General features: G+C 35.8%; 1 protein-coding gene across 1 annotated transcript; it reads left to right on the forward strand.

The window, feature by feature from the left end:
• Positions 1–822: 822 nt before the first annotated feature.
• Positions 823–208,668, forward strand: CBLB (Cbl proto-oncogene B). The gene is made up of 19 exons (XM_054577335.1): positions 823–928; positions 2,258–2,439; positions 15,911–16,161; positions 92,677–92,823; positions 114,431–114,587; positions 119,727–119,848; positions 122,618–122,755; positions 125,834–125,921; positions 128,480–128,611; positions 140,530–140,733; positions 159,393–159,578; positions 161,092–161,457; positions 168,490–168,584; positions 180,433–180,579; positions 183,594–183,691; positions 183,803–183,934; positions 186,977–187,117; positions 195,996–196,115; positions 208,011–208,668. Exons 2-19 carry the CDS (start codon positions 2,272–2,274, stop codon positions 208,268–208,270), a joined length of 2,952 nt encoding a protein of 983 aa, XP_054433310.1. The 5' UTR covers positions 823–928; positions 2,258–2,271; the 3' UTR covers positions 208,271–208,668.
• Positions 208,669–287,214: the final 78,546 nt, after the last annotated feature.

A 287,214-nucleotide genomic window follows, 5' to 3' on the forward strand; every position in this document is an offset into this window, starting at 1 on the left:
TCATTTATGTAGAAATTTCTACTTAAGAAGAGGAGCAATGCATGTATTAGCGATTTCCATCATCTGTTTCTGCCCTGGCATGACTTACAATTTCCATAATTTGGCCATTGTAGTCAACTATTTGCTTTCTCATTAGCCTGGTATTTAATCTGTAATCCCTCTAGAACTAACTCTAAGAGGAAAACCCTCAGAAATTTAGGAAGTTTTGTTTGCCAATCAGGTGGGTTACTGTTGCTCTTTTCTGACAGCCAACAAGAAGCAATGCCTTAGACCTGCTTGGCTGCTGTCCTGGGTGGAATAGTTTGGCAGCCCTAGGGAGATGAAATTCTTCAGCCTGGGACACGCCCAGAGTAGAGAAGCAACACCCTCTCAGCCACTACTCTGTTGCTATGAAACAAAAGACTAGGAAGGTGAGCAAAGCAGGAAGTCCCGCCTTTTAGTCCCGGTTGGCTTGGGCTCCCGCTCCAACACTCACGCCCACCCGTCCAGTCCTTATTGGTCAGCTCCCTAGGGCGCTTGAATATTTTCTTCCATTTTTTTTCCTTTTTCACTTTCGTTCTCTGGTGAGTCCCGTACCCCCATTTCCCTCGGAGTCCCTTTTCACTTGGACCGTGCGGCCAGCGGGCCTTCCTTTGGGGCCATTGTGTACTGTGGAAGACGTGGACCGGGTGGTACTGCGAGTAGGACGAGCACCTCCCGCCCATTGGCGCCGCCCTCTGTCTGGCAGTGCAAGAGTTTAGGGGATTGGTCCATTCCGGCGAGACCCCGCCTCTGGCCCCGCCCCGCGCCTGGGTATCTGTGTGTGTAGCCTACGGGGGTGGAGTGTCCAGCGAGTGGTCTCCTCCTCCAGCTAAGTGCTGCTGCGGCGTCCCGCGGCCTCTCCGAGAGTCGGGCGGGAGGGGAGAGCGGGTGTCGATTGGTCTTAACGGTAATTGTTGCGTCTCCCCGTATCGGTGGTGCGTTGCTCCTTCCTCGGGAGCGTGCTTCTACGGCGATTGCTCCCTGCCCGGGCTACCCACGTACCGAGGGTTCGTGCGTGTAGAGTCGCACTCGTGCACACGCGTGCCTCTGGAAAGACACGGTGCCGAGAGGCCAGGAGGGAAGGGGGCACCGGGGAGGCTCGACGTTCCTTTCCGGCCAGGGGGCCCAGTGGCAGCCAAGCGCGGGCCACTGAGGAAGAGGGGACAGCCCCGGCTTCCAGCTGTCGTCGCCGCCGCAGTCACAATTTGAAGAGGGGTATTTAAAGACCGGAACCGGGCCGGGCCCTGGGAGGAGGAAGAGGGAGTAAAGCAAGACGGGCGGCTGGAGTCGCAGACGACCCCGGGAGGTGCGTCCACTCGGGAGCCGATCCCGGAGCGCCCTAGACGGATGGGGCTGGCGGGTGCCGGAGGCACGAGGGATAATTTGTCTTTTCTCCGTTCACCTTCCTCCTCAGCTAAGGTCCGAAAGTGGCAGGGGAGGGGCCTGAACAGGGAAGGGGGCACAGGCGTCCCGAAACAAAGCTTTGGACCGACCCCCCCACCCCACCCCCTTGGGTGAAATGAGAGGCTAGGAGCGAAAGAAGTGAACTCTTCTTTCTGTGCCCTCTATTGTCAATTTCTCACCCTCTTGTTTAAAATGAATTTTTGTTTGTTTGTTTGTTTCTTGGTTCTTTTGGCTCTTAACTTCAGGATAACCCCTCACCTCGTTGGTTTAAAGAATTGTATGTTCATATGTTTGTACTTAGTGGTTTTAGCGGGGAATATCCAAGTCCTAAGTCTTTGTTGACAACAGACGTGCCCTTATGCTTCTGTAGAAAAATCTTTACGTTTATGTAACTTGGTGAAATCCAGCAGAGGGAAAGGGCGGTTTTCAAGTGAGTCTCCCAAAAATGTTTCCAGGGGCTTCAGCTCTAGTATTTTGAAGCGGAATTTGAAGAGGGCAGGGAGGAGGAGAACATAATGTTCTTACCTAGTTGGAGGAAACCTATGTCAAGTTTTTTGTTGTTGTTTTGACTTGGGTGTTAATCAAGCCTTCGCTGCGTCTTTAACTCTTAGTGTTCCAAAAGCAAATCTAAGTTCATTGCTCCTAAACTTGAGTGTAGAGATTGAAAGTGCAAATTCATACTCTATGTAAAAGTTGAGTCTGGGACCCTGGATTTTGTTCTCACTGATGAAGGAGGATGTAGTATGTGCAAGTTAACCATATCAGTTTTCTGTTGGCTGAGTATTTTCATAACCAACTAACTTTTCTTTCTTTTAAATTTTCCTCTCAAAAGAACTAAGATTCCAGATGGCAAATTCTATGAATGGCAGAAACCCTGGTGGCCGAGGAGGACCACCCCGAAAAGGACGAATTTTGGGAATTATTGATGCTATTCAAGATGCAGTTGGACCCCCTAAGCAAGCAGCAGCAGATCGGAAAACTGTGGAGAAAACTTGGAAACTCATGGACAAAGTGGTAAGATTTGTCTGTGCCTGTAGTTGGCCCTATTCACCCTGAATATGGTTTCTCCAGTTTTATTTGTACTGCTAATTAATAATTATTGTTATGGCAACAATCTTTTGTATTAGATTGACCATTTTTCTTACATCCACTGTGTATTTTAAAATTTTGGATTCAGAACAAAGAGCTTTTTTCCCCTTTTGTCTTACTCTTCAAGGTTCCAAGTTTCTCTATATGACTCAGATATGCGAAGTTTTTAGTGTTGGCTGCTCTTTGTTGGTGCATGGCCATATAATACTATGGAAGTGTATGCTCTATCTGACGTGAAGTTGTGTTGCTATTAGATAACAAAAGAGTGCAAACAAGTAATTTAAAAAGTCTTTTATGGACCGCTTATGTATGGACAACCACAATGTATGATGCTGAGGATATTTGCAGGGGAAAAAGCAGATCAGTCCTTACATGAGGAAGCAGTATTTGAGAGAGTTTCCATTTTCGTCTTTGAGAATTCACCCTCATTAAGAAACTTTTTTGTTGTTAATGGGAGAGTTATAGTTTCTTTCATCTCTTCCATTTTGAAACAGGAAACCTTTTTGATTGCACATTGTTTATCATGAAAGGAAAATTTATGATGGAGGTGTGGGGCTGAGAGTATCAGAAACCTCTGTGGTTTCTGCATGTTGCTTTGAGATGAACTACAATTTCACAAGAAGAAATTAGGCCAGATGTCAAAACCAGAATTAATAGTTCTTTCTTTTGAAGCAGTAGTACTGTCCCCTAACATGTTGGTAGATGTTTTAGCATCTTATGGCTTTATTTGATAGATATGTGGGGCTTATCATAAATTTACTTGAGTCAGAGTTCTTGATATCTTTATAATTGCGGAAGTGGAGGTTTAAAAAAAGTATTCCTTTGTAGGGATATACTGAAACCTCCATAAAATCATGGTATCAGTTGCCTTTATTTTGGTTTGTAACTGTGTGCAAATATTTGCCACAAAAAGCCACTGCCAGTTGTATTAGCAAATATAAAAGGATGATAAGATTTACTTCATTTTCATTTATCCTTATGGAAAGTACAGATGGACAGATGAATGATAGGCTTGTCATTCTGTGACTGATGGTGCTAAATGCAGAGCCACAATATTTTTTGCCAGATAAGTATCCTTAGTTTGGGTTTAATTATGACCTATTTAAGCTTCTGCCAATTTATTCAAATTGTGATATTAAAGTGCTCCAGACAGAATGAAGTCATAGTGTCAGAACTACAACTTGCTGCTTGAGGTCAGATTTTGATTTTAGCATTGGGTACTTAAGAATGAGGAGTATGCAGTTGAAAAAATTGCATTTATTTGGCAGGCACAATACTAGCTGTCTTTGCTTTTCTAAAGAGGATGCAATTGAAGTCACTCTCATTGCCTAAATCATTATTTGGGCGTAAGAGAAGCAATGCAAGGTTTTTCTCTAACTTACCTGTTATTTGAGTGGGCAAAAAATGGGTCGGGTTCTCTCAAGGAGTGCTCCTCCCACTCTACCTGCTTCTTTGAATGGTCAGAATTTGTACAGAACATCAAATGAAAAAGATTTATGTACGAAGTGGTGAGCTATAGTTAATATAAAATTATTTTTGCAACATTAAAAATGTGTGCATAGTTGTGGTCTGTAATGGATTATTAACATAAGTTTTATCCACTTTTATTTATTTCATCATGGGTGATGGTAAGATAGATGGGTATTTGATAGTGAAGCTTCTGCCATTGTTTATTTTATTAACCCTTTTGTGGATTTGGGTGTAACCTCTCCATTTGAGAAACTTGAGTTGCAAGGAAGTCTATCTCAAGTCTCTACTTCGTGGAATGTGGGTGCGGGTATTGGAAAAGGTGCATTATATAGTTTTACCCCATTTGTCTTCATTATTTGTCAATGATGAAGTTGTTGTGTTTACTTATGAATGTGTTTGTGGGCTTTGTGGGGGGAAATGACATAAATCATTATAAAAGAGCTCAGTATGTTTGTTACTTTTCTATCACATAGTAATAAAAGGCATTGATAATTACTAATTGAAAATATATTGTATTTAATTGTATAATGTAGAAGCATTCCCCAATGTATTTATCTTTTTGTCCTTCTTTGTCAGTGGTGAAGGAAGTGGTTCATAATCTCAACATTGTCCTAGTGATCATATCAGGAACTTTATTATTAATCCAAAAGTTGAACCCTTGACACATTACCTGTTTTGTTAAACAACTGCTATAGTATGGTTTAACTATTATAATGAAGTTATAAAGTTATTCAATAGCATGAATAACAGAAAATCCTAATTTCAGGTCTAACTGTTAGTTATGTAAAAGGCAGGGTTAAGTGTTTAGTTAGCATTTTTTTCTTTATAAAGCCTCTTCAAGGGCACATCTTAGAAGTGTAAATAACAAAATATGCTTTAAGTTCAGTCTGTGTCACCTACATACACAGTAAGATAACTTATTTACAGGAGATATGAAGCAGTCCAGTAACTGTGTAGTTTTACCATACCTTGGCCTATAGAATTTAAAATGGTCAACTGAAATTCCAGTTCCAACTAATTGTTATATTTTCAGAAGGAAGGCTTTCTATACAAGGTCACTGAGAGTTGGAGGAGTTAATTGCTCAATGTGTTCCTTACAACATGTAAAATGTTTTGTAACAAAACTTCAGTTGTATCGAATTAGCATAGTAAATTTACTGAGAAAAAGAATAATAGCATATCCCAAAGCATCTGGTACTTTCTGGCCTTAGCTCTGTCAGTGTGAGTCACTAGCTGACCCCAAACTCTTTCAAGTGAGTTCATGTCTCTTTGATACAGTGATAGAACTATTATCTGGGTTCAGATATACTGAAATGTTCAGTCTGTTCCAAAGCTGTTGCAGAGATGAGGTTTCTTAAACACTTACTAAACATTTACTGAGGGCCTGCTATGTTCCTACTAAGTACTGAGGATGTAGAGGTAGGTGAGATATAATAACTCTGCCCTTGACCTGTCAAGGAATTCAGAGGCCAGCATCAGAGCCAGGCATAAAAATGGGTAATTGCCATGTAGTACGGGAAGGCTGTAATGCAGATTTAGGCAGAGTACAGTGGGAGCTACGCAGAAAACAACCACCTTGTTTTCTGGCCACTGTTCAGACAGTTGTCTGTCTGGATTCTGCTGGACCCTGCCTTTAGGGACAGCATTATTGTACTCTTGTTGGATACGCGTATGCTGAAGTGAGGGTAAGGAAATGATTGCTAATCAGTATGGTAGGAATGATAATTTATTAATGTGAGGTTCCTGAGCATGATTTTCACAAGCGTGATAGAAAATGGAGGAAACAATTTTCTATCTAATAGATACTAAATGTACTGAGCATATGTGGCCATTCAGGAAATTAAAAAATAATTAATTGAAGCCTAAGAGCAAAGCACATTGAGTACCTGCCTGCATTTTTGTCTTGCTGTCCTTGTCATTTATTTGAAATTACATTACTGAGTTTTAAAAGCCTTTAAAAAGTTATGCTAAACAGCCGTTTGTGCTTTTTACCCTCAGTACATTTTAGTGTATTAGTCAAGTTTGGAATAAAATTCATTCTTTATCTTTATAACTTCATCGTGACCATAATATATTTGAAAGTTTGTCAATCAAAGAAGCTTGGATTATATATAACTATTTGTTGGGTTTAAGACTATCATCTTCCTTGGGCCCTTGGGACAGGGAATACCATTCATTTAAATAATTCTTCGCATACTTTCTTTTCCTTAGTGAAGCTGTTCTGTTAGCAGAATCATGGGGCCTGGTAGGTTTAGATAGATGATAACATGAAATGTCTGGGCAATTTTGTTTAGTACAGGGTTGGGTTTTGAATTTGTGCTTAAATAAATGAATTGATTCCACAGTTTGCTACTGTCACTTTTATTTTTTTTATTTAGTTTTATTTTTTTAAAAAAATTATTGAATTTATTGGGGCGACAGTAGTTAATAAAATTTAGGTTTCAGGTGTACAATTTATACTACATCACCTGTATATTGTATTATGCATTCACCACCCAAAGTCAAATGTTTCATCACCATTTATCCCTCTTTACCATCTTCCATGTCCCCTGACCCCTTCCCCTCTGGTAATCACCATATTGTTGTGTGTGACTATGAGTGTTTTTTTCCCTTAATCCCATCACCTTTTTTACCCAGCCCCCAAAGCCCCCTTCCCTCTGACAGCTGTCAGTCTGTTCTCAGTATCCATGAGTCTAATTCTATTTTGTTTGCTTATTTTGTTCATTAGATTTCACATATAAGTGAAATCATATGATACTTGTCTTTTTCTGACTGGCTTATTTGACTTAGCATAATGCCCTCCAGGTACATCCATGCTGTGTTACCTATCATTTTTAGGAAAAGCTTTTGATAAAATAAAAATAAAAAATTTAAAGCAAGCCTCCCAAGAGTTACTTTGGCTTATCCTTGTCAGACAGGGCATACGTGTAGCAAACGCCTTAAGTAGTTAGTACTATTTTAACTGGTATAAAATTGTAGTCATCCAGATTTTGAATCAACTAACTTTATTTCAGAGTTGCTTTATATACTGCTTATTGATTTTTTCTTTCATTTACTACATCTGAACTGTAGAGAGAGATTCATAATTAATCATATTATCCTGTAAAATGTAGTAAGTGCTGTAATATGTGAGGTAGCGTGCAGTGGAGGCCAAAAGTTGATACAGAATGCAGCATGGTGGAGGTGCAGTCCAACTATTAATTTGTATGTTTTGGGTTCCAGTGAGGTAGAGGGTATATTAGGTTGAAGGAATAATAGATAAAGGGAGATTGTGGAGGGAGAGAAGGTATGTTAGCCGAAAAAGAAGGGGCTTTACCACTCTATCAAGGAATTTGAACTTTATTATGCAGACAGAGAACCACTGAAGTCTTTGAGCAGAGAAAAAGTCAAGGCCATGGTGTGACAGATTACTCTCTTGAATCTACAGAGGAGGATTAGAAGAAAAGGAACTTAAATGTAGGAATAATAACCAAGAGAAATTAAAACAGACTGTACAAGAAATACTGAAGGGCTAAGCTAGAGAATTGACATTACGTTTGGCAAGTATTGGTTCAAATGTGGGAGGCATTTTGGAGGTAAACTTCACAGGTCCTGCTGACCCTTTAGATATAGAGAATGAGAAAGAAGGTGAAGTGAAAGTGACTTTTGAGGTTTTCAGCCTAGTTGACTCTGAAGGCAGTGATGCCCTTAATGATATAAGGAACATAGGAAGGAAAAGAGGAAGCGTGGGAGTTGGTGCATGATAAGTTTGTTTTTGACCATGTTGAGTTTGACATGCCAGAGTGAAATACATTTTTTTCTTTATTTTTTTTGTTTACACTATTACAGATGTCCCCAAGCAACCCCCCCGCCCCCCACCACCTTCTCCAAGTCCCTGGCCCCCCTTACCTCTGGCCATTAGAGTAAAATATGTTTTGAAGTCTGTATTGTACTGAAGAAAATTGAGTGTGCAGTTCAAGAAAAGTTGAAACTAGAGAGATGTTTGGTAGATATGCGAATAGAGGTAGCATTTCAAGTTATAGAACTGCAAGAGGTTTGCAAGGCAAAGTAGAAGATGAGAGTCAGAGAGAAAGTCAGGGATCGGAATTTTTGGCTGTATGTCATTTTGTACCTGTATTTAGATAGCAATGAGGGAATACGAATCTCTTAAAGAACAGTGAGGAGAGAGGTAGGAAAAGAATTAGAGCATTTGATTTCTTGGGTAGAGACAACTTCAATAAGGAGATAGTTTCAAATTTTGAGAAAATCAAATTCAAGTGGAGAAAACTAGATAGGATGCAAATTTAAGAGGTCATTGAATTTCACGAGTAGAGGCCACTGGCGATCTTTCAGAGTAGTTTCACTTAGGTGATGGGGGCTTGATTAAAAAGAATGTGTGGATTCTTTTAAAATTTTGACAACTAGTGAAGGAAGGAAGTTACAATAGCTTAAAGGTTTGAACAGAGCATAACTGTTTGTGTGTAGGTGCTATCAGAGACTTAGCTGATTGTGGGGAAGGGATGTAGGTAAGGGCCCATTTCAGATGTAAATGAAATAGAAACAATTGATAAATTGGCAGTGTTGATGACCAGGGTGGAAGGGAAAGGCTAACAACAAGTAAAAGACTGAACTCTTGGTAGATCACTAACTTCCAGTTAGACAGAAGGAAAATAAGGAAATAAACAGAGATGTTTTGAAGGAATTTATAAATTTTATGTTGGGTTTGCAGGAAATGATTTAAGGTATAACATTTGTAATGTTAAGCCATGTTTTAAAATTGTATGTTATAGAGTAAACTATATATATTTTAACCAGTCTTCTAGCAGTTAAGTGGGTCAATAAGTAAAACATTGACATGGAAATCATTTCTTACCTTGTACATTAAGATCATCTTAGAAGCAAGCTGTGACTTACATGATGCCAGGATGCTATCTTTATCTTTGCTGCTTGGGCATATATTTAAGAATTTTAAATATTTTTTCAATATTTGTAAGTTGCTGATTTTTTCCCTAGTAATGATAAAAACATTTTGAAAATATCTGATTAAACTTTTAGCTCTCTAACATGTTAATACTAAAATAATGGCTAAGCTCACTCATATTATCTTCCAATAGCAATAACAAAAATAATTATTAAATTAAATATATTGCCTGTTAAAAATTTTATGTCAGCATCGTTGGGGAAAAGCCCCAGCTGTCTAAATTGAAGATCAGTTCTGAAGAACTGACAGGTAGCCTTATTCAAATTCATATGAGCTTTAATAGGAGAAACTTACATACCCTGGGGCAGAGCAGCTGCTCTCAGTGGTGGCCTATGGGAAGAATCCACACCCCTCCCAGGACAGGATCCCTTTTTAAAGGGGTTTAATCGTGAAGCCATATGGTGGGCTCTCACTTAGACCACCAGAAAAAACAATGTATACCTCAGCTAACAGATGACATCAGACAGTTATCCTGCTCTGTACATTCATTAGCTTCCTTCCTGGGACGTTTGTCTTTGGGCAGCATTCCGATTTTCTGAGTAGTCAGCCAAGTCTGAGGCTATAGAGAGTTAAGAGTCCATCATTTCCCAGATGCCTTTGCTGCTGGAGCCATATTATATCTAATGTTAGTTCCCCTACAAGGACATACTCTGGAGGACTGCACTGGGCTTATTAGCCTTATTTGTAGCTTTCCTGCACAAGCATTCCATACCTTTAAAGAGTTTCAACGTAGTATGAAGAACTTCAGGAAGTAAAAGAACTCTTAATGATCAACAAAATGGTCAATGCCTTTGGTCTAATTCTTGCACCTTTGTAAAACATGAAGGGATTTTGCTGTGTTGTAGTATAATATAAACTAGGTAAGGGGAAGAAATAATAAAAAGTAGCGAGTGTCAACCATGTGCAAGGTTTTGTGCAGAGCAGTACACATTTCCTCTTCTAAGAATTAGAACATCCTAAGAGGTTTCTAGAAGAAGAAACTGACCCAAGGTTGTAAAGCTACTAAACGGCAGGGCCACATCCTAGTTTTGATTGATTCTAATGCCTGTGTTCATAGTATGCACATTCAAGCACACTGCTCTATGGAGTAATGTGACTCTGTCTCTTTCCATGAGAAGTAAATCAAACGTATCTTTGTCCCTTAGTTTTGATATGATAAAATTCTTCTCCAAACTTTGTACTCAATTTTAGACAGGTTTATTCAATCTATTGTAGACTTCTATTTCTACTATTAGCTTACTTCTGAGAGGTTCTTCCTTCGTTCCTTTCCTTTTACTCCTCCTTCCCTTCATCAACTATTTATTGCACATTTATACACAAGATTGTACATTAGGTGATATAGATAGACCAGTGAGATATACGTATATACTCCATCCTTAAGTAAATTCCATTCTTATTTGGAAGAAAGATTGTGAGCAAATGAGTACACAACTGGCTTTTTAATTACAACTAGTCAGTTATTCAGTGGAGCTTCCTATATCTGTCTTCTAAAGACACTTTCCTTGAAAACCACAAAGGAATTAGTAGTTTCCTTCAAATCCTACTATAATCAATAAACTGGACTCATAACTGGTTTTATATGCTACCTGTGTTGTTTACCCAACTGATATTCTGTGTAGGAAGTTTTTATTATTTTTATACTTTTTACATTTTTATATTTTACATAGTTTTGCACTTTTGTGTAGTGATGACTTGCCAATTTCAAATGGAAAGAACCCAAACTACTCATAGATGCTTTTTAAAAATCATGATGATGTATTTTTATGTAACTGCAGTAAAGAACCTCTTACAACATTTACTTAAGAAGCAGAGATAAGGCATTCTTTCAGGCTTTCTGTATTGTCTTTAAAAATGGGGTATTTTGCTTCATGGGTACATTACTTGCTTTAATATAACTAAGTGCTCCATGAAGTGAGATGTGTTTCATAATGAAATTCTGCTATAGTATAGATGCAGTTCCTTCTTGATGATGAAGTTTCCATTTGCTTCAGTAGACTTTCTTTCATATGTTTTAGGGGCTGGCTTGAACCTTGTTTGCAGGAACTGTTAGGTGGTCTAATACCTCTTTGGTATGTTTTGGCTGGAAATTTTAATTAAGGCACAATCAGGAAGTTCTTTAAATGCAAGAGTGTTCCAAGAATAATTAAGAAGTTCTTTAAATGCAAGAGTGTTCCAAGAATAATTAATGGTTTTGAAAATTCTAGTATATTCGTTAATATTTGTGCTTTTGCTTTGGTATAGCTGAATATACACACACACACACACAACTATACACACACATAATGTATGTACTTATAAATTCATGTGTTTACTGACATATATAGTATTATAGATAAGACATATTTTTATATACGTTAAACAGTGCATATATATACAGAGAGGTCTGCTTAAATGTCTTTAAATACATTTAAATAAATACACCAGGCAATTATATAATGTAATGGAGAGAGTGCCTGGCTCTTAAGTCTAGGCATCAGAGTTCTGAGCGGTAAATTCAACTAGGTTCCATTTCTGTGTTTTAGTATTGTCATGTCAAAAAGAGGGAGTGGGTCTTGGTGGTCTCCAAGGTTGTCTTTAGAGAGCTCTAAAACCTTTTGAGTCAATGACTATAATAGAATTTTTAGCCCAATTCCAATATTCTTTTGCCTTTTAGTTCAAAAGCAAAGAGGAACATTGCTAATGAACCAATCCTTTTATGTAGCAGTCAGTGCCCTAAAAATTTTATTATGTATTATGTGACTGAAGATTGGTTCTTTGTATAAGCTCTTCTGGGTTGGGACCAACTTTCATTCTAGGGAGTAACTTACGTATTTCTAGAAGAGGTCTACGGTGCTTGAATCTGAACTTGAACCTTGTGGTGAGCTTGATTTTTCTCCTTAATACACCAGTTTTTGAAAAGCAATTTTTCTTTCCCTGGCTTTCACAGTTTCTTGCACATTGCAGGCACTCAATAAATATTTATTGAATTGAATTGAATTTGACCTGCTTTGGAGGCATAGTCCTGGTGTAGGGTTATTCATTTTCAGCAGGAGCTGTCATAAATCACAGAGTTTAGTACTAATGCACCTGATGAACTGCATGCAGCGGCATGTGGTAGTCTGGCATTGTATGTAAATTTGCACCTTCCCAAGTGCAAATTCAGAAAACTGTGACCTAAGGGGCCTTGGTGAACTGAGTCTAGCCTATTTTAAATATATTTGTACCACTCACCCATTGGTTTCCTGTGTCCCCACCTTTTTGAATGAATGCTCTGATTCTGCTCTTCACACACCCTACACTCTGGTGTAGGCCTTTCAAGCCTTTGCACATACCCCTTTTCCTGGAATATTCCTTTTACAAATTCAGGTATGCCTTTCCTAACACTCCCGTGTATATACAAGTGAGCTGCCTCATTTCTCCTCTAGCACTTTGTCCATTCCTTTTTTGCCGTACCCAAATTCTCCTGTAATTCTTTTTTAAGCCACTAGTCTTTTTCACTAGAAAATTGGAGAACAGGTCTGTGATTTATTTCTTTCTGTATTCCCTAGGGCCTGAAACAATGCCTGACACAAACATTTGTAGAATTAAAAAGTCAGTCCTGAAGTTCATGTAAATTTGCAAATGGAATAAAATAAAAATGTAAATGAGTTTTACTAGAAATCATCAATTACATGCCTGATACTAATTAAATTGTGATATAGTTAGAAAGAAGATCAGCCTGAGATTCAGATGATGCAGGCTCTTGTGTTGGATTAATGACTTTTTAATAGTCCCTTAATCTTTGTAGTTCTTAGTTTCTTTATCTGAAAATGAATGGATTGGACAGGATCTTTACTAAGATCCCTTCGAGCAAGAATTACATTGCTCCTAAGTTAATTATAGAGAACTAGGTCTCTTCTGCCAGACTCCTTGAGGCAGGAAGTATGTTCTAATCATCTTTAATTTCCTGGCACAAAGCTTAGTACCTGGTATATAGTATTTATTCAAACAATGTTAATAAAGCGATAAATTCCCAGGAGTATTATGATTTAAATAAAGTGAGAAAAAGGTCAGGTAGATAATAGTAAATTAACAATGTGTAACATTTAAAAGAGTCTTTATAGTTATTTGGAATGTCTGGAAAAAGTACCTGAGAGAATTTTTTTTTTGAATTGTGGTTTTCTTGGCCCTGGGAGAAGTTTTTTATTTATCAGTTAAAATATTCAACAGTAGAGGAAATGGATTTGAAACTGCCTAGTCCCCCAACTACAGGTTAATAATTTATCAATCTGTGACATGTACCAAGTTTTATGTTGCTGAAATTAAACTGCTCCTGCTATAGGATGTTGGTAGTAATATATTTGAAAATTGTGCATACTTGTTATACTATCTTTCAGTTTTAAGAATTGAAAAACTACATCCTGTTCCAACCAGGATTTGTTAAATCATTGACATATTTGTGACAACATTAGTCTTTAGTGGAGAATGAATGTCCCTGATTATATCAAAATATCACAAAAATGAAGTGTAAAAAAAGTTTCATTGGCCCTTTTAAGTGTCCTTTTGTGAAAATTTGGCATCTTTTGAGAAATTATTTGCTGTCTCAACCTTTCTATTTCTTTATAAGATCAAAATATTGTTTTTACATTTAAATTATGCCTATACCTTTGGGTTATAGATTTGAATAACAGTATAATTTAATCATGAAAATAAGGAAGTAATATAATCATACTATTTATGTATAATTTATATATATTTTATATATATAATTCCAGAATCAACCAACCAAGCCATCCATATTTCTATTTTACTTCTGTGCGCGCGCTCTCTCTCTCTCTCTCTCTATACTATATACTATATATATATATACACACACTATATATATATATATACTATATATATATATATATATACTATACATATATATACACTAGACAATTCTGTTTCAGGCACTGTATACAAAAAAGAAGAAGAAAATGAAAGTGCCTTCAGTGAATGTGAGAAATTATTGTCTTAAATTAGGGGCGGATGCTTGATAGTTTGAACAAGATTTTTCTTCACACACACAAAAAATTGTATGGTTACTTATTAAAGAATGCAAGTGACACAATTTTTTTCTTTTGTTGTTTCCTCAGTTTTTTATTTGTGATTCTTGAAAGTGTTATTGTTCAACTGCTTTCTATTTGGCCCAGGCACTTTTATGAATACCCAGCAGTGGTTCCATGTTTTGGAGAACCTGAATTTTGGAAAGATCTTTTTAATAAAAAAGAATACAAATACTAAAGTATAAATACAAAATTGGGTATGAGAGTAACTTTTCTTAAAACAGTAAAGTTACAACAAGTTATACTTTAAAAATATGATAAATCCATGAACATCAGGGAATCTCAACTCTGTGCATTTTATATTTTGATTCTCTTCTGTTGTCCACATATACTTCCAGTTCTGGGTACCACTGGAAGTATATGTGGACATTCAAATTACCAGATTTGATCCGGACCTCCCTCCTCCCCTGCTGGGCTAGTCAGCACTGTGGCCACTTGAAGTATTAAGCCATTCTTGCATCACAACTGCTGACAATAATTTAACTAGTTCCAGAAACGAGTGTGTACTTCACATATACCTTTCACTAAAACTAAACTAAATGTATCTCCAGCTCAAATTCTAGTTAGCCAGATTCTGAAAATGCCTGTGACTACTCCAGCAGCACCCAATAGAAAGAAAAGGAAATGTGATGGAAGTAAAGCCGCATGAGAAAAAGACAGCATGTTAACCAATTGCATTTAAGTTATCTTGCTCTTGAAAATTTTATATTAAACAAAATATTAAGGCCTTTAAGAGTTAAGTGTCCGAGGGACCCTGAAGTTTACACTTTGCTAGTTTCTCAGTAAATCTGCCTGTATTTGTGTGTATTGTGCATTTTGTAAGAGTGTGCACCTTCACGCTATGTATGGTCTTATGCCATTCCCAGTGATTTCATTAAATAATTAATTGGATGGTTTATTATGCCCTATTTCAAGGGGTAAGAATGAGATATGTTAATTTTGATCAAATCACATGAACATGTGGAAGTGAATATAGTAGTTGAATCACTATCTTTTCTTGCTAGCAGAAGGTATTTTCAGTTCTGCAGGCAGCCCTGAACACCCCAGTGGCTGTGTGGCACCTGAATGACTGAACCGTTATGCTGTAACACAGGCTTGTAGGCATGGGACATGCTCTGGGGAGGTAGGAAAGACTCGTTCTAACCTGACACTTATTTATTACTTAATAACTCAGTCATTAAAATTGTGCCTCTTTGTTTTATTCTCTTCAGGGTGAGAAACAATATACCAAAACATTAATTAAAATCAATGACAGCATTTTAGCTGGAAGTTCAATGTAGTAAAATAATGCAAAAATATGAGACTGGTTACCAGTAGAAGAGGCTCATTTCCTCATTTTTATTTAAAATGGTGACTTAGTGGTATACAATAACTAGCATCCTGAAATTCTTTTAAGCCATGAACAATAAAATGTTGTAGAAGAGAGAATGAAATCTTAGGGGTTGAAAGTAAAGATATGACATAAAAAAATCAAGCAAAAAACAAACTCATGGAAACAGATAACAGTATGGCGATCCCCAGAAGGAAAGGAGGGTGGCGGGAGGTAGAAGAGAGCAAAGGGGCAATGAAGGGTGATGGAAAGAGACGGCCTGCAGTGGTGAACACACGGTACTATGTAGATGATATATTACAGAGTTGTAGGCCGGAAACATATATAATTTTATTAACCAGTGTCACCCCAATAGGTTCAATTAAAAAAACCGAACAGGAGGAGAAGAAATAGGATTTAATTGTATTAAGATAGATGCAGATATTTGTCAGCTCTTTGTAGGCTGGTGTTAATAATTTTAAGATCAAAATTTATATTATGGAAAGTGAAGAAATAGTACATAGTTTACTAAGTTTCTCTGAAAGAATGTATTGTAGTTCATATGAAATGTTTTATTTTTGTTTTTGTTTTTAGGTCAGACTGTGCCAAAATCCCAAACTTCAGTTGAAAAATAGCCCACCATATATACTTGATATTTTACCTGACACATACCAGCATTTGCGACTTATATTGAGTAAATATGATGACAACCAGAAACTTGCCCAGCTCAGTGAGAATGAGTATTTTAAAATCTACATTGATAGTCTAATGAAAAAGTCAAAACGGGCCATAAGACTCTTTAAAGAAGGCAAGGAGAGGATGTATGAAGAGCAGTCGCAAGACAGGTAAGAATATTTCAGATTTCATTTCTTGGTGTTAAGGTCATTTATGTTGCCTTTTGTTTCATAGGTAGCATAAATATCACCATGTGTTTGTTTATGGGGAAATGTCATTTCACTTGTGTGTGCACTTTATTTACATTATTTAAATCTTGTAGTTTTACATAAATTTATGATAGTAGCTAGTTTGTGAGACAGTGTTTTTATATTTTTAATTTTGTTTTTTATAGCATTTTTAGATTTTCAGAAAAATATATGGAAAGTACAAAGTTCCCATATACTCTTCCCCCTCCTCATGCAGTTATTCCTATTGTTACTATCTCGTGTTGTGTGCTACCAGTATTGATACAGAATTATTAACTAAAATTCATAATTTATATTAGGGTTCATTGCTCTAAAAATGCCCTGTGCTCCTCCTCTCTATGTTTTAGCCTTATTGGAATATCATATAGTTTAAACCATGTAATGTAATACTTTCAGACTGGCTTCATTCACTTAACAATAGCTTGATAGCTCTTTTACTTTTATCCCTGAAAAATACTAATTACAAGGGCATACTACAGTTTGTTTATTCATTTACCTGTTGATGGACATCTTGGTTCCAAGTTTTGACAGTTATTGATAAAACTCCTATACATATTCATATGCAGGTTTTAGTGTAGACATAAGATTTTAGCTCATTTGAGTACATACCTAGGAGCATGATTGCTTGATCTTACGGTAATCCTATGTTTAGCTTTGTAAGAAACTCCCACACCTTCTTCCAAAGTGACTGTAACATTTCGCATTCCCACAGGCAATGAATGAGGGTTCCTATTGCTCCATATCCACCAGTATTTATATTGCAGACAGTGTCTTTAAGACAGAGTCTCGATTGAATGCATGGGTGTCATAGATGTGGATGGGAGTTGTACAAAAGCTTCAGCTCTCTTATACTTGTCTGTATAGTGAGAAACTGGACTGATGTGGCAGAGGCTGACGTGACATCAACTGATTCCTTATTTTTGTAGCCATATTCTTGACTTAGAAACTCCTCATTAAAGCTTGTTGAGCTAATTCAATTTTAAATTTTATGGTCTGTCTTAAACCAAATAAAATAACAAAGTTTGTTTTTTTTTTTTTAGTTGTGCGGTATTTTAAATATATCTAAAATATACACTGATAGTGATAATTTACTTAGATTTCCAAACTGAAAAACAAATATGGTATTAATTTAAATATATAATATCTTAACATAGTTTAGTTGAACTTCAGTTTAAGATACTTAACCTCTCTGGATTTTAGTTTACTTTTATATATAGGAAAATCTATGAGAAACCTCTAATGTTTCAGCTTGGAAAAACTAACCTAATGAAACATAGGATTGTATAAGAGAAAATTCAGTTATCAAGGTATGCAGACTCTGAAGTTGTCTGTGAAACAAATAATGCTGAGTGAGTAAACCTATCCAATTCAAATGTAGAAAAACCCTCTGCCAAATGTAAAATTCCATAAAGGTTTACTTATTTAAAATTTGCTCTATAAATTAGTGATGAGCCCCAACATAATCATAGGAGTCTAACTAGCTATCTAACTGTGGGTTTATCACTTAATATTCTTGGACCACAATTTACACATCTTGAGGGTGGTGAATCTTCCAGTTGCCTTTTAGCTTCAAAGCAATAAGACTTTTTCCAGGACTACCCAGGGGCGTTTGGATTGCTACAAGGAGCTGGAAGAAAGGTAGAGACCTATCATAGCGATTGTTTCTTCTTAGAGACCTTCCAAGAATGGCCAAGATGATGCAAAGCCAGATGTTTGTTTAAAACTGTATTTTCACTTTGTAGTTCTTACATTGATCTAATAAAACTAAGTTGTTTTAGAAACATTTTTATAGTTCTTACTCAGATTTAGTAGCCCTGAAATTCTTTCTGGTCCAGTAAGGTAATCCATTACCTTTTACATTTTAGGCTATTAGGACAATGAGAAGGTTGTAACTCTAGGTCTAGGAATTTGATTGATACAATGTTTTAATTGGATGTAGTAATATATGATGTGGTATACTTGTATCCCACTTTTACATCTTCTATAGTAACAAGAAACATTTTATAACTCATTAGATGTCTTGTAACAACAATTTCATTTATAAATTTTGATATTTTTGGGTTTTTATGTGGGAGCATGTCATGGGGGATGTTAAAAATTTTGGTTGATTTTATGGAGATTTCTATAGATGATGATAGATTGCATAAAGCTGACTGATTATGTTGAGACTACTCTTTAAATTTTGTTTTAAGTACATTTTGTCACTCTCCTAAATTCAACCCTAAGACAAAGTTTATTAGTTTTTTTGCGGATATAGCATTCTTCATTGGATTTTACTGTTGTCCATGTCCCATATTCTGATAGTGCTCTGAGGCCAGCTGTATTTATGCAAAACTTGTATTTGGTAAATATATAGTCATAATTTATAATGTACCATTCTTGGTACACCATAACAAAGACATAGATTTTTGGTTTATCTTTTTTTTGGTAGTAGTGTGCTTTTACACATTCACTTCCAGGTTCCCCTAGGATTCCAAATGCAAACTGAGGCTAAAGTGTGCCATTGAATTTGGAGCTTCCGGGCATTTTGCCCTATAGACTACAAAAGAAACTTATTAAAATGTTATGGTTGACAGGCAACAGTATTATATTTAGTAGAGAGACTGTTATCTAACATGTATGACACTACATGTTAGTACTACATGTATTATTGAGAATATTATAAATTTTCTGAATAATCTTTTTAAAAAAATTCTGCAAATAATCACTGAGGATATTAGTATTATTGTTAAAAATGAAGGACAGTAATAGTACAAATAGTAACTTGGAGTTCATTGATTACACCAGTATTTTCTCTAGTGATTTGGTACTTTATTTAAGAAAATTGTGCTGGATGAGTACATGAATAAAAATGTTTATTTTAATGTCCCTTTGTATCAAAAATAAACTCTGGATTTGTTTTAAATGTAAGGGAGAAAAATTCAAGTATCAATTTTGAACTTGCTCTGTTTTAATTGTCAAAGTATGAGTAGCCTGAATTTTTAAAGCAATTTAACATACATGTGATAAATATAAGAACAAATAGAAAAATAAATATGGCAAATTGCACAAAATGTATATCCTGAATACAAGGCAGGAGGTAGAAGTTATAGTTAGAAAAAATTATTTACTACAAAACAGATATTCAGGGCACATACTGCAAGCCTTTTGCTTTGAGAATGGGTGGAATAATGACTTCTGGAAGAGGCAGGCCTTGCTTGATTTTTACAGTAAACCTCTTCCTTGTCTAGTTTCACTTTTTTCCATTGTTTGTTGTTGTTGTTGTTTTTGTTTTTCTACCAAAAATTGAACCTCACACTGAGTCGCTGTTTCTCCGGCTGAGTGTCTAAACCATTCTGAGCTGGTATGTCTGGGAAGAGTACAGTGATTTTTGGCATACAAAGTTTTTGAGTGTTATGTGTGGAGTGGGGTTGGAGAGCTTGTAGAGAAGGGAGATATACTTTTAAGTACAGGGAAGAGGTGAAACTTTATATCGTATTGCTCAAAGTTTTAGTGGCAAAAGCAAAATGGGTGTGAAGGCAGTTAGAGCTGACAAGTGTTCATACTGATGGAGAGGCCTTTCTTCAATGGCTTGACTTGCAGTTTGATCAGATGACCATTTTATTAGTAAAATTTACTCTCTTATATAAAAAGTTATGTATTAGTCACAGATTGTGCAAGGCTGGTGTTGGACATTGTTTTTAAGAACATCCAGAGGTGATAGCCTAATTTTATTCAGATTTTCCATGTTTTAGATCTGCTTCAGTGAACCATAGCGCTACAACCCATTTTTTCCTCCCCACACTCTGGTTTGCAACCACTAAAACAAAACCAAAAGTCGACTGAGGTGGAAAATAGCCCTGTGTTTGATAACCTATCTGTGAAGAAAATAAAGGCTTTTATAATATTTGTGCCATCTACATAATATATAGATGTTGTGTTATTATTAATGTTACTTCAAAGTCCTGAACCATTCTTATATACATGTTTTGTAGAAAACAAATCATAGTATGTATAGTTTGTATAATATTGATTCCAATTAAGATGTTTTTTAGAAGTGTTTTTACATCAAAAAATTAGTTCTAAAAGATGCTAGCCTTTATTTAAAGTCCTTCAGGAAAAAAAAATATTTTCTTCATTGAAGAAAGAAAAATGTATAACATATTACATTATTAAAATACCTTACCTCCTAAAGGACCACAGATCACTTGTGCTTGCTGTTTGCATCTGTGTTGTCATTTATGAGATAGTGTACCAAGAAGATTTTGGAAATGATAAAGATACATGATAAAGTTGAAAGTTGAAACAATACAACAATAACAACAATAAAAGCAACAACAAAACACAAAACTGCAAACAAACCTACTTTCATGCCTCGTATCCCTGTATGACAACACTGCTTTGGCCAAAGAATAATGTTGCATTAATCTAAATATTATATTTGTATAAATACAAAACATGTTGATTACATGTTTTGAAGTAATTCTGAAATTCCTCATGGATTTTCAGTTTAACCACATAAAGAGATTGACCTGTTTGCACAATGTGGGCTTTATGTAACAGTTTTAATTGTTACTAGACCTCACAGGGTATGGCCTTGTTTATAATGTCACTTAGTTCCACATTTTCTTATAGGCAGCTCTGTACATTATGAGAAGGAAATGAGGAAAGAGTGCTGTTGAACTGAATGCAGGAATCTCACGGTCTGATGCCTTTTCTGCTCCAAGTGGTCTTTGTAACCTTTCTTAGTTTCCTGACTCCAGCCTGTTTTCTCAGCCTTTAAATTATTTTCTGGATAGTCATACAGTTATTTGGCTCAGATATTTCAACATCATAAAAGGAAGGTGTAGTTTGTTTCAGACAAATGCTGCTCTTGCTACATTAGTTTATTAAATAGTTTTTCAAATTCAGTAGTCATTTATGGCAAAAATATTGTTTTTATTATCACAATAATCATTTGCAGGAGAATTCATCTTAGGGTTATGTCTTTTATAAATAACTTGTGCACTATCAAATGCATTCCATTTATTCTGTGAAATACCTATTTAATGATAATATGAGAGGGAATGGCTTGTACTCTTCTTAAAAATAATTTTATATTTTAAAAATTAACCTAGTGTATTTCTCTTTTTAAATTTATAAATGGTGAAAATTGTAGTTCTGTTGTATTCATGAGGACAAGAGATAAGTGCAAGTAGAAAAACATGATTTCTAAATAAATCAAAATAAGTTATCAATCTTTTTTGAACTCAAGTATTTGCAGTTTACCTTTTCTCTAGATATGTTTGCTTTCTAGGCATTTTTTTTTTCCATTTCAATGGAAGACTAGAGAAATTAAAAGGTTAATTTTTGGTGTTTTAAAATGATAATATATAACTTATATTCAGAGGACAAATAGTAGTTTGTCCTTTTAAGTAGAAGTGCGTGCCAGGTAGGACATGGGATTTTCTTTAGGAAACTTCCTGAGTTTAACTTACTATAAATGAATGAAAAGTTTACTGAGTTTTTATAAGATCCCTTTATTCATATTTCAAGCATCTGGGAGATATGAATATACTTTTCTAAAGTTTGGAAATGAAGGAGCGTATTTCTTTAATATACAATCAAGTAGAGGGCACAAGAAAGTTACTTAGACAAATGTTTTCAAGTTAACAAAGGGAGTCTGTTAGAGTGGGCAGGTGAGAACGTGCAGAATCTTTGACTGTTAAGGACCTGAGGACTAGCTTTATCCATGATTCTTTGCTAACCAGATACAAAGTAAATTTCTTGATGATTTTCATGTAGGTGGAAAGTGAAAGGTGTTTTCCCCAGCAATTTCTTTTCTGGGGTACAATTTCAAACTATGGAAGAATACATATTATTCAGATATAACTTTAAATCCACTGTTTTTTTAAATATAATGATTTTACATTTAATCTGTTTATTTGCTATTTATTTCATTTTTTCAGCCCTGTGTTAATACCATTCAGCTTCTAACTCTCAGTTAAAAATTTTATTGTAATTTATTTAACTTCCTTCCATGTCAAATTCTATATTATACACACATGATAATTAGATTTTTAAATTGGAGAATATTTTTCTTGCAGTATAGAGTTTATCAAATGTTTAAATTCCTAAGAGTGATAACTATTGTATTTTAAGACAGTAAGCCAACTCACAAGACTCAAGTGAACTTGGCTTTATGGTTGAATACCTTTTATGTTTTCAGTCTTAAGGGAGCTTATTAAAATTGATGTTTTCCTTTCAGTAACTATCTGGTGACATTCAAATTTGATAATTAAAATCCAGAAGCACTTAAGAAAGAATGCCTGTTTTTAGTTTCATAATAACAATACTCCCACAAAGAAGGTTGATGAATGATGTCTTTCAAGTGGCAGATTTGTTATTTAGTTAAAGAAAGCTCTTTTGGCAGTTTCTTGCAAAACTAAATTAAAGTCTGTTTATGAAACAGACAGGCTGCAGTGATAATCCTATAGCCTGAGGAATGCTTGGCAATCTAGAAATCTAGACCTAGAAGCATTCCCTACCCCCCTCCCCATTCCTTCACCTCCCTAGTGATTTAACAGAGACCTGGAGTTTGCAGCGATCCAGACAGATTAGCATCTAGCACTAATTGAGTAGGTCTTAATGTATTCCTGTCTGACAGTTTTGAAATACTACAGTGCTTCAGAAATACTCATTTTTCTAAATCCATTTTTCATATTAATCTTTGCTTTCTTTAAATTCATTGTTAAAGCATGAGTTTGTATTTGAGTTTGTATTTATACACATATAGTTTGCAGGATTCACATTTGAAGTCATAGAATTTAAAAATACAAAGACTGAGGTTGCCTCTCTTGTTTGGTTGAACCACTGAGGAGCAGAGTATACTGAAAAATGATTTAGATTTGTCATTGAAATGTGTCACTTTGAACATCTGATCATGTGATCACCCAATCACAGATGTGTGACTTCTTAGGTTTCTAGGGCTGCTGTAACAAAACGCCACAACTGAATAGCTTAAGTAGCTGTTTATTGTTGCTTAAGTTGATTCTCTCACAGTTTTGGAGTCAAAAGTCTGAAATCAAGACATCAGCTGGGCCATGCTCCCTCTACACGTCCTAGGACAGGATGTTTCCGTGACTTTTTCAGCTTCAGGTAGCCCCAGGGATCCCTTGGCTTGTGGCCCCATAACTTCAGTCTCTGTGATCACCTGACGTCCTCTACGTGTGTGTCCAAATTTCTCTCTTACAAGAATACTAGCCTACAAATGTAAAATAAAAAAAAAAAAAATGATAGATTTTTCATTTAAAAAAAAAAAAATACTAACCTTAACTGGATCAGGGCCTAGTCTAACGACCCTGTCTTTAATTTATTATTACGGCTACTAAGGTCTGATTTCCAAATAAGATCACATTTACAGCTGGGGTGAAGATTTGGATTTCAATATATCTTTTGCGGCGACAAAATTCAACCTGTAACAGTGACTGAACATGGCAGTGTAAAATTTATACTAAGGAGAGGAAGAAAATTGAAACTCAGCCTGTATATCGTGAACATGTTGGAACTTTGCTTGGCAGGAGATAATGACAAACAGAATTAATTAAAATGATTTTTTTGAATGGTCTGTAGCTTAAGTATTTTTGTAGGTTTCTTCAGGTTTATGATAAAAAGTATGGTGAATTACTTTATTGATTAATTTTTATGCATATATTGAGAAGCAGGGTGAGTTTAACTTTTATAAACAATAAAATTTGTATATTGATATAAGTGATTTTATAAGTACCTTGTTATAACAAACATTCTTTTTGATTTTATTGTGTAAAATGTCATTTCTTTAGAAATTATTAATGCTATAAATATATACATTTAATTAAAGTTATATTATTAATAGCTCTGATTATTCTTGATAGAGAATTACTGTGTAATTTTTTTATTTTATGATAAACTCTGAAGGATTAATTAAAATATTTACTTATAACTTACATCATCTCACCACTAAATCTCTTTACAAAGTTTTTGGTATCGCAAATAAAAAAAAAGAAAAAAGTGGTAGTTGTTTTCTGTTTTGGTGGCATAGAGAAGAATACATTCACCTTCACTCTGTGTCTCTAATATTAAGATACAAAGTATTTTAAGTATGATTTGAGATGAAGATTTTAGAGAATCAATTCAAGGCTTTTAGTTAAATAAGAGTAAATATTGCTTCTAAAAATGTCATGTTGATTGGCTTAAATCGAAGTTTGCCAAACTGTACAGGGCTAGGTACTAAATAATTTAAACTTCGCCAGATCATCTCTGACAGTCTCTTAATTTTGCAATTATAGTAGGAAAGCAGACACAGACAATATGTAAAGGAATCAGAATAGCTGTGTTTCAATAAAACTTTATTTACAAAAACATGAGGTAGACTAAATTAGGCCTGTGAGCCAACTATTGGCTTAAAGTGTTAATCTAAATTTTGGATGGTAAAATTTTGAAAGTTTTTTGTCAACATGGGCTAAGTAAGTGGCAGCACTTAGAAATGTGTTTGGCTGAAAGTAGCAATACATGGCCAACAGTTGTTTACATATATAGCAATAAAAGGGGTAGGCAAAAATAAGTTTACAGTTGCATTGTGACAGTCTTTTGAATTCATAAGTACTTGTAATAATCATAGTCTGAATGTCTTTTTCCATATGAACAATTGTAAACCTACTCTTGCCCACCCCGTATGTCTCTCAACAGTGCTGTCAGACACTCAAGCTCCTTCTGGCTTTGTAATCTCCTTGCTTAATATTTGGGTTTGTCCATATTCTAGGCACCTCATGGTGGACAGGGGACCTGGCCCTGTGGGTCTGCCTTGGTCCAAGCTTGTACGTGTGCGTTATGTGACTTCATGTAGGAAAAGGTTTCACAACACGGGTCCATGTGACTATGAGTGTACGTTTAGTAAAGCTGGGGACAGTGAAACAAGAAGGGTTTAGCACAGAAGAAGCAACAGGTGAGAGCATAGGCGAGGCTGCTTTGGCTCTCTAGAAATGTTATAGGAAAGAACTGAGACTAGGTGAGCCTGCTTTTAGCTCACTGGGAAGTCAGAGAAGAGGGGGCTTTGGAGACAGGTTTAGCAGGAAGCCCAGGATGAGCTGTCGCTGCCCATTGCTCCCCTGGTTGCAAGCCTGGTGGGGTCCCTTAGAGTTTAGGAGATGAGTGTGACTGCAGGGGAAGAAGAGCGGGTAGGAAAAGGTGCGGGTCTGCTCCCTGGAGGAAGAGTGAGCTATGCCCTTTGTTTGAGGGTATCAAGCTTTCTTGCTGGAGCGAATCTTAGAGGAGATCTCAGGTGAGGGTTTGAGCAGAATATTCGTCAGTTCTCCAGGTATGCTCTTGTAGTCTTTGCTGATTGGTTGGTCAGTGCCAGGACAGGGATTCATTGGTCATTGCAGCTAGTCCTGGCTTTGCCCCCCTGCTTTTACTGCTTTTCTGGGCCTGCAGCTGAAATGTAACTGAGGCCTAGATGTTGTCTCTAGGGAGATGATCTTTCCTCTCTGGCTGTAAATTGCTCAGCCAGTTTGTTCAGCTGTCTCAATTTCCCCATTTCATTTGTCAGGGGATTTTCCTAGGTTCTTACTATCCTGCCTCAGTGGATGTGGAATTCCTGCTACAGCTCCGTATTTTTTAAGGCTGTAAGACTGAGGAAGGAAGGGCAGCACCACATATGCCTGTCCTCTTTTTATCATTGATAAAAAGCTGCTCTGGAACCTTTCCACTGACTTGCTCCCTCCAGCCAGTTTCTCGTAGGTCTTCTTAGACCTGAAAAAATGTGACCTCCAGAACAATAGAGAAAACTATTTAATGTAATATATTTTTATTCTTCTTGGATTTCTAGGAAAAAATATTCAAAAATAAAAGACGGCATAAATATACTAAGACACTTTTATCCTTTAAAAGAGAAAACAGTTTTCTTTTTCCCTTAAGTATTACCTCATTCCCTTGTAAACTTTTACTACTGTAAACTTATGTTTAGACCCAAGTAATTGAAAACAAATTATTAGTATGTTAGGAAGACTCAAATTTTGTTTAATAAGAATTACATCATTATCTTTGTTATCAATGTCTGTAACTCAGAGATGAGTAGTAAATATCCCCATTCCATTTTCTATTTAGAGAAGTGGAATTGAGTGGAGGCTACATGACTTGTACATAATCATGTGTGATATATTTCTAAATGATATGTCATGACCAGCTGGCATGTGTGAGCCTGCAACTCATGGCATCTGAATTATTTGCATTGTAAACCCTTTCTAAGTTTGTTTCTGGAAGACTCATTTGAATAATGAGCACATTTTATACTTGTGAAAATGAAGTGTGTTTTTTCATCTTCATTAAACTAGTATTAATATTGTATGTCAAATGGTCAGTTGATACAACTTTGTTGTTTTAAATGAAACAGTTTATATTTATTAAATTCAGAACTATTTATTTAAAGCTTAATTTCCCAAGCATCCCTCTCTCTTTCTCTGTCTCTCTGTTGGTGTGTGAAATATTGCCTGTGATTTTTGAAGCTTTTGATTTCTTTAGAAAAGCAGGGGTTTGTTTTGTTGTTGTTGTTGTTGTTTTTCCTTTAAGGAAATAGGAAAGATTACTTATGTATTTTTTTCTGAAATATATTAATGAAAATAAAATGTTAGCTTATTTTGCAGAGGCTGCAAACACTTCAGTTTTTATTCTAAAGTTTTTTCAATGAGGCATATTCATTTTATGATTGTAAGAACATGTGGAGCTGTCAAATTTATTCTCTTCCAGAAATTTCAGAAAACTTTAATTTGACTAAAGCTCTTCATTCTAGTCATCCAGGTCTACCTTACCTTGTTAAAGTAGGTTTGTATGGATCCAAGGCCTAAGAAACAGCAAAATCTCCTTACCAAATTTTGTATTTTTTCTATAAAATTCTAACTAATTTGTTTTCCTCACAGTTGGATATGTAAAAATTATTTTTATAAAGCATCTGAAATCTTGAAGTTGCTGATGTATCATATACTCTTTTCTACTTTATCAATATTTGGTGAAATGCAGCCTGTGGGCTAGGTTCAGCCTGAACTTCTTTTTCGGTGGCACGTGTGCATACCCATTCTGACTCCAATGACAGAAGTGAATAGTTACCACAGAGTCTGTATGGTTCACAAAACTGAAAATACGTATCATCTAGGCATTTATTGAAAAAATGTACTGACCCCTGCACTATTGATATAATCTACAGCAGTCTTAGAAACTTGGCATTTATAAACTTAAACATTTTCTTTGTCTTGGTTTTCTTTTCTCCCCTCTTTCTGCCAGTGATACTTTATCAATTACTGACCATTGTGATCTTCTGAGGACAATAAAAATTTAATGAAAAATAGACAATGATTGAAAGCTAAAGCCCTCCAAGACCCCCTTTTCCTATCTTATGTCAGAATTCTGATTTATATTATAATTTTTAAAATGCAATAAATTTAAAATCTTTTGTAGGTTTTAATTAAAAAATATTTTTTAATCCTCACCTGAGGACATTTTTTTTTTATTGCTTTTTAGAGAGAGAGGAAGGGAGAGAGAGACATGTCAATGTGAGAGAGATGCATCGATTGGTTGCCTCTCATAGACTCCCTGACTGGGGATGGAACCTGCAACCTAGGCATGTGCACTGACTGGGAATCAAACCCGCACCTCTGTGGTCATGGGATGATGCCCAAACCAACTGAGCCACACTGGCCAGGGCTGTAGGTTTTTTTCTTTTCTTTTCCTCTCCTCTCCTCTCCCCTCCCCTCCCCTCCTTTCTCCTCTTTCACACAAGGTGTGTCACTAATGTTTCTGGCAGTCATCTAGTCCAGTGCTTCCCTACATAGTCTAAGGACCAGATGATGTACTCTAATCCTCTAGAATGAGTAAGTAAAGATCCCTGACTTCCTGCAGTGCCTCTGTCGATCAGTTGGGATCTGAGTAACCACTCTTTTTAAAAGTGCCTTAGCTATTTCTGATAACCTGCCTGCCCTTAAAATTGCCAAGTCAAATCATATTTTTTATATATAGTTATCAGTGACTGTTGAGATGGCACAGATGGGACTAGAATCCTGGATCTGTTCAGAACTCTTTTCACTTTACTGAGCATCCTTCATCATTGCTGTAGGGAACCACTCCCAATGGTAACTTATTTTAATGGATCTCCAAGAAAGATAAGTTTCTGTAATGTCTTTGAAGGAATGTTGCTGGACAAGAAGGATTGAAATTCTCTTAGGTCTTGTGCCACAAGAATTTTTAGAACTTCCAATACCTCTTTAGTGAGGGGCACTGACTGCTTTTCCCTTAGATTTTTCAAATAAAAAAATGGGACCATCTTTAAAAAAAATGATAAGAGCCAACACACAATAGCCATCGGTATGAATGAATCAAAATTATACCCGTTTTTGGGTCAGATTGGCAAAAATACATTTTTTTGGTGTGCTGCAGAATTTTAGTAATTAGTTCATGAGTGCCAGGAGATGAAATATGTTGAAAATCACTAACCTAATCACATCCTTAGAATTTATCTTTGAATGCCTGCCTTTTATCCTGCCATTTTCCATTCTTCTTCCTGTGTCTTCCATGTTTATGCAGATCCTTTTTCTGATTATAATGTAGCTAAACCTCTCATTCCGCCCTCATCCCCGTCTTGTTTAAGCATTTTTCTGATCACTCTAGCCAAATGTGTCTTTTTTCCTCTGACTATAGTATTTATTAAGGCCTTTTAATAAACATAGTGCCACAGGCACTAAACTGTATTTTCAGATATTTTTATCTTTTTAAAATGGTGATAAGAAGGGTCACTTTTTCTCCCATGTATCTCCCACAGTATCCAGAGCAGTATTCCACAGTTGGCAAACGCTCCTAAAAATATGTGATTATTTCTCTGTAATTGCTGCAAGGTCATTTGATAACCCATGGTTACGGTCTATTAGGGCCTGGCAACAGGAGCAAGTGGAAGTGTTACATGGGGAAGTTTCCTGTAAAGTGGCCAAACACTGCCTTTTATAATTTGTAGATAAGCTCGGAATATCACCTCCTTCAGATATGGCAATAAGTGCCATTGATTTTTAGAAGGGAAAAAATGTCCATAAACATACCAATACCATTACTTATCATAGAGTAATCATATTTTAAAACAATTCTTAATTCTGTGTGTATAGGAAATATCCTTAACGTAATTACATTTTGAGATAAAGCTGGTGAAGTTACTACAATTTGTAAGCACTTTTTTAAATGGAGTGTCCTTGTAGTTACCCTTACCACCTATAAAATAAATCCCTGAAAAATTCTCCATCCTGCCTGTTCCCACAAAACACACATGGTAATGAGCATATCTCAAGGCTCTCCTGCTGACTGATTAGTTCGTCTTCTGAGCTCTTACAGAGTGTTTTCACTTCCTCCCATTCTTATTTTAACATTTCTTCAAAGACTGTTTTGTTTCTGTGCTATGTTGTATTTATGGCTCTGAATACACAGGACTTTTCAGCAACTGGGGAATCCTCCAAAAAATGTATGCTTTTGACATGAATAGTCCAGTTTCGTTTGGCATATGTAATTGACAGAAGTGCTTCATCCTTTTTATAGCTTGCCTGTGCAGCAGATGGTCGTTATATCATTTACGACTCTGCAGGGAGTGCATAAATACATGTGCACAGATTTAAAAAATGGCTTCTTATGCTGATCCTCTTGTGTTCTTTTTGATGGGGTTCCCCAATACAGATAAGGATTTTCAAACTTGAAAATTAGTTTTCAGATGTTTAGCTAACATTTGTTTGTATTTGTGTATTTACGTAACTGCTGTCTCTTTTCCCTTTTCTTAAAAAGGCAAGGTTGGACAGTTGGAGCTGGGATTCTTGCTATATATGCTGTTTTTTTTCTTTCTTTTTTTGGCAGGAACATACCAGCTCTAAAAGACATCTGAGACATTTTGGATGTGTGGACAGGGCTTTCAAAGAAAGGAATTGCTGTTCTCTTTTATCAGCCATGCAAACTTAGAAACAGACTTTAAAGGAAAACAGAGGCATGTGTGTTCTCACTGTGTATTATTGTTGCGCCCCCTCACAGAGCTGTTAGGATTTGTCAGCAGTTTGTTTTGACTCACTATACCAAGGTGGGCGTGGTTTTTTGTGTTTTTGTAAGTTGACTAGTGTGGGATGTCAGTAACCTCAACTTTACCATTTTGATTGGCTTTGATCCATCCTTTTCCCAGGCCATATTTTAGTACTACAATTTTCCCTAAAATATTTACCAAATAGTTTTTTTCTTCCTATAACATTGGAAGTCAAAACCTATCCTTAAGATATACAGGGTGGAGCAAAAGTACAGGTTAGGTTTACAGTTATTCATACGGAAAATAATACAATAATTAATAAATAATAATACAAGAATAAACTGTGTTTTGTAGCCTCACAACTGTAAACCTACATTTGCCCAGCCTGTGTACTCTTTTTTGTTTCACATTGCCTCTGTGATATGTTCATAGTATTGCTCTAACCTAATTTGGGAACCTCCTTGAATTATTTTTTAATTTATCTTGATAATTCTTTACACATAATGAAATTTAATTTGTTATGGCAAAATCGGAGGCTCTCGTGAGTTCACATTTCATATCTTGAGAGTTGGTTTTAGATGCAGAGAATCATGATAGATTGTTTTGTTCAGGGATGAAGGAAGTCTTTGTAGCATCTGAAAGAAAGGATGGGGATCCTGGACTTGATTAAATGGGTCTTCTGACTTTAGAAACCATTAACAAAGTCAAGGTGGACTAGGCAGATCTGTCTTGACCTGTTCACTGTTTCCTAAGAGAAATGGCACTCCAAGGAGCTGTGCAACATAGTGGTCCTAGTACATCTTTGACATGATTTTAAGATTGGGAAGTAAACCTTTATATATGAGACAGAAAAGGCAAACAGAGTTTTTCTCTTGTCACCCAAGGCCACCATTACATTTAAAGATCAAGGGTGGCTGTCTTATGTTGCTGATAATTTTCCATTATGTAACAGTTCTTTATTTACTTTATTTACTTTTTTATGTAGGATTAAAATTATCTATTTATGTGGGATTAAAATTAAAACAGCTGTTTATATGAGATTAAAATAACTAGAATTCTTTTAGCATTTTTAGCACTTGACATTTAAGAGACAGATGGCAAGTAAACATGATGGGAGAAGGACTTTATTGGCTGTATTACAATCTTAAGATTACTGTAAAGAATTTTAATTAGATGCTATTTTAGGAAGTTTCCAATTCACCGCAGGTCAGCGAAGCTTGGACAGAGCAGAATGTACTCCAAGTATTTCAATATGTCAGAAATCTATTGCATGTGGTTGAAAGTTCATCTGGAACTAGAGGTTATATTTTTAAGAATGTGAAAATTTTTCTGGGTCCCAGTGTGCCTTAGGGTAAAACTATTTTTCTTCTTTAAATAATATTATTTTAAATTTCTAGTGGCAGTTCAGAATCGAGTTGGTTTAGCTTAAACACTCAAAATTTTCTTTTGTTATCTTGTCTCATTTTTAGTAAGCTCATGTTCCTTTTTCTTCATGGTGATTATATGATTCTTTTTAATTTCCCACAGCTCTACTGGAGATTTTCCTCACTGTGAAATAGTGGTTGTTACATAATTCAAAGTTGAGTTAATTCGGTTTTAAAAAAGCGTTTTTGTAAAGTATGACTTCAAAGTTTTATTTTTCAGATTAAAGGTAGTTTTTAGAACTATTCATGGTATGGGAAAATAAATGTATATGTAAAGCCATCTCAGGTTATTCTTTGTAGAATTAACATATTTATTTTATCTGTACAAATAATGTGAAGATATTAGAAAAACATTTGCTTCTCACCATTAAGGTAAAAATATAGAGCCTTGAAAACTTTGCTGATAGTTCAGGGAAGTTAACAAGTGATAATGCAAAAGGCAGAGAAGACCAGCCTTCAGTTGCAAAATGTTACATAGTTTGTATATATAACTCACCAGCTCAGGGGACAGCATGCACTTAGTTTATTCGGTGAATAAAAAAGATTCCCATGTAAGGTCCAATAGATGATTTTCCCCTCAACATTACATCATTGATGGAGAATATAGTCTCTTGTGATATGGTCATAGTAAAGTTAAAATTGCAATGTGACTTTCTTTAATTGGTATAGAGAAGATAATGTTAGAATTTTGAAGAAGACCTGCACACATTATGTGTATTGTTTTTAATACAAATGAGTTCTTTTTTTGTGTTTGTAATCAACTTACATAGTTAATTTCATGCTAAAATTTGTTTTAAATACAACATGGTATCAGTGTTAGGTAGCACAGCTCTCTTCCCCCATTTACCTATATTAATCTTCTGGTTTCTCTTTAATTGCTGGAAATATATTTGTGTTTCTTTCAGCTCTTTTGTTGGTGTAAATCACATTTAGCATTATTTTATTGGAAAAATCCCAACTACACAGTAGTTGAAACTTATGTAAGAAGCAGTTTCTTGGATTCTGAGTGAAAGCCCTAGAAAATTACCATCAGGAAGTCTGTTGTGTTAACCGTTTCTCCAAATGAAATCAATGAGGTAAAAAGTGCAGAATCCTGATATTCTTTTTTTTAATCTTATTTTTCAATTACAGTATATATTCAATATTATTTTGTGTTAGTTTCAGGTGTACAGCATAGTGGTTAGACAATCATATACTTTACAAAGTGATCCCTTCATTATTTCTAGTATCCACCTGGTACCATATATAGTTATTACAATATTTTAGACTATATTCCCTATGCTGTACTTTACATTTCTGTGACTAATTTGTACTTCTTAATCTCTTCACCTTTTTCACCCAGCCAACCAATCCCCTTCCTGTCTGAGAGGGGAGGAAGGAGGAGGATAACGGGAGAAGGAAGGGGCAGGGTCATCAAGAGACATGTATAAAGGATCCATGGACAGAGCCAAAGCGGGGAAGGATTGAGGGTGGGAGGTGGGGGTGGGTGGGGCAGGGGAAAGTGGTGGTGGGGAAATGGAGACAACTGTACCTGAACAACAATAAAATAATGCCAAAAAAAAAAAAAGAAAGAAAGAAATTTTACCATTTGCAACAAAACGGATGGACCTAGACGGTATTAGGCTACGTCAAATGAATCAAACAGAGAAAGACAAATACCATATGATTTCACTTGTATGTGGAACCTAAAGAACAAAATGAATGAACAAAGTAGAATCCTGATATTCTTATTCAGGCTAGACTTTCCCTATTTCCTTGTGTAACCTGTTCTTTTATTATCAGAGTTAACCCAGTCCTTAAATATTTAGTTTTCAAATTCTTGAGTTTATATACATGTACAGTGGGGACATTTTGATTGGTAAAGATTTTAAGGATGTAGAGATAAGGATTTATTTTGCAGTAAGAAAAAAGAAGCAGTAGCAAAACAGAAGGACTATTTAATGGATAATTTGAGAAGGTCATTTTGTTCTGGACCTGGTAATCTTTAAGGTCTAGAAAAATAGTACCTTTCAGTTGGTTTTTTTAATTAAAAGTTTTTACTTAATTATCAAGTTTTAAGTCCTTTGAGATAACTGGTCGTTAGTGACTGTGTAACTATTTCAGAGAAAACTGAATTTTCATTTTAAAATTTATGTTGCTTCAAAATTTTTTGAAAAGACTTTTTAAAAATTATTTATTAGTGATATTAGTAAATTTAAAAGAGAAGCATAATAGGTTTTTGAAATTTTCATTATTAATAAAATTACTTGAATTCTAAGGAAAATGCCTTGGAATATGAATTTTACTTCATTTCAAATAAGAATTAAACATTTATACTTACAATACCCCTGGATACTGAAAACAAAACTTAATAGCATTTTTTATCAGAAAAGGAAACTTATTTCAATCAGAAAGAAAATATCCTACTGAGTGTCTATAAGCCAAATGAATTGTAAAAAAACAAAAAAAAAAAAATCAGTGTTTTTTATCTTAAAGTTTTTTTTGTTTTTAGTGTTAACTGGTCATGGAAATTTAAAGTCTCTTTTTCCCAGAAAAAGGTATTTGGTCTGCTTTCACAGTTCTGCTTGAAGTAAGACCTCGGCATGCTCTCTAGAACCATCATGCAGAATGAGTTGTAGTTTTTATTTTCTGGCCTCAGAATCTATTCTCATTATGTAAGACCATATGGTTGAAATGAATGGAAACTGTGATGGCAATAACCTTGAGAAATAACATGACAAAAAGCACTGTTTGTTCATATGAATGGTTTATCACTTCCATTTTTCCATTATCTACTTTTCTAACCCCATCTCAAGACAGTTTCCCTCAGTTCTTTGTGCTCCAGCCACTTAACATTTTTTAGTTTTTCAGGCCTTCAGGACCTCCACATAGCTACAGCTTCATCTGCCTGAAAAGTTTTTCAGATCATAGCTTAAATGTCAGTTCCTGAGAGAGGCCTTCCTCGACAGATTGCTCTGTATTATTCTGCACATTTTTTCTCATGGTACTACATTCTCTTTCCAGAAACTGTCATAATTTCTGTAATTTTCTTTCTTTTCTTCCCTATTTTCTTCTAAGTGCCTCCTCTAGTTTCTACACATAGTACGTACTCAGAAACTTCGTATTAAAGGAACCAAGGGATGAACATAGTCTAATCTCAAGATACATGCTATTTAAGGAGCAACATAAAACTTGGCAGGCGTGATTAAACCTATTTGTGCACAGGAGCTGGTATTGGTTTGTTTTTGTTCTGTTCAGTTTTGTTTTCTTTCTGGGGATGGAGGAAGAATTTTAATAATTATTAACCCTAAGAAATTTAATTAAATTGGGCATGTTAATCTTGTATGATATTTTTTTTACCCAGTTGAGGATTATATTTTCATGTGACATTTTATAAAGGATGGAAAAGGCCCTGCAGCCTCATTCATCACTCTTTTGCCTGCTGATCCATAATTAGAACTGTCTAGAATGTTCTAGTGTAAAACTAAATAGCATAGAAACATCAGGATTACAAGTGAAACCACCTTCTTCATATTTAATTAGTTGCTGTACTTGGCTGCTTAAAGTGTAGCATATTTAAAAGTTTACTGAGACACATGAAATTGGAACCTGATGCATCTATGATACATCTCTTCTCAAAATCAGTTGAGCAGTTTCTTGGTGGTAACTCTTAAGTTCATGAACATAATAATATTATGAATATATTATATATGGAGGTCTTTGATACACATTTTTCTTCCTGAAACAGGTAAATAATATTGCCATTACTCTATACCTTCTTGAAAGAATTGTCATTCTTTATTTTTGTAACATTTTTAAATGGTTCCTTTTTTCCAGCTGTATCAACCTGAAATCGTCTTGAGTAGCTTTTCAGCTTCACCCTTCCTTTCTGAACCATATTCTCTACCTCTATCCATGACTCAATATCTCATACTACAGTATTCCCTCATTTGATTTTCATAATTTGAAATAATTTTTAAAATACCATGTTTCTCTCTTGCTTACTCTTGAAAAACATTTAAACTTTAGCCTCATTTGTCTAAATTCAATTCCTGGATTGAGCCAAGATCTTTTCCACTTCGTTGCCTCTTCAAAATGTATCCCCTTTCTGAAAAGCTCTTTCCCTTGACACTTCACATTTCACAGGCCAAGGACAAAGATTGAAGTGTACTTACCACCTTAAATGGGTCTTCTATAATTGCTAAAATAGCTTGTCACAATTAGTTATCAGAGTTTGCTGATGGCTTCTTCTTTTTCCTGTTTATGTTAACTGTCTTTCAAGATAGAGTTGAAGTTCTTACACTTGAAGCATTTTTTGAACAATTGAGGGTTGCACTTGAGCTTTTACTTTTTGTCAAAACACTCCAGTTGGTAGTAGAAACAGTTTTCTTCTTGGTTCTTCGATGTCCTATATCTGGTTGAGGGATATTCAAAGTCCCCAGGACTCACAGAAGGGGCACCTGAGCCCACTTGGCAGTCAGGGAAGACTTCCAATGGAAATTATATATGAGCTGACGCTTAAGGTTTGAGTAGCAGTTTCAGATATAGACAGGGCAAGTGTGTCATGGAAGGCATTTTAAAGGTATGGGACTTCCACTTAACTAGCTCAGGAGTATGTGAAAGTGTATTGTGTTGGGGTTCTGTGGTGTTGGGTATCCCAGCAGGGTGGGAATTTCAAGGTTTGTGTTCCCTTATTGCACTTTTCTTTTTCTCTTCTGCTCTCTGACTTTTCAGCAACAAGCATGGTTATGTTTCTGTTGGGGGGCATTAGGGAGTATATATCAAAAAAAATAAGCAAAAAAGGAGGCTACTGTGATAGAGTACCACGCCATTTCATATTTAAATGTCAAAGGTTTGCATTTTGGATATTTCATGTGTGTGCTGTTCATTTTGAAGTTTTGGTGCTACTCATTCGTATTTTCAGTGCTTCACTACTGTTAGCTTTGTACTGGATCATGTGCCCTGTGCAGAGTGGGCACTCAGTTAACACCTGAGAGAGTCCACCAGTTTTTGAGAACAGAGTTTGACTTTTAAGTTTGGTGTTTTTTCTCCATTGTGCCCTAATTGAAGTTGTAGTGCACAGTGTGTTTCACATTAGGCTCATGAGATAAGCATTTGATTTTACGAAGGTGTGCGTCTTACTTTGATACCCTAAAATGGTTTTATCTCTGAAAATATATGCTCAGATATTTTCCTGTGTTATACCTTCCACTTTAAAATTTAATCTTAGACTGCAGGGTGTTTGTTTGTTTAACAAACTTAGACACAGAGATGGTATTTTAAAAGAAAAATGTATGTAGTTCTCATTTGTCTTCTGTCTCTCACAACCAAATCTGATCGATCTTTCATGTTATTATATAATGTTTCATACGATTGATCCTGTATCAAGGTTGCCAACACTTCCCCTAACAGAAGAAAAACACTCAGATCTTTGTATTGCTGGCTCCGGGAAAAGTGTTACATACAGAGGAAAAGGCTGTGATAGGAAATGTTGCTTCCTCTAGGAAATGAAGTACAAGGATCTAAATGTCTGTCATATAAACAAGGGACAGCCTTATTAGGCAATTTTGGAACACTCATTCAGTGACTTTATTAGTGCACTTTTCCCATCGTGACTCTCTAGGATTTCTAAGGTGATTATGCTACAGGCTGTCTTACAAGTTGTTTTGATGTTGACAGCAGTGCACTGTAGAGGAGGAGTAGAAAGTACAGAGTATAACTCTATATTATTATTTAACATGTAAACAGTAGAATTTAATGTTCCATTGACAATGGAGTCAAGTCAGATATACCTGGTCATTGCGGTTCTTGGGATTCCAGGTGTGCCGAGTGACTGTATATAAAATAAGATATTTCTGTAAGTTAAAACAATATTTGAAGATAGCACTTTATATATTGTTATTCCTGTTGTATTACATTTTCAAGAATAATAAATGATTTGCATTTCTTGTAATGGCTTTCATAGCAGGAATTTCTCCTGTAGAGGAATAATCATTTAGAAATATGAACAAGTGCTTCCAAAATTATAATAATGTATCTTTAAATTTTTCTTTTTTGTGTGATATGCTATGTTAAGTGATAGGAAATTTTAAATTAAAGCAAATACTAATTAAGTTGAAAGGATTTTCTTTTTGGAGTTTTGGTTTGTCCTAAAGGTAATTGGGAGACTTGCGATATGACACAGGGCCAGGAGTTATTGATACAGGTCTTATTCTAATAGAAGTCAGAAAGAAAAAGGTAGAAAACTTTGATTTTAGAGGACTTCTCCTTCCATATTATAAAGATAGCTGCAGTTGTGTGTGTAGAAGTTGATTTTCTGCCTTCACTGTGAGAGAACAACTATATAGATAAACACTATTCATTACATTTATTTCACCTATGTGTTTGATAGTATAATGTTTCTTTTTCCATAAACTACAAAACCAGATTGGAAAAGTAACCTGTATTTCCTAAAGTAGCCATATTTCATAAATTTTATAAAAATGGTATTTTAAAATATTATCATGACATTAGAGGATATTATAGCATCTCTTTAGCTGTTATTACATAAGGGATAGATGACTAAAAATTGTTTTTTTATTTTCAGGAGAAATATGACTGAAAAAGAATTGCAGCAAGTTGTACACGTTAAATTTTCTGATGTAGAAATGTGGCATTTAAGTTCCCTAGAAGCTTCTGTTCCATTGTGGTTAAAATGTTTTCTCACCTTTTGAACTACCTCATTATTGCTGATGTAGGTGCTATCTTGAAATGTGCCTAGAGAAAACTGTAAAACTTCCTTTGTCCTTTTCCGGACCAAGGGCTAAGCCACCTTAAGCCTGCCGGTTATTTTTTAAAAAACCATAAAATAAAAAATCAATTAGGTTGTATTCAGATATGTAAGTTTATTAAATACTTCAGTTTAATTGTATAAATAATTATCTGTCTTTTGTAAATTTATCAAAGAAAGGTGTAATGTATTTTGCCCTAGGTCAAGAGTAATAGTATTTAAATTTATTGAAGCATATTTATTTACTTTTTATACTATGCTTATAAAAAGTTTGAGGGTGAAATGGGAAAAAATATTCATTTTGGTGTTAGTTTGTAAAAATGTTTGGTAGTTTATATTATCTTGCTCTTAATGTTTCTTGGTATCTGTCTTAATATTTTGTCCCTTAAAGAAAGATGGTCTAATTTAACTGGATTCACTCAGTGAAACTTCATTTAATATGTAATGAAAATAATTTTGTAGTTTCTATTGTCATTTGTATTAATGATTGCTAAATGTTCCCCAGAACTCATTTTGCTCCTTTCTAATCATGACACAGTCCCCAATTTTTACCCATATTAATGAGTACCTCTTGGGCTTGCAAGGAACTGATGTAGCCTTGTGAGTAAGTTCTGACTATTTGGGTGTGAGTAGAGATGACGTGTGCAGCTTCTAGATCATGCCCTTAAAGGGAGTCACATGCCTTTTCTTTTTCCCCTTTTTCCTGCTCCCTGTTGGCTAGAATGTAAGGATGCTTATGAGTCATCTTGGGCCACCAGGAGAAGAGTGATGGTAGAACTTCAAGGGAGAAGCAGCCTTGGTCATTGACCAGTTCATAGACGAGAGCTGCTACACTTTTAGGTGAGAGGGAAATAAACATCAGTGTGAAGCGCTATTATTCTGTGTCAGCCAAAACTGCAAGCTAAAATCCGCCACTGTGTTGAAGGTATTCACCATTTCTACTGTATTGTTTTGAGTTATAAGTTTGAAATTCGTATAAGTGAAGCTGTGGCCATATAAATAAAGCTTTATGAACTATGCCTTTTTTAGGTCAAATCAAGCACTGAATTGATGCTAGTGAGACCCTTTAATATTATAGTATTCTGATTTATATTACGTGGTTATTCTATATTAAAACATTATGTGACTGTCCCTAACTCTGTTGGATTATATGACCCATCGAGAGTTAAACAGGATATTACCTATTAATAATCCAGATATCCTTTGTTTGTAATGTTTGTGTCTGATTTCCTATACTTTCCTTAGTTTATCTTTGTCCGCCACATCTTTGTCTTCCCTTTTCCCATTTGGGCAGTGTCTGGGGAAGAAGCTCTGGCACAGCTCTGCTCTGCCAGCTCACCAGAGCCCAGGTGCCTGGCGTTATTCCTGAACACACACTGGTGAAATTCTGTTATTTGCTTGGAGAGTTTGTGAGCTTATATTATTTATAATGGATGGAAAAATGCCCTGTGCTTTCAACCTTTTTAGACTAAGCAATACCACTTACAAGAAATTGCAAATGTTATAGGAACCAAATTGTGTGTGGGAGATGAGTACTAGGAAAAAAAAAGTTTCATAATGATGAGTGACAAATTTTCAGAAAGCATTGTTTAGTTTGTCATTTTCAATCTAAAAGGCAACTTACATCATCACACAGGGGGTGGGATATAGTTTCACTGAATGACATGGTTTGCTCCCCAAGTCATTTAGGTATGTTTCATTATATTGAAATATCCTGCCCCTGCAGAATCTTTGAAAATTGTGTGATGCCCTAAGTGGGCGAGTTGAAAGAAGGGTAGTATTATATTGCAAGAACAGTGTGTGTTCCTCTCTTTGTGTCCTTTACAACCTCTGTATTTGTGACTGTGCCCAATTCCATCGGATTCTGTACGCTTAGATGTAAAACATGCAAATACCAGGCATCTCGCATTTTAGAGAAAACTAGGGAATGGCTACATGTAGTCTTCATTGCTTGTAATTCATTCACATTTTAAAATTTTAGTTTATATGTGAATGGAAAAAGTAGAGGGAACATTTCCTTTCATATTAATATAAAAAACCTTTTAGCACCATGTTCTGTAAATGTATCTTGATCCTTGGACCAGTACTGGAAATCTCTTGTACAGCTGGAGCCACTTGTACAGTGTTGCTCTCCTAATTACTTTAAAAAAATCTTCTTGTCAAGGCCTCCATGATCTTCTGAGTCTTGTAACAGGCACATCCTTGTATTGGGTTGACCAAGAAGTCTGTTACTTTTTTTTTCTGTAAAACAAAGGGCACATTTTTCATTTTTGCCAATAACTATATTGACTTGGATATTTTGAGTATGTCGGCTGTCTTCCACTATTGGCTTCTTATGGGTAGAGGCCAGGGGTGCTGCTAAACATCTTCCAGTGCATAAGACAGCCCCATAGCAAAGAATTATTTGGCCAAAATGTCAATAGTACCAAGAAACTTCGCAAACCACTTTTGACAGTTTCGATCAGTCACGGCACCTTCTCCATATATTGTACAAATTTTGTGTGTGTGTTTCAGTTGTGTTTTTACCTTTCTTGAAATAATAAAGCATGATATACTGAAAATGTTGCATATTTCCTTCCATCTTCAATATTAAAATGGCTGCACAAAAATACACAATTTTGATAATTTTTTAAAAATGCAGGCTGTCGCTTACAAAATTGTTTTGAATGAAGTTAAAGACAACTAAGCACTCCCAGAGGCCATTGTACGGAAAAAAATAAACAAACTTTTTGGCTATCCCAGTAGATGTTAATATTAATCTTTATAGCATACTCCAGCATTTGAAGGGAACTTCTTCTGCACAGTCTTTTTGTACTCCAGGTGTTACATTCATACTAGGCAACCCTCATTCTCACCTCATTGACTTGACTATCAGGGACTCTTACCATTACGCCACTCAGCCTTGTATATCCCTGGCCAAATCATGCTACCTTTTGGAATTCTTAATTCCAAAATCTCATTTTGCAAACAAATCCCCAGTCCATCTACCTCTCATTTCCTTGTACCCATGAAATCTGCTTTTAAACATCATTGGTATTTTCTGTTATTCATTCTTCAGGCTTCACCCACTTCCATACCCAATTTAGATCCCATTAATCATTAGCCAGACAGATATGAGTTCAAACTCTAGTTCCCCAAGTTAGTAACTGTGTAACTTAGATAATTTACTTCTGTATCTCAACATTTTTCCTTGTAAAGAGAGTATTGTAATAATATTCATCTAGTGGAGTGGTTGACTGTATATAGGAAAATATTAGTTAACTGCCTAATAGAGGTCAGTGCAATTAGTTAAAAATTAATGTGGACCTTTATATTTAATATTATTTGAGAGAATGATAAAAGATGATGGAAAGGCAGAAGTAGGGAGGGACAAAATAATTAAAGGTCAAGGAATATAGATTTGATCTTACAAAAGTTGTGGAGAACCTTTGTAGGTAAAGTGATACCACTTGCAAAATGCACGTGAAAGGTTACTCTGATACAGTTTATGTGATAGTGTTAAAGACTAGAGAATGGGGTAGGAACTTCATTGGGTTATATACTGAAACTGTGGTGTTGCCAGGTCTTGTTTAATATTTTATTGCTCTTTAATGTAGGTTATATTTTAACACTGTATTGTGAAATTTTGTATCACATGATTTTATTACTTTTTTAATGAATGACTTAATAGAGAACATTTTATGTATGTAGTAAATATGAGTTCATTTTTCTGATCAAAGAAATAAGAGATTTCTTTTGAAGTACCTACTGTTTTGTTGCCTTAGAGTTGTACAATGAACTCCATAAACAGCATTGAGGTTGTGTCATGCTGGAGTCATTTAGAAGCCCTGAGTGCCTGGTTTTAAATTTAAAAAGCATTTGGATTTGTTGTTTAGATGCTTAATTAAAGCAATCTTCTCAAGAATTTGAATCTCATTAAATTGATTTTATCTAATTTTCATGAATTTATGTTATCAAAATACTCTCAAAGATGCCATTCAGATTTGAAATGAAATATGAGTGGAAAGATTGCAGTTCACTTGATAATGTGGTGCATTGTTTATTATACTGGAAAGGGGATACTTAACATCAGATTAGGATGGGGACATAATGCCTTCATAAACTATTGGCTTCACGCCTTTTCATCAGGAATAGTCAGTCAAAAGGAGATAAAGATTTCAACTAATGGTAAAGCACTTTTTACCCTTAAAATAATTGAATGAGTTGTTTATAATCTGAAAGCTGAGGGAAGAGATACATGATAGTAAAATTTGTTATTGTTAATTTACCTTACTCTTAAATTTTTATTAATTAATTCACTTATTCATTGGTTCCTTCGCCATGATTTGTTGAATATGAAGTATGTCCTGGCCCTGTTTTAGTCATACAGGATAATTATGAATTACTGAGTCTGATTCTTCTATATGGATTGGAAAGTAAGCAGAAAATATCGGGAAAACAAAACAATAGCTACATTTTGTTTGGAATTTTTTTTTTCTTCTCTCCCTTTTGTACTCCTTTCCTTTCCCTTTCCTTCGTAGTTCTTCCTTTCTCACCCATCTCAGGGTTCAAGGAGATGAGATGGGACTTGAGAGTGGAAGACTGGTTTAAAGAAATTGTTTTCCCACCTAGGGTTTGAATCTTGGCTAGTCTGATAAGACATTCACTGCAAAACTGTGAAAGGGAGAGATAACAATGACTAGATCAAGTCCTTCATCCCACCGTTAACTGTTGAGAGCTCTCAGGGTGCCATCTGTATTCCAGGCACAACGATTTCAGTGGTGAACAACCCAGATGTGCCTCCAGCTCTCTTGGAGTGTTTAGTAAGTCTTACTTAATGTCATCAGTAGGTTCTCTACCTTGAAGTGAGACGGAGTAGAAGGAAACCAAGTTTACTGCAGGCTACTTGATGTAAATAAGAGTTAAGTTCCTACAGCATTTCATCAATGTTACAACAAAACAACATTGAACCTAAAGGACCTTATTCTAGGATCTGCTATATATATTCTAGTGGGAAAGGCAGACCATGAAATCAACATATACAAGATGCTCTTTCAAGTAGTGATATGTCCTGTGAAAAAGAGTAATCTAGGGTAAGAGAATGGAAAAAAGAGAAGATGCTTTATAGTAATGTTCTAGGTACTATTCTGGTTGCAGCCTGGTGTTACGTACATGGCTCTGTAATTTCCCTGCACATTTGCCAGGAGTGGAGATAGTTCTTCCTGTAAGTCTAAGTCTGAAAGGGAGAAGGAGGAAGACTGAAATTGCCCTTCCAGTGGTTGGCATGAGGTGGAAGGATGTAGGAGACTGCCTCCTTTTCTCAGCATTTGTGCTACCTCATCAGGTTACTCTATCAGCTGAGCCATCATTTCTTCTTCCATTTGTGCCGCAAGGGCTTTCACAGTTGGTATCCAGATCCTCTTTTAACTTGTTACTTCCTTATACCAGGTGTGAGAATGTGCTAGGAATGTGCTAGGTGATGGGCACTAGGGAAGGGTACAAAGAAAGAATAAAGGGGTCCAGAGAGGGGAGGGTGGAATTCACTAAAGACAGCCTTTGTCTACTTCACAGGTACCCTGAGCCAAGGCTATGTTGTAGTGTTAGTCCTTAATGTGACAGAAATATGTGACATTTGGTTTAGGTTCTATATACATGTTTTGTTAACTAGGGTAACCTTGCTTGGACAACAGACCAGTCAGTAGTCCTTTCTACGTGCGTAAGCAGGGTTGGTGGTTGACATTTGAATTCAAAGCTGTGGTAACAGTCACCACAGTAGTACCCTTTACAAGGCCCCTTTTGCGTAAACTTGCCCTTTAAAGAAAGAAGATTGCACTTTCTCCCATTTCTCTCTGACGAGTGAATAGGGCTGCAGAAGGAGTTCTTGGGAATTTGACAACCTGTAAATCTGGAGTTCTGAGGCTATAGGAAGATAATATGAGTAGGCTTAAGTTTAGGATTCTCAATTAATTTCCTGCCCCTCTGGAGAACTGATGATGAGGATAAGAGTTGTGAAAGAGGGAGAATTTTAGAGACCCTCTGAGGAATGGTGGCAGTGTGGGGGAGAAACGGGAAGAAAGAAAGAACCTTTTTGGATTTTAAAAAAGAGAAAGGATAGTGAGGAGGTTAAGAATCAGCTATTTAGAATTTGTAGTAAAGCCAAAATTGTTGGCGGTGGGGGTGGCATTGAGGAAGGGGGCTAATGGAGAAATGATAAGAATGGGAACTCAAGGGAGCCCTATCGGGTGCTTTTTACGCTGAGAGTGGAAGAATTTCTGGGTGCAGAGTTTAGGGGACCTTGGCAAGTTAGAGTTCAGCACAAGGGATTCATTGCAATTTGAAACAAAAAGATACTTGTGACTAAGAGAGAAGCGTCTTTTTCAAAGGTCAAGACTGCCGAGGTGCAGGGCTCAGTCCATGTTCCTCAGAAGGAAGAGTAACCTGGTAGGAAAGGCAATAGTAGTTTGTTTATCAAAGTGTACAGGTGAACTTGAAATCGATGCATTGATTTGGAAATAAGATACAAGCTAATTAAGTAACATGAAACTCCTATATGCCTTTTAAAATGATAACTTTGAACTCAGGATTTTCTTGTAATTTAAAAATAGTTTGTGGATCTGACAATGTCTATGTTGAACTGCTGTCGCCTGGAAGGGGGTCCAGTGTAGTTAGAGATATGCAAAATGTAGTGTTTCAGTCTGGAGTGGAGTGGTTGGTCCTTCTTGTCCTTCCCCCTTCCAGTGGTGTGGATGGGAGGTCTTCAAGAGAAGCGGAGGTGCAGTCAGGCCAGTGAGCCTTCTGTTGTTCTGTGTGGTTTTGTTTGTCAGTGACACTGATCGTAGCCAGAAGTAGCTGTTTCAGTGAAGTTCAGACTCGCCATCTATTTTCAGTAGAAGCAGGAAGAATGTCAGAGGTGGTGTTTGAATTTTAGGGCCTTTTATAAGGGCATGAGATAAAGCTATTTAGACCTTCTGTCCTCTGTCATTTCATTTATCAAACTCAAGCAACAGCTTTTTAATTTCAACACACTTTACTTCTGGGGATGAATAGGGCATTGAACGGGTTCTATAAACAAGTACATTTCTGAGCTATAAACAGGAACACAGGCAGCACAAAGATAGCATGTCAACAAGACAAGAGATGTGATGAGAGGGACAAGGCTGAGAGCTTTCTCTGCTCCATTCTGGGGAAGCAACGCTGTTATCTTTGATTTAAGGAGCAGTGAGGTTATAAATCAGAAAATGCTGATGTACCTAACCACCATTATTCAGTTCTCTAGACAGGTACTGAGTGATATGCGAATAATATTACATGTTGATGAAACACATGTTGCTTTTTATAGAAATCACAAGATGGGAAGGCAAAACAAATTGGATAGAATTGTGTGGGTCCTAAGAATGGCAGAGGAGACTTTGAAGAAAATTTTAAATCCTGTCACCCCATCCATGGAAGGTTTACTTCCCATCCATGTCTGAAAGGGTCCTACTGTTATCTCTTCACTCTATTTTAGATTTAGTTGGTTTCTTTACTTTGGCTCCGAGTGTGCCTGAAGAGATACTTAACCACTCCCCCGCGTCGCCCCCGCACACGGAACTGAGTGAGAACATTATTTTAGTTCACCCCAAAGGGAGGAGATCCCATTCACTGTACCCAAAATACGAAGTGCCCATTTGTTCCAGAGTTAACCAGCCATGGAAAAACTTAAAGTCCTTGCCTGTTAACATGCTCATCCTAAGAATAGGACCTGAACTAGTGGAATTGCTCAGGAATTAGCAGACCTGGGAACTGTTAAGGCATTTTATTTCTTTCACATTTGCCAGCTTTTTTGGAGCAACTTTCCTGTGGCTCTTGCATTTAGAGATACATAATATGTTATCTGTCCTGTTCAGAAGTGTAATTTGTTGTTAAATGGGTTAAACACTGTTATTTTGGGTGTGTGTATGCATGTGTATGCACCATATGTATTCATACTTAAACACATATGAAGAAAAATAATTGTAAGTAAAAATTGTAATTTATGGTAGCAAATGACAAATCAAAGAAATTATATATCTACACAATAGGACATTATTGTTTGTAAAAATAATGAGTTGTATCTATATGTGCTGATACGGAACAATTTTCAAGGTTTTGCACAAACAGGAAAAGACAACTAAATGCAAACAAGTGTGTTTAGTATGATAACATGATATGAACAGGGATATATACATACACACACATTCACATCTATGTTTGTGTATATTCAGACCATGAGAAGAGGTGAGAAAGATGGAGTCATGACTTTGGAAATGAGAAGCTCGGTTTCTTCCTGTGAGATAGGAGGAAAGAAGTTGGGCAAAGATAAAGAGAAGTATTGCAATGATGAAAAATTAGTTTAGGAAAAAAGAAAGGGCATTCAATGAGCACAAATCCTGTATATATTTTAAATTGTATACTTCAGTACCTGGGAATTTTGAGAAAGCAGGGTCATTGGTTGAGTGATTGCAGTACCTTCTCATATGCTTGGGGAGAAGAGTACAGACTCATAGTCAGCACTAGCATTCTTTAGTGCCCCTGACCTGTGTAATCATGTTCTTTTTTTACTTGCCATGCATATTTTCCTCTCTCCTTCCATTCTTTCCTCCCCTTCTCTCGTCTTTTCTCCCTCCCTCCCCTCTTTTTGTGTGCATTTCCCTAACTCCTCTGTTTCTTTCTTTCTGCAGTAACATTTATATAAATCTAATATATATTTTTAAATCTATACAATTTTTGTGAAATTTTAACATCCTGCCTATAGACTGGTTTTTGTGATAGTATACTACCTATTCGTAGAACTAGAAAGGACTTACTAGTAGTAGGATCATTTGCTTTGGCACTTTACTTTTAGGAAGGTGAGTATGTAAACCTTTGTTTGGAATTGAAATGTTGATGGATCTCTTAGGCAGATGTTTACTAGTTGAATAGGTTATGTGTCTCTGATCTTTAAGAGACTAGAATTGTTGAATAATGTTAGTCAGGCACCTAAATTATTTTGTTTGGATGTGAGGGACAGCGTGAATACCTAGATCAATGTTCTGAATCCTATAAAATTAGGAAAATAGAAACCATGGAATGTTCAGTTATTATTTGGCATTTGTATAAAAATTTAAATGTTGGAGATCATAGCATCTTATGGTACCTCACAGCCTTCACTTTATGTCCTCCTTTTAAGGATATAAGTAAATATTTTCTTTAAACCAGATCTGATGAACCTTCATTAAAATTGTTGAATTATTAGTTTTTTAAAAAAAGTAAAATTTCACTTTCTCTAGTGAAGAACAAGATGGAGTGGAGAGTAGCAAAGATGGAAAACAACCCTTTCTAGAACTTTTTAGCCAAATGAATGTTTTTTCCATGTTATCAGTTGATTTCTTTACAATGGAATAAAGTCTAGTTTATCTGTCTGTATTTTCTTGATTTTATGGTATAGAATTCTTAAAAATTACCCTAACAAGTTTTCTCTGGTAAACTCTTTGAGGTTCTACATTTTTAATTTTATGTGTGTGTGAACTTCATAAAACTTAATTATGGTAATGGGTTTAAGACAAATGAATTGATCTTTCTAAGGAGAAATGGGTTATTTTCTTTGGTTACTGTAAGAACCAAAAAAAAGGGGAGGATTTGGTGTGGGGAGAGAACTGCTGATTGATGAGCATGAGCTTTTGATATCTTAGCCATTTATTTATATATATAATTTTTTTCCCATAAAACCACATTAAATTAGAACCAAATTAAATGTACCCAATCTTATTTCTATTTTAAATTGTTAGCTGCTTCTTTCCAAACCCTATTATAGTTAGGATGAAAAGATTTCATATAGAAAGATAACACTTTTACTTTAGAATTTTTAATGTAATAATAGCAAATTAGTATATCAACAGAATTTTGAAATTGTTTAATATTCAGTATATAGAGTGAGTAAAACTGAAAGGAAATGTAGCACCCATTTAGAGAATTTTGCTGTGTAGCAGTTAGCACGAAGTTCTGATGTTATTGTATTTCTAGAAATGAGAGTTGAAACTTTTCAGGAGCAAGGAAATGAAGACACAAGAATCATGACCAAAAAAAAATAAAAAAGGAAAACCCAACAAGAAAACAAAATTACAACAACAACAAAAAAACTATACTGTTGATTATTTTGACCAGAAGTTAAGTTGTGGAACCAGTTTTAAATTTGAATATAGAAACTAAGTTGTATTACCTACTTTCACCTCATTTTATATTTTGATGAAATCTTTTAATTTGACTTTCTGAGAAACTTCATGCTCCAATTTAAATATTTATACATTTCAAGTGGTTTATATGGTAGTTGACTATATGTAGCTGATATATATGAGTCTAGACTTAGTCAAGCTGTATCTTAACATTTTGCTTAGTATGTTTGAAGCGTAATGGAGTTTTTGTCTTCATGTAAGTAGAATTTTTGTTTTGTAGATTGACAAGTGCAGTTGTGAAGTTAAGTCAGAGAGAATTGAGTTGAAATAGCTTTCTCTTCACTTTCCTTTCGCTCGCTGACATAACCAGTTTCTCTAATGATTTTTTTTTTCAAGTCAGCATGGAGGAAATCCTCACTTTACTTTTTCTATACTCTATATTTCATAAACTGCTAAAGGACTTGAAGTGATAGAGTAGCTTAAAATAGCTGTATACTCTATTGTTTGTAATTGTTTCAATGAAACTAATCTTCGCAGTTACCATTTTCTTAATTTCTATAGGCTTTCTGTATTGTTTGAAAAATTCTTTCAATTTCTGTTATGTTTAGAATTATTTGAGCAGTATTTGCATTAAATTTACTGGTAATGCACAGTTGCATTTATGGTGTATATCATAAAAAATAATCATAATCATAGTTTTTTTTTGCTTTTAACCTAATTCTGAAATTTAGTTTGTTGCCTTAAAAATGTCAGTGCCATTTTCCGCATTTTTATTGATGTGAAAAAAATGTGTAGTCATTGCGTTTTATTTTTTAAATTGCTCTCTTTTAGTAGGGAGTACTATTAACATGAACCCCACTTTATTACCTTTTTAATGTCTTTTCCAGTTTCTGTAATTGCCTTACTTATCAGTACAAGAATATTACCTCAGTACATGTTGATCGTTGCTGATGATGAACCATTAAAATTAATGACTTATTTACTAAATTGAATTATTATGGAATAAAGGATTTTGTGTTTGTGTAAAAGCTGATTTTACAAGATTATGTTTGTAAATACATTTAATTAGTACCAATTTATTAGTTTCCATTCTTTGGAATAATTATTGTCAGAAGTTTTTTCAGGACAAGTTTTCACTAATTCTGATGAAGTTTTTGGTAATTTTTTTTCTTAATGCCACTTAAATAGTACTGTGACACATTTAAATGTAAGCACATGGATTTCTGGAAACCAGAATATTTAAACAAGAGATATAATTAAACCTTTTGAAATAACAGCTGTTTATTTTCAAAAGTGTATTTTTATTCCTGGAAACAAACTTCAGTATAATGAATTAAAATGATAAATTGATAGACATAAGGCAATGCAAATTGGATTTTATTGGTTGTGATAATGTACCTTGTTTATGTATATCTGTGCAGTACCTTTGACACTTAAAGTGCTTACTAAATGGCAGCTTCTTTCTCACATCAACCTGAAAATTTGTATTAGTCACTTTTCTGCCTGCCTTTATTGCCAAACTAGTTGGTGTACACAGCTCTTTAATTTTTCCTAAACAATGCCTTTTGTTATTTCCTGTATTTAGGCTTCAGTATATTCCCGTTTTCATAACTTGCTCTAAGATTTCCTTTGACCTTATTATTTAACTCAGTGGCTTGTCTTCTGCTGTTCCTCTCACTAGTTTTTGAAATATTCACTTCTCTCGTTTTCAGTAACATTATCTGTCTCAGTTTGTTTCTTAATTCTAAACTGTTCCTTCTGCATTCCTCTTGTCAGATTCTCTTCCTCCTAAATACCAATATTCGTCACGGCTTAGTCTTTGACCCAAGTGTTACCTTTTCTTGGTGACTTCATTTAACTGCCAGTACCAATTTCACATTTATGCTTCTCTTGTTTCTCATTATTTCTGTTCAACTTAGCTCTAGTTCCACATTGTCTATGAACATGTATGCTGGGAATTTACAACATTGTTTCAGATTAATGAATCTGAACTCCTCCTCTTACTCCCAACATCCTTGCTTCTAATAGTGTCACCAAACTTCAAGTTCTGTGTGACTGCTCATTTTTTTCACCTATTTCCTCTCTTCATTTAGTCCTAAGTTCCGTTGAATCTCCTCTGCCTTAACAATCTTTGCTGCTGCTGCTTGTTCTCTGTTCTTGCAATTATGCTTTTCAGCCTTCCCTTACTCCTGGCTAGCTTACTGTTATCAACTGGCCTTCTAGTATGTTGTTCCTTTATTTTGCTAAAGCTAGGAAAGTCTTCTTTAATACTTTTATCCGTATTGTGGATATCTACCTCTGTCTCAGAAGATTAAAAGTCTTTGTAATCTGGTTTACTTTACATATCCTATCTCATTTGTCACTGCTCTAGACTTGTCTCCATTTTTTTTTAAGTTCCTCTTAATCCTAGACACTTATCACAGTAATTTTTGTCTCTATGCCTTTGGTTATTGTTTATCCTCCCACCTGTCTGAAATCTCTTCATCTTACCACCCAGATCCTGTCCTAGTTCTTCCGCGAGTCTTTTGCCCTTGCTGATCTCCTTTTCCTAACCTGTCTTAGCTCTTTTGAGCTGGATATCAATATATACTAAAGTATACTTTATTTTACATTTTAAAATTGTGGTGACTTGTCACTTCAATTGAAATTTAGATTCCTTTGGTAGAGGTCATTTACTATTTGCTATTCAGTTTGATAGTGCTGGACCCGTATTTAGATGCTCAGTGAATTTGACAGTTGAGGGGATAGATTAAGGAGATGATAATTCAACTTTTAAATACAGACTTTGTTTCTTAAAAGCACTTGGCTTGACATTAGGAGAACAGCACATGTATATAACACATAAGTAGAATCCACCATTTACTCCTGTAGTACTTCTAAAGGATACTTTCTGCTTCTCTTTTTTTTATAGACTACTTTCCGGAATGCTTTCATTTCTTAAAAAGGTGTTTTTAGCATACGGAATAATGAATAGTATTTGTAAGAGTTTCATTAATGTATTTGTAACCTTATGTATACCTGAGAGAATTAATATAACAAAATTAAGATTTTGAAGAAAAGAAGCTTAAGTGCTAAAAATGAAGATTGCACAAAACTGCTTAGTAGTTGTCTAAATGGTTTAAATGATATTAATTAACAGGTTTATTTCAAGTGGCTTTGGGGCAGTCAGTTTGCTCTTCTTAATTTTATAATTTAGCAAAGTGGAAAACAAGATTAAATCAGATGACACCATGCAATCTTTGTATGTTTCAATGGAAGTAGTAAAAGATGTTATGGATATTCTATTGTAATGTAAAGCTATTAACAGTCTTTTTTCACGTGGTTTTTGCTTATCATCTTTTGAATCTCTCCTTTTACTACTGCACTCCAAGAAAACAAAGAAATTTTTTTCACACATTCAAGAAACATACAGGTACCTCTAGATGTATAAGACACTCTCCCAAGATTTAAAGTTGTCTACCCTGAAGGAGTTCCCAGATTAGGCGAATAATGTAGGTATACAAAAGACATTAGCATTTTGCAGAGGAAGAGTGCTGTGAAATGCTTTGAAAGAAGTTTAAAACAGAACTTTGGAAGATGGATTTCTTATGTCAGGCTAGACTGTTTATGGAGAGTTTTGTGGACAGCATTTGATTCCATCTTCAGAAACAAGTGGGCTATCAGTGGGCAGAGGATGGGAGGGAGAGAGGCTCTACTGGGCAAGGTACAGGGCAGCGTATACAAGGTGTGTGGTGGGGGCATGGTGGAGAGTAGAAAATACAGATCTGGAGATGGGTGGCACCAGATCGTGAATCTTAGACTAAGGAATATGTCTCGTATTCTTTAGGATGTGAGGAATAATAGCAGAGCAGTGACATGACCAGTTGTGTGTTTCCGAAGATTTGATACCACTGGGCAGAAAAAATTGGAGTTTGATGAAATTAGTAATCAGGACACTTCTACACAGACTGTTGTGGTAGTATAAATAAGAAGTAGTTGAAGCATGAATTTAAGATAGTGGCAGTGAAAATGGGAAAGAATGAATGGATGCAAGAGTGATTTTGGATGAATCAGCAAAGCTTGGTGCTACATCGTTTTGTTTCCAGGAGTCTATTTAGTCATTTCTTAAGCACATACTATACATTTATACTATTCTCCTCAAATATGGTCAATGGTGGAAGTATTTAATTTATTCGAATATCTTAATTGTAGCATCAAAGTCTGTTTACTGTCACAGCAAATAACTTAGGTGAGATTTGTTACAGAATGTAAGTTAAATATACTGTTTTGCATAAAACAAAATGAAAGCAGCCGTTATTTAGCTTCAGCGATGCTTGTTGATTTAGATCTATTGACAAATCCTCATACCTGAGCTCCATTTTGTAAGTTTTATTTTTCATCAAATTATATTTTTCTTATTATTATTGATGACCATAGAAACTAAAGTATAAAATAGCTTTGATTGGGAGAATTTAATTCTGACCAAAGTTCTATTCAAATTTTGAGTCTTACTCCTTGAATTCTCAAATTCTGGAGCAGGAATATTTGGGCATAAGAACCAGATGATTTTTTTTTCCATTTTCATTTGAAAGAACTTCTTAAAAAATCAAAATTGCTTAATTGAATTATATTTTATCAATCAACTTTTCCTGCCCTAAAATTTTTCTTCATGGAAGAGTCTAATAGGTTTTGTAAGCAGCATATGGCAGAGTTTCTTCCATGAAATTCTGCCATTGATGAGGAGTAGAAAAGCAGATTTCCCATGAGGGAAGAAAAATAGCCAAAATTTTCTAAGAGGAATTAAGTGTGACACTCAGTTTAGAGTTCTAATTGTTTTGTTTTTTTTCTTGGTGTAGCCTACCAGTTACTTCCTAAGTTTGGTTCTATATGCAAAGCTGCTTACTTGTGCCTCAAATGTGAGTCTTTCTCCTCAAAATTATATATTTTCTAATATTTCTGTGATACATTATAAATACAGTATTGTTTTTGGCTCTTGGGGGTATAGCCTAATAGACCTTGAAAGAGAAATGTTTAACTGTAATTTGGACTCATATTTTCATAGTCAAAACATGCCAGTGTTTAGGAGGAGAAATGATGGCTTTTTATAACTTTGCTCAAAAAACCTCTGCATAAAAATAATGTAAATATAAAGTGATTAAGGAACATCCACTTTGCATTTAGTAACAACTTAGAATAATCAATAACTGTTGTCTGCAAAGCAGGTTTTCTTTTATTCTCATATCTATTATTACTAATTTCTAAAAAATATTTTCCTTCATGAAACAAGCTAACAGAGATAAGCCCTAAGATACCTATGTTGGAGAAATTGTTTGATCTACTTAATTTTACTTCTTCCTGTTTTGTTTGTAATTGTCACTTAGAAAGAATGTGCACTTACATAGTGAAATATTCTCTAGAGTTCTTTCTTAATCATTTTTCCGCTCTTCTTCCAGAGAAAATGACCTATCACTGCTTCCTTCTGTTTTTGCTGAGTTAGCTGAATTTTACCCATTTAAAAATGTTTTTTTTAGGTTAGTTTTAATAGTATTTGAAGTACCATTTTTGAATCCATATACTACTTTATTCTTTGCTTTATCTTTTAAAATGCATTTTGGCATTTAATTCTCTCAATAGACATACATGAGATCGATGATTTTATTTACATTGTATATTTGGGAAAATTGATAAACTGTCAGTTTTTCTTTTTTTCAAATGAAAAGAGTTTATTTAGGAAGTTACAGAGGCAGAGAGAGGCACATGCAACTTAGTAGAGAGAATGGAAAAGGTAATAAACATGCCTGAGGGTAAGAAGAAGGTGGAAGGCAAAGGCACTGATGTAGAGTGTGTGATGATAGACTGTAAGTTTCAGTAACCTGCCTAAGATGACTAAACTGAAATAGGAAATTAGGATTCTGAAATTAACATCGATTTTATTTAAAACACTAGTCAAGGAGAAGCTTAGCAGTTATCCTACATAAAATTTTTATAAAAATAGAAAGAACAGAGGATATGAATCTCAAATCTTTTTAAAAATTAACTCCTTTTTTAAATTTTTTATTTTTATTTTTAGATCATATTTATTCTATCACAGTTGTCTCAGTATTGCCCCCTTTGCGCTCCTCCACTCATCCCACCCTCACTCCCTCTCCCACAGTGAATTCCCACTCAGTTGTCCATGTCCATGGGTCATTCCTACATGTTCTTTGTTTAGTCTCTTCTCCTTCTTTGCACTGTTGTCCTGCTTCCCCATCCCCTGTGGTCATTTTCGGTTTCTTCCATATTTCCTTGCCTGTGGTTTACTTTGTTCATTAGTTTATTTTGTTGAATAGATTCCACTTAGAGGTGAGATCATATGGTGTTTGTCTTTCACCAACTGGCTGCTTTCACTTAGCATAATAGTCTCCTGTCCCATCCATGATGTCACAAAAGGTAGGAGTTCCTTTTTTCTTTCTTTATTTAAATGCAGATTGATTTTATTTTTTTTAAATGTCAAGATCCATTATAAAATATTAAAAAATTTAATTCCATTCTAAAGTCTCAGTAATTTAAACAACATGACACCAGCACAGAAATAATCAAGTAGATCAATGAAATAAAGTGAACATTCTAGAAACAAATGTATATATCTGTGTAACATGGTAATAATGTGATTAAATTGATATTTCAAATCAATTGGGATAATAAGGCTTATTCAACAAATAAGGTGCATGGATCACTATTACTTGAAATAAAATAAATATAGATCCCTGTTTCACACATTATATAAAACATATTCAGGTGAATTAAAAATTCAAAATCTAAAGAGTTTTTGGAGAAAGTTCAAAATAACATTTTTCTTATTCTGGAGTAAAATATTGAAACCCAGAAGCTATAAAGTAAAATATTGACAATATGACTATATTAAACATTTAAGACTATACAATAATATATATACACAATATATACAATAATATATATACAATATATGCAATAGTATATATATTTATATATATATAAAGTTAAGGACAAGTAATAGAATAGGAACATATTTGCAACACATCTAAAACAGGGTTAAATTTTTTTTTAACGGCAAAAATTCTACAAACATTGATCAAAAAATGGATAAAGAATACCAAAAGTAATTTAAAGCTTTTTAAAACTAATAGAAATAGGCAAGAAATATACAAAAACAGGTTTAGTTTCGACAAATAATAAAGTAACAAAATAACATCTTTGTCACAATCAGATTAGTAAGTATTAAAAATATTGTTAATATCAAGTATTGGTGACTGTGAAAGGAACTGGGTGTTGATAGACTCTTTTCCTTCATCTTCTTCAAGCAGTCCCTTTGGCATATCTTGCAATGTTGGTTTGGTGGAGGTGTATTCTTTTAGCCTTCTTTTGTCTGGAATACTCCTTATTTCGCCATCCATTTTAATGGAGAGCCTTGCTGGGTAGAGCAGTCTGGGTTGCAGGCCTTTGCTTTTCATGACTTGGAATAGTTCTTGCCGTTCCTTTCTGGCTTGTAGTGTTTCTGTTGAGAAGTCAGCTGCTAGCTGTACCGGGGCTTCCTTACATGTTACTACCTGTTTCTCACTTGCTGTCTTTAGGATTCTCTGTTTGTCTTTGATATTTGCCATTTTAATGATGATGTGTCTTGGAGTGGGCCTCATTGTGTTTCTCTTGAATGGGACCCTCTGTGCTTCCTGGACTTGTGTGACTTTTTCTTTCCTCCAATTAGGGAAGTTTTCCATCATTATTTTTTCAAACAGATTCTCCATCCCTTCCTCCTCCTCTTCTCCTTCTCGTATTCCTATTATATGGATATTATTACGTTTCAGGTTGTCCTGCTTTTCCCTAAGTGCCTATTCATTCTTTTCGAGTCTTTTCATTTTCTTGCTCTTTCTGGAAGCTTTCTTCTGCCTTGTCCTCCAGCTCGTTGATTCGATCCTCTGGTTCATCTAGCCTGTTTTTGATTCCTTCTCCTGTGTTCTTCAATTCAGAAATTGTATGCCTGATTTCCTCTTGTCTCTTATTGATAGTTTCTATGTCTTTTTTCATGCTGGTATAGTTTACAGTAAGTTCCTTGTAGTTTCCCTGTAGTTTTTGATAATTTTCTCTGAGCTCACGGAGCTCATTAAGCTTCCTTAGAACTGATGTTTTTCATTCAGTAGTTGATAGTTTACTTGCCTCTATTTCCTTTAGTTCTCTTTCTGGGGTTTCCTCCTTTCCCTTTACCTGGGGGGTGTTTCTTTGTCTTCCCATTATTTGTGAGGCTCTTCTCTTTTGCTTCTGCTTCTTAAATTGATCTGTCTTGATGTCCTGACTTTGTGGTGTGAATTTCTATGGTGAGAGACTGCTATTTTTTTCTTTCTGGATCTGTCTCTGATGATGTCAGATGTTGACCCTGTCTGATCTTAGGCAGTCTGTTCCAGACTTTCAGGAATCCACTGTTTGTGGCTGTCTCCTTCAGCTTAATCTAGTCCCTCTGCACTTAGCAGGCCAGCTTATACTCCACAGGGCAGCGCAGAGTCCCTCCCAGGGGCAGGCTTATGCATCCTCTGAGACTTCTGCCTGTCAGGGGAGTGGCCTGCCTGAGCCAGATGGCTGCTGTCATATAGGGGAGGGGTCAGAAAGAGTAGGATTCCACCACCTACTCTTTCTGTTCTCTCCCCAAAGCCTCCATCTCCAGTCTCTCCTCATGTGTTTCTAGACCAGTCTGTGCCCCCTTTAGCCAGGTATTTACTTTCTGCCAGCTTACAGACACCACAGGGCCGGGCCGATGCCCTCCTGGGGGCGGGGCTATTGGATCCTCTGACGCTGCTGCCGCTCAGGGGAGTGCCCTGTCTGAGCAAGATGGCTGCTGTCGTGTGGGGGATGAATCAGCACTGGGATCCAGCTGGCTACTCTCTCCATTCTCTCTCCAAAGCCTCCTTTCCCAGTCTCTCCTCTGGCGATTCCAGCCCACTCTGTCCCTGCCTTTGCCCGTGACCAAGGTAGGTGGCTGCAAATAAAATTTATGTGTTGGCCCTTTACACATCTCTTTGTGTCTCAAGCCTCCTGTCTCTGGCAGAGGGAAATCCTGCTGCTTTTCACAGTTGGCTGTTATCTGTGTACTTTTTGGTTCTTGTGCTGTAGGCTGGAGATCCCCACTTATGGTTTAGATCCTGCTTTTCTCAGGGTGGTCCAGGTGGCTGATTCAGTATCTGTCTTGTGCTGCCGCCCATGGGTGCTCCACTCGCCATCTTGAGTCTCTCCTGCACTCCTTACCAGTTAGGTTGTGCTAACGCTGATTCTTCTATCTGTCTGAGGTTATAAGGCTCCTCTCTCACTATTGTTCAGTTGATTCTTCCAGGTGATTTCTCCAAAATTTAGTTATAATTCCAGATTTGTCCTGGGAGGAGGTCAGTGTGACTTCCACTCACTCCTTCACCATCTTGATTCCCTTTAATCTCAAATCTTTGATAGGTCTCAAATCTTAGCCATAATCTACAATGTCCTCTTGAGTCTGTCCCTTGTTATCCTTCAAGACTCATCTCATATCCATTTTCTCACGTTTCTTTTCTGCATCCACCAACCCTTTCAGTTCCTGGGAATTGTTCTCCCCTTTTACCACAGAACGTTTTCCCAGGCTCATTTTTGCCTGTGGCTGCCCAGTCTTTTCAGTATCAGTAACTCCCAGTTAATCTCAGATCTCACCTTCCTTAGGAAAGATGTTCCAGACTTCACTAGGTGAAATTCCTTTGAGTAGCCCAAGAAACAATTACAGTGTTACTATTTTTTCATAGTAGGTTGATTCCTGCTGTTGTCACATAGACCTGTACATTCTGCGAGATGACTGTGATATGTTCGAGTCTGTTTATTCGCTGTGACATTGTGCAGTGACTAGCATAGACTTTGAGGCATACTAGGTGCTTAGTAAATATTTATTACATGAGTGGAGGGGCTTATGAAACTATCTTTGCTGAAATTTCCACCAGAGTCTTTTAACATGAAAAATCAGCCAGTCATCTTTGTCAGTTTCCGTGTTTACCTATTGTCTGCTTTTACTCTGTGTGCCACTTGCAGTAAAGTAATAATGTAGAAATTCCTGGTATGCTTAAGTCATTGGAGCTTAAGTAAAACAACAAACAAATATACGAATTTAAGAAAAGGAAGTGGAAGAAAGAGAGGGAAACCAAGTATGGAAAAAAGGAAGTAATTTTCAGAGGATTATAGAATTTCAGATCTGGATAGAATATTGGGGTTTATCTAGGCAAATCTTTTTTTCTTTTTAAGTTTTTAACCTTCACCCAGTCTCCCTCAGTGTTAGCATCTTGCATAACTGTAGCACTATATCAATAGCAGAAAATTGACATTGGCATCGTTCACAGAGTTCATTCAAGAATTCTCCAGTTTTGTGCATGCACTCTTTTGAGAGAGAGAGAAAGAGATTTTTAATGAAAAAATACAAGTTTATAGACTTGCTTCAGTGACTTGTTCAAGGTTACCCTCTAATCCACAAGACAAAATAATTGTTAAACTCAATGTTGCTGTCAGTCCATCGGCCATAAGTTATATCATTCTACCAGTATCAGGACTGTTCATTAGCATTAGTGCAAGCATTTGATTAATCTTCTTACATTGAGAGATTACCTATGCCTCTTAAGCAGCTATGATCATACAGTCCCAAAACATTTAGTTTTATCAACTTTGATCTGTGTCAAATATTGGAATTAAATCTCTGTTTTTGATTTTGCCCACCAGGAGCCATCTAATATTCAGAGAAGGCCTAATTAATGTTTCCTGAAACTATTCTTTAATCACTTGGATTAAAATAAAACAAAATAAATGTTTTTAATTGCATACATATTTGCTAATGCTTTTCTTCTGGTAACTAATTACTTCGATAATAAAATACAGAAATAAAAGTTGAGTCTTAATGGATTTTAAACATTTGGCTTCCCGAACTATATATGGTATAGAATACTATATATGGCATGTATACTTAATGCATTGAGCAGTATTTTAATCTTAAACCTATGACTTACTTTGAGGTTTAAAGTTGGTCATTGAGGAACCTTAATATTTCATGGAAGTAGCAGGCTTTTATTGCTAATAAGAAACATAAATAAATTAATATAAATGAATATTTAATTTAGTTTTGGAATCTGATAAAAAGTCTAATTTCTTCTTGTTTGAGAGCAATTCTGTTAAAAGCCTTTCTGCATTTTCTGATTGTAGAAAAAAAATGTTTTATAACTATGGATTACTTTCTTGAACTATGCAGTACCTTTGATTGGGGGTGTTTTGTAGCACTTGAGATGACCCACACAATTACGAGGCTTAGAAATAAAGCTTTATTAGGAATAATGGCTATTTCTCCCCTAAGTTCAAGTTATACATATAAAGTAGTTTCTAATTTTTCTTTTGTAATGTCATTACATTAGGATAAGCTATGGAATATAGTTGTCTTTTAAAATCTGTGATTCCTAGGGATTTAAAATAATATTATATCACTGTAAATAAAACTGATTCACAGAATAATTCTGGATATTTTAATTTTTTATAGGAAAAATTTTTTTTAAAGATTTTGGACCAAGAACTTTTTAGTATTGTAATAGAAAGTGGTGTAGTGGTATAGATTATAATTAGAATGTAAATTATATCTCTAATTTCATTGAATAAAAATGAAGGAAAAAAACATTTCCCAATAGAAAATGTTTTTGGATTGGCACTATTACCAGGCAGTCATCGATTTTGAACGGACAGAAATCCACAGCAAAACCAGTTGCACTTAATTTGTAGAGCTCCTAGACAGGCTTAAAGCATGTTTCTGGTTGTATGTTTTTTGTACTTGGTGAAGCATTAGCTTATATTTCTTTTCCTTGAACTCAGTGGATAATTTAAAAGTTTTGTTTTTTCTTCTAATGTCTACAAATGTGTTTATTTAGGAATATTAACCTTGTTATTTTTGTTATGCTAGTTTATACTTAGTTATTAGGCAGTTCTGGTTCACTGTTTCTAAATATCCCACCTTTATTTTTTACTGAATCTCTTCATTTCAGAAGCATGATAGTGGGGCATTAAAACCACATGTGTCATTTACCATTTATTGCTTTGTTGTTTTGCTACATACCATTAAACAGTGTATGTGACCTTTGCCCTATCTGAACACGAATCTGTTTGAGAAAGCAGTTAACCAACAAGGATTTGCAAAGGAAAACAGAAAGAACAGTGTTTGGCAGTTGCTGAATCTGCCTGGGATTTGTACACATTCCTATCTCCCAGTCATTGATTTTATGACTCAACCATAAAAAAGAATGAACATAAAGAAGACCTTTTATTAGATACATTTGCATTTTAAAAAAAAAGAACAACACAAGATGGTGGTGAGATTATTTTCTTGTTATTGCCTATACTTTTCTTTTAGAGACAGTTTAGTTTCACAGCAAAATTGAGGGAGAGGTACAGAGATTTCCTACATATACCCTGCCCTCACATATAGGTAACCAGCCCCATTATTAACATTTCCCATAAGAGTGGCACATTTGTTAAAACTGATGAACTGACATTGACACATCATAATAATCCAAAGTCCGTAGTTCACTCTGTGGTTCATTCTTGCTGTTGTAAACTCTTTGGACAAAGGTATGATATGTATGCATCATTGTGGTATCATACAGGGTATTGCATTGTTCTAAAAATCTATGCTTGGTCTGTTCATCCCCCACCCCTCAACCCCTAGCAACCACTGATCTTTTTATTGTCTCCATAGTTTTGCCTTAGATTATTTATTCTTTTGCTTGTTATTCTTGGCATATCATGGGCATGCTTCACAATAAGAAAAAGTCTAAAGTCACTGTTGGCAAGCTTGGGAGTGGCTTTGTGACAGAAGCATCGTTCTGAGCTGGTTGTCTGCTTTCCTGCTAACCTTCGTCATCAGCTTTTAGGCTTTCGTGTCGAAGTCAAATGATTACTGACACAAATTTCAAGTAATGATATTCCATTCATGTCATTCAATTAGAGTATATTAATAATAATCTCCTATGATTAAACTCAGATGTTGGGTATATTTGTTTCCTCAGATCTTCATGGATGGAATATGTGTTGCTAATATACTTAAAAAACAAAACAGAAAAACTACTTCTGGTCTTATTGTTACAAAATAGAGTATAATGAAATAAAAGTTATTTTAAAAAATTTTGTTTCTTCTGTGTATTTATTTTTATCTGACTGTTCATCCATTTGTTTAAGTATATTTCTGTACATTCAGTGCTGTATCACTATTGCCTATAAATGTGCAGGGCAGCTGCTGGACTCAGTAAATATTCCATGAATGAAGGAATGAATGCATCAATCTCCTTACATGGCGGGTTATTTTATGTTTTCATTTAAACAGCTGTCACCTGATCTTGTAAATTAAAAGCTACAATTAAGTTAGCTAATGCATTACTTAGTTTTAGGAATTTTTTATAATTTACTTGCCATGCTTCCAGTCTTTGGATATAATTTAGTCTTGGATTTGTCTTAAAATGATTATTTTAATTGTCACGTAAAAAGCATTTGAACCAGTAATTACTGGTTTCTATAAATGAAATAAAAGCAACCAAAGAAACATCAACAAAAACAAATAACTTTTGGAAATATTGTTAGTGAATAATATTTACTAATGTTATTTTCCTCTTTAAAGCACTTTAATCTGAACATATATTATTGTTGGTGGCTCAAAGAGTGAGAAATAAGTTACAGATTCTGTTATCTATGTTAACTAAGAACAGTTGTGATACATTTAATATGTAAAAAGCATGTAGGGGAGAATGAAAGAAATAGAAATTATGAGCCCTGCCTTGAAGAAATTTAAGAGTATAGTTGGATAAATATAATGATATGAGAAAGTCTGTGATATAGCATGAAGCTGATGTAAAGTTTATGTCATGAAAACACAGTGTGTCCCCAAATGGGATCTCTGCTGAACAACTAATTACTTAAACAGCTTACTACTAAAACAGATTCCAAACGGTGCACCTACAGATGCTTAGGGAAACAAATATTACCAAAGATTATGGTACAGGGATGGAGTGTGACATAAGGTTGAGAAAGGGAGAATATATACTCTTCTATAGTTTTAATATTAAGCTAAGGATGTTTAAAATTTATTTTTTATGGTTCCTAAGTTACTAACAAAAACACTATTTTAGATGAAAAATTGAGTAATATTTGTAGAATGATGGAAAATTAATTTTTTCTTATATTTATATGGAAAATTCTTTTCCTATTGATTTTAGAAGGCTCAGTAGAAGAAATATGTTAGCACCAAAGCCTACACAGAGCCAAGCCAGCCTAACAGACATGGATCAACACTATCTTTTGGGAAAAGTTCTGTAAACAAAGGTTCCTTCTTAGTGACTTGGTTTCTGATTTTATTACATAAAGCAGTGACATATTTATTCCATACACAGTGATAATATAATGAATGAGTACTGATTAAAGGATCTTGAGCTTCTAGACTTGGTTCTGTTTCCAACTAGTTATATGATGTCAGGCAAGTTTTCTGGATCTTCTTACATTCATGGAGTCATACTACATGATCTCTAAAGTCTTTTCAAGTTCTATATTGATATATTAGAATTGACTTCAAAAGCAGTAATTCTGAATAATCTTTGTGCATAATCTTAAGAAGGGTTGCAGTTGGTTTTTTTTAAAAAGCAAGTAAGACTTTTTGTTTTGGTTGTAAATTATGCTTTGTGAAAAATATATATAATGAAGCCATGTTTTCTCCTCATTGTATGTGTTTCTCTGAACATTGTGATGTTTTTTCACAAATAAAGCTATATATCAAACTATTAAAAATGCTAACAAGACACATACCAAATTCCTAGGGTTCTTTACAAAATAATGTGACTAGTTAATTCAGTAATTGAATTGCTGATAATGAAAACTAGAATCTCTAGGAAAATGATTAATCTTCTGCAAAATTTTATCTAGTAAAATTTATTTCAGTGCAGTTTAGATTTTTTGATAGAAATTTACTTAGAAAAGTTATGTCCCTTTATATAATGGTATTCTATTAGATATATATGTGATGAACTGTTCTAAGTACTAATTGACAAAAATATTTAGTTCAGTATTTTTGTTAATGAAAACCAAGTAATTGCCATAGTTAGTGAGTAAGCCTAAAAGACTCTTTATTTGTATCTTTGAACAGCTCAATAACAGTAGCTTACAAAATTATATGGGTCTATTTTTAGATTTGTAAATGGAAATGCATTTCTTAATTTTTTTAAATTTTTTTGTAAGCAACAGTGAATACTAGAATTGACTTTATTTGTTTCTTTAATTCTGGTAAGTTAAGATTTAATTATTAAATATTTCTATATTTTTCGATCTATAGTTTAACATTTTCAGATTAACAGTTTTCAGATTTTTTTTTTTGCTAAATCTTTGTTTTTTGCTGACTCTTTTTCAAAACTTTACCCATTAATTTTTAACTTAAAAATAAAAATAACCTGATGTAACCCATGCTATTTCCTGTGGCATATCTATTTTCTTTGAGTTGCTTTTTAGCTAGCTATTTGCAAAGCTTAGTGTGAGGGATTAATGCTCACCATATCTTGGTGACCTTTACAAAGAGTATCTGCTTGCTGATAACAGATAGGGATCTCGTACTTATACTCTCTCTGCCTTTTTTGAGAAGTTTTAATGAGTCAGTTTATTAGACCATGTAAATAAAATAACAAGTTCGACTCTTACAATTTTATTCATTCATTCATTCCTTCATTCATTTAGTGAATATTCCTAGCATCCTGTTCTTCCTTCCTAAAATGAATGCATTTGTACTCACAGAAGAGGTGCTTCACAGATTAATAATCTGGGCTTTTGAAACCGCTCCAGTACTTTAGGAAGTATTCTAAAATTTCAGTGTACTATTTTTGCCATAAAGAACCGTTGGAAATAAATTTTATTCTGAAAGATGTAAAATCAAGCTGTTGTGACCTTCTGGTGTGTATACAATGTGCCTTTTTTCTTCATCTTGCCCTGTTCACTTTTTCTTTTTAAATTTTTCATTGCATTTATTGGGGTGACATTGGTTAATAAAATTATATAGATTTCAGGTGTACAATTCTGTAATACATCATCTGTATATTGGATTGTATGTTCACCACCTCTAATCAAGTTTCCTTCCCTCACCATTTATCTCTCCTTTACCCTCTTAGACACCCCCCCGACCCCCAACCCGCTTTTTCCTCTGATAATCATCACACATGTTCTACTTTTGCTTTGGAGTGAAGTTTGGTGAATAGCTCGAAATACAGGCAACTTCCCCTGGAGGACTGTTTCATTGTCCTAAAATTTCCTTTGTGTGGTAAAGATTGGCTCTGTTTGTTGAGATCTTTACAGGCATAAGGTAACTAGCAGAGGATGTATAAAAGTTTATTTATTCACTCACTCAACACATGCTATATGTAATTGCCATATTAAAGTGAGAATTAAAAATCTCTTTGAATTTCTGAGTTTTTAAAACCAGAATGAATTTTGTTCACATTGTTCTTCATTTAGCAAACATCTATCCTATTCAGTCCCTGTTATTTGCAGATCATGGGAATGGGTACTGTGGCAACCTAGTGGATAACATGGCCCTATCCTTAATAATCTTTTTTTTTTTAATTTATTTTTTTCTTTTCTTTCCCTTTCTCTCCCCCTTCCTTTCATTCCTCTTTTTTGTTTGTTTGTTTGTTTGTTTGTTTGTTTTTGTTTTAAAGAATCACAGCAGAGGTGACAGATCAGTGAATACAATTCAAGGGAAGGGAAAAAAAAATGTAAATGCTACACTCTTGATACTGGCAAAATGGTATGGAGCTTCAGAGAGGAGAGGGATTAATTGCACCTTCTGGGACTGGAGGTGGCTTCACTAAGGGATAAACATGATTTGGATAAGCACCCATGCAAGGGAAGGGTCTTGCAATCTGAAGCAATAGCATGAGTAAAAATAGGAGATTCTGAAGGTATCTGACATTTCAGAGAATTCCATATAAAAAGTACAAGAAGTTGGGTCAGATGTTTTAAGGAGACATGTAATGAAAAATGTGGCGGGGAGGGATTATCAGTTCAGGCCAAAGAGAATGACTGCCATGTTCAGAAGTGTGGATTTTATAAGAATAAGGCTGCTATTGACATTTGTTTCAGGAGGTGAATGATCTGACCTGTGTTCTAGAAAGATAGTCATGGAAAAAGTATAGAAATGTATCACAGGGGATAGACTGGAGGCAGTAGATGCCTATGACTATCTTTTGGATGAGAGATGGTAAAGGTCTGATCTAAGCAACGGTTATTGTGGTGGATATGGAAGTTACTGTGTAGTCAGGAAGAGGAGCTGATAAATACGATGTTGAAACTATAATGTTGGTTATTTCCTTTTTACATTGGTAGTGAGTGGTATTAGAGATGGAATGCTGTCTCACTATGCAGTGAGGATAGAGGAAGAGCAGTTCTACCATTGAGAATGTCTACGTGGATTCAAGGATCGTTAAAGAGGAGACAACATGACAGAAAAATAGAAACAAAGCAATAGATATAACAGAAGGTGGGAGAGGATGAGCTTGAAGGATGCCCATTATAAATATAATGGAAGGCACATGCAATTTTAAGTTATCTAGTAGTTATATTAAAAAGTAAAAAGAAACAGATGAAATTAATTTTAATATGCTTTGTTTAAATGACTAAAGTATCATTTCAACATGTAATCAATATAACACATTTTTAATATTTTTATTTTTTTGATACTAAGTCTTGGAAATTCAGTGTGCATTTGCCCTTACAGCAGATTTACACTAACCATATTTGAAGTGCTAAAAAGCAGATCTGCCTAGTGACTGCCTGTAAAGGACAGTGCAGGTTTAGGAAGTCTTTTTTTTTTAATTGTCTAAAATTTATGCATATTAAAAATGTTGGAGTTAGGGAGTTTAAGTGTGCAATCAGAGTGCTATGTGAGAACTGGTAATTTTATGGAATAAAGTTGTATGTAGCTCAAGAGAAAAATGCACAGGCCTTCAGGTAAATAGAAGAAACTTCCTCTCAGCATTATCTTAAAGTGCACTCCTATAATGGAATATCTTAGTATATCTAATAACTGTTCCTAGTTTCAAATATTTTTAGGCCAGCAATACATTTTTGAGGGGAAAGTGTAACTTAAAAAAAGAAAAAGGTAAGGTGAGAAAATATGTAGTCATTCAAGGGGTATAACATAATGCATTTAAGTTTATTCCATTATCCTAAAGAATATATACTAAGCCTTGGCTGGTGTGGCTCAGTGGATTGAGCGCCAGCCTGTGAACCAAACGGTTGCTGGTTTGATTCCTAGTCAGGGCGCATGCCTGGGTTGTGGGGCCAGATCCATGGTCGGGGACATCAGAGAGGCAACCAATCAATGTAACTCTTGCACATTGATAGTTCCCTTTCTTTCTCCCTCCCTTCCCATCTTTAAAAGTAAATAAATAATATCTTGAAGAAAAAAAGACTATATACCCAGATTTATTAACTTCATCATTTCAATCAACTCTTAGATTATTTGAACTTGATTTTCTGCTAAGAATGCACTGCTTTCCCCTCCCTACTGCCCAGCCCATTGGAATAATAGAACAAATAATTAAAGCTAGCACATGAAAGAGTTTTGGGGGACAGCTGAAAAGGGCTCAGATTGAGCCACAGTTCCTCTGTGCCCTACCCCAGCTGGAGGAAGGTAGAAAGCATGAACGGAGTGCTTTGAGGTAGGCTCTTTTTTACTGAACTTCGAGAATGCTGAGGAGGTGGTTCACTTCATGAAAATAAACTGAATGTCTTTATGGTACCCTTGAAAGGAACTGGACTTAATAGCAAATAGCGGTTATAGTGGGGAACTGGAGATATACAAACTGCCATGCAAAGGCAATTCAGGAAGGAGCTTGAAAAAATAAATCTCAGGCCTCGTAAATTCAGTCTCTCCTCTCTAACACCGAGACGAAAGAAATAAATAGAGGTTCCATAATTCTACAAATTGTGTATTCCAAATCTCTTGAGTAATTATCACAACTAAAAATTACACATTACAGTAATCACAACTAACAAATTACCTGGAATTGCTTGCTCACTGAATATATTTCAGTAACCAAAATTTGGACATAAAGCGATTATGCATCAGAGCTATTTATAATGAAGTGCTTGTTAGCATCGGCTGGTGTGAAGACTTGCTGATTTCTCTAATTTAATTTTCGTCAACACTACAGGTTTAAATTGTTACTTGCCTCCCTGTCTAAGCCAAACAGTAGTCCTAGTCTTAAAATAAAGCAGGTAAACTGGTGAAATGGAATAATACATTAAAATATCAACATGTATTTATAAATTCCAAGAAAATATTAACCTCTTCATTCATGTTAACCCTCTTGCTAACTTCATTAAGTTTTTTTCCATCATTAAATGAAAATTTCATTGTCATCTAAGTACTTTAGGAAGCAGTTAATTTAATAGTAGAGTCCACTGATCCTATAAAATGCCTGAGCTGTTTCCTTGAGTATAGATTGAAGGCGTATCTAGACGGAACCAGCTAAACATCTTCCTCTTCCCTTCTTCTGACCTTGCTTACCAAAATGTAGGGACAAGTGGATGATTTTTATGGCCAGACTGTTAGGATTTGACCATTGATTTCATCTTTTGGTTCTGGCTGTGAGTCCCTTGAAAGCTGTTTGGGATCTGTGAGTGTCAGTGTTTGGGATTTTGAGTTATTTGGCACCAATACAGTGTAGAACTTTCACTTAAGTTTTTAGTTAGCAACTTTGGTGAGCACTAGTTTCTAACCTCTTTTGGCCTACAGACACCTTAAGAATTTGGTAGGGATCTATGGATTCTTTTTCCCAGAAAGATGCATGTAAGCACATAAACAATTTTGCATAAGGCCAGGGAGGACTTAGTGAGACAGAATCAACCTGGGCACTGTTCCAACTGGAGAGGACTGGGAGTGAGGAGGCACTGGCGCCTGAAGCGGCGCTGCCTGTTTGGGTAATGCAGATCCTGTGTGGAGGTCCCAGGAAGGAATGAGGCTGACGGCAGGGGCCAGATACTGAAAGGAGGGCAGGGATCAGACATCCAGTATGATGTGGGTGTGTTTCTCCATGAGGTCTTTTAGAATTAGGTCACATTAGTGCCTTGTTTACAGGATTACCCTGAAAATTATTGATATGATTCAGCTTATTAGTTCTGGTGAGTTGATACTCTTTATTATCTCTGATTCATATATGTACATTTGCCTTTATGTATTTGAAAAAAGTTGTTCCTTTTCCCTCTTACAACCCAGACACCTCCAAATATCCCTGGAGTCTTTCAGGAATCTGTCTTGGGTTGCAGTTCAAAGTGTCTTGCTGACAAGAGGTGGAGTCCTGAGCTTGTCATCATTTCTGAAGCATGTTTTTGAGGAAATCCTATTATTATTAATTCCTACACGCTGGAGTTTTAACAAACTTGTTTTCTATTAGCATTAGGTTAGGTTAGATTCTTACCTTGCCCCTGACAGCACAACAGTCACAACAACAACAACAAGTTGCAAAGGCGCCTTCGAGACGAGCAGCTGTCAAGGCCCAGCCTGTTTTGGGAAGTCCCCTGGCTGTTGGCTGCACCACAAGGAGTGAAGGAAGGAGACCATTGCATGTAAATGAATTCAGTGATGTGGTGAAGCACAACAGAGTTCTTTATAAAATGAAACTTTCATTTGTTCAGACCTGTGTTAATACTTAATGCTTACTTAGAGGCTTAATGAATAATTTGACCAGCAATTTGTTAGAGGATTACTCATTTTAGCCTTTGAATTCATCATCTTTTAAGTAGCTAAACATATTTTAAATAGCTGTAATAAATTAAAGTTATTAAACATAATATCCTTTCTCATTAAAAATGTTGTATTTTCCCACTTTTATAAGTATGGTATTGAGTAGAGTGATTATCATTTTAGTTTCCTATACCTGAATTTTGCAAGCTATTAAGTTATAGACTGTTTATGTATTAATAATGACTGCTGATGCTTTTTATGTTATTTTTCTGGATGCTTTAAATATTTTTATTAATAAGCTAATATTTTAATGACAGGGTAAATTCTCTCTAAAATTTGGCTTTCAGCCTGCTCAAGTCATGAGTATTAACTTTTTTTTAAGTGAAAACTTACTAGTCAAACATTCAAGTGTGTTAAAAAAAAAAATTCTGGGAAGGTAGCAAAATTACACCAAGGTAACATTTTCTTTTTCTCTCTCTACCTCTATCTCTTTCTTCAAATGGTTGAATAAACCAAATGGGTCAGCATTCTATTTTTAATAAAGTATGCATTAGACTGTCTTTCACATTTTGTTTATTTTTATGTTTGTTTACTAAATCTGATTTGTGCAGTAGCGTGTTAAAACCTAAATTATAAGTCTTTACATTTTTTTACCTCTGGTGATGTACTATAATTGTCACTTCCCAATAAATCAGATCATTCCAGAGATTTATTCCAGAATTATAAGTAAGTGACTTTGTAATATTACTTGGCTCACAGTTTTGGATTAGATTTTGTGGTTTTATATATATTTCATTTTCCTAGAAATTTTCATGTATTTCTAGGTTTTTGTTAACCTACTGTAACCAGATAAGAGCTTTCCACTTAAAGAATTCTAAAGTTAATTTTTCTGTGAATTAAATGTGAGTCTTTTTTTTTTAAAGATTTTATTTATTTATTTTTAGAGAAGGAAAGGGAGGGAGAAAAAGAGGGAAACATCAGTGTGAGAGAGAAACATCTATTGGTTGCCTCTTGCATGTCCCCAAGCGGGGGTGTGGCCTGAAACCCAGGCTTGTGGCCTGACTGGGGAATTGAACCTAGGACCTTCAGTTTGGGGAATGACTCCCAATCTACTGAACCACACCCATCAGGGCTAAGTGTGTGAGCCTTTAAAGTGATTTCCAATCATGGCCATCCACTAGAATTATCTGGAGAACTTTCAAAGCAACACCAGTGCTCTGATACCCTCTGAGGCTCTGATTGATTTGTGCCATTGTGGGTCCTGGCAGTAGGCTCCTGTAGTGGTTCTGATATGCGACCCACCTTGGGAACCACTGAATGTTAGAAGGCTCCTGGAGATCTTCTCACTCAGTGATTTTCAGTGTTGGGTGCACGTTGGAATCCCTCAGGGAGCTTAAGCAACTCTTGATATCTGGGTCCTACCCACAGAAATTTTGATTTAATTGTTCTGGGCTGTCGCCTGTGCAGGTGGACTTTATAAAACAGCCAGGTGAATGTATACAGTGACAAAGTTGAGAACCACTGGTCACCAGGTTCTATTTTTCAGTTGAGGAATCTGAGGTTCAAACCAAAGAGATTTAGTGACTTGTCCAAGGTCCACAAAACAGAACCAGAAATCTGATTTTAGGACTTGTAGTCAAATGTGTTTACAAGGGCATCAAGTATTTTTATGGACGTGTAGGTTTTGGCATGTCAGAAGTACCTACAAAATTATGTTCCTTGGCTCCCTAGTTCAGAAAATGACAGATATTTTCTCTGCCTTAATACTGGGCATGTGAAAATTAGCCAAGTTTTAATAATTTTCTCAGTTATGACATAGGAGGAATTAGGAGCTAGAATTAGATACATTTAGATATTCTAGAACTTACACACATTATCTGGAAGTAAATTTCTCAAAGAAAATAACCCAATTGAAATGTATTATGCCAAGTTAACCCCAGGCTGTTAATTCTATAGCAGGAATTATAAGTGTTTGTGTTTATAAATGGGTCATTCTCTAGGAGAAGGTTGCACAGATTTATATGGTTGAAGTTATAGCTACAATATATATTATAAAGTAACTTATCAATCATGTTAACAGCAAAGGTAGAAGTTAGAGAAGTGGTTTAGAAATAAAATTTTTAGAATATCAGAAAGGAAAGATATGAAAATATTATAGGCTAACTATATGTTCTTGTATAAATGGGGAACAAGTGTGTATTTGATACTCTTAGGGCAGAGGAAGGATGTTATCCTTTAGCCCACATCTAATTACTTCCCCAAACACACAAATAAGCCTTTCTTTAGGCACACCGCCAGCCCCTCCAGTCCCCGCAACACCTGTACCGTGCTTTACTTACTGCACTTGTCTTTCTGTAGCCCTTAGCTTAGCATCTTCATGACTAGAGTGTGTATTTAAGAAGTATTTGTTGAATAACTGAAGTTGACTGAAAACTCTTAAGGTGGTGTCCTGCAAAATATGACCAGCATACCAGCAGAATCGGCAGCAGGAACTCCTGGGAAACTTATGAAAAGGCAAATTCTCAGTCCCCATTTACTGAATCAGAATCTCTGGAGGTGGAGCTCAATCATTGTTGCTTTAAGGGCCTCCAGATTTTATGATGCTCACTGTCACAGGTGATGAATACCATACCTTTATTGTATTTTCCAGAGGACCTAGAAGAAAGAGTGAGATGGTAGCATTTATAAAGTGATCACAGATGCCAGGTACCATGCTCGGTACTTTACAGACTTTATCACAGTGTTTAGCTTTTGCTGCAGAGTGAACCAGTGACGTAAGAGAACAGTATTTGTTTCTCATCAGTTTTTGGGTTGGCTGAGTGGTTCCTGTGGTCTGGGCTGCTCGGCTGTAGCTCAGCAGTCTAGAATGGTCTCGCTTTGTACATCTGGGGCCTCGGCTGGATGACTGGAGTTCTTTCCATGTGTCTTTCAGCCCCAAGGAGGATAGTCTGGGCACGTTCATGGAATTGCATAATAGTTCCCAGGAGCAAGAGAAGGGACCCATCAATGCATTAGAGCTGGATAAGCCTCTGCTTCTGTTGCATTTACTAATGGTTCATTGGCCTAAGCAAGTCACATGACCAACTCTTGATGAAAGAGGTGGAGCCAGAGAGTCCACCTCTGGATTGAGGGAACAGTCACATTGCAAAGGTACATGCATACAGCGATGGAGGAATTTGTAGCTGCGTTGTAACTTATTTAGTAAATATTTGTTGAAGAATTAAAACTTGTTTATTCTTCACAGAATATTAATGGCCTAAAGGTATAAGATATCCTTCGAAAAGAAAAAGGACATTTAAAGAGGATTCCTTTTGTGATTATTTAACATCTTGCTCTTTTTATCATGGAGAACTGCTTTATTCCTATTTTCTGCAGGGACTTTTTTTAATTAGTGGATCTGTAACAAAAAATGGGTACAGTAAGTGACAGTTTCAGATTTTGAACTATTTCAATATAGCATTTTTTTCTCTTAATAAAATTATATAAATGTTTACTTTGGAGTCTTGGTTGGGGTCTTCCTTGGAATAGGTTTCTCAGTCGTAACATTAACTTTAAGACTGTACACACCTAATTCCAAGTTGGGTATGTGTATGTGTGTTGGGGGTGAGGGGGGTGTGATAAGGGTAGACAGCAATTCAAAGTATGTATGAAAATACTAGTTGCTAGGAGGACATTCTTTCATTGTATATCCACCTCAGACCTCAAACCTGAATCTTAAAAAATATATTTTTTTCTTGTTTGGATTATAAGGTGAATACATACTTATGATAGAAAATTTGGAAATACATGAGCATAAATAAAACAGTAAGATAAAAATCACATGTATATAACCTTACTACCCAGAGATAACATAGCACAAATGCTGTTTCTATATCAAATATTGCGATGACTCTTTTTCTTATTGCAGGTATTTTAATTGTGGATGGGAGTTATCTATAGATGAGCTAATAAAACTTGATGATGCAACTGTTGCCTCATCTATTTAACAAATGTTTACTAATTATGCCTCCTATATGTAGTTAATCAAGATGTAAAGACTGCTAAACGGTAGCTTTTCCATGGTTAAATGCTTTCTTTTATAATTTCTACATTAAACTCTTTGTGTTGTCCTACCTTTTATTTTGTTAATTTGTTTATCCTGTTAATTCCTTCTTGATGTTTTTTCTTTTCTCTCCATTTTCTCAGCTGAAGGAACTTTTTTCTTTCTTATTATTTATCATGTGTTCTTTTCTTTCACTGTTATCTTCTCTACATTTTTATCTTTATTATTCTGGTCATTTTTTATATTTTTCATTTTTTCATCTTGACACATTGTTTATTAAATCTTGAGAGATTAGCAACCAATTATCGCCCTGGAGATCTCTTTTTATCTTTCACCATTTCTTCTTTTGGGTAGTATTGATATTTTTTCAGAAAAGAACTGGGTCCTTCCTTTCTGCTGAGCCCTATACCACTACTTGGTGATCTTTTGAGGCATACAACTTAACTTTTAGCTTTATCTGTGATGCTCTACCAGCTCCAACGAACGAAAAAACATAAATGCCTGTCTAAATTCCTGACCTCCTCGTGCACACACATTCACCAACAGATTTTGAGATCTAAGCTGCAACTTCATTTGAAACCTTGTATGTTTGCATATAAACACATGACACTCAAAATAAGCAGTAAAGGGGGAAAAAGGGTAGTTCTTGGGTTTTAAAAGGGGAAGTTTCTTTCCCCACCCCAGTCTCAACCTCTGACAGCAGATGAAAGGGAAAAAAGACTGAAATCTCCTTTGAGTCTGCTCTTGCCCCCAAACATTTGATGTGTGATGACATTTTAATTTTTATTGTGGTCTGTAGGGTCAGATGTTTTTGGTTAATGACTTGGTTCCTAATGACATATTTTTCTGAGTAGTTATGTAACCAAACAGCAAATGGGGTCTTGCTCCCTGCCGCCCGCCTCGAGGCAAAATGATGGAGGCAAAGGTCTGGTGATAAAGGCAAGGAGCCTTTATTCAAAAGCTACACATTCTGGAAGAACAGCTTTCCACTGCAGTAGTCACTTAGGCCTATCAATTAAGGCTAAACTCTTTAACAGCTGAGTTCTATCATTCCCTCTGTTGGTTTTTAATTATCTTATTTCTGTAGGGTTAGTTTAGAAACTAAAACACAAGATACAAAAGGTACAGTTTTGGAGGAATGGCAGGCTTCGGCCTCATAGCCTGTCCCCTCTAGAACACGCAAAGAGGAATGACCCTGCCACCCTCTGCCAGGCCATCTGACCCTAGGCTCTGTCTGGAGTTCCTTCCCATCCAAAATACTGTCTGCCAGAAAGTGCATGCAGTGGCAGCACTATCACTGAAGTACCTTCAGTGAGAAGCCAGAGAGCCTGTCTCTGCTCTCCGTTTATTTTAAATCTTCTGGCCCATAATTCCCTGCACTCTGTTGGCATTCAGCTACTCAGCCAATCCCACCCTAGGCTGTTTACCATTGTCTCGGGCAACCTCCTCCTATGGCCCCTCTCTACTTCTCCCCAGTGATCTGATCAGTTTTAATGTAATATGCAAACATTTCAGATCTCTGGATAGGGTTAAATTTGATCATCTGTTAATGAAACTTTGAAGGAAAGAAATTACTATTGAATTCCATGTGCTTCTGTCTTGTTTTAGAGACAACAACAATAACAAACAGGAACATTTAATTCATCTACTGATAGAATTTTATCTTTGTATTTTAAGTTATTTTAACTTTTGAGTAGGAAATCAGCTCACATGACCAGAGTTCAAGTGGTGCTACGGAGTATCTGTGTTTTTAAAATTACACTTTTTAAAACATTTTAATTAGTGCTTTGCATCTGCTTTTGTTTAGTGTAACAAGTTTAATGTAGCATTTAAAGATATTTTAAATAATTTCTTGAGATTTTTCTGTACATTAGCTTGTCTCTTACAAAAAACCTAAATGTGTATCTGCATCTGGTGATAGGTGTCACCTTAAAATTTAGAATGACCAAAATGGGGCGGTCTGGATTGCTCTTCAGCTGGCACCTGAGCTGCAGTGCAGTCCTTAGCCCTCACCTTGTTTTTATCATCGTAACGCTTATGCTGTGGGAGGCCAGTTCTAGGTCTTTAAAGAATTACAGATCAGCAGGCCTATTAGTGTGTAAGCAAAGTGTATTTGTGATACGTTCTCCCAGAAGAGAACAGGCTGGGCCTAGCCCAGGTAGGTGAGAAAGGCACAGGCCCTAGTCTCTTTGTCCTCAAGACTTAAATAAACTTGTGGGGTGGAGTGAGGGAACTACAGACGGATTTGGTTGGAGAAGGTGGTGCATACCTCTCCAAGGGAGGGTGTGACCTCCTAAACACTAAGTATAGGTAGAGGTCTGTTAACTCAGATTTTTATCTTGCTCCAGGCCACCTCGTGTTAGTCTGTTAAAAACAGGTGGAGGCAGTTAATCAAACTTATTTATGAACCTTTTCTGCAAGTACTATGGACCCCGCTCCCACCCCTCCACCTTCTCCTGAACTTCTACCTAAGAATTATAGACAGTGAGAGCTTCAACTTTCCATTATTCTTCTTCCTGCTTCCATGTGTATAATTAGGGAATGCTTGAGGTAGAGGAATTCGTACCCAAGAAAATCAAGTTGTCCTGTTACCTGAATTTGTAAATTATAGACTTAAATTAGACCTAATTTTACCTACATTGATTTACATATTTATGTCAAAAATTTGAAAGTATTTTGTGGGAGAACTGAATTTTAATTGAAATCCTGAATTTATTATGAAAGGCTGGTAGTTAGTATTTTAATGGAAAAGAAATAAATTTTTTAAAAAAGAAAACACAGTATTATATTACATACACAATGGCAGGTTGAAAAAAATGATGAAACAACTTTCCAATATTCATGGACTTTGGCAGTTTCACAATCAGCTTTAGGGGTGTTAAAAGATAACCTTGAGGCATATTAACATTTTTAAAATTTTATTTGGGCAAAAATTAATTAGAATCTGGCAGCATTCAATCTAGTGGAAAGGAGCTCCAAGGAGTTGTACAAATGGAAAGACTTTTATAGACTGAAGGGTGCAGAAACAGGAGGTTATTCTAGGCAACTGCATGGGTCAGTTATTGCAAAGTTACTTCCATAAAAGAGGGTAGCAGGGGCCTATGAGGCAGATTAGCTAACTGGTGCTCATCAGATGATTTCTGATTCACTGGTTAAGGTATCATTTCTGGGGGAGCCAAAATGATAATGGAATTGAGTCTGTTTGATTATGTGAGGCTCCGTATGTGATTCCATTTTGAGGTTGAGGTCTTGTTTATAACAGCAGGTAAGCTTAGACTGAAAAGTAGCCAGTGGGGAAGTCAGTCTCTTGAGTTCCTAAGCTTGTAGTTCAGACGGTGAATGTAAAGAAAAGAGCAGCAGTCTTTCCCTCCTTCTTCACCCAGAAGAGGGGCTGGGGGGAGAACATACATATATATTTCACACATACACTGAACATGTATCTACCCACATGTTTATGTTTATCTGTATCCATTAGTAGGTCATAAATTCTTGTCTTAATCTCAATAAGTAAATATTACTTAAGAACTAAAATCATATGATACACACTTTTGAGTCTGGTTTATTTTGCTCAACATTGTGATTGTGAGTGTCATCCTGTTGCTGTGTCATGGGATATGCCTTGTACTTAGTAGGGTATATGTAGATATAGCTTAATATGTTTATATGTTATCTGTTATTTACTTTTTTAGTCATTTAAGCATGAGTTATGCCTGATTAATTGGCTAGTCCACAAGAAAGTATTGCCTATTTATATTGGGGACAAAATGTATGTGTGGTTTGAGTGGAAGTAGGAGTTTAAAGGCTCATTTCAGGCCCCTAATTGGCCTTTACATTAGGTTCATCGCAGCCTTTTTGAGTTTGGGATTCCACTTCTGTAAATTAGAAGATAGAAATAATTATGATTTCTGAGGTGCCTTCATCTCTTTACTTCTGTGATTATTTTGAAGTGTCCTAAAAGAATGTTACCTAAGTATGCTTTTGTGATATGTGTTAACGAAACTACCTAGTAAGGTTAATGTTTAATTATATTATTTTCGCACCAATTAAGTGGTATTGGGATATGTACAAGTCTATTTGGGATTTTTCGGTAATAGGCTAATTTACATAAGATTTATGTTAAAATAGTGATTTCTCTTCCTTTACATGATAGCAGTTGTCAGGAAGTTTAACAGAGAATATTTGAAATTAACTTACAGCGCTTAATTTTACCATCCAAATAATTTGATAACCTGGAATTTTATGTCCGAAGAAATCTTTGTATTTTCTGTTAAACTTTCAGTTGAATTAAATGGATTAAATGGGAACCATTGTCTTCCATGTCAATTTCAGTGTTGCCTGGCTATATTTTAAAAGTCATTCCTTTTCCTCATGGCTTTTTCCCATGTATAGTTTGTATTTGCAAGTCATTTTCAGAGGTGGGAGAAAATGAAGTCATATTTCATTGGTGAATAATAACTAATGATTAACTAAAGGCCCATTTGTGATTCATTTTTTTTTTTTTGTGACAAGTTTCTTCGACACTTTATTTCATTTTCTTTTCAAAGCCTGTATTGCGTTCCAAGCTCAGTTCTCCAGCTGTGATTTAGAAGTATATGAAGGTACTACAGTGTGAAACTTCTGCACCCCGCATGATTTTCCGCGCTGCTCCTGACAGGTGTTCCTCAGACCTATCTGTGGCCAGGAGCTGGAAGTGATAGCACACATTTTAGTGAGTCTTTATTGAAGTTAAACTTATTCAATATAAAGGAATACATTTTTGACCCGAAATTACGTCCCTCTTTTTCTTGTGGTGTGAAAATATTCTTTAATGATGGCTGGTTTTTTGGTAATGCCTTTTTGGTGAAATAAATAGGAATCGTCTGTTGGTTTCCCCAGTTTTTGTTGTTGTCAGGCGTTTCAAGGTCTTTTGAACAAAAGCAGAGGGAAACCAGTGGTTTATAGAACACCTTCGTCCATCAGTCCTCTAAGTATTGAAAAGGCTTGCTTCCCTACATCACCATTTTTCAGAGCCCTTTAGTTAATTTTACCCTTGATTTATTGCTCTAAGTCGCCTCTCAGGGTATTGAGCATGCTTACATGCTCTGCCAGGAGAGTCTCTTTCCGCCTTTCACTTTCCTCCTCTCAGTTGCCAGAGTGGAGCAGTGTTGCCAGAGTGGAGCAGGATCGCCCTCAGGATTCTGCAGCTGCTCCTTTCAAGCTTTGACACTCCCTGGCCTCGTGCCAGCCTGTGATGTTGCATTCATCATTCCACCACAGGCTGTGCCAAGATCTTTCTCTCTCTGATTAGAGGTTCTCATGATAAAATTAGTTAGCCGTGCTTGATTGACATTTTCCAAGGATAGTTATGCTGGTGGATAAGTGGGGAGGCCCTGATTGCTCTTTAATTACTAAGTTACAAGGAGATACATAGCAGTGAGAAAAATCAGTTTTAGGTGGGAAAAGCACCTTTGTGGCATTTAGAGAAGATACTCTTTTTATTTCTCAGCTGGCAGGTCTTACTCTCCCTTACCCAGTAAAGGATAGAAGCCTTTGTATGTTCTTAAGTATAGAATCAAACACAGTAGATGGATTGCATGCTTGCATTACAAATCTCAAGGATATGGTGATTGAGGGAGATTATTCAATGGAAAATTAATTTGCTCCTTTCTCAAATTAGGCATAGATGAGCTACACTTACAGTGAACTAGTGCTGTGTGCGGTGTCTTCTATTTCCCATAGAAGGAAGCAAGCTGTCTCTCTGACCTCTGGCAATGTGTTAATCAGAAGAAATGAATTTTTCCCCAGGACAGAGATGGGGAATGAACTGGGGTGTGGTGATGAGGTTATAACCAGTCTGATGTTAATGTTTACAAATGTGAAAAGTACCCAGGACTGGGCCATCAGGGACCAGGGTTGAGTCCTTAGGATTATTGAGCAAGAAGTTTGACAGTTGAAAGCCTCATCAGTAGCTGTCCCAGAGGTATGTCCTGAAAGAGAAGCTAAACACTTTAGTCTAAAACAGAGATGTTCCAGCTCTGTGGTGATGCTGATGTTAACTGACTACCAGCACATTGGGGAGGTCTGGGACAACAGAGTACAGTCTTTCACAAGCCTTTAAATAGGTCCTTAGATCTTGGGGCTGCTTTACATGCAGTTTTACCTAGAGGCAGAACAATGGAAAATAAAAAGATCTTTTGAAGTTCCTGCTAAACTCATGCTTTTCAGCAGTTAAACATACATATGAATTATCTAAATAAGAATCTGCATAAAAGCACAGAATATGATTGATTAGTTCTGGGGTAGGGCCTGAGATTTGCATTTTTAACAAGCTGTGATGTTTATGCTGCTGGTCCAAGGATAGAATTTTGAGTATAATTGTTAGACATTTATTTTTGTTCTTGCCTTAGAACTTGAATGCCAAATTGAAATCTAAGGCCCACAAAATAAATATTATTACTCATTCTTATTCATGTTTAGTCTTCTTTTCTTTATACTTGACTATAAAAATGCTATTTACAATGAAAAAGGTATAGTGTAGTATATATATACAGTACTATATATAATAACTGAATTATGTGAAGAACAATAATAATAGGTATTAATAGAATCCAAATTAAGTCCACCAACCAACATATTGGAAATTATTTCTGATCAGAAACCAAATGCTATGATACACATTGCTATTTGTAGACATCTCATTGCAGTACCATATTCACATGTGCATTACCAAACAGATGTCTGAGAAGCAGATTTTTGTGGCAGATTTTGATACAGGAAATATATGGGCTGCCATAAAACTTAATGGATAAATATATTTCTTAACTCCAGTCCATTTTTAAAGAACAGATTGCAGTGCATTCAGTGGAATCAAATGGGTCTTACTCTTGAGAGCTTCGGCAGAGCCTCCTATCTGTAGAATTATCTACAAGAAGGTCATCTCGTAGCATGGTGTCTGATTGGTTATTGATAATGTGGTGTTTGGTATTGGCATATTGAATATTCTATTTTAAATCATGGAAAAAAGGATACATTTCTTTATTACACTAAATATTTATCTGGTGAATCATTCCTGGAAGTGAGGGAATTACTTTGGTATTTTGAAATGGAAACACATCCTTTTAGATGTGTATCAGCAATGTGATCTCTGAGTCTGTTTCAAATGGTAATACATCAGGGGCTGAGACTCTGCCAAAGAAGAACATCTGCTTCTAAGACATAAGCTTGGGGTGCATTCTTCTCTGTGTGCTATTATTTTCTTCTGCTTGTTTTCTTAATTTGTGAAATTCAGATTGTATTCCATCAAGGACATAGGGAAGAAACCCTCAAAATTCAATTACTGTCTTACAACAGAGAAATCTTCAACCAAATCTTTTAAATTTGGATCAAGATTTAAGAATTCAAGATTATTAAATTATACCTTGTGAGACATTTTATTGAAAGTGGTTTTCTTTTTCAAACCCCTCCTAGATGCAGTCCTCCCTGGTGGAATTATGTTTAGATATGTAGACGTGTCTATCCTTCAGTACCCGGATCGATGGCGCGGGCCTGTGCTGGTAGCATGGGCAGGCCTGCTGCACAGGGAGCAAGGTTACAATCTGTAGTGTGGTCTTGCTACCCTGTCAGCCTCACCTCTGCATACAGATCACTCCTGACCCTGCAGTCTGTCATGTTGCCAAACTGATCTACACCCACATGGCTTTGTCTAAGAGCCTTACTGCTTTTGAGCTGGTGTGTTATGTCCTTTCACTGCCTCTCTGAACTCTTTTTAAGGAGCCCAGATTTGAGCACTTTCTCCCTGTAACCCATGTTCCTGAAGCATGTTGAATGTACATCAATTATACAGGGTGGGGCAAGAGTAGGTTTACAGCTGTAAGTATGAGAAACACAGAGTTTATTCTTGTATTTCCATACAAGTACCGATAAGCCTACTTTTGCTCCACCCTGTACAATGACACTGTTGTAATTATGTGTTTTTTATGCAATTACTCACTTAGATTATAAACTCTCAGAGGACAGGGACATAACTGGTTTGCATCTTATTAATCCCACTGCCTAGGATAGTGACAGATCAGAGCCTCAAAAAATATTTGTTGAGTGAACAGACTGTATTAAAGTCACTGGAATATCACATATGTAGATCACAATTTCTATGTATATAAATTCATTCTGAAAAACAGAGAACTGACATTTGTGCAAACAAGCTAGACTTTTAGAGAAGCAGTGAGCTGCATCATGGGGTAAGATACATCAGAGATGGAAATGATTAACTGGTGCTCCTTTTACAGCCTCATCTTTGTGGATTATTTGTAGCTTTTCAATCTCTCTCAATACTTAATTCCTTAAATACTTGACAAAACAGGAACTAGTTAAGCCAGAAATAAAATTTCTATAAGTTATTACGTGATGCTTCTTTCATTATTCTAATGTTTGAATGTCAAAAACAGCTTCTTTTTATGTATTTGGATTTTCTTCTTTTTATTAAGTTTTAAATGATAGGTATCTTTAGGAGAGGGATAATGATTGATTTCTGTGCTTAGTGTACAAATTAAATCCTACAAGTCTTGGGTATAACAATACATCTATTGAATCACGGTTTCACTTAAAAGTGTTTACATGGGTAGATAAGTGGTGCAGTGACCTCTTCAGCATTATTATAAAATGCTCCAGAGTATTATAATAATGGTTTAAGTACAGCTGGGAGCTAAAGGAATTAATGAAAAAAAATTCAGCATATATAGTTTAGTATTGATAAGTAAGGGATTATTAATAGTGTTTGACTTTTAAACAGAGACCCTAGTGGATAGTAGTGACAAGCCAACATTCAGGATGATTTCTTATCTAGACATATGTTAAATCTAGGTATGTTAAATAATCTTTAGAACACATGTAATTTAAATGGCAGCTCAATTAAAAACTTGCTTTAAAGTTTCTAAACATTCCAGGTTTTTGCTTACATTTTCCATACATATGATATTAAGGGGATCCTCTACCTTTGACTGAGCATTTAAGACTTGTGGAAATTAAGTCCGTTGTCAGTGTAAATCAGTGGATTAGTCTAATGGCATTTTCACAGTTCAGTTTGTTATTTGGCCATCTAAATAAGTATGTTTTGGGAAATCACTGTAGTAGTTGGCTGCTCTACAAATAGGATAGTTCAGCTTTCTTGTAAAAACCTCACTTGGTTGAGAGTAGCTTCTACTTCATGTGGTGTTGGCTTGGGGTTCAGGTTCAGCTGGAGGATCCAGTGGCCCCCCTCACATGCACTGCATTTGTTGTTGTCTTGCCCCTCCCTGGGGCCTTTCTTGCATGACTGTTTGGGTTTCCTCACTGCATGGTAGTTAAATTTCAAGGGTGTTTTTTGTGATGTGAAAAGGCAGAAACTGATGAGGCCTAGCCTCAGTGTTTACAGAGCATCAGTTCTACCACATTCTCTTGATCACAGCAAGGCACAGCCTAGCCCAGGTACAAGGGGAAAGGAAATGGACTCTACCACCAGAACAATGGCAAAGGTCTTTTACTGTCTATAATCCACCACAAACCTCCTGAGACAAGAACTGTTAAAATTCATACTTTCGAAAGGAGAGGGGGAAAGTGAGGCTTAGAGAGGTTAACTTAATACCCAAGATTATTCAGTTACTAAGTGGTTCATGCTCCAGTTTAGGTGGGGCTTTTAGCTCTCTGAATACACTGCCTCCAGGGTTTAGGCCAATAAGATACGCTGTCCTTCTACTTCAAAGCTAATATCGGAGTATGATTTAATAATGTGGGTGTTATTCCATTTGTAATAGCTAAGGGATTTGATTCCTGTTATTGATTAGCCATTATGTAGTAAACATAACAATCGCCCTAAATTTGGATATTTCTAAACTCTTGGTTGCAATGAAAATTAAAATTCTTATACCTGATATTATTCTATACCTACTATACATATTACCAATTTCCTTACCAAGAACAAATAAATAAAGCCAACTTTTTAAACTAGAAGTTTCTCAATGGAAATACTCTGTTCTGGTAGTCCACATTTTTCATATGGTTTCAATATTTCAGTGTTTACTGTTCATTAACATGAAACACAGCTTTTCAATTGCCTTTTCTCCCTCCCTCCCTCCCTCCCTCCTTCTTTCTTTCCTTCCTTCCTTCCTTTTTATTTCTGTTGCTTTGTTTTTCTGTTTTGAGAGCCAGTGTTACTCAAGGATTTTTCTTTGTTGAACAAAGAAAAGAAAGAAATGTCAGAAGTTTCTATTATGGTAAAGAACAAAATAAAAATCAAAGCTTTCAAATAATACTAATACGTTTTTATTGTGATGTATATTGAAGAATGTCTGTAAACTAGAAATATTATATAACATGTTGTACTTAAGTATTAGTTGCAGGATGGGAAATGGATTCACAGTTTTTACCTAAAGCATATGGACTTTTTAGTACCAGAGCTATCTGATCATTTTGTACTGGCCGGAATAAAAGTGATCATAGCACCACACAATGACATGGTACCTCAGAACTTAAGTACAAAATCACCTCACTTTGTAGAGGATAACTTTGGATAAGAGAAGCTTTCAGCTCATATTCACATTATGGAATAATGAGACAGGTAGACTTTGGTCTAGGACTCTATGCTGCAAGTGCCATGTTTTCTTTCACTCTATTACAGAATTTCCTTCCTGAGCCTTATTGTTGGAAATGTAGAAACTGGTTTTCCAGAAGGTCCTATAACACCACTAAGCTACAGAAATAAGTTATATCCAATTTAACTTTTGCCAGCTAAAGAAAATCTTAGACCTATTTTTTTAAAAATATATTTGTTGTTGCTATATTCAGAAAGTTTAATATTTTACAGTGGTCTAAGAAAATTTTATTGCTAAGAACTAGTAAATTATTATAGCCATGATTTTCTATGATCGCTTTACCTTTTTGTTTTCCATTTTGAAAGAAAAAAACCCAATATAGACTTACTGCTTAAAACAATAGCATTTCTCTGTGGGGCCATAGACATCTGAATTACTCCTTTCTCTTGAACTAATATTATACATGTATGTCATGTATCTGGTAAGCTGAAGAAGAACTGTGTGCGTAATTGAATCATCTGGCCATATGGGACTATAAATTTATTTTATGCTGTTGTACGATAAAGAATATATGTAATGTGCTAATTTATGTATGTAGCCATCAGAAGTTTTCTTACTTCTAACAATAATTTAACTTGAGGCACATTTTTTAGGAGACCATTATAGAAACAGGAGATAAAGTCTTTTAATTAGAGTTAGACCCCTCATTTTATTTGCGCAGTTCCTGGACTGTTTGACCTTTGTTATTCCCTGTTTTATATTTTAAAAATGTGAAGTTACAATTGAGTCCTTCTTTTAGGGAAGGATTTAGAAAAATACTGGTGCTCCATTTGTAAGTGTACTATGGGGGAAGGCCTAATACGTTTTAGAAAATTGGGATTAGTCATCAAGTAAATGGTTTGGGTGACTGCACCAGCGATGCCTTCTTGACTTGAGGGCCACAGCAGCCTGGTGTCAGTGGGGCCTGTCAGAGGACTGGGGTGGTGGTGCCTGGAATCTAGTCACTGTTTTACAGACACATTGTAGGTTTGGTGAGAAAATCAGTATGATGGCTTTTAATGACGTTTTTGTTTCTCATTGAAAATAGGAAAGTTTAAAGAAAAAAGAAAAATTGTAAACTAGTAATAGAGAGTACTACTATTTGTGTTTTTGTGAATAGCCTATATATTTTTCTAATTATCTATAATTTGATAATTGTTTTTTTTTTAATAGAACTAAGAGTATACTGGCATACTATTTATTATCCTCTTTTTCTCACTTCACACATTTACGGTTCCTTGTGTGCACATGCACACACACACAAAACATGATGATAGTATTCATATCAGATTATACCAGAAAAAATGAGAATTGCTTGGCACAGTTGTGCTTGCTTTTATTTTTATATATGCTCCAACCATGTAAATAAAGATAATTTTAACTTCAGGGGAATGGATGGAATAGATGGACTAGATCTCATGATTTTAGTTTTCTTCTGTTAGTAACATACAGCCTGAGCGCCAGAGAGGTGAGCCATCTCTTTCTCCGGCTCATTTGTTTTTTACTTCCTCTACTCCAAGAGAGCAGGGTGGAAGTAGGACAAAGGTGTCAATGAGGAAAATTTCCAAAGCCACAGGAGGAAGTAACTGTTAGGGAACAGATAGTGTGATGGAAAACTGTTAGGCTTCCTTGAGAAGTATGACAGATTTGTTCAATTTACTTGAATTTCTGGAAACTGCTCATGGGGACCATAGCATTAATTTCCTTTAGCTTGCTGGTACTATATTTTGCCATTCACAAAGAAAATATACGAAAAGATACGGAAAGAAAAGAAAAGGTTTCAGCACTCTTATGACAAACATTTTTTCTTTTTTTGTAATTTCGAGTCAAATCCTAGATTTTTATTCTCTGCTTACATGGCTTTTGTTAAAGGAAATCCTTTCTTATTTATAGTTCTTTAAATATTTTCATTGTTCTTGAAATTAACAATTGTTGCCTATTATGTGTGAGAAGCTGTTAGAGGTAAAAAAAGACATTTTTCTCTTCCAACAAAGACTTTTGCTTTGATAGAAGTTAAATGTGCTATGTTTATAAGATAACCATGATGCTCTTCAGAGAAACCGTTGTGCTGTGGCAGGTAATGTGAAGTGGCAGGAGTGATGTGGCATATAAGATGATAGGCGGCATCTCTGGGAGGGGAATAGAAGAGATAGCATGGGAGTATCACGATACAAACTGGGTGCAGATAAAAGTTAAACGGGCTTGAGGCATAGAACTGTGTATCAGAGAGGAGGCAGAGATGGGTTAACCTGCAGTGTGGATCAGGAAAAGCAAAACATTCATATAGCTTGACGGGAGCACAGAGAAAGTGGTATGAGAAGTAGTGGAAAGATAGCTTGGTCCCACGGAAGGTAGAAATCCTTGAAGAAAATATTTTAGGAGAATTTTTAACTATATTCCATTGAGTAACAACAAACAAACGAACAAAAGCCATCTTTGAAGTGTCAAATATGATAAAAAAATTAAATGGTGGCCTATTGGGAATTGCAAAGAGGAAAAGTGAACTTAGTTTTTAAAATAATTTTGTTGTTTCCAGGTCAAGTTTGTTTTGTTTGTTGGTGAGACATTTCTTTTCTCAAATTACCCAAAGTCAAAAGAGTATAGTTTGAACTTCTAATGTTTCAAAATAAAAAGAAAAAAAAGTTTTATATTGTGGTTGCTTCTATGTGAATTTCATAGCAATATTCACTTTCTACTTAGTTCACAGAACTGTTATTGTATTTATCTTAATATAAAGAAATGTAGAAGTGGATTTTTTCTTTCAAATAATAGACTAGTCTGCATTTTAAAAATTGATTTTACAAAGGGATACTTGTTACATTAGGTTTAATCAGAAGACCTCTAGTACTAAAGACAAAAAAGACTTTTTCTTGATTGAAGTATTGTTAAGCTTTTAAACCAGATGAAAGTATAAGGAATCATACCATAATACATTTTCCATATAAAACTATTTGTTGAAATCATCAAAGGGATGTTGTTAATCCTATTTTGGCATTGCCACAAAGTTAAACTAAATGGCATTTTAAAATTTATTTGGGAAGGTTTATTGAATACATTGAGATAAGAGTTACTGTATATAGTCCTTTTCTTCATGCAAACTACTGTCACAATCATAGATTGTAAAACTCACACGGCCCCAGTCAGCTATATCTAATTCCTAACCTAATGCACCTTCACTCTGCCTACCCAATGCAGGGACATGTTCTGGTCAAAACTAAATCACTCCAGAAGTTATATACTGCTCTTACAGATTACCACCTTTGTTCTGGTTCTCTCTCAGCTCTATTCTCACAATTTTCTATACCTTTGGAGATCTCTAAGCCCATTAAATTTATTGAGTAGGGTTGTGTCAATTTCATCATTGTATTATCAGTGCTTAGGTCAAGCCTTGTATATAATAGACAATCAAGATTTGCAGAATAAGTGGCTAACTGGGTGAATCAAATACTTGCCCATTATGGAATTATGAAAGGCCACTCTAGCAATTGGTAATCTTAAGAACATGAAGATGATGGTTTTGCCTTTATTAAGATGGCTTTCAGTTTAATGGACAATACTATTATAGGAGAAAAAGAAGAAAGTTTACTATGATAAATGTTTATACTTTTAAACAGAAGTGATAGGCAAAATTAATAATAATAGTAAGTCATTTGAGTATTTAAAAGTAGATGCGTTAGGCTTTACCTACATGTCTTCTCACAAAAATGCTGTGAGACAAGCATTTTTATTTAAAACTTTCAGAGAGGAGGAAACTGGTTCTAGGAGAGAGGTTAAGTAGCTTATTCAAGACTACCAACAGAGTAAGGATACGAACCAAATACCATCAGACTTCAGGGCCAACTCTTTAATATAGGATAGTTGATAAATTAAGCAGAATGTCTCTTAAATACCTCCTGAGAACTTGTCAGTGGATACTACAATTGAACATTATAGGTATGTTTCATGGTTGAGTTATGTTTAAGTAAGGCATTTGTAAATTGTTCACTTAAAATTATTTGTTGTAGAAAGAGACATCTTATTTTGAGGGATAGCCTCTTGCTCTTAATAGACTTTTGTGGACAGCATGTTCAGGAGTGTCCTGCCAGAGGCATCAGGGATCATCTTTCCTCTCCACAACTTCAGGGCTTTGCCTCCCTAGCCATGTCAGGGGTGCATTATGTTTTCTTTAACAGAGGAAAAAGACCTTCATTGGTTACCTATTTTAGTGAAGGTTTTTGACTGCAATGCTTAGCTAAATTCCTTTTTTAAGCAAGTGGGTTTTATTTCCATGAGGTAACATGGAGCAGCTTGAAAAACTGTTCGATTGCCTGCGTCTTAGGTTAGATCTTTTCTGCTCACATGCTTGACTTCTCTTATGACTTGGAGAAGACTTTGAGACTTTGTTGGTATTTGAACTTTTAAGATGTGCTTCATATTTCCCTTAGAGGTGTTGAAAACTTAAAAGCATCTGGGTAAGGAAATGGGTAAGATGCACCTTTATTTAAGACTTTCCAGATCCATCTTTATAATGGTCTATTCCCGAGAGAGGGAAATGAAAGACAAGGCGTACATCAGCCTAGTCTCCTCAAATTCTTAGGAATTATAAGGTTCCCAAAGTCAACAGCAGAGTCAAGTAACTGTTTACCAATTGTGGAGGCCACTACATCAGAAAGTCAGCAAATGGAAACTGCTCTTTAGCTGGATATGAGGATCATTTTGAGTGCTACTGTTGTTTTGACATACTCTTTATGTCTTGCCTTTCTTTATATGTTGAACTTGTTTCACCTTGTAAAGATTAAGAAGAACATGTTCTAGCTTTTAAATGTGAGAACTGAATTACAAATATTTCTTAATTAAAAAATGGTCTCTCCTTTTTTCTCCCCAAAGTAGCATTCTCACAGACTTTGATCTCACTGATGTAAAGTGTCATTTAAAGTTTTTCACTAATTCAGCATTTAAAGCTTTTTATTTTCCTTTGATTTGTGACACACAGCTGTTTTTTCTGGATAGAGAAAATGCAAACTCTACACTTAATTTAATTATATTACATTTTTGTCTGCCCTCCCACCCCTGTGTTTTAACGGGGGCTACTAATCGAATCTTGATTTATTTTTTATTTTTCAGACTTAATTTATTACATGGAAATGGCTATAGTTGTTGTATTGCCCCTGCTATATTGTATCATAATAATCTATTCATGCCTTTTTGTCCCACAGTATGTGATACATTTATTAAGGGTAGGATTGTGTCGTTCTACATCAAAGCTTGTGCACCTCTAGTCTCCTTGTGATGCTGGCTATAGCCACTTTAAGCTTCAAAGACTTATTTATGAACAGTGAAGCTCTATCATTTCAAAAGTCATGCTAATTCACTCTGGTTCAACCTTACATTCTGTGCAGTAATGTAACTTGATTTTTGTTAAAATTGATTCATACCATTTTAAAGAAATACAGTGTTAGGTGATTGAATCCAGAATAAAAGAGGTCCTTTGCTCTTGGGGTGATACTATTGACATTGCTTATACATTACTCATACACTTTTTTTTTAACGTAGTTAGCTTTTTTTTTCTTCTTCCTCCTATTTTTACTCCTTTTTTCTTCCTTTCCTCTTCTTCAAGGTTCCTCTAATATTAACACCTCTCCTGGTTTACCAAGCATTGAAATCTAGAAGCTATTCTTGATTACCTGGTATATCAAAACACTTTTATTTCATAATTATTTCTTATAAACAAAATCTCACAGAAAACATTTTATAAAAGGGCTTAGCTTGTAATGGTTAATGGGAAATATGAGTTAGTAATTAGCCAAAATAAAGTAGCTCTTATACTGTAAATTAAAGAGTATTGCAAAATTCCTTGTAAAATTAAATTTATAATTATAAAATTATTGAGTCTCTTCTTTGTAGACAAAATTTTATTCTTTTCATTGTTTTGGGGTAGGGTATTTTAGTGATGGAAACATTCTTAATTAGTAAGCCTCAGATCTTTATTAAGCAGTCATTATTATTGGTCTTATGATGAGAGGTAATCAAGGGAGAATTTGCCAAGTATGGAAAAGTTTTATAATAGGAAAAAACATTTCAGCTACAAAGAAGATGTATAGTTGTTGTGCTTATTTCCACTGGCTAGAGATGACTGTATTCTTGGAATTTGCTTTCAAAATGGGAAGTTTATTTTTTTTTTAATGGATATCTAAGGGTGCAAAGAAGGGCAGGGGATTAAAGAAAGCATATAATGTATAACATAATATAGTAAACAAACAAACAAAGAGAAACCCACACAATTATATAAAAAAGAAAACCTATTTTCTCTGATAATAAATTTAAATGACATCAGATAGTAGAATTTCTGTCTTTTTTTTTTTTTGTATCATGGTGTTGACTGTAAGCTCTATGAATCAGTCTTTTAAATAATGGATTTCCAAAATGATCATTTACATATGTATGGTACATATGTGTAATTAAAAATTAGATATAAAAGAAATATAAATACATAGTCTGTTACATGTGAAAAATAAGGTAACATGAAACTTTGCATTCACATACTGTATGTTTAATAACTTGAATTTGAGTTTTTTTAAAGACTAAAAGCAAAATTCACTTTCATTGCCTTCGTATTCTAAAAGTCAAATAAAAATGTGGTAACTCACTTGTAAGAACAAGAAAATTGAACTATCCACATATTTTATAATTAAATGGTGATTAGATAGATAGGTACTAGTGATTATTAGAGTTTCAGGATTGCATAAAGACACAATGTTAACTATATTTGTTTTAAAGTTTAGTGTCCACATACATTGCCAGTGGATCAAAAATCCAAAATGGATAATCATTGGCAGTGTGCCTCAGACTTTAGATCTTAACAAATAAAAGTGGAAAGCATTTGGATATGATTAAAGAACAAAGAAACAAGGGGACAGAAAGCAACCAATTCAGAAAATATGGAACAGTTGGTTCACCCTAATTATAGCCATCTTGATTTTTCTTTTTTCTTCTGTATGTATCAATTGGAAGTTCAGTAGAAAATTAACCCTTTGCCTAATTATAGAAATAAATTTGTTGCAGATTTTTTAAAGTGACTTTATTCTTTTCCTTAAACTCAAATTTCAAAAGTCAGTTGCAGTTTATTTTGGTCATAATTCTTTCCTTTGATACAGTTCAGCAGTTTACTTTTCATTTCCTAAGACCTGAATTTCTTACATCTACTATCATCTAAACGAGGATGTGTTGACATAAATGAGAAGATGAAAGATTCAACTAATTAAAGAAATCATACATTTGAGTAGTTTGAGTTGTATGGAAGTGTGGCTGAATCTCAGCAAATGAAGCAATATTATGCATAATGATAATGATTTTGCAGATTGTTTATTTTTGCCAGTCAAGCACAAAAATAAGGCATAAGTTCTGACCCTTCCTTTCCATAAATATTCTCATAGATAGGAAGGTTATGGAAATTGGGATGTATTTGGTTTTCTAACAGAGATGAATTTTTTGAGATGTAGTTTACTTTATACTTGATTGCTTGCGTTTCAGTCTTTTTCCACTTTGTTATAACTAGTATATTCATTTATTCTCTATTCATACTATATAAGAAGTTATATCGGGTTTTATGGTAAATGTTTTAGAAAGAATGAAACCCATAGATTTGATCAGTAGGTGTGTATTATATAATCTGTTTGGTACCTAACATGTTTTTTTTGCCTGTTATTTGAGAATCTTTAAACACAGGTACAAAAGTAAAAATGAGAAAAATAACCAAAACTTTCAATGTCAAAGTCATGATGAAACATTGTAAGGCTTTACATACATTTCAGATTTGTTGGCTTTATCTATTAATTTTCACTTTTCGTTAGTCCTAAAGAAATTATTGCAACCTCTCCCCTACCCTTCAGACACCTCAACCTGCATTTCCTTTAATTCCAAACCATTTTTTCATACTGTCATAACTTTTTATTTCTAAAACAGATTTGATCACGTCCTTAGTCTAATTCATTTTGGCTCCCTCTTCCTTATCGCAGGAGCTCTCAACATGGGGAGTACATTAGACTTGCTCAAGAAGCTTCTAAAATATGCACATATCTAGAACCCATCATCAGAAACTCTGATTTTTTCATAGGAGTGGGAAGTGTATTTGACAGACTTTTTTTCATTATTTCAGGTGCCCCCTTATGTCATATTCCAACCAAACTTTCTCATCCTGTCTCAGGCCATTTCTGAGATGACTCAGAAATTTCCTCCAGTCATCTTCTGTTCTTCTCTAGCCATGCTAAATGTATGTGTTTTATAAATAGTTTTATTCCATACCTCTATACTTTTGTACATGTTAGTCCCAACCTCCAAAGTATCTTCTCTTTCTGCCCTCCCCTTCTCTCTATTCTGAGTCTTAAATCAGTCAAACAACTACTTATCTTCCTAGGTTCTACACATCTTTCCTTACACGTTGAAATCGCCACTCTATATTTTGTGTTTAGCATTTATATTTGAATACTTTCTTTTGCTGTCTGTCTCTCCCATTAAATTCATGTAATTAATCTTATTCATGTTTATAGTAAATGACTATATGGATTAATAATAAGTGAAAGGCTTGCTAGGAATTTAAATATACAACTTTTTTGTGAACATTTTTAGGGTCGTAATTAGATGTTCGTGATCAACCACCAAGACCTAGGTTGATACTGTACATAATTTTATTTTTCATAAAATATACATTTAAAACATATTTATTTATTTTTCTTCTTTTTACCCCCTTGTGCCCACAGACGAAATCTCACAAAACTGTCCCTTATCTTCAGTCACATGCTGGCAGAAATCAAAGCAATCTTCCCCAACGGGCAATTTCAGGGAGATAACTTTCGTATTACGAAAGCAGACGCTGCTGAATTCTGGAGGAAGTTTTTTGGAGACAAGTAAGTAAAAAATCATTTTATTGTTTGGATCCATGTTTGCATAATGACCTAGTTCTACTTCCACTTTCAGGTGATATAGATTTTATTTAGTAGCTTGAGAGTGTACTTTAGTATTTTTGATAAGTGCTTTGATTGCTAATTTTTTCTGTTTAACCACCAAAAGTATACCTTAATAACTGAATAGTTTTATGTGATTATAGACTAAATATCAGTTATACAGCATTTATTTATTTAATGATCATTCACTGAGTTAGTTTGCTCTAAGAAGCAGGCATATGTAAGATAGAGTTTCTATTACATGAGATGCTTATAACTTTTTATAATACAGTAAACACAAGACAGGTACAAAATAAGAATCAAAAAGAGACAGATACTTTAAAGGTGGCATAAATAAACTGCTCAGAGAGGGACAGTTGCTTCATAATTTCAGGAATCCTGGACTGCCTTCTGAAGGAGGTGATGCATAAGCTTGGTTAAACTTCTGAAAGTAAAGTGGGAGGAGGCCTTAGAACCCTGATTCAGGCTTTGTTTGTGTCACTGCACAGCAAGTAGACATGTGTAAACAAGATACAGAAATGAGGAAAATATTAAGACAGAGTTGCATTATATCACAAAATAGCCGGATAAAGATTTTTTTTTTAGGTGCTCTCCACCTAGACTCAGGTGAGACTGGTAAATAATAGAAGGTGAATGTTTGAGGCCAGCATAACTTAAAACCTGAAAAGCTTTAAAAATTTTCTTGGGAATCCCTCAGTAAGATGATCAAGAACCGAGCATCAGGAGGCTTATGTTTTCTTCAGTAATGTTTTAAGTGTCCCTTTGATGAGAGTGCACATCAGAATGTCCTTAAATGGAGGCAGAACCCCAGCTGAGTATTAAGGAGGAAGAGATTACTTACACATGGATTATGATTTTCATCCTGTAGTTAGAGATATAAAACTGGTGAAATGAGATATATAAAATACTGATATATACTATTGGTGGTCTTACTCCTAAAGTGCTGGTGAATTGACTGTAACATTGTTTTTGTTGTTGTTGTTTTCTTTAGGAAGTTTATCTATAGTTACCACCATGATTAGAATATGCTTACATAAAGCATTGTGCATTTTATTACATACATAATGTTTTGGCTTTGAAAATGTTAAAAAGTCTTTTTCCTTCCTAAAGAAAATATTTTCTGCATTATATTTAGGTACTAAAGGAGGAAATGCCATTATTGCCATTAATAAGGACATTCTGTATTCCAAAAATCTAGCTATTCACAATAATGCTCCAGTATCCAATCACAAATGAGAAACTTAAAAAACAAAGTTTTATCCTCATCTGAATTAGAGTAACAGCTGAAAGTGTAAAAAATTTTGTGAAGGGTAGAAAGGAGAAAGTCATTGCTAACTTCTGGGGGAAAGAACTGAGGATTTCCTGAAGTTACAGTTCATGTTTAACACTGTGAACCTGATGCAAGCAATTGGTAACCTTCAAAATAAACTTTATCTTAAAATTTTAAGAAAATCTGTAGGACAAACTGTGGTGTTTCTTTCTGAAAACTGAAAGTTTTAGTGCATCATGAAATTGTTTGCTTTTCAAAAGGTCAATAAAAAATGGAGAGATTGCTCACTTTTTTCAAGAGAGGAGTTTGTTTTGCTGGCATCTCAAGCCACAGAGAATTATGCACTTGAGACATTTTTACTTCTCTTTATTTATAGCTGCAAACATCAAGGAGCTGAAATTTCTGTTCAACTGCTACATGAGTGAAATCACTACTAAATCAAACAGGATTCTTGAAATACCGATGAAATACTCTCTCTCCCTCCCAAATCCTTGTACTTATGTCTCCTGTCTTCACTTACTTAAAAAAGCTACTTAATTTTTCTTTAACATTTTTACTTTTGGGATGAAAGCCAAATTTAAAGCCCCTTCTGGAACTCAGACCTATTTCTGTAGTCATCAAAAGTAATGATTCTTTGAAGAGATCATTGGAGGAACCATCTTTATATTCTCTGGATTTTCAGCTTATCGTTCTGCAGTGTTTTATTGAATGAGTGAACAAATGAATGAATGATAGAGCCTTTCAAAAGGTTGAACTCTTTTATCTTCTTTATACTCTGATACTAGTTTGTATTTTCACATAACTTAGTTCTTATATGAAAGCATTCCTGTCATCTATCTAGCTACCCATTGAGGTCATGTGAGAGTGCTTTTATTTGACCTAACCAGTGGCTTTGAACTTAAAGCAGTATTTTTTGCTAAAAACATGACCATTGAGAGGTTAGTTCTAAAAACAGCCAAACAGATTATAACTTTTATACAGCGGTTTTTAGCTTAAGAAGTATTGTGTCTCCGTTCCCCCTGCAAAATAAAGGAATCCTCGGTAAAAACAAAGTCTTAAGATTGAATTAAAGTTGGAAAAAAACTATTTTTTGAAGGACATTGTAAAACTTCTGAAGGCCACTGAAGGATTCAGACCTTATAAACACAAGCAGAAGGCATGACATCTTTAGGTGTCACATGCCTAATGTGGAATTTCTCAGCTTCTCAGTCTCTTTGCAGTCATGGTGGGGCCCAGGGCTGTGCTCAGGGCCCAACTCAGCTGTGAAGACACTGCCTGCTTGGAGTCCCCAGGGAATCAGTAACACATCTGTGTCAGGCTAACTGGTTGGGAAGTTCTGTATTTGTTAGATTTTTATGCAAATTCACGGTTTGAATAGTTGAGCCCTGCTGTTGCTTTCTTAGTCTGTTGACTAGAAGATAGTAAAAATATGTAAGAAAAGAGAAGTGACATTATTGATTAATATGTCTAAGTAAACTCTGAAAATGAGGCCAATACCAAACTGAATATTGGTGGCATGGATTAGTACTTTGTAATCTAGAGAGTGTAGGCATGAGGTCCCCCAAACGTGTTACTTTCTGTTAAAGACACATTACTATATCAGACTGTGGTTGATAGTCATTTTCCTAAGCTGGTCAGTAGCAGTTACTGAGCTACTTGTACTTAAGTACTTCTTGACATTGAGGAGATCTAGATATACATTTCCAACCAAATTATAATTCAGCAAGAACCTTGGATTCTAACTCCTGAATCTTCTTTTAACTCTTTTTTAAAAAAAATTTTATTTTTAAATCATGTTTAATCTATTACAGTTGTCTCAATTTTTCCCCCTTTGCTTTCCTCCATACATTCCACCCCACCCTCCTCTCCCACTGGCAGTTCCCACTCTGTTGTCCATGTCCATGGGTCATTCATAGATGTTCTTTGCTTACTCCCTCCTCCTTTCCACCATTGTCCTGCTTCCCCATCCCCTCTGGTCTCTTTCAGTCTGCTCCATGTTTCCATGCCTGTGGTTCATTTTGTTTGTAACTTTATTTTGTTGAATAGATTCCACTTATAGGTGAGATCATATGGTATTTTTCTTACAACGACTGACTGCTTTCACTTAGCATAATATTTTCCCGTCCCATCCATATTGTTGCAAAAGGTAGGAGTTCCTTCTTTCTTTTTTTTAAATGCAGATTATTTATGTATATATGTATGTATGTATGTATGTATTTAAATGTCAAGATCCATGATAAAATATTTAAAAATTTAAATCCATTACAAAGTCTCAGCAATTAAAACAACATGACACCAGCACAGAAATAATCAGGTAGATCAATGAAATAAAATGAGCATTCTAGAAACAAATGTATATTTCTTGTCTAACACTGTGATATATGATTAAATTGATATTTCAGATCAATGGGGAAAATAAGGCTTATTCAATATATAAGGTGCATGGGTCATTATTACTTGAAATACAACAAATACAGAGCCCCGTTTCACACATTATACAAAACATATTCAGGTGACGTAAAAATCAGTATGTAAAATCTAAGGAGTTTTAGGAGAAATACAAAATAACATTTTTCTTACTCTGAAGTAAAATATTCAAACCCAGAAGCTATAAAGTAAAATATTGACAATATGACTATATTAAGCATTTAAGACTATATTGTCATATACATGTAAAAAAAGTTAAAGAACAAGTAATAGAGTAGGAAAGGACACATCTAAAAAGGGTTAATAGTTTTTGTTTTCTTTGGGGAAAAAAATTCTACAAAAAGTTAATCAAAAAAATGGATAAAGAATGGCAAAAAGACATTTAAAGCTTTTTTAAAAATAATGGAAATGGCAAGAAATATACAAAAACAGATTTAGCTTCAACAAATAATAAAATAACAGTTAAAATAATACATCATTGAGGAATCAAGCTGGCTGAGGAATGAGTGGAAGTCACACTGACCTCCTCCCAGGAATTACAACTCAATTGTGGAGAAATCACCTGGAATAAACAACTGAACAATAGTCAGAGGATCCTTGTAACTTCGGAGACAGAAGAATCAGCTTTAGGGCAATCAAGCTGGTAAGGAGTGCAGTAGAAACTCAAGAGGCGGGTGGTAACACCAGAAGGATATTGAAAGGGCCACTTGGATCCCCCTGAGAAGAGTGGGGTCTAAACCATAAGCGGGCATCTCCAACCTACAGCACCAGAGTCCAAAAAGTACCCAGAAAACATCCAGCTGCAAAAAGTGGCAGGGTTGCTCTCTGCCAGAGACAGGTGGCTGCAGATGCAAAGAACCGTTGAAAGGGCCAGTTTATAAATTTTTATTTGCAGCCACTTACCTAGTCTCCAGCAAAGGTGGGACAGAGTGGGCTAGAGACACCTGAGGGGAGAGCCTTTCTGGGTAGAGCAGTCTGGGTTGCAGGCCTTTGTTTTTCACCACTTGGAATATTTCTTGCCATTCCTGTCTGGCTTGTAGTGTTTCTGTTAAGAAGTCAGCTATCAGCTGTACCGGGGCTCCCTTTAATGTTACTATGTGTTTCTCCCTTGCTGCCTTTAGGATTCTCTGTTTGTCTTTGATATTTGCCACTTTAATGATGATGTGTCTTGGAGTGGGCCTCATTGGGTTCCTCTTGAATGGGACCTTCTGTGCCTCCTGGACTTGTGTGACTTTTTCTCTCCTCCAATTAGGGAAGTTTTCCATCATTACTTTTTCAAACAGGTTCTCTATCCCTTGCTCCTCTCCTTCTCCTTCTGGTATCCCAATTATACGGATACTATTATGTTTCAGTTTGTCCTGCTTTTCCCTAAATGCCTCTTCATTCTTTTTGAGTCTTTTTTCATTTTCTTGCTCTTTCTGAGTGCTTTTTTTTTTTTTTTTACCTTATCCTCCAGCTCACTTATTCTGTCCTCAGCTTCATCCTTCATCTGGCCTGCTTTTGATTCCTTTCTCCTGTGTTCTTCAATTCAGAAACTGTATTCTTCATTTCCTCTTGTCTCTCCTTGATAGCTTCTATGTCCTTTTTCATGGTGATATAGTTTGTGGTAAGTTCCTTGTAGTTTCCCTGTAGTTTTTGGTAATTCTCTTTGAGCTCATGGTGCTTATTGAGCTTCCTTAGAACCGTTGTTTGGAACTCAATATCTGATAGTTTACTTGCCTCTATTTCATTTAGTTCTCTTTCTGGGGATTCCTCCTTTCCCTTCAATTGGGGGGCATTTCTTTGTCTTGCCTTTATTTTGAGACTCTTCTGTTTTGCTTCTGCTTCTTAAGTTGATCTGTCTTAATTTCATGACTTTGTGATGTGAACTTCTATGGTAGGAGACCGCTCTTTTTACTTTCTGGATCTGCCTCTGATGATGTCAGATGTTGACCCTCTCTGACCCTAGGTAGTCTCTTTGAGACTTTCAGGAATCTACTCTCTGGCTGTCTCCTTTAGCTGTTAAGCTGGTCACTTTGCACTCAGCAGGTAGGCTTAGACACCAGAGGGCGGGGCAGAGTCCCTCCTGGTGGCAGGATTTTGGGTCCTCTCATATATTGCTGCACAGGGGAGTGATCTGCCTGAGCAAGATGGCTGCTGCCGAATGAGGGATGAGTCAGCACCCAGAACCTCATGGCTACTCTCTCAGTTCTCCCCTCAGAGTCCCCGTCCCCAGTCTCTCCCCATATCCCTCCAGCCCAGTCTGCCGCTGCTTTAGCTGGAGACCAGGGTAAGTAGCTACAAGTACAAATTTATGCGTTGGCTCTTTAAATGGCTCTTTGCATCTCCAGCCACCTGTCTCTGGCAAAGAGCAACCCTGCCACTTTTTCACAGCTGGTTGCTATATGTGCACTTTTTGGGCTCTGGTGCTGTAGGCTGGAGATCCCCGCTTATGATTTAGGCCCTGCTCATTTGAGGGGGATCCAATTGGCTATTCCAGTATCCTTCTGTGCTGCCATCTGTCGGTGCCCCGCACGCCATCTTGAGTTTCTACTGCACTCCTTATCAGTTAGATTGAGCTATAGCTGATTCTTTTGTCTTTCCAAGGTTGTAAGGCTCCTGTCTTGCTGTTTTTTAGATGTTTATTCCAGCTGATTTCTCCACAATTTAGTTGTAATTCCAGGTTGTTCCTGGGAGGATGTCAGTGTGACTTCCGCTCACTGCTTCGTCATCTTGATTCTCCCTGAATCTTCTTATATGTCCTCTTTTCCTCATTTTTGCCTCAAGTTCTGTTCTTTTCTTTCAAGTTAAAATTGTTTCTTGAGTTTCTGATCTCTTTACCTGTCTTCAGTAACAAAATACCCTGTTGTTTTTCTTAGTGAGACCAGTGACCTCTCTAAAAAGTGGAATTAAACTTTTTTTTTTTTTTTTTGCCATAGGTGTTTCTATGAATCCTTATTAATTCTGGGTTAAAGTCTAAAATCCTATCAACATGATCGGCTTTAGGATCTATTTTTTCCCCGCTTCATCTTTTTGTATTCAGCTTATCCTCAAAGAAAGAAACTACTCAGCACACTATACTTATTTCCTAATGTGCTTTCCCTCCCTCACCTGATTGTGTTTGTTTCTCTTTATTGCATCCACTGTGTGGGAAGCCTGTTTTCTATGCCCTGCCCAGTGTTACCCGTTTGGAAGCTTTCTTGACAACCTCAATCTAAGATGGACACCCCTGCCCTCTGCTTCCCAGACACCTGTGCTCCCATCTGGCATACTTGATTGCAGTGAACTGCTGACATACTCGCATTTCCCAATAGACTAGGAGAGTTCCTTGAAGGCAGGGACTGGGCCTTTTTTTCCTCAGAGCCTGGCACATTTCTTTGTATGTGTAAGGCACTAATAAATGTTAGCAGACTTTATGAACAACTGAATGGATGGGTGGGTGATGTCTATTTCTGCTCAAAATTTTCCATGAGTTTATCTACAAATTTAGTAATTTATTTTATTATCACTTCCTATAATTTTGTTCCTTGGAATGCCTCTTTCCCTCTTCTTTTTGTTTATTATCCCTGAATTTTGACACCGTTCTTCAAATCTAGTTCAGAAATCCCCTTTTCTTGATTCTTCTCAATAATATACGCCCTCTTACACATTCAACTTTATTTACTCCATGCTTTTTGTCCTTGTGTTTCAGATACATTTAATATTATTGAATGTATGTTTATTACATAGGTCTTTTCACTTGACTATGAAGCTTGTTCTTTTTTTTATCCAAAAATTAGTGAAGACATATATTTATTAGAGTTATATGTTAAACTCTGTGTTCATTGCTTTCATACAGGCTAACCCTATTTTCAGTATAGTGTTTAATCATTCTTTAAATGGTTATTAAATGAATCCTTTGGGTACTATATACACAGCAGTAATTGTTGGGTAAGTTCATGGCATATTTTCTATCATTAAAGTTCTCTCTTCCTTTATTTATTCCTGTTCTTCAGTGAAGTAGATTATTTGGCTCTTTCCTGATACATCAGCAGTTTCAGGTTTCTATGTCTTGGCTCATACTGCTCCTTTCACTTGAAGATTTCTATAGTTGCTGACATCAAAGTTAATACTAATCTTTAAAAAAATATTTTTATTTAAATCATTTTTTATTTTTAAACTACTATTACTAATCTCTCAGTGTTCATCTCGCTATAGATTCTCTCCCTGTTATCACTAGATCTCTTATTAAACTTCTCTAAGCTCTCGCTTATCCCCTGACATTATTTTCATTGTTTCATTAAGATTATTTGTCTATTAGTCTCATTTCCCATTAGACTTTAAGTTCCATGAAATCAGGCTTATTTATTCATCTTTGAATTTCATAAAGTAGCTCAACACAATGTCTCATATTTTGACTTTGAGGAACTGTTATTCATGTAATTCAAATGAGTGGAGGGGTAGAGGAATATGTGTGAGCATGTGCTCCTGTGAGTTAGAGACAGCGAAACAGAGCTTGTTTGCTTGATTGATTGGGAGGCAGCATGCCCAGAGGCCATCTGTGTTTAGGTTTTGATTGCAACATTTACTAGCTTTGTGACTTTGGGCAAGCCACTTGATTTCTCCATGCATCAGTTTCTTCATTTATAAAATGTGGATGGTAATAACAATAATACCTACTATCTAGGGATGCCATGAAGGTTAAAAGAGCAAAAGTCTATCTCCAATGCACATAGAACAGTGTCTGGCATAAGTAAGTACCTTATGTTGTGGAATAATGAACCAATTTAAATCTTTAACCTTGCTCCAAGTGAGTGTATTTAATAATATTAATTCTACAAATAATATAATTAATACTCAACTTTGTGTAATGGAGGTTCTATAGTCCCTAAAAGTCTAAAAGCAAAAGCTAAAATAAGTTTTCTAAAATTGTATGTAGTCCTATATAAAAGTAGGGTAGAACCTAAGAAACTGTCCTGCTTACCATGGAAAAAGTTCATCTGCTTAAAGCTCAGTTCGTTACCTCTACCTTTGATTTCCTGGGGAAGTTGTATGGCCCTCCTTTGGTTTCCTGTATTTTCCTTTCACTTTTAATGAGAGATAATAGTTACTTTACCTTTCCAGTGAGTGAGATACATGTTTTCTAGCATATTAACTAGATCAGTTTTCCCTCTGGTTAAAGAAGAGAAAACTTGGTCATATTTAATTAAAGGAAGGGTTACACAATAGAAATTAACAATTTTTACAAGGAAACTGTGCTTCAGGAGCTCTAGAGAGAAAGAAAAAAAACTAAAATAGAACTCAAGGAATGAATTTCAATATTCCTATTTAGTCAAGTATTATTGCCTATTTTTTTTAATCAAAGCATCTTTACATTAATAAGGAAAATAAAATTACAAGTCTATTTTAACAAGATCCTAGATACAAGAAGGAAATAAGATGCCAAATTATAATTTTCTGTCTTTTAAGCAGTGTATATGCCATTTGAGGGAGACAGTATATTAAAAAATGATAAATGCTTAAAATCAGCCTTGTCCCTGGAGAAAAGTGGCTAAAGAATGTCATTAATAGTAACTTACTAACTTACTTATTCACTAGAGTGGGTGGGAGGAGTGCTCAGGTTCCAAGGAGGAGCTGGTGTTGGGTGTGGGTTATACATGTGGTAATGCGACCTCTGGCAGTCTCTGCAGCGGTGGATGCTGTCAGTGGGACTGAATTGTTATGTGTCTGCTATAGAGAAAGGTACAAAGTACCTTTAAAGTTACAGAATTGCCATTCATTTGTTACCCCCTTTTTCCCTTCTCTCTTCTCTGAACCCCTCAATAAGTGACATTTACCTCAGTAATCACCATGACTTAGGTTCTGGTTCTCATTCCTAAAACCTGATTTTATTAGAACCAAGAGCATGTTTAGAGAATGGATACAATTTAGCTAAGATCTGTAACCAAAGTAATGGTTTTTAAAATTTACAGTGATTAATGCTACTCTCAGGCAGATGAAGGTACTTGTGTCACTGTAGATAAATTATATGTGGAGCCATATCATATCCAGAACATTCCTTGGTGAACATGGAATCCATTATAGGACTTCTCTGCCTTGAGGACTTCAATCCTTGAGGACTAAAAGAATTGAAATTGGTATTCTCTCTGGACTATGCTCTGAAAGATTTGTCCATTTCTGTCCCTTTGGACTTTCTTTATCCATATGCAAAGTTGCATTTTTGAAACTCTGTTTTTTGAAGGCTCACAAAAATGGGGATCCCATTGATGGATTTTTAAGTAGAAGGGTGGTCACACTTGCATTTCAAGTAGGTCACCCTTCCTGAAGTATGGATAATGAATTTCAGCAGTGGTTTCTAAACCCATGTGATTATATCCCTTATTTCTAAGTACTTTTTAAGCATATCATTATTTATCTAGATGTCTGTTTGTTATTAAATAATATAAAAGTTTCACAGCTGAAAGCTTTTTTAAAAAGGGTTTATTAATTAAAGCGACTAAAAAGGACCAGGTCTTGGGCATGCAGTCTAAACCACCAGCAGCATGAGTAGGAAGAAAGGACACACATGTCTGTTGTCCTGGAGTTGACGGGAACTATTACACATTATGTTTTGGGGAAGAAAGGTGTATGTTGTTTTGAAAGAATTTATATTGGTTACAGATAAGGGGAGTGGGAAAAGGTGAAGTGGGGGTAGTTTTTTGATAGGTGTACAATCTATAAGAAATCATTACTACTTTTGTTGGACTGTAGCCTATAGTCCTACAAGTTCATGAATATGCAGGGCGCTGTAGCATTTGGTGGTCATTGCAGAAGCTGGTTCAAAGTTCTAACATATATTCAGGAATGCAAGCAGTCTTTAGTGAGTTGGCCCACAGCTATTAACTGCTTAATTAATATTTTCTCTTTCTCTCACTCTCTTGCCTGATGTAAGTTAATGTAGGATATATTAAAATATTAATATTGTCACTATGTATCATCTGCATATATATAATACATACTACTAAATAGATAATATACAAGGTCTAGCACAAATAATGCCCCTTTTTTATTACAAAATCATAAGCATGTAATTCTGTAACATAACAGTATCACACTCAAGCACACCATATGATATTTTAGGTGAAATGTTCAAATAAAACTATATATTATTACACCCATATTATGACCCTACCAACCCCAGTCAAGCAGGGCTTACTTCTGCCAGACCCTGTATATTCGCATATATAAAACAAATAAAGGACACATTATAACAAATTTTTAAAGTTATATAAAAATCAAAGTAGACTTTCAGTATTCTCATCCTAAAAATGATCATCTTGTATACTTCTGGAATTTGTAACTATGACACCCCGTCCACACACACACTTTAGAAACTGATCGATTAGGAGAGAAATAGGAGAGAGAGAGGTGGCAAGCTGTTGTAGAAAACTAGGTGGAGATCATAATATACTTAAAATAATCAATACATAAAATAAAATTAATATACAAAATAATATCTCTATGAAAATAAAACACATACACAAAGTTAAGAATGATACAAATATGCAGTTAATCATACTTGATTTTTAGAACGTATGACGTTAAAGAAAGATGTCAAATATGCCTCAATTTCGATTTGAACAACTGGGTACCAGTCATTGAGACAAGAAAAATAGGAAGAAGAGATTTAGCAACCAAATAAATTTAGTTTGGCATATGTTTGATTTTGTGCACCCAGATAAATCCGTGTGGTGATATCTATTAGCAGGTTGGATATACAGCCTTTAGGCTGTGGAAAGAATATAGAATAGAGATAGAGATTTTAGGACTGACAGTACATTTATAAGAGTTTGCAGATTGGCTGTGGAATGTTTTCCTTGGCCTCATGCAATGTTTAAATTTTTTAAAAAAGCCATAGCTGATAACTTTTACAGGTTATTGATTTTACACAGAAATATTGTATTGAATTTAATTCAATTGGGAGTGCTGGAAATGCTACATCTGAATTCTGACAAGGCAGCAGTTGGCTAGAGCTAGGTGCCAGCTACCCAATTTAGATGTGCTGTCCTCTAATTTATTGCAGTCTTTACTTGGACATCTTGACTTACTTACATTCCTTCACTAGTCCCCAGATACTTGACTTTGGTGATCTCTGAAATCTATTGAAGTCAGTTGATGTAGACCATGGAGACTGTGCAGAGTGAATGAAGAGGACAGATCCCTAAAAAATTCCAGTGAATACACGGAGGAAATTTAAGGAAGTGGGGGAGTCACCATATAAGTAGTGAGAAAACCTGCAAAGTACAGTATTATAGATGCTAAAGGAAGATTGGATTTAAAGAAAGGAGATGAACCAGATGCTATTACTTAAAGATCAACTAGACAAAGACTTAAAAATTTTCATTATATATAGTAACAACAAGGCTTTTATAACCTATTTTCTTCAAGTTTCCTTGTAACCAAAGCTTTAAATAGGCTCCACACATTTCACTGAATAGATGTATTGGCTTTTTGGTGTGCACTCAGTTGGTGTTTTGGCTTTTTGGTGTGCACTGGATAAGTGCTTTGGACTTTGGATTGTATTGAATTGGTAGGTTAAGTGTCTTTGTCTTCCAACAAGACTCTTGGTGAATTATAGCCAGTCACCCTAGAAGGTGGAGTCTAAAAGTATCTTTTTAAAATTATTTTGAAGTTTCTGCACTCCTAAATAATAGGATAAAATTGTCACCTTGTCCTCCAAAGTCTAATCTGTTCTTATATCCAGACTTTGGTTACTTATTTTACTTCCTCATATTAGGAAGTAATTGGTTCACTTTTTTTTTTTATTAGTTTTCTCTGTCAAGTGAGGAAAATACATTTATTGCTTTTGCTGAGACCATTAATGTTTCCTTAATAATTCTGAATATTAAGTCAATCACTGAAACTTCGAGAAACTGTATTTCTAAAGCATTGTTTAAAATTGTCCTGTGCAGGCCCCTATTTTTTAAAAAAGCAAACTTCAAATTTCTCCACCTCTTTAGTTCTAGCCAGCTGATCAGTTGCATTTAATCCATTAAAACAAAAGTTGTAAGCCACTTATATGTATCTTCATTCTTAAAAGTTCTCATATTATATTCTGAGAAAGAATTATTTTCTTATTCAGTATTTAGTAATGTGCCCCTGGATTCAAAAAGGTCCTGGTTCTTTATCCCTCTTGAACATTTATTCCCTTCCCTGCTGGATGTCTCCACATTGGTAGGCACAGAAAGACAGTGTCTCTCCTCTAGGTCAAAAAACATCTTCACTTACATCCTTGGAAGAAAGAGGTAGTCATTCTCTGCAGATCAGATGACAGGCATATGTATTGACCATTATAAAATATTTGGGCTTTCTAAGCTTTAGGTTCCTTTCCAGTTACAAAACTCACTGTGTGTACAGATGTCACCTGGCTCTCAGGGAACACGTCCAAGAAAAATGCTGATATTCGGACCACGGCTTTTCCTGTGAGTAACAAAAGTCCACAAACCCTGTCTTTGCCAGCAGTCCTCAGTCCTGAAACTGTGATACGCTAACTTGTTAACTTGGAAATAGGGTTAGAATCTCAGACTCTGCAGTTCTTGAGGACCATGTTCTGTTGGTAGAGAAACTGTACTTAATAGCAAAGTAAATAAGCTTTTTAAAGTTAACATGTAGGGATTTAGTTTTCATTAATAGACTTTCTATTTTTCCTTATTCTGACAATAACTGTTTTCCCACTGTAGCTTTGATTTTGCTTTGTTATGCCGTGGTCATTAGTAGTTTCTTTCAATAGAAGGAATTTTAGGAGATCTACTAATGCACAATAGATGTATGCACGTTCTTCTGTGAAGGTTTTAGAAGTGTTATGGGAAGTCGTTTATTTCTTTTGCTGCAATTTAAGTTATGTACCTCGCAGACTTCGCCCATTAATTTTTACCTTTAATTGTCCTACATAGAGAGATTTATGAAGATTTTTAAATTATTATTGACATTTTTATTTTTTGGAAAACAAGCTGAGCTCTTAATGCTAAAGGGACGATCATTTCAAAGCCTTACTTAAGGCCTTCTATGGCAGGACTTGCTAATTTTAGAGTATATAGTTTCCTAATTTTGTTTAATCTGACTTCAGCAGATCAGAGGCACCTTGCTGTGATCCATAAGATATTGTATCTCATGTGTAGTGAGAACCTACCAAGTATCACAGAACTTTCATAGAAAATATACTGGAGAACAGTTGCATATTAGAAAGAAAAGGACAATATCCATTGCTTTAAGAACAGAATCCTTCTGTTGTTGTATGCTCATGGCTATTAAGGGAGAAAATTAAAAATGAAATTTTGACATGTTTTTATGGATTGTATTTGCAGTTTCTCTTCCCACCCCTTTCCACCAATAAATTTTATTTTTCAAACCTGGGAACGAAATGGAATTACATACAAAGTAATTTCATGGTTACAGTAAATTTACTAATTATTACATTCAAAAGTTGTGAGACTAGAAGTTAGTATCAAATCTATTGCATGAGGTTATTGAGAAAATTGGTAATGTTAAGCAATTTTCCTTGTTTTTGCAATCTTCTCAAAATGTTTGACTACAATATAGACAAAATGTTATAAAGTTTTTTACAAAGAAAAAAACCTATCACAAATACACAACATCTGTGTCTTTCTGTATGAGCCAGGCATTGTCACTTAAGCGAAAGAATAATTAGATCTAATTATGTATATCCATGGTGACCATGGTTATCATCCTATCCATGATGAGTTAGTTGTAAGGACTATCTGACCAGAGGGGTTTGATATCCTCTTTCTGTGGGTTACTGGAAAACAATTGTTTTTCTCATAGTGATGGAAGAACAAGAACAACAATAGCCTGTTAAAAATCTATTTTCATGCCCTTTAACAAATAGTCGTTACAAAAAAAGATTGGAGTTAAGGAAATACTAAATGTAAAATATCAGCAGACTTAGGAATCACCGAACTAATATTTTTGCTTCCACAACAAAAACAAAAACATCAAATATCTTATGAATGTTCTGTCTTCTTCCCAACAAAGCTAGCTTTGAATTTAAGGGTACTGACACTGAACTCTATCTTTATTGATCAAGGTTAATTTTCTGACAAAATTCAGATGATTGAAACTAGACATGGGTTAATAGAGAGAGAGCATGTTTTCATTTTCTTTAAAGTCATGATGACATTTTATGTCCCTGAGCTTGAATGGATTTTAGGCAGTTACCACCCCACCGCCACCATAGTAACAAAACCAACAACCAGCAATACATGTCGATTTCCTTACTTATATTATGGCAGGTACGTTGTCCTTTCCCTCTTTTTAATCTTAGATATTTTTAAGTTTAATAAACATACAGAAAAGCACACAAATCATAAATAGAGGCTGAGGAACTTTTCACAAAGTGAACACTAATATAAATGCCACCCATATAAAGTAATAATATGTCACCTGCAGTTCAGAATCCACCCTTTCCCAGACCTTCAGTTCTTCCCATGTAAGCACTGTCTGCCCATGGTCTCCTAACTTCTATCATCATGGAATCATGGAGTTAAAAATCATATAATTACACTCTTTCAAAAATACCTGGCTTCTTTCACTCTTAATTATATAAGTTTATGGAATTTACCTGTGTCCTTGCATGTAGCAGTGCTTTATTCATTCCCCTTGCTACATTGTATGGCTATTCCAGTTTACCTATTCATGGTGGACAGATCTTGGGTTCTTCCTCCATTAGGTTATTGTCAGTAGTGCTGCTATGTCTATTTTTTTGACATTAAAAAATATGTACCTGTTTCTGCTGGATGTATATCTAGGAGTGTAATTACTTTCTCCTAGTATATGCATAGTTTTTGCTTTTGTAGCTTTTTTAGTAGAGAATCAAAGTTTTCCAAAGTGGTTTACCAATCCAATCACCTGTGCCTAAAAATTTCTGCTGTTCCATATCTTCACCAACACTTTATGACATCATTCATCCTTTTCTCTCTCTTCATGGGTTTTTTTTTTTTTCCCCCAATAAGCCACCTGGTAGGATAGAGTGGAATCTTACTGTGTTTTTAATTTACATTTCCCTGATGACCAGTGAAGTTGAGCACACCTTTGTATGTTTATTGAACATTTTGATTTTATGTTTGTGTATGTGGAAATTATTTGTCCAATATTTGACTAATCATTATTAAGACACTTTTATATATTATAGATAGGAATCTTTTGTGAATCATATGTATGTAACTAGCATCTCTCTACATGGGACTTTTTCACTTTGTTCATGATGTTTTCATGAATACAGGATTTTAATTTGTCTTTTATTTTTTAAACATTTTGGGCCTTGTTTAAATTATTTTCCTGCTCCAAAGTAATGTAGATATTCTCCATGTTTGTTCTAAAAAAAACTTTGTTGTTTTATCTTTCATAGTTAGGTCCAAGGTTCATCTAAACTGATTTTTCTGTGGTATTATATAAGGGTCGAGATTCATTTTCTTTCACATGTGTATCAGTATGACCCGCAAACATTTATTGAAAACAGCATCCTTTACTCACTGCTGTTTATGTATAATTGATGTTATATATCTATTGTCCAGATATGTTTCCATTTGTTTCTAAAATTTCTGTTTTTGTTCCATCTATATTTCTGTCCTTGTGCCAATACCACACAGCCTGTCTTTCCCTCTCTCTTCCTTTCCCCTCCCCCTCCCTCCCTTCCTTCCTTCCTTCCTTCCTCTATTTTATTTAATGTATTGGGGTGACATTGGTTAATCATATTATAGGTTTCTGGCGTACAATTTTATAATACATCATTTGTATATTGTATTGTGTGTTCACCCGCCCCCCCCCCCCCCAGCCCCAAGTCAAGTCTTCTTCCATGACCATTTATTCCTACTTTACCCTTTTCTATCTCCCCCATCCCTCTTTCCCTCTGGAAATCACCATACTGTTGTCTGTGTCTGAGGTTTTTTTGTTTTGCTTTTTTGCTTAATCCCTTCACCTTTTTCACTGAGCCCAGCTTGTTCTCTATCCACACTGTCTTAATTAAATGAGTATAAGCTTGTCAGTGCTGTTTTTATTTATGATTGGCTTGATTATTCTGGGCTCTTGATATTTTCCTATAAAGTTTAAAATCAGCTTGTCAATTTCAAATAGAAAAATATCTTCTAGAAGTTGTTATTGGAATTATATTAAATATAGGAATCATTTTGGTGAGAATTTACATCTTACTGAATCTGCTAATGTGTTATATGAGTAAAAATAAAACCTGCAGCCTGTTTTGAATTTGTGGTTTCATGAAGGTGTTTTGCTTTTATTGGGGGATCAATCTTCTAACCATTTTTTCTTTCTTTTCTCATACTTTGTACTAAAACTGCAGAATTTGCCCTGGCTGGTGTGGCTCAAATGGGAGCATCATCCTGTATCCGAAAGGTTGCAGGTTTCATTCCCAACCAGGGCAACCTAAGTTGCTGGTTTGATTCCCAGTCCAGGCACATACAGGAGGCAACCAATTGATGTTTCCCTTTCACATTGATGTTTTTCTCTCTTTCCCTTCTTCTCTCTCTAAAAGCAATGAAAAAAATGTCCTTGGTGAGGACTGAAAAAAAAAACAACTTCAGAATCTTCAAATAAGTGTTAAATTATTTTGTGTGTTGTATCTCTGGTTTTGTATGTGCCTATGTTGATGTTGTGGTTTTCATTATCTTTTATTAGTTTTATTCCTATTTATTTGAAATTTTCAGATGGTGTTGTAAAAGCAAGTATTTTTAAGCCTTATTTTCTAATTATGTATTATTTATTTATAGAAATACAACTAATATTTATATATTGTTCTTGTATTCAGCAAGCATGTTGAAGTATCTTATTACTTCTTAAAGTTTATCTAAAAATTCCTTTGTATTTCCTACATAAAAACTATATCATAGGCAAATACTATTCTTTTGTTTTTAATCTATTCTGCCTATGGTTCCATAATATATTTTAAATTGGTTTCAGTATATCTTTTATTCCTATAAGCTATCAGAGCCTATTAGAAGTATAGAGAAAATAATCAATTATAATCCTACCATTGTCCAGTTAGATGATAACAGATAAATGCTAGTTTGTAGCATTGGATCATAAACAACATACAATTTTTAAAATGCTACTTCCACTTAATAATAAGCCATGGACATAATTTTCTTAGGTGAAATCCCTAGAAATAGGCTTTCTGGGTCACACTTGCTGCCTAATTGACGTCTGGAAATGCTGTGTAAATTCTCATTTATTCACACCAGAAGTATCCTCAAGTTACTGTTTCCAAACACCCTGGCCTGTGTTGAGATTCACACCTTAAGTATGTAATCTTTTTTAATGCAAGTTAAAAATAAAACCTGTAGGCTTTTTTGAACTTGTGGTTTCATGAAAATGCTTTGCCTTTTTTGGGGTATGAATCTTCTAAGTCTTCCATTCCTTATACTTTTGTCTTAAAACTGTAGGATCTTCAGATTAGAAGATATAATACTGCCCTTCACTTTTACAGAGGAGGAGACAAACCTAGAAGGCTGAGTGATTTGTCAGTTGGTGACCTCCTGACACCTTTGCAACTTTTTCTGTGTATTGGTTTGACCCTATTTTCTCTGAAATGGCACTTTGTTTTCCAGACTTTAAAACAATCATTTGTTTTTGTGATAGACCAGAACCCATTATCTAATAAGAGAATTATAATATAGCCTTATATTTATCGAGTTCATGTCCCTCCTGACATTCTCTGAACCTACTACCCTTTTTCTGATGTCATCAAAGATCGCTGTGCAGCAGGTGAATGGTAGCACACATTTCTAGGCCCTTTCTCTGTGAAACACTCTTGTGGCTTCCCTAGACACAGTTTAATTTGAAACACACAAATTTTATTTCCATGCCTCATTTGTCTTGGGCAAAGATGAATAAAATACAATTTCTGATCTCATGGATCTCCATCCCGTGGGGTAACCATGGCACATGGATCTTTTTCTGTGATAACTAGTTCATGGCACGCCATCATTTATTTAGAAGTCTTTCCACTTGTCAGTAGTAGAAAGACAGATTAAACTCTTTCTGGATTGGTGAGATCTTAAAGCTTAGATGGCCTTTTTATGTTCTCTATTCCTTTTCTTTCTCTTCCTCTTTCCTTTTTCCCAGGTCTCACCCAGCATACTGATGTTTCTGTGAATTTGTAGGACAGTTTGCCATCAATATTTTCTTTCACTGTCTTCATCTCTAGGGAGAGAGGTAGTAGAAACCAACACTCTGTCTTGTTGTTACAGTCTAATTTAAAAATGTGAAAGTCGCCCTCTTCCTTTCCCTTTCCCCCCATAACACACCTCAGGAATGAATATGGTAGCAACTTGAAATCCTCTTTGGTAAGTCTAGATTCTTAGTGTAACAGTTTTAAAACAATTTTTTTTAAACTGTCATTGCAGTCTCTTTCTGTTTTTCACTCATGAGCCCCCCCTCCCCACCATCCCTTTCACCTTTTCCCCATGGTGACGGTTAGTTCAACTAATCAAAGGAAGAGTATCTGTTGTACAAACTTTTATGTATAGTAAAGTAACCATATATTGCCCTTCTTAATTCCTTTTACTATTCTCAATTAAGTTTCCAGCAAATGCTTGTTTGAATGTTAGGTTTATCACAAGTGAACTATGAGAAAGTCTTACTTATGCAGGTACTATGGAAATAACAGCTTGCCCCTTTGTAAATTGTTTTTCCTTGGTGCTATGATAGACTGCCACTTTAGGAATTTGTACATTAAAAAGAATAATTTGCTCGGGGAAATTGTTGGATATTCAAAAGAATTAGCATCTGTATTACATTTTTAATATGGGGATGAGGATAGTTCTTTTTTATGGTAATAGATACTGAAGATGTCTATTTGATCAGTTTATATACTTTTTATACTTTATACACAAGGCAGAATCAGAATTTAAACAATTTTTAAAACATTTCCATACAAAAGGATAAAACATATACCATTCTTAAATCAGTAGTTCTTTAATTTTTTTTTTTTTACTTTGAATATCATGGTTCATATCCCTTTCGTGTGTTGAATATTTGGAACTTTAATTTGGAAAAGAAAAATGTGCTTCTTAATTGTCACTACTTCCACAGTAACTGTAATGAAGCAGGACAAAATGCATATTTACGCTTCACTATCAGTCAGTACCCTTCTAGTATTATCAAAAGTTCTCCTTGTTCTTTTAAAACAGCAACATTTTGGTTACCTTAATCAGAGCCTGATGTGTGTTTCTTCTAAATGGCGTCTGATGTGGTGTCTCTCTTCGGTTCTCTGTGGTTTCCTGTTTTTTTCATACATAGAGAAAAGCCTTTTGATGTATTCAGCCTCAAATTTTTTTCTTTTAATGGACTATTAGATCCATACTTTCTTGTAACTACAGTATAACATTGTAAATCTAGCTCACCATTCATTTATTCATCTTGCCACAGAGCACTCCTTGGGAATTCCTCCAGCCCTTCCTTAAATTTTCTGCCTCTATATTCCTTAGCATTACAGTCTTATTCATACCCTGAAAATGTGTGCTCTTCAAGGACAGAGATGGTATTTTGTGTTTCCATAGTTAGACTTCTCCATAGAAATATGCCTTACCTTAACAACTAATAGATGTAACGTATCAGTGACTCCTCAACCTGCTATCCCCAGACCAGGCACATCAGCATCCCTTGGAAACTTGACAGAACTTTACATTATCTCATCCTGAATCAGAATATCTTGAGTTGAAAATCAGCAATTTCTGCATTAACAATCCTTTCAATGATTCTGATGCATGCTCAAGTTTGACAACCACAGTAGTGGATACATTTACATAATGCTTCACGAGAGGGTTGGGATAAGATGCGACCAAGTTAGTCTGTTCTGCCTGAGTCTTTTTGCTATAGAGATACTGGTAAAGAAAAGGCCAAGATTTATATATATGCAATTGTATAAGAGGATATGTATAACTCTTCTACATGCCCTCTTATACACATAGCTGTCATATTGTGAAAACTGCAGCTGTAAAATGTTAAACATATGAATAGTTTCTTTCTTCCACCTATTCAGGAGTAGGCATTTAACATTGCAAAGGAGGAAAATTAACTAAGGAATGAATAATCAGTGTTACTTGTTTTCATGGTGAAGAGGAGCTGGGTGAATGTTGGAAGCTGGTCAGGTAGATAGGTTTGGAGCCTTTTCCCTGGATACCATTATATCCTATTATGAATTTTTGAACCATGTAAATGCATTACCCTGAGAAAAATTTTGATACATGGTATTTAATACAAATAAATTAGTTAATAAGTGTTTAAAAATACAATTCCATGTGATAGAATATTGTGTGGTTGGTTAAAAAATATTAAGATTTCCCTTTGCATTGTATAAAATGTTAGGTAACATGTGTTTCATCTCTGCAAAAAACATGGGGGTGGTGACTGAAATGTCTAAATGACTTTCCACTGATGTCAAGATGGTAGGTGAATGGTACAATAAGCAAAGGATTCTATTATATGAACCCATTGTCTTGTAACTATTTTAGGAAAATAAATAGAGGGGGAAAATTTACCTTGATTCTAAATTAAATAATCTTGTATACACAAAGAGGTCAGACGTATGGGACTTGGACCTAATACCTTCTTCTTTCACATGTATTTTTAGAAATATCTTGATAGTCAAGGGTTGTTTAAGAGAAAAATTGATTTAGATTTTTTGTCATATTCTTAGCAAATGGAAAATAATCCGGTTAGCAAAACCTATTACATGTGTTTTGAATTATGAACAATATTCTCAACTATTTGTCTTTTAGTACAAATGCAATTATATTAATGTTATGATTGAACCATGCTGTTTCAGTGGAAGGTATGTCTTAAATGACACTTGATCCAATTACTCATTTTTTTTTTCTTGTGCAGAACTATCGTGCCATGGAAAGTATTTAGACAGTGCCTTCATGAGGTCCATCAAATTAGCTCTGGCCTGGAAGCAATGGCTCTAAAATCAACGATTGATTTAACTTGTAATGATTATATTTCAGTTTTTGAATTTGATATTTTTACCAGGCTATTTCAGGTAAGTTTCCATTCATTTAATCCTCTTCTCTTGCATGTGTGTGTGGAGTGCGCACATGGATTTGTGTGTATGTCTGTCTTTCACACATATACACAGGCACAGATACACAAACATATTGGAAATAGTCTCATTTTTGGTATTGTATACTTTTAAAGCCAGTCATTGATAGGAGTTTTTGTCCAGAGCTATAAGTTTAGAGTTTGGACTATCAAGTGCTGTGAGCCTAATGGTTGCTTATTAGCATTGAAAAGATTCATGCAAAGGAGCTTTGTTTTAAATTCATTATTTAGTTTTTCATTTTACTTTCTTATTCTGTTTTTGGCTCAGTAACTGATATGATACAACTTTTACAGTTGGGCATTTGCTGCAGTTGTATCCCAACTTCTCTCCTTTGTCTCTACATTCATTGGGTGAGAAGATAATTAGTAAACTTGGAAGTAGGTAGTTAGAACATTTATCCTGTTCTGTATTGCAGATTATCCTGGGCTATACCGTTTTACCACTTGATATGCTCATTCAGTAGTATGTTATAAACATCTTTCCATGTCACAAATATGTTTCATCAATATAATTTTCAATTTTCAGTTGCTACATGATATTTAATCCATAGGTTATTTAACAAGTCTCTCTTTTGGAAAATTAAGGCTTTTTTTCTGTTTTCTCCCTAATGTATGTGATTTTGAGATTAACCTTCTTATATTGTTTATTGTTTATTTTGAAAACCAGTGCTTTATAATTGTCTTTACATAGCTATTCAGAGAAGTATATATCTTATGGTGAAAGCTGGATGCTATCATTTTATTCTTTTGTGTGCCTTAATGGACTTACCCTAAACATAAAGACTTGAAATTTCATTTAAGTAGTCCTATAATGAAAGCATCCCTCCTAAAAATCTTTATGATAAATTATATAGTAGTTGAGGAAAATTGATCAGAAACCAGGCTTGTTTATATTCTGATGTAGTTTTCTACTGTTTTAGTCTGTAGTAAGATTTACTCTGTTTGAAACATGCTTTCAACAAATGTTAAGAGTATATTACTGGTTTTCATGTTTGCCATGTATGAGTTTTTTGCTTCTGTGATTTGTGACTCTGCTTTCCACTGGTCTGCAAGGATTGGGTGACTGATTTATGTAAGAAAACAAGATTGCATGGGGTTAACTTTTAATTTATGAAAGAACCTGGTAACAGAAGGCAAATTAACTCTTGTCAACAGTACTTATAGAATACATTTTACTTTATTACAACTTTAAAGTCATAATTTTGCCTAGGCATATAGGATTAAGATATTAAATAAATGACTATAGAAAGCATCCTTTTGCTTATCTTCAATTCACAGCAGTTTCATGATTATTCCCTTGGTATATACAGGTTCTCAGCTTATATAATTTTAAAATAAACTTTAGTAAAAGATTATGTTAACTGATACTGCTCATTTTAAATTGGTACTTCTCCTTTCTTTAAAGGTTTTTGTTCATTTTTCCAAACCCCTTATTTAACATGGCACAAAGACATTCTAAACAATAGGGGCCTTGCTTCTTCCACTTGTGAAGGAAGAGAACAAAGGTTATTTTCATAAACCCAACTCCACATTCCAAAAGTACTGTGTTTTTTTTGTGGGAAGGGAAGCCTGAATGAATTTTTAGAGTGGATATTAAATGCTAGAATACCTCAGTTATAAAAAAGTTTGAGGGCAACTTCAAGGTTCAACACTTACCCCAACTGCTACTTAATATGTACACATATTTTCTTATAAGCTGTTTCACTTTAAAAGAGCCCAGGTTATCTTAATACACTATTATGTATATCTTATGTTCAGGGGGTTGGGAGAGGAAAACAATCTTAAGCAGAGCTACTGTAAAAAGTTTTAGATGACAAAACCAAACTCTTCCTTGTGGACCAAAGAAAGCCTAGTTTCTTTTAAAACACACAATTACAGAAGTAGCTAAAGAACTTTTATTAGTCCCTATATATTTCTGAGATTATTCACTTCTTTTGGTTTTATTATTCAAATGAGTAATCATACATGTACCTTAAAATAGATAAAATTGCTTCTATGAATGGAAAAGTGGATGTATTAACTTTTACTGATCTTTTTTACACAACTTTAAAAACTAAGTTTTAAGTCATAATGTGTTCTATATGAAAATGTAGGTCTGTGCATGCTGTAACTGCATGAACATACATCCTTCTGCAGCTGTGATATTGGTGGTTAATTGGTAGTGAATTCCTCCAGCTCTAAATTGTTAGACTTGGGATATTTAGCAGAGTGATCTGAGAGTGGGCAGGGATTGGGGTCTGACGTTGAGAACTAGCACAGGGGTTTGGAGGAGTCAACAGAGGCTAGGAGATAAAGTTAAGAATGCCTAGGAGACAAAAGAAGTAAAAAACTGGATACCCTTCCTTGTTTCCCTCTTCCTTCATTCTCTTACTCTGCTAAAACTTGAACAAATGCTGGGGAGTCACTGGAAAGAGCTTGCAATGGCTAACTTCTGTATGTATTTCTTCCTCTTAATTCTGCCTTTAATCTTCTCTCCAGGTAGTTCAGAGACTTGGGATTGGCAGGTACTGATGTCCTGGGATGTAAAAGCAGGGATTTTTCTCTCTTCCCTCTCCCTGGGGCTGCTGTTCCCCTTTGCCCTAAATTTTCCCCACAACCAGAGAAGACTGGGTTGTTGAGAAATGGGGCAATAAATTGGAGGGACGGTAGGATAAGGAATGAGTGATTTGGAAGATATAGCATCAATGGAATAGTGAGAAGCATAAGAGGAAGAAAGTCATTCACTGTAGCAAGTAATAAGAAAGTGTCTGGGCGGACCAGCTGAGGCCCCTCTTCCGGCATAAGCTGTAACTTAGTAGATGGTTATTTTTGAAAATAATAGAATTTGGGAGAATGGAGGGACTAATCTCCTTAATTCACGTCCTTAATTTGTTACTAGTCATTAAAAATTTCGAAATAATTTTGTTTTAATGTGTGTGAAAAGACTTCCTTTAATCTCTAAAAACAAATTGCAAAAATAATTTTTATTTTCTAAAGCACTTGTTTTGACTTCTTTAAACCATTAGTTGGCAAAATACTTTTAAAAAGCAATAAAACTACTACCGCATGTTTCTGACTGTGGCCTGTATTCACAAGAAAAACAGTACATAGACTCTATTACATAAATATTTTTGCAGTTAGAAGCTGGCCCTCTGGATTATGTACGAAGAATTGGTTGCTACATACTGCAGTAGTTGGCTCAAAACTAAAACTTCATTTTTTTCACTTGTATTTTGATCTGTGCATTGGCTATCCATAAAATTCAGTATTTTTAAAAAACAGCTCTTCCATTAATTTGTGTGGACTTACATGGAAGTGACCCAAATATTTTATATTCTTTCCATCCTTGTCATTTGTAGATAGGGAAGCAAAACAAAATAAAACAAAACACAACTCAGTGCTTATAATAGAAGGTTTTTTTTTCCTGTTTTTTTTTAAAAACATATGCTGCTATTTTTCCAAGTATTGTTTATGCAATTTTAGTCGTACCTTAAAAAAATTAAAAATATATTTTGTTCAAGTTCATAGACAAGGCTCTCATAATAATGTTCTGTAGAGCTCCATTTTGCCCAATTAGATATTTCAGCTTGATGGGGAAAAGCCTTAAAGATTTTATTTTTGCCAGAAAAGGTTAAAAAACTCTTCATTACTTAATCGTTCTTGCCCTTGTTATCCTCATCCCAAGGGATATAATATTTGACTAATTCTGCCTTGTGAATTTGAAACACTTAACAATAATGAGGAACAAGGGTCAAAACAAAAGCAAAAGCCCCCTACCAGTATCATTTCTATGATGACTATTTTTATAACTTTCACTAGGTAATATAGTTTACCTTTTCTTTTTTCTTTCATGTAGAATATTTGAGTTAATAATCTGGCACATCAAATACAGTATACTGCCAATTCCTTGGGAAAAAATTTTTGCTTCAGCCTTAAAAATATGGCAGAGATGATTCATTTACACCCTTAAGCAAAGTTGTCTGTTACCGATTGCCTTTTTTCACTTGCCATGGTAACTAACTGGAGGGACAACTAATCACATTAAAGAGAGAATGATGCAAACCTTGTGTGAGGGTTTATGTGTGTATTTCTGGGAAAGATTTTTACATAACTCACTAACCCATAGACCTTTTCTAATTTTATAATTGTGCAAGGATAAACCAAATGTCAGTACACGGATATGTTACCATAGGAGGAACACTGGACTAGGAGTCAATACCTTTTAGACAAGTCACTAAGTAGGGGTTGCTATTCAGCTAGAATCCCTGTATAATCAACTATGTTTCTGACATTGTACATCAGTGCTGGTGTCCCTTTGGTGAGTAAGACAGGCTTATTCCTTGCTCTTGTGTAACTTGTGGTTAATATGTAAAACCACTTACATTTTGTGATATGGTTTCTTGTTCTGTAAAATGAAATGCCCACAAATATAGTAGGGAACAAAACACACACATGGGGAGATAAGTAATGTTATGAGAGGTAATAATTTTAAATAAGGTGGTCTGGTAAGGCTTTATTGAGGAGGTGACATTTGTAGAGAGGAATCATGGATATCTAGAGAAAGAGAATTCAGGTAGAGGAATCATCAAATGTAAAGGCTCTGGGGTGAGAGAGTACAATTGTGTTCAAACCAACAGTGAAAAGGCCAGCGTGCCTGGAGTAGAAGCAAGAAGTGGGAGATACCGCAGCAGGTGGGGAAGAAAGGGAACTGGGATCAACCTTCTAAGATCCTTCTGGGCCATATAGGGACTTTTGCTTTTGCTCAAAGTTAGAGGGCTTCAAACGGAAGAGGAAGGTAGTTTGTTTTCAAAGAATCACAGGTGCTCTACTGGGAATATTTGTAAGTAAGAGATTATGCGATTTTTCTTTTTGTTCTCTGTTTTCTATTCCTAAGAAATTTTTTCTGCCTAATTATATTTTTCCAGAAAGAGAGTAAGCTTTTGTATGTTTACTATTAGATAATAAAAGGTGACTAAGCCACATAAGCTCTTACTCACTTTAAAAATATCTAGGACAATTTCAGTAAGTGTATCAAATGATGGATCAGTATGTAATTGATAGTTGATATTATCCAGACCATATGTTTTATTTATATTTTTAGCCTTGGAGCTCTATTTTGCGGAATTGGAACTTCTTAGCTGTAACACACCCAGGTTACATGGCATTTCTTACCTATGATGAAGTGAAAGCACGACTGCAGAAATACAGCACCAAACCGGGCAGGTAAGACTTCTTGACAGTCATGTTATGTGATGTAATGAAGACGAAAAGTCCTTTATGATTCCTTTCTAAGTAAGTCAGTAATACCCATGAGGTGGAGGGATGGCGGTGCTCATACACCAAAACAGTGCTTCTTGAGTGAACTCTTTAAAATGATACCTTGTGCTTGTTCTGAAACTTAGCGTTCATAACATGAAAGAAAATACTGTGTAAGTTGATGAACTTAGAGATTTATTAAGTCTCAAAGTTCCGATTTTCAAATTGGAGTAGAATATTAGTATATTGACTGTTTTCATGATTCTTGTGTTTGTGTATAAAATTGTATCTATCAACAATTGACTCCAAAAAACAAACTCAGCAAAGAAGAGGTACATACACAGAATCACGGACATGGAGAGCATTTTGATGGTTGCCAGATGGGAGGAGGGTATGGGGAAATGGCTAAAGAGGTAAGGTAAGAAGTACAGAAAGGTAGTTACAGAATAAGCGTGGGGATGTGAAGTACAGTATAGGGAATGGAGTGGCCAAAGAATATACATCTGACCCTGGGACATGAACAGTGATGTGGGGACTGCCTGAGGGAGTGGGGTACTGGGTGGAGGGAGAAAGCGGGGGAGTAAGAACAACTATAGTAGCACAATCAATGAAATATAATTTAAAAATTGTATGTGTATATTTGAATATTGGCTTAATGTTCATTTTTAAACTATTTTTCAAGACATTCAATTTGGCTCTATGATTAAACACATAAATACATATAAACATATATAAATACATAAACATATATAATCCAGTGTTATAATCCAAGCCAATTTTATGTCCATGAGAACTTTCATTATATTCCATGCCTCTTTACAGCTGCAGAATTTATTTTCCAGATGATAAACTGAGTGAGATTCACAGAGGTTTGTTCAGTTTCTTTTACTTTGCCCAAGAAATCACATCTTGTTAATGGCAACTCTGGGATCAGAAAATGTCTCATCCCTGCTTAATGCATTTTCCCCACATCTCGTCTGGAAATGCAGTAGGCACATACTAGCCATTGGTGCCGTGGCCAGGGAAGTGCTGGGTGTGGCAGTAATGGCAGTGGAAACCTGTCCTCACACTCTCTCATTTGAGTAAGGAGTCACCACTTCAGTGGCCATGAGTGTCCTGATTTTCACATAGGGGTCATTTCATTTTAGGAAGGAATTTGGTTGCTTTTTTAAAGTCTTTTTCTTCTAGTATGATTTTTATTTGATTCGTATTGCAAATGGTATTTGTCTTTTAGCAAAGTCTTTTCAAGTGCAAGCAGGTATTGTTGATTACTTTCTTTGCTATAATGAAAATTTCCCCCTTTTTATATTAATAATTTGTATGGCATATAAAACAGTTTCGCTCATGTTGAAGTCTTCTGTTAAGATTAAGAAGAATTGGTTTTCATCGTGACTATGAGAGTAGGTCAGATAATGTTGCATGTCGACAGTGGCTTAAATGAGTCATTCTCTTTCATCCAAGAGTTTCCCAAACCAGGATTTCCCATGACTTTTACTGTCTAGATTGGCATCAGAGTATCTTTTTGTTCCTGAAGTATCATTTGAAAGTGTGATGTGGTTGGAATCATGCAGTCTTACCAGTTTAACAGAGAAGTTACTTGGAAAATTAATCTTGTTCAATTCTTTAAATATAATAAGGAAACTGAGTCCCTTTTATGTTCTCTTGTTTAAAGATCTGCAGAAAGTTCGTAACAGTGGAAGCAAAAGCCAGGTCTCATCACTATTGGAATAGTTCTCTTAATAAAGAGATAGTCCCCTTTGGAAAGATGTCTCCCTTTTTTTCCCAACTTGCCCTGTAACAATTTATTCTACTAAGTTTCAGGTAGTTAAAGATGAAATGTTTAGTCTGTGGTAAATCATAATATTTAAAATATGATGGAGTATTGAAAACGTGATTAGGAAAACTCTCTTAATGACTAAGTCAAATAGTTTTGATAAATATTAGCTTTACAGAATATATCTGTTTAATCTTTTGTCTTGGAAAGTGTTCCAACCCTGGTTTCATGGTAAAGAAAATAGCTGGGCCTTTTCCAAGGACTTTTGGGTTCCTCAGATTGTACTTAATTTGGGATGCAACTGGCAGCCATCAGTCTATATGGACTTTTCTTTATCTGATAAAGGATGCCAATAAATGATAGGTTGATACTCTTTTTTTCAGGCTGTTTAGCAGAATGTTTTTAAACTTTTCTAAGAACTTCTTTCCAAAACTTCTGTAAGCAAAATGTGGTTCTTAGTATTCATAGGTCAGCTCTTTTCTAAACACTTGAAAAAGGATATTTTTAAACAATGATAGTTATTAACAACCAAAATACATAATTTTTAAATTATGAAGTATTGAATTCCACAATAGGAGCTGGCTCAATTTTTGTCTGATATGGACAAGTAAATTTTTTACTTATTTATTTTTACTTTCCAAAAATGATTTATGTCATAGCTTTTTCTTACCACCAGCACTTTTATACAGAGTATCCCCTACTGGTAATGGCAATAAATCGTTCGATAGTTTACAACTTAAATTATTTTCTGATATAACTGGAGATATTTGAGTGAAATGATCATTGCTTCTCTTACAGATCAGTAAATGTACTTCAACAGTGTTAAAATAATTTAGAAGAAAAATTCATATCAGGAATTCTAAGTGATTCTGTTTATTGTTTTGCTTAAAAAACTTAACAAATTGTATAGTACTTATATACATTTTGAATGTAATTCAACATATTTTTTCCATGTTTTACAGCTACATTTTCCGGTTAAGCTGCACAAGACTGGGACAGTGGGCCATTGGCTATGTGACGGGGGATGGCAATATCTTACAGACCATACCACATAACAAGCCCTTATTTCAAGCGCTGATTGATGGCAGCAGGGAAGGATTGTGAGTATGAGAAATGGATGTCAGGGCATAGTCACAGATGTGAAGAATACAGACTGCTCTGAGACGGAGAGAAGGGATAGTGAGGCTGTGGCATGGATGTTTTTTATTTCGAGAGTAGGAAATGGATGCTCCTTAGTTTTTATTGTTTCTCTCTTAAAATAGTCATTTTAAGGTAACCTAATTATTTGAATTTCGCTATATATTATAGCAAATAAATTCCAACCTGAAATGATAATGCATTTATATCTTTCATAAGAAAGGAAGTTGCAACTTAAAAGTTGTTTTAAAATAGATCTAAAACTGTACATACACACACACATACACACAGGGGTGGGCAAAAGTAGGTTTATAGTTGTGAGTATGCCACACAGTTTGTCCTTGTATTATTTATTAATTATGGTATTATTTTCCATATGGACAACTGTAAACCTTTTGCCCACCCACAAAGTCCCTTCATAGTAAACATAGCCATCATTCATTTAGCCCTATGCCCATTTTCTCCTTTTGTTGTATTTTTTGTGTCATTTCATCCCACTGACTTTATGGCCCTTTGCCTTCCTGAGTAACACAAAGACATATGTGATTCAGTCGCTGCAGCACGGATTGTGGTAGAAACCTATCAGGAGGTCCACCAAGCCAGCAAAGAGAAAATGATTTACGTTTTACCTTTCCAAAATTGCAAAAAAAAAAAAAAAAAGAAAAAGAAAAAGTGATGGGATTATGTGAAGAAAAAGAATGCATTTTTTTAAAGTTGTGAGCTTTCTAGAAATTGTCATACAAGAATTATATGACAAATTTTGGAACTAAGTGTGTTCTTCTCTCTTTTTCTCTTAAGTATTATAACTTTACTCTTAGTTATTTGTATTTTACCTCTAGTGCAGCAGAGATTCATATGTGTACCTTTCATTCACTATGATTGCAGGATTTTTGATTTTAAGAAAATGTGCCTTAAAGTTTTAACTTATAAGTAGAGGTTATGAGTGGACTAATCTATCATTTGATATAGCTTATTTATATTGTTATAATGCCTTCCATCTAGTATTTTTCAAAAGTCAATCAAAAATAACAAACTATAATTTGTAATCAGTAGTCTAGCCTCCAAACACCTATATAAATTAACTGTTAATATTTACACAAGCATACTTGCATACACAAACATTGTCATGGGAGTGGAATTTTCACTTTGGGGATAGATTACATTAAAAATAGATCAGATTGAAATTTTAATATGATTTTAAAATAGATCAGATTTTTAGATGAGATTAAAATTGACATTATATTAATTAGATCATATTTTGTTTTAAGATCAGTAAAAATATGGGAGGGATGTCATGTATCTAGTTCAGCTGTCATCAGGGTCAGCTGTTCTTCCATAGCTAATCCAGTATTGTGTGACATCGGTGATAAATTTATTTTGATAACCAGCCAGGATTTGTCCTTTCTTTACTGCCTTTACAAGGGGCTCATCAGTGGCACCCTGGTTTAATGAAGACAATAATCATTGAATTGCCCTTCATATGTTGAATAAAAAGAACCTTTTAACCTGTTCTCTAACAACCTTATTGTCATAATTGCAATCTTTCATTTCAGACTTTTTCCTAGAATTTCTACATGTTTTTGAAGTGTGGTGATCAAAATGTTATATAATAATTTTTAAAATTGGCCACTTTGGGGTATAAAATGAAAGTTACTTAACAACTTTTGCTTATCGCCCCACATTTAATGTTTGTGGAATTTTATCCCATCTCTATAATGACACTCTAAATTTGTATTGTAGTCAGATGTAGTCAACTCCTTTTCTTAAATCTTAAGAAATTTATCTCACTGATTTGTTCCTTACCACTTGAGAACTGTCTGTCCTTTTAAGTTCATTTTTCTTGGGTTTCCCTGGGTATATTATAACACTAACATATTTTAGACTCTTCATTTAAGGATAAATATTTTTTGCTACTTCACAGAGTAGTTTTAGTGGTTTGTCCTTTAAAATATTCACCATTGTAATGGTATATTCTCAATTTTTCATTTAAGCCATCTAGGACAGAAAGATACAGAACAAAATTAACCAATACTTAATAAATTGACAAAATCCAGCAGTAATACTGCCATTTAAAAAAATGTAAAATAGGTATTTACCAACACAATAAACTTTATTTTAGTGAGTTTCTTAGTAAAAACTTTTTAATACAACAAGATGGCACTATTAGTATAACTTTTATTTTTAATTTCAATTATGTCTAATAATGGTACTTTATAAATCACTCTTTGTTTGTAACTTGATTTGAAGTAACTGAAACATGAAATTGTAGTCCTTTCTTTAAATGTGTGTGTGTGCACACGTGTACGTGCCGGGTGCGTAGAAGGTGAGATGGAAAGAAATAGGACGGGATGCTGGAGAACTGGTAACACTGTGCAAGTGTTTGAAGAACTCCTGGGGGAAACCAGTGGCCTTAGTTCCAGTTTTCTCTACTCGTGTTGTTAAGCATGATGTAAACTGATACATTTAACATTGACTGTGCTTCAGATGAAAGATGTAATAATTGCAAAAATATGTATATTCAAAGTATATTGGAATAGAACACAAGGGACCATTAAAACAAATGTTTAACTTACCTCATGGACATATAGTAAGGGTATTATTTGAAAATGGTTGCTTAGTGGCTGAGTCCATACTTACTATGTATTTCTTATGAAAATAATTTCTAGATTTTAAATGTTTTAAAAATAACATAACAATACGGCACAAATAATGCCCCTTTTTATTACAAAATCATAAGCATGTAATTCTGTAATATAACAATATCACACTCAAGAACACCATATGATATATTAGGTGAAATGTGCAAATAAAACTATAAATTATCACACCCATATTATTACCTTATCAGCCACACTTAAGCAGGCATTACTTCTGCTGGACCCTGTATTACGGAAATAATTATAGAATAGGTTCTTGATATAAGTTCCATAAAAAAAGAAATATACAAAGGTATGATTAAATATAGAAGAATTTGATTAAATAACTTAATTGTAATTAAAACTGATTTGTTTATAGTAATAAAGTTTCTGTTTATAACCCAGCTACCTTTATCCTGATGGGAGAAGTTACAATCCTGATTTAACTGGATTATGTGAACCTACACCCCATGATCATATAAAAGTTACACAGGTAAGGACTATTTGTGCAAATGTATTTATAATTTATAAGTATCTATGATACCTTTGACATAAATAAAATTCTCTACTTACACTAGAACCAAAATCACCTACGGGGTACCTAATGCAAAGATAATGTAAGGAATTCTAAGATTGTTTTAAAGTAAAACACATCATTTTTTCCATTTTTTAAATAAAAAATTTCTGCTGTTAATAGCCTGCCTTTCAATATAATTTCGTTATTTATTTGAGGAGATAGATAAATCCACAGGTAGATAGATAAATATGGCAGAGCTGTAGGCTTAGGAAACTCCATAGCAGACTAGGATAACTCTAGGCATTAGCTTTCATAGTCCAATGAATAAGTGAAGCCAGTTGAAGTTAATAATTCTTATAAATTCATTGTTGGTAGTCTCATAGATTATGAATGGGAGTGTAACGTGGTAAAGCCTTTCTTGAGAGTGACATTCGGTATTTATCAAAATCTAAATAAAAATATCTTTACACTAGATTCCATATAAGTATCAGTTGCATATACACTCAGATCTGTACTCCAGGTATTCACTTTAGTATTTTTCATAAAAATGAAAAATTAAAAAATACTGATATATTCTATCATAGGTTAAAAAATCATATGTTACTCTTACTATATTATACCATAAAGTCATTAGCAAGAGGATGGTTGTAGCTCTGCATAATCACACGGGCATCTCTGCATTTTATGTAAAAACGTTCTGTTTATGGAAAGTCTAATTATGTAACACTTCATTTTGTAAAACACATTAAGTTCAATTTCTGTAAGTAAAGAAATTACCAAATATGAATATAAGAATATATTTTTAAATAATAAAAATTAAGAAACACCAGACTGGTAACAGTGTTTTAACTGAAGAGGTAAAAATGGGGAGTCAGGGAGAGGATGGAATGATCTTTTTACATATAACCTAGTTTTAAAATACCTGATAACATATATTTTTGTGCTTTGTATAATAAATAAAAATCTTGTAAAAACAGAAAGTATGGGTTTGACGGAAGACAATAGGTAATTTTTTATTTTATTTCTAATTCTTTAGATTTTAATCCCTGTGGTCTTGATATTAAGTGAAACATACTTGTTGACATATGTACAGTGTTGTGGGCAGCTTTTAAACTTTAATATATGATTTCCATTTTTTTAAATTATGTAATGATACTGTGCCCTATAACATTTAAATATAAAGTGCTTTATATTTTATAAAATTCTTTTTTATAAAACCATTGTTTAAAAAATACATATTCAGGAATAGTCTCATTCCCTTAAATGACTTACAGATATTTGACTAGCTTACCGCTTACATTGCATTAAATTCTGCATCTAGGTTTTTAGCTTAATGGTAATATTTTTTTAATTGCAGATTGGTCCCTTGGATGTCAAAACCAACATAAATACTTATGTATTTAGGGACTTCAGTGATTTATAATTTATATTGGGTTACTTTAGATTTATTTTTTCTTCCCTGATCCATTCTCTCTTCTCTTTTTTCCTTAATTAAAAAAATTAATATATAGTCACACATACATTTATTATTGTAACAATTTACATATGAATGTGTATATGTATATAGGTAAATCTATGTACGTATATATAATTTTTCTCACCAATATTGTCAGATCTTTTAGTAGGTTAAGTATTAAATATTGTCATTTATTTATCCTACTGAGTACCAGGTATGTAAGCACTTCCTAGATTAGAACATTGTCTTATTTAAACAAATTTTATTTCTATAATTTTTTATATCGCTATTAAACAACACTTTTTTTTCTATTTTCTTTACATTGACCCAAGATATTTGTATCTCCTATGTCAAAATATTTGAAACTAGTAAATTAAGAGAAAAAGTTTTAATAAAACAGTTTTTGGTTGCTGAGGTGATTAATTTGGGAAAAGATTATCAATTTAGAATTAGAGATATAATATAGAATTTGAGAAAAAATTAAACTGATTGACCCTCAAGTATTTTTTAAAATTCAGTATATCTTATTATGTTTTGGAAATGATAGGCAATAAATGTGGGCCACCATACCTAATGTGAAGGAAGGCTTGGCAAATGCTGCTTTTCTTCCATTCTGGGATTTCTATAGCTAGCTAAGAAATAAAATTTAATGTACAGCCAGAATCATGTACATTCACATATATATTTGTATTTTGACAATTAAATTAGATGAGTATGTGGCATTTACAAAGAAAATAAAGTTTATTATGTTGATTTTTAAAACCATAAGTATTGTCTTTTGTATTACTGTGACTATTGAAGCAAGTCCCTTCCTAAAGGAATACTATAAAACATTAAAATAATTCGAAGTAATAAAAAAAGCCTATACAATTTCTGATAGAGGCTCAATTCTTTTTAAAAATTATTTTGTAAGTCAAATGATCATTACCAATTTATAACATGTCTCAAATAGCAATATAACTCTGACATGATCAAGTGCGAGGATGTACTGTAAATCATTGTATTTGAGAAAATTCAACATTAACAGTTCATGCAACAGATACTTTAACATTACTTTTTTCCTCCCCCCAAATTCCAGGAACAATATGAATTATATTGTGAAATGGGCTCCACTTTTCAGCTCTGTAAAATTTGTGCTGAGAACGACAAAGATGTCAAGATTGAGCCTTGTGGGCATTTGATGTGCACCTCTTGTCTTACAGCATGGCAGGTATAATCAAGGGTTAATTAGCCACGTGAATATCTTTCTTATATTTCCTATCAATATTTATCTTTTCAGTTCTCTACATCTTAGTAATTTAGGAAATAGTAGTGATAAGTACTTTGTTTGAATAGTTAGAAAAAACCCATGTGTTTAAGTTTCTTTAATTTATATAGTTTGATTCTTTTGTAGAATTAAAATTTTTATATTTTGATAATTTTATGCTACTTTATTTTATATCCATCAGCATTTATTCTCCCATATCGTCTTCCACCTTCCCTCACGCCTCTCTCCCCCTCAGTGACTGCACTGTTGTCTGTGTCTGTGAGTTCTCTCTTTTTTTTCTGTTTTTGTTCAATCCCTCCTACACACCACCACTGCCCTTGAGCTGTCAGCCTGCTCTCCATCGACGCATTTGTCTCTGTTTTGCTTGTTAGTTTATAATTTGATTATTTTGCTGTGCTTCATATTTTGTTTCTTTTGCTTGCATAACTTCATATTAGTCATAAGTAGTCTACTTGTATTAAACTCTTTGCCTCAAAAAGTCACTTATCCATGTTACCAATTAACTGTATTTACACAACTTACCACAGATCAGATTCTACGTAGAGTAGGTCAGATTCTAAAGCAGAGTAAACCCTAGTAGATAAATTGTATGTTAATGTTTCAACCACCTCTCTTCTCCTGAGGTAGTTTGGCTCCTGTCTCACATATGCCTGCTGTTGCTCCGTAAGGCTAAAATAGGAGAATCCAACAGGAAATGTCTCCCAAATATTTATGGTTCACTCAGAAACAGGCATTAAATTTTTCAATTTACAGAAGCAGAATCGAAGATAAACTGCCTCCCCCTCTCTAGGCAGATGTTCAATAAATATAAACTGATTTGATGTTTTTTAATAAGACCTATAGAATAACTGGGTTCCCCAAGGGCTTTCTTATATTTCTTTAAGTGCAATAAAGGGTGAGATTTTAAAATGGATCTTTGAATAGAATTTCCAATATTGAGTATGTGGAGGGTTCTCAGAATATTTTGGTCAAACCATTTTTAACTGCTGTTTAACACAGCCAGTATTGAAGTGAATATTGTTGATGGGATTGAGAAAGCAAATAATTAAATTTCAAGCCTTTTTTAAAAATTGCAGTTAAGTATTAATCGACATCCCTACCCTCTTCCGGAGCCCTCTCAGTCCTTGGTGTTTCCTCCAGCCCAGACCTCAGCCTTGCCTGGGGAAGGACGGCTCCGGAGGGTCCGGGCAGGGGCAGCCAGACTAGAGGAGCCTTGATGCCTGTTGAGCTCATTATTCAGTAATAAAATATAATGATTTTCACCTCTTCACAGCCTTATACAAAGGGCCTTCTTCTTCCTTTGGGGATATTTTAAAAATGGATGAAGAGAAAGAGGAAGAACTAGGAAATGAATTACAATTGAGTTTAGTTTTTCAAAGCCATCCCTGAACTCCTGATTTCTTTGTTTACTCAGTTAAAATCATTCAACATCCCTGTATTACGCACTGGGATTATATTTTACTTCAGTTTTCCCCTGATATCCTTGCCCTAATTTCCCTTTATTCCTTCATGATGGTGGTGAATTTTACACGGTGTAGGAGAAGTTGCAGGAAGGGGGATATTTAGTGTGGCATCAGTGAGCTCATTCTCAATTTCTGGGCATTTGATTGCTATTTAAGTGTTAGCAATAATAGTTTGCAGACTTAGAAATGTTTTTTGTAAATAACTTACAATAAATTTAGTTAAGTTGATAGAAGGAAAAAATATTTGCAAGTGTGTTTCAAATGCCACACTGTCTGGGATGAGAGTACTTAAGGACGCTTTGCATTTACCTGATACCCAGTTGGTATTTCCGTGTTTAAACTGACAGAGGTTAATTATGTGTGTCACTCCTTTGGATTGACTTATGCCTTGAGGGTGGTAGCATGGTTCTCACAGGTAAAAACAGTAAAAATTTGCATTCCTCCCTAAAGAAAACTAGAATTTTAGGTTGGCACGAACTCCCAGTACTCTCTGCCTCCCTGGATAACCTGTGCATTTAGCCCCTCCCTTGGAGCCCTGTCTAGAAGCACAGTCACACACACACTGAGGAACTTGGCATCCTTAACTTGATACTTAACTCATATTTGAAAGTTAAGTGGATTAAAACTAAGAAACTTCCATTAGTTTGGCAGACGCCTTTGATTAATAAAAGATTATTGTTTAAAGTGTTGTATAAAATAGCTGTTTACCTGTTGCCTAGTGTGAATAAAAGAGCACAACTGGATATAAAACAAAACAATATTTTATTTTCTGAATACTTTCTGAAAGATACATCTTTTAAAATTTCAGGGTCAACGCTATATATTTTAAGTTTGTGAAGTATTTGCAATAGGTATGTTATGTGCAAAAGGCACAGGGACATTTCCCAGTTGTTGGTGTTTTATTATTCTTTGCCCTTTACATTGCCACATTGCCACAATATTTCTGTATATTACTTTGCATTCTCCAAATGGTGTAATTCCTTTTGCTGGTAGCTGATCAAGCCCTTGGTTCACTTCATGATTTTTCACATTGATCGAGTGGCCTTGTATGATGATATGTCTAATCATACTGATAAATTGTTAACATTTGCTTTTTCTCTGTTTTATTATGAAGTACATTTCACTTCTCAGTTTTACTTTTAGAAATTGAGGAAGTGCATAAATTGCCTTCCTCAGTCTGAATGAAAACAGTCTGAGTAGAATTTTAGGGGAAGCCATATAAGAAAGTAGTAATGAAATAGTAGTTTGCTAAGTGAAGTATTAGCAAAAAAAATGACAAATTCATAAGTACTCAGAAGTTGAAGTAATAATCAAATGAAACCACACTCATGGCACTAGTGATTAAAGTTATTAACATCTTAATATGATCATAGAATTTGCACATAGATTAATGAAAAATATGCTAAGGAATTATTTCAGCATTATTTGTAATTCTTCCCACACAAGACAGTTCATGATTAATAAATACTTTTCTTATATATGTTCCTGTAAGCTCTCACTTCCTTGTATTTGTATTGTAAATATTTGCATATTTACCTTTTTCTCCTCTAGAGTAGGGATTACTTTACCTATTTTAGAATTCCTCTCACTGAAGGGGCATGCTACCTACCTACACATTGTTAATTATGATTATATGCTATAGACTATGTAAAGGGAAGAAAAGAAAAGGGCTAAGATTACATTAAATAAAAAGACATTGATACTGTAGGTCAGCCGTGAAAAGCCATTGTAATGTCTCTGTTCTGTCCATTTCTCTTCTGAGAAGTATATATGATCTTATCAAAAAACTTTTCTCATGCCCAAAAAATCTGAGAGTGAATCCTAAGAATTTTAAACCCCACATTGATTTTTTTTTTCCATTCTGTAGTTGAGTGATTCCCTTCAACTTTTCACATTTTGATTTTTTTCCACTTATTTTTGAGCCACATTATCTTAATTTTATTGCCTGCAATAATAGAACGTAGAGGCATAAGGCTGAGTTTCTTTCTTACTTTTTTAAAGATTTTATTTATTTATTTTTAGAGAAGGGTGAAAGGAGAGAGAAAGAGAGGGAGAGAAACATTAATGTGTGAGAGAAACCAATTGGTTGCCTCTTGCACATGCCCCAACTGGGGATCGGGCCTATAACCCAGGCTTGTGCCCTGACCAACCTGCAACCTTTCGCTTTGCAGGACAATGCTCAACCAACTGAGCCACGTTGGTCAGGGCAAGACTGAGACTTTTTTTATTGCTTTTCCTCACCTGGAAACCTGCATTGTGATCCCTTGTTCAAGTTTTCTCTACCCTTAAGAAAACTGTTCTTAGGCCAAGGTTTGAAAGAATTCCAAAGTGATATTCCATACATAGTCTCTGTATCTCAATAGGATCTTGGTGGTTAAAGGAAACTTCAACTTTTGGACATTTTTACTTTGGATAACCTGAGTATTTCTATATTTACATACAGATTTCACACCATGATGCTTCTTGATAACCAGCATAACTGTTTTGGCAGCTTTCATATTGTTGTATGAACAGCAGTCTTTAAGAGTCATTTAAACATGTAATCGCAAAATGCCCCCATCATTGAATAAAAATAAAAGTCTTACGTAGTTGACAAACTACATATTCAAAAACCCCACACTGTAGCTTTAGTGAACTGCTCATTGGACTTAACCTAACTGATGGTGAATTAGAGAACAAAATTATTGAACATCTTCATAGTTCTGCAATATACTGTCAAACATTGTATCTAAACCTGTAAATTTAATGGGAAATGTATGAATATTAAGCCTCTGGATATTATTGCGTGTACTTAAAATGTCTCTTTTTCAACTTTGTCCTGATTTAAAATGGTACAGGGCTAGAGTCCATATGTTCTGACTTTAAAGCCAAGTGTTTTTGTTTTATATGCCTGTTTGTTTTTTCTTTGAAGAAAAAGTTAAGTTTTTATACTTAATTATGCACAGGAATAATTTATTTTGCATTTCCTAACTGGTTTGGTAGAAACAGACATGGATTGTTTCATCCATCATTCTCCATGATTTCAAATCCATTCGTTCATTTACTAACTTACTAACCTAGGAAACATTCCTTAAACAACTGCTATGTCTTGAGTTCTGTACCAGTTTCTGAGCTAAACACTAAGAAACAGCCCTTACCCTCAAGCAGCTATGTTTTATAAAGGGGCATGGGTTAATATTTGCTTAAAATGGACATCCTATTATCCTTTAAATTTACTTATGGATAAGATGTATTTTTTGTTACTTCCTCTTCCTTTGGTTGAGCATGCTGATTTGTAAAGGATTTTAAAGGCTGCATGTCTGCCAAGAAGCTCTGATAAATCAGAGGCCAATCGGAAAAATTAAACCCTGACCATAAAACATTATGCCTATGTAAACTTCTAGCAAGTTGTTCTTTGCCAACCTTTCCTTTCTTTGATGCCCTACTTTGTTTTAACTGAAATTCAATGGAGACTTAAAGTTTAGGTAATTAACAGAAACCCTAAAGAAATGCACAGTAGCAGTGTCAGTTGTTACAGGCTGCAAGCAGTTACTCTTTAATTGCTGTCATAATGGTCCATTAGTCATGCCTCTGAAGAAGTGTTAGATACTTTTCTCTGCTTCTGAAACATTTGTTATTTAATAAATTGAATAAGTAAGCCAGAGTTTGCAAAGAATACTAAATAAGTTGAATCATTACCTCTCTAGAGGCATTCTTTGAAAGAGGATCATGCTGGGTGTGGCATTTATGTTCTAACTTTGGCAATAGAACTTGGAGGGCTTCATTCACTTCCACACTATTCTACGGATATTAACAAAATATTTTTTCTCTATCTTCAATTCCTCCATATCATCCTTTTTTTTTTTTGTAGTAGCCTGTTATGTATCTATGATACTGCAAGGTTATCACATAAAGTGTAAGGTAAGGAATTGCTTCCATTCTATGTCCCCCCCTCCCCCCAGGAATCTAGAAAATGGCTTTCTGAGCTCATGACTGGCATAAACTCAAAATCATGTTCCTCAAATATTGCTTTCAAAATAAAAATGGATACACATGTATCAGTTGGAGTTGCAGCCTTGTTTTGAATTACTGCTGACTTCAATTAAAATTAGTTTTTTCCTGTGATTATTTCTTTTGCATACTTTTTTCAAAATAATTTAAAGGAAGGATATAGGAGTATTCAAAATAGCAATTCATAAAAATGTCAATAGATGAAAATCATTAAGCTCTAATTTTAATATGACATGTGATTAAAGAGATTTATGGATGCCCTATATTTAGTGAGCACTGTCAGAAGGAAAGAATAATAATGTGTGGTTCTCTAAGACAGGTGACAGTCCAGTACCATTACATTTAAGGCACTAAGAAATACTCTTACTGCATCTTCCTTCAAAAGCAACCAATTTCTAGCCTCAGTGAAATTCTGTAACCTTAGTACTGTAAATATTTGCCTTAAAGAATGTTATAAATTGGTATTTGTGTCTTTTATTATATGTTGTGTCTTTTTGTATATGATAAAATGTTGGAGCTCCTCTTTTACTTTGGGAGTAATGTGGGGGCTTCTTGAGTTGTTCAAAAACGTTGTTACAATGATGAGATGAACTAAAGTTCATGAGTCCACGGATGGCAGAAACAAAGAAGGTGAAATAGATATGAAAAAATAAAATCTGGTAGGTGAAATGCTTGTCTCTGAACCTAGTGACTGCATTAAACAGATGCTTACTATATTATGATGTGTCTTGCTGTACAATAGCAGATATTGACACTTTGGAAACATTTTCAATTGGCTCTAACAAGGGCCTTTTGTAGGTATTTTAAAGGTTGGCTCCATTAAATAAAATGTCTTCAGAATGCAAACCCTCGTAAACTTCATGCATTAAAGTTTTAAAATGGATTCTAGAAACAAATACTTGAAAAGAAAAGGTCTTAACTATGTTAAAAAAAATACCCTAAGGAACAGTGTAATTAGCAGGACAAGCTTTGCAGCTTCATATTAAAAGCTGGGACTTTTCAAATGGAGCACACAGAATATTTATTGATTTATTTAGTAACTTCTTTAATTTGAAACTTGCAACTTGTACAACATACTTATTTTAAATTTTTTTATTGTATTATAATATAGTGATTGATAGTGTAGTGATGAAAGATTAGGATCTTAAAACAGACTTCTGGGATATAATTTCTTATTCATTCATGTTTAGTTGTGTGACCTCCCTCAAATTATATAAAACTTTCAATTTTCTTTTTGGTAAAATGTGAATAATAACTGTGCCTACTTCATAGGATTAAATGAGTCAGTATGTGCCTAGTGCTTACAACAGTGCCTGGAATTTTAGTTGTTGTTATTCCTAATATAGTAACTGATGGTATCACTTTAGAAGATATGCCGTATTTCTGATTATTCTTAACTTATATACAGTGATAATTCTGCAGTTTTTAAATTCATTACAAGATAGAATTCTTAAGGATATTCAGGCTTTTTTTCATATGCTAAGATATGCTTTCTTAGTTATCTTACTATATTTGTTTGTTCTTGAGAATACTTTTATGGTTCTTGAGAATACCACCTGAAATTTATATAGCACTTTGGAAAGTTTTGAGTGAATTTATCTTGCTTTATCTTTAAGATGCCCTTTAAAACATACATTCTCTCAGACCCTACAAATAAGATGAAGTGGCTTATTCAGTGTCACATTGGGTGGGTGTACTATTCCAGTCCAATTGTCCTGATTCAGAATGTCTGTGCTCCTTTTCTGATTCACTGTTTTCATGGGCTTCCCAACTTAAAACTAGAAATTCTAAGTCTAGATTCACCAGTGTTTCCTCTTGTGCCCATCATAAAAGAGAACCAAAACCAGAGATCTCTCTCATTCTAGGTTATTTAATATAAAATTATTATTAGTGACCCTCATTCTTTTATTTATTCTATTATTAGTACAGTTTTTTTTTCAAGAAATTATTGAGTTTCTATGGGAATTATTATGCTCTGAAAATGCTTACTATGGACCTAATTTACTCTCAATGTATGCATATGTCCATGTACGTATCTAGTTATTTATTTATTTCTAATTGTTCCATTTTTAGAAAAAAGATTTATGATAACTTTAAATCTGCACGAAGTATAGCAAGGGGATGTAAATTAGACTGATACAGAAAACACACCCGCACAGTAAAGGTATAAAATGCACTCTGAAATGAGGCTCACAGAGCCCTGTGTATCCTCTCAGGCCTTCCATTTGCATTGTGTATGCGTGAGGCCATGACGTGTTTGACCTTAAATCAAATTATCATCCTGAAAGCAAATAAATTGTACTACGTATAATGTTCATTGTAAAAAAAAAAATTAAAAGAAAGTATTTAAGAGATAATATCTATCTGAACAATATTTAAAACAATATGGAAGGTGGCTGACATGATAATGAGGTGATTCTGGTAATAAACTAGGATTTTTACATAGGGTGTTACTAAAGAATGGGAAATTCTTTTGGACCTTAAATTATTTGTATTTTTCTGTCAATGTTGACTTGTTGGCAAGCTTATCTTTATATTTAATATCATTAACTTATACAGTGATTTTCAACCTTTTTTATCTCATGACACACAAACTAATTACTAAAATTTTGCAGCACACCAAAAAATATATTTTTTACCAATGTGACAAAAAAAATGGTATCATTTTCATTCATTCACAACAGACGACTATTGTTGTATTGGCTGTTGTCATTTTTTTTTAATTTGAAAATCTATGGGAAAAGAAGTCCACGCCCCTGACTAAATAGTCAGGTATTGCATATTTTAAAAATTTTACAGCACACCTCTCGCGGCGCCCCAGTGTACCATGACGCACTGGTTGAAAATTGCTTAATTATAGTATTAATGGCTAGCATCTGTCTGAATTATTTTCTTATGAGCATATTACATCGTTAAGTTTAAGATAAGCATAGTACCCACCGATAACTTCTGTATCTTTCGTTTTGTGAGTACTTCTTATTTGAGGAAGTGAAATTTACTTACTCAGTTAGAATGGTGGAGTCCCAAGTACTTCCTCTTAGCATTTCTCAGAATGTTAATATGTTGGAGGGTAGAAAAGGGGTTATTTATTGGTCTTTCTTTGTCATTAACATATTGTTTCTTGATTTTGCATTAAGTATATGTTGGCAGAAACATCATTTTAATTATTGAGGCTCAGTGCTAATGAGTTATATGCCTACTGAAGGCATTCTTCATGTATAGTCAGTCAGCCGTCTAATAGAAACGAGGGCAGAGTACCATGGTGGCATGTGGGGACTTACGGTTAAGCTTAATTTGCATATGGTAGTAGTTGGTGTATGGAGAAAGAGTGACGTAGGTAAAGTCATGTTACAGCAGATACTGTAAAGAAAATATATTCAGTGTCATCTGTGTTTGCAAGTCAAAAACGATGTATATAGCAGCTGGTTTTTTTAATCTAGTGAGTAATACAAACTCTTCAACAAAGATAAAGCTGACAGAAGATATCTCTTGTGATATATATGCATAAGACAGCTATTCATAACACACATCACTAATTTGTATAGCATTTCAGATAGGAGAGAGGGAGTAGAACCTAAATTGGGTTTTGTAATAGACTGTTTCCAGTCTCTTTCTGGTACCATCAAGATGCTATTATTGCCTTTTATCTCCTTCCCTTTCCAAATTTAACCTTTTTAGTTACCCTTTATTAGGAAATAGATACATTTCCTTTATTAGGAAATTGTAAGTCCCCCTTAACAAACAAAAAAAAGTGTATTGACCCTGATGGGTCTAAGAAAAGCCTTTGTAGTCAAAGCCAGTGGCTCATACATTCTAAGAGGTGCACTCAAAAATAGCATGACTACCATGTTTTGCATTGAATGGATTCATTTTTAGTTATGGTAATTTTATTGTAGTTAGATCTTAAGATATTTTCTAATTTTTAGGCATGCATACTTACTAGCCCGAGCCCTAAAACATTTACAGATGAGTTTATGTCATGTGTAGAATGTGCTTCAAAATAATCCAAGAGTGGAGAAAGCAAGTAAATGTATACCTGAAACAGGATTGGGCATGAATTGATAATGGTTGATGGGTACATACAGATTTATTAGTTTGGCCAAGAAGTCTGTTATGTTTTTTTTCTGTTTGTTTTTTTTCCCCCAATACCATGGCTCTAATAGTGCTTAGTTGTCTTTAACTTTACTCAGAACAATTTTGTAAGATTATTTGTGACAGCTGTCATATCAGCATGCATTTAAAAAATCAAAATTGGTGAATTTTTGTGTGACCATTTTAATATTGAAAATGGAAGAGGATATGCAACATTTTTGGCATACTATTCTTTATTGTTTCAAGAAAGGTAAAAACACAACCAAAATGCAAAAAAAGATTTGTACAGTGTATGGAGAAGGTGCTGTGACTGATCGAACGTCATGTAAAGTGGTTTACAAAGTTTCTTCATGCTATTGACATTTTGGCCAAATAATTCTTTGCTGCGGGGCTGTCTTATGCATTGGAAAATACTTAGCAGCACCCCTGGCCTCTACCCACTAGAAGCCAATAATGGGAGATAGTCGACATACTCAAAATATCCAAATCAGTAAAGTTATTGGTGAAAATGAAAAATGTGTCTTTTATATTATGAAAAAATGTAACGGACTTTTTTGCCAACCAATATTACACTTTCTGCTTTTATATGTTTACAATTTTCTGTAATATTCTGTAAAATGTAAAAATTTTTTAATGTATGAATGAATTAGGGCCTAGAGTACTGCTTTCTACCCTTCATACAGTAAAGATACCATCCTTTTGACTTTTAGAATAACAATTTCACCCAGATGACAATATATATTTAATACACACTTAAATTTAATGTTCTTGTTATTAGAAGATAGGAGAAAGGTTTAGTTTTGTGTTAGAAAATACCAATGTAAGATAGAAGAATTAAGTTTCAGTTTCATCACCTGTAAAATATAGACGGAGTAATATGTAAGTTGCCTTGAAACCCACCAGGCCTGAACATGTGTGGCAATAAATACCAAAGGATTTTCTATTAGCATGTCTGTATTTTTTCCACCACTTTAGTTCAATTATTTTACCATTCCACGTTTCTTGCCCAAATTATGTAACAGTAAGTGAATAGAGTGTTACAATTTCTTTTCATTAACCAATCTAAAAAGTCTTCGTTTTCCTTTATTTTGACAATATCTGCGGCAATGTGGATGTTCACTTTGTTAATTTGAGTTACACTTGGGAAGAATAAACTGCCTTCCACAGGATCTGCCTCAGAGGGTGGTTCAGTAATTGTTCCATGAGAGGAGAGTGAGAATGTTGTTCCACTGCTGATTAGAGTATCACTGCAGGATAGGTAGTGTCCAGTTTTCCATCCTACCAAGTGGATTGGGCAGTCTGGAGTTAAGTACTGAATGATTTCTTTAAAGATGTTAGTTCTCTTTGCATCCCTTGTCTCATCTTTAAAATGGTTCTAATTCATCCCATTTCTGCCTTCAAATGATTTTATGACTTTTATCATTTTTTAAATCACACGACTAACACCAGGGTATAATGCAGAAACAAAAATATAGCCGTGGATGTTATAAAGCATCTGCCTTTTGTAAGGCAGCACTATCAACAGGGAAAGAAAACAGTCTTGCCCTATTTTCCTGCCAATTATGAGTTCTTAGGGCGGTTACATTTGAGAAATGGGGTAGGGAAACTTTGAATAAAATCTTTAATAATTACCATAAGTAAATCTCTGTCTTAAAAATATTTGCACAAATCCTTTGTAGTATGAAAGAAGATGAAGGATGAAGTTAACTCCCTCACATAGTAGTGTGTCCCACAGGAGCTGCATCAGGATGTCAGGCTCTTGGGATAGATGGTGGCTCCTGGATACAGAGTTGTTTTATTTTTTTCCACTTATGAATCAAGATTGTAAAAGACTGAGGCAATTAAAATGGCAGTATTTAGTCATAGTTTTATGCACAGGAACTTTTCCAGAGTGGATTTTAAAGTGAATTGTTTTAATTCTTTATTTATAATAAATTTTTGTCATAAAATGTTTAATTAGTACCAGTGCCTTTTGGTAAAGAAGGATGTGATTCAATTTCCAGTTTTCTGCAGGACCAAAGTTTTGATACATTAACATTGTAAGCAAACATTCAGGAAAATTAGGTTAGACTCCTTTTCTTTGGCCAAACTTTTTTAAAGGAAATTTTTAAAATGAAATTTGATATACTGAACATTTATCATATATTTTGGCTTTATGTTCTATTCCACTATCTCCCCAAGACATACCTTTCCCCCACTGACTAGCCTAAAACCTCTTTTTTGCGATTTCTTTTTACAGTTCTAAAACTTTAGCCCCTCCCAATACTGTTTCATTTGAACAAAGACCAATAAGCACATTTTTTTGTGTTTGTTCAGGAGTCAGATGGCCAGGGCTGCCCCTTCTGTCGCTGTGAAATAAAAGGAACAGAGCCCATAATTGTGGACCCCTTTGATCCAAGAGACGAAGGCTCCAGGTGCTGTAGCATCATTGACCCTTTCGGAATGCCGATGCTGGACTTGGATGATGATGACGACCGAGAGGAGTCCTTGATGATGAATCGATTGGCAAATGTTCGAAAGGTAAAACTAGAAAACATAGGTTCAATTAGGGTGGTGCGTGGGCATGAAGAGAAATGATGCTGTCACACATGGGGTATGACTGACTGACTGTGTTTTGGAAAGAAAGATTAAGGCATCAAAAGAAAGGTGAAGATAGAAGTACTGTGGACAAGGTGATGAATTCATACACTGTGAAAGAACTGTGGACTCAAAAGTGTACTCTCACTAGTTTTAGACCTCAAAACGACAGATGGTGAGAACTTTTGTATAGAACTATACGTTATCTAAGACTGGCAGTAGGAGATTTGTGAAGAACAATTTAAGAATGAAAATTACTAAAATTGGAAACGATGAAACTGATCAAAAAGTCTTTGCTGGAGTCTAAAATAAGCATCTGATACAGTTATTTTCTTCCCAGGAAAGCCAGCCTTCTGTGTGGCTACTAAGAGGTCACATAACATTAACCTTTGTGCATTTACCATAATCTGTGGTTTGTTTATCAATATTGCCAACTCAGAAAATTGATTTTTTCAGTTCACCGAGAATGGATGCTACTGCCTGGTTGGATTCTATATAACCAAGCTCACAAGAGACTAATCAATGAATCAGAATGCCAGCTGAGTAATTTACAAACCAGAAATACAGTGATCAAGAGAGCTGGACTCTAGATATCACGCTACTCTCTGTACAGTAAGATACATGAAATTCAGATTATACTCAGAACTTTTGTGGTCTCAATATCAGCAAAATGGCAATGGGTATGAAAGGGCCTGCAAATACCATGTGAAGGTGACCCCTTTCCTCCTGACTCATGGCAGTCATGGCTAATCAGTCATGGTGTTCATCCCTGCCGAGTCCAGACTTTGCCTATAGAACTTCCGCTGCAATTCATTAAGATTTGGCAGGTAACATGAAACCTATTTGCCATCCAGGTGGAGTGATCATAATGTGTAGTAGCATCAGATTGTATTTGCCATATACATTTATCACTCTGGTGGGGAAACACTTGGTGGAGAGGACATATGTGCTATTCAAAAATAAATTTAAAATAATTAAAAGGTAATAAAATGTAAAAATCGTATTCCTCAGATGCACTTGACATATTTGAAATGCTCAGTTTCCACTTGTGGTGTGGCTGTCCTATTAAATTCTGCAGATATAGAACATTTTTCTATAGGTGTTGAAATATGTATTGAAGATAGATGTAATAGAAGTATTTATTATTCAGTAGATAATTCTGTTGGGTAGAACTTCATTAGATCATTCCTACAGGCTCTTATTGGAATAAGCTAAGTCTTGGTGCAAAAGGGCATTTGTTGAACTTTAATAACCTAATGGCTTTTGCTGTATCTGGATATAAGACTATGACCGAGCACTGGAATCATCAAATTATGGCCTGTTTTTGTTTGTTTTTCTTGTGAGCCGAGAATGATTTTATCTTTTAAATGGATGTATATTTATAAGTACCTATGTAATCTTACTGATTTTGCCTCTTGGCTTGCAAAGCCTAAAATATTACTATGTGGCCTTTATGAAGAAGATTGCAGTCCCCAGGTCTAGGGCACCGTAAGCAGGTGAAGAATGATATTGAATGAATGGATAATAAGGAATGAGAGCAAAGTGTTTGAAAAGCAGACAGCAGTTCAGGCAGTTTAAATAACTTGATGGTAATTTTTTTCTAGCTAGCAAAAAGGCATTTCGATTTTCTTTACTAAATGGAATTTTTTCTTTTAGTGATTCATGTCAGGGGAGGGGAGTGGGGCATGAAGAGTAATTCTTTCAAGAGTTTTGTGTATTTACTGCTTGGAGGAAACAGTATTTGCCCTGTATGATTTGGAAAATGTTGCAGTCTTGGCCTGTCTTCCATTGAGTTGAGTTGAAGCTTGAGCTTTTTCAGTAGTGGCTCTGACAAGTGAAAGGAATTACTGGTAGCATAAAATGAACAGAATGCTGGGAGGTGACTCTACTGGTTTGCCCTGATCTTTTTACCAATCTCAACGCCGTGCGTGTTTTGTTCTCTCCCTGGCACACTGGTGAGCTTTCTGTCAAGGGAGCTGAAAGATTTTTACATTGACCTTCACTTTAGTTTATGTGACAAGGAGAATGTGCTTTCAGACATTATTGTTCCAGAAGTCTCACTTCAGTGGCTTATTTGGCAGTCAGTGGAGTCATTCAATAAAGTTTTCAGTACAACCAGTGTTACCTCTATATGTTCCTATGGCAGTTAGATATAGGAAAAAGTTAAAAAATTTGGAATTATTTGTTCCTAAGAAGCATATTTGAATTACATGTCTTTATGTGCACCGATCTGCTCCTAGTTAAACAAATTGTCAATTTTATAATATTTCACAACTCGCTGTCATTTAAATTTCAGTAAAACCTAAATTTTAGTGTAGATCTCAGTATCAGTTCTTTCTGAATAACTGACAGAAATATTGCTATGACATTATGTTCCTAGAACACTGTATATGTACTTCTATTTCCATAGTATATTAAATTGTTAGAGGACTGTCTTCTGTATTAGACTCTTCATTCTTAAGCCTAGTGTCAGTGTCGTGTCTATGGTCATGTTCCCTGGCACCTAAACACACTCAGTATTATCATAAATGACATCATAAACACACATGCATGCTTACATGTTCTTTGAGGACAGTGACCCAATTTTACGCTTCTTTCTGTCTTTGTTCCAATCTGAAGACTGAATATATATGTATAATTTGATGTAATACAATTTGATTTTATTCAGTTCTGTCTTATAGCTGAGTTCATGAAGATCTATCACGTGGTCATTTGAACATAATAGCTCTTCTCCCAGAATTTTCCTCCTCTAGTTCTTTTTTCTTTTTTTGATTGGTTTGAGAGAGAGAGAGAGAGAGAGAGAGAGAAACATCAATTTGTTGTTCCACTTACTTATACATTCATTAGTTGACTCTAGTATGTGCCCTGATAGGGGGTCAAAACCCTCAACCTTGGCATATCAGGATGACACTAACCAACTGAGATGTCTGGCTAGGGCATCTCCTTTATGTTTTTTAAATCATTCTTTTTTCTCATTCATTTTTTTCCTTTTTTCCCATTTTTTAATTGTATTTTTTCCATTACCATTTAGTCTCCTTATATCCCTTCCCCCTATCCTGTAATCACCATGCTGTTGTCTGAGTCCTTTTTCCTTTTTGGTCAGTCCCTCCACCTTCTACCCTCCCCCCTTAGTTGGTTGTCATCCTGCTATCTATGAATCTGTCTCTTTTATGCTTGTTTAGTTTGGTTTATTCATTCATTTTAAAACCATTTAATTTTCTCAGCTCCAGGAGTGACTGTCAGTCATTGTCCAGCAGAATGATTTCAATTTTTTATCTGCTTTTTTAAATACTCATCTGTCTCCTCTTTTATGAACAGGCTGATGACTATATTGTGGAATCTTTCTACCTATCTTAAGTGTATTTCTTTCTTTAAATTAGTCATGCCTCCATCATGTCATACAGGACTGAGTTCTTTATATATTCCTATTACCATGGTGATATCCTACAGCTGGAGTTCATAAATAGCAGCATACTAAACATATAGACTTTATTATTACAAGTTAAGCATATTTAATAATGCTAATTTTACAGAAGGAAACAGAACCTACAGATCTATAATACAGTTTATATTTGTCACCCTTCTTGATATAGGCTATTTTATGATTTTAACTAGAAGATGTTTTAGATTTTTCTTAAAATTGTACCATTGTCTTTGTTCTTGATCTGTCAGAATTTCTAGGATGATTAGATCTGATGTGAGCCCTCAAAGGATTCCAGGGTATGATTGGTAAGATCACATCCTTCTCTCTGACTTCAGTGAGATCAGAGCTTAGAAAAGGTGCCTGTTGCTAGTCAGAAGTTTGTTTCATTTTGCCAAAGGTGTAAAGAGGCATCTTAATAGTTCCTTAGCAGTTATATTGATAGGATGTCTTCTTCACCAAGTACATAAAATTACAAGCGAAAATAAATAAAGATTTGCATACAAAATAAAAATGTTGACAGGCTGGCTTGGTATATGAACCCAGATTAATTCCTTTGATCTTAAAATTTTTATTTTTTTAAAACACTACATAAAATGTAAATGAATTGCTATATAAGAACAAAAACCAGTATGGCCATAGGTCAAGGCACTTAATTTTTTAATACATTCTCCTAATGTTGTTGTCACCAGTTAAAATACATATTACTTATAAAAACTTATCATCTAATTCTTGCTTTTCCTAATAAACGTAAAGAAAGGATCCATAATAATGCTAATCTTGAGGAGTTTATGTGTACGATCAGTGTCTTTGAAGTGTTTTTAGAAGAATGTTGCCTTTTTGACATGACTTAGATTCCACCCACAGGGCTTGAGCCTATGCTGGAGCAGTAATGACAAAGATTACAACAAAAGTGAAATACAGGAATAACAATATAGACATTCACAATGTAGAACATGATTCCCCACTATGGGCAGCTCTGCCTCCTAGGGGTGTTCAGAAATATGTGGGGACATTTTTGGTTTTAACAATGACCGATAGGTAGGGGAAACCACTGGCATTTAGTGGGCAGGGCTAGAGATTTGAAATGTCCTGCCTCCCAGGGGCAGTGCCACACAGGGGAATCATTCTGAACACCTGCCAGTAGTCCTTGCCTCTCCACTGTGCACACAGATAAAGTCAGGGATGACAGTGAGCAATCCAGAGTCACAGGTTCATGTTTGCCATTTAACTGCGTTAGGTTTACTTATGTTCGTAAAGCTCTCTGCGCAAAATAGTAACATTTTCTTTATTAGTATATGGTTAACCAAGCAAAACACTGCCTGGTGTTGTAGGGGACCTTGAAGATACTGTTGCGTATTCTGCAAAAATGGTTTGAATATATAGTGGTTTAGGAGAAGCAAGCACTTGAAATCTGGCAGTTGGTCAGCCTCCTGTGGTGGACTATGAGCTCCTGGAGGGCAGAGGCCGCTCCTTGCGTGATATGATGCATAGTATGCCATTGAAAAAGGTGGGGGGGGGGGCGTTGTGTGTGTGCGCGCTTTGTTTTTTTTATGAACAGTGGTGATGCTCTCCCTAATTGTACTTATCCTAAAGCTATGGTCTCTGGCATCCATCAGCCTGGGCTCATATTCTAGTTTGGCTAGTTAATTTGTGTGCCTTGCATTGGTTATTTAACCCCCATGCCTCAGTGACCTCGTCTGTGAACCCCTACCACTGAGGGCTGAGATTCAGTGAGTTAATGCATGGAAAACCATTGGTGCTGGTACATAATAATTGTTGTAATTAACATTAATTTTTTATATAGTGTTACTTAAGACTGCTGAAATATTGCTGTACTTCTGAGAATTAAACATCAGTATTTTTGAGATGTTTATGGAAGTTTGTTTTTTTTTCTTTCAGATACCATTACCTATCATTCTTTAACAGCATTAGACATCAAAACTATATTAGCTTGGCAAGCAGTTGGCTGTATTTTCTAATGTATCAATATCTATTCATAGTTATGACTTCATTGCATAGCCTCATTAAAATAATATACTCAAAAACCATCTTTTATGTTTAAAAGTCAGAGAAAATGCAAAGTTGCCAACATGTCAGCTGAAATCACATTTTAAGGACTAAGTAATTTAGATGAGCCTATAAGTCTTGTTTTCTACATATGTAAATTGAAATGGTTAAGTATTATCTGAAGTAGTAACTAAATAGTACTTGCTTATTCAAACCAGCTGTATTTGATATTTTGGAAAACTAAGGGTTTCACATGAGAGCATTTTTCAGCAACTAAAGTTTATTCCTTTAATTCTGAGAATGTTCTTGTTTTTCAACCATTTTTATGGAAATATTTCTGAATTATATGTCACCCTTACCTGAATTCCCAAAATTGGTTATGAGGCTGGGTGAATCAAAGGCCATAAGAAGCTGCTACAATCAACAAGACATACTTCTTGCAACTTACATTATGCTACAAGATTTAAGGGGAAGTTGCATGAAGAGAGGGGAACCACTGATTTAAGTTAAAATCACATGTATTTGGCTCAGGATGCAAAATTCATAGAAATGTTTAAAGTAAAATATGAAACTTCAAAGAATTATTAGTGTTATGGAGACTAACCTGGAAATGATGTCCTTCTCATAAAAGGTACTTCAAGGAGAAACAGCATAGCTCTGTGTAGTTAAGTGTTTAACATGTTAATGGAGCTGTGCCCTTGAAGTTATTCCACCTGTGAGGCTCTTTGCAACTTCTTTAAAATAGACTCTGTTGGCAATTTTATTGACCTCCTTCCCTGTCAAATCTCAAAGAGAAGTCAGCTCTTAATCCACCTCTTAATATTTCTCCAACTATGTTTCAGTTTTCCTGTTGGTTGCTTCTGATTTGTAGTATCTACAAATTTTGAGAAGTTACTTGTGAAACACGATAATTTAAAGTAGTAAGCCTCACTTGACACAAACACATCCATGTTTTTAATAAAAGTGGGAAGGTGCCTGCATTTCCTGCCTGCAGGGAGAAATGCAGCAGAGTTCTCCTCTCCACCATCTTAGAGGACGTTTTGTTGCTGGTAGTTGTTTTCCTTGGTTTTGTTCAGTGTTCTTTTTGTATTTTAAGACTTTCACAGCACTTTTATAGCTTTTAGAGCAGGAAAATTGATGGGAACATACAGAGATTTCTTATGAATCTGCTGTCCCAATACAAGCAGAGCTTACCCCATTATCATGGTGATAAACATCCCCCCACTAAAGTGGTACATTTGTTATAATTGATGAACCTCTATTGGCACCTCATTAATATCCAAAGTTTATAAGGTTACATTAGGGTTCACTTTTGGTGGTGTTCATTCTCTGAGTTGGGACAAATGTATACAGTGTTACATATACATCATAGTATCGTGGGGTGTTTTCACTGTCCTAAAAATCTTCAGTGTTTTGCCTATTATCTCCCCCACCCCAGTCCCAGCAACTCCTGATCTTTTTAATGGGTTCTTGGTTCTCCAGAATGTCATATAATTGGAATTGTACAGTATGTAGCCTTCTCAGATTGGCTTATTTCACTGAGTAATGTGCATTTAGGATTCTTCATGGCTTGATGTGGGTCATTTCATTTTAGTACTAAATAATATCCCATTGCTTGGATGTAGCACATTTTATTTATCCACTTATCTCCTGAAGGACATCTTGGTTGCTGCCAACGTTTGGTAATTAAGAACAAAGCAGTGATAAACATCTGTGTGCAGGTTTTTTATGTGGACATAAGTTTTCAACTCCTTTGGGTAAATACAAAGGAGTATGATTGCTTTATTACATGGTAAGAGTATATTTAATTTTTAAGAAACCACTGTATATTAAAGTATCTGTCCTATTTTGCATTTCCACTACCAGTGGATAGGTGTTTGTGTTGCCCCACATCCTTGTAAGCCTTTGTATTTTGGCCAAAAAGGTGTCCTATCGTCTCACATTGTTTTAATTTATATTTCCCTCATGGCATGTGATGTGTAGCATCTTTTCATATGTTTATTTGCCACCTCTATATCTTCAGTGAGGTTTCTGTCAAGGTCTTTGACCCATTTTTAATCAATTTTTAGGTTTTTTTAATTGAGTCTTAAGAGTTTTTTCTATATTTTGGATAAAAGTCCTTTATCAGATTTGTCTTCCTCAAATATTTTTTTCCCCTAATCTGTGGCTTGTCTTTTTTATTCTCTAGATAATATCTTTTGAGAGCATACATTTTGAATGTTAATGATATCCAGATTATCAGCTGTTTCTCTCATGGATCCTGCCTTTGGTGTTGTATTTAAAAAGTGATCCAACCAAACCCAAGTTCATCTATATTTCTCTTATGTTATCTTCTAGGAGTTTGATAATTTTGCATTTTACGCTTAGGCAGGTGACTTATGCTGTCTCAGCATTATTTGTTGAAAAGTCTGTCTTTGCTCTATTGTATTACCTTTGCTCCTTTATCAAGTTATCAACTGACTTTTTATGTGGGTTTATATCTGGACACTCTTATGCTGCGCTGATGTATTTGGCTGTTCTTTACCAATACCAAACAGTCTTGATTACTGTAGATTTATAGTAAGTTTTGAAGTCAGGTAGTGTCAGTCCTTCAGTTTTGTTCTCCTTCAATAGACTGTTGGCTATTCTGGGTCTTTTGTCTCGAGAAACTTTAGAATCAGTATGACAATATCCACAAAATAACTTGCTAGGATTTTGACTGGGGTTGCAGTGAATCTATAGATCAAGTTGGGAGAACTTTTCTTTCTCACTTTGAGTTCCTTCCTAAATTCCTGTAAACTGAGGCTTCTGGAAATATGACTGGATAAACAGAAAATGACAGTATTGTTTTCATACTACATTCTTCATATAAGCTTTTGTTTATTATCTCAAAGGGAACAAAGGTACAGGTACTGCAAAATATTACGAACATAAATCATTTATACTTATCCTGTAAAATTCATTACATACGGATCTGTGTGTATGTGAGTGTGTGTGTAAATATTTCTGTAGTGAATACCTTCTGAATAATATTCTGTATAGGCTATTGTTTAAAGATTTTAGGTCTTGTTATGTTCTCAAAATAATATAGGAAAAGAACAAATAATATAAAGGAAAATACTTAGAATATTATATATTTTGTGATAAATATCGTTAATTTTCATGCATTTAGAGAGAAATGTTGACCTTATAACAGGCCTTCTCATCATTCTTAAAATATGTGTCTCTCTGTTGCTCACATATGAGAATTCATTAAGTGAAAATCTCGTTAGAAATATTATAATATTGACTTTGATTGTCTCCGGGATTGTCAGAAATCTCATCTTATTAGTAATTGGAGAGGTTTCCTCTTGTCCTGTTTTTATTAATAGCCTGGCTGGGTTTGAGGTTTTTTACCAAACTTTTTCCCATTTCCATAATAATGGATCTTATTAAAGCTTTTATAAAATCACTCCTTAAAAGGTATGGATAAAATGAAGAATGATGAAACTAGAATAGTCCCTGATTATTATTGGTAATTGCTGAGCATGCTAAGACAGGCTTTTGACTACTTTACTTTCTGGACCCTTTCTCTCAGAATTTTCTGTTAAAATTACAAATTTGGATCTCTTTATTCATTTTGGTAATCATTAGCATCCTATTCTAAATGCTAAATAATTCTGTAAGTTTTGTCAGAGAAATGAAGAATAGCATTTATGCACTTCAGGAAGCGAAGAACTGGGGATAGTTGATATGTAGACAGAAAGGAATCAAATGTAGTCTTTGAAATGTCTAGAGCACCAGGATTCCAATTTGTTAAAGACATACTCATCGGCTACTAGTATTAAAGAACTTATGGGAAATTAGAGAAGAATGCTGGTGTGCTGATAATACAGGTACCCAGCTTTTGCATTTTGATAGGATTTGAAATGAAAAAAAGACAATTTAAAGTTCTGAAAGCAAATGTAATACTAGAGAAAAGTGAATATTACCTAAAATCAGGGTAGAGGAATAGAATTATATAAATCAGCTATTCTGTGACTTGAAAGCAAGGTTCCATTCTTTGCAACTCTTGCAGTTACCTCTATATATAAATGAATTTTAATATTGTGCAGTAAGTTCTGTCCACATCCTATTTCTTTTATTTTACTAGTTAACTTTTGCATAGCTTTTTATTTTGTTACCCTATCTTTATAAAATGGATAGATAGAGATGAAGGAATAACAAAGAAAGGAATTCATTTAAGGCAGTGGCAAAAAAGACAGGATCCTTTTAAGAATCCCTTGATTAAAGACTGACTGTTTATTATACTAATTAAATTTTACTTATTCATTAGGAGATTAAAACCAGAAGAGCAGAAGTAAAATCTCTACCATAAAATAATTAGAAAATAAATTAAACTGAGAAAAACATTTATAACAGTTAAAACATAGAGAGATTTACTATCCCAATAAATAAAGAGCTCGTTCACATCAATGAGGGGTAAATAAAATATATGATAGATAGTGGGACAAAAATATAAAATGCTAGTAACCAAGAGAAGAAATGCACATGGCAAATAAAAATTGTAATTTTTTTCTAACTATTTGTTAAAGAAATTCAAATTTAAACATCAATGTGGGCCATTAAAATATCAGTCAAGTATCAAAGTAAACAGAAATTTAAAACTAAATATACTCTATGCTTTTGAGGTTTGAGCAGTGGTAAAATAAATCGGCTTTACCATCAGAATATCAAAAGGGTCTTATGAATATTTCTAATCTTTTACCTAGTTATGAGTTTATTTTCTTATACTCAAAATTTTCTAGGATTTTTTATTTAAAAGATGAAATGTATATGATCAAAGATTTATGTTATAACTTAAGAAAAATTGAAAGCAGCATTAGCGTTCATAGCAAGGGAATAGTTATATAAATGTTGGTATATCCATATAATTCACACTTTAAAATTACATTTATGAGGAATGTTTAGCTACTTCAATGTACAGTAGGTTTAAAAATGTATATATGATTAGGAACCATCACCAATGGCTGTGTGTAGATGTTTTTAAAACACCTATATATTTTACTGTAATTCCAAAATTTTATTCAGTGAACTTACGTTCTTAATAATGAGGACGAAAAATGAAATGGAAACCCAATTGAAAGGAGTGGAGTGCCCACACCAGTAAAGCATATTTAGTATGATAATAAGTTTGACAACGTACATCCCCCTAAACTTCATGAATCTACTCTTGCTCTTAAACTAATACTCCTATTAAACTACTATTCAATATGTTTTATCTGCATGTATTTTTATAGAGAACAGAAGTGTTAGTGATTATGCGATTTACTGGACAAATCAGTAAGATGTGATTAAGTTAGCACAGTTGACAGTCTTAAAATTTAAACCTGAGGATTGGTTCCAGTATTGTTTGTTGTTGTTTTCACCCATCACTTACATCACTATATCACTCCCTATATCACTTATCAGAAGTAGAGAAAAATAAATGACCCAAGTGACTTTTGGATGAGTGTTAGACCTGTGGAAGAGGGGAGAGTGAAGGGCTGAGAGGAATGTTTTTTGAATCCATGTGGAAGTAATATAAATCAGTAGACTGGAGATGACTGGACCTGTCCCTTCATCACATCTTGGCTTTATAGACATTTGTTGTACCTGATGACACTTATAACAGGGAAATTCTGAGAGCCTAGAAACTAAAGTTCTTTGAAAGACCATTAAATATTCAAATATTATATAGAGACAGAGGAATACTATAAAGAACAAATAACTTGGCTCTACATTAAATCAGTCTACTTTGTTTCTCTTTCTTTTCAGAAGGGTAAAAGGGCAAAATGTCTTTTTCTGTAAGTTGAACTGCTGTTTTTTATTTAATCTTTATTTTATTTTTTCCATTAACGTTTATTCCCTTCATAATCCTCTCCCTTGAGCAACTGCCATGCTATTGTCCATGTCCATGAGTCTGTTTTCCTTTTTGCTCAATCCCTTTACCCCCTCACCTCCCCATCCCAGCTGTCATCCTGCTCTCCATCTATGAATCTGTCCCCATTTTCCTTGTTAGTTTAGTTTGTTCATTAGATTCCACACATGAGTGAAATCATATGGTGTTTGTCTTTCTCTGACTGGCTTATTTGACTTAGAAGAATGTTCTCCAGGTTCATCCATATGGGGTCACAAAGGGTAAGTTTTTCTCCTTTTTTTAACAGCCACGTACTATTCCATTGTGTAAATGTCCTATAGCTGTTTTATCCATTTATCTACTGATGGGCATTTGGGCTGCTTCCATATCTTGGTGGTTGTAAATAATGCTGCAATGAGTGCAAGAGTGCTTATGTTCTTTCAAATTAGAGTTTTGAGTTTCTTCGAGTATACTCTCAGAAGTAGGATATCTGGGTCAAAAGACAGATCCATTTTTAATTTTTTTGAGGTGTGCCCATACTGCTTTCAACAGTGGCTGTGCCAGTCTGTATTCCCACCCACAGTGCAAAAGGGTTCCCGTTTCTCCACATCCTCTCGAGCACTTGTTTGTTGATTTATTGATGATGGCCATTCTGACTGGTATGAGATGATGTCTCATTGGGGTTTTAATTTGCATTTATTTGTTAATTAGTGATGTTAAGCTTATTTTCATATGTCCATTGGCCATCTGTATGTCCTTTTTGGAGAACATATAGCAGTGTCTATTTAGGTCTTTTGCCCATTCTTTCATGGGGTCGTTTGTTTTTTGGTGTTGAGCTTTGTAAGTACTACATAAATTTTGGATATTAATTCCTTATCAGATGCATTGGCAGATATGTTCTTCATTCTGTGTGTTGTCTTTTTATTTTGTGGATGATTTCCTTTGCTGTGAGAAAACTTTTTAGTTTGATGTAATCCCATTTGTTTATTTTTCTTTTGTTTCCCTTGCCTGGGGATATAGAGCCGATAAAATACCGCTATGAACTGTGTCTGAGATTTTGTTGCCTATGTTTCCTTCTATGATTTTTATGGTTTTGGGTCTAATATTTAAGTGTTTGATCCATTTAGAATTTATTCTTGTATGTGGTAAAAGAAGATTGTCTAGTTTCATTTTTCTGCTCTTCTCTGTCCAATTTTCCCAACACCATTTATTGAATAAACTATTTGTAGCCCATTGTATGAGCTTGTTTCCTCTGTTGCATATTAATTGGCTAGAAAGGTTTATTTCTGGGCTTTCTATTCTGTTCCATTGGTGTATGTGTCTGTTTTCATGCCAGTACCATGCCTATTTGATTACTAACCCTTATAATATAGCTTGATATTAGGTAGTGTTATGATTCCTCCAACTTTGTTCTTCTTTCTCAGGATTGCTGTTGCTTTGCTATGTGGGTCCTTTTGTGGTTCCATGTAATTTTTTGAAATATTTGTTTCAGTTCTGTGAAATACATCAGTGGAATCTTGATAGGAATTGCTTTGAACCTAGGTTGCTTTGGGTAGTATGGACATTTTAATAATTTTAACTCTTCCTATCCATGAACACAGTATGTGCTTCCATTTATTTGTATCTTCTTCATTCTTCAGTGTCTTTTAATTTTCCATGTACAGGTCTTTTACATCCTTGTTTAGGTTTATTTCTAGGCACTTTATTCTTTTTGTAGCAATTATGAATGGGATTTTTTTTCTCAATTTCCCTTTCCTTTAGTTTGTTATTGGCATATAAAAATGCAACTGATTTCTGGTCATTAATTTTGTATCCTCCTACTTTCCTGAATTCATTTATCAGTTCTAGTAGTTTCTTGGTGGAATCTCTATGTACAGTACCATGTTATGTGCAAATAATAACAGTTTTACTTCTTTCTTTCCAATTTGGATGCCTTTTATTTCTTCCTCTTGTTTGATTTCTGTGGCTAGGAATTCTAGTACTATTTGAGTAAGAGAGGTGAAAGTAAACATCCCTGTCTTGTTCCCAGTCTTAAGAGGAGCACTTGTAGTTTTTGCCCTTTGAGTATAATGTTGGCAGTGGGTTTGTCATGTATGGCCTTTATTTTGTTTAGGTATGTTTCTTCTATTCCCACTTTGCTGAGAGTTTTTATCATAAATGGGTTCTAGATTTTATCAAATGCTTTATTTCTTCATCTGTTGATATGATCATGTGGTTTTTAACCTTCATTTTGATTATGTGGTGAATCACATTTATTGATTTGCGAATGTTGTACCAACCTTGCATCCCTGGAATAAATCCCACTTGATTATGATGTATGGTCTTTTCGATGCATTGCTGTCTTCAGTTTGCTAAGATTTTGTTGAAGATTTTAGTGTCTGTGTGCATCAAGGATATTGGCCTATAATTTTCTTTCTTTGTGGTATCTTTCTCTGGTTTTGGCATTAGAATGATGCTGGCCTCGTAAACTAAGTGTGGGAGCTTTCTGTACTCTTGAATTTTATGAAATAGTTTGAGGAGAGGTGTTAGTTCTTGGGAGGCTTGGTAAAATTCACATGTGAAGCCTTCCATCCCAGGGCTTTTGTTTGTTGGGAATTTTTTGATTACTGCTTCAATTTCACTAGGCCTAATCTGCCTATTCAGATTCTCTTGATTCTTCCTGATTTAGTTTTGTAAGATTGTGTGTTTCTAGGAATTTTTGCATTTCTTTCAGTTGTCCAGTTTGTTGCCATATAAGTTGTTCATTATATTTTCTTACAATCCTTTGTATTTCTTTAGTGTCAGTTGTTATTTCTCCTCTTTCATTTCTCATTTTATTTATTTGGGTCCTCTCTCGTTTTTTCTTGAGTCTGGTTAAAGGTTTGTCAGTCTTTTTTATCTTTTTAAAGAACCAGCCCTTAGATTCATTGATATTTTGTATCATTTGTTAGGCTCTATTTCATTTATTTCTGCTCTGATCTTTATTATTTCCTTCCTTCTACTAACTTTGGGATTTGTTTGTTGTTCTATTTCAAGCTCCTTTAGGTGTAAAGTTAGTCATTCACTTGAGCCTTTTCTTGTTTCTTAGATAGGCTTGCCATGCTATGAATGTCTCTCTTATTGCTTTCCCAGTGTCCCACAGATTTTGGATGGTTGTGTCCCCATTTTCATTTGTTTTAAGGTATCTTTTGTCTTCTCCCTTGAGCTCGTTAGCTGATAAGTTTTAATGTCATTAATTTTTAATGGTCACATCTAGAAATTTAATTATGAGCTACAGTATGAAGTATTGTGATAGGCTTTTTTATCCCCAGGTTTTCAAGTAGGAAGGAAATAAAAATGGTAATTATTTAAATAAATTTAAAGTGACCTTTTATGTGACCCTCTACAAAAAATGTTTACAAGTGTTCATAGTTAGCATTGAATATAACCAACAATAACATTTAATGCAAATATTCAGTCTTTTAGTTGCAGAATTGTTCATAGAGATAGCAAAATGTTAGGCAAAGCTACGGTATTATTACCAAAAAGGCATTGTTAAATCATCTGCACATACTTGGGAATTTCACTATAATTTAGGAGAACTCAAAAAATAAGTTACGGTGAATTTAATCCACATAATAAATATAAAATGTTTTTATTCCTTTATATACAAATATATCCTTCATACAATTCTTGTGCCTAAGTCAACTTACAAATACGGTAATGCTTCAAGATGAATAGTCTTCAGAACGATAGTCTAAAGAAGGACCTTGAGAATACAGTATGAATTGTGCTACAGCAAGGTCTTCTTCCACTCACATTCACAAAACTGTAAGACAGTTTGCTTGTTGGGAAATATCCAGATATTCAAGGTTATTGCTGTTCCACACACATTGATTTGGATGTCTGTCTTGATGATTTTCACTATACCCCTTCAAAGTCTGATAATTCACTCATTTCAAATAAAATCCACCCCATTATTTATACATAGTAGGAATTTGGTAACTGTTTGAATACTATCAGTTAAAGTGGACCTCAGGTTCTGATGGTAATGGGCTGTTGGCGCTATCAGAATTCCCCTTCCTGTTACAGGGAATGAGGTTAGCAGGGAGATAGTTGTGGAAGCAAAGTGCTTGGAGGAGAATAGGTCTTGTTCAGTAGTCTTTGCAGTCTGTGCACTTGGAACTGAAAAAGTTCTCTGCAAGTACCTAAATTAATGAAGTACTGTTCTTTTTGTGTGTATATGTATTTTGCTTGGGGTAGAAATAAACTGCTTGGAGTAGAAGTTGTGTGAATAGATTTGCTTCTTGAGTATTTTTTGTAAAGGATAAGTCAGATCAACAAAATATTTTTATTAAAGTCTGCTTGCTGTCAGAGAATGTAATTTACTCTAAAGGGAATTGTGGGGAACTAGATGTCCTGTGACATCCCCTGGTCTGAAATTCTGGGATACTGTGATGCACACACAGAGCTTTACATCGGTAATTCTTTTTCTTTTCTCTATGATCTTTTTTGGATAGATTTAATTCCATAGGGTTCAAATTCATGACCATGTTAGGAAGGCCCCATGATTTTATGGGTAGAATTGTAATTTTGTTAAGAATCACTAAGTGCATATTTTCTCTTTCAACTTAGTAACAATTGAAAAAATTCTGTCTGATCACAGGTAAGAGAAAAAGCATTATGGAATTACTAAAAAGAAAAGGTTTTTAAAATTGTCAGGAAGTTATGTCTGAATGCATTGACCTATTTTAAATTATTTGATCAATTGAGAGAGACAAAGACTTGAGAGTGTAGCTGTGTGGTGACGATACTTCAGCATATCTGAGGTATGGTCTAGAAGCTTCTGTGTAGCCACTCAAATTTATTTTAAAAAGGAGTCATGGACATGGGCAACAGTGTGGTGATTGCAGGGGTGGGGTGGGGAGTAGAAGGGCGAAAAATGGTATTGGAAAAAATATGATTTTAAAAAACAGGTTTATAAGGGGAGCATGACTCCTTAAGTGTGGGCTGTGCATAATGACTTCCTTGCAAAGAGTACAGTAGGGAAAGGGGAAGAAAAGAAGGTACCTGCAGAGTTTATGGGGAAGAAAAGAAACCTTAACAGTGAATATATAGCCAGGTAATCAAGGTCAACATCAACAGTGATGAATCATATTGATAGTGTGGACGCTTGACATGAAGTGGTTAAAATGTTACTTTACCTCTGTCATCTTCCTTCCAAAAACCAACAACCCCTGTCTAAACATGAGGAAAACAGATGAAATCCAATTTTAATTAATTAGGAAAAAATGTTTATATAGTGTAATTAGGTGTCAATGTGAACACAAATCTGTTATCCTATCTCAGTTAGATAAAGACAGAATGGCTAACCCTTTCTCAGTGTTGCCGTGTTTGAAGTAAATTGTCAGTTGTTGACATTGACTACTCCTATAAAGGTGAATAATGTTAGGGGAAAAATGATTTAACAACAAGCTTAAAACTCTTTACAAATGCTGATATTAGGAAACAGATGAATATCAAAGCATGCTAAATTGATGCAGTGAGTGTAAAAATTACTCCTAGATCTCTGAAAAAGCTAGTAACAGCCTAGAAAAGAAAACTGCCTAATATTTCAGAATAGAATGATAATGAAGTAGAGAGGCTACATGATTTATTAGTATGGCTTTTATACCAAGTAGCAGTCAGGTTAGTTCACAATTAAACAAACAAACAAACACACACACACAAAAACCTTACAGGGTGGAAAGGATTATGCGAGGTCTGTCCAGAAGGTATCCAGCCATGTAATATGAAAAATAGAGACACATTTTGAAGAAGATACAAGCTACAAGAAAGATTATACATAGGACAGTGAGGCCTCACTCCCCTTCAAAGTAGGCACCTTGGGACCTCATACAGTTCTCCCAGTTGCTATCAGCTGCCCTGTGGTACTTTCCTGAATCTCATTGACAGTCTGAAATCTCTTCCCTTAAATGGTGAATTTAGTTTTGGGAAAAGCCAGAGTCCCAGGGCAGGAAAACTGGGCTGTAGTGAGACTGAGTCACCTCAGTGATTTGATGTTTTTCTGAAACACTCTGCACAAGACATGGTGCAATGAGTGGGTACGTTGTCATGATGAGCCTGCCAATAACTAGTTACCTATAGCTGTGGCCTCCTGAATCATCTGAATAGAAATAGTTTCCACGGAGGAAGGTTCAAGCCTAACGCAAAATTTGATGCAGATTCATTGCTCCACTTGCTCAGTCATTTTGAATGTGATGGCCACACCATAAGTACACTAACTCAACGGCATCTACTGCTGACTAGTATAGTGAAGTCGTCATTGTTCATACATATGCGTTCCAGTCCACACTCCTTGGCTGCCAGGTTATCTCGATGTGGCACAAACTGTCTTGTTATATTAACAGTGGTTGGACTTTTTTCCAGACATACTGTATAATACATAGAAATAGAAGTACTATATTTTTACCATGTATAATGCACACGTTAGTCCAGTTTTTTGAGGGGAAAATAAGAATGTGGTTTATACATAGGTATGATGATTACATACCATAGGTGTAATAATGGCTGTAGTAATCTCATGTATAATGGGCACAAAAATGTGGGTGCATAGTGTACACGGGAATATGTTATACATGGCAAAATATGGTACTTGTTGGCTTTTTGATGCTATCTACCAGGAAAAATGGAAAACCTGTAGTAACATAGAAATATATCAGTTTTTAGTAGAAGTACAGACTTTCCTAAACTTAGTTAATTGATTTAAAATAAAAAAACATTTAACTTGAGAATTCTTTTTCCATAAGAAGGTCTGGGAAGAAAGTACTTGGGCTCAAACCAGTTTACTTAAATAAACATTTTTTTTAACCTCACCTGATTTAATTGGTGTGTGAGAAAAGAGACTATACACCTTATGCATACATATTTTAAATGGAGCGAAATGGTTTTTCACTTGTAGAATGTGCTATAAATCAAAGAGGGAAGAAAATAGTATAATCCAGATAACCAAAAACAATGTGTATTACTGCATTGTGTGTTTTTGGTTTCCTCATAGAATGTAGATGGGTTTCCAGAATAGTGTCTGCATCCGAATTGTTTTTAAACTATGCTTTTGCTGTTCTTTTTTCTTAGGCCCTTTCTGCAATATGTAGGAGAAACTTACCCATCTATTTTTTACATAACACTGCCCTCCAGGGACAATGTGAGTTCTTCCCGTCTATTAATCATATTTAACTAAGTTTATTTCAACAGATGCTCAATGTCAGACACCTTCTCAAAACCAAATATCTTCCTTAGGAAAGGTATTCACTCTACATGTCAAAAAAGCGCATCTTTGTCTTTTTTTTATTCTAGTGCACTGACAGGCAGAATTCACCAGTCACCTCACCAGGGTCATCTCCGCTTGCACAGAGAAGAAAGCCACAACCGGACCCTCTCCAGATCCCACATCTAAGCCTGCCTCCCGTGCCTCCTCGCCTGGATCTAATTCAGAAAGGCATAGTTCGGTCTCCATGTGGCAGCCCAACAGGTTCACCGAAGGTAAATTGATTTACTACAAACAGATAATGATTTTATATGACAGCTATTGATTGCTCAGGTTCTTTTAAATTGCATTTGTCATATTTCTTGTGCTCTTGTTTCTGAACAACTCTGATGGGTTTCTCATTTTGTTTATGGTGAGCCCACTATTATATTCCTTGCTTTCTTATTGTAAAATTACATAATTTCAAAGATCGCACATGTCTGTAATGGCCCCCTGATTTGCTAAAATAAAGTACAGTTATTCTGTAAAATGTATTTAAAATGATATGTATTAAACTACTCTCATTAAAAGATATTTTACAGTCATTTTCATAGTGTCATGACAAGAAAAATGTGATGGAAGTATATTTGCATAAGGGCTTAAGGTATAATGAATTATCACCCATGTTTCAAGGTGACTCAGAAGAGGGAATTGCATGTACTTTTTATACCTAAAGCAATGATTATAAAGAATTATAATATTTGCAGAGTAATTACATTACTGTTTAATATTAAAGACATAATTCTAACTCAGTAAATCTAAGCTCACAGTTTTAGTTCTGTGTGGATTTTTTTTCCAAATTTGGTAAAGGCATATTTTGCTTTATTAAATGCAAGATTTAAAAATTAATTCCATTTGGCAATATGCTTTACAGTCTAAAATTAGTTGGAAGAACAATATTTTATTGGTATTTGTTTCTCCACATTACAGCTTAGTTTTAAGATCATATTAACACTTCTTAGGATGTTATTTCGGGAGAATTGTGTAAACACGTAACACACTCCTTTTCACTCTATCAAAAGCACAAATCAGGTGAACCATGTAATTATATAAAAGTAAAAGCTATGCAAGTTATGTAGATTCAATTCAAGAACATATATGCCTTCATATTCCCATTAAAAAATCACTGATTTGTTGTTGTCTTCTCTTTTTTTCATTATAAGGGTCCATAAAATTCAAGTGAGGTCCATAAATAATGCTTCTCTATTTTCTGTAATTTTTCAGTATTCTAGTGCTAATCGATAAAGAACCAGAGCACATTTGCCCCTTTTCACTTGTTTTATATTGCAGCAGTAAACAGAGAAATGGCAAAACCAACAGTGTTTTGGAGATTACAAATCAGGTTGCTCTTTAAAAAAAATAAAAGAACAACAGCTTTGTTTCTTCTGTCTCTCCCAATTCATAGAAATGTGCAAATAAATTACAACTCAATATTATTTTAATGTCAACCATTCAAAATCATCATGTAATTTTGTTATTCTGCTACTTCTTGTATAGTCTTTATAATTTTAATATTTCAGTTTATATATTTATTTCTACAAAAATTTCTAATGAAATATATTTATATGAGTCTTCCATTAACTTTTAAAAATTTCATTAACTGGTAATAAACAGAAACTTAAAGATGACATAGGAATCTAATAAAGCTCCATTATGGCTTAGAAAACAAAAGCAATAATATAGTAGTCTGGAAGTTATTTCAGTGCCTGGTACAATATTGATTTTTTTTTTCCTCTGGTGTCTCCCTAGTCTTCTCCTTGCATGGTGAGAAAACAGGATAAACCACTCCCAGCACCACCTCCTCCCTTAAGAGATCCTCCTCCCCCTCCACCTGAGAGACCCCCTCCAATCCCACCTGACAATAGACTGAGTCGTCACTTGCATCCTGTGGAGAGTGTGCCTTCCAGAGACCAGCCAATGCCTCTTGAAGCCTGGTGCCCTCGGGATATATTTGGGACTAATCAATCAGTAGGGTGTCGACTCCTAGGGGAAGGCTCTCCAAAGCCTGGAATCACAGCGAGTTCGAATGTAAATGGAAGACACAGTAGAATGGGCTCCGATCCAGTGCTAATGAGGAAACACAGGCGTGATGATTTGCCTTTAGAAGGAGCCAAGGTAAGAAATACACAAATCTGCTCCAACTCTTCTGATAGGAGGTAGTATAAAAGGTTGGGCAGTGTGTTTTTTTGTTTAGTGTGCTACTTCCCTGCAGATCTTTCATTAATTCCAAGTTTAAATAATCAGAAGCTCATTAAATATTGAACTTAGAAAAACTCAAGAACAAGGTTCTAAGTAATGATTTCATTTTAATGTGAAGACACTGGACAGTTTGCCGGAGATTTATTTCACCCTCCCTTATTTCATCTGCTAAATTTTTTTCCTGTTACTAACTTGGTGGGGGAATTAGCACTGTTTTTTTTTAAACTCTTCTAGTGCTACCTGATTTGAAAAAAAAAAGTTGTATAATTATAGCATATCATAAATCAGCATTGGACTTGCTGTTGCCTGGGACAGTCCATCTATGCAACCAGGTAAAATGAAACTTCTCACAAATGTAATAACACCAAGGCTAGTTCCATGTTACAAAACAAGCTGTTTCTCCATAAAACTGGGAGGGACTCACATATGTTGAGTTCTTGAGGATGTCATCACTATTGTTTATATGTCCAGGGAAAAATTATGTGTATAGAAAACCAGTGGGGCAACAGCAGAAATCACTGAGTTTAGAACTCTTAGTAGGCCCTTGACAGAGTTGCTTACATTCTCGTTTTTGCTTCCATGATATTTTTGGCTCTGAGATCAGGTAATTGCTGTCTTCCCTCACCTGAAGGAGGATTGTCTCTTTTGAAGTCTTTAATATTAAAGTGAACCCACCTTTATTTATCTTAAATTGTTAATTTAATGGACATAACTTATTCCCTCAAAGTAATGGCTTGGAGTCAATATTTACCCTATAATCAAAAAACAAAGAAATGTGAAATGTGACATGCACTCAACTCCTGTGCGTGTTTGTGTGCACATGTGTGAAGGTAAAGTGATAACGAAAACTTTGTATAACAATATATGACTTCTGTGATATTGTAGGGTAGCCAAGACATAAGAGTCAACACTGACTTGCATTCAACACAAAGGGCATGAGTGGTGGTGGTTTGTCATGACTCAGTCTCTCATCTTTTATAAATATGAAGAGCTCCAAACTTCCTCTGTCATCTAAATATGATATCATTGGAAGAGAAAGAATTTCTAAAAGCATCTTTACAGTGCTGTCTGAAAATGGAGAAATTATTATCCTCAAAAAAATACTTCCACAACTTAGAAGTCTTATTGGAGGAACCTGCCATTCTTTTTCTTTAAAAAAATTTGATTTTAGTCTCTATTACTTTTTATTCCTACATGATCACAGTTACCTTGAGAAGAGTGTTGGAATGATCTCTGACATGAATTAACTATTTATATATCAGCAGCATGTAACAATTTATTTCCTGAATGAACTTCGGAAATACTTAAAATACAATAATTATCTTAGCCAATTCACTGAAGACATCTTGTCCCAAGCTTCTTTTAAACACTGTGTTATACAGTTTTAGTGCTAACATAAACCTGTTCTTTTAAGACCTAGAATGCTGGCTGTTAATATTTGTATTGAAGATTACATTTGTGTGTCGAGTATAACAACTGTTATTTAGACTTGTTTTCATTAGAGGTAATGCTTCGAATTAAGTATTATATTCCCATTTTAAGATAAGAAAACTTGGATAAGTTCTGAAAGTTAAAATTAAATGCACATATGGAATACCATAAGGGGAATTAATAAAACTAAACACTCTATAAATGGAGTGACAACTTACTCCCTGTCACCATGTGTCTGCTCTCAGTGTGCCAGTTTCCATCATTCATTAGAACCATTTGCCCTTTTTATTTGCATCTTCACTAGATAAATGGTAAGGGAAGCAAGAATAAATTACATTTTAATTACTCCATTTGCTAGTTGTAGAGAGCTCTGAGGGAAAAGGCCCTCTTATTCATAGTTAAAATGAAGTATAAGAATTTTCTGTGACTTTCATTTACTCCCTATTCTCTTCTCCTTGCCACTTACCATAATCAAATAGCTAGCATAATACTTATTAACATGAATCTGCAAGCTAAGAGTTAACATTATTTATCTTGTTTTATTTTATTGGTATGAGATTTCTGTCCTCTAGCACTGTTTCCATTCTCTGAAATTCACAGATACTGCTCAGATCATTACTCTGTCCCTTAATAAATATTTTGTTCGCTAGTTATTTATTGTTGTTGGTTGGTTTGTTGGTGTTAATTATCTGAGGTAAAAATATTTGCACTGCAATGTTTTAAAATACCTTTGGAAACTTGAATTTTATCTACTTATTTCTAGATACTAATATTGGGTCTAACTATCTTTGTACATTCCTCTTGAAAGACTATAGAACTACTGCTATTTCTTAGGTGATAAAAACTATCTCTGACTTGTCATGTTACTTCATGTGACATTATTCTAAAATGACCATGTGTATAACAATCTGTGGAAGATGTTGCTAGATAAATACATCAAACGATTTCACTTTTTGAAATGGTGGTTTTTGCTCTTTTGGTGGTGAGGCTCGTGCTTAAATGAATGACCTTAAAACATACCTATAATCTGAAAGGCAGTCTTTCAGAAAATAAATCCTCTATGTATGTTTGTTTCATTTACAATTGTTGTTGTTGAAGGATAAATTATAGAAACATTTTGGAGGCAGTGTGTGTGTGGGGAATTACATGGGTGGGATAAGGAAAATGGGGTATTTAGGGATTTTGTACAAATAAAAAGGTGTTTCTTAATTGTGCCAAGATTCACAAGGGTATTTGTTTTCCCTCTATCTCAAGGGTTCCAAATTCTTTAACCTTAATTGTTAGATAATACCTGAATCATAAGAAATCACTTCAAACTACAAGATTAGAATTCAGTGCTATCTTGAAGCATTTAGAAAAATATTAATCTAGCATATGAGTAACCTAGAATTTACCATAAATTATGTAATAACTGAGATTATACTTCCATATGTCTAAATGTCCCCTAATGTGTTTTTATTTCTTCAGCCTATTTCAGCTATATTTCAGTTATATGAGCACTTAGGATATTCAAGACACTGTGGGGAATACAACATGAATAAAGCACAGTATAGTGAGGGGGAGACAGGTAACCATTAACTAAGAGATGAGACACAGGAATAGCATCCAGAAAATAAAACCTGGGTTTCCCAAGAAGGAAAAACATTCTAGTTGAGATGCAGGGTAAAAGAAAGAATAAAAAAGGCTTCATGCAAAAATGTGACTGGCTATAGACATTAGAAGACTGGCAGGTGTTGCTTTTGTAGACATGACAAGAAGGAATACAGTGGAAGTGAGAAAACATGCATAGACTAGGAAGTCAATTTTGAACCGAATGTAGGGCATAAGGACAAGGTAAACATGATAGGCAAAACTCTGGCAATGTAGATTAAAACCAGTTATGGAGTGTCATATTCTACACGAGCTATCTCTAATTTGGTAGACAGCAAAGCCCATTTAAAGGGGTTTTTTTGTTTTTGTTTTTGAGGTTTTTTTTTTTGACAGAGGAGTAGTAGAATCAGAATATTTAAGTTGATAGCATGTTCAATGGCCTTGTGGTAGATTTGGGACAGTGAGCTAGGAAGGCAGAAGAGAAAGGTCTTTCCTTAAGAGTTAAAGAAGGCCTGAAACAGGGAGATCTCAATCTGAACTGCTGTGGTTGACACTGATATTGGCCAAAAGGTCCTTATGCTTTTTTTTTCGTAAAATAAAATACACATTATTTTCATTGTCACCAATAACTATTGATTTGGATATTTTGAGTATGTTGGCTATCTCCCACATGGTATAAGGTTGACTGTTCTCAATTAATGTCTATTTGATAGCTACCAATTTCAGCTGGTCTCCTGGAGCATCATCCAATGAGAAGTCTCCAGCATGAAACTGGGCAGAACAAAACTGCTTTTCACATGTTTGATCAGCCACAGCATCTTTTCCGTGCATGACACAATTTTTTTTTTTTTGCATTTCAGTTGCATTTTTATCTTTCTTGAAATAATAAAGCATGATGTGCCAAAAATGGTACATATTTTCTTCCATTTTCAATAATAAAATGGCTACATAAAAATTCACCAGTTTTGATAAATTGCTTTTTTTTTATGCAGGCTGATGTGACAGCTGTCACAATACAATCTAACAAAATTATTTTGAATGAAGTTAAAGACAACTAAGTGTTACTAGAGCCATTGTTTGGGGAAAAAAACAAACTTTTTGGCCAACCCAATACTATCAATCTACACATTTGAAGAACTAGAGTTTTCTCCTATTTGCAGACAGGCCTTTCAGATTTCTAGGTCAAATAAAACACTTATTTTTAATTCAAAAACCTGTGACTTATTGCACTCCCTCAGGTAGTGGCAGCTAAAGTGGTTTTAAGTTTAATGAAGTGGATACAGGTGGGATCATGGAATTCAATATGAAACAATGTTAAATCTTTTCATTCCACCACTAGCAGGTAATATAAATAAGCACTTTCGGTGAACAGAAGTATGAACATCATCTTAGTACCTGTATATTTAGGTCCTTCGCTGTTTGCACATATATGTAACCTCTATCAAGTAGGAAAAAAATTATTAAGAATTACTTGTTTGGTATTAGGCATATTGTGTACAAGATCAGCCATTAAACACATAGTGTGTATTTACTGAGAGGATGTCAGTAAACTAATGAGTTTCTTCCAGCCATACCAAAGGAAAGTCATTTCATTGGTTAATACCTCCATTAATAAGGTCATCAAAGCCCATCAGCAGTCAATTTTCATTCTAGCCATTCTGTATGTACAACACTGACAGAATGGAATGGAAATCGGAGAGGCTTTGTACTGAGGCTCAATGTGGCATGAATGCTCTTCCACAGAACATAGCTACGCAGAACATAAGCAAAATATCAGCGCATGCCAAGAACCAAATGAATGGCTCAGAAAAGACACATTGGCATTTCAGAGGCAGGAGAAATCCTTCAGTTACTGTGTGTTAATAACAATGTGTCTAATGCAGCCAAAGTGCTGGTTATATTTGAAAGCATATTAATAGAGTGTTTCACGAAATTAGGGCAAGTCACTTAACTTACTTAGGTTATTGCTCTCCTAGAATAACTACATCATTAACTGTGCTTCATGGTTTTACTGCTGACAGACACCATTGCCTGTGTGACTTGTTGAAATTTAATGAACATACCCACAATGTTGTGTACACTTTATTATTAATATAGTTATTCTTTCATTTACCTAATGTGCAAGTAAAAGCACTTTTAGTATCAGTAATTTTTTTAATATATTGATATTTCCTTTTGTACATGTTCACAATGTTCTGATTATAAAATTATGGTTGGTTTATTGTTAGAGCTAACGTAACAAATTATTGTTTCCATATCTCCCTTTTATAGCTGCTGAAGTTTTATTAATCAGTACATTAGATACTTTCTTTTAATAAAACAAATTACTGCATATAAAATTCATACTACACTTTCCAGAATGAAATTTTATATGTATTTGTGACAGAAACAACAAGGAGATTTGATTGCAAAAGTCTTACATTGTACCCATTCCAGCAGCATGCACAGGACTCCCTTCAAGAATGACTTTAAATGTTCATTAACACAATGGAGCATTTGTGGTCTCATACATGTGTTTTGTGTTAAGGGCATTTTTATATGTTAAAGGTTTTTATTGACCTTTGCAATGATTAATATGTACTCGGAATTTTTTTTCTCTGTCGCAAAGTTCAGAAACAGCCTTGTTCTGTTATTTGGTTTATAGTCAGAAGCCTGTGATAAAGTTATTTCATTTAAAGATATATTTTCTCATAGTGTAACTATAATATCTTGCATCTAATGAGGGGAGATACGAAAAAGAGAAAAGTAGAACTGTAGTACAGAGCCTAGTTTTTAGAGTGAAACTTTAATGTTATAAAATTTAGATTATGTAGCTTTGAAGTGCACACATTGATATTTTTCAAATGTATTCCTTAAACATGTTCCTTTTCACATTTTAAGTTGCTAGAGAAAGATAGGTATGGCCTTTTCAATTTTGCATTCTAAAGCTACATCACTTTAGAATGGGGCGGGGGATGGAATTGGTGGGTCATTGATTTCGTTACCTAGGACTATTCAAGTTATATTACACTATCTACCTATACCTTTTTATCCCTATTATCTACTTATACCTTTTAAGTATTAATAAGAGTTTGGGAAAGAGCCCAATGATAAAACACTAAAGGTGGCTTAACGGTCTTAAAATGTGTGTAATATTGTGTTGTGAATAGCCTTTACAAAGTTATTCTCTCTCTTTTTCTTTAAGTTGCTTTAATGTCATGTTGTTGGGTTAGTAAAGAGCAGTTGTTCAGACAGTCCCTGTAATGTAACTGAGCAGCCTAGAAGTCAAAATTTCCAAATTCTGAGTAATTAAACAGTTACTCTCTATGGTACACATGAACAAGGTAACAATTTTGGTTTGTGCTGTTTACACACAGAAAACTGTATATACAATTGCCTGTACTTTGATAGCCAGAACAAATATCTAGTTACCAGCAGTGCTAAAGTTTGAAAGAACATAGGTATTTGTGATTACATGCATGTACTGTGTTACTGAGAAGTATAAAAATGTTGTTAACCCCTGAGAGATACAATTTAGAACACTTCTTAAGGAACTGAAATAAGAATTGTACCAGTGCTGCTTTTTTATTTAGTGAATCCTTCCAGAAAATTCTAACATTTCAATAAAAACAGATCATGTTTGGGAAATTTTACTCTTTATTTACCTAGCTATCCATATCTGATTTATAGAAATTATAGTCTTGCCCCCCACTATGTTTAAGAATCATGATGTACTGCATTTCTTTCATGCAACTTGGTACTATTTTGGGTGCTGGTGAATTATCACTGTGGTGCTATTAACTGTTACCTATATTATGTGATATTTCACTTGTTTAAGTAAACTGAAATGATATGTTCTTTTCAAAATTATAGATTATCTAATGCTGCTGTTGTTTTTAAGGTCCTCCAGAAGTTAAGTTCTCAACTAACTCTTTGATTTCCTTTCAGGTCTTTTCCAATGGTCACTTGGGAAGTGAAGAGTATGACGTTCCTCCTCGACTTTCTCCTCCTCCCCCAGCCAGCACCCTTCTCCCGAGCATCAAGTGAGTTTCACTGAAATCGGAGAGCATTTGTCCACGCATAAGATGTCATAAATAGTGGTTTTGATGTTCTCAGCACAGAAGTATAGGGGGAATACAAATGCATCAATGAAAATAATCCAGGTGCATTTAGAAACTGGAGTGCCCGAAATCAAGATCCTTCCTTGTTTTTTGCTGGTAACCAGAGCATCCATGAGACCTTGCCTAACTCTAAGATTACACCTAGGGTAGCAGGGAGAGAAAGTGTTGTCTTCCCTGCATCCAAGGAATGGACAGAGTAGCACACAGCACAGCAAGTTCTCCCCTTCCAGTTTAGCTCTTTCTTCAGAGATACCACTTTTTTTCCCCAGCTACCCACTGTGACATCATAAAGTAATCTTTTGTTCCTCCAAATTTCTCATTTCTCAAATCCATTGATTCATTAAGTCCTGTTGATTGTTCTTTTGAATGTTTTCATATTCAGCCATTCTTCCCCATTGCCTTAGCTTCACCTCATAGCTGGAAAACTAACAAGCCTTACGCCTGATCATATGATACAATCTCAGAACTAATATTTTTAGATTTTAAAACTAGAAAAAAGTTAACCCAGGTGACTCATTTGAAAAATGGAACACGAGAGCACAATAAGCAGTGTATACATATACATAGTCTCCAGATCAAACTAAGATGAAACCAAGTCCTCTGATTCCCATTTTCCTACTCTTTATATTAGATCAGGTTGCCTGCTATTCCTTCAATATATTTTGTTCTCACAGCTGACTTAATTGAAATTCTGCTTTCCTGAGATCACTTCCTGTTCAAAACCCGGCATTGTTCTGTCTTTCCTTCTAAGTTATTCTATGCTCTTCTGCTAGCAGTAAGATACCCAGAATTTTACCCAACTAAAATATCGTTCAGTGATTCCTAGTGTGTGCCTCTAATCTTGTGTTGATTTTTTCTTTTCTGGCTTTGTGAGTGTTTCATTCTGTTCCATCCTGTGCACCACTTTTTCAGAATCTTTATTCTAAAAGCCCATGTCCCAGGCTGTATTTCTTTATGAAAACTTTTGTGACTTATTCAGGCATGATGCTAGGGGGAAAACTGGTTCTCATTCCCCTTGCTACAGTTTATTTTCTACACATTTAATTGTATACTCGGCTTTACTGTTTTTAATTTTAAAGTGCCTTTTCACATTAAAAAGATTATAAGGTTCTGAGGGCAAAAACCTATCCTTGTATTCTCTGATTCTCCCATAATACCTTACTGTTTTGCTGTACAGTTAGTACTGAGACTACTTGGTTGCTTGGCTGATTGACTTTATTATCTACTAAGATTCTCATTTCTGAATGAAAGTTTTAGAGCACCTTCACTCCTTCCTCTGATGGTCATTGAACTCCACTGTACAGGTGAATGGGAAAGGAGGAGAAGCTAGGTAGTAACTCCCACCAGAATTTACAATCTACTTTATAATGAAATTAACATACATGAAATCACTAGAGAACAATATGCACTAACTTGTATGACTTTTTAGTTTTTATGTAAGCTTGGAGGGTAGGCTGTTTATAGACTTTGTAAGTCAAGGATGTTTATTTATAGAGAGGCTGGAAATTTCCTGAATTATAGAGGGTAGGTACAAATGGAAAAGGGGGAGTGCATGAGAAAAAGCAAGAGTGTGAAATTTGGCATCATTCAGGAGACAGTGGAAAACTAAGCTTATTGGACCATTCTCCAGTGGCAACTTTTCTTGGAACTTCCAGGTAGGTAGTAGACATAAAGGTTGGAAGCACATACATACATTCTGTGTAGTCAGCTCTAAATCAGTAACAGCATGTGATATTCTAGTCTCAGATGAACTCTGGATAGATGTATATGTATTAAAACATCTAAGCTCAGTTACCTTTGAGAATTCAGAGAAAATCAGAAAATGAAGTAAGTGAAACTTGTTTTAAAGCTTAAATTTTCACATTCTTTTTATTAAATTAATATTGGCAAGTGGGATAAGAGGCAGAGGTTGCAGTTTGCCTCATTCATATTTAATAATAAGTACCCATTTCTTTATAGAGTAAAAGTAACAAATTCATAGTAAAATGTATTTATTGACTTTTTTAAGTACTTCAGTTTGTATGTAAATGTGGATATGCTTTCTCCCTATTTATTCTTGATTTTTCCCTCAGAAACTACACAGTTGCTTTATTTAACCAGAGAAATATTTTAGCAATGCATGCTTAACAGCAAATTAGTTTTGTGTTTTGCATGCTGCACATTAACCATAGTTAATAATACAAGTGTTGGCTTTTAATATAGCACATTTATCTCTCTGATTTATTTCTTAGTTTTACTCTTAGGTAGCAGTTGTTCATTGTAGAAAATATGGAAAGTATTAATATATAAAAGAAAGAAAAAAATTAAATACTTATATGCAGGTATATACATTCCCCAAATGCTCAGTTTTAACATTTTGACATGTTTTTTCCTTTTAAGACTTTCTAAAACATGACTTAGAGTATATTGTAGCGATAATTTCATGCCTTCCTTTGTCACTTAATACTTAAATAAGCATCTTCCTTAACACTTTATGCACTTTATTTATTATAAAACGGGCACAGAATTTTGAAGTGTACGTTAAAATAAAATCAGACCCGGTCCCAGACCTGACACCAGCATTGAGTACTTGCCTGTCTCTGAACAAGGTAACCTCTCTGGGCCTCGCCATCTCCACTTGCCAAATGAAGGGATCCATTTATTCGAATGATCTCCAAAATTTTTTTGAGCTTCTGTTTTTTAGATTTTATGCAATTTTTTTATTTTTTTCAGAGACAGAAGGGAAGGGAGGGAGAAAGAAAGGGAGAGAAACACCAATTGGTTGCCACTCGTACATGCCCCAACCCAGGCATGTACCCTGACCAGGAATCGAACCTGCAGTCTTTCGCTTTGCGGGAGAGTGCCCAGCCAGCGGAGCCACACCAGTAGGGGCTATGCAGTATTTTTAAAGGGGTACTTAACTGTCTTGTTAATTATATATGAAATATTTGGCAACTTGAATATTCATTTATAGTTGGTCAGTTGTGTACTATTGCCGAAGCCAATATGAGTTGTATACTGCCGTGGTTTTTTAAATTATTTAAAATTTTATCAATCATGGCCTCATTAGAGCTTATAACCAGAGTGCAATGAGTAAAGATCCTCAGCTCTGGGGGTTGCATAGACCAAAGGTCTTGACAAAATGTAACTCACTGAACTAGGGAGTTGGATGTTCATAGACGTATTTCCATATTGGACTTTTAGTGCATGTTTCAAACTCAGGCCAAAGAAAAACTACAGATTACTACCTAACATAGGCTTTTGCAATGCTCACAGTTGTTGAAAGCCCCAGTATCAATAATGTCAAAAATAGCATTTACCTTTAAATCTGTACTGTGTTCTTATAAATATTTACTGAGGTGTCGTCGTTAAATTATTTGGTGTTACTCTGATTCCCATTTGCTTGATATTAAGAGGCTACTCGGTGATTGTGGTTACTTTCTTGTCAAACTGTATGTTTGCAGTTATGTAACTCTTACTGTGTAGTACATTTTGAGACCTAGAAGAAGCTGTACTATATCTTTTGAAAATATTGTCATAAAAGCTGAAATTTTACTAGTGTTACAGATTTACTTATTTTTCTTAAATTTTTTCTAACTTGTTTCTATTTAATTAACATTGACATTTAGCTATAAATATGTATTTTTAAATACAATCTTGAAATACAGGTAATTTTTTGGTGGGTGAGAATAAAAATTATTTGTGAATTATTTTTACTTTGTGGTGTAGATTTTTTTCTAAATTATATTCAATCTTGAAATAATTTGATTTTTCAAAATTAAATAGAACCTGAAACAGTTAAAAATATTTAGTGTACTTGACACAAGATAAGAAGTTGGCAAATGAGTAAAGGAGTTATTGCAAGTAATAATGTAATAATTACTTCCAGGTAAGATAATGTTCTGGAATGCTGAGGAATTTTTTTTAAAGAATATTATTTCTTGTGCTTTGTCTTTTAGAAATGGATCTTTTGTACTTTTTGACATATTAAGCTTTCAGATACACATGAACCAATATTACATGGTTCATATTTTTATAAAAAGGCTTTTTGTTGTTGGAGGTGGCAGTGTTGACTATCATCGTATATTTTTCTAGACATATAAGGTTGCTAGTATTTTAGGTTCAATGAATAGAGAATCAAATTTTACTTCTCCGGTTTTCATATAGTTGTATGTACTCACTGGAGATTTAGTGTGAACAAGATAAAAGTCCTGTCCTCATTGGAATTGGCGCTCTAGTTAGGGAGAACAGAAGGGAAACCAGTAACTATGGTATGTTAGGTAGTGGTAAATGCTAGGAGAGAAAATAAAGCAGGAAGGGGATAAATAGTGGTAGTGAGGTTTGTACTTTAGGTGAGCTCAACAGGAAAGGTAGTATTTTAACAGAAACCTGAAAAGAAGTCAGGGAAAGAGCAATGAGGTTATCTGGGTGACGAGCGTGAACAGAACTCAAGTTCAAAACAGTGAGACAAATGAGTCCCTTTGCCACATTTGAAGAAGAGCAAGAAGGGCAATGTGGCTGGAGTTGACTTAGGTATGCAAGAGCTAAATGGTATACCGCCTTTTAAGACCATGCTAAGAATTTCAGCTTGGTTAGTTTTAGGAGCCATTGGTAGATTTTGATCAGCATTTTGACATGATGCTAGTGCGTGTTTTTAAAAAGTTTCACCGGCTGCTATGTGGAGAATTGTCTTTTGGAAAGCAGCAGTGGACGCTGGGAAGCCAATAGAAGCTTGTAGTTGTCTGATGTGGTAGACCAGTAGGAGATGGGATGACCAGTGCTTGGACTGAACTGATGCTGATGGAGTTACATGGTCAGCTTTGGGTTGCCTTTTGACACAAGAATACCTGTTAACAAATCGGGTGTCTGTCTGTGAGGTGTGATAGTGATGACACATACATAGTTTCTTGGCTTAAAAAACTGGGTGAACAGTTGGTGCCATTTACTAGAGTGAGGGAGACCCCAGAGAAGGAACACATCTGGGAAGGGGGCAGAGGTGGTAAAATTAGCCTATGGATCTGTCGAGTGTGGGATGTAAACAACACACATCCAAATAGAGATGTTGACTGGACAGTTGGCCGTGCCGTCTAAGCTTAAACTTTATATTGCATTGATATAAATACTTCAGTTGTTACATGCCATCAAGTGGGTTCCAACTCTGGCAACCCTATGAATGAGGGAAAAGTCTCATCTTAAGAGTTTTCAGGGTAAGAAAGGTAGAGAAAAACAAAGATTGAGAAAGAAAATGCAGCAGTGGTTTGCTCTTGCCTCCTGCTGCATAGTAAGTGCAACCCATGCGTGCTGAGGTTCATGGTGTAAGCACATTACCGAATGCCTATGGCATGGAATCACCCTGCAGGGAAAAATTTCCGTAGGTGCTGTCTAAAGCTGAGAAACTAATTTCTTCACGGTCTGTGACAAATTTAATAAGTTGGCTACATTCTTAGACATGTGAATAAAATTCATTAAGATTTTTAAAAATGGAGGGACCCATATATTTAAAGTATTACCTTTGAGGTAATGAAATACAATTTACCCCTGAAATGTTGATATTATAGAAACCAACATAGAGAACATTTCTGTGTAGCAAAATTTTAGTAAATATTATCTGCTATTTGTTATTATCATAATTTCCCTTTATGTACCCAATTGGTAGGGAGAATAAACTATAAATGCAGATATGTGAATGCAGCCTCAACTACTGCCACCTTCTAGTGAGAGCTGTGTAAGAGCTGCACACTGGGAGTGTGTGTGTGCCTGGGTGTGGGGCTATTTTGAAATAATGGCTAAAATGCCCCAGGAATAAGTGTAAGACTGTTCAAGCTAGACCAATGTGACTGAAATGATGGGCAAATTCATTGTAGAGAGTAAAGTTTTTGTTTTATTTTGCTTTGTTTCTAACTAGAGAGTGAAAGACAGAAAAAGAAAAAAAAGTACTAAGCCATGGAAGCTTTTAAAACAAGTGTCACATTGTGATTTTTACCAGCTTCAGGGTAATGAGCCTGATGGACCTTTCTATCTTGTATATGGTACACAGCAGGCTTCGTTGCTTGTGCTTATTGTCAGAAGAGCAGGAAAGCTGCTCTTTCCTGTTACTGTTCACCTAAGGATTTGTGTAGGAAATGAGTACAAAGTTTTACATTAATCCAGTTTATGTTCAATAAGAAATTAGTATCACTGATTTAAATATAATATGGTAGAAAACTTTTTTAACGGAAGGTGAAGTTGTATTAAGGACTATTATTAACCCTAGTGAATCCTAGTGAATGAACATTGTTGCTTTTTATTTGTCCTTGAACGATGTTTCATTCTAATACCTTAAAATCTTTTAAAGACTTGCTAAGATGATACACTTTTTTTTGTTTATTGTTTTGCCTGGGGGAGATGGAAAGGCACACCATTATCAAAAATGGGTTTCCTGTAAGAACAATTGACATGATACATAGGGGATGGTGTGAATGGGTCCTTCTTCTCATTTGTTCAGTAAAATCACTATGGCATTCTTCCGTTTACGTGTCATGTAGAAATGCTTGTGCATTTTATTTGGGCCCATTGATATGATTTAGACTTAATTTATAAATCAGTGTCATTATGCAGGAAAAAAGATAAAAGTTTTGTTTAAATTCTCCCGCAAAGCAGCTTGACTATCCTAACACAGGTTTTCTAGTGTTGTGGGGGTGATTTGCCAGAATCTACTTGTTGACACATTGATAAAAAGAATTGAGGGCTGCAAGGATGTCATTTTAAACTAGCCTCAAAAAAAAGAGCAATAGTAATGTAGAAGGGGTGCAAAATAAATACCACGGGCATTACTTTTCTTTTTTTCTTTAATTTTAGTATTATAATTTCTAAATTCAGATAGAATTGTAATCCCTCTCTTTTCTTTGGTAAGAAAATGACTTTTGGAGGATGGCTATAATCTGTGTGGGCAAATGCCGCTAATTCCATTCACTAATCTTTCATTTTCCCTAAAAGCTATAATGGGAACTGATATGAACATTAATCCCAGTAGTCTGACAAACTTGTTACTTGTAATTTATGATCACAAAAAAATTAGGTAGCCTTAGACAGACATGTGAGCCACAGAATTCTATTTAAATGTGCAATCTGACTTACATTCCTCATACTTTTTTTTTTTTTTTTTGTCCCACGGAAGCATAATCTACCATATATTCTCCATCCTCCATGAACATATTGATCCATTGATAGAAAATGTGTAGGATTAGAAAGCAATTTTATTTCCCTAAGAACAGCATTTTCACATATTCTACCACATTCAAGTATTTCTTTTGTTTCTGTTAATATTTCTCCATAGACTCAAATAGAATTAAATAAGGTTTTGAAGGCCACTAAGAATATTACACAAATTTGTTTGTGAATGATACTTATGGACAATACCTCCTTTTTATTGGCACTACTTTAAAGGAACAAAAATAAAATTTTAAAAAATTCCAGTTAATTTAAAGCATAATTTATATACAGCAAAACTCACCATTTTAAGGTACAGTTTGTGAGTTTTTAAAAATGCATAGTCATGTAACCAAGAACTCATGTTGATCAAGATACAGAACAATTTATCACTCAAAAAAAAATCCTGCTGTGTCTTGTGTGAATTTATCCTCTCACTTCAACGCTTTGGAAATTACCAGTCTGATATATATCCATATAGTTTTGCATTTTCCATGTCATATAAGTAGAATCATACAGTATGTAGCCTTGTGAGTTTATATACTGTAACTTCTTTCTAATTAGCATAATGCACTTGAGAACTATTCATGTTGTCAAGTGTTTTCGATAGTTTGTTCCTTTTATTGACAAGGCATTGCACTGTAAAACACACCTCCACTGAGGAACATTTGGGGTGTCTCCACCTTTTACGCTATTGCAAATAATGCCACTTTAAATATTTTGAAGTCCTTATTGTTCACAAGAAAGGTATAGGTTTCCTCATCATTTATCTGTTTGATTGTTAAGATAGACCCTTAAAGGTGTTAGAAGTAATATTGGTCCTGATTAAGTTAACTTAAAAATGTAACTTGAAATTTGTTTATCAATTTAAAAACAAGTCAGTGAAAATGCTTACAAATAAAACATATTAAACCTAATAATATACTAGATTGATTTTCCTTAATGTCATGGAAGAACCCTCAAAATTAGTATGTATATCGGAAACCTTACTCCAATATATTGGAGAAATGACTTACATGTTGCACATGTGCAATCGTTTCAAATACAGGTACATATTATGTAACCACTTCTCTGGGATATGATTTCTCTGAGTTAGATACTTTGTTTGTTAGGGCTGGGATAGTTACAAGATTCAGTTTTCATAAAAGTTTTTTAAAAACTTCAAGTATTCTTAAATAAAGATTTTTTACATGTTAGACTAATTGAGGTATTAAGAATTGCTCAAATGAAGGCAAGAAAAGAAATTAGTAGGGTGATGTTTGAAGTATGTTACATAGGTAAAGCCAATGGGATATATAGAATGTTACCCCTCTGATCATACAGGGTGGGGCAAATGTAGGTTGATAGTTGTGAGGATGCAAACAGAGTTTATTCTTGTATTTTATTTATTAATGTATTACTTTCATACGAACAACTGTAGACCTACTTTTGCACCCTACCCCCGTCTGCCTGACCCCAGGAGCATGGAATGCTTGGAGGAAGGCGCCTGTGAGCTTTCAGTTCCAAAATATAAAAATCACTAATTAAGAACAGTGTCAGATTATATACTCTTGGTTTGTTTCAAATGTGCACATGCAGAAAATGAATGTATTACTCACTGAAGACTCAGATAACAGTGAATTTTACGAGGAGCAGGTTGCAGGGAGGGTGGCTCTACATCTTTGAGAGTGTGTGTCCTTGTGCATTACCAGTGTATTAGGTCAGGGATGACAATCACAGTGGAGAACACTCCATGAATGTATGATAATCACATACAGAAAATAAAGTAATAGATGTAAATGGTAGGGTGGTGTACCTGGCAGCTTTAACTTGGAACCCAGCCAAATGTAATTTGCTTTATTTTTTTTTTTTTATTCTTCTGGTATCCTAAAAATTTCCCAGAAGCTAAATCGGTGACTGAAAATTTTCCTGTGTCACAATGGTAGATATTTTCTCTATTGCCAAAAGAAAATATACATGATTGCTAATAAAAATTCTTAATTATTTTATCACTTGTTTAGTTGCCACTTAAATTGAACCTGCTTCTTGAATGAGTTTGTGAAAAGGGAAAAACCCCACAAATAATTACATATATGTTAACTGTTTGCAAGAATTGGAATTTCTCTTTTGGTATTTTGCATACAACTTCTTTATCTTAATTGCACTTTCCCTTTTCATTATATTTTTTAGTAAGACTATTTTTTTAGAGCAGTTTTAGGTTCAGAGCAAAGTTGAAGAGAAAGTACAGAGCTTTCCTCTATACTCCTTACCCCATCAAGTGCTTAGCCTTCGCTACTTTGTTTTTCATTTCCTTCAGAAAGGCTCCCTCTGTTGATTTGCAGCAAAGAAAGAAAGAGTAGGGGGAATTATCCAGGTAAAATTCTTTATCATTGAAGGGAAAATATATAGAGTCAGCCACAGCAGAAGTTATTTCAAAAATTGTCTGTTCATGTCTCACATGTCGTGCTTCTTTAAAAACTTAAATCTTTGAATGTTACGTGCAACAGGCAGATAGAAGATTCCACATGCTGGTACAGTTGTTGACTGGTCCATTGACATTTGGTCAGTTGGTCCTTTTTTTTTTAATAGAATATATATATTTGAATTGTATAGGAAAATAGTTTCATTATGAATGAAAGTATATTAGGGCATAAAAAGGATGTTATATTTTTCTCATTTCATTTTCTAATGGAACCCATGCTGGTACTTGAGTTACTCAAATTGATTTATATGTATTCACGTTTATAAGAGTTTGTCTGTAGAAAGGTAATATTTGAAATCCCTGCTCTAATCAAGTCATCATTTTGCCATTATATTGTCACCAGCCGTCACTTGGAAATGTACATCTTCCGGGGTTACACCACGAAAGGGGTTAATCCTTAATTTATCAATAAGATTATTAACTGGTGCTCTGGGCACTAACAGTGGACTTTGTCACTGTGTCATCACTGTGCTTTCATCCCACCATGAACTGTCACTTGATGTCCAAGGTTGCTCAAGCAAATAAGAATTCAAAATTGGTATTGAAAAAGTCTCCAAAGATAGGTAAAAAACACAGTTCTGAAAAATCTTAGAAGAAATGTTTCTTTCATCTCCGAACTTCTAGATATTCAATATATTATTGAAACTTAAAAACCTTCAGGTTTTTCAAAATGTCTTCTTGTAATGGGCACAAAGGAAACCTTTAAAATTGTTTTCATTCTAATTAGTGAGAAGATTTCAAAATGAGAAAGTTATTTCAGGATTGGTTGATGGCTAATATACCAAAGGCCTCTTGCTCCCTCTACAGAAGGTGCTTCAAAATTGCAGTCACAATTTTTTTTTTTTTAATTTTTGTTTTATAGTTGTTCCAGTTATTCCCCTCTTCACCCCCACTTCCATCGTCCTCACCCTGTTGTCCATGTTTATGGGTCCTTCATATACGTTCCTTGGCCAATCCCTTTACCTTATTTCAATCAGTCCACCCCTTTCTCCCCACCTAGCGCTGTCAGTCTATTCCAGAAATGAAATAAGCCAGTCGGTGAAAGACAAATACCACGTGATCTCACTTATAAGAGGAATCTAATGAACAAAATAAACTAATGAGCAAAACAGAACCAGAGGCATAGAATCACAAAAGTTTTTTTTTGAAAAACTTAAATAGATTTGTTAGAATTTCATGATGATTAATAAAAAGCTTTGGATCCATGTGTATCTCTAATGTCTGGTAGACTGGTTGGTGGTCCTAAAGTTGATCGGGATAGGTTTGTGTGTTTCTAATTTGGCATTTTTCTCTTGCATCAGCTAGGGTTAAACTCTAGTGACAACAACTGGAAAAGTTGTAGTTGTAGTAACAACAACAGTAGGTTTTTGTTTGCTTGGCTTTGTTTTATTTATTTGGCCTTATGCATGAATGAAATGCTTGAATATTTCCTTTGATATTAAGTAATCGTTTTACTCATTTTCATTCTTTTTTATTTTGCCTGGGGATTTAAACAAGAAAAATAATGTACTGTACCTCACCTGCTTAATTAGTTCTCTCTCTACTTCTAATTTTTTCAGTCATTTTTAGTTTTTAGTTGTTTTGGGGAAAAAATTAACAATTTGAATTGTGACTTCTTAGAAGGAAGAATTATTTAATTAAACTGCATTTTTTTTTTTTGCTATAGGTAATATTGACAAGAGACAGAAAATTTGCCCATTCTATAAGAACTTCATTAATATATAAAACTACCATATATAATATATAAAACTCATATATGTGTATATATAAAGTCTTAATATACCCATTTCTGTTAAATTGGAATAATATGTTAATACTTTGGTAGCTTCAGTTTGAATAGTTTTATGCATTTTCTTTTACAACTCCAAGACCATTTTATTTGACAAGTTACTAGTTTTTCTTAGTGTGCCATTTAGAATTATAACAATTCTTCTATCAGTAGAGTCTTAACAAAAGATTGAAAAATCCTTTTTCATTTGTATTTATCATAAGAACAGACCTTGTGTTGTTACCATAACCCTGTAACTGAAAAATGCATAAACATGACAAGTAGCTTCTTTAATTTGAATATGTCACATCAGATTTACTGTTCTAAATTATTATGCTTATACTAGACTGGATTTTTTTTTCCCCCTCTGGTAGGTGTACTGGTCCATTAGCAAATTCTCTTTCAGAGAAAACAAGAGACCCAGTAGACGAAGATGATGATGAATATAAGATTCCTTCATCCCATCCTGTTTCCCTGAATTCACAACCATCTCATTGTCATAATGTAAAACCTCCTCTTAGGTAAGAATGTGGGCGGCCTTTTAATCGTCTCATGTCTGCATAAACACTATCATTTGTAATATATGTTTTTAGGCAACTACATTATATCTATTTATTTAAAATCCTTGATTTCTTGCTCAGAGCCTCTTCTTTCTATGTACTGTCTTCTGCATTAGTTTCAGAGAAGACTAAAAGATACAGATTTTCCAGGAAATGATTTGACTAAATTAGTTGACTAGTAAATCCAGTAGGACATTTTTTTGTCTCCTTCTTCCAAAATAAATTAAACTCTGATGAAACTTCGTAGGTTACCTATAGTAGTGAGTAATTGATGAGTTTTTAATAAGCTATTTTCAACCCATTTTATAAGTGCTAAGTACATAGCTCATGAAGAAAAATTAGTGCTTAAAAACTAAGGTATTATTGCCAATCATCCTTAGAATTTTTCTTCATAAAATAAATATTAGTATAATTTGTATTCATTTACCATCGTAACATGCCACCTTCTTCTATTCAGATCTTGAAGAAAAACTTAAAAACCCTAAAACTGTTTTTCTTAACTGTTTTTGTCAGGTACTGTATATTTTACTTTTGCTTAGATCAAATAAGAATGTGAGGAATAGTGGGGGTTTTTTTCCTACTTGTTCCTCCTTACTCTAATGGAGACATCCTTGATCTTAGAACGTATAGTTCATTGAGGTATAGGAGTTATTAAAAATGAGTGGTTTGTTTTGAAATATTAGTTTGTCTTTAGGTAGAAGGATTATTCTGCATTTGTGTAATTGAATCAGTATCCATAATATAATATTTTTATCTTTTTAAAAGACTGACATATATTAGGTACTCAATAAGTGAAATCTCAGTTTCCAAGCTTATTTTCTAAGCTCCAATTTTCTTTGTATAATAATATCCCTGGAGCTATGCTGGGAAAATAGAATAGGGTTCAACTACTGCTGGTAGCCCAGCCTTCTGCCTTCCAGTAGCTCTTGATTGACTGAAAAATAGGAGAGCCATTGGCTACTTCAATCATCTATGTCATCTTAGTGTGCCATTTCCTTTTTAGGGCAAGTCAGTCAACAGAAGGCATTTTATGGAGGCATTGCTTCGTTCTCAGATGAAAAATCTGAAAATGTTTTAATGCCTTTCTTTGAGTATCATAATGAGGTAGAAAACACGATGCTTGAAAAAGAGAACAAGTCTTCATTTTAACCAGAGATCCGTCTTAATGAGTGATCCTGGGTAGAATTATCAACACTCTGCAGAAGTATTAACCAGGATTATTAACGTTCTGAAGTACAGGGCTTCATATTTCAAAGCAAGAACCAAAGTACTTCTCGCTAATTGGTGTTTAAGACATTTGTGGCTAAAATAGTATCATTGAGGAGACAGAAGAAATAACTGAGAGGCAGTTGGTTGTATCAGAAGAACCAAATGTCTGCTGCTCTTATTAGAGAAAAAAGTTATTCCTTCACGTCAAATATAAATTGTTATAATTTTCTGTTCCTTTGACTCTTACCAATGTGTAGTAATTTTTTTAAAACTGAAATAAGATGAGCTTTTTCTGTCTACATAGTATCTCATTATTTTTCATTGCTGGAGAAGTGAGGGGTAAAATTTTAATAGTTTAAATTTTAATTGTCACATCATATTGGATGAGCTCTTTGGTGGCAGGCCTCCCAAAACCAGAAACTAAATTTGAATTATGACCACCATTACCATCTTTGTACTGTTACAGAGAAGTAATAAATGTTGATAATCCCTAAACTAAACTGGAGTGCATTTTATATCTAATTTGTTTCTGAAAGTTAATGAATGAAGTATTTCTTATGTCCTCTACAAGGCACACTTTAAGCTAAACAGTTCTTTCCCCTCTGTGCCTCCCGTACGCATTGGAACAGCAGAAGTAAATTGTCAATATGTGGAAAAAGTTAAATGGTAGATGAATAACTCAATTCAGTTTTAGTAAAAATCCATCATTACTATAAAAATTCAATATGTAACTATTTTTAAAGGAACCATCTTGGGCCCCTTGAAGAGAGGCGGCCACCAGAGAGAATGAGAACGCATCTCAGATGAAGCGCTCTCGCAATAACTATTCCACTATCCACTGTCTCCTCTAATACGTAGATACTTCTACTTGGCCCTGAGAATTCAGAGTAAATTAGAGAAAAGTAAAATATAAACCCTGCTTGCTATATAGCTCTTTGTGAGCAGAATAACTTGGTGAGCAGAGAGTTCGTTGTTACGCAGCTCTGTCCTGAACACAAAGTGTGCTCTGTGTCTTCCTGCCGCTGTCTTCCCGTGCCCCAGTTTTATCCATTGTGTTCACAGGATGATTTCAGCCACAAAAGTACTTTTTAGTAAGTATTATCCTTTATAGACACCTAGATCAAAATATTTGTTGCGTCTACAAGAGTTTTGCTAAAGTCATTTTGGTACTGTTGTCAGAAGTGCCAGCATTTTGTTCATGACAGTGGTGAAATTACACTGTAAATTCTATAGTATACTATAAATTGACAGGTCTTTGAATATACCTATCAGAATTTTAATGGAGTTACTGATCATTTGATAATTCTCCATCTTTGGGCTCTAGTGTGTTATAAGGAGAGTTAAATTACAGAAATAGAAATATATTAAATACCATCAAAATATGAAATCATTGGGATTGCAAACATTTTTTGCTTTATTATATTTGTTCTTCAAAAACTCGACAAAGTGAACTCTTTCAAAACATTGTTAATTTGAAAGATGTGTTTAGAGTAGCAACAACTTTTGTGACCATTGTAATTCTTGGTTTCACTTAAAAAAGAGAGATTATTTGTTGTCAATGGGGTATTTACTTCTGCTTTGTAAAAATATTTGAGTAGGAATATCCAGAGACTATAACTTGCACTTTTCCCAGAAAACCAAATCAATTATATTTATTTTCAGACTTTATTGTATGAGCTGGGTTGCTAGTTCCCATCACCCTTTGAATGACTTTTAAATGGAAAGTAATTATCCTTACGATTTTTATCCTCTGATCTCTGCTTTAGGGCTTATGATAACGGCCACTGTATATTGAATGGAACACACGGAACAACTTCAGAGATGAAGAAATCAAACATCCCTGATTTAGGCATATATTTAAAGGGTATGTATCTATAGATACTCTCCTTGCATTCTACATCTTAATGGTCAGAATTTAAAGGCAAAATTCCATGCCATTGTTGAAAATACATTAAGATTTTGTGTTATCCTCTAGGAGATGTTTTTGATTCAGCCTCTGATCCAGTGCCATTACCACCTGCCAGGCCTCCAACTCGGGACAATCCAAAGCATGGTTCTTCACTCAACAGGACGCCCTCTGATTATGATCTTCTCATCCCTCCATTAGGTTGAAACCTTTAAAAAAATTTCAGACAAGCCACCCTGCCTCTTCTTTCACTTAATATCTGAATTATCAGAAGTCAGAGTTCAGTGTAATATAGATGCACTAGGTCATGAATTTGTCTGAATTAGAAATGATTCTTTTAGGTAATGGTGGCTCTCAAGTTCATGTGACCATTATTCCATTTAAATCATTGGTTTTCAACGTGTGTGCCATGTGACACCTGCGTGCCACAAGAATTTTTAAAACATGCAATACCTGACTATTTAGTCAGTGCCACTTACATTTTTTCCCTTAGATTGTCAAATTAAAAAAATGACAACAGCCAACTCAACAAGGGCTGTCCAGTGTGAACGAATAAAAATTATACCTATTTAGTTTTTGCCAGATCTATAAAACATATTTTTTGGTGTGCCACAGGGTTTTAGTAATTGGTTTATGTGTGCCATGAAATGAAAAAAAGGTTGAAAATCACTGGTTTAGATGATTGAAGCAATGATGTAAATAGCTGGCCATCAGTCAGGATTTTATCAGGTTATATCTGACATGTACTAAATAAATGTAGTCTACAAAAAAACCTATGAAGAGAGCATTGTTCAGGCACCTGTGTTCTAGTAGAGGTGAAGTGTTCATCTGAGATTTTCTTTTAAGTACAATTCTTAATGAATATGTACTGTTTCTTTCAGCATTGAATGACCCAGTTTCACTTAGCTGGTTACATTATGGAAAATTATGTCTTTTATTGTAGGGAGCTGAGAATAAATTCTGTCTTATAATCATTGAAAATAATTGCCAAAAACACATCCAAAGAATCTAAATTTCTTTGTTTCAGATGTTAAAGTGAAGAAGTGTACTATTGTGTGTTTGCTGTGTGTACATGTATGAAGGTACACACATGTGTGTGTGTATGTTAAAGTTGGCTGGCTGTGTCTATTTCATTAATTCTAGGTGGAAAGCTTCTTACCCTGTTTTTGGAGGAAAACAATTAGAACCTTCATACACATTAAGGTTTCACAGTAGCAAGTCACCATCATGTATAATGAAGGTCCATTTTTAAGCTTAGCTAAATTATTAGATTACCAGAGATGTAAAAGGAACCTTCTGATTTTTTTTCTCAAACACCATCAATCAGTGTTTCCACTTATAATATAGCAGTGTCTTTTGCTCTCCTATTCTTTTTCTTTGTTTTACACTTGAAACCTCTCCTGTTCTTTCTGTAGTTCAATGATTTATTCTCACCTACATGAATTATGAGAGCCTCCTAACTTCCTTCTCTACCTAGTGTTTTTCTCCCTTCTTCCTATACACTGATTTTTAACATGTTAGCCAAGTCTTTAGGACTCAGATAAGCACCGTCCAGTAGAATTTTATGTGGTGATGTAAGGTATCTATATATTCACATGTGTGATGGTGAAACTGAAAGGATAGTAACGTAGTGTTATCTGTTTGGAGATGACATCTGATCATCTTATTTCTGGACAGTAAGATCCCACATGACAAGCATATTGTTCTTACTCATTTCTGTATTTCATGTCACAGAATATGTTTAATCAATGATTATGAAATAGAATAAAGCACATTTTCAACACAAAAAGAAAAACAATTACATAGCTACATGTGGATGGTGACTACCATATTGGGCAATGCAGATAAATGTTCCAACCTGTCTTTTTAACTCCATCTTCCTCATGTATATTTCATGCTTTATTCATAGTATTTACTCTGTCCAGAAGACACCATCCTTGCATTTGATGAGTAAATATTTTTGAGCCACTGATATCCCAGACCTTCCTGGTTTTGGTAACACCATGCCGAATGCCACTTTCTTAATTTCTCTTCCCTCTTAAAATGAATATATCTCTCTGTGGGACTTCTGCGACTTCCATCCTGCGTCACTTGTGAACTTTGCTGAGATCCCCATGTGGAATCTAAGCTCCTTGAGTCAGGACCTTATGATTTTGATCTTCACATTACCTATGTGCCTAGCATGGTGCCTGACGTTTAGGGGCTGAAAAGGGATTTGAATGAATAAATTAGCAGATAGCTGAGGTTGGAATGAAAATAAATAACTTCTCTAATACTTTCAGATATTTAAGTTAGAAAAATATTTATGATCATTAGAGAAAATATTTTCAGTATTTTTTGCAAGACAAACTGGATGAATGGGAAAACTGTTTTCTTTAAGTATACCTTTGTGTTTGTCAGTAAATTAATATACATGTGAAGTTTTATTACTGGAATATGTAGGTATTAGACACCTTCATTCACAAAGATTGCTTACAAAAATATATACACTGGAATTTCATTTGATATTTTTAAAGAATCAATATAAGGGAACATATGAGTAGAGTAGTATATGTGGCAGGGGAAAAACAGACAAAAGTATGCAACAGTCTCCTATAGTTACTAAAGCTGGGAGATAGCAAATACAAGTAACTAGCTTTTAGCTCTACATTTAGCCCTTCCTCATTAGAGATATCTTGTAAGTAGAAAAATATCCTATTCTTATATTGTAAGTGCATTTTCTCTATATTTTGACAATGAAATATATGGAATATTAGCTTCAATAAATTAAAATCCAGTGGAATAAACTTTAAAAGATAATCTATTCTGTGACATTAAATTTTTGGTGCATAGTGTGATTTTCTAATTATCGGCTGTTACACAAAGAATTCTGTTTTCAATGTGTGACATACAATTTATAGTTCAAAATTCTAGTGCTTTAATATTATAAAGTTTACAGGTGAGTAATAGGCTGTTTTATAACCTGCAGTACTCCTTTTTAATAGAAAGACCTGAGGGATAGAAAAAGTTGCGCACGCGCGTGCGCACACACACACACGTGTTTGTGTGTCTGGTTTGCTACTCTCTAAACTCCCACAAAATAATTAGTGCCCAAAATAATTATCAAAGTTGGTGAACAGCTGGAAAGACACTGCAGGTGAAGTTCTTTTAAGCAGCAAGAGAAAATCAATCATTACTTTGGCCTGATGCTATGTTGCGACTAATGAAGTTCTGCTGTTGATACTGACCTTTCTTTAAATGCAGGTGAAGATGCTTTTGATGCCCTCCCCCCATCCCTCCCACCTCCCCCACCTCCTGCAAGGCATAGTCTCATCGAACATTCAAAACCTCCTGGCTCAAGTAGCCGACCATCCTCAGGACAGGACCTTTTCCTTCTTCCTTCAGGTAGGAAAGAAAAGCCAAGGCAAACTTTTCACTTAAAGCAAAAACATTCCTAAGATCATACTGTCAAATATGTAATTCATTGGTTTCTAGTTCCCTAGCAGAAAAAAACTCTGAGTGAGGAAAGTAGCAGTTGGGTAGGTCTGTTTGTCAATTGGTTGGTTTAATTATAAAAGGATTACAGAAGTGGAGAAAGCAACAGGGAATGATAGAATTGAGAAATGGTGCTATGGAGCTCACCTGGTCCAAATAGACCCTTATGTTCCAAAGGCGTCCCTGCGAACCAGAAGGGCTCTGTGACCGGGCTATTAGCAATGGGGACAGAATTTAGACTCCGTCTCCAATTCTAAGTAATTTTTTTCTAGTAAGTTTTAAAAATTTTACTACATATATCACAGGAGCATAATTTTGTTCAACAACAATATTTTGGTAAATTATATTGTTATAACATTGATAGGTTTTTCTGAAATACCTTTATTGTTACTTTTTAATTTTTAATGTCTCAAGGTGTCCACTCAACTTATTGCCTTCAAGGAAAAGTTAATACATGCCTTTTTAAAAAAACTCAAGGACAGAGTAGAAATAAAATAAAGAGACTTGAACCATCTACTCCATGAGTCAGAATATCAGGAAAAAATATTTAGTTATGTATTAACTGTATGCAAGCTGTCCTGTTGGTGGTATTGTCATCTGTGCTCTGAAAGTCTGCCTCCTCGATTTGGACTGGTTAACAGTAGGATAAAAAATTTTTTTCTAAACAATTGCTGTGCATTTCTGTATGAGATAAACCATGAAAAAGCCTTAAAAGAGTGCAGTTTGCCCTTTGGCCTTCCATAAGACTTTGGAGTCTTAACCATTATCATTCACCTTTAGCCTTAATTTTTCTCAGATTTTTCCCCACTTGGTTTGATAATTCAGAAAGTTTGAGATTTGTGTACAAGACACAAATGAAAGACATGCACCGTGGAATATATAGCTTCAGTTTTTAAGAAATACTTTTAAGTTTAATTTTTCATCAGTAAAATGAATTGTCTTCTGTGTCACCTGAGTTTAATTTTTCGTCAGTAAAATGAATTGTTTTCTGCCCTCATGAAGTACAGGAATCCACTAGGTGCTTATCAGAGCGCCAGGGGAAGTATCCTTCTAACCTGAACAGAGAGCCATGGGTAGCTTAGGCTCTTAGGTTTTCATACAACTACATATAAACACTAAAATTTGCTTTTCACTTCTACTTTTTCTAATCTTTGTTTTATATGTAGACTTTAATTCATATTTTTTTAATGAATCACTCTAAATCTTAGGCTAAATTTCCCAACACTAAATTCTGGATAGTTTGTGGCCAGATCCCTACAATGTACCTATCTATCACCTTTTTTATATGTGATTAAGCCCCATTAAATGAATGTTCAGTGAAATACCTTCTTTTAAATTAAGTCGAGTTTTCCAGGAGCTAGACAAAAACATTTTACACAAATACACACTCTTCCCTATTTTTATCAATAGAATTGATTATAAAATGTTTATCACGATTTTATTGTTCATTGTTGTTCTGCATGTATAAATAGTCATAAAAACGCTCTCAAGATTACTAAAAAACAATGGTACTTCAAAATGAAGATACTCCCTTTTATTAAATAAAGCAGAGTTGTACAAATTATTTTGTAGTATTTAGTATATAGGTCTGATTGCTTTGATTTTGCGCGGCTGCAGGGAGCACAGCAGCAGTTGCCCTCAACTAGGGGAGGAAGCTGACGGGGGACCAGAGCAGTGTCATTTGCGCCTAGTCACTCTCTCTCGACCTCCTTTTATATACGGAAGTGTTCTAATTCCACTCACAACAGTGTTGACACTCCTTAATAATAAATACTTTTAGGGAAAAAAAAAGGCAGCATTTCTTTTCCTTTTCCAGTCTTGCATATCATTAACAAGACATTTCTAGTCTGTTGCCAGATCCCTTGAAACATTGAGAAGGCTGTTTTTATTCAATTTTAAACCATATACATTATCTGTCCCCCTTTTAAAAAGAAATATTTTAATTCTTCTTACCTAATACTGTCATAGAATATAAAGGTTTCTGTCAGCTCATAAATAAGCATTTGACTATCATTTTGCAAAGTATTTAATACATTATACTGTCTAAACTATAATTGAAGATTCACAACAGTGGTTCTTCACCCTGAGAATTGAATTTCATGCAAGAATGCTAAAGGAATGTTTAACTCAGTAGTTACAGAACCATACAAGATTTTTAAAAAATATATAGATGATAAATTTAAAGAGTCTGTACAAGCATTTTATAGCTGTTGTTTTTACTGTTGTTTAATGTGTAAAATTTTAGTCCAGTATAGTGATAAATCTTTTCTGGCCACTATTGGTAAGACTTGGTTGAGAAAATCATTATCCCTCATTAAAGACAAAGGTTGGATTTTCTCTTGATGTTGTATTAAATACCTAATCATGCCTGCCTCTCTTCATTACCGCACTCAGTGTCCTGCACATTTGGGTCATGTCCACCTTTCCAGCCCCATGGCCCAGTGACTGCTCGTAGGAATAATTTTCAAACTGCAGTCCTGTGTTTCTGCAAAGGAGCCTTAGGACCCCTGTAGAATCAAAGGGGAAGTGAAGCAGGGACACAGCTCTGTTGCTCCTTGTATCTATGTTCTATTTTAGCCCTTCCTGCAAGATTTCTTTTGGCAGGATAGTAATGCCCTGCTATACATGAGCCATCTACTAGAACAGGCCAGTCATATCCTAACAAAACCAGAAGAGTCCTCAAAAAAAGCTTTCCATTTCAAGTCTCCAAGCCCAGGGCTACAGCTAGCATGTATGTGCTTTTATCTGAATTACAAAAAGGCACTTCTTTTGTGCTGGTGCATTGAAATAGGCACCCCTCCCTCCGCTTTGTGCCAGGGCCAGTGCTCTGGGAACAAAACCAAGGCTGTATTTATGTCTGTGCGTTCCCGTACGGCATGTCTTTGTGCAGTGCGCAAAATGCAGTGTCTGTGGTGCTATTATTGAAGCTTTATTTCACTATTTTTCAAACCTGGAATCCCTTTTGAAGCCCATATCCAATCGTAAAGTCACAATTCAAATATAAAAGCTAGCAAAATTGACTTGATTAGAGGTAAATGAAAGATTTCCACTTGGATCCAGAAATGCAATTGCCTAAGTAAAATACAGAGAAAATTCCAATCATTTGTGAGAGTATGGAAAAATATTTATGGATACTTGTTGACTATGACCTTTATAAAGCACTGTCATGATGTGGCTACCAAGGGAGCTTATTCTGTGTGGCGGTTGCACTCACAGAGTTCAACTGAGAGGAGGACTGAGGTGAGGTCATTCCCCCTACGCCCCACCCCCACCGCCAGTGCCCAGAGGCATGGAGACCATTCTTCAGTTGTTGAAAGACAGATAGGAATTGTGGTCCTCAGACCGGTAACGTCAGCATTACCTGGGGATGTCTTTAAAATGCAAACTCAGTCCTGGCGGGATGGCTGGGTTGGTTGGAGTGCCTCCTGTACAGCAAGCAGTTGTGGGTTCCATCACGCCCCCTCTGTCCGGGCGCGCATGGTAGACAACTGATTGCTGTTTCTCTCTCACATTAATGTTTCTTCTCTCTCTACCCCTTATTCTCTCTCTAAAAAAATCAATAAACATATCCTCAGGTGAGGATTTAAAAAATAATAATAATTTAAGATGAAAATTCATAGGAGCTACCCAGGATTCACTAAATCAGGAACTCTAGGAGTAAGACCCAGTAATCTGTGTTTCCATAAGTCTTCCCAGTGATTCTGATGCATGCTCAGTTTTAAGAATCACTGGGTGGTATACCTAGAAGTGTGCAGCCTGCATAGTAAAGGGAACTCAAACCACAACGGATGCAGGTTAAAGGAACTGAGGGTGTTTTAACCAAGAAAAGAGACAACCTTGGATATTTATTAGAGCTCTCTTAAATTACAGTACTTGTGAAAGAATGATTAGGTTCTTTCCAGGTCTTCGGCCCGTTTGAGAGAGAGAAGATGGGGCGGGGGGGGGGGGGGAGAGAGAGAGAGAGAGAGAGAGAGAGAGAGAGAGAGAGAGAGTGTGTGTGTGTGTGTGTGTGTGTGTGTGTGTGTGTGTGAAGTTATGTAAGTCCCTTATATATTTTGGCTCTTAACCAAGGTATTGTTGGTGAGTTTGTATTGCCATTCGTTAAGTGGTCTTTTCATTTTGTTGATGGTTTCCTTTGCTGTGTAGAAACTTCTCACTTTGAAGTAGGCCTATTTTTTTTATTTTTTTGTTTCCCTTGCCTGAGGAGACATATCCAAAAAAAAAAAAAAAATTGCTAAGAGCGATGTCAGAGTTTATTGCTTATGTTCTAGGAATTTTATGCTTTTGGGTCTTACATTTAAGGCTTTTATTCATTTTGAGTTTATGCTTACATGCATATGGTGTAAGAAAGTTGTCTAGTTTCATTCGTTTACATGTGTGTCTGTCCAGTTTTTCCCAATACTATTTATTGAATAGACTGTCTTTACCCCATTGCATTCATTTGCCTCCTTTGGCATAAATTATTTGACTGTAAAGGCTTGGGTTTATTTCTGGGCTCTTTATTCTGGTTCATTAATCTATGACTGTTTTCATGACAGTACCATGCTGCTTTGACTATATAGTCTTGTGGTATGTCGATTGATACCATGTTGCATAATACGTTCAACTTAGTTCTCCTTCTCAGGGTTGTTTTGGCTATTCAGGATCTCGTAGTTCCTTATAAATTTTAGGATTATTTTTCAAGTTCTGTGAAAAATGCCCTTGGTATTTTCTTAGCTGTTCTATTGATTCTATAGATTGCTTTGGGTAGTGTGAACATTTGAATGATTATCAATGTTCCTATCCATGAGTACAGTATATGCTTCCATTTATATGTATTTTCTTGAACTTCATTCTTGAATGCCTTATACTTTTTTGAGAACAGGCCTTTTATCTCCTTAGCTAAATTTATTCTTAGGTAGTTCATTCATTTTGATGTAATTGTAAATAGGATTGTTTTCTTAATTTCTCTGATAGTTTGTTACTGGTATATGAAAATGCAAACAATTCCTGAATATTATTTTTGAATCCTAGTATTTTGCTCAATTTATTAGTTCTTAGAGTTTTTTGGTGGAATCTCTAGGGTTCTCTGTATAGAATATCATGTCATCTGCAAATAATGACAGTTTTACTTCTTTCCAAATCGCATGCCTAATATTTTCCCTTCCTTCCTTCCCTCCCTCCCTACCTCCCTCCCTTTCTTGTCTGATTGCTGTGGCTAGGACATCCAATAAGAGTGGGCATTCTTCTCATGTTACTGATCTTAGAAAGCTTTTAGATTTTCACCACTGAGTATAATGTTAGGTGTGTGCTAATCATATGTGGCCTTTATTACATGGAAGTATGTTCCCTTTATCCTCCCTTTGCTGAGAGTCCTTTGTCATGAAAGAATGCTGGATTTTCTCAAGTGCTTTTTCTCCATGTATCAATATGATCTTTTAAATTCTATCCTTCATTTTGTTTTTGTGGTATATCATATTAATTGACTTGTGGATATGAACAACCTTGAATCCCAGGAATAAACCCCACCTAATCACAATGTATAATTGACAGATTGCAGATTTTATCCTCTCCATCTGGTCTTGTTGTTGATTCCATCTGATATATATTTCATTTCAGTTATTGTATTCTTCAGTCCTGACTCATTCTTTTCTGTTTTCTATCCCATTTTTACCTTTCCTGCCTCATTGCTGAAGTTCTGTTTATCTTTCTCCTATGTTAATTGAGCATCCTTATAACCAGTGTTTTGAACTTTATATCTGGCATATTGCTTGTCTCCATTTCATTTAGTTATGTTCTATAGTTTTATCCTATTCTTTTATTTCAGACATGCTTTGTTCTGTCCTCATTTTAGCTGACTCCCTGTATTTGTTTCTGTATATAGGGAGATCTGCTTCATCTCTTGCTCTTTGCTTTGTGGCCCGTCAGACCCAGTGATGCAGTCTCCCTGGTCACTTGAGCTGGGGAGTGCTCCAGAGATGTCCCTTATGTGGGCTGTGTGTGCCTTCCTATTGTAGTTGAGCCTGGATTCCTGTGTTCATATCAGTGGGCCCGTTTGCCCCTCTGGCTGGGGGGTCTGCGGGCTGGCTGTGACTGTAGCGGATGAGCTGTTGTGCAGGGGCCAATCCCACAAGCAGGGATCACTTTGGTAGGGCTCCAGTGCCAGCCAAGTCCACTCTTCGGGTTTGTCACTTGTGAAGCAGATTAGGCGGGGCCCTGGTGTGCTTGACACTGGCCACCAGGTGTGTTCGTTCTGGAGCCTTTGAAATGGGACTGCGGTCAAAGAAGTCTTTCTCACTTCTTTTACAATTAGCAAACCTTTTCCTTCTAGTGTTTCCTTAGTTTTTTATAATCTTTCAAATAAGTATTAAAATTTAAATTTAGCATTGCCTGCTATAAATCACAGGCGGTAATACTTTGCTTTTTAGAATAAATTAGTCCCATGATGTTTATTCATTCATTTCTCAAACATTTATTACTGTATAATGGTACATTGGCTGTGCTGCTATTTTCAATTTGTATGTTCTAATCCTAAGTATGGATATAAAATTTTACTGTAATTAGTATTTGAAGAGTTATTTTTAACAACTTTATTTCTTTTCAATTTTTCCTTATCAGGAGACAGTTAATTATTATACTCTCTGTAGTCACTGTGCTGTATATCTTTTCCCATTGAAGCATGAATGCTTCCAGCTACACAGCTGGCTGCTGTAAAAGCCCAGTTTACCCAATACGTGCCAAGTAGCAAACTTAGCACGACCCAACATGGTAGTGATTCAGAACGGAACTATAAATATTTTTATAATTTATGGTAATATTTTTAGTGTATCTAGTGACTTTTTAAGTGAAGTAGTTTAATGGAACAATATCATACAACTGTATATTTTGTGTTTTATGTATGACTGCAGTGTATCTAAAATCTAATGTTTAGCCTTAAATAGATTATTAGAAATAACATAAGTATATCTGGCAAACCTATAAGTTACCCCTTAGGAAATTTTAAAAACATTTGTATTGTAAAAGATTATCTTTCCTCTAACCTGTTATATCAGTGATATTTTAGACTGCAGAAGAACTGAAAGTAAATTTTATTGAATAAATCTAAATCCTTAAGAAATTTCTAAATTTATACAGAAATTACCATATTTGGTTCCTTTGGTTACTCTTTCTAATCAAAGATTAACACTTGTTGCATGGAATTTTATTTATGTTCCTAAAATGTTTCAGCAAAATTAATGAGGCTGAATCACTGACTCTTTAAATATTGAAAGCTCAAAATTTAAGACTCATTTTAATCTTGAAATTAACGAAAGCAAGTTAAGTAGCCTTGCTTAGGCCAAAAAGTCTCCAGCAAATCTGGGAATAATTACTATACTCAAATAGGAGCAAAAATAATCCATGACTTCAGTTCTTGCCTTACATTATCTAGTGAAAAATGGGTATAAATCAGCATGTATTACCTTCTTACGTAATCAGACTCTTAACGTATTCTGAATGAAAAACTCAAATGGAAGTTAAAACAATGAAATATAATTAGGTCTTTAATATTTACAATTTTAGCCTTACGTTAGCAATCCAGATATCATGAATTTGTCAGTGAAATTCAAAGGTTTGATTTTGGATTTTTGAAAAATCAGTCTGTCAGCATTTACTTTTTGTTGTTAAAAGTAAATATTTATGAAATCCCGGCTATTTGCCAGGCAGTGTTCTTGATGCTATGCTTGTGTTAGAAGATTAAATTCAAACAGTATGAATAAGATGAGGTCCCTAACCTCAAAAGAAAAAAGAATTCACTGCACTTTTGGAGAGCCTGGCAGACAGAAAAGTGAGTAATATGAGAGAGGAAACCGGAGGAGCCTGAGATGGAGGTGGCGGCAAAAAGACTATCAGCGAACCATGTACTGCAGAGGCAGCGGTCCTCCACTCAGAGCCACCAGCTCTGTGGATTTCAACGCGTGCCTGGCTTAATTTTAAACCAGTTAAGCTTATGGTCCTAACAATTTGATATAGTAACACTGACAAAATCTCTTTTTCTGACTTTAGTTCCAATTAATAATTATCAGTAGAAATACTGAAATAAATTTTAATTTTTCTATAATTTATATTTTTCACTATTTCAGATGCTTCCACTCTCACTGCCAAGCTAGTGAAACCAATAAAAAACACACTTTGCTGTATGTTTAAACCTTACTAATAGAACAACCTTTAACAATCGATTCTACTGTTCAGTAAGCCAATCACAACAAACAGTTTTTCATGTAGGATACACAATCTAGTGTTACTTTAAAAAGCACCTTATAAAGCACCTTATATGTACAGAAGATTTCACATACATAAATTCATATATCCTCACAAATCACAAATGCAAAGTCCACTTTACAGACTGCCTGCTACTGCTTAGAGAGATTAACTGATTTCAAGTATTACATGCAAAATTCAGCCCCCCCGCTTTTTTTGACTTTTACAACAGTTTCTATTCATTGTATAGGAAATATTGGGACAGAAAATAAAAATTAGAAGCAGTTTTATCAACAATTTTTAATTGACTAAGATCTGAAAAATATAAAGTTGGTAGGAATATATTATCTAGGAATATTATCTTTATTATCTAGGAATAAATGGAAAGAGCATATTTGAGCAAGTGATGACAATATGCTGGCAGATTAAAAAGTTGTTAATATCAGTCATGAAATTACCTTTCTAAATTATTTTCTAAAACTAGGTTCTGTATAGAGAATGTCTAGAATTTTTTCTTCAGTCAACCAGCAAAGAAAGTTATTCTAATTTGCAAATTATCTTTATTTTTAAGATCCCTTTTTTGACCCATCAAGTGGCCAAGTTCCTTTGCCTCCTGCAAGGAGATTGCCAGGTGAAACTGCCAAGTCCAACAGAACGTCACAGGAGTATGACCAGCTTCCTTCATCTGCAGGTGAGTTGGCTGGTGGTAGTAATAATAATACCTTCCATTTATAAAGTCCATTTTTGGAGTACCTTTTTCATTATATAGTTTAATGAGCACTGCCAGCCCATGAAACAAAGGTGATTTTTATCACCTTTGCAACTTAAAAAATTTGTATCATAAGAGGAATGCCTATCAAATTACCTCATGGGAAAGAAAAAAATCAAGCCTTAATATTATCTTTGATCAGTCAGTAAATTATGTTCTCTAATGCAAAAACCTATTCCTTCTCTTTTATTTTGCGTTACCAGATACTAGAAAAGAGAGAAATCTGTATATACATTGTAATGCCACACTCTCTTATTTTTCCATTAAAAGAAGAAATCTCTTTAGAATTAATATTAGCACCAAATTATTAATTTTCAGAGTTTATTTAGGTCTACCATGCACTACTCCACCTCCAGCCATTAAGTAGAAGGATATACCATAAGTATATACCATTTTAGTAAATACGAGCCATACTTAAAACCCGTATTTTTGAGAAATATGAACAATATTTTTATCTCATAAACATCAGAAACTTTTCCTATTATATTTTTATCCTTTTTCAAGATTTTTGTTCTATAGCTCAAACATCAGTTCACAGAAAATTTGTTATTAGTGATAGCCATACATTTTCTAAGTTCTGAATCAAATTTAGTAATGACTGATTTGAGAATTATCAACACCGTTATTCTTATATACTTTATAACATGTATGGGAGATATTGAAATCCTTCTATAGTTTTGTAGGTTTTAACACTTGAATAAAACTCAGGAGAGCATAGAAAATTTTATTAGTCTTTTCAAACGTTGGTCAATGTTCTCTTACCAATTTACTTCTAATATTTCCAATATTTCAGATATATCCGTGGGTAACCATTGAAACACTGTAGTTTCAGTCAAAAGAGTCCATTTCCAGACTGATGAAAGAGGGGGAGACAGTATCTGACAGTCTCTGGGTAAAAGAAGGAAGCAAATTCCTCAAGAAAATAATGTTAACGTATAACTTAGAGGTTATATGTTACCATAGTACCATGACTGACTTAAAATAACATACTCAGTACCACCAACTCTGGATTAAAAGAAACATATACTCAAGTTATGGGAAGACTTGGGACCAAAATGCTCTATTTTCATCAAAAGCCTGTACACGGGGCAAACTTTCTCTTTTACGATTTCAACTGGTGGGAATTCTGATTAGCATTGCTGCAGAAATTTTAAGGATAAACCTTGAGTCACAACCCTTGTTGAAATATCCCCAAATAGGCACTTACCAGAAGAAGCCTGAACAAGCTTGTACCTGAATAATAAAAGAGTTTTCATTATTACTCCTAAGGGCTTCAGCTAGCTATAACATCGGATATTTCATCATACTCCCTCAAGTCTCTTTACAAACAAGGTCAAACCACAGAAAATAAGATACTTTTTCCAAGGAGGTATTTGCTCCCATGCAGCCCAGAGACCACCAAACTTTCCACTTGTTAATTTTACTCCAGTAGAGGGATTTGGTCTGCCTTCTGGATTAGGTGTCTCTGTCAAAAATTTGAGACTGGATGCTTTGTTCCTTTAGGGCTAATAGCACTTCTTTTTCAGTAATGTGTGTTTATTAAGGCTCTTCAGAATGACCATTGATTCTGGTACAATTGCTGCACCTTATAATTCAGTTTCTCTTTGTGGTGATCTAAATGACTGATAGTGATTTATTTATGTATAAGATTTCTAAGCAAAGACTGTTTCTAAGGAATTCTAAAATATAATTTTATTTAAAAATATTTCCTTATCCACTTATTTAAAAAATGTGTGCATGTATATGTATATCTGCATATACAAAGAACTTCCCAAATATTTAAGACAACTATAAAAATGTGGGGGAAGAGGATTAAAGTATTTCCTCTACATTTCCAGATGTAACAATTGATAGTTAATCAGAAATAAGTGGATTTGACCAGCCTCCACATGGGGCAGACTTTTTTTTTTTTGGCTTACAATCTGCTTATCTCTTCACATGGTTATATTACTCACATGGTGTTCATGCCTATTATTAGCTGTGTTTGAGTTTTTACACATTTTACAGTTTGCTTTTCTCATTCTAATTAGCTACAGTTTGAATACTATTCTTAAAAAACCCAGGGAATCCAACTTATAGAACAACAAAGTCATAATGATGATGTGCTTGTGCTGACAAAGTGCAGCATTAGCTCTTGAGATTTTTTATATTGTTAGTATTTAGAAGGCAGTTCAAGGCAACACTTGAAAATAATGCAGTAATTTCAGCATATTAACTATACAAAGAGTATTTGTAACTGCTAAAAGATCTTATTGCCAAATACACAGACAAAATTAAGGAGGTTTCATTATAAAAGCAATTAACTCCAACACTGCTTTTCCTTTACCAGCTTAAAGGAAAAGTAATGAGTATTGAATAAATTTTATATTAAGACCCAATATTCTATACTTATCTCCATTAAGATCTCATTTGGAAAGGTTGGAATTGTGTAGTGATGTCTTAAGACATAAATTATGTATTTAAGATTTTTGTGTGTTTCAACAAGAAAATTGCAATGTTACAGTTTACATGGTTGGACTACGTGATTTTTCTTTCTTATGACAGAACCTGAAATCTTTTTTTTCTTATAAATCTAATAATAATACTCTTTAATGACCATTAAAATATTGTTATGTTATAGCCATAACCTTAACTATCATAATTATCTACCACAGTATATGTGAAGATTTTTTATTAATTGTAATTTAGTGAAAACTGTGTATTAAAACGTCTCCATCTAAAATTAATGTATCTGTAGTGGCAGCAATTCAAGTTTATGGTGTAATTGAGTTCCGGATTAATTGATCCAACTTAGAATAACAGAGCCTAAATGATAATATATTGGGTTGGCGAAAAAGTTTGTTTAGATTTTTCCATATGATAGCTCTAATATTGCTTAATTGTCTTTAACTTCATTCAGAACCATGTTGTTAGACTGTATTCTGACAGCTGTCATATTAGCATGCACTTTTAAAAGTACTTAACCAAAATTGGTGAATTTTTGTGCAGCCATTTAGATATTGAAGACGGAAGAAAATATGCACATTTTGGCATATAATATTTCATTATTTCAAGAAAGGTAAAAACTAAAACACAAAAAAAGATTTGTACAGTGTATGGATAAGGTGCTATGACTGATCAAATGGGTCAAAAGTGGTTTACGAAGTTCCTTGGTACTGAGGACATTTTGGCCAAGTAACTCTTTGCTGTGGGGCTGTCTTACGCACTGGAAGATGTTTAGCAGCACCCCTGGCCTCTACCCACTAGAATCCAATAGTGGGAGACAGCCAACATGCTCAAAATATCCAAATCAATAAACTTATTGGTGAAAATGAAAAATATGTCTTTTATTTTCTGGACTTTTTGGCCAACCCAATATTTCAGATTTTTTTAATGTCTTAATAAGTTATATTTATATTATTTTTGTCATTTAATTCTCAGATATAGTTGAGAAAATCTTTAGTCTAAAAATCTTGATGTCTATCCCAAGTGTTGTCACGGAACTATTAAGTAAGTTTAGAGATTATGTCTCAGACTGTACAAAAGAATGATATATTTGTCGATCACATACTATGGGCCAAATGTTATGCTAAGTATTTTAAATATAAACATGTAGATTATATAGAGAGAGAGACAACATATAACATAATTTATGTAGCTATATATCATTTCATATCATATATTAATAGGTTAAGTAGTTTAAGACTATAATAATAAATATAAGTAAATATAAATTTACCATATAATATAGTTTAAGACATAATTTTATTCCTCTCAGCCAATCTGAAATAAATACTTTAATGGAAGAAAGTACAATACAACAAAGTTTAGTAATTTAACCAAGGTCTTCACAGCTAGTAAGTATTGGTGTGGTATGGTTTGAATCTGTTCTTTCATCAGTAACCTACGCACTCATTTATTTATGTTGGTTTTTTTTTTTAACAAAGTTAATGTAGTTCTTACACCAGTAGCTAAGCCAAAGTTAAGTTTAAAAAACTGCACATGCAGATAAACTTAGGGAGAACCTCAACAAGGTAATAGAAACAATAAAGAATAAAGAACCAGCCAGAATGAAGAACACAATAACTGAAATGAAGATCAGAGGAAGTAGAGGACAATATCAGCCACATATAAGACAAGTTAGTGAAAAACACAGAGTCAGAGCCACAAAAAATTTTAAAAAATCCCTGATTGGTGCGGCTCAGTTGGTTGGGTATTGTCTTGCACCAAAATCTCCACAGTTCAGTTGCCAGTCAGGACACATGCCTGGGTTGAGGACCAGGCCCCTGATGAAAGGAGTGCAATAGGCAACCAATCATGTCTCTTGCACATCATTCCTCTCCCTTTTTCCCTCCCTTCCCTCTCTCTAAAAATAAATAAAATCTTTTTTTAACATAATACTTTTATTTTTTAATTTATTTTTTCAAATACATCTGTCTCTGCCTACCCCCCACCACTTTCATAAGAATTTTAAAAAGTGAGCCACTTAAGGGATTTCTGGGACAAGCCAAGCATACCCACATTCATACCATAGGGGTGTCAGAAGGAGAAAGACAGAGAGCAAAGGATTGAAAATCTATTTGAAGACATAATAACGAAAAATTTCCCTAACCTAGTGAAGGAAATAGACATACAAATTCAAGAAGTGCTGAGAATCCCCACCCCCCCCCAGACGGGTCCACAAAAAGACACATCATGAATAAAATGCCAAAAATCAAAGACAAAGAATCCTTTTTCAGGTATCCAAATGCTTATGCTATTTATTCATTTATTTATTTTTAAGGACATTAGAATACAACCTTTATTTTTTAATTGTTGTTCAATGACAGTTGTCCCCCCATTACTCTCCCTACATACCACGCTGAACACGTCCAGTCTCGTCTGATCTCAGAAGCTAAGCAGGGTCAGGCCTGGTTAATACTGGGATGGAAGGCAAAGAATCTTAAAAGTAGCAAGAGAAAAGCAGTTATGTAGAAGGAACTCCCAAAAGATTAAAAGCTGATTTGTCAACAGAAACTTTGCAGGCCAGAAGAGTGGCATGAAATATTCAAAATATGAAAGAGCAAAGGCCTACAACAAAGATTGCTCTATCCAGCAAGGCTATGAATTAAAATAGATGGGGAGATAAATAATTTCCCAGACAAGAAAATGCTGAAGGAATCTATCATCAGTAAACTATTACAAGAAATATTAATGTGAATTATTTAAGTAGAAAGTTATATATAAAATATAGGATAGAAAGAAAACACTCCCTGAGAAATCCCCATCTAGTAGTTTCTAACCTAGAAAAACAGCAGATCAACTAACTATTCAGCTAGTACAAATGTTACATGACAAATACATGCTCAAAAGAAGTAAAAATTAGTGATAAAACATAAGCATGTATGGATGAATAAAAATGATAGTGATTTTAGAATGTATTTGAACTTAAGCAATCATCAATTAAAAATATGTTGCTATAGACATATTTTGGTATAAATGAAGCACATAGTAACCACAAACCAAAAATCTACAAGAGATATACAAGAAATAAAGAGAATAGAATCCAAATATAATGCTATAGAAATTAGTCATCAACATGTAACAGTGAAAAGCAAATAATAATAAATGAACAGAAAAAACTACAAAAGCAACACAAAAAAAAATAGCAATAACTCCCTATCAATAATTACTTTAAATGTAAATGGACTAAATGCTCCAATTAAAAGACAAGGTGGGTGAGTGGATACAAGACCTATATATATGCTGTCTACAGGGGACCCACTTCAGATCAAAAGACACACACTGACAGAAAGTAAATGGATGGAAAGAGAGATTTCATGCAATTGGAAAAAGAAAAACTGGGGTAGCAGTACTTCTCTCAGACAAACTTTAAAACAAGGGCTCTTGAGATAGGGAGGGCATTCAATAATGATATAGGGAACAATTCAAAAATAAGGGATAATTCTTGTGAACACCTGTGGATGTAATGTAGTTGCAACTAATAAAGTAAATATAAAGAGCATAAATGGAGAATTCAACACTAATACAGCAGTAATAGGGGACTTGAACATCCCATTAACATCAATGCATAGAGTATCCAGACAGAAAATCTACCAGGAAATGGTGGGCTTAAATGAGACATCATACTGGAGGACTTAATGGGTATTTTTAGGATACTTCATCCAAAAGCATAAGGAGATTACATTATTTTCAACGCACATAAAACATTGTCCAGGATAGACCTCGTGTTAAGTCTCAATACATTGAAAAAGACTGAAGTCCAATGAAGCATCTTCTATTGCAGTGGTACAAGGCTAGGAATCAATTACAAGAAGAAAACTTAAAAATACATAAACACATGGAGGATAAATAATATGCTATTAAACAATGAAGGGGCTAACAATGAGATTAAGGAAGAAATCAGAAGACACCTGGAAACAAATGAAAATGAAAATACAATGACCCAAAAATCTATGGAACACAGCCAAAACATTTCTAAGCGGAAAATTAAAAGCAATACAGTCCTAGCTCAAGAAACATGAAAAATCTCAAACCATCTCACCTTACACCTAAGGAAAGTAGAAAAAGAACAAAGCCCAAAGTGAGTAGAAGGAAAAAATATCAGAAATAAACTAAATGGTCTTTTAAAAAACATACAAATATCCCCATAAAACCAAGTGCTGGTTCTTTGAAAACATTAAGCCAAATTGATAAACCTTTAACCAGATTCACCAAGGAAAAAAAAGGAGACAACCCAAATAGATAAAATTAAAAATGAAATGATACCAGGAACCACAGAAATACAAAGAATTATAAGAAAGTGCTACAAAGAATTATATTCACTAAAATTGGACAACCTAGAAGAAATAGATAAATTCCAGAAACAAAATCTTCCACGGCTGAATTAGGGAGAAACAGAAAATCTGAACAGCCTGGTAACTACTCACAAAATCAAATCAGTAATCAAGAAAACTTCCAGCAAACACCTGGACCAGATGGCTCCACTGATGAGTTTTACCAGATTTTCAAAAAGATTTATTACCTACCCTTCTCTAACTATTCCAAATAATTAAAGAGCGGGGAAGGCTCCCAAACTCACATTACTAGTCCAGCATTAGCCTGATAACAAAACCAGTAAAGACATTAAATAAAATTATAGGCAAGTATCCCTGATGAACATAGATGAAAAATTCTCAACAGAATATTAGCAAATCAAATTCAGCAATACATTGAAAAGAACATAAAACATGATCAGGTAGAAATTCTAACAGACATGCAAGGCTGGTTTTATATCTGCAATTAGCATGATACACCACATGAACATAATGGAAGATAAAAACCATATGACACTGACAGGTGCAGAAAAAAATCTGCCAATATCCAATATCCTTTCATAATAAAAACTCTAAGCAAAATGGAGATAGAGGGAACATACCTCAACATAATACAGGTCATATGCAATGAAGGTACAGCTAACATCATATTCACCTGTGAAAAGCTGAAAGCTTCTTTGCTAAGACTAGTAATAAGATGAGGATGCTCACTCTCTCCACTTTTATTCAACATAGCATTGAAAGTCCTTGCCACAGCAGTCAGAAGAGAAAATGCAATAAAAAGCATCTCAATTGGAAAAAGAGGTAAAACAGTCATTATTTGCAGGTGAAATGATACTCTTCATACAGAACCCTAAAGATTACACCAAAAAATCTATTGGAACTAATAAATGATTCAGTGAAGTAGCAAGAGAGAAAAATTAATATTCTGAAATTTGTTTCATGTTTATACACTAATAATGAAATATCAGAAAGAGGTATTAAGAAAACAATTCTATTTACAGTTACTTCAAAAAGAACAAAATACCTAAGAATAAATTTAACTAAAGACCTAAATTTGTAGTTGGGGAAGAAACTGAAACTACAGAAGGGACTGAAGAAGATACGAATAAATGAAAGCATGTACCTACCATGCTCATGGATAGGAGTAATCAACATCGTTAAAGTGTCCATACTACCAAAGAAACCACAGATTCAATGCAATCCCTACCAAAATATCAATGGCATTTTTCACAGAACTAGAACAAAATTTAAATGGAACCACAAAAGACTCCAAATAGCCAAAGCAATCTTGAAAAACAGGAAACAAGTGGGAGGAATCATGCTACCTAATATCAAGCTATCATACAAGGCCATAGTAATCAAAACAGCATTGTATTGGCATAAAAAAACAGATATATCGACCCTTGGAACAGAATAGAGAGCTCAGAAATAACTTGGAAACTAGGAGATAGTTTTATTTTCTGTTTCATTGCCGCCTCCTATTACCCACGCATTCTAGAGTGAATAAGGGCCTATTGTCTCCTACTATTATGAAGGGGAAAAAACAAGCGGGGGCAGTGAAGGCTGCTTATGAGCTTTGCGGAAAAAATGTGTCAAGAGGGATTAGTTTTAAGGGGTTTGCTCTAATGATCATTATGGAAATGATCTACCTCGTTTTTTTAAAACAGCTTCCACTCCTCGGGTTGTGGCAGATCTTTTTAAGATCTTGCTTAAAAGCTTTTTGTAGAATTATGCAATCAAAACAAATCCCATGTTTTTATTCCTCTTAAAGTACAGTAATTGCTGTTTTCAGTAGAGCATTGATCATTATAAATGTGAATTCATTGTCCTTTCTTTTTAATGTGCTCCTTAGCACATAAACTAAATATTACGTTAATTCTCATACTACCTGACTGAGAAGGGATAAATAATTACTCTAAAAATGGAAATACAAGAGTAGATTTGGAGAGTGACAATTATACAGTTGCTTAAACCAGTCACTCAGTATATTATAAGCCAAACTGAGATGCATCTGACCAAAACAGTCAAAAAATTAAGATAATCATAATTAAATCAATATTCAGTGATAAGTAAAAATTTATATACAGCAGGTGGCAAAGTGTTGCAACACAAATGCCATTTTACTTCCATATGTAGGTTCTAACACATGATGCAGTTCAACCACTGAGCACTTGTAAGATTCTGAAGAGATGTCAGCACTGTTCAGGGGAAGTAGATTTTTAGTTTAGGCAATGAGGACTAGGATTAAATGAGTGGGGATCTGTGAGTTTTGGATTTAAAAGGGAAATCCATCTACTGAAAAAAATAAATCTTTGCTTTAGGAAGTTTTTTTTTTTTAATTTTTTTATTGTTCAATTACAGTTACCCTCATTTTTCCCCCATTACTCTCCCCTGCCCTACCCACCCCCACTTCCCACATTCAGTCCCCGCCAGCCGCCCCCCCCCCCAGCTGGCTTTGTCCGCGGGCCCTTTATGCATGTCCCTTGGCTCGCCCCTCCCCCCTCCTTCCCCTATGATGCCCCTTCCCCCTCCCCTCTGGTCACTGTCACTTTGTTCTTTATTCCCATGTCTCTAGATCTATTTTGCTTGCTGTTTGTTTTGTTGATTAGGAAGGTTTTATTTTTATTAAAATGCCTTTAAAATCTGTCACGATTCCCTCCAGAGGTGGTGAATTATTTTCTCTATTTGATAGTTCAAATATATTTTGTGTACAAAAAAAATACCAATTCCAGAATGAGAGGGATACATTCAGTACTCTAACTAGGGACTTGATTTAATCATGCTGTATATGTGCATGTTTTTCCCTGCTAATTTACATTTCCTAAATTACATTTACCACTTATTTTTCCAAGCAAATAGCTTTCTCTTAAATAAAATTAGTCATCTAAATTCCATTGCATTTGGCCAGTATTCTATATAGCAGCCTCACAGAGTGGATAGGATTCTTCTGATTTTTAATAGGTGCCATCCTTTTTAGGGTCATCTATCAAAATCAAAGATATTGTACATATGTTTATTAAATCTAAATGTTCTAAATCTTAAGAATTCATTTCCAGTTCTCCTGTTTGCCATGTCTCTGGCTGCCATAGTGTTCTTCCACTTTAGTAGTAGATACACATAGCTGTTCTTTACAAAGAAGTTTGACATTCATGTGCCCTTCTCTGCATTTTCGACAGAAGCAAAACAACAATGTTAGGGAAAAAAAACCTTAGAAAATTACCAGAATATAAGAAATTTAGACTTGGTTTTTCTAGGACTTTTCTCAGTTAATCAGAACAGACGAGATTTCAATGTATAAATTCTCTGGTAAATGATTAAAGGAAGGCTTGCTAGAATTTCTAATAGTTTTTTGGAAATGATTAGAAGCAAAGTATAATTTATTGTTCATGTCTGCATGACATAATGAAAAGACTTAATATAAAAATAAATGGAACCTCAAAACAGTAAAAAATGCAATTTAGCAGACCATAATAATTTGAGATGTTTAGTTATAGCAAGAAACAATATTGACTTAGGAAAAAGCAGAAGTTAATGTGTTCTTATATATGAGCATAATTTAGAAAACTTTATCTACTACTATAATTTTTTTTCAAACTAGATATTATCCTATAAGAAATAAAAAGTTAAAAATAAGACTATAGTCCAATTTGGTATGGAATCGAGTATTTTCATCCTGGATGATTTTATTTTATGTATGTTATATAGATACTGTAGATACTGCTAGAATTGTGACTAGGATTTCTTTTTTTTTACATCTTCTTCCAGAAAAATACCGTACTTAGAAAAACATGAAATAAGTTATTAGGTAATTTTTATGATTTAGATTTTATTATTATTGAAAATACCCATTTGCAGTGTCTCCTGAAGCCATGGGCACTGGCGAGGCAGCAGAGACAAGATGGGCACCGCAGTCAGGGGGCGTTTGGGTCCTAGGCTCACCTTCCTCATTTACTTAACTGTGTCCTTGGGTTTATCATTTGGTATTTGTATGTGGTCTCTGAAGGAAATTAAATGTTGATGTCTACATAGTGTTATGTTAAATCCATAATGTATTCCATAAATTTGACAAGTTTTATTTTAATCTTTTTAAAAATCTAGGCTTCTGAATTAAAGTACCAAATGCAGATATATGGAAATCTGTGAAAAAGTACCCTCTCAAGTTATAAGCCAATGCCCTGGTGATAATCTGTATGGGGTGTTGGCCTGTAATTAATTTCCTTTTCTCTTAACAAAGTTACTCGCCACTCATGGGCACCAGTGTCATTTCGTTTAACTTTGAGAAGCTGATCTGGAACTCAACTGGCCCCTGCTAATGTTTCAGGTGGCTTAGCTTTTTCTCAAGCAAAACGTCCTGTGTTGGAATCTGTATAAAATACTTGAGCAAAGTTCTTCTGTTCAACCTATTGACTAACAATAGACTCGAGGCATCAACATTTCTTATATCCCTCCCTGGGATCAGTAAGGCATCACTTTACAGTATTATTAACGTGAAAAATCAGACAGATTTTGTAGGCAGAGACTCTACAAAGTATGTTTCTCAGAGCAGTTCTGCTGGGACATGGGTGGGATGGAGAACTTGGCAGGGCTGTTCCGTAAGGAAGATCTGTGAGCTTCTAGCAGAGTCTGATCTAGTAGAAACTTGCAAGAAATGTCCTCCACCATAGTGAGTAAGGGTGAGTTGTGTTGCCAAAGTGAAAGCCTGTCTTTTTCAGACAGTTTTTATTTTTTCCTTCTGTATTTCTCATTTCATAAGGCTTGAAAAATAATATGTGGTATTGGAAATAAATGTGTGTTAATTTCCCACTTAAAATTTCAACACATTCTACCTCAGTTTCCTAATGTTCAGAATGGGGATAATATAACCTACTTTACAATAATATGTAAAAATGAAAAAAAAGCCACTTATTTGTAGAGATAATGAAAAATAGGTTTTCATATAAAATAATGAGATCATAATAATGTTATTATGTCTTTACTTTTATCTCATCATTTAAATGATATTTCTCTTTAAAATCTACAGATGGTTCACAAGCACCAGCCAGACCTCCTAAACCACGACCCCGCAGGACTGCACCAGAAATTCACCACAGGAAACCCCATGGGCCTGAGGCAGCATTGGAAAACGTTGATGCAAAAATTGCAAAACTCATGGGAGAGGGTTATGCGTTTGAAGAGGTGAAGAGAGCCTTAGAGATAGCCCAGAATAACGTCGAAGTGGCCCGTAGCATTCTCCGAGAATTTGCCTTCCCCCCTCCAGTCTCCCCGCGTCTGAATCTATAGCAGCCAGGACTGTCAACGCCCAAGTGTAAAGCAATCGGTGCATATTCCAGGAGTGTGGAAAGCAGAGAAGTGCAGTAGAATTTAAGAAGGAAGGTGTCTCGTCCTCATGTGTCGTCTTGAGAGAGGCTTGAAAGGGCTGCTTCTCAGAAGACGGCTGTGTGCTCAGGAGGTCAACAGCTGCGGCTTCCTTGTTTTTGCTAGCCATACTTTTAAATCAGGGTTGAACTGACAAGAATAATTTAAAGACGTTTACTTCCCTTGAACTTCAAATCTGTGAAATGCTTCTCCTTGTTTACAAGTTGGCGAAGTTGCAGTTTGTTTTTAGTTTTGTTTTGTCGACACTTGTACTGTGTTCTTGACAGACCCTTTGTAGAGAGGTCAGGTCTGCTGTAACATTCCCCGCCGCCCCCCCCCCCCCGCCGTCCCCTTCACACAGCTCGGCCGCAGACTCGTTTGGATCTCTCCCGTCACACTCTCGCCCCCACCGATTTCATCTCTCCCACTTACAAGATGCTTTAAAGGTTCTGATTTTCAACATATCGAACTAATGCAAAAAAAAAAAAAAAAAAGCGTGTGGCCTTCACTACTGAGTCTTTTTTTGGAAACCATCGTTGTTGAGAGATGGGGAAAATCTGAATGTATAAAGCATTTTTCTTTTTGTCAGTGAAACTGCCGCCTGTAAGGTGTTCTCATGTAATAGAGAGGAGCTCCCCTTTAAGTATAAGTTTGGGGATCTTTAATCTTCCATATTCTCATCTTTGTCATCCCAGGGGTGTCACGACTGTAAAAAACCTAAACCATTAGAAAGCAGCTACTACAGACGTGGGAGAACTACGCTTGCACGTGTCAGTGCCGCATGGAAGTTAGCTAATGAGGCGCCCCATGCGTGCGCCTGCGTTCCTGGGAGGCATGCTGAATGAGAGGGTTGTCTCCCTAAGATATATTAGTTTCAGATAAAATTATGGTCATACCTCTCCCAAGTAGAATAGAGTTCATTTCCTATTGGAGTGATTACAGTCTGGTACCTAACAGATTTAGGAACCAGTTCATTTCACAGTGGAAACATTAAACCTTTGATGCACTGTTAAGTGCTAATGCTACTGTGGCAATGTTTGTTTTCTGTTTTCAAAGTCCTTAGTAATTTTCTCTCTGCAATCAAATTACAGTTCATATTTAATTTGTAGATTCATTCATTGCTTCATATAGCTCCATCCAGTCAGGTGAAAGAAATTTATATAGTGTTGCCTTATTTGGAAAATGGAGGTTGGTTCTTCAGAAACCGTGTTAATACTTTTAATAACTCTGCAAATATTTATTGTGCATCTGTGATGTGCTCAGCACTGTTTTTAAAGCACAAACTGTTGCAGGCTGATTTCAGTGTAATACTTTGTTTTTTATCTGCGCTTTTGATGGTAAAAGTTTCTTGGATGGAGAAAGCCTGGAAGGTTTCCACCAAAGCCTCAGAATTTTCAGGCAATCTGCTTTTTTTTTTTTTCTCTTTCCTAATGAGAAGTTAGTGGAGAAATAAGACAAAACCAAGCCTGGGTAAACTGGCGGAACCCACAGAAGGTGTTCTAAGTGCAGTCTAATCACAGGACTGTACATGTTTCTTCCACTCCTAAATTTTACACACAGTGTGATGTAAAAAGATACATGTGATGGTGACCCTCTCTCTTCAGGACGTGAAAGGACAAAACCGATCACCTGGCAGATCCCATGGGAAGTAGTGCTGTTCAAGACTTAGGTAGAGGCCAAGCCGACCTGGGAGAGGCACGAATGCATTCCTTTGCAAAGTAACACCTGCCCTTACCTGACAGTTTTGCTCTCGTGTAAGGGGTACTTGAGGAGTCACAGGCCTGGATAGTTTGTGCTTGTGTTTTAATTTCTTCAGGTGATGCTGAGCTGATTAATGTCCCTGGAAGGGAATTTTTAACTTGCCTTAGCTGTTCTTTCTGTGAGTTAGGTATATGACTGAAGTTTTTTTTACACTTTTTAAAATTATATTGGTTAATTCTCCATTGCTTTGTGAACTCCATGTTATGTCATCCTGGTTTCTCAGTCCTATCAGTTTCTGATGTCACATTGGAATAGCACTGTATATTTTGGCTTTTTTATGACTTTCTGATTGTAGGTACAGTCTAAAATCTAAAAGTTGTGACTTCATTGTGATGACATTGTTATGACAGAGTTAATAGATTAGGATATGATGCACAATGCCAATATTAGAACATAGTACATTCTTATTCAAACCATTTCTGAATAATCTGAAAATTTCAAATGAGAATTAGAAAAAAAGAAGTGACTGATGGTAATAATAGTAAATTTATACCTGAAAGGGTTTTTTTAAAGTCTATTTTGCAAAGAAAACTTACTAGCCCCACCAAAATCTCTGCTTCTTGTGTTTGATAACAACCATTGGTTTTATCATTAAAAAGAATTGATGAAAAACTTGTACAGAATGGAATGGAAAAAGGGAAACTACATCAAACACTGTCATGAAAAGCCCACTGCTACCTATTACCTATGACTTACCAAACTCCAAGAAAATTTTTTGAGAAAATAATTAAATCCAAATATTTTTATTTATTAAAATGACTGCCCATTAATGGTTGGTAATGATCCCAACTTAGTTTCACTGTGATCCAAAAAGTCAGACATTCCTCCCATTTCTCAAGACCTGATAGTGTATTTTTTAGCCTGTATGCTATTTTTTTAAGCCCTAATAATTAAACAGCATTAACCTGCTCTCTCCCACCCTCCCAACATATCCTGGGGGTAAAATTATTTATCCTCAGTGATAGCCAAGTAAATTATTCTCCATAAACTAACTTCTCAATTGTCTGTACTATCCTGGCCAAATTTCTTGGAATTTAATCAGGCAGTGCTTATCGTTAACTTGAACTTCCTTCCACAAAGATAACCGATAGCCCCTCTGTAACCATTTCTCCGTGCTCACATTGCAAATAGTCAAAATAATAGACCCCAACTGCAACTTCAGAGGGCCCATTTGTAAACATTTCACACAAGAACACTTGCAAAGATTTCTTCATAATGTGAATTTTTCCTTTTTTTTAGTCCCAGAAGTATTTCTTACAGTTTGGACATTGTTCCCCCTCAGATTTTCAACTTGAAGCTTTAATTTGCACTGAATTAATTAACCTAGTTAAAATTTTTAATTATTTCTCTTTAGCTGACATATTTGGAAGCAAATTACAGTATGTTTTCAACAATACAGGTACTGCCTGTTAACCTGGAATTTTAGTGCTTCTAAGAAAAGTTTCCAGAAAAAGACAGCAATAGAGTGAGTGGTTTTCTTCCCAATTACTATTTGATTTTTTAAATGCCTTTTTAAAATTTGTCTCGTGACAAAATAGTTATGTGTTCAATTAATTTATATTTTATCCTTTTTTCAATTCTGGTTATGTAAACTCAAGTACTTTATCTGTTCTTTTAAGGTATTTTATAAAATGAATGTTAACTAAATGCAGAGTTGGTATTTTCTTTTCAAATGAACACAAAAATTTCAGAGCATTTTATGTGGTATTTTTTTCTTCATGGTAAGCAAAAGACATTTAAAAGAAACTGGACAAAGTAATGCAAAGTAACTATCCCATATCGTTTTAAGATACTTGCATAGATAAGCCCCTCCATGTTTTAGAACTGAAAGTGAAAGTTGTATTAAGCTTCCAGGTAAAAGAATACCATGTCTGGGAAAGGCATAAGGATGATACACCATATAATTGATAATTCCTAATGAACAGTAACATCTGTTCTCTAAATTCTTGATTTTTCTAGTCCTTTGTTACAGGCCAGTATATAGTGGGGAGAGAACAATGGAGAGGAAACCAACATGAATAACTTTTTAAATCAAGAACCAGCCCTGGCTGGTGTGGCTCAGTGGGTTAAGTGAAGGCCTGTGGGCCAAAGGGTCACGGGTTTTATTCCCAGTCAGGGCACATGCCTGGGTTGCAGGCCAGGTCCCCAGTAGGGAGCGTGCGAGAGGCAACCACACATTGATGTTTCCTTCTCCTTCCCTTCCCCTCTCTCTAAATATAAATAAAATCTTTAAAAAAAAAAAAAACCATAGAAGAATATTGTGAAAGTCATTGGTACATGCAAAATCCCATGCATAGTAGTAATAAATAATTATGCCTTCAAAGAATATAGTACTAAATAGGGGGTACACATTAGCAAATAATTCTTAGTAAATGCTGTACATAATTTATCACCTTGTAATGGAATTCTGAGCTTATCCTAAGTGTGTAGGAAGTGTTTTTGAGCCCTTAAGGTATGCAAGGAGCTTAGTATTAAAGCACTTAATCCTTTCAATCACAATCATGCCTCTCCTAGGACTGTCAAGCAAAGTATGCTGGAAAGTTCCACAGGTGATAAGGTTGAACAGCCTTTTGTTATCCTAAAAGAGGAAGTAGGTTTTTGTTGTCCATAAGGAAGTACTCCAGAAGTAAAGAGTTTTAGCTAGGAACAGCACACATAATAAAAATACTGCTACTCGGACAAAGGCAGGAAGTCGTGTGGGGTCTGAGGAACACTGAAGAGACTGGGAGGTGGTATGTTGGTATCCGATGGTAAAGGACCATGCAAGGCACTCTAAGACCCTTGGGACTGTACAGTTAGGAAACATGCTGGTGGTCAGAGATAACAATAACCTTGAAAATACTCAGAGGAATTAGGGTGTGCCTGACATAAATTGCCAGGACAAAGAACAATCAGGCAAAGGGCTAAAGGAGATTTAATTCTCATGCTGCTTCTTAACATTTATTTTTCAAGGGAAACTTGGACAGTATTCTTAATTATCCATTTTTGCTGCCGTTTCATCCCTACAGCCACTACCATCTTGTGGCTCTGAATCATGACTCCATAGAATTTTAAATAGCCTCTAAGTGACCTCCATCACTCTAGTGGGAGAATCAAGTTTCTGGAATTCAAACCCAATGTTACCCCTCAATCTAACACCTTTATGGCTTTCTACGGTGGCGGTTCCTTGCCTGCATTCCCCTTTATACTTGCTTTCCAGCCCAGCCCCTCTCCCTTCTGCTGCGCTTGCAATTGCCCGTGTGTGCTGTATGTCCGTGTACACGTGAGTTCTGAATCTTTCTTTCCCTATTTCCAGCCCGGCCAACTCTTTTTCTTTAAAGCCAGCTCAGGCACTGGCTCTGTGAATCATCTCACAGGTTCAGTTGAGCATGGTATCTTTTATGTGTCACAGCACCAAAGTCATATTTCTTAACATGTGATGGTGCAATTACTTCGTTCTTGAACTTCTTTACTAAAGGAAGCATGTCTAATTTATGTCTGTGTCCCAAGCTCCTACTAGTGAGCCAAGGACATAATACACAATAAAACATTTCAAATAAAAGTTGCACACTTAAATATAAAGTAGTGAAAACGGTCTGGAGTCCTGGTTTCAGCTCTGCTACCAGCTATCTGTGTGGAGTAGCATCTTTTCTTTGATCCTGCTTTCTTCACTCACAGACTAGAAGGTCCATAAGCCTATCATTAATATGATTATAATAGATGGCTTATTTATGTTCACTATTTGGATGAAGGCCAAAAATTATTTAATAAAATCAGATTCAAAAAGTAAAAGGAGATTTAAAAATCTGTTTTGGTAATGTTTGAACCTTTTTTTTTTTTTTTTTTAGTAATTTGAAAAGCTAAAAGAGTATTTAATTCTTCATAGATAGGTTATGACAGCATGTCTATACAAAAGGCTACTATACTGATACCCGTGGCAATGAAATAGTGGTTACAAATGTGGGCCCTGGTCAAGACAGCAAGGGAGGTAAATCCTGAACTCATCTCCGCCCATGAACATGTCAAAATGACAATTAAAAAACAATCATCACGGAGATGCATCTGCAGACTAGACAGAATACTTAAAAAGAAGCCATGTCAGGCCAGGTGGGAGGGTAGAGATATGGTCAGGGCAGGCCCACACCCATTAATAAATGGGAGTGATATCTCAGCCACACAGGGGCCCCCTGAGGAACAAGGGGTCTGTGCACCATACCAGGCTCCCCAGCCCAGGGCATCTGTGCCAGAAAGAGGAATCCAGTAACATCTGGCCTTGAACACCAGTGGGGATTACATTCTAGAGAGTGGAAGGGCAGTAAGAGATTGAGATGATGTTCTCAGTGTGTGCACAAAATCATTTGCTCCAATCTCCAGCACAGAGGCACTTGTTCTAGAAGTGCCTGGATCCTGCAGGTAAGAAACAAACTAACTTCAAGGCAAGGGTGCATGGGCAGGGAAGGGTGGGAACTCTCTCAGGGGCCAGAGCACTGGTGGGTGTCATTGTTTCTTTATGAAGCTCTTCTCCCACCAGGCTGGCGCAGAGCAGGCAAGCACAAAATCTGTATCTCTTAATTAAATTGGCTAATACCATTCGCCCCACCGGGCATGTCCATGACACCTCACCCCATGCAACGACTTGCCCTGGCCAGAGCCAATTCCAGTGGCTCCAGGCCCTCCACACAAGTGGTAGCTAGCCTCAGAATGCACCTCAGTCTCTCCCAGGTGACCTGGAGTTCAACCCAAGTGGTGGCCAGCCTCAGCTCACACTGAAGTCTCCCCAAAGCCCTCAGGCTTGGCACAAGTAGCAGCCAGACTTGGCTCACTTTCTGTCAGCTCCTGTCAAGCAGCCCCAAGTCCAGCACAAGCAACCCGGGCCTCAGTTCACACTGAGCTACTAACAAGAAATGACCCCATACCTTGGTCAAATAACAGCTGGCCTCAGGTCACAATGTACCTTCAATCAAGTGGCCACAAGTCTGGCACAAGTGGCAGCCAGAGTACACTTACATCATAGCTCCCACCAAATGGTCTCAAGCCCAAAACATTTCGATGGCCAACGCTGGCCTGCACCAAAGCCCCTCCACAGAGACAGAACCACCTCGTGGCCATCCTTGGACCACACCAGAGGCCCGCCGAGGTGGCTCCACAACCAATACATCTGACAATGGCCTAAGATGACACAAGGGCCCTGCTCAAGCAACTCCTGCTCGGTGTGGCGAGCCCCCTCACAACAGCTCATCTACTGCAGTCGTGACCAGTTCTCCCAGCCAGTCAGCCTGAGGTCAGCACCATCCGATGACATGCCTGTAGCACTCACAGCTCAGCTACAACAGAAGTCACACACAAGCCATATGGGACACCCACGGAGCTCTCAGCTCTGGTGACCAGAAAGGACTGTGCCACTGAGCCCCACAGGATACCTTCTACATAACGCCATATGTCTGCATTGACATCTTCTGGTCTTTGAAGACCAGAAGATGTAAAAGATATACATACTACATAGAAACAAGCACAGAAAGAAAGCCAAAATGAAGAGACAGAGAAATATATTCCAAATAAAAGAAAAAGATAAAGCTCAAAAAAAAACCCCAGAAAACCAAAAGAAAAACACCCTATATGAAATGGAGATAAGCAATCTACTAGATAAGAATTTAAAACGATGGTTAAACATGCTCAGTGACCTTGGGAGAAAAATAAATGACACAGTGAGAAGTTCAACAAAGAGACAGAAAATATAAAGAAGAATCACTGATCTAGAAGACAAAGTAGTGGAAATCCCCCAGTCAAAACAGCAAAAAAATAATAAAAATGAAGATGTTTATGAGACTTCTGGGAAACATCGAGTGCCAATATCATAGATGTCTCAAAAGGAGAAGAGAGAAAGAGCTAGAAAACTTATTTTAAAAAATAACTGAACAATTCCCCACCCTGACAAAGGAAATGGACCTATAAGTCCAGGAAGCCCAGAGCCCCCCCACTAAAAAACAAACTTAAAGAAGTCCACACCAAGACACGTTATAATTAAAATATCAGTTAAAAATAGAGAATCTTAAAAGTGGCAGAAGAAGTTAGTTACAAACCAGGGGGCCCCATGAAATTATCAGCTGATTTTTCAACGGAAGCTTTACAGGCCAGAAGAAAATGGAACATATATTCAAAATGATGTAAGAGAAAAGCCTACAACCAAGATTATTCTATCCCACAAGGTTATCATTAAGAATTGAAGGATATGAAAAGAGTTTTCCAGACAAGCAAAAGCTAAAGGAGTTCACCAAAATTAAACTGGTATTGCAAGAAATGCTAAAGGGAATTCTTTAAGTGGAAAAGAAAAGATCAAAATTAAAAATAAGAAAAAAAAATCACATCAGTAAAGGTAACCCACTTAGTATAAGCAATAGATCAAGCAATTATAAAGCTAGTATGATGGTTAGAATAACAGTAGTAACAACACATGTAAATACAGTATTAACTTCAGAGATATACACACAGCCCTGGTCTGTAGCTCAGTGGGTTGAGCGTCAGCCTGCAAACCAAAAGGTCTATGGTTTGATTCCTGGCATCCCCAGTTGGGGATGTACAAGAGGGAACCAATCGATGTATCTCTCACACACTGATGTTTTTCTTCCTCTCTCCCTCCCTTCCCCTCCTCTAGGAGGTAAATAAATAAAATCTTTAGAAAAAAAGAGATATACACACAAATGATGTCAAATGCGATTACAAAAACATAAACATGAGGAAATGAGTAAAATATATATTTATATATATAAAATATGTATACATATATAGAAATAGAAAGAGAGAAAGCGTGGGGGAGAGAGAGTGTTCTTTTCCTGGTCAGTGTGGCTCAGTTGGAGCATCATCCCATATATCAAACAGTTGTGGGTTTGACTCTTGGTCAGGGCACATACCTAGGTTGTGGGTTCGATCCCTAGTTGGGGAGTGTATGGGAGGCAACGAATCGATGTTTCTCTTTTACATCAATGTTTCTCTCTCCCTCTCAAATCAATAAACATATTATACATATTTTTCCTTAGAATGTTTGAAGTTAAGTGTCCACCAACTAAAAATAGCCTTCTATGAACATAGCTTGGCATATATGAATCTCTTGGTAACCACAAATTAAAAACGTATACACAAAAATAAAGAAAAAAAGGAATCTAAACAAACCCTTATAGAAAGTTGTCAATGTATAACAGAAGATGGCAAGAAAATTTTTAAAGAGAGAAAAGAACTAAAAATGAAAAAAATAAGAAAATAGTGATTATTACATGCCTATCAAAAATTACTTTCGATGTAAATGGACTGAATACTCCAATCACAAGAAAAAGTTGGGGGTTGCAGGTACAGTCCCCATTGTGGGTGTGTATGAGGGGCCATTGATCAATGTTTCTCTCTCACTGAAGTTTCTCTCCCTCTCTTTATCCCTCCCTTTCCCTCTCTTTAAAAAATAAATAAATAAAATATTTTTTAAAAAAGACATAAGTTGGCTGAATGAAAAAAAAATCCATATATATGCTGCCTGCCAGAGACTCACTTTAGATCAAAAGACACACAGACTGAATGTTAAAGGTTGGAAAAAGATATTTCATGAAAATGAAAACAAAAAATATGATAGCCATATTTATAGCAAATAAAATAGACTTTAAAACAAAGGCTGTCACAGGAGACAAGGAGGAGCATTTCATAATAATAAAGGGATCAATCCAATAGGAGGATATAACTCCTATAAATATCTGTGCATGCAATGTTGGAATACCTGAATACATAAAGGAAATATTAAAAGAAATAAAGAGAGATCAACAGTAGTACAATAAAAGTGGGAAACTTTAACAACCTACTTACGTCAATGGACAAATCATCCACACAGAAAATCAACAAGGAAACAGTGGCCTTAAATGACTCTTAAGAGTAGACAAACTTAATAGATATTAAAGAACATTTCACCTGAGAAAAGTAGGATCTTTTAAAGTGCACATAGAACATTTTCTAGGACAGACCACATGTTAGGTCACAAAACAAGTCATTAAATTAAAGAAAACTGAAATCACATCAAGCATTTCTCCAATCACAATGGCACGAAACTAGAGATCAATTACAAAAGGAAAAATGGAAAAAACATGAACACATAGAGACTAAACACCATGCTACTAAAGGCCATATATGACAAATTCTCAGCCACCATCATATTCAATGGGCAAAAAATGAAAGCATTTCCCTTAGGATCAGAAAAAAGACATGTACGTCCATTTTTAACCACTCTTATTCAACATAGCACTGGAATATGTCTATACTACCCAAAGCAATGTATAGATTCAACACAATTCCTATAGAAAGCCCAATGGCATATTTCACAGAACTAGAACAAATATTCCAAAAATGTATATGCAACCACAAAAAACCCTGGATAGCCACAGCAATCTTGAGGAAGAAGAACAAAGCTGGGGGAACAATGCTACCTGATATCAAACAATTACAATTCATGGTACTGGCATAAACAGACATACAGATCAATGGAACAAAATAGAGAACCCAGAAATAAACCCACATCTTTATGGTCAATTAATATTTGACAAAGTAGGCAAGAACACACAATGGGATAAAGACAGTCTATTCAATAAATGGTATTGGGAAAACTGGACAGATATTTACAAAAAATAAACTAGACCACTTTTTTACACCATACACAAGAATAAACTCAATATGGATTAAATACTTAGATGTAAGACTCAAAACCATAAACATCCTATAAGAAAAAAACATAGGCAGTAAAATTTCAAATATTTCTTGCAACAGTATTTTTTTCTGATATATCTCCTTGAACAAGGGAAACAAAGGGAAAAATAAAAAATGGTACTATATCGACCTCAAAAGTTTCTGCACAGCAAAGGAAATCATCAACAAAATGAAAAGACAATCCACTAAATGAGAGAACATATTTGTCAATGATACAAGGACCCCTCCCCAACAAAAACAGAATTATCTTCTGGAAGGCAGGCCACTTGTAGTACAGGCTTCCCCTGGTAGGAAAGTCTAGGAACCCATCTGTATCAGTGTACTGTTGGGAGAGGCTGTGTTTGACTGCAGTGAACTTTTTTCTGAAGACTCTTTCATGTGTTTGCTCATTTCATGATGGGTGATCTACAAGTGCACCAGCCCACTGCAGTGAGTGCTCAGCAGTTTTTGACCAAAAATTGCATGACCCCCATGTTCCACCCTCCTTATTCACCCAGTCTTGCCACGAGTGACTTTGTTTTGTGTCCCCAGATAAAAAAAAAATGTCCTCAAAGGGAAACATTTGGCCAGGGTGGAAGAGATGAGACAAAAAACAGCCAAGGCACTAAAAGGCATGAAAATTGACGAGTTCAAAAACTGTTTTGAGCAGTGGAAAAAATGTCTCAATAGGTATATTGCATCAAATGGAGAGTACTTTGAAGGTGTCTGAAATTTAAACATATAAGTATAAATACACGTTTTTTAGTAAATAAATTGCCATTTTGGTGGGGAGTCCCCACTTGTACATCTGATAAAGGGTTAACATCCAAAATTTATTGTATAAGAACTTAAACAATTCAACATCAAAAAAAGTCCAGTTAAAAAATGGGTAGAGGATCTGAATAAACACTTCCCCAAAGAGGATATAGAACCAGGCCAACAGACAAATAAAAATATGCTCAATGTCACTAATTGTCAGAGAAATGCAAATTAAAACCATGAGATATTATCTCAAACAAGTCAGAATGACTATCATCAATAAATCAATAGACAGCCAATATTGGCGAGGATGTGGGGAAGAGGAAACTTTTGGTGCGCTGTTGGTGGGAATGCATATTGGTGCAGCCACTGTGGAAAGCAGTGTGGCGATACCTCAAAAAATTAAAAATGAAACCGTCTTATGACCCAGCAATTCCACTTCTGGGAATATATCTGAAGAAACTCGACACACTAATTAGAAAGAATATATGCACTCCTATGTTCATTGCAGCATTATTTAAAATAGCCAAGATTTGGAAGCAGCCCAAGTGCCAATCAGTAGACAAGTGGACAAAACAACTATGGTATATTTACACAATGGAATACTACTTGGCCGTAAATATTAAAGAAATGTTACCTTTTGTGATGGAATGGATGGATCTGGAGAGTATTATGCTAAGTGAAATAAGATAGAGAAAGACAAATACTGTATGATTTTACTTATAAGTGGAATCTAATAAACAAAATAAACTAACAAAATAGAAAACACATAGATACAGAAAACAGACTGATAGCTGTCAGAGGGGTGGAGGAGAAGGATCTGGGTAAAAAAGGAGAAGGGATTAAGCAAAAAAAAAAATCATAGACACAGATAACAGTATGGTGATTACCAGCGGGAAAAGCGAATAGAGGGGGATAGAAGAGGGTAAGGGAGGGATAAATAGAGATGAAAGACTTGATTTGGTGTGGTCAACGCCAATATAATATACGGATGATTATTATAGAATTATACACTGGAGTCCTGTACAATTTTATTAACCAATGTAATCTCAATACACTCAATAAAAATAAAAATGATAAATAAAAATAAAATCTGTTTATCAATAAAATTTAAGCTTCATGTACCTCAGTAAATGATTCGGGTCGATCCAACATGACAGATAAAATGCTAAAAAAGTACAGCATAGATTTAGTAGTGCTGTGCTTTGTTTATCTTTTGTGTTTAGCAGTGCTCATGCTGTGTTTAATTTTGTGTTTTTTAGTTATGTTAAACTAGCATTCTCAGACTTTATTTCATGCCTCTAGAGTTAATATATGACACAAGATATTGTGAAAATGCACTGGCAAATTTAAAAGGTTTTAATGATGTTCTAGACATTTTAAAAATATATTCATAAAAGCTTTACAGTTTTTACAATTGTCTGGAACCAGAACTCACTTTTGTTGGTTGTTCAGAGATTAAGTTTTTCCAATTTCTCTAACACTCTGCTTCCTCATGTAGTTCCATCTCATCTGAGTTCTCAGAGGGACATTGTAGAATATTGGTCATCTCACTGCGCAAAACCCCCAGAAAGAGTTCTGACCTCTGATCCTGTTCACCTATAACTTCAGAAGTCATTACTCCATGGCCTCACTCTGCTCTTAACTTTCTTGGCATATCAAGCACATGGGAGAAAAAGCGTGTGCTCAATGACATCAGATTCCTGACTGTCCTTTTTGTTTCTGCACCATGTAAGCAAGTCATGTCATTCTCTATGCTCATTTCCTCACCTACAATGTTTCAAGCCAAAACTAACTTTTTCTATATGTTGTTTCAAATCTAAATCAATATGGGGAGGAGGATGTCACCAAGATGACGTAAAAGGTTTCTGAATTTCCCACTTCCCATGGATGCACTAAATATACAGCTGCAAATGGATCATTTCTCTCTGAAGGAAACCCAGAAACTAGTTAAGTGACTCCTACACATCAGGCAACCGAGAAAATACCCCCATCTAAACGGGTAGCGAAGGCGAAGATGCACGCTTGCCATAAACCCCACAGTGCCTATCCGTCTGGATGGAACCACCAACTCCTAGCTTCTTTCTGAGGAGGGAAGGGGTTGGATAAAAGGATACAAATTTTCAGGTATAAGATGAATAAGGTCTGAGAATTAAGTATAACAATGCAACTATAGTTGATAATACTGTATTATATCATTGAAATTTGCTGAGAGTAGTACTTAGGTTTTCTCACCAAAAAAGGTAAATAAGTTAGGTATATCAGCTCAATTGTGGAAATCTTTTCACAATGTCTATGTATATCAAATCATCACATTATATACTTTAAGTATAATAAGGTTATTTTTCAATGATACCTTAATAAAGCTGAAAAAATAGATTAGACAATTAATTATATGTGAAAAAGTATTCTATTTTAAACTAGTACTTAATGTCTTGATTAGCACTGTGAAGACAATCAAACCTTATATTTCTTTGAGGTTAAAACTTGTATTTCCTTTCCAGCAGAGCACGGGCGGAGCTAGCTTAATGACATATGAGTCATATACACCTAAATCTGCTTTTTGGTTCCCTCTTGAATAATAATCCAGAAGCAGTAAGCGTGAAGCTTTTCAGACAAGGATATACTTTCAAATGAACTTCAGCAATTCACGAATTTAGAAGCCAACATTTTCAGGCAAAATTGCTGGGAGACTTCTGCAACAGCTTCTGCTGTCTTTGTTTGGTATATTATTAGGAAGATTAACTTTAAGTACTTACTGGTTGAGTTCTGAGCAAGATGAGTGACTTTTTGTTTCCACTAGGATAGCGGGTTTGCTATAAATCCCTAAGTGTTAAACTCTGGGAACCTAGAGATAAGCAGCTGCTGAGGGCTTTGCATTCTCTCCTGTTATCTGAAGACACCCACAGCACATATTACAAAACTACCCACTTGAAGAAACCTTTAAAGCCCATGTGCTGAATGTGAACTTATGTAGGGCATTACAGATGAGCTATTTTCATAGGTGGATAGACCTGGGCCAGCCCTCAAGAGCTCAGCCTGTTCAACTTGTCCACCTCGTCACTTTGTCCTTGTTATCTTAAGAGATAGGCATACCCAGTGCAATCCAGACCTGGGCTTCCCTACATTTGACTAAGAGCTGTTTGCTATTCTCAGACATTTCATAACATTCATACCAGCTTTACAGGAGAGTTCAAAACACTCACAATATTTTTTAGTCATGTAAATCAAAAGCAAAGGCATAATCTTGACATACTGCAAAACTATCGAACACTCTGGCCAAGTGAAAAATGTTAATGTATATTTAAGTTTCCCGTAGGTTAAACTGTATACACAGGCTTCCCCTATAATTCAGACCTCACCAAATTTAGATCAAACTCTGCTCAAACTATGAGTACAACATGATACCAGTTGCAATCCCATGCCTCATGTTTGTAAATGCACCTTCTCCTGCTGAGAGCCCCAAGGCAACAGCTTCACTCAAAAATAGGCACCGCAGGAACTCTGTCTAAGGGAACGCATGTGCACACCAGTTCCCTGTGGACAAAAGATTCTTATTGACAAACTAGTTTCCTTACCTATAATGAAAAATGGTAACACAGCCTCTCATGTATTTAAAAGAATTTGGAAAAAATTAAATAAGCATTATCTTGAAAAGTTCGGAAAAGATTATTCAAAGACGATTAACAATATATTGAAAGATACAAGGCTTTGACTGCTGTGAATGAATGCGCCAGGGTATGGTTAGCGATTCCGTCTTTGGAGTGAGGGAAGGGGGCGTTTCTTGAGTGACGGTCACATCCTAACTTGAAATCCCAAACCCATCTTGCCCCAAAATTAATCGTGGGCACACAGCGAATCTGCTCTTTAGTCAGAGTTAAAATTGTGGCAGCCCGCTGCGCCTGCAGTCTTAACACAGCAATTACAGTGCAAGACCAAGACATTATTATCAATCTCTAGATGCGGTTCCAGTGACAGCCCCTCATGCCCCCCCAAAAAAGGAGTAAATCAGGAAACGGAAGAAGAAGACAGAGAGACAACTGCACGGAGAGGAACGGAGCAAGGGAATGCAAAGAACAGAGACAAAGCAAAGCTCTAGAGAAGAATAAATATATTAAAAGGACAGGGAAAATATGGCACCAAAAATGGACAGCTGGATCCCATTTTATTTTCAACTGGCACATTGGGAAGATTTAGCATATTTGATTAGCATTAATAAATAAAACCTACAGAATTTAGGAAGTAGGATGTCAGTCTGAAATTTATTTTCCGCTATTAGATATTTGAGATTAGCATAGGACCAGTTTCAAGGAGGAAGTGTAAAGTAGGGCAAGGTCACTTGGGAAGACCTGTCAGTCTTTTCCATTTAATTCAACAACGCATGCTGCGTGCCCATTGAGTGCTCCACATTATGTGAAGGAATGGAAATTAGGCACCGTCCTTACTTTAGGAGTTCTGGGTCTTGGCATATGGTGGGAAACATTCATAACTAGTTAGAATGAAATGAATCAAGTATCTACTAACAAGTGTGAGCAACATTTTCGCTATTGTTGACACTTAATTCAGAGGATGATACTCTCAGGGTACCTCTCCTCCCCCACACTCTCAATGCTAGAGGTCCTTTTATCCCTGCTTCTTTTGACAATGCCCCATGCTCTAGAATTTTCTCTTTGTCAATGCCCATGTCCAAGAACATTCTTGGAAACTTCTGCAGAACCACTGCTGTCTGCTAGATAACTATGTTAAAAATATAGAAGCACACAAGCAAACAAACAAAATATCCTCTGTATTATCATCTAGAAATACCACCTAGAAATTAAATATATTATCTAGGAATTAAACTTATGGACTTAGGAGTCAGACAGCATGTAGTACATCTTACTACCTTTATGATTTTGACAAGTTACTCCTAACTTTTTAAGTATTATCTATAAAATAAGGTTACTAATTGTATTTACTTCATAGTATCATTGAAAGGATTAAATGAGCATATAGTAAACACTTAAACTGTTGGCTACTATTTTCTATTTTGGGGGTAGTATTAGTTTGCCTGAGCTACTATAACAAAATACCACAGACTGGGTGGCTACAACAATGGAAATTTATTTTCTTAACAGTTATAGAGGCTGGAAGTCCAAAACCAAAGTGGTATCAGGGTTGGTTTCTTCTTAGGTGCTGCCTCCTTGGCTTGCAAAGGTCCACCCTTTTGCCTTCTCTTCACAGAGTCTTCTCTGCATGCCCATGACCCTGGTATCATTGTGTGTACAAATTTCCTCTTCTAATAAGGTTAACAGATTGAATTACAGCCGACATACATGACCTTGTTTAATCATAACTATCTCCTTAAAATTCTATATCCAAATACAGTCACGCTCTGAAGTAGTAAAGATTTCAACGTGAATTTTTGAAGGGGCACAATTCAGTCCATAATAAAAGGTTTAAATGCTTACAGGAAACTTATATACACACACATTCACACACCCTCACCTCATGTGACCACTTCCTAGAAGATGATGTAGAAATTTTTCCATTACCCCAAATGTTTTGTGATAGGCCACTGCAACCATTACTATCTTCTCTTCCAGAAATAACCACTAGGATATGTCTATCATAATAGAAAAAGTTTGCCTGTCCTCAAATTTCATATAACTGAAACTATGTGTACTCTTTTATGTCTGGCCTCTTGTAGTCAACGCTATATCTATAATATCCATCTGTTTGGTTCTATGTTGTAGTAGCTTGTTCTTTTTCATTGCTATGTATCAATATACCACAATTTGTTCATTCACCCAATGAAGAGCATTTGAATTATTTTCTGTTTGGGAGGTATTATGAACAAAACTGCTGTGCACAATCATAAATTCTCTCATTGAACATATGCATTCATTTATTTCTCTTAAATGGGATTCGTTATTGAGAAATATCATACTTTATTTACAAACTAATGGAATTTTTGGTGTATCTTTTTCTTATTTATTTCCAGTTTAATTCCAGTGTTGTTTGAAAACATGCTAAATTATTTCGGTCCTTTGACATTTGTTGATATTTGCTTTGATGCCAATGTATGATCTATTTTTATAAATATTCCATGCTCACTTGAAAAGAATGTCTATTCTGCAGTTTTGCAGTGCAATGTTTTCAAATGTAATTGGTGACAATTAAGTTGGTTACTTGTGTTTTTTTTTATATCTTATATTTACTTTTTTATTATTAATGTCTCCAGCTAATTATGTTTTTATTTTAATTTCCTTTTTTGCTTTATTAACCTTACTTACATATTTTTAAACTATGGTATTAGATGCATGTAAATTTGAGCTGTTACATGTTCCTATTAAATTGACTTCTTTCATTATAAAATGTTGCACTATCTCTGGTAACTTTTTTCTTTTATATTAATAAAGCCACACATACTTTGTTTTGGTTAATATCTTTATGGTACATTTTTAATAATTTCAACATTTTCTGTACATATTTAATGTGTTTTTTTCTATAAATAGATGTAATTATCTTAGCCAACACAATCACCTTTTTTAATTGAAGTATTTAGTCCAGATGAATGTCAATAATTTCTCATATATTTGGGTTTAAGTCTACTGTTTTTATATTTGTTTTCAAATTTGTTGTTCACGTTTCTATTTTTCTTGTCTTCTTTGCACTAAAATTAAAGCTATTAAAATTATTCAAATTTGTCTATTATCAGCTTTTTAATAACATAGTCTTTCATTATTTTCTAGGTAGTTAAAAGTTATGTTTTTCTGTTTTTAAACTGAATTTCTCTCTGACTTGCTTTTTATAAATTCCAGGTAGGGGTTGGCCGGAAGCTTATTTAGTTTTTTCCATAGGATAGCTCTAATAGTGTTCAGTTATCTTTAATGTCATTCAAAACAATTTTGCTATATTGTATTATGAAAGATATCATAAAAACATGCATTTAAAAAAACTTATCAAAATTGGTGAATTTTATGCAGCCATTTTAATATTGAAGGTGGAAGAAAATATGCAACATTTTCAGCATATTATGCTTTATTTCAAGAAAGGTAAAAACACAACTGAAACACAAAAAGAATTATTTATGCAGCGTATGGAGAAGGTGCTGTGACTGACTGAATGTGTCAAAAGTGTTTTGCAAAGTTTCCTGGTACTATTGACATTTTGGCCAAATAACTCTTTGCTGTGGGGCTGTCTTATGCATTGGAAGATATTTAGCAGGACTCCTGGCCTCTACCCACTAGCAGCCAGTAGCAGGAGACAACCAACATACTCAACATATCTAAATCAATGAAGTTAGTGGTGAAAATGAAAAATATGTCTTGTCTTTTACAGGAAAAACTAAATGGACTTTTTTGTCCAACCCATATCTTCTGAAACTGAAAATACATTTCTCTATTTTCTTGACTATATGAATGGCATTCATTTCAAAAATCTTGTCTGAAAATATAAATATCTCAATTACCTTCCTATTATCTACTGTTTTTCTTGGTATCCAGTCAATAAGCTTAAACTTATCTCCATTTAAAATAAGCTGAAGCAAATAAAGCAAACAAGCAAGATATTTAGTTCCAGTTTTCAACAGGATAAAACTTTTAAATTTCTGGGCCTTCCAAAAACTAAATGTTGCCAACTTGCACTTTACGCATAGGAGAGCAGGACAGAAGACACGGCTTTGCATGCTCTAGATAAAACGTTGTAGTTCAAATGAGAGTTACCTGTATTTCCTTTTTTCCCCGCTATTGTCAAATTCTAGGGCTTGTTGGATGCTGGTTAGTGACATTTTGGTCTTGGTAAAGCACAAGGTTTTTAGGAATGTTTGAAGTAGGATTAAAACTTAATTCCATTTATACATGGTTGCATCCCTGATTTACTGAATCATAATCTCAAATTATTTTCACCAAACTCTATAAACATTTCTGAAACAGAGACAGGTTTAAAAACCACTGACTTAAACTAGGAATTACACTGTATCACCTCTTAATTTGCACAGTGGCATTCAAGCTCAACCCAGAACACGCCTGCGTGCTCAACTTCAGTCAGATATTGTATTAATCAAAATGCAGTGAATATATTTCTCCCAAAATGAAAGAGATAATTAAATAGATAATTCTTAAGATAAAGAAGAGAAGAAATTTTTCTTGACCATTGAGACTCTCATATTTATATCAGATCCAAATGATAAGTAATTTTCATTTTTCGTGTGTCAGAAAATAATACAGAATTTCTGATCAAGCAATGTGATTGTCCATGGAGCTGAATCATTTCCTTTTAAAAGTAAGTAGAAATGCTGAACACAATAAAAAATAATTTTGAGTTTATAAAAGAGCTTGTAAAAAATGAAAGAAAATCTCAAGGTGCAAGAAACAAATAGTGTATTGAAAATGAAGGTAATAAACATGTGAACTTACGTTGTCACTGCCCGAGGGGCTGTTACTGTTCTGAGTTATAGATGGGCTTGTTTTATAAAGCTTGTGCGGAGGGGGCTGGCAGGGTTCTGGGCCACTGCGAAGCAGGAGCTAAAGCTGAGACTCTTGTATAAAACCAGGCTCTCAATGGGCTAAAAACTCAGCCGAAGGCAGACTATGAAAAAATGTACACACAAACACAGGGAATTAAAAAGAAAGTTTACCTGTCTTGACCTAGACTTTAAATAAAGAACAATTAGCCCTTGAAAATTTGAAGAGCTGAGTTTTGAAAATCCTTCTTCTTTAGATCTTGAAATAATAATAACTTTGAAATTACAGAATATAATTTTATTAAAGAACAACACAAAATAAGTATGGATTATATTTGATAAGAAAAAATTCTAAAAAACCTAAACGTGAAATCAAAATAAGAAACTTCTGCACGGCAAAAGAAAACATCAGCAAAATGAAAAGGGAGCCAACCATATGGGAAAATATATTCACTAATGATACATCAGATAGAGGTTTGATCTCCAAGATATATAAAGAACTCACTCGACTCCACTCCAAGAAGATAAACGATCCAATCAAAAAATGGGCAAAGGACCTGGGCAGACGCTTTTCCAAGGAGGAGATACAGAGGGCCCAGAGGCATTTGAAAGGATGCTCAGCATCACTAGCCATCAGAGAAATGCAGATCAAAACCACCATGAGGTACCACCTCACACCGGTCAGAATGGCCATCATAAACAGATCCACAAACAACAGGTGCTGGCGAGGCTGATGAGAAAAGGGGACCCTAGTACACTGTTGGTGGGAATGCAGACTGGTACAGCCACTGTGGAAAGCAGTGTGGAATTTCCTCAAAAACCTGAAAATGGAACTGCCTTTTGATCCAGTGATTCCCCTGCTGGGACTATACCCTCAGAATCCCAAAACGCCAATACAAAAGAACCTATGCACCCCAATGTTCCTAGCAGCACAATTTACAATAGCCAAGTGTTGGAAGCAACCTAAATGCCCATCAGTAGATGACTGGATCAAAAAACTATGGTACATTTACACAATGGAATATTACGCAGCAGAAAGAAAAAAAGAACTACTAAACTTCGCGACAGCATGGATGCAACTGGAGAGCATTATGCTAAGCCAAATAAGCCAGGGGGCGAAAGACAAATACCATATGATCTCACCTTGAAGCGGAACCTAACCAAGAATACAAAGATTCAAGGAAAATAAGACCAGCAACACTGAAAAGAAAAGAAATCAACAGAGACAAGAGGGAAAGAGCGGGGGGCAGGGAAAGGGAAGGGAAGGGGAAAGTCAAGGAACATATAGCAAGGACTCATGGACAAAACCAAAGGGGAAGAGCTGAGGGAGGGAAGGAGGGAGGGGGCGAGGGAGGGAAGGAGGGAGGGGGCAAGGGAAAGTGGTGGGGGGGAGACAGAGACAAATGTATTTGAAAAAATAAATTAAAATAAAATTTAAAAAAAAAACAAAAAAAAAAAAACCCTAAAGGTGAAAGAATAACAGTTGAATAAGGACAAATGACAACTTTTAGAAATAGAATTTGAATAACTGGAAGATGATCTCATATAGTAGTGTGAAATTCTTAGGGCCAATGGAAGAGAACTTAAACCAAATACTGCAGAGAGACAGATCACTTACAAATGGATAAGTAAACAAATAGAAAAATTTCACTCCTGCTTCCAGCAATGAAGATGTAAGATTTAACACCTTGACATCAATAGCCACAAAACTAAGCCTTCATGTTTGAAAAATGTTTGAAAACAACTGTTTTCAGACATTGGGCAACAAGCAGTTTTTGATCGTGGACAGAGAAAGGTAGAAACTAAAGAGCATGCGGCAGTCTTACACAGTTGAGAAGGTGGAGACCAGTGTTAAGGGAGACCGACGCAGATGAACTTTGTGGGCAGAGCTTCAGAAAGGAGAGGGTTATGCAGAAAAAGTGCCCCAGATGCCTGTACTGGCTTCTCTTCGAGTCTTCGCTAAGAACTGTGCCACATGTGCATGGAACAACACTCCACGGGCTGGAAAGGAGAATGACCAGGGAGCTGTCAGGAGAGCAGTTCCCAGAGCTTACAATGGGTAGGGCCTTATTTTAGTTCCAACCAGACTGGGAAGTCCTCAGTGGCCATCAGCTCACTCAGGGGAGGCCCCGCTGCATCATGCCTCACAGTAGGGCTGAATTATTCCTAGAGTGTAGGCTAGTGAGACCCACCTTAACAAGGCGTAAAAGCAGAACTCAAAGGGACCAAAATGATCTGAAATAATGTTATAAGAAAGCGAGCAGTCTTTAAAGTTAGGCAAAAAAATCCAGAATTTCAACAAATTATCATGTCTAGCATCCCGTCCAAATTAGTAAACATGCCAAGGGGCAGAATATGTACCTCATATCTATGGAAAAAACTCAATCAATGGAAGCAGATGCACAATGTCAGAGATGATAGAAGCATAAAAAGTATATTACAATAGCTATCATAACTTTGTAGATCCTGTTATTTATGTATTTAAAAGAAAATATGAATAAAATTAGAGAAATGTAAGATATTTTTTTAAAAAAGAAACAAATGGAACTTCTAAAGATGAGAAACGGGTGTCTGAAAAGATCACTGGACTTGTTTAACAACAATTTAAACATAGTATTTAATAGATTTCAATAACATACATCTAAGTGAAGTATAGGACGAGAGGCTAAGAAAGGAGAGAGCCAGTGACTGTGATGAACGCCACACTCTCTGACCTGCGTATCATTGGAGACTCACAAGGGAAGACGAGTGGGCCACAGAGAAAATACGTGAAAATATGTTGTTTGAAAATCTGAAGTTAGATAAAAACTACAGACACTTACAGAGGCTCAACAAGTCCCAAGTAAGATAAATGCTCAGAAAACACCACCAAGCCATACAACTTGCAATCCTGAAAAACAAATATTAAGAGAAAGGCCTCATAAGCAGCTTCCCTCTCCCTCCAAAAAGAAATATACAGAGAAATAACATTTTTAAAGTGATAAAGGAAATAAACTATCAATCTAGAATCTACATACCTAAAAAAAGAAAAAAACTAAACACAATCATCTTTCAGACAAACGAAAGCTGAGATCATGCAACTTAAGCCATATATAATTAGGAGAATATAAACTTCCACAACATCCAGACAGTAGAAGGAATTCTAGGTTTCCAGTTCAAGGCTATTTCATTTGATGCCCAAAAAGCAAGATAACTTTTTCTGATATCTGGGTATGTGTTATATAAGTTATTTCAATTCAGTGGGGGGGAAATATAGCCTATTCAATAAATGGCTCTGGGACAACCAAGAACTTTTAAAATGTTAACAGAAATTGCTGTTTTATACAGCAATAAATCTGAGCTTGAGTAAAGACTTAAATATGAAAGATAGAACCATAAATATATTAGAATGCAATGTGGGAAAACATTTTCTTGTTGAGAGGAACACCTTTTGAAATGGGACATTAAAACAAGAAAGCATAAAGGATAAATGAGTGTTTGTGATGGACAGACGAACACACAGGTCCCTATTTTCCCTTTCCACTTTCATAACTATTGGAGGAATAAAACTCAGGAGACAGAAATCAAAACACCAGTTTTGTTCCTGATAGAGATGGCTGGGGAAAGGATTTTTTTGCTCCTCATCCAATTTGCTCTCCCCCATGTGAGATACTGGCTTGAAAAGCCTCTGTCTCTGGTGAAAAGTTGAGGGAAGGGGAACAAAGTTCTCCCCAACAGATAACATTTATAATTCTGATTAGACTGAATAATATAAACAATCACAGACTAGGTTAGATATTTTGAATACCTATACCTAGAGACATTACTCCCAAATTCCCATAACATATGTCCTCTAATTAAATTGGCTTCAGGTTATTAATCTTGAGTCTGAGACAAGAAAGTGTCTTCTTGTTGGGCTGGACTTCTCAGGAGATTCCAAGCCTAACTCCTTGAGAGAGGGGGCAGCCTACACTCTCTTCCCAGCTCTTCTTTCATCTCATCTCTCCCCAGCTGTTTTCCTCCAATCACCAGTAGGTGTCTTGAGTTCTCCAGTGATGTAAAGAGGGCAGCAGATGCAAATCTTTTTTGCTACTGACTCTACTACTCTTTCTATTCAATATGAATAAGTGTCTTCAAAAATCTACAAAATGCATTCTAAAATATCATCTCTGGGTGGCAAGATGTTTTATTCTTAATTTCCCCCCAAATATCTTTATTTCCATCAACCTATGTCAAGAGAGACCCTCGGATCCCATCGGTTCTGAATTTTATGGAATTACATCACTGACTTCCCCCTCACTGTGGCAGCTGCTTCCCAACTCCTGGGTTTCCCCTTCTTTTCTCAATGTGTTAAGTCCTGGGTGAATAAAAGTCGCCTTCACACTATCACTGTTGTCAGTCTTAATGATTTTAATATAGAAGTGGATGACATTTCCAACACAGTGGCATCTTAGCATTTTGACGTTCTCCACTCCAATTGCCGTGTCTTTTATCCAACTCCAGCCACTCACTTCTCTGGTCATGTCTTAAACATTGTCATTGCTCATAATTACCGTCCTCCATGATCTCAACGTGATGCCGCAGGCCCTCTGGCCATCGTCTCCGTCTAGTGCCCTGACTCCTGATCCCGACCCCTAACCAAAACTTCCAACCTGCTGATCCCACCACCCTGTCCCTGACCTCAGTCCTTTGGCGTCCTCTTTCTCCTCCCGTCGCACCTTAAATGCTAGGCCAGCCCCTAGGGTCCCTCACTGAACACACCCTCCATTCCGTTACCGCTCTCTTGTTATATTTTCTTCACCATACTAAACCCTGGGTGACATTTAAATCCTGGCTACATCAAATTCTCTGCCTTCTCCACGCCTACAGCCACGCCGTTGGCTGCGGCCAAGGAAAAATACAAACACGCGGACTGGTTTCACCTTCAAGTCCTGACCAGAGCCCCACGGGGGCCTTTCTTGGCGCGCTGGGCAGAAACCCCGCCTCATCAATCCTGGCCGTTTGTTCTCACTGGTGTCTAGGTGATTATTTTACACACCTCTCTCTTCTCAAACATCCAAACTTCCTGCGCTGCCTTCACTCTCAGCCGATGATTTTGCTTCCACTTCACTGGAAATATTTTTCAAAAATCTAAAATCTGAAGCAATCAGTGAAACTCCCCAAGCCTCCTTCTCCCTTGTCTAACCACCGATGAGCATCTGCGCCTGGACTCAGCCTCCGCCCCCGACAGCATGCGGGGCCCCGTGGCTCCTGTGCAAAGGCCGCCCCACTCCACGTGCACGAGATCTAATCCTCTTTCCACGTTTTTCTCTCCCAATGGCTGGGTGCAGAGCCAGAGTACAAATTAAAGCCCACTCCATGTACATATATACAAACATTATTTTATATGTGTACATATGGATCCATGTAAAGTAATATCATATTATATTTATATACATATGTCAGACTATGTAAAGATTGTGTGCATGTAAAATGGTGGTGCAGATGACTTGGAAATGAATAAGCAAATTTAGGCATATGATTTTTTTTAAATGCTAATTTCTCTAATCAGTAAGCAAAACAAGAAAACAAAAAATTATCAAACGTCTGCTATGTCCTAAGCACCGGACTAAGGTCTTACATCAACTCATTTACTACAAGAGATAATGCATGTAAGGAAACTGAGACTTTCAGCAGTTGGAGAACTTCTCCAAGACCACACGGCTCCACGATGGTCAAGCTGCATTTTGCCCCCAGGGACAGTCTGGCTCTGAAGCTCGCGCTCTACACACCATGCTATGAGACAGAAACAGCACCATTTCCTGGCTCCAGTGTCATTTCTTAGATGTTCTCATTTCAGCCCATGCTCTGTAACACACAGCTCCATGGTGCGGAGTGAGGAGCTGATGTGTGTTTTGGGGAGGCGGGGCCGCCTCCCCTTCCGAGTGCTGCACAGCTGTATTTTCCTAAAATGCTGCTTGGACAGGCCTCTGGGGCAGCGGTATTTCCGTTGCTGATGCTCCAATTCCTAGATGCGTGCTTTCTAATCAGACTATAAAGTGCTCTGAGATTCCTCCAGACAAAACGTGTGCTATAAATGTAATTTGTAGTTTCATTTGTCCTATGGTTTGAAAGTGCCTGGTGATTTAATTCACAGTGCAATGTATTTTTAAAAGTGTATTTAAAAAGCATCTTTTACCTAGTGGCAAGCTTTTGAAATTGTTTTTTCAGAAGTATTCAGAACAAAGGGGACATTTTCACAAGGACCCACTTCTCACCTCTGAACTTACTTGTGCCTGATAACTTCATACTCTCTTGCTAGCCCTGCCCTCCAAATTGCTATGCAGTAAAACCACCATTCAGAAAGGTACTTTCTTAAGGTTAGGTATTCAGAGGGGTGTATGTTTGCCTTATTTGAAATCCCTAACTCTACAATTTAAAAACATTAATGTCTGCAGCAGCAGGAGCGGCAAACATATTTTAAGGGTACAGACAAACTTCCGTTCTTGAACGTCCTGCTTCTTGAACAATTTGGTTCTCAACCAAGTTGGTCACGGAAAAAGTGTCTCAGTTGTCTAATAAAACTTGGGGCTTAATTCTTACCTGACAGCCCTTTTATACTAATATCTGTACGATCAGTCAAGTGTCTCCCAGGCAACAAAGGAGATCTGGTTTTTGAACAAATCATTTCTTGAACAGTTTTCTGTAACAAATTAAGCTCAAGAACTGAGGTTCCACTGTGTATATTTTCTGAAAGCATGAAAAGTTAAATAAACTTATGAAGCCATAACTTAACATACAAGGTAGAATAGTAGAAAAATCACACTTCTTATGTTAGAATCAGGAGATCTGGTCTGTGTGAACCACTGTCATTGCCCATGCAAAGCACACCAGCACTCTGAGCGGCCATTGATGTGGGGCTACGAAACAGGAGAAAGCACAGTTTCCTCATCTGTTAAATAAGAGGGTTGGCCATCCCATGACTCTGTGAAGCTTATAAACTGGCATCAGGATTTATGGACAATCAGGCACAAACTGGTGGTTGCAAAATAGTTGTGGGGACGTCAAATACAGCATAAGGACGATAGTCAATAATATTGTAATAACTATGTATGGTGCCAGACGGATACTAAACTTAATGAAGGAGTCACTTCATAAATTATATAAATGTCTAACGACTATGCTGTATACTCGAAACTAATATAAAAATATAGAATGTTAACTGTTACTAAAAAAATAAATAAATAAATGCATAGACAATCAGGTTACTTTTTTGTGCACTTGAGTGGATACTATTATACAGTCTCCAACTGAAACATCCATCATTTCGTTTTTATTTTATTTTTGTAGATATGGAGTTTTAGGGTAGATGAGTGCTTTATAAAACCTTTAGATAAACCCCTCATCTAGTCCTTAATATTCTCCCTAATATTCCCATCTGGTGGCAATCCAGCCTCAGTTTAACTTAGCTTTCATTTTAGGTCAACCATTATTGTAAGATTTTTACCTGTTTTAACATTTTTTTCTACAATTGGAAAGTTTCTTTATCAATTACCATTGCCTCTGTTAGGTGACACAGCACAAGAGATTGCTGAGGCCAAAAGCTGAGTTGCTTGGATTTAGTGTGTAAGGCTAGATTTTTTTCCAAAAATGTTTTGAATTTTTCTTAGAATCTTTAAACTGTAATGAACTCGAGATTGACAGTCAAAAAGGTACTGTCATCTATTTGTCCAGTGTCATTGCTTTTGACTATTTGCACTAAATGTTTTTGAAATTAATTTTCAGTTTTCTGATAGTTATATTTCTATCTTTTTTGAAAAAATTCATAGCCCTCTATGCATCATCGCATTTTAAAAGGTTGGCAAAGAGAACTTCAGAAACTATAGTTATGCAATATATTTTTGAATGTATGAATGATCTCAGTTGTAAATATGAAATTGGTAGGTTCACTTAGAAACGGGAGCAGAAAGTCATTGGAGTAGGTTTTACCTTCTTAGGTTCAGAGTCTCACCAGGAGGCATCTCTGGATCTTTCCACAATTGAAATATGTATCATTTATGATAACAAGTCATCCAGTATGAATCCTCTTCCCTGTTCGTTGGGGGTTTTACTATATTCTTAGAAGTGAATAACATAAAAGTATTTATCATAAATAAAATAAAGAAATATTACTTTATTGAGGCCCAGGATAGATTTCTTTGCATTCAGTTTTTCGTTGCACAGCATCTGAAGGAAAGTGACATATGATTTATAAGAAAGATTTAAAAGGCACACATTGTCTATTTAGCAAAAGCACATGAACAGTATATTTGCATTTAAATATTGCTCACAGGGAGTCAAGACATAGAATTTACTTATTTTATTATAATATAATTTAGGACCACCTGAGGGCAGTTCATAGGCATATAAGTAAATCAAGGAATTGGTAGACGACCTTTAAGAAAGAATTGAGCTAGTCTGGGCACTCTATACTTTTTGAGAAACCAAACATCATTTTATTTATATTCAAAATATGCACTGTTTTACTTTTTCATTCATTAATTCAACAAATACTCATTTGAAAATTGCCACTATGTGGCAGTCTGGGTGCCATCACTAGATGCTGGGAATACAATAATGCGGTTGAAACTCTCACGGCTCTTTCCCAAAAAGACATTGCACAGATAGTCACGCTAATGAATATCTATAACAAACCAATGCAAGTTTTGTTAAGAAGCAGTTCTATCTTAAAGGTGTGTGTACTAAGCAGCTTTCCAAAGGTGGCTCAGTTAGCCAGTGTGGGAATCTAAGACTGACACATCCTTTATCCCTCCTCAGACAGAAGTCGCAGGGATTAGATAGATCAAGGACCACCGCCTGGCCTTCTAACCTTCTCCCTTCACATCAGATATATACTGGGTTTCAGAGCTACATAGTAGCAGCAATAGCTTCAGAACTACAGTGGCCGGCACGCAAACATGCCCCAGTGGGCCCCGGGTGAGCCAGAGCTTACCGAGGTGAACACTGCCTCCACTCTGCTGGGAGGCCAGAGGCCCAGTGAAGCACTGAAGCCCACTCTTGAAGGTTTTCAAGGATAGATACCATCTCTTGGAGACGGCGATTTTGTTTCCTTTGGATACACACCCAGAAGTTGAATTGCTGGATGATAAGGTAGTTCTATTTTTAATTTCTTAAGCTGTTTTTCATACTGGTTATAACCAGATTATGTTCCCACCAACAAAGCACGTGTCCCTTTTCTCCACATCCTTGTCGATGGTTATTTTTCATCTTTCTGATAACAGTTATTCTAACAGATATGATATCTCATTGTGGTTTTAATTTATATTTCCCTAACAATTTGTGATGTTGAGCCCCTTTTCATATACCTGTTTGTTATTTGTATATCATCTTTGGAAAGATGTCTAATCAGGCCCTTTGCCCATTTTTACCCTGGATTTTTGGTTAGTTTGTTTTTTGCTATTCAATTGCATGAGTTCCTTGTTTATTTTGTATATTAACCCTTATTGGATATGTGGTTTGCAAATACTTTCTCCCATTTGGTAGATTGCCTCTTTATTGTGTTGATGATTTTCTTTGCTGTGCAAAAGCTTTTTATGTTGATTTTACTTTTGTTGCCTTTGCTTTTGGTGTCTCAAATCCAAAATATTCATTTTCAAGACTAATGACAAGGATCTTACCATGTTGTTTTCTGTAAAGGTTTTACAGGTTCGAGTATTATCTTCAAATCCTTAATCCATTTTGAGTTGACTTTTGTGTATAGTGTAAGATCGGGGTCTTTTGCACGAGAATATCCAGTTTTATCAACACTGTTTATGAAAAAACTATCTTTTTCCCTTGTGTTTTCTTGATGTCCTTGTCAATAATTAATTGGCCACATATGCATGGGTTTATATCTGGGCTCCGTTTTGTTCCACTAATCTATGTGTCTGTTCTTATGCCAATGCCATACTGTTTTCATTACTATAGCTGTGTAATTAATTATACAGTAATCATACTGTATAATTTGAAATCAAGAGGTGTGATGTCTCCAGCTTTGATCTTTCTAAAGATTGCTTTGGCTATGTAGAATCTTATAGGCTCCATTCAAATTTTTGGAATATTTTCTCTACTTCTGTGAAAAATGCTATTGGAGTTTTGATAGGCATTGCATGCAGTCTGTAGATCGCTTTGGGCAGAATGGACATTTAAATAATATTAATTCTTTCAATCCATTGAACATACAATATCTTTTGTGCTTGCTTTATTTTACTTTCATCAATGTTTTATAGTTTTATGTGTATTGATCTTCTACTTCTTTGGTCAAATTTATTCCTAAATATTTTTTATGCTATTGTAAATGGGATTGTTTCCTTAATCTCTTTTTTGAGTAATTATTGGTACATAGCAACACAACTGATTTTTTGTACTGATTTTGTAACTTTAATGAATTTATTAGTTCGAAAGTTTTTTGGTTGAATCTTTAGTGTTTTCTATATGTAATATTATGTCTCCTGAAAACAGACAATTTTACTTTTGATTTTCCAATTTGGATGTCTTTTATTTCTTTTTCTTGCCTAAATGCTCTGGCTAGGACTTCCAGTACTGTGTTGCATAAACATGGTAAGAGTAGACATTTTTGTCTTGTTCCTGATCTTAGGTTAAGAGCTTTCAGCATTCTGAAAGCTTTGAATATAACCATGGCTGTGAGACTATCATATATGGCCTTTATTATGTTGAAGTACATTCCACCTATATATCTATATCTATCTACATGCTATCCATCTATATTTGTTCGGATGTTTTTGTTATGACTGTATGCTGAATTTTATCAAATGCTTTTTTCTGCATCATTGAAATGATCATATGATATTTATCTGTCATTTTTGTTTTTGCGGTGTATCACATTTATTCATTTGCATATGCTGACCCATCATTGCATCCCAGCAATAAATCTCACTTGATCACAGAATATTTCCTTTTTAATTTAGTTGAGATTATTTTTAATCTATGATACCCAATGATATTGGCCTGTATTTTTCTTTCCTCATAGTGTCTTTGTCTGGCTTTGGTAGCATGGTAATTCTGATCTCATAAAATGAGTTAGCAAGTGTTTCCTCTTTTTTTTATTTTTTGGAAGACTTTTAGAAGGATTGATATTAATTCTTCTTGAAATATTTTGTAGAATTCACCAGTGAAGCTTTCTGGTACTGGACTTTTGTCTGCTGGGAGGTTTTTGATTACTGACTCTATCTCCTTACCAGTAATTGATCTATTCAGATTTTCTATTCCTTTATGATTTAGTCTCAGTGCTTGTATGTTTCTAGGAATTTATCAATTTCATCTAGGTCATCTAATTTTTGGCATATAGTTATTTAGAGTACAATAGTTTTTTGATGATTCTTAGTATTTCTTGTTATTGGTTACAACTCTTTCATTTCTGATATTATCTGTCTTCTTTTTTTCTGAGTCTAACTAAACTTTTGTCAATTTGTTTATCTTTTAAAAAAAAACAGCTTTTGGTTTCATTGATATTTCTATTGTGTTTCTAGTCTCATTAACTTCTACCCTGATCTTTGTTATTTCCTTCTACTAATTTTGGGTTTAATTTGTTCTTTTTCTGGTTTCTTGCGATTTTAAAGGTAGGTTTTTTAAGAACTTTTTTTAATGTAGGCATTTATTGCTATAAACTTCTCTTCACACTGCTTTTGCTACATTCCATAAATTTGGTATGTTGTTTCCATTTTTATTTATCTCAAAATATTTTTTGATTTCCCCTTTGATTTCTTCCTTGACCAAAGGGTTGTTCAGGAGCATGTTCTTCATATCTAAATATTTATGAATTTTCCAGTTTTCCTCTTGTAATTGATTTCTATCTTTATACCACTGTAGTAGCGAAAAGATGCTTCATATAATTTTATTCTTAAATTTTTAAGACTTGTTTTGTTGCCTACCTTATAATTCTGAGTTCTATGATCCTTTCTTTTGCTTGAACCAAGCTGCTGTTGAACCCTTCTATTAAATTTTTTAGTTCAGTTATTGTCATCTTCAGTTTTGTGATTTCTGTTCATTACTTTTTAATATTTTTTTCCTTGCTGAAATTCTTACTTTGTTCATGCATTAGTCTCCTTACCTTGGTGAGCATTTTTATGACTATTATTTGGAACTCTTTATTGGATAAATAATTTCTTTCTGTTTCTCTAAGGTTGGTTTCTGGAGATTCATATTATTCTTTTGTTTGGAACATATTCCCTTGTTTCTTTATCTTCCTTAACTCTCTGTGTAGGTTCTGAGCATGTCTTTAACTTGACAAACTGGCCTTCTGTAGATGAATCTTACCAGTCAGCCCACCCTGATTTCTTGGTTGCCTCTCAGGCCTATGTGATTGTTCAAGCATCTCTGTTTTTAGTGGCTCCCCAAAACAAGAATGTGCCAAGACCCACCAGTTTCCCATAGGCATAGGATACACTCATATGCCTAATCAGTTCCAGGATGACTGCTAATTGCTTACCCCTTCAGCTCTCAAATGTAGGCTAATTGGAAACTCAACTTTCATGCAGCAGCTGGGAAAGTCAGAATGTTAGTGTGCAGTCTAGCTCTCACCGGTGAAGAGCTGGGTATGTTTGCCTATTCCCTCTATGTTGAGCCAGAGGGAATAGTCTCTGGAATTGCTTATGCCCCGAACAGAACTGCCTCTTTGTTTTGTGTTGCTCCTGGGGACTCATGAATGTTAATTCCTTATCAGCTCCTAGCATTAGGTGATTTGGGAGCTAATAAGTGTTGGGTAACAGCCATAAAAGTCTGGGTGCTACATATGTTAATAAGCTCCTCCCAGGGAGAAATTGGGCACTGGTATTATTGCTAGAGCAAGGTGGGGGGAAATAGCAAGGCATGTGCCCACGAGCTCTATCAGGTTCCGGGGAGGATCACAATCAGCTCATGACATGATTAGAAGCCAGAACCTCAGACAGCAGCTGGGAAAGTATGCAGTCAAATTCTTCCCAAGGAGAAAGTGGGACATAGATATTTTTGTCTGCTTTCTCTTTGCTTAGCCCTGGGGAGAGAGTTGCCAAAAGTGTTTGTTTACCAATTTGAAAACTTCTTTTTAAAAATTCAAAGCATGAAGCCTGTGGCTTCTTAGCTACCCAGAGCTAGGAGATTTGGATCTGTCTCCCGGATGACAGCCTTGAGAGTTGGGTCCAGACTCGCTGCTCTTCAAGGAGAAGCTGGGGAGCAGGCGTTTCCTCCTGATTTAATGACACTGTGTGTAGGGGTACATTTTTTGGCAAGAATGTATCTCAGCCTTTCCTGCCTGTTTTGATGAGGGTTTTTCTCAGTTGCCTGATGTATGGGAGTCACTTAGCTAGTTTCTGGACTTCTCTCAGAGGAAATTGCTATGTGCAGCTGTATTTTTGGTGTATCCATGAGAAGAGAGAAATGAAGGGGCCCCCTATTTCACTATCTTTGTGATATCCAGATTTCCATTTCTGATAAAAATTGAGAAAAGACTCACTTAACCTCCAATCCATCATCCTATTAGATTGAAAAGGTGAAAACTCTATTTTCCAGACTATCTTGCAACTTAGATGTTTTAGAAATCTGAATTTGAGTCTATTTGTTAGATAGACTGGTTTAAGATTTGGAAGGCTTAAGAGAGGCAGTGTTTAAATGTCTATTCTCTTTTCCCCTATGTGTTAAGAGGCAGTTTCCATGGCAGCTTTTAACGTCCAGTTTTATAAAGCCGGCAGAAGAGCCCCAGGGTGTTCCTGAGCTCCTGGCTCTAGTATTGGCCTCCAGGGAAATGATGCTCCTTTGAGTCAGTCCTATGTGTGGCTAGAAATCAGTCCTATAGACCAAACCTAAAACATTTTCCTTAAGCCCTTTAAATGATGTTCTCACTACCCAATATTCTGTAATAAAGTTCATCTTCTGAATATAAGTGGTTTCAATTTCTAACACTGATAAAATATTTGAAGCAAGAAGTTGACACCTAAGGATGAACATCTGGAATTGTCCCACCTTGTTTGGATTAAAGGCAGTAATGACGGAATTGGAAAATGGAATATACAAAATAGACTGCATAAAATGACAAAAAATGGTTACTTAAATTATCACCCAATATGACCTGAAATAAAGGCTAGGCTTTGTTAGAACAACAGGTTTCTAAAATGGGCCTTATAAAGACAAAGACGATAAATTGGACTGGAAGCTTGTACTTAACATAAGACATATATAAAGAAGAAGGGGGAGGAGGAGGAAAACAGGAAGGAAGGAAGAAAAGGAGTGAGAGAGGGAGGAAGGGACGGAGGGAAAGAAAGAGGGAGAGAGGTAGAGTGGAGGGAAAGAAAAAGGTGAGAAGGGAGGGAGATGGAGAAAGGGATAGAGGGAAAGGAAAAGGGAACTCCATCAAGAATGATGAAATTGTTGATTTTTTTTTAGTTTGAGAAATTTTCAAGGGCCAGGAGGAGCCCTGTGACTGTACTAAAATGATCTGTTATCGGGACAATATAGCTAAAAATAAAAGGCTCAGTCTGATCATGTATGCCACTGAATTAAATATAGATGGACGTACAGTGTTATCAAATCGTTTTGTAATTTAGGGCAAAATTTTTTCCAAAAAAAATTGGATTCTTATAATTGGAATGAATATATCTAGGTAGATTCAAAGGAATCTGAGTTCTCTGGCCCGCCAAACTTGCCAGCCCTCCAATGTCGGCAGAAGTAACCCCTCATCTCTTACATGGCTAATCCTGTTTCATTTGAAGATCCTGTAAGCCCTCTCATGAGGAAGTTACCTTGCAAGCAAAAACCAACTTTCATGACACTGCCCCAAACACATTGCTTCTTGACCTAGGATAGAGCCAGACCTCATACGCCCAGGGGGCCAAAACCAAAATCTAACATGGGGGTGGGGGTAGCTTTACAGCAAAAATTTTCAAGATTTTGCTTATTAGTTGACATCATACTGAAGAATATGTGTGAGAACGGATTCCAATTTCTAAAAAAAAAAAAAAGAGAACCAAATGTTTAATAAGTTACATCAAATTTAACAACGTGTGCACATTTTCTACAGATGTGTAATTCATTGTGCTAGCACAAGTATCGGAGCGCTTTTGACTTGAGCCTGGAGCATATGGACTGATGTAACCATTCCAGAAAATACTTTGTATATTATAGAAAGAGGAACATAAAAACTTTGGAAGATAGGAATGATGCAGTAGATTTATTATATATAGCTTACTCATCCGAATAGTAATTATGTCTCTAAGAGCACCCAGACAACACACTTTTCACCAAAGCACTGAAAGATGTGTAAGTGAGAGAAGTGCCAGGTTATTATAAAGCGGCTTTATAATACAGAGGTTGTTCTTATAGTAAAGGAGACATTAAAGGAGAAAATCCTGCCGTCTAAATGGTCTGACTGATTTCACTGAATGATGGGTCCCAAAAAGACATCTGTGATGGTTAATTTTATGTATCAGGTTCACTAGGATATATTGCTCAGTTTATTCAATTAAACAGTAATCTCAATGTTGTTATGAAGGTATTTTGTAAATGAAGTTAATGCCTATAATCAGCTGACTTTAAGTGAAGGAGATTATCCTTCATAATCTGGAAGGACCTCATGTAATTGGCTGAAAGCCTTCAGAGCAAACCTGGAGGAGAATGATGTGCCAATATGACAACATAGGTGGTTCCTGACTTTGCGTCCCCCGCCCCGCCCCAGCAAAAAGAAAAGGGACAACTAAACACTGTTCAAGACCAAGACACCATGGAAAGAATCCTAGAACATGGGGGTGAGGCTGAAGCAGCTTGCTGCACTGCAGAGACCACCACAGCCTGGGTTAGAAGGTAAGAGAACTGGGCACAGGTTGATGGCATTGCCCCTCCCCAGGGCCATCACGGCACCACAGACAGAGGTCTTCCCTGAGCCTCTTGTTCCTTCAGTGGAAAAAAGAATCTGCAGGGATGGGGATGGCCAGCGCCCCCAGCATTGTGGGTGGCTTTGTGGATGCCCCTAATCTGATTTCACTCCTGGGGATTGTAGGAGAATCTGCTGGGCTCAGCTACTGGGAATCCAACTGTGACGTAGAAGACTGGAGGTTGTTTTAACAACTAGCACATGGATCTTGGCAAACCAAGTCCATACCTGCAATGCCCAAGCAGTAACCCCAACTAACAGCTTTGCTCATCTGCAGAAACCAAAACAGGGATGCATTCTGATCAGGAAACTTAGTTAGGGGGCAGATCTACCTGATTCAGAACCTCAAAGGAGGAGCTTTGCTGGCCCTTGAGCCTGGTTTGCTCATGGCCATGTAAAGAGTGGAGTCACAGCCCCACCCACTATGGAGAGTGTCTCCCAGCCATATCTGACTAAAGGGGCTGGTGACAACTCCGAAAAATGGTGCAACCCTGCAATGCTCATGCTGATCGGCTGGCAGGCAGAGCTGATAGCCCCCTGAGCAAAGCCAGTCCCAGGTATGGGGCGGGGGGACCCCCTGCCACGCTTAGGCAGGGGAATTAACTCATAGCCAAAGCTGAGAGTAACACCCAGCCTCTGCAGCCAGAGAGCCTGTTAGGGAAATTAAGAGTTGCCTGGGGTGATCCTGCCCAGGCAAGGGAGCTGAGACATAACCCCACCTGCGGTGGCTCCCCTCTGCATCTGAGCAGGACTGGCCAGAACACCTAGAAACTGCGTGGCCCAGAGACACTGAAAGAAGGGAAGGTAGAGCCCACAGTTTGCAGAACAAAGGCAGTGGAACTGTTTGGCCAGGGAACCTGGGGCACAGGGTGACTTGAGTTGAGACAACAAAGAGCTTCATTGCCTTTAAAGCTGGTTCTCCCACTGTTCCTTGGCAGGAAACCTAATCCATAGTCCTGCTCATTGCTGAATACTGCCTCCAGCCTGCTAACTAGGGAACCTAAACAAAGCACAGGAAAAATTGCATAGCCCATCCAACAGCCCTGCATACAGTGGCACTTGGATAGCCTGTGGCTTTTCTAGCCAGCAGAGCAAAACCAGAAGTCTCACCTGATCAGGGAATTCAGTGCACACTCTTGTCCGATTTGGGTATCAAAACAACAAGCTGTACAGGCGCTGGGTCCCATCCTGCTGCTCTGCAAAGGCAAGGAAGCTAATTCATAGTGCCATCTACTATTGAATATAGCACCCAACTCAACAAGCTAGTAAGCCCGACCGGAGAATCTGGGAAACCACATAGCCCATCCTGTAGCCTCACTTGGGTAAGGAATTAAGCCAGTAGTCCTATCCAACTGTTCTTAACCAGTGGCATACTTCCCCTGTCTCCCCTGACCCCAGCACTCGAACAGTTGCCTCAACTCCAGAATAGACCATAATAGCTGGCCCCAACCACCCAAGGACATTACCAGGAAACATGTCCAGAAACCCAAACTGCACTGACTTGTGAAGACCTGTCTCTGTCAAAGCAAACCTGTAAACTCTGAAGAAAGAATCCTATTACTCAAATGCACAGATAACGGTGTAAGAAATCAAGTATCACCAAAAGAAAAAAAAAAACAACCCACAAACCCATAACAAGTAAATATGACATCACCAAAGGAAGCTAGTAAAATTGATCATAAAACAATGGAGATCTATGAACTATTAAGCAAAGAATTCAGAACAATCCTCTTAAAGAAGAGAGTGAACTACAAGGAAGCACAGACAACTGAAACTTTTTTTTTAGTGCATGCACAAGAAAAGAATTTCAGGAAAATGAAGGAAACACTGAAAGTGTACAAGGGAAAACTTGTGCACTGTTTGTGGGATTATAAATTGGTATAGCCACTATGAAAAACAGTGCAGAATACCCTCAAAAAATTTAAAAAAAAAAACACTCCGAAAGAAAAACTACAGCTGGAGGTAAGATGGCTGAGGAGTAAATGGAAGTCAGACGGAAATCCTTTCAGGACCAATCTGGAATTATAACTAAACTGTGGAGAAATCACATGGAACAAACAACTGAACAATAGCAAGAAAGAAGCCTTATAACCTCAGACAGACAGAAGAATCAGCTTCAGCACAACCTGACTAGTAAGGAGTGTGGTGGAGACCCAAGAAGGCCAGCTGGGTGCCCATGGGAAGCAGCACCAGAGGGATATTTAAACAGCTAGTTGCATTCCCCTGAGAAGAGTGGGGTCTAAAGTATAAACGGAGATCTCCCCCCTACAGCACCAGAGCCCAAAAAGTACACAGATAATGGCCAGCTGTGAAAAGTAGCAGGGTTGCTCTCTGCCAAAGATAGGCAGCTGGAGATGCAAAGATGTGTTTAAAGGGCCAATGCATAAATTTTTCTTTGTAGCCACTTGCCCTGGGCTCCAGTAAAGGTGTGGTGGGGGGGCAGAGTGGGCTAGAGATGCCTGAGGAGAGACTGGGGAAGGAGGCTTTGGGGAGAGAGCTAAGGGAGTAGCTGGTGGGATCCAGATGTTGACTCTTCCCCCATATGGCAGAAGCCATCTGGCTCAGTCAGACCACTCCTCTGAGTGGCAGCAGCCTGAGAGGACCCAATAACCCTGCCACCAGAAGGGACTCTGCCTTGCCTTGTGGGGCCTAAGCCTGACTGCTGAGTGCAGAGTGACTACATTAACAACTGAAGTAGACAGACACAGACAGTAAATTCCTGGAAGTCTTGAATAGACTGCCTAAGATCAGAAGAGCTCAACATCTGATATCCTCAAGACGTATTCATAAGAAAAAACAGCGGTAAATCCTAGAGGCTACCAAGATGAAATCCACTGTAGTCTTCTCCATGACTTGCAATATTTTCTTTACTACATAGCTTTTAAACATTCATTTCAGGTCCATCAAGTTTGTGCATATTATGTCATTAGATTTTATACTAATAGTTTATTTCTCTCCTTTCTTATAATTGTCAAAATCACTTTACAGCCTTATTAATACTGGTTAATTTGCTGTTGATAGTGGGATTGCAGGGGGGCATTATTTTTGTGGATGTGGATTTGTTTCCTGGACTTTCTGGTTTTGTTCTGCCAGCACCTGCACAAAAACACACAAGACATGGTGGGCAGAGTGGCCCTCAGTCAACCAGCTGGAGGGTAGGACCCATAAAAGAATGACCAAACAACAGTCAAAACCCAATTACTTTCAGAAAGCTAACATAAATGGCAAAAAAAGGCATCCCAAGTGCGGCAAGTTCAGGAGATCAAGGAGACTACACCACTGAGTCTCACAGGTCTCCTGCTATAGAATTTTACACCACAAAGTCAGGAAGTCAAGACAGATTAATTTAAGAAGCAGAAGCCAAAAAGAAGAGTCTCACAAATAATGAGAAGACAAAGAAACACCCCCTAGTCAAGGGGAAAGGAGGAATTTCCAGAAAGAGAGCTAAATAAAATAGAAGCAAGTAAACTATCAGATATTGAGTTCAAAACAATGGTTCTAGGGAGCTCAGTGAGTTCAGAGAGAAGTAACAAAAACTACAAGGAAACTATGAAGAACTTATGCCAAACCATATCAGCATGAAAAAGGACATAGAAACTATCAACAAGAAGGAAGAGGAAATGAAGAACACCATTTCTGAATTGAAGAAAACAGTAAAAGGAATAAAAAGGAGGCTAGGTGAAACAGAGGGTTGAATCAGTAAGCTGGATTTAAGGTAAAAAAATGCTCCCAGAAAGAGCAAGAAAATGAAAAAAGACTCAAAAAGAATGAAGAGGCATTTAGGGAAAGGCAGGACAACCTGAAACATAAATAATATCTATATAATAGGGATACCAGAAGGAGAAGAAGAAGAGCAAGGGATAGAAAACCTGTTTGAAAAAGTAATGATGGAAAACTTCCCTAATTGGAGGAGAGAAAAAGTCACACAAGTCCAGGAAGCACAGAGTCCATTTAAGAGGAATCCAGTGAGGCCCACTCCAAGACACATCATAATTAAAATGGCAAATATCAAAGATAAAGAAAGAATCTTAAAGGCACCAAGGGAGAAACAGGGAATAGCATACAAGGGAGCCCCGATAAGGCTAGCAGCTGACTTCTCAACAGAAACACTACTAGAAGGGAATGATAAGAAATATTCCAAGTAATGAAAAGCAAAGGCCTGCAGCTAAGACTGCTCTACCCAGCAAGGCTCTCAATTAAAATGGAAGGCAAAATAAGGTGTTTCCCAAACAAAAGAAGGCTAAAAAAATACAACCCCCCACCAATCCAGCATTACAAGATATGCTAAAGGGACTGGTTTAAGAAGATGAAGAAAAAGAGTGAGAGACAAAGGGACACAGGTGCAAAGGGGAAAAATGTATAAGTACCTATCAATAATAACTTTAAATGGAAATGGATTAAATGCTCCAATCAAAAGACACAGGGTAGCTGAATGGATAAGAAAACATGACTCACACATATGCTGCCTACAAGAGACCCACCTCAGAACAGTGGACCTACACAGATTGAAAGTAAAGGGATGGAAAAAAATATTCCAAGCAAATGGGCAAGAAAGAAAAAGCAGGAGTAGCAATACTTATATCAGGCAAAATAGATTTCAAAACAAAGGCCATAAAAGGAGATCCAGAATGACACTTCATAATACTCAAAAGATGAACCCATCAAGAAGACATGAACATTGTAAACATATTTGCACTCAGCATAGGAGCACCCAAATATATAAGGAAAATCTTGTTGGAATTCAAGAAAGATAAAGACAGCAACACACTGATAGTAGGGGATTTTAACACCCCACTGTCAACAATGGATAGATCTTCCAAACAAAACATCAACGAGGATATTGTGGAACTGAATGACGCATTAAATCAAATGGATTTAAGTGACATATATAGAACCTTTAACCCACAGAAGCAAATATACACATTCTTTTCAAATACATATGGAACATTTTCAAAAATAGACCACATGATAAGACACAAAACAAACCTCAACAAATTCAAGAAAATTGAAATCATAACAAGCATTTTCTTGGACCACAAGGACTGAAACTAGAAACCAACCTCAAGGAAAAGAATCAAAAACATCCAAACTCATGGAGACTGAATAGCATGCTATTAAACAATGAATGGCTCAATAATGAGATCAAAGAAGAAATCAAAAAGTTTATGGAAACAAATGAAAATAAACACAAACCTACGGGGCACAGCAAAGGCAGTCCTGAGAGGGGAGTTCATAGCAATACAGGCCTGCCTAAAAATGATAGAAACATTTCAAATAAACAACCTAACCCTACATCTTCAAGAACTGGAGAAACAACAACAAAGAAAGCCCAGAATGAGTAGAAGGAAGGAAATAATCAAGATCAGGGCAGAACTGAATGACATAGAGTCTAAAAGAACAACTCAAAGAATCGACAAATACAGGAGCTGGTTCTCTGGAAAGATAAAAAAAAACCGACAAGCTTTTAAGCAGACTCATCAAGAAAAAAAAGGAAGAGGACCCAAATAAATAATATCAGAAATGAAAGAGGAGAAATCACAACTGATACCACAGAAATACAAAGGATTGTAAGAAATTATTATGACTAATTATATTTTAAGAAATTTGAAAACTTTAATGAAGTGGACAAATTCCTAGAAAAATATAACCTTGCAACACTGAATAAAGATGAAGCAGAAAGCCTGAACAAACCAATAACAGCTGGGGAAATTGATGCAGTCATTAAAAAACTCCCAGCACACAAAAGCCCTGGACTTGACGGTTTCACAGGAGAATTTTACAAAACATTTAAAGAAGAGCTACCCCCTGTCCTTCTCAGACTATTCCAGGAAATCCAAGAGGAGGCATGAGTCCCAAACTCTTTTTGTGAGGCCAGCATCATCCTAATCCCAAAACCAGATAAAGAACAACAAAGAAAGAAAACCATAGGCCAATATCGCTGATGAACATAGACGCTAAAATCCTCAACAAAATATTGGCAAGCTGCATCCAGCAATGCATTAAAAAGATCATCCACCATGATCAAGTGGGATTCATTCCAGGATGCAAGGATGGTTCAATATTCACAAATCAATAAACATAATACATAAACAAAAGGAAAGACAAAAACCACATGATCATATCAATACATGGGGAAAAGCATTTGATAAGGTACAGCACCCATTCATGATCAAACAAGTCAGCAAAATGGGAGTAAAAGGAGCATACTTCAACATAATAAAAGCCATATATTAAAATCCTACAGCCGACATCATACTCAACGGGCAAAAACTACAAGCTTTCCCAATAAGATTGGGAACAAGACAAGAATGTCTGCTTTCACCACTTCTATTCAACATAGTATTGGAAGTCTTTGCCACAGTGATCAGAAGAGAAACAGTAATAAAAAGCATCCAAAAAGGAAAGAAGGAAGTAAAACTGTCATTGTTTGCAGGTGACAGGATAGTGTACATAGAAAGCCCTGTAGACTCCACCAAAAACCTACTTGACCTAATAAGAGAATTTGGCAAAACAGAAGGCTACAAAGTCAATGTTCAGAAATTGAAGGCATTTTTGTACACCAACAATGAAATATCAGAATCAGAAATCAGGAAAAAAAAATCCCATTTGCTATAGCAACAAGAAAAATAAAGTACTTAGGAATAACCTAACCAAGGAGATAAAAGACCTTTACTCAGAAAACTATGCAACACTGAAGAAATTAAGGAAGACACAAATAAATGGAAGCATATACTGTGTTAATGGATTGGAAAAATTAACATCATCAAAATGTCCATACTACCCAAAGCGATTTATAGATTTAATGCAATCCCTATTAAAATACCAATGACATATTTCACAGATATAGAACAAACACTTCAAAAATTTATATGGAACCATAAATGATACCAAATAGCTACAGCAATTTTGAGAAAAGAGAGCAAAGTAGGAGGCATGAAAATATCTGGCTTCAAACTATATTACAAGTTCACTGTAATCAAAATAGTTCTGGTACTGGCATAAGAACAGACACATAGATTCACAGAACCAAATAGAGAGCACAGAAATAAACCCATGACTATATGGTCAATTAATATTTGACAAAGGGGGCAGAAGCATAAAATGGAGTAAAAATAGCCTCTTCAACAAATAGTTTTGGGGGATCTGGACAGCTACATGCAAAAAAATGAAACTCAACCACCAACTTACGCCATACACAAAAATACGTTCAAGATGGATAAAAGACTTAAATATAAGTCACGACACCATAAAAGTCCTAGTGGAGAACTTAGGTAGGAAAATCTCAGATATTCCATGCAGGAATATTTTCACTGATATGTCCCCCAGAGCAAGGGACATAAAGGACAGAATAAACAAATGGGACTTCATCAAAATAAGAAGCTTCTGCATGGCTAAAGAACACATCAGCAAAATGAAAAGGGAACCAACCATATGGAAAAATATGTTTGCCAATGACACCTCAGACAAGAGTTTGATCTCCAAAATCTATAAAGAACTCACATGACTCCACTCCAGGAAGATGAACAATCCAATTTAAAAAAAAAATGGGCAAAGGACATAAATCATAAATAGACACTTCTCCAAAGAGGACATACAGAGGGACCAGGGACATATGAAAGGATGCTCAGCATTACCAGCCATCAGAGAGAGATGCAAATTAAAACCACAATGAGGAACCACTTCACACCAGTCAGAATGGCCATCATTAACAAATCAACAAACATTAAGTGCTGGTCAGGGTGTGGAGGAAAGGGAACCCTAGAACATTGTTGGTGGGAATGCAGACTGGTGCAGACACTGTAGAAAACAGTTTGGAATTTCCTCAAAAAGCTTAAAATGGAACTGCCTTTTGACCCAGCAATTCCACCACTGGAATTATACTGTAAGAATCCTGAAACACCAGTTCAGAAGAACCTATGCACCCCAATGTTCATAGCAGCACAATTTACAATAGCCAAGTGGTAGAAGCAACCTAAGTCCCCATCATTACATGAGTGGAACAAAAAGTATGGTACATTTACACAACGGAATACTACACAGCAAAAATAAAAAAAAAAAAGAGTTACTATCCTTTACAACAGCATGGATGGAACTGGAGAGCATTATGCTAAGTGAAATAAGCCAGGGGGCAAAAAACAAACACGATCTCACCTATAAGTGGAACCTAATCAACAAAACCAGCAAGAAAAATATAACCAGCAACATTGAAAGAGAAGACCAACAGTAATGAGAGGGGAGTAGAGAGGGGGGTAACGTCGAAAAGAAGGGGAAAGATCAAGGAACAAACCCATGGACAAAGCCAAAGTGGGGAAGGATTGAGGGTGGGAGGTGGGAGTGGGTGGGGCAGGCGAAAGTGGTGGCAGGAATATGGAGATAAATGTATCTGAACAATAAAAATAAATTAAAAAAGAATTACCATATTACTCAGCAATACCACTTCTGGTTATATCCAAAGGAAATGAAAACACTAACCCTAAAAGACATTTGCACCCCCACACCCCTAGCCACATTATTTACAACAGCCAAGACTTAGAAACAACCTAAGTGTCTGTCAATGAATGAAAAGATAAAATAGTGGTGGTACATATATACAACAGGATGTTATTCAGCCATGAAAAATGAGGAATTACTACCATTTGTAACAACATGTATCGATCATAAAATCATTATGCTAAATGAAATAAGTCAGACAGAAAGAGAAATACTGTATGATCTCACTTACATGTAGAAATTAAAAAAAAAAAAAACCTCATAGAAAAAGAGATCAAGCTTGTAGCTGGTTACCAGAGATGGACAGTGAGGGGGAGGGGAATTGAAGGAAGGTGATCAAAATGTACAAACTTCTAGTTATAAGGAAAACAAGTAATAGGAATATAATGTACCACGTAATGGCTATAGCCAACACTGCTGTGTAGTATATAGGAAAATTAAGAGTTAATCATAAGAATTCTTATTACAAAGTAAAATTGTTTTTTGCTTTTTCTTATTTCTTTTCCTTATATTGTATCTATAGGAAATGATGGATGTTAGCTGAACGTATCTATTGTGGTAACAATTTCACAATATATGGGGTCTGTCCAGAAGGTATCCAGCCATGTGCTATGAAAAACAGAGATATTTATTGAAGAAGATAAAGATATAAGAAACATTGTACATAGGACAATGATGCCTCAGTCCTCTTCAAATTAGGTACCTTGGGGCCTCACACAGTTCTCCCAGTGGCCATCAGCTTCTCCCTCATATTTTCCTGGATCTCATTAATGGTCTGAAATCTCTTCCCTTTCAAAAGTGATTTTAGTTTTGGGAAAAGCCAGAAGTCACAGGGCACCAAATCTGGGTTGCTAGGGGGCTGAGTCACCTGGGTGACTTGATGTTTTGCCAAAAATCTCTGTGTGAGACATGATGCATAAGCAGGCATGTTGTCATGATGAAGCTGTCAATCACCAGATGCCCCTTGCTGTGGCCTTCTGAATCATCCAAATAGTTTCTGCAAAGGAATGTTCAAGCTCAACTCATAATTTGATGTAGATTCATAGCTCTCTCACTCAGTCATTTTGAATGTGATAGCCACACTGTACACATGCTCACTTAAAGGCATCTACTGCCCCCACTGACTAGGACAGTGAAGTCATCATTGTTCATGAATGCACATTCCAGTCCACTCTCCTTGGCTGCCATTGATGCCATGCAAACCCTTCTTGCTATATTAACAATGGATGGAATTTTTCAAGGCAGACCTCGTATGAAAATAAACTATCATGCTATGTGGGTTAAACTTATACAGTGATGATCAATTTTCTCAATAAAACTTATTTAAAAAAGCAAAAATGTGGTGTCTCTGAGTTAGAAGAAATTCTATCTATGGAGTGAACTTAGCTCCTGCCTGAGAGCTGCTAGCCTGCAGCCTGCCCTGCAGATTTCAGACTTTCCAGCCCCCACGATTATGGAAGCCAATTCCTTGAAATTTCTCTCTCCCCCCTTTACTGGTTCTGCTGGTTCTGGCAGAAAGACAACAAATGACAGCACCAGAATCAATAAGCATGGCTGCTATTATAGATATCAAGCCCATTTGTTAATCAAAATGCTTTGATAATTAGGAATCATTGGCAGTAGCTGATAGTATCTGGGCAGAAGACTATTGTCATATAGATTTTTATAAAAACAAGCAAAAAAACCCTATCAAACCATAGGTCTGGCCTATATGTACATGTAAAAAAGGTCATTGAGAAGATGGGATTACCAGTTGACCCCAGAGCTGGATGTGGCAACCTGAGGCTTTTCACCCCCTCCCCAATCCTTGGGACGTGTACAGAAAGGGAAAGACTGAGGAAGCTCAAACTCACGGTACACCTAACTTCAATTACTATCACTATAGTGAGGTGTCACTGCCTCTCACCCAATTCGCAGACCTGTTTTACCTAGACTGATTTAGCTAGAGAGGTTTCAGTGAGGAGATAACACACCCCTTTGATGTTGTTGCAATATCTAATATGTTTTCTATACGACCTTCTCCAAAAAGTCCTGCATCTCTTTACCAGAGTTACAGCCAAGCAGGAAAGGGCAATCCACGCTCAGGAGCTAGTTCTGGATGTTAGAACACCAGCACAGACAAGTCGGCTGAATGCTTAGGGCATGGGGTCAGGGGATGAACGGAATTTCAGCCTGAGTCCATATCAGTGTAGGTCGAGTGAGTTTGCAGATATACTCTGAGGTTATTTTTCCTTGTTTCTGAATGCATAATTGGTACTTACATAAACTGTAACTAGCAGCTCCCTGACCAATAGAATTAAGGCTATTAAGATAGAAAGAACATATCTGAAGCTCCTGAAACTTCACAAAACATAATACTGGATCCCTGGGAAATTTCAGAAATGAGTACCAACATCAAAGTATTGAGAAAATATAAGGATGGTGTTATGTGTTAAACTGCATCCGCCCGAAAGATATGTTGATGTCCCAATACTCTGTACCTCAGAATGTGACCTTGATTGGACACAAAGTTTTTGCAGATATAATTAGTTAAATTAAGGTGAGGTCATACTGGGGTAGGGTGAATCTTTAATCCAAGATGACTGGTGTCCTTGTCAGAAAAGAAGAGAAACAGAGAATGCCACGTGACAAGCTAGGCAGAGCCTGGAGTGATTCAGCTGCATGCTAAAGAGCATCAAGAACCGATGGCCACCCTGAAAGGCGGGAAAAGGCAAAAAGATTCCCCTACAGACTTTCGAGGATGCATGGCCCTACCAACATCTTGATTTTGGACTCCTAGCTTCCAAGACTGCGAGATGATAAATTCCTCTTGTTTGTAGCCACCCAGTGTATGGTACTTTGTTATAGAGGCCCAAGGAAACTAACACAGGTGATATTCCTTCCCCATTTCATCACTGAATAATTTAGAGGGGTTTTGGAGAACAACACTGGAATATCTTAAGAGAGCAGATGGTTAAGTTCAATTGGAGAAGACTTAACAGATATGGGTACTTGACTGGTACCCTAGTAACTGATAGCAAGTTTTTGAGATGGCAAATTATTTTTATAGTAATAATAAACCAAGGCTATCAGAATCTATTGTCTTTCACCTAGCAGAGCCAACAGTATTTTTACAATCTCAGTCCCCTCTATATTAACTTTCTGGTCCTCTATCATAATTTAAGTCCACAGGAATATTGATCTTCTCACATTTCCACAGAACATTACACTGTGCACTACATTAAAGATATTGTGCATATTGGACCTGGTGAGCATAATACACATAATATCTTGGGAAGAAAAATGAATGCAAGATAATGAGATATAAACCTCAAGAAAATTCAAGGACATGCCAGTTCCATGAAATTTTTGGATTTCCAATTTTCAGGCATATTACAACCTTCAAAGGAATGACAACTACTGCACTTTGTCCTGCTAATCACAGAGAAAAAGTTAAACATTTAGGGGGCCTCTTTGATGTTGGATGTGACATCAATCATATTTGGATGTGCTGCTCAGACCATTTGCCAAGTAACCTGTACAACTTTAAGTATGGCCCAGAGAAGGCTCCCCAGCTGTCCCAGGTTGCACTGCAAGTGCTCTCTCACTTAAGCCTTAACACCCAGCTGATCTAATGCTGCTTACATTTTCTGTGGGCTATTAGAATGCTAAATGGAGCCTGCCGCCAACGTCCATTTGAGTGTTTCAGAGTTATGAGCTGTAGAATGCTCTCTTCAGCAACCACCTTCCTTTTGAGATATAGCTCTGGGTATTGCTGGTCCTGCTAGAGACTGAGGAAGTCAGTCATCCTCGAGCAAGTGGCCTGCAAGTTGAACTACCTGCCTTGCATCGAGTGTCATCTATTTCACTAAGCCATATCTGGGCATGGGCAGCAGCAATCCATTATCCAACGGAAGGGGGTTATGTGAGATCGCTTGAGCAGCTTCTACTGGCATGAGAAATTTGCATAAGCAGGTGATTGATACTCACAGTGCACTTAAACCTGACACATTGATTTCTCTCTCTCAACCCACATTTTTGGTTACATGAGAAAGTTCGCTGTGTCAGGTTGACTGAAGGATAAAACTTGGCAGCCTGCTTTACTGACATTCTCTTAGAAGAATTGTCCCTGTATTGCTATTTTCCCAGGCAGAGTTGTCCTAGCATGGGAATTGCTTATAATTTAAATACAGTAGCATTCCTTCTCAGAGCTCTAAGACAAAAGTCACAAGTATAAACTGACACGTAATTCATTTCCGCTTTAAAGATCATATTTTGATTTTGTTTCTATAATCAAAGATGGGGTAGCTAAAGCTGTGGTACTTGACTTTGACAAATTCACAGACCACTCAGAAAGCTAAGGAGTCAGAGATGCACGGGAGAACACCAAGCTTGGAATAAAAGTCTACAATGAAAATGTGAAAGAAAAATTGATAGTAGGAAATAGAGAGAGATGCACAAGTCAAAAAGTGCCCCAGGTGTCCTAAGTACACAAGGCCGGCAGGGCAACAGATCTGCTGTTGTCTTGAGAGGACAATGGACAAGGAAGCTTCATGATGGGTAAAGCAGAGTTAATGGAGAAAAAGTATAGAAAGAACTTCCAAGGTAGATTTTTCCAAAAAGACCAAGAGGACAAGTATTTGAAACTGGGGGTTAGGCTGCATATTATTGACTATGTTTTATTTACTAAAGAGAATACCCAAGGAAGTATTCAAGCTTTCCCAAAAGAACTGAACTTTCAAAACTCTTCTTTAAAAAATTATGAATAATTACCTGGAATTATAATATCTAACCTGCATAAAAGCAAAGGCACTGCGGTTGAATGTAGAAGCGATGGAAGCCTTGGGCTCCTCCTCACCCTGACACTGCCAATAGTTTAAGACCATCACTGTTTATCCAAGTTTTTCTGAGAGCAAGATCACTGCTGCATTTAAAAAATAAAATTGACTTAAAATGAAAGATAACTTAAGTTTTGAAAAAAATGCATTTGAACACTACAGAAATCGTAGTTATAAATTACTCTCCTATAGCTTTGACAACTTTTGTAGTTATAAGTCTCTTGATTCATTTTTTGCAGTCTCGAAAAACTCTCAGTGTGAGTCTGGAAGCAAAGAGTAATGTGAATGCTTGAAATAGGGATACAGTGCTTGTGTGCCAATTATGTCTGGGCTCCATAAAAACTTAATAGTCTTACCCTACATGAAGCTTAAAAGGGAATCAATATTTCAGTAAAACCTACAGTAGTTTTAAGACTTGGTGAAATTACATTTGCTTTGAGGGGGATCAGTAACATTTTATAGGAAAAGTAAGAAGAGAGTTGCATTTTGTGTGCCACACAAAAATACCCAATGTAAGTCTCCATTAGATATCTCAGTTCCACCTCCAAAGTTCTAATTCCTCTAGTCACATCATCTCTGCCTCCCTTGCAGAACGATTCTTCCAGCTCTCTTAGCTTCAGTTTTCTCCATCTTCAAGTCCTGCTATAATTCTTCCTTTCAATTTTTCTTAGGTACAGATCAATTTAACAGTCATTCTTGGCCTCACCATTTGCTAAAGACTACAACCTGCCTATAATCCATTCATTAGAAAAGTCAATAAATAGTTGATTGTCTGTGGTAAGTTTTCTATCATATTTTAAACTTACTTAGCTTCACATAACTAGTCGAACAAATCTCTCTTAACAACCAGTTATAGTTTTTTCTATCTCCTTTATTACTTATAAAGTTTATAGCTTCCCCTCTACCTCTGGCATATTATGGCAAACTCTCATATAATATCATATAGATTAGTTGGGAAAGACTAGATTATGTTGCAGTAACAAAGAAATCCAAAGTCTCAGCAACAGAAAAACATCTAAGTATCTGTCTTGCTTATTCCATAGACCTATTGTGGGTCAGCTGGGGTTTTGTGCCTTTCACCCCACTCTTCAGAACCCAGTCCAAAGAAGCAACCACTATCTACAAGTGCTGGCGGTCTCACTGGCAAAGGTGGAGAGATCTCTGGGAGATCTGATAGCAATAACTGAATGCTTAGGCTCAGAAGTGATTGGCATCTTCTTCTATAATTCATCATCCATCCACAAAGGGACCAAAGGCACATTATTCCATTTGCCCAGAAAGTGGGAAGCCAGACATACTTGTAAACATCACTACTGATTACCACTATGTGTGAGAAACTTCTCGGTACACCTGTCATCTTTCCTCCCCCACAAAATGCAGAAGTGTAGTTCTAACGTTTTGGCACTACTTGTCCCTTGTACTCTGCCATCCACATTGCCTACTTTTTTTTTCCTCTTATTAATCTCCAGTTTCCTTTTTCTAAGGATTACCAACAAAATATTTTACCCAGGCTATAGGCGAGCCAGCTTGAAATGTGGAATTTGGCCAAATTCATTCTAAAATGTGCTTTAGAAGCTTTCCTGCCTCAGAACTGTTACAAAATAACCAGCAGATTCTTACTCTCTTGAAGTCAATTATTCCAAGGTTTGATAAGGGCTAGCCACATATAGATTTGTGGTAGATAGAAATCAAAATTTATTTTTGTCACTTGCATCATTTACTCTGTGAGGGATATTAATTCATGACTGGGTTATAGTTCTTTAAAGTTATTTTCTCCTTTCTGTTTAGATTAGAGGAGACTGTTGTCTGGTATCTAATTTGTTTATTTTTACCAGAGTACCCAACACTGGTTTTCACAGAGTAGGTGGTTTCTAGTTGTCAGCTAAATCATAGGATGAGACATTGATTCATTGCTTCTTAGGAATGTTTACAAGCCAGCAGAAGCAAGGACTGTTTTGTTTTTTTTCTTATTTACTCATAATTATTGTTAATATCTGAAGTATCAAAAACAACTTCTTAAACCTGTTTACACTTAATTCTCACAACGACTTTACAAACATATATTGTTTTCTCACATTTTAAAGTGGAGGAACAGATTCCCAGAAAGGTTACATTACTTTCCCAGTTGTGAACACAGATGTCAGGGAAGCTGCAACAGAAACTCTTATTTTATGAATATAAACTCAGTATTTTTTCCATTAATAATCTATCTGCCATAATTCTTGAAGCCAGGCACATTAGTGAGGATCAAGATCAATTGCATATACCAACATCAACAGCAGCAATGGAAGAGAAATTGTCTTTTACTTATGCTTCCTTCAGGAGAGGGACAGCCTTGAGCTGCTATGGTGACTCTATGAAATCATTAGGCACCAGGCTCCTATCTATCTTCTTCACCATCCTCGCACAGGGCCTCCGTCCTCAACATTAGTTTGTATATGAAGAGAACTGCTGGGTTTCCAGGGCTTCCAACCATCACTTCCTAGTTCAGCATACTGCTAAAAATGAGGGCTTCCCAACTGAGTCAGCTCTTTTTAAGCAGTATTTGCCCAAATCCCCACCAGACTTCCATCCAGGTTTCATTGGTAAGAACTTAGTATGACTACATCTCACTATTAGGTGGTTGGGAAATCTGAGGGATGCAGTCTTTTCTTGAGAAGCAATGAGTTCAACGTAAAATTTAGAGATTAATCGCTAGGGAGGACTGGAAGAATAAATATCGCATAGGACAACGGCAGTCTCAGCTGGGTACCTGATTTCAGTCTGAATTTGCTCTCCATCTTCCAACTTTGGTTAATAATAATTAACTAAGAAATTCATCGCATTGGCCAAAAAAATTCATTTTTTCCTCCATAAGATGGCTCTAGTAGTGCTTAGTTGTCTTGAACTTCATTCGAAACAATTTTGTTCGATTGTATTGTGACTGTTGCTGTATCAGCATGCAACTAAATAAAAACATCGAAATTGGTGAATTTTGTGTAGCCATTTTAACATTGAAGATGGAAGAAAATAGACAATATTTTTAGCATACTGTTTTATTATTTCAGGAAAGGTAAATATGTAACTAAAATGTAAAAAATAAAAGATTTGGGCAGTATATGGAGAAGTTGCTGTGACTGATCAAATGTGTCAAAAGTGGTTTGTGAAGTTTTGTGCTGGAGATTTCTTGTTAGACAATGACCCATGATCAGGTAGGCCAGTTGAAGTTGATAATGATCAAACTGAGACATTAACTGAGAACAATCAACTTTAGACCACATGGGAGTTAGCCAACCTACTCAAGATATCCAAACCAATAAAGTTATTGGTGAAAATGAAAAATGTGTATTTTATTTTATGGAAAAAACTAAATGAATTTTTTGGCCAACCCAATATTATGAAACTGATAGTACTGCATTTTATCAAATCTGAGGCATAGCTCTCCAGACATCTTTTCACATAATGTGTTTTACTATCAACAGAATAATCAAATTAATGAGTAGAATCTTGATTATCATTACTTGTCAAGTGTCATTACAGCCCTTGATTCTGTTTTTCTTAGTTTATCAGCGATGATCTGTAGATGCTGCCTATATGTACACTTGCAAGAACCGTAGGACGTGACCCCCCTGACTCAAGCAGGACGGAACTACATGACCTGCCACACTGAGACTCAACTCATTTATTCATTAACTTATTATTCTTCCATTCGCTCAATGACTCAAAAATATTTATTGCACGCCTGAGACCAAGTACTGCACTGGGCCCTGAGAACACACTAGAGAACCATGCTCTTACTTTCATGGACACTGTATTCTTTTGGGGACAATGTGACGGAGAAAATAAACAAATTGTTTTAAAAAATACACCAGAAGTGGTAAGTGCGAAGGGGGATAGAGCAGGGTATGGGGTAAAAGGTTTCTCTGTGGAAGTGGGCAACACTTCGAATCTACAGTTTCCCGTCACAGAGGCCTTCTTTGGCACTTGAAGTCTACTTAATTGGAGGAGAGTGGGATGTAGGATTAATCTACTTTCTTGAGCTCAATATCTGATCCAGGGACCCAGTGGATGGGCTTTCATTAATTAGGTCACTTGATCACCAACACAATTCTATTTATCTGCCTGTTAAATGTCTACAGGATTCCCTGTGGCCAGGGGCACCACCCTGGCCAGCGTAACACATTTGTCCTTGCTGGACTTGCTTGACATTTGAAAAGCCACCTTTCTAGCACCTAGCAGTCACTTGCTATCTTTCTGTATGCTCTCTGCACTACCATGTTCCACCCACCGTACTGGTCTCCCTTGTTCTACAGCTGAGTCTGCCCCAAAGAATCTGCCCCTGCCCAAACTGTCTGGTAATTTTCTACTTATAGTTCTCTCTATAATACTTTGCAAACTCCAATATGCTAACCTAGAGTTGGCATGTTTATCCTAGGGTTGGCCTCTGGGATAAAGCACAGTAGGCATGTCAGGCTTTCTTGTGTCTGTGCTTTCTTAGATAATAACTGTACTTTCCTTGGAATGTTTATTTCCAGACAGGCTAATTCAAGGAGCTATGTGTATGCAAATGAAAATTGGTCAGTATGATTAAACAAGTTCTGAGAAATGTTCTTATGATAGCTCTATGTTTCTTTTTGAATAAAACTAGACTGTTATTTATACAGTACATTGATTTTTGTAGATTTTCATATTTATGAATGATGCATTATTTTAAAATCCATGAAGAAATTAATACATTTTTCCCTAGTCTCCTCTGCTACAATCTCTTTAATGCCATTTTCAGATGGTCTAAAATTTTTGATCCTTATAATCTCTCCTACAGACTAATGACAATAGCTTCCTAAGTAACCTTATTGTATCCAGTGTCTAACTTTTCTTATGTATCATAAAACACAGACTAGTTCATATTTAGCATGGCATTGGTATGTTAGCTTTCAGTGTATAACAGACCACCCACCAAAACTTGTAGTGATTTAAAATACAGCCACCTATTTAGTTAAAAGATCCTTGGATTACCTGAGTGTCTCCTCTGGTTTGAGCCAGCTTTGCTGATCTCTGCTGGTCTCTCACATGTTTGAAATCAGCTATCAGATCAGCTGTGGCTGAGGGACTTAGGATGGCCTCACTAGCTGTTAGTCAGGACTACTAGGGGAAATTGATCCTCATGTCTTATTCAGGAGATGGCAGGGTTCCAAGATCAGCAAGTAAGCAAGTCCCAATATGTATTTGTCATGTTTTCTAGGGGCCATAGGCTAAAATTCATCATTGGTCAAGTCAGGATTCAGAAGGTAAACAAATATCATGTCTTGTTGGGAAGAGCTACAAAGTCACAAGAAAAAGGTGGATACATGAATGTGTATAGCAGCTTTATCATAATTGCCAAAATCTGGAAGTAAACAGGATGTTGTTCAGAGGGTGAATGGATAAACAAAGTGTGGTACATCCATACAGTTGGGGGCTTTTATTGATGAAAAGAAATAAACTATCAAACTATGACAATACATGAAGGAAAATAAATGCATATAACCAAAAGAAAGAAGTCAGTCTGAAAGCCCATATACTGTGTGATTTTAATATCTGACACTCTTAAAGGGGCAAAGCTACAAAGACAGTAAAAGATCAACAGGTACCAGGGGTATGTGAATGAGGAGGAAGGAATGAGTGGCACATAGGGAGTTTTAGGGCATTAAGCCATTTTGTGTGATCCCGAAAGGGTGGACTTGTGACATTACCCATTCATCAAAATTCACAGAATATACAACAGAGTGAGCCTTAATGTGAACTATAGACCTCAGCTAATATGTAAACATTAGTTCTTCAGTTTAACACATGTGCCACACTAACACAAGGTGTTAATAATAGGAGAAGCCATATGTGCATGCACATGTGTGTCTGTATAGGTGTGAGTGAGTGAAGGCATGGGGGAAAGGGAGTACATGGGAAATCTGTTTTTTTCATAATTGTTCTCTAAACCTAAAATGTTCCAACGAATAGTTTATTTTAAAAGGAGAGGGAGCACTGGCTGGTGTGGCTCAGTGGGCTGAGTGCCAGCTTGTGAACCAAAGGGTTGCCAGTTTGATTCCCAGCCAAGGCATGTGCCTGGGTTGTGGGCCAGGTCCTACGAAGGGGCCATGCAAGAGGCAATCACACATTATGTTTTTCTCCCTCTCTTTCTACCTCCCTTGCTCTCTCTCTCTAAAAATAAATAAACAAAATATTTTAAAAAATAAAAAATAGATAAAAAGGAGAGGGAGTGTGTGTAAAGAAAAGAGAAGAATTTGTGACTGCTCTTGCAATCTACCTCAGCATCTAAGACCATTCAAAATTTGCCAGACCTTACTCTCCAGATGCATCTCATTTAGCTCCCAGGCCACCTGGCCCAGTGACCTAGGAGCTGCCAACCCATTCCCTAAATACAACTGCATTTCTACACTCTGGTGCATTTTCAAATGTACTAAAGTTTCTTTTGTTTCTTCATCAGATTCTATTACTTTCTCTATGAATCCTGTGCATGCCTCTTAGTCAGATGCCATCCCTTCCTCCTCTGCATTCCAACAACAACCATATTATTGATCCTGGATGGCCTTTTATTATGTTCAGTTTTCACATCTGTTTTTATCTCTTCTCCTTGAAGTTCAATCAATCCCTTGTCTTAACTTTCTTTGCTAAGCACAACGCAAAGCACGTAATTGGAACCAAGTAATTGTTTACCGAAAATTATAATTAAATATAGAAGAGATGTGATGAAAATCTTATTTTCTTGCCCGTTTTTGGTAAGTAGTTTGGATTCCCTTGTCTTCTTTTACTGCTAATGAACCAAATGCCATTTCATTTGTAAAATATAACAAACATTATGGACAGGAAGTTATTAAATTACACAAATGATAACAATAGCAAATGGTTTCATGTAAAGTATGTAGTAGAAAAGGGAATCAGATTTATTGCATATAAAAATATCACATTTAACTTATGGTCTGTGGTTAAGGAGAATACATATACATTATTAGCTACAAGAGCCAGCAAATTTCTACTGTAATGGGCAATGCTAATATTATATACATTGCATTAGACATAGTTTCATAAGAATTAAATTGGTAGTCAATACTGTACCATCTGGGGGTACATTTTTCTTTATTACCATGACAATTGGAAACAGTGGGGATTTGAGTTTCTAATTTTAATTGATAAACAGATTGTTATTTGCCAAGTATTGAACTCTAATGGCCTAAGGTCTTCTTAATTTTTCATCATCATTTCTGTGCAATTGAAATAAAATGATCAATTAGTCTTTTAAGCACAGCATCTGTGTTTCGAGGGCAAATTGAGAAGGGAAGTAAAAATCGATTTTGTGATGAGTCTCAGAGGGGTACTGACTCTCTCCCTTCAGGAAAGCTCCTGTCTCTGAGCAGAAGTCAGTTGACATAACTCAGTGCAGATCTAATGCTACATTACCTAAAAAAAACCCACAAGTGATCTAAAGAGAGCGATACCTACTCAGTGTTACTACACACCAGATGGGGAGAGAATACCAGAACCCTAACTGTACAGGGGGATCTAACGCCACCTCTAGGCGCAATGGGCTGGGCTGTGATAGGAACTGAGGAGGAAGAATCTTCATCAATGGGACTCTCTGTCCTCTCTCAAACTAGGGAAAAGCTTCAAAAGATCCTGCGTTTTCTCATACATCCTTGTCCAATGGGTAGGGATGTGCTTAGTGAGTACTGTTTATATAGAAAATGGTCCTCAGAAATATATGTATGCTAAAGTATATGCATAGGACTAAAATAACATTAGAAGAAATCTGTAGTAAGAAGTAAGAATCTTAGGTTAATAAACCCAATGTAGGAAAAAATGAGCAAGGCCATGATATGCCCGAGTATACACCCAGCGGACTGTCAATGTCCTACGTGACAAGGAAGGCACGCCAAGCTGCAAAAGGTCTACAGATTCATCGACGGCCCAAATTCTCATTAAAAAGATACCCTCAGATGGTTTAATTTTCAAGGATGGAGCATAGAGCTCATAGGATCCATTCCATTGCTACCAGCACCAGCCCAAGACATCACCTGCCCCCCCAATACACACACACACACACACACACACACACACGTGCACGCACACTCACCCCAGCCTTAAGAGGAAGAAAGACAATGTTCTTCATGTCTTAAAGCATAATAAACAATATTTACCTCATTTGGTTTTTTGATTATTAAATGAGCCAATCATTATAAATGCCTAGCACATGGAAATCTCCTAAAAATTGCTGCTGTGGTTGCTGCTACTGCCTGGCTCTGAGGTGATATATAACATAGGTATTAAAAATTGTGCATACTGAGTCAGTTGCAGTCTAATGCAAAGAGCTGATCTTGGAATCACATCAGCCTAGGTTTGAAACACTTATGACCGAGAAAGTTTGGCTAACTTAACCTCCTTGAATCTCTAATTCTTCCTCTGTAAAATGGGGCAGTAACATTTACCTCAGGATTGTTGTGAGGAAGTCATGTAAAATAACTAAGAAGTAGAAGGAATTTGGTAAATGTCAACACTCTTGCCGATTCCTTTTAAACCTCCCCTACGAGAGTCCACTCTCGACGAGAGGATTGAATGAGTGGATTGCAGCCCCAGACATTCCTTCCTACGCTGAGTGATGGCTGGAAAGCTGTTATCTTTCCAAGCAGCAGCTGCTCTTGACTGCCACACAAGTGTTCCCTGGAATGTGCTGTTAAGAGATAGTGATGCTTTATTGCCCAAAGTCAGCTGACCATTTCCCTGGAAGAGTGAGAAACCCAAATAAAGTGTGTGAACCAATACTGCTGACAGATTCAGAATATGGTCTGGGATGGATACAAGAATGATGACATCCTTAATACCCCATTTCTAGCAACTGGGCCTGCTTACACAGCACTGAAATACCCATTCATCATAACTGCATCCCTAAGATACCCCAACTTTATGTGAATCTATAAGGTCAATCATATATTCCTAAATCTGTTTTGCAAATTTTCTTCCAGGATATTTCCAGGCACTCTCTGGATTTAAGCTATCATGTAGCTTTTTATCTCCTTCCACAATCCTTCCCTGCTCTATTTCCCACTGAGATGTTGGCCATAAGATTTGAAGTGGATACTAAGATGAGTCCTGTATTAATCCTTCTTCAAAGAGGCAGAGTTATCTTGAAGGCAAGGGCACAGGCTTTGCAGTAGGAAACAGTCCTTATTGTCTCTCTGTATGGGACTTACAACAGTTAAATTTCAATTCTCTCAGCTGTGAAATGCAGACAATGCTGCACTCTGGTAAAGAACTATTGATGCGTAAGTGAATGCATGAATGGAAAATGCCCAGCATGTAGTTGATACTTGACTTTTTAATGTGGGTTTTTTTTTTTGGGTTTTTTTTTTTTTGGTGACAGATCTGTACAGTCTATCTTCTTGTTCCACCTTCTGTTAAAAACTCTTACTCTGAACCTATTGCCCATTTCAGCTGGCCCTGCTGCAGCTTCAAAGACGCCAGAGGTGAGCAAGTGGCTACAGAAATGCCTCTAGCTGTATAATTCCAAAGCTGCCGTGCCCAGTGGTGGGGAGAAGAATAGAGACTTCCTGGGAAGGAGAGGTGATACTATGCTCCCACCTTCTGTGAAACCACAGTTGGCCTGACAGACAAGAACATTTCTGGGGCACCCACTGGGCTCAAAGCACCTGATTAGGCTCAGTGAGGGATGACAAAGAAGGAGAAGATGGGCCTCCTGCCTGGCTGCTCTGCCTGCCAACTGCTTAGAAGCCTGAGAGGAGCAGGGAGTCAAGGGTAGTTGGAGGGATGTCACATCACAATGCATTCTACTCAAGAGGAGCTAATTTTAAGCTGGCCAGTATTCTATCTGTTAGCACAGAAAATACTCATTCCTGGAGTAAGGGAATCAGGAGTTTACCGGATCCAGGGCACCCAGGGGGCCCTAAAATCACAGAGCTGCTGAACAACCTAGAAATTCAGTTGAGAACAGTGAGAGTGTGTCTTCCAGTCACAAAGGTGCACAGAGGCCTTTTGTAAAGTGAGCGAAGGTAGGAGCTGTGCAATCTCTTCGCGGAGAGGACAGAATCTAGGACGGCAGATACAATAAAGCAGCAACTAAGCCAAAGTCCTCCTGCTGTCTTTATTTACTCAGTCTCTTTAAAATGTTCTGACTTGTCATTTGTGGATATTGCCTGATCAAAAGGAAAATCTTGTTTCCCTGGGCTGGGGGCGGCAGGGGAGCCATGCGGGGCTGAGCTGTGGGCCTGTCCCTCCCCTCGGCCAGAGCCGCACTCCGAAGGGCAGGCGGTTTCGCCCTGACATAATGTGGAGCGTGAGTTCCCCTGCTGTCTCAATTATTTCTGAAAAGCAAACGTGCAAGGGCTGATTCAAATGCTTGCATTTAAGAAAAAACCCAAGTCTTTACACACAGTCATGGGTCTTGCTCTCATGGTTTGCTTCTGTGGGTTTCTTAGCATCGCCAAGATGACTAGATTCTTGTAGAAACTGCCGAAGGGGGAAGATTAATTCAGGTGGGTTGCATGTCAGTCATTCTATACAACCTTTGGAGGTGGATGTGTGACAGGCATTTCTCATTACTTATAAATGACACTTTCATTACTATGACTCGTTTCTCCTAAGGATTTTCTGATTTCAGCATGCTTTAGAAGGCTACTGCTATTCATCACAGCTTATTTATTTAAAAACTGGAGTGAGGTGATATGCTAATATGTAATCTAAAACTTTCTTTTAAATTTACATCTATACATGTTTCCATTATTACATTCTTATACTGCCAACAACAATGTACTTTCCTGTTTCAATTAAATTATATTTGTTTTTTAAAGGTAAATTTCAGAGTTGTAATTTAAAACAATAATTAAAATCAACCAACAGAATCAATCATATTTACAAACAACTTTAGTATAGGAGAAAGAACTCTAGATTTGAGACAAAAATAGTAGTTTTAATTTAGTTGTACCACTTTAGAAATTATTTAACCTAACCAGGCTCCTGTCTTTCGGTATAAGTCAAGGATGAGGACGCCTGCTTGACTGAATTGTTGTTATAAGAACTGAATGTGACCAAGTGCATGAAATGTAACAGGTGAAGTTTATAATATTTTTCCCTGGAAGAAAAAAAAGCTTATAGAGACAAATGTTCAAAGACTTGAAGGATATCTTTAAGCAGAGGTTTATGTTGGAGGACTATGGATAAGGATCCAAGGGTGGATTTCTTCAGGAAGCCCATGAACCCTCTGAAACATGTGTAAAACTTTTGGATGCCTGCATAGGTTAGGACTCTCTGGGTGGTAGGTGACAGAAAATGAACCCATACTAGCATATCCAAAAAGCAGCGTAAGTAAAAAAACACCAGTGGGATCCTGGGTACCTTGGGAACAAGTGGAACCAGGGCTTGGAATAGAGCCAAGATGCTCCCTCCACCTAGTGGCTCTGTTCCTCCCTCAGGTGGGCATTATTCACTTTTACACAGCCCACCAGCTCCTTTGAAACATATTGCGGGGCATGGATTCAGACAATTACATCACTCATACTAGAGACAAAACAAATATGTTTTTCTGTATTCCAAAATTAAGACCCAGGAAAGGACACTGATTATCCTGTCTTGATCAGAACCAATCACTGTGCCCAAAAGGTAGGGTGTTTAAGACACTAGTGGAGACCACTTGCAAAAACGTAGAGTAGAAAAAAAGAAAGAAAAAAGACATTTCCTGGGGGTTGGAGGAAAGAGGCTTAAGTGTGATTCTCAGGAGACAAAATTCACACATTCAGATTATTTTGTGAGAATTTTTTCAGGTTTTCAAATGTTTCCATTCACCACAGAACTACATATCAGCAGATATGATAATTAAAAGAATGTTTCCCCTTTGGAAGTATCTTGTGACTGATGTTTCTTAAAGACAGCCAGTATTTCCATAAATATGTAAAAAGTTTTCATTTCAATTCAGTCCTATGATTAAAAAGTTAATACAATTAGTTATTAATAACCTTCACATAAAGAAATTATTAATATTTCAGTTGAAGTCCACAGACTAAGATTTAGTGATTCAAAAATGGACATCTTAGACTCTATAAAAATGACTAATATATGTAAATAGGTGTCAATTCAACTCAACAAATATTTGAAAAATTATTATGGATAAAATCTGCACTAGACAATGTCAAAAGACCTTGAAAGAGTTGATAACTTGAAGAAGATATCCTTAGTATTTGTGATGGTTAATTTTATGTGTCAATATGGCTGGGCAAGAGTGTTCCGTTGTTTGTCAAGCGCCAGTCTTGTTTCTGTGAAGACATTGTTTAGATGTAATTAATATTTAAATCAATAGACTGCGTAAAGCAGATTACTCTTCCTAATGTGGGTAGCCTCACCGCATCAGTTGCAGCCTTTAAGAGCAAGGTCAGATTTTTCAAAGAACCAGTTCTGCCTCAAGGCTGGAGCACAGAAACATCACCTGTTTCCAGCCTGCAGATTTTCGACTGAAGACCGAAATTATCAACTCCTCCCAGCCCTGCCAGCCTGCTCTACGATTTCAGACTTGCAAGCCTCCGCAAGTCACATAAACAGCCAGTTCCTCTCTTTCTGTCCTTCCCACCTTTCCCCCCCCTCTTCCTCTCTGTTTTGTTTCTCGGGAGAAACTTGACTAATAACACAATATCCCTAAAATATAAAGTATCCAAAATTGAGAAAAAGCCAACAACCCAAGAATAAAATGAGTGGAAGCAAAGCAGAAGAAACACGTTCTGCAACTTCACGTACCTTGCTGTTGACCCGAACCAGAGGCTGGGCTGGGCAGAGGGGCCGCTGCGGCAGCTGAATCCCACCAGTGCCCGTGGCTGACTCCGCCTGCGGAGCAGCAGTCCTCTCTGTTGACGCGACTGCGTGAGGCCAAGAAGGCGGATCCACTGGAGCAGGAGCCCAAGAAGGTAAAGCCCTAGCTGTGGGCCCTGAGCATGGTGCCTAAAGTGGTGGGCAGAATGGGGAACGTCTACAGCAACAAGACCTCCAGACAGCTGGAAATCAAGCCTGACATGATTGGCCAATGCCTAGGCAAGTTCTCCATCACCTAAAAGCGTGTGAAGCAAGTCTGTCTGGTATTGGCATTGGGGTCAGCCGTTTCTCCCGCCTCACCCGGCTCAACAAGCCAGCCCTGCCTTCTCAAGACAAAAAAAAAAAAAAAAAAAAGTTACCTCTGTAACTGTTCATGTAAAAAAAAAATACAGAAGATATTTAAAGATGCTCAAAATGAGAGAATTCACATTACAACTAAATTAAGATGTACATGTTACATATCATAACAAAAATAAAATAAAATGCTTGGTCACACTCGTTGGTTGTGGGAAAACAGGATTCTCTTATGTTGTTGCCAGCAAAACAACAACAGCAACAACAAAGCCCAAAAGAAACAAATAAACAAAAAGTCTGTGGTTGGGTACGTGGTAATATTTAGGAAAACTGTACGCACATTACGATTTGACTCAGCATCACATGTCTAGAAGTTTATTCCAGATATACACTGGTTAAAAATGTAAACTGTACACAAGAATACTTGTTGAAGCTTTATTAGTAATATCAAAAAATTTTAAACACCTAAATATTCACCAATAGGGGACTGATAATCAATCATGGTGCAACCACAGAATGGGGTATTATGTAGGTATAAAAAGGGATTAGTTTGCTCTCTACTCAAATGGAGTGATCACCAGCATATATTGTCAGATGGAAAAAAGCAAGGAGCAGAGTAGTAGTTATAGTATGTTACCTTTTGTGCAAATTGGAGGAAATATGGAAATATAAACATATAGGTATATGTCTGTATACATAATATATGCAAAACTTTATTGTATTTTCAAAAAGAAACAATGGAAGGATAACTTTAAAAATCCAATAATAATGACTGCCTATCAGAAAGGAAGCATATAGGCTAGAAGAGGAGATAAGATTGCATTATGAACTTGTATTACAATTTTAACATTGGAACCGTGTAAATATTTTATATATAATTAAGAAATAGGAAAAATTTAAATTAATAACAAACTAAAACAAATAAACTCAACTGTTGATTGTATGACAGCAAAGAGACGAAAGTTACTTCAGGTTAAAAAACTTCAAATGACCACTTTTAGTAGTAGGTAAATAATATTGTTAAAATAATAATAGGTATACTTAAGATATTATAGATAATTACATTAATGTAGTTAAGGAGAAAGATTTTCAGCATGAGAAAACAAAGAGATTCTTATCTAAAGAAAAACAAAAATAAAAACCTGCAACCTTAAATTTGAATTGGAAATATTTTCTCCTATTTAAAAAAAACACTTATTTCCTGATTCTCCAGAAAAGGCGTAGTAGCAATGAGAAATTATGTGGCTGTATGATTTTCCACTAAAATATTCTAGGACTCTTGATGAAATAGCTGATTCCAGACAAGCCTGGGCAAGAAAATGGAGAGGGGAGCCTGGAACATCTCACTGTAACCAGAAATAGGAATTTATCTAGATCAATGGCCTTACAGGAAAAGAACAGAAATCAAATGGAAAGGGCACCCTCCCGCTTGGCCTAAAATAAGACAATGTGAGCATCAAAAAGAATGACTATCATGGACTGAAACATAAAAAATACATAAAAAGCCATTAGTTCATTAAGATTCTTAAGAAATAAAAACACTCTTTGGTCATCATTTGGAGACCACTAATGTCTATGCCCAATATCATTTCTCTAAAACTGTTCGAGGAACAATCAGGCATCTATTCTGCGTGAACTTTATTTTAAGGTAACAAAGTGATTAATGTGTTGTAGAATACTTTCCTCTAATACATGCAGATAGAATGATAGAATTAGAAAATCATCATTTTTCAACCCCTACATTATCAGTGGAACTGGGAAAAAAATGAACAATGTTCAACCATTTGTTAAAAGTGGATAGGAAACTTCATGGCAAGCACCTTGAACCCCAAATGTAATCCTAACTAAGAGTGGGACTACCACTAAACAAGTATTGACAATGATGTGGAAAAATTGCTACCGTCCTGCACTGTTGGTGGGCATGTAAAATAGTGCAGCTGCTATAGAAAACAGTATGTTCCTGACCAGTGTGCCTCAGTTGGGTGTCCTCCCCCAAACCGAAATGTCGGTGGTTCAAACCTGGTCAGGGCACATGCCTGGGTTGCAGGCCAGGTCCCTTTTTGGGGGCTTGCAAGACGCAGCCAGTTGATGTTTCTTTCTCTCTGTTTCTCTCTTCCCCTCTCTCTAAAAGTAAATAAATTAAATTTTTTTTAATTTTAAAGAAAACAGTATGGCAGTTTCTCAAAAATTCAAAATGGAATTATTATGGGATCCAGCAATTCAGCTCCTGCCTGTATACCAAAGAGAATTGAAATCAGTGTCTGGAAGAGACATTTGCATGTCCATGTTCATAGCAACATTATTCACAACAGCTAAAATGTGGAAGCAGCCCAAGTGTTCATTAAAGGATGAATGGGTAAGCAAATGTGGTGTGTATGTACAATAGAATACTTTTAATCTTTTTTTTATTGTTGTTCAAGTACAGTTGTCTCCATTTTCCTGCCACCACTTTTCCCCACCTCCTACTCTCAGTCCTACCACTTTGGCTTTGTCCGTGGGTCCTTTATACATGTTCATTGATTTGACCCTTCCCCTTCTTTCCCCTGTTCTCCTCCTCCTCCTCTGGTTACTGTAAGTTTATTCTTTATTTCAATGTGTCTGGTTATATTTTCCTTGTTTGTTTTGTTGATTAGGTTCCACTTATAGGTGAGATCATATGGTATTTTTCTTTCACTGCCTGGCTTATTTCGTTTAGCATAGTGCTCTCCAGTTCCATCCATGCTGTCACAAGGGTAGGAGCTCCTTCTTTATTCCTGCTGCGTAGTATTTCATTCTATTAATATACCACAGTTTTTTGATCCACTCATTTACTGATGCACACTTAGGTTGCTTCCAGTACTTGGCTATTGTATATTGTGCTGCTATGAACATTGGGGTGCAGAGGTTCTTCTGAATTGGTGTTTCGGGATTCTTAGGGTATAATCCCAGCAGTAGAACTGCTGGGTCAAAAGGCAGTTCCAGTTTTAGTTTTCTGAGGAAACTCCAAACTGTTTTCTGCAGTGGCTGCACCAGCCTGCATTCCCACCAACAACGTACTAGGGTTCCCTTTTTTCCACACCCTGACCAGCACTTGATGTTTGTTGATTTATTAATGATGGCCATTCTGACTGGTGTGAAGCAGTACTTCATTGTGGTTTTAATTTGCATCTCTCTGATGGCTGGTAATGCTGAGCATCCTTTCATATATCCCTGGTCCCTCTGTATGTCCTCTTTGGAGAAGTGTCTATTTGTGTCCTTTGCCCATTTTTTTTTAATTGGATTGTTCATCGTCCTGGAGTGGAGTCATGTGAGTTCTTTATAGATTTTGGAGATCAAACTCTTGTCTGAGGTGTCATTGGCAAACATATTTTTCCATATGGTTGGTTCCCTTTTCATTTTGCTGATGTTCTTGTTAGCCGTGCAGAAGCTTCTTATTTTGATGAAGTCCCATTTGTTTATTCTGTCCTTTATGTCCCTTGCTCTGGGGGACATATCAGTAAAAATATTCCTGCATGGAATATCTGAGATTTTCCTGCCTTTGTTCTCCTTTAGGACTTTAATGGTGTTGTGACTTATATTTAAGTCTTTTATCCATCTTGAACGTATTTTTGTGTATGGCGTAAGTTGGTGGTTGAGTTTCATTTTTTTGCATGTAGCTGTCCAGATCCCCCAAAACCATTTGTTGAAGAGGCTATTTTTACTCCATTTTATGCTTCTGCCCCCTTTGTCAAATATTAATTGACCATATAGTCATGGGTTTATTTCTGGGCTCTCTATTCTGTTCTGTTGATCTATGTGTCTGTGCTTATGCCAGTACCAGACTGTTTTGATTACAGTGGCCTTGTAATATAGTTTGATGTCAGCTACTGTGATCCCTCCTACTTTGTTTTTCTTTCTCAAAATTGCTGCGGTTATTCGGGGCCCTATATGGTTCCATATAAATTTTCGAAATGTTTGTTCTATATCTGTGAAATATGTCATTGGTATTTAAATAGGAATTACATTGAATCTGTAAATTGGGTAGTATGGACATTTTGATGATGTTAATTCTTCCAATCCATGAACACAGTATATGCTTCCATTTATTTTTGTCTTCCTTAATTTCTTCAGTGTTGCATAGTTTTCTGAGTAAAGGTCTTTTACCTCCTTGGTTAGGTTATTCCTAGGTACCTTATTTTTCCTGTTGCTATAGCAAATGGGATTTTTTTCCCCTGATTTCTGTTTCTGATATTTCGTTGTTAGTGTACAAAAATGCCTCCGATTTCTGAATATTGACTTTGTATCCACTACTTTGCCAGATTCACTTACTAGGGCACGTAGTTTTTTGGTGGAGTCTATAGGGAAATTCTGCAAAATGCTCCAACATAGATAAACCTTGAGGACATTATGCTAAGTGAAATAAGTCAGTTACAAAAAGACAAATAGTGTTTGATTCCTCTTATGTTAGGTATTTGGAATAATCAAAATCATAGAAACAAAAAGTAGAATGATGGTTGCCAGGGGCTTGGGGGAGGGGAGAATGGGGAGTTATTATTTAATAGGCACAGAGTTTTAGTTTTACAAGATGAAAATTGTTGTCGGGATGCAGAGTGGTAATGGTTGCATAACAATGTGCATATTTAATACCACAGAATTGTACACTTAAAAATGGTAAAGATGGTATATTTATGGTATGTGTATCTACCACAGTTACCAGACACATGCCTCCTGATGGGCTACAAAAGGACCTACCTATCACAGCCTATAAGAGATGTTTGCCCAAATAATTGTACCTAAGTCCAAATTTAACTATCAGTTTACCAGGGGTACAGGGCCACCAATGAGGTGCTTTTCAGATGATAAGCAGCATTTTGAAGTTTGACAGGAAGAAGGAGGGGTGACAGGAAAGTGGAAATAAAACCATAGGAGCAAAGGAGGAGCAAGTAGTTCTGATGGGGAATAACAGGCATTGTGCTGTATTCTGGAAGACCTTGTATATCTGCCTGAGAAGTGTGTAGACACACACACAAATAAAACTGCTGAAATCACTTATGAGTGTTTGCTAGGGACCAGGCACTGCATTTTTTCTACTCATTTACTTCTCACAACAATCTTTGGTGGGAGGCACTATTTTCATTGTTTTCCAGATGAAGAACCTGGGTTTCAGAAAGGTTAAATAACTTCCCCAAGGACACTCAACGCTTAAACAGAGGAAGTTTCAAAAATTCAATGTCAATGCTTTGTAGAATAGCAAATTCATTGGAGAGAGTATTGCTTATGCCTCTCTAGCTAATGCAAATCACTCTTTATGATTTGTCCTTGACTTTTTTATTTATCATATACTACATTTTATTGATTCAAAAATACCAACAATTGCAAGACTCACAATTATTTTTTGTATTAAGAAAGAAAAATGCTGTCAGTTAACCTAGGCACATGTTTTATAATTTAGAACTTTTACTTGCTGCCTTTCAAAGAAATTTCTATAGTATTATTAAGACATCTATTTTGATTTATATATCACTATTTTTGTACAGAAAATCAACAATTAACAAACTATGTTGGTTAAGAATTCCTAAAATAATTTGTACTTCAGAGTATAACTTTTCCACATTGCTTTTCAATTCATCAAGGTCTGTGTTTTCTCACACCTTTTCTTTGTGCCACTGAGAACCAGAATATACATTAAAACCCATTGGTGCTGGGCTCTTAAGTCAGTTTCAAAAAGATATAGAGGTAGTTTGCCTTTGAGTTCCATTTGGAGTTGAGACAATTTGCTCCAAGTCTTTTGCACCTGTCCCTACAATTGTTTATATCCTACAAGTTAAAAGAGTACTTCTGATTTTCCTCCAATGTATCAAAATTTAATTTTGCAAGTTTCAATGTTGGAGCTCTTCATATTTTCTTATAAAATGACAACTATATCATGATTGTTGCCAGGCAAAGTAAGATGTCATTGACCATAACTTGTACCTTGATCACTGAGATGTTAAAATACGAGAAAGAAAAATACTGGCTTTAGGACTGCTAAAGATACTAGTTAAACAAACAAAAACAAAACAAAACAAAAAACGACCCCATGTAGACAGGCTCTGATTAGAGTAGCTCACTAGTAGACTGCCTGAATTTAAATCCTCCTCATAATTACTGTGGCGAGCTCTTTCCCTCTCACCCTGCCTTCTCCCCATCTTCCCTGCCATCTTTCCTATATTTATTTGTTGTATCTTTCATGAACTAGACATTAGCATAGGTGCTTGGAAGTCATCTGGAGATAAAATAGAGATCACAATTTTAAGCAGCTTGATTTTAGTTTTAAAGAAAGAAAAACCTTTGATGATTGCAGGGGGAAAAACATTTTAGATAAGTGGAATATCACAAGCAAATCAACAAAGTTGAAATAAAAATACATTTCCCCTACTACAGTCATACATTGGTACTCATCAGTTTGAGCATTTGTAAAACCCTATATTTGTCGCATTTTGACGATAAAAAAATGTTTCAGCACTTGGGGTTTGTCCAAGACTCATCACACTTGCTAGAACTTGTATGAGTTGGGACACCACCCCACAAAATAAAATGTTTCATTGTTGCGTACTTGTCACTTTCAGCACTTGTCACGAGTTCCAGAATGAATGAACGATGAATACCAAGGTAACATTGGATTAATTTAGACTCTTCAGAAATTACTTTTCTGACCTTCAAACTCTTTATTTCCATATTACATGATTAAATTGTATGTGTGTATACACTTGTATGTGTTTTTTACACTTTAAAATCAAAATACAGATGGAGCTATCTTCTACAGAATATCATGCATTCTTCAAGGTGAAGAAGGAAAGCTTTTGCCTAAAATGGTGATCAGTGAAATGAAAAAAGAACCGCAGCATGGAAAATGAAACATAAATGAGGTTTATAAAATTATCTTGGTTGTGTTCCTCTAAGGTATCGTGTGCAGCCCAGGTGACCCTCTCATTTAGCACATGAGTTCTGGGTTAACTGAATTGCCTTTGGAGTTACTTTGCTGTCATTTGTACGTCTTACAGATTTTGTTTTTCCTCCCTTAAATCCACAAAAATACATACCTTCCTAAAATGCACAGTCATTTGAATTTGAAATGTTTCCCTGGATTCTTAATACAGGAACAAATTTATTATTTTGTACAGGAAATATTTTTCTTTTGCTTCATATCATGGGCTAAAGAGCCTATCATTGTCAACAATTTAAATTGAAATAAATCAATGTGTTAACTTTGATTTGCCTCTGTTCCTTCACAGTCCCGTGCAGTAGTTGGCATTAATCAAATTAATAATAAAGGAATTAAAATTGCCAGCTTCTAAGGGAGGAACATGTCAGTAGTCTTAAATGTTGCATTTGAAATGATTGTCCTTGCAAGACAATTATTAGCTGCAAAATGCTGCAACATGGATAAACCCTGAGACCATTATGCTTAGTGAAATAAGCCAGTCACAAAAAAGACAAATAGTATATGATTCTTTTTGTATGAGGTACTTGGAATCATAGCATAGAGACATGAAGTAGAACGGTGGTTACCAGGAGCTTGGGGGAGGAGAGGATGTTCAAGAAAATGATACTGTAACCATGTGTTATTTTAATTTTGTAAAAGATCCTTTAAAGGATAAAATGCACTGCAATGTGCTTTCTAATCAAACCATGCATTAATTTAGATCAATGACCTTAAATCTTTTAAAATATTATCACTGGCAGTAATTGTGAAGGTCCTGTAAGACTGTTCACAAAATTTTCTACCAGGTCACAATGGAAGATGCATTTGCTAACAAAATTGAATTTGTGCTTGTATACAATAGCAAGCTCATCTTATTAGCTGTAACGGTGATGACATAATTTGTGTCACTCTGTATTTGATGTGTGTGTAAGACTTGTGAAGGAGGAGACAAATGGAAGGAAGGAATGGTAAGAAAGAATTTACCAGTCATATAGTTCTTACCTACAATTGCCTAGTTTCTTCTAGCTGCCTGATTAACTTACAGACCCCAGAGCACGAATGTTGCCTTTTCCATTGTAAGCCTAGCTCTCCAGGCAATGATGAGGCAAAATTATCACTTGTGTTGGTTGCTGTATTGTTTACTAAATAATTTCAGTCTAAAGCATGGGACACCTGAATGAAGAGAATCTTATTTTTAAGTTCTCTGTCCTTGGATGGGAACTTGGGAAGGACTTGGGAATTTTTTATTCATGAGAGGCAATGGACAGTTCTGTCACTTGAAATTACAAAACTTAGTCTCATTCAGTAAGTGTGTCCAGTCCAAGATGTTAATAAATAATTCAGTCTTCATTACGAGGCCAGGCTTTTCTTTTTTCATTTTGTTCTAAGACATGGGCACAGAAGCGAGGTGTGACTGCTTTCTTTTTTCATTCTTATTCTACTATCTCCAGCTTTGACTCTTGGGACATGGGAAAGGAGGAAGGAAAAGGCTAGGAAGGTAGAAAGTTTTTTACTTGCTGATTGCTCCAAGGTCTCTGGCCTTAGAAGATATTTAAAATTGTCTCTTTTAATTATTTTACTATTATTATTTTTATCTAACATAGCATACCATCTCACATAGTTGAAATAGACTTAGATACAAAGGAAGCAAGTAACTAAACTGTCTGAAATAGAAGAGGCGATGTCACCCCCAAAACCACTCCATTTTAGCCGTATGAGGTCACCTACAGCGATAATGCTGCTGACTGCAGTAGACAAAGACAAAGTAAGGTAGACACGCCTACACTGAGTGCCTACTTACTATACAGCAGGCACTGTAATCCCTTTGGCTATGTAAAACCTTGATAATACATCTGGCTTGCTGAGAGCTGCACAGATTTGACTTTAGCCAGAAAGAAGAACCTATTTATACATATATGTGGAGAAGACCTTTTCAGGAATAACGACAAATAGTGAGGCCAGCATTACCCCAACAACTAATCCATTAGACCAAATAACACCAGCAAGTCAGCAGTTCTCAGAGACTTCATTTGCCTGGTGTGGGAAAATATACTACTTATAGTTTTCATATTTAAAAAACACACCTATTTACTTGCTTACTGCTTCCATGTTTGTAACCTACACTGTGTTGAATTGGGTTACCTTGTTCGGCAGTAATCTCTCATTGTCACTCAATTGTTGGAACCAGAGTCATTTTCTCTTTAACTTGTGCATTTTATCCTGTTAAGAACAAGGTCTAATGTAATCAGTATTGCTGCATTTTACAGATAGGCAACTGAGGCTCTGGGGTTTTACTGCTATACTGAAGGTCTCATCGCTAATGAGTTGCAGATCCCCGTTTATCTAGAAGTCCATTCTAAGCCTGTTTTTTTCTTTCCTAAAGACTATTATTGTTTCATTAAACCAATGTGGAGAGCAGGACTGAATTAAGATGGCATCAGTCCTGTCGACTAAGAAGCTGTGTTTAGAGCGTGTGCCGTAGAGCAGTGACTGGGGGCGGGCCGGGGGGAGGGATGATACAACCCGCCACAGGCACAGTACGGCGTGGCAGACAACGTGTGCTTATCCGAAGGGTAACACCACCCTCTCAGAGCATGTGCAGTAGAGTGACATAATCAAGATATGCTTATCGATGTGGCACAAAACAACAGGTGTTAATCAAAGGCTGATGCAACATTGCATCACACAAGAGTATGAAAGCAAAGGCCTTCCAGCAGAGAGATGAGCGACTGAGAGGACCTGAGAGAGCCGGGAGGAGCTGAGTGAGACGGCCGGGACGCTCCGCTGCTCCCGCTGACGCTGAGGCTGCTGTAGACTCTGCCTTGCAGGATGCCGACTGGCTGCCTCCTAGGCGGGGACCTGATCTGGACTCTTGGGACTTGGGTTTGTTATCCCCCATTTTCTTCTGTGATATTATTGCTAATTGTTTCTGAGTGATTATTGTTGTTATTGGGTTATTGTAGATTTGGATTGAATCTGCATTAAAAAAAACCCCCTGAGTGAATGGCCTAGCTACCTGTGTTGACTCACTGTTAGTCCTTCCTGCCGGTGTTGCCTGTAATTCTGGTGGCCATGTAGGCGGCCCAGCACCTCCAGTCCATGACAAGGGCTGGAGGCTGGCTTATAGGAAAGACTAAAGCGCAGATACTCATAAGGCTAGAGTATCACCCGCGACAACCAATAAGCACTTCTGCCCCTCAAGAACGCCCTGTGCCATTTAGGGGACACAAAAAAATGAAGTACCCACCTCTTCCCTCACACCATTGCCACCATTACTTTATCCAGGATATAGTGGACAACGAGAACCTGCACAGCTTGCAGGAAAATTTGGTGAGGGTGTATGCATGTGTAGGAGTTTAATAACTCCTTCCCAATCACTTCTTAATTAAATAATCCTATCCCTATTTCCCTCTTTTTACACTGAAACATTCTGCTGAGCAGTTTTATGGGTGTAGGGAAAAGGTTAATCAATGCAGCTTGAAAAATTTTGATTTCTTTTAGGATGTTCTGATTTAGTGCCTGGGTACCTGAGTGCTTGCTGATTTGCATGATTGTCCTAATGACCAGTGACATGAATAACTGAAAACCTAATTAGGCCTTTGGAGCTGAGAATATTTCTAAGGGACTCTGACATTTGGTGAGGAATGTGTTGTCAGTAGAATATCTAGCCTGAATATAATTTCTAATTTGATAAAAGGTATTGGCATGCAATTATGTGGATATACAGAAAGAGCAATTATACGAACCTGTCGTGAATGCTGAACTTTGAGAACAACGAGAAAGGACAAATGGGGACGAGCGCCAGACAGATCTCAAAATGTGCCCTGGCTGCCAAGAGACTTGTATATGACTTCACACTCAAGAAACATCTCTTAACGGCTACCTGGCATTACTACAAATAATTCTTACATGTTGGTGCCAAAGTATATTTAATAGTATATAGAGAGGTTGGAGGCCCTGGGTAGTGAATGTTGATCCCAGAAAGGTCAGGAATGAGAGGAACCTTTCAAAAGCACAAAAGTCCAGTCATCACAGCTCTTATGAAGTATGTCTGACTCTGTGTGTGTGTGTGTGTGTGTGTATGTGTGTGTGTGGGAGAGAGAGAGAGAGAAATGAATGTTTTTGATATTATTCTGACCTAACAAGCCAACCAAAAACTTGTTGCCTCTGAAGAGGTATACCAGTTAGCTATTGTTGTATAACATCAATCTTAATACTTAGTGGCTTAAAACACTCACATATTATGGTAGCTCATGTATATGTAGATCACCTGACAGCTGATGTAGATTGGGCTCAGGTGACCGTGGCTGGGCTTTTCCTGCTCTAACCTGGGCTTGACTGAGTCACCTTACCTGGTGCAGATCTGCCCCATGTCTTTAACCTCCTTTTGGCATAAACTGGCTTTTGGCAGCTTATCCTTCCCATGGTGATTAGAGCAGTACGAGAGGTTAAGAAGAAACATGATAGGCCACACGAGGCCTGCACTCAGACCTGAAAAACCCACTTCCACATGACTTTTTTGGTTAAAATGAATCAAATGGATGAACCTGATGTCAAGGAATGGAAAAATATGCTCTGACCCTTTTGTGGGAAGAACTGCAAAGTCACATGCACAGGATATGGAGACAGGTAAAAGTAAAGGATTAGGGTACCTGATGCCAAAAATGGACCATGAGAGAAATAAGAAGAGGATGTTTTTTGCAAAAGCATTTAGGTTTACAAACCATTTCTTAAACATACACAAAGGAGGATGAAGGGACAGCCTACACTGTGGTATAAGGGACCTTTACTGCGGTAGAGCTGTAGTAGCTTTGTCTAAGAAGAAGATATGAGCCAAGAACAAAATCAAAGATTGTGTGAACTTTTGCTGACATGCTTCATCCCATAACTCATCTTTTAGCAAAATCTCAGTTAACTGCAATTGTAAATACATGTGCTTTAGCTGATATGTAGAACCAGATTATAACTGAACAGCTTCCTGTGCTCACACAACTTTCTTTGGTAAAGTCCAGTTGACTTTGCTCCCAACCACATGATTTCCTCATTGAATCAAATGCTTGGAAAACAATTTTAAAAGAGAAGTTGGGAAGATTTCCCACCCTCAACCTATATACACACACATACCCTACTCCCAACAGTGAGAGTGGGGAATGATGAAGACGAACCAACAAAACCTGCCTCAGTGTCAGTTTCTCTTCAGTGCAATGCCCAGAGTCACTGGGCATTGATGCTGAGGGTGTTAATGCCAATTTAGTTCCATATTTGTTGCAAAAATCCCATAAACACAACATTATTAATATTTATAGATGTGCACAATCTCTGAATTGAACACTGATTCCATACATTGTCATTATCATCAGGACAAAAAAATTGGAAGTCCTGTTATGATAACTGTGAAGTACATTGATATTTTAATAATTTTATCACATTCAAGAAAAAATAATCTCAAAAGAATGAAAGAGTAACAAAGTCACTACAGGCAACTTTTTAACAGATTATCATTTAGGAATGTGGGGGTCTATCAGTTGTTTTAGTGGTATTCCCAATATGACCAAAAACTCGTCATCTTTTAAACAGCTTCTATGCACTATTATATATGAAAAACAAAGCTCTCTAAATTAAGAAAACTCACAGAAGATGACTCTTAAATGAATCTTCAAGTTTTAAACAGTAAACTTTCCTCTTAGAATCAAATTCAATAGCAGGTAATGTTGCTGTTTCTCAATACAAAGATATTTTAAAGCTTTTGGTGGGCAATTCTAATCAAGCTAAAATAATAAAAATGAGCTACATTGTCATTGCCAACAATGTAGAAGCCCAAATTTCTGGGTAAATTGGGTTTTCACTAACAATTTAGCTTCCAAGGAATGACTCTTAACGCTTCAACATAAACCTTTCTTTCTTTTTTTTTAAACAGAAATATTTCATTTCCTTAATAGGCCATCCAGGAAGAGGACTGTGAATCAACTTTCAAGCAATAACTACATCGTATTTCACTACATATTATTTCTTAATGATGAGAAGTCAAAGAATTGTATAGGGCTGCCCAAATTTCAACAGTTATTTCTGTAGAAGTGAATATCTCAGATGGTATGTGAATCAAACCATCAATTTCAACTGTTAATTGAAGCTCAATTTACTCTGGCCTACATGTGAAAACATGACCAAAAAGAAAATATTTATGAGAAAAGTTGATACTTAATTTTTATTTTCTTACAAATAGTCTAAACTGAATTGCTGTCAGCTTCCAAAGATGCATTTTATCAAATGCTATACCTTCTGGAGGCCACAGTCTCTGATCTCTGAATACACAAGTTTTCTCAAAAATCTAATAATTTATTTTGAGTCTCTATGATGTTAAGATCCTCATTTATTTCCTGGTAGTATCGAATTTATACAATTAGGTTTACTCGTACAAATTTCATTGCAACTATTAAGTCTAGTATGTGCTTCGGTAACTGTTAAACTTACGAATGCCTCACATCGAAGTGCCATGAATGTTTTCACCCTAAAATTGCTTCTTATCTTTCCAACACTGTATATTTCTTCAAGCAATTCCTTTTCTGATAAGGAAAATGGGGTAAAACAGCCCACAATGTGTGTGCATATTACATATATGTGTGCACACACATGCTCACACATATATGTAATACGAATACCTTTTCTCTCATTCATTCAGCTGCTTGGCCATTACATAGTAAAACTTTTCCCAAAGCTAATAAAAAGGGACAAAACAGGTAACTTGAGAATGGAATTAGCTTTCGAAGCCAATTTCCTGTGTGTTCATTTTGTAATGAATACTTGTGCATTTGAGAAGAGCTCATAAAGAAAAATGAGAGAGGGACAGATTTGCGGGAAAAAACAAAACTGAATTAGAGTAAGGATAATGTATAGGTGAAGAAAGAATGCTGGGAAAAAGTGAGCTCCAGTTTTTTGACTTCGTGTTTCCCAAATACAGTACATTAAAAAAAATTTTTATTAAGAAGCTTAGATGAGGAATATTCTATGTTTAACTGAAATACATTTATTGTTAAAGTATGATACTTCTAAGGTCAAATCTACTGTACTGTCTTTTTTAATAGTGAAGATTTCCCATTTAATTCCTGTAGTTAATAATAAGACATATAATTAAAAAATGAACTTATGTAATAATTTGTTTTCAAAGCAGTTTCCACATATTTCTTAGAATATGAATGACATGAGTCACTAATGAGATCAAATAAATTATTCAATGCAAATCTATCTTTTTTGGTAGGCTTCCCAAGCAGGGGTAGATGTGTGTTATACCAGGGAAGGTGAGCAATGCAGTGAACAGAGCTTGGACTTTGGCATCTTGAGCTTAGGTCTGGGCTTAAACACCTCCCAGGTCTGTGATTACAGACAAAGTTCTTTACATTGTCTTTACCTGTAGCAGGATACTGAGCCGATTCAAATGGAAGTGTACAAGGTGGGACCCAAAAAACCCTGGGATTTATTTATAAAATACTGTATATTTGTTCTTACGTGTTTAAACTTCAGTCACCTTCAAAGTACTCTCCATTTGATACAACACACCTATTGAGACATTTTTTCCACTGCTCAGAACAGTTTTTGAGCTTGTTCATTTTGACACCTTTTAGTGCTTCTGCATTTTTTTTTGTTTCCCCTTTTCGACATCAGCAAACTGTTTCCCTTTGAGGACTTTTTTCATCTGGGGAAATAAAAAAAGTTGCTCTGGGCGAGATCGAGTGAATAAGGTGGGTGGGGCATGGAGGTCAACAGTCAGCTCTGTGTGGGCAGGGGCACTTGGAAACCACCCATCATGAAATGGGCAAACAGGGTGAAAGAGTCTTCAAAAAAAACTTCATGCTACCTGGTGCACAGATACAGATGGGTTCCTAGGACAGGTACTTAGTGGGGAAGCCTGTGCTGCAAGGGGCCCACCCTCCAGAAGATAATTCCAGTATTTTTTTGGTCCCCTCTCATAAATAATGCATCAACATAGTGCCTGTCTCATAATAGGTACTTAGTATATGATAGGAATATGTGTGTTTAAAATGTGTCACATACATATATACACATCGTTTTAAACATGTGTTTTAAATACATATGCAATTATATATGTCTAGTAAAGTATCTAACCATCCCAATACAGCTGGCAAATTATATAATATTGTCATATTCTATGATCTGAGCATCTTAGAATGGTCCTTTGTAGATGGTGTAACCAGTTCATGTATCAGCATTTCCCAACGTTAGGTGTTATACAAAGGAGGATTTCTTGATTAAAGAAATTTGGAAACTATAGCAGTTCGGGGCAAACAGGGCCTTTAGAATCCCATCTGATTTGCTACCTGGCTTTCCTACTTAGAAGCTAAATGCATGTGGGAGTGTGAAGCCTCTCTAACACCTTAGTTTTCAGCTATAAAATAAGGGGATATATTTAATACTATTTACAACTATTAATGATAAAATAAGATAATGTATGGCTGGCCCTAACACATAGTATGGGCTCAGTAAATACTGATGCACACAGCTGACTTCACCTTATTTTAAAGGTAAAGCATGTCTATGAAAGCTCATGCCTACGTAATTCCAAATTGTAAATTGAATGGTATGTTAACGGTGGCAGAGAAATAGGATATGTCCTCTTAATTCAGTTCCTAGAACAGCCACACGAGACACCCACAATAGGCATGATCCTATCACTGAAGACAGAGACACACACATCACAGAGCCGATGATGGGTGAAATCTAGGACTGATTAACGTGGCATTATACGAAGACATGAACAGTTTTATTTTGCTGCATTCCGTCTCCAGAGAGATGAAGAGTCACAATGAGTTTTCTACTCTTTAATAAAGACAAATACTTTCTATACATAAACATCCTAGTTTAGGCAAGAGGCAGACACCTGTGAGAGATATGTGAAGACATATTTCAGTTTTATTATCTTTTAGGCATAGACGGGTATGTTAATCCATTTCCACATATAATTTCTGTAACCAAAGATTGGAAGTGAAACTTGGACTGGCAAAACCTGTCTCTTGTTGCCAAAGAATGAAATTGAAGAGAAGCCACCGCAGAAGCGGAGGACAGTGCACGATCTTCCTTCCCATGCACTGCTCTGCCACGGCTGTTACACAAAGCAGCTTTCCTTTTCATCCAGGCACTGATTCAATAGTTATCACGCTGCCTCCTCTGCCCGGCAACCTTCTGCTTCCTACCCCGAGGTCTGAGTTTTGGATGTTCTGCCCTCTAGGTTACAAGTGCTGTTTTTGGACTTAGTTAATCATAGTAAGTAAAAGCAATAAATAATTATAGTATAACCCTCTCTTTCTATTGTCACATTGCTTCTTTCTGCAAATATAGCTTAGGAGTTAGACTTTGACCCTTTGATCTCTCGCACCAAAAGAAAAAGTATTTATATGGAAGTGATTTCATTTTAGTGTTCATGGTTTATTATGGAAAGCAGGTGTTTAAATTTTTAGAATTTCTTTAACAAAATTCTAAAAAGAAAAGAAGAAAGAGAAATCACAGTATTTACAGAGATAACGGAATGGCTTAGCCATGCAAAACAAATAACTTTGGTTTTTCCCCTTTCACTTTGGTTTAAATATTGACCAAGATTCAATTTTTTCCTGCCAAATAAAACTTCAGTAAATCAAAGTTTAGAGGCAAAATGACGTATTTTCTTTTTCCCCATAATATTGTACACAGCTTCGAGTCTAATAGGATATTATATGTATTTAGTCCATACCAATCCACTACAGGAAGCTTTTATTAAACGGAGTCACTATTGCCCAGACAGTATATGGTTTACAAATGTACAATAACATGTGTTTCTAAATAATGAAGTGGCAAAATATTATTCCTAATCTCCCTCTCACTTTAATCTTCAATTTATTTTTCATTGCCTTCATAATTTTTATTCCAACATTCTAAAAAACAAATACCAGTTTTCTTCTTCCTCCCCAAGAACACAGTTTTATACCTGGAAATCTGATGTTCATTTTC

This window comes from Pteronotus mesoamericanus, unplaced genomic scaffold (genome assembly GCF_021234165.1).
Source record: "Pteronotus mesoamericanus isolate MK-2021 breed Mesoamerican mustached bat unplaced genomic scaffold, CSHL_Meso_final contig_42, whole genome shotgun sequence".
Taxonomy (NCBI): domain Eukaryota; kingdom Metazoa; phylum Chordata; class Mammalia; order Chiroptera; family Mormoopidae; genus Pteronotus; species Pteronotus mesoamericanus.

Bases quoted from the DNA above. Each gene is read 5' to 3' on its own strand.
- CBLB (XM_054577335.1), top strand. From the start codon at position 2,272: ATGGCAAATTCTATGAATGGCAGAAACCCTGGTGGCCGAGGAGGACCA. The intron at 180,580-183,593 runs GTAAGAATGTGG...TCTCTGCTTTAG, and splicing joins AATGTAAAACCTCCTCTTAG to GGCTTATGATAACGGCCACT. The intron at 183,692-183,802 runs GTATGTATCTAT...GTTATCCTCTAG, and splicing joins TTTAGGCATATATTTAAAGG to GAGATGTTTTTGATTCAGCC.